Raw genomic sequence first — 288,358 nt, forward strand, 5'->3', positions numbered from 1 at the left:
GGGGAAAGGGAATATTTTCTAGGCAGAGAGGTAGACTTAGGGCAGAGAGACAGACAGACACAGAGGCAGATGGCAATAAAATCTGATTTATGTTGGCATGGAGATAATTTCTTGCACAATAACACTTAAATGCACTTGACTCCAAAGATATTTTTGGTGCAGACTATTTGCCCAAGTTAATGAATGTTTCAAGGTGTATGACAAGTATCATCTTGATTCCAGTTTCATCATGAGTCAGTGTTCATGGAACATTTAATTCCTTTATTAATACTTTGGAATATTTAATATTTTCAACAAAAGTGAATGGATATTTGTGATGATTAAAAATGTGACCATTCAGAGAACCCTGGAGAGTTGGTGACTCTTTGGTAGTTATTGTTCTACTTCTACATTTATCGTTATCTGCCATTCTTTATGAAAAAACATTCACAGCCATTGAGCCCATGCTGACTCACATGGCCCCTATAGGGCAGGGTAGAATTGCCCTCATGAGATTCTGAGACTGGAACTTGTTAGGGGAGTAGAAAGCCCAGTATGTCCAATGTGTGGGTGAGGATTTTGAACTGCTGACCTTATGGATCATGACCCATCATGATCCATGGTGGTGTAGTGAGTAAGTGTTCTGTAAGGTCAGTAGTTGAAAACCACAAGCTGCTGAGCAGAGAAAGATTGGGCTTTCCACTCCCACAAAAAGTTAGTCTCAGAAACTCATGGGGGGCAGTTCAACCCTGTCCTCCAGGTTCACTATGAGTCTGAATGGACTCAGTGGCAGTGAGAGATCTTTCTTTATATCTATTTATTATCTCCACATATGTAACAAAAATTGTTTATCTGCAGGTGTGTTCACCAATCTATCTTTTATTTTTGAAGCTACCTATCTACATTTCCATCCACACCTTGGAGTCTAAGTTCATTTACTCGATTTCTAGAGCCTTCCTGCATCCATAACTAAATGTGGATGCCTTAATATGTCCCGATGTGGATAAAGGTAACTCTGGGCTAGTTGAAGTGAAGAGCTTTGAGAGAACTGCTTTCTCCCAATGGTCCTATCAGCATCCTCTCAATGTGAGTCTCTGAGACAAGGACATTCCTTCACCTTATTCAACCTTTACATACAAATGCATCTCCCACATGCAAACCCCTCTTAGGCAGCCACATGAGAACACTGCACATGTCTCCTCATCCTGGAGAACAGTTCCTGGGCATCAGGGACCTCATGCACAGGGACATGAAACATGTGTTGGTTTTCCTTTTTCTGGCGACAACTCCCAGAGGTGCATTCTTCAGGGGTTCCCTGTGAAGTCCGGGATGCCACCTAGGAACAGATGGTTCAGTGGGTTCTCCCTGCATCCAGGGGTCTTGTCCCAGGAGTAACTGCAGGAGTCAGACCTGGGACTGGTGAAGCCCTCGCAGACCCATCAGACCCATTCCCTCATCTGCACGGTCTCTGGATTCTCTTCAACTAGCAATCATGTGCACTGGTCCGCCAGACTCAAGAAAAGGGGCTGATGTGGGTTGATACGATATGGAGTGGGGGGGGAGCACAAATGATGCTCCCACTCTCCAGTCCCAAGTCAGAATTACCAGGGATACCCCCAAAAGTCAAGTGTATTTAAAGCTGAGTTCTGTGAATTATGAAGACACAGCAGTGCATTGCAGTGCAAGAGACAGGCACAGTGATGGGAAAACAGTGTGAGCTCAGACAAAAAGTTCCTTGTGGTAGCCACCAGGGTGCTGGTGTGTTGGGGTCCACAGTACACACTTAGCTTAGTTCCATATCTTCTCAGCAGATGCTATGGAAAGCAGTTAGGTGTGGGATTTTTCTCAGAAGCTGTGGTTTCCACACCTTGTCACCACCTCTCTAGGGACTCCCAAGCACAGTATCTGTAAGGAAATTTTATGACAGGAAACATTACTTTTTCATGGAGATGGATTGTGTTTGTCTTCCACCGATCACCCCAGAAAATATTTCAAAGCAATATATTTTGGTGAGACTTTGGTTTGCAGTTCAGGGAACGAAAAAGCATCATTAATGGCTAAGTTTAGAAACAATGTGGAATTGTTTCTAACATTTACCATGTTTAAACTAAATCTGGGATGAGGGTGTAAAGGAGGGAAAAAAGAGGAGCTTATAACAAGGGCTCTATAGAAAGTAAATGTCTAGAAAAGAACGATGGCGACATATGTTCAAATATGCCCGATACAATTGATGTATGGATTGTAATAAGAGTTGGAAAAGCCCCCAATAAAATGATCTATTAACAATAAAAATCAAAATCTTTGCCCTACCTTCACATATGTCATCAATCTTCTCATCTCTATGAATACTCATCAATCTACATTACTGCGTTATCTTCTTTTGAATAACCTGGGTAATGTTATACATATTGATATTAACAATCACACATTGCAGAGGAAATTTATTTTCCCAGAGATACCTTGCAGTTTTGAAATTTATCTCAATTTGCCAAACCTAGGGAAGTTCTGCTGGAAGTAGTAGATAGAATCCACGGATTCTTATTTTTTAAAAATCACAAACAATTATATAATCCAAAATATCAATTATGCAAAGATTAAACCTGTACTATAAAGTATTAAAACTTACCACATAAATACAAATGTGCATCTGCAGAATAAATTACAACTTATGAAAAATATACTTATGACAATCTTCACCAAATCAAAGCAGAACCCTTAACATTTTATGAATATGTAGATATGTTATTAATAAATTCACAGTTGTATTTATCCACACATTCATACATATGTTAGCCTAGGCAAGACAAGCTATTGTTTATATAAGAGTTAGTAAAATAAATCCTGCATTCATGTGTTTATGCCTTTGTTATCAGTGGATGACTGTGGCCACATTTTCTCAGTAATGCACTGAACTTGGTTTCATTAGGGTGACTTAAAAGACATCTGTTTGTGTGGAAGTCATGATAGAAAGAAAGAAAGAAAGAAAGAAAGAAAGAAAGAAAGAAAGAAAGAAAGAAAGAAAGAAACTAGGTCAATAGAAATCCTGTCTTCTGCACATGAGACAGTTTAAAAATGGATCAAGTGTTATAAGGAATATAGTGGAAACTACACACATGAGCCAAAGGGAAACAAGTCAACTTGTACAAATGAAGAAAGTGGCTGACCTGAAGGACTGGGGGGAGAAGACTGTTGAGTTGCCATTGCGGAGCTAACTAGTGAAGTTGGAATCTCACATGGTTCAGCATTTTACATTTATGTGATAATTTCGGTTTCTTGATTGGTGCCAGAAAGCAGTGCACACAGATCAAAGAGCTCAAAAATGTGATATTACACAACTGTTTTTAAAATAAAATTGAGGGGGAGGGAAAAAAGGAAAATGAGCTGATTCCAGGAAACCAAGTGGAAGGCGAATTTTGAGAATGATGAGGGCAATGAATTTATGAGGGTGCTTTACTCAATTGATGTATGTATGTATTGTGATAAGAGTTGTATGAGCCCCAATGAAATGATTTTATTAATAAAAAATAAGGCTAATAAAAAATGAAGTTGATGAGGCCAGCTTTATGTAATGAAACTTAATTATTGATAATTTTTGGATATATCACTATGGTCCAGAGAGAAAGATACAATGAACACAGTTACTTCTGAGGGAATCATTTAGGTCAATATTCAAGGCATAAAGGTCAATTCAGAATATGACAGAAGTTTGTGGATTCTAATAGGTAGGTCTGGAGTGAACTTCTCATAGGACATAGAAAATCAACGAATATTATTATGGATAACTTTAAAGAAAATGAAACATGACATTAGTGAGAAAACATCACAGAATCTTGACAAAGGATCATTTTTTCCATATCTATCATGACTACACAACAACTATTCCTCAAGAGTAGGAAAGGTTGTCCATAGAGGATTTTGTTGAGAAACGTTACACCATCACCACTAAAGAGCTGACCTTCCCTGCATATTTCTGTGTGTCCCCATAAGTCAGAGAACATCCTTGAAGCTTGTGGAACTTTCATTCTGATGTGCTGTCAAACAAGGAGGATAGAATTATTTGGGGGAATGTTTAGAAGAACAGCTTTACATATTAATTTTTTGTTCAGTAAAAATGTGTAAGATTGTGGAGAAACATATTTTGTCTACATTTGTGTGTGTATTGTGTATATATACATATGTGTGTGTGTGTGTGTGTATATATATATATATATATATATATATATATATATATATATATATATATCCTATATCTCAGAGGCAGAGCAATATGGCGACCGAGTAGCTCACATGGGAGCGACTCCACAAAACCAGTGGAAAAGAACCTGGAGAGGGAAATCCTATACTTCCAGAATGCAAGATTATCAGCATGAAGTTATGCAGACACAAATTTAATAAAAGATCAGCAACATTTGTTGATAGACTCCCCATTGATATCGACCCTCTACACTAGCTGGCTGGGTGAAGAGTCCCAAATCTCTAGACCTAATTTCCCCATTCCAGGAGCTAGCTTGCATGTTGGAGCTGCCGAGATTCAGGGACATATGCCTACAAGACCAGCATGAGGCTGATATAAGCACAAATAGACTTGACTTCCAGGACAAGTCAAGACAGCTACAGTCAGATGCTCTCGAAGCCTTAACTCCCCAGTAACAAAGATAGTACAACCTACCTGTGGTAGTTACATAATCTGGTGTCTACTTGACACTATTAAGGGTTAAGGGGTCGAGTTTAACATGTCAATCAGGTTACAACTTGATGACCTCATTTTGAGGTCCCATGGAGATATACAGCTCACTAGAGGCCAGACACATGATCTCTGCTTTGTTTTCCTGCTGACATGACATATAGAGCTATACTGATGGAGCCAGAGACCTAGAATTGGAAAAGCCACATGGAGACCAAGGCCAGCGCTAAGAGGCTGCCACCACCACTGGATACACAGGACTTTACACCCACTGGCATGTAATCTTCCTGTATTCAGCATCATTGCATGGCTGCGTAGGGCTAAAGAGGAATTTATGGATTAGTACTGACATGTGGGGTAATATCCGACTTATGGACTTGATCTAGACTGGGATAGGATGTTTTCATAATGAACAATTGCTCTTTAATATGAAGTTATCTCTTACACACATATGAATGTTTCTGGATTTGTTTCTCTAGTCAACCCAGACTAACACACTATCTAAGAAGTGTGGCAATCACCCTACATGGCAGCCTGCAGTGGTCACAAATAGTGATTAGACTAAGCCTCCACAGAAATGGGGGGAATTGAGTTCCAGGTTAGAGATATGCAGGGAGTTTGTTAGGGAAAAAATCACATCAAAACAGAATGTGGCTCCCATATGACTACCATCTTCAGTAGGAAGAGAGCAGTCCAGACTCAGCACTGGTCTGAAATATCTTCATGTCTTTATTCATCAATTTTCTGTCTCTCTTGTTTAGCAAGATGACTTGATTCAGGAATGTGTATGCATCCCAATGCAAATCTGTTCACATTCTCATTATGTCATGTTCCATGGACAAGGACACTCAATACCAAGAAAATGACAATACTACACAATGATATATTTAAATACAATTCTATTCAGCTCCCAGTACCAACTTAATCCTTTAAATAAGTGGGGGAAAACAATTACTGACTTCATACAAAGAGTCCCAGAATAAGCAAGAGACCCCCCCAAAATATGAAGAAGGTAGGGGGCATCACAGAAACCAACCTTAAAATTATTACAGCCATAGCAGTCAAAACTGTCTGGCACTTATACAATGACAGGTCTGTTGACCAATGGAACAGAATAGAAAACTAATAAATAATCCATCCACATACAAGCAACTGATCTTCATAAGGGAATTTATAAGGGAGAGTGACATTCTCTTCAACAATTGTGCCGGCACAATTGGATCACCACCCTCAGAAGATGAAAGACAAACAAACCTCGGATCATGTGCAAAAACGAACACAAAATTATCAAGGACCTAATGTAAATCGCAGAGCTATAGAGCCCATCTATAAGAAAGAAGAGACACGCATGTGCCCCATTGCAGGGTGTGCGTACTCTATCAAGCATAGCAAAGGAACTACACACAAAGAAGACAATACAGATGAGCATGACCTTCAAAATACCAGACATTTGTGCATCAAAAGAATAAAAGGGGAAGCCAAGCAACAAACAACACAACACATCAAACTTCTTGTAATTTTAAGCTGCAATGTTGTATGTCTATTCCGTGTACAACAATAGACAACTGGAGAATAAATGATTGCATTTTCCTTGGAGTCATAGTTTCTATCATTTCCACCTTTCAGAATTTTGAGAGATACAGTGCACCTTGATTAAGTGACTGACCAAGCCTAACCCCAGGAGCTGGAGGACTGTGAAACAAACCCAGAAATCTAAGTCCAGAAGAGCTCAGTGTGTTGCTCCTTCAGAGTGCCGGGAGCACTCAGGAGCTCATTGAGAACATGTGTACCAAACCAGTTAGGAAAGTGATGTGAAGATTGGTAATGTCATGAGGTTGACACTTAAGAAGACCCCTAGCAACCACGGCTATGAAATTATGAGGTGATCATGGCAGTCATACTCAGAGATGGAGGTGACCTGAACTCGTGAGCAGCTACATCATGGTCTCAAGCTTAAGTCGGTAAGACAAGCACCAAGAGCAGATGGTGAGATGGGGGTTTGATGAAATGAACAGGATCAAGTGATGCTTTGCAAGCGTGCATATGAAAAGATAACTGACTCAATGATCTCCAAATGAAAAATGCTAGAGTATCCTGTACTTGAACCCCTGGATTTTAGTGAAATCGATGTGTCTTCATTTTAAAGCAATTGATTATTCCCTTCAGCAAATTCTGGTCCAAAGAATTGCAAGTGACCAACACTTTGTACTTGGGGATTTCCCCATTGTAAAAATGTATATTAATTTGGAGATATATAGATTCCAATTCACCAGGAAATGAGGGGTATCAACCCTAATTCTGGAGAAAATGTTTTAAACTTTGTTAGGAGGAAGGAAACTGAATGGGGATTGAGCTTTAAAACGGCATGTTTAGAGATAATGTCACAGCTTCTATAGTCAATAATGTGAACAGTTTTTCAAAATTAAACAATTCTTGAGTTTAGGAAACAAATTTAAGTGAAACCCATAAGCAGTTGTAATGGAACTGAGCCCAGAGCACAAAGAGAGAGGCTGTCTTTCGTTGGAAATGCTCACATTTCAATGAAACCAGAGTCCCCTGAGTAAGGGACATTTAAAAGAGTGTTTATGCTTATTGCCAAAATTTTGTGGATCAGTTGCATGGATGGACCTAATTTTAATGGAGAGTGTCGGCTGGGTCTTAAGAAAATGTCTTTTGGCTCAAGAGCTAAAACACTGTTCTTGGCTCTCATTCTTATTCTGGTTCTTTTCTAAAACGATTATTTTCCATCCACTGCTCTATGGAATATTTATACTTGAAATCATGACACGACTGATTTTGTACCATTTTGGATATTCCAGCAAACAAAGGGTGTTTGTGTCTCTATTCAGAATCTTGCATTTTTTAGGGGATACAGAATTAAAATACTGTCTTGACTAGAGCCCTAATTTCTAGGTGGCATGTTCTTCCTTGAGAAAGTATGACACTTGAATCTCTTTTCTTACAATGAGATTGACCTCAGTCATCAGGCTCTGGGATGTAGTGTGTGTATTGCTTGTAAGAGCGGTGGGGTTGGTGAAAACTGTGGGCCAAGGTAGGAAAAATGCTGGCTGAATAAGATTAATAGGAGACAATGCTGACTGGATACATTCTGCCAGAGGCTCCAGATCATATTGCATAAATAAAATGTAAACCTAGGAGTGGAGCGTGTCCTTTGGACCCAGCGTCTGATTTACCCTTTCCTGACTTTCCGAATTCGTATGGAGTAGAACCCACCACTACTTGATTCATGACCTCAAACTTCCATGAATTTCTGTTGGACATTACAGTGATTCACAGAACCCAGACACATGAGGGGATCTCCTCCTGGGTGGACTGTGTGGAAATTGGAAATGAATGGCTTCAGGGAAGAGTTGGACCTTTGGGGCATTACCAACCCCAACTCCTTGTGACTAATCTGATATTAATGCTTCTAAAAGATGTTACTTTTAACATCTATGTTTTTTATTTAAAAAAAAAACCAAAGATGTTATTTCCACACAAGGAAAACTACTAAGGACTACGAGGAGGTGGATTAACAGGTGTCAAAGTGCACAGAAAAAAAAGGGGGTCTTGGAGAGTGTGAGGTTTGAAGATAGCATGGGATACAATTGATAGTTTCAACAAACTATATCCTGTTTACTCTCTGGGGCACAGGACATATAAAAGCACAAGGCAAGACAGCAGAAATAAGGGGTAGAAGGGAGAGAACACTGGGTTCTTTTGGAATTCTTTGAACTTTACCACATACCTTTTAAGAGAAACATGCATATGAGTTCAAACAGTCCCATTACAATGGGCTCAGAAGGAAGAAGGGGTCTGAGCTCTGTCATGTTCTGTTCATAAGGACAGGGCTCCCTCACATGCAAATTGTTCTCAAGCACTAGGGTACAATTTCACTGTGGGCTGGGAAAGCTATCAGTTCTCTTCAGACAGGGCTGTGGCTCTCTTGGTAAAGCAGAGCTGTGGTCTAAAGATGCTATTGCTGTGTGTTCTCCTGTGCCTGGTGACAGTTCCCCAAGGGGAGAGATTCAGATATCTGACCTGGGTCTATGGGGATGCTTGTGACTGTAAGTGACTGACTGGGACCATCTGTTTTTGTTTGCAGGGGTCCTGTCCCAGGTACAGCTTCGGGAGTCGGGTCCAGGATTGGTGAAGCCTTCGCAGAAGCTGCCCCTCACTTGCACTGTCTCTGGTTTCTCTATCACAAGCAGTGGTTACTGCTGGAGCTGGATCCTTCAGCCTTCAGGGAAGGGGCTACAGTGGATGGGATGTATAAATAATGGGGGTAGTATATATTATAACCCCTCTTTGCAAAGCCAACTCTCCATCACCAGAGACACAGCGAAGAATCAGTTCTCCCTGCAGCTGAGCTCTCTGACTGCTGAGGACATGGCCATGTATTATTGTGCAAGGCATACACTGTAAGGGGAAGTAAGTGCGAGCCCAGACACAAACCTCCCCTGCAGGGAAGACACTGGGAAGCAGGGGGCGCACAGGACCCACTGAACACAGAGACCCAGCCCTAGACAGGCACAGATGGATGACAGGGAGGATTTCCTGTTGGAATTAGGGCTTTCTCTCTTGGTTCTTAGTATTGGGGCAGTTTTTTATTTGTTTTTCCTTTAAATTTTCTCCTCACTTCAGTCTTGAAAGTAGGAACTAGCATTCTCTGTTTTCATTACAAATATTAAAAGTGACTCTGACCCCTCATTATCATCCTACATGGCCCATTTTTCTTCTTCAGAAACAGATTATCACGGGCATTCTCACCCTGTCCCTTTCTCAAAACTGTTGAGACTGACATACAAGCATGTACAGATTCGTGAGTGCAATGCATGATTTTAAGTGCCCTGAGCTCATTGCTCTATTACAGCCCAAGGTCCGGTCTCTCTGCTTTACTCCTGATACTTGCTACCCAATGTCTCCCTGTATGCAGAAACAAGTGTTCCAGGCATAGAGAGACCCCTGTGTGGGTGGGGTCATAAGTAAGATCATTCATTGGGGTCACAATGAAGGGAGCACTCATTGGAATGACAATTTTAATTTTTAAAATATAGCAAATGTGTCACCAGAAGAGGAAATTGCAGACTAATATCTCAGAATGCTCTTTAGAATTGAGAACAGTGAGATTTCTCACATATTTTGAACCTGTGATGAGGGGAACCAGGTCCTAGAGAAGAGCATCCTGTTTGGCAGAGTGTCAGCAAAACAGAGGAAAACACTCAGTTAGATGCGCAGAGTGGCTGTAAGAGTGTTCTCACGGGGGGGGGTGGGGAAGAGGACCTGATGCAAGGGGCTTAAGTGGAGAGCAAATGCCTTGAGAATGATTGGGGCAGGGAAAGTATGGATGTGCTTTATACAATTGATGTATGTATATGTATGGATTGTGGTAAGAGTTGTTTGAGTCCCTAATAAAATGTAAAAGAAGAAAAGAGAAAAAAAAAATGATTAGGGCAAAGACTGTACAGATGTGCTTTATACAATTGATGTATGTATATGTATGAACTGTGAAAAGAATTGTATCAGCCCCAATAAATTGTTAAAATAAAAAAATTTTAAAAAAAGAGTGTTCTCACACTCAGGAGGAAGTGAGGCTGGTTCAAGACATGGCAGTTGTATTTGTCTGGGTAGACTAGAGAAACAAAGTCATAAATATGCATATGTGTATAAGAGAGAGTTTTATCTAAAGGGTAATTTTACATTAAGAAATTATCCCAACTCAGTCCAGTCCAAGCCCATTAGTCCAATATTAGCCCATATGTCTGATACCAATCTATAAAGTCCTCTTCAGATTCAAGAAACACTTGCAGTAACATCGAATGCAGGAGATTACAGGCCAGTGGGCAGAAAGTCTTTGGATCCAGTGGTGTTGTAAGGATCTCAGTGCTGGCAGTGTTTCCACGTGGCTTCTCCAACTCCCACGGCTGCATCAGGGTAGGTCCCTGTGGCTTCATTTCAGGGATGTCTCGCAGGAAAGGAGGAGAGAGAGAGAGAGAGAGAGAGAGAGAGAGAGAGAGAGAGAGAGAGAGAGAGAGAGAGAGAGAGAGAGGTGTCTTCCGCCTTTAAGGAGGAAAATCCTGATTTCCCAGAATACTCAGGAGAAGACCATGCCCATACAGAGGCCTCATTGGCTATGATCTGGTTCACAGGCTAGACTCCATCCCTACACTCTTAATCATCAATGATAAACGATTATGTAACTACCACAGCAGTTCGTGTATTTGTTCTGTTGTATACAGGGTCATTATTAGTAAAACTGACTGAAAAGCTCCGAACAACATCTCTGATATAGTGAGGTTTAGAAAATTGAGATTAACTCTGGCTAGCAAAGGGAAATTACCCAAAATAATAATAATAATAATAATAATAATAATAATAATAATAATAATAAATTACACACTTTGATATTCAGAAAGTGTTAAATTATTTAATATTTTAAATTCAATATATATACAATTCCTTATTAAGGTTAACTATGTGGTTATCAAACAATCAGGAAAGCACAGTATAATGAATAAGTAATAAATCCTCTATACAAAGATTATATACAACTCTACTCTCCGTGGTGGCATATGGATCTCACATTGGGATGTATGTGCAAGGTCAGCAGTTCAAGACTCCCATCCACTCCAAGGGAGCCCAATAAGGATCTAAAAAGATATGCAAGGGTTGTAAATTATATGATCCAAATCCAAAGGAGGGAATAGTGTCTGAGCTTAAATTGTGAGATTCTGGTATGTGACAGTAGATCCTCAAACAACAGTTTCAGGATCTACACAGAGACGACGCCTTCAGCGATTTCCCTCTCATCATAACGGAGGAATGGGAATAACCTGGTGATCAGGCAGAGAGTATTGGAGAGATGATTACCATAAATTAAAATGATAAATCTGACCTGAATTGCTAAAACCTTGTCATTTGATCTCCTTTTTGATATACTTTGTGCCTGACTTGGTTTCTTAATATTTGTTTCCACATAGGAGTTTATCACTGCTGTATTTTGTCATCGCTGATAGCATTTTTGACTCCCTGATATGCATTTTCTATGTTTTTCAACTTATGAAACCCAGGATGAGTAATCTACAGAGACAATAACTAGAATAAGGGGTCCTGGGGTAATAGCAAGGGAGGTGCGAAGTGAACTGGAGTTGATATTAAGGAGTTCAAGAAAGAAGAAAAGTTCTGATTGTAGTCAAAATTGTACAACACTGTTTAAGATGTTTAACTATAGAATATTATGATGTATGGATTAGGTACTAATAAAATGGTTTAAAAGAAAAAGTTAAAGGATCTTAGTTGCTGAACAAATGTTTTAAAACATTTTTATTTTGAATTCGCTTAATAATTACTTTTATAAGAGCAGCTGATACCAAGTGGCTCAAGTAGACAGAAAATACTTTGAAAATGATGATGGCAACATATGTACAAATGAGCTTGATACAATTGATGTATGGATTGTTATAAGAGCCCCCAATAAGCTGATGATGCCCAGATCTCAAAAGATATACCATCTGGAGTCTTAAAGGCTTGAAGATAAACAAGTGGCCATCTAGCTCAGAAACCACAAAGCCCACATATAAGAAGCACACCAACTTCTTGTGTGTGACCACAAGGTGTTGAAGGGACCAGGTACCAAACATCAAAGATCAAAACATCATATAATTGTTAATGATGGTGAGTGCAGAGTGGAGATTCAAAGCCCATCTGTAGGCAACTGGATACCCTCACAGAAGGGTCGCAGGGAGGAGACTAGCCAGTCAGGTTGCAGGAGAGCAAAAATGAAGCATACAATGTTCCTCTAGTTCTTAAATGCTTTGTCTCCCCCACTCCCCCACACACACCTCACTCTCATTATCCTAATTCTACGTTAAAAATCTGGCTAGACCAGAGGATGTACACTGATAAAGATAGGAACTGGACTCACAGGGAATCCAGGACAGATGATCCTTTCTAGACCAGTGGTGAGAGTGGCGATACAGCGAGGGTGGAGGGAAGGTGGGTTAGAAAATGGGAACCCATCACAAGGATTTACATATAACCTCCTCCCTGGGGGATGGACAACAGAAAAGTAGGTGAAGAGAGATGTCGGATAAGGCAAGATGTGACAAAATAATAATAATTTATAAATTAACAAGGGTTCATGAGGGAGGGGGAAGTATGGAAGAAGGAGGGGGATGAGGAGCTGATATCAAAGGGTCAAGTAGAAAGAAAATGTTTTGAGAATGATGATGGCAACAAATGTACAAATGTGCTTGACACAATGGATAGATGTATGGATTGTGATAAGAGTTGTATGAGCCCCCGGAATCAGTGGAAAGGTCTAGGGGGCCAGCCCCAATCCGAACTACTAAGTGGACACCTGCCCCTCCCCCCAGAAGAATTTATTTCAAAGGACAGCATTGAATTTGCAGCTCTGGGAGTGGGACATACCTGATCAGAGCACACAGGTACAGATGAAGAGGGAGAAAGAGAGAGTGCAGCAATACAGGTCCTTGATGACAATGTTCCCTATTAGAGCAGCCAGTCCACTGAGAGGACCACATGGCTGGCCCCACTATGAGACATGATGCCCCTCACTTACCCATAGCCCTACAGAGGACAATACCAGAGACACAGTGTGGGAGTTGCAACTGATCTTATGCTGCCACACCGAGGCAAAACAGTAAGGGGGTGCAACAGAACAGCAAGGGAATGGAGCGGCGAGGTCCCCAGGGAATGTTGAAGGTGGACTTTGGAGCCAGGGCTTGGTGCCCCAACAGACTGGACTGGAAAACACTCCTAAAGGCGAACAAACAATCCTTGAACTAACTACAAGCTTTTCTTTCTTGTCGTGTTTTGTTTTGTTTTGTTTTGTCATTGGTTTGCTGTTGTTGCTGTTTTGTCGTACATTGTTGCTTGGTTTTGATCTGTCTTGTATTGTGCATGTTATTATCGCTGTCAGTCTGTCTAAATAAGATAGGCTGAATGAACAATCTGGAGGAGAAAACAACAGGACCAGCAGTTCCAGAGGGACATGGGAGAGTGGGAGGTGGGGAAAGGTAGTGGTGTTAACAAACCCAGGGACAAAGGAACAACAAGTGATCCAAATTGTTGGTGTGGAGGGGGTGGGAGGCCTGGTAAGGCATGATCAAGATTAATGCAACCAAGAGGAATTGCTGAAACCCTGGAGGGAACTGAGCAAGTTTTCAATAATAATCAAAGCAAACTGTCTCATGTGGAATTATGGCATTGGCTACTTAGCAATGGTGTCCCTAGGAATTAAAAAGATGGGAAGCCTACTAAATACGTGATCTGTACAGGTGAAAGAATGGTAGATCAGGTGAACAGCAGAATAGACAGTCATGATCGCTCAATCAATTCCCAGACCTGAGGCAGTTTACAGACCCACAACCCCTTGAATGAAGGGGAGGCCAGGTCCCTTGTAAGGAGCATCCTGATACATCACTGAAGGGTTATACTGTTAGTCTTTCTTCTAGCCTTCCCCAAAGGGACCTGCGGCCTTTCACAAGAGTGACTGTTCAGTGGGGGAAAGGAAATAATCAAACATTTCGGGGATTACTAGACACCGGCTCAGAACTGACACTAATTCCAGGCGACCCAAAATGTTTTGAAGGCCCACCAATCAGAGTGGGGGCTTGTGGAGGTCAAGCTATCAATGGAGTTTTAGTTCAAGTACGCCTCACTGTGGGTCCAGTGGGCCCCCGGACCCAGCCTGTGGTTATTTCCCCAGTTCCAGAATGCATCATTGGAATAGACATACTTAGTAACTGGCAGAAGCCCCATATCGGATCCCTAAAATGTGGAATAAGGGTTATCATGGTAGGACAGGCCAAGTGGACACCATTAGAATTTCCATTACCTAGGAAAATAGTAAACCAAAAGCAATACCGCATTCCTGGAGGGATTGCAGAGATCAGTGCCACCATCAAAGACTTGAAAGATGCAGGGGTGGTGATTCCTACTACGTCCCCATTTAATTCACCAATTTGGCTTGTAAAGACGACAGATGGATCCTTGAGAATGACAGTGGATTATCGTAACGTAACCAGGTGGTGACTCCAATTGCAGCTGCTGTCCCAGATGTGATTACATTGCTTGAGAAAATTAATACTTCTCCTGGTACATGGTATGCAGCTATTGATCTGGCTAATGCCTTCTTCTCAATACCAGTCTCAAAGGACCAGCAGAAGCAGTTTGCCTTCACCTGGCAGGGGCAAAAATATACTTTCACAACTCTCCCCCAAGGGTACATCAACTCTTCTGCCCTGTGCCATAATTTAGTCTGAAGGGAACTTGACCACCTGTCTATTCCACAAAATGTCACACTGGTCCATTATATCGATGACATTATGCTGATTGGACCCACTAAGGCGCATGTATCAAAGACTCTAGATTCATTGGTACAATATCCGCGTACAAGGGGTTGGGAAATTAACCCAACAAATATTCAGTTACCCTCTACATCAGTAAAATTTCTAGAGTTCCAGTGGTGTGGGGCATGTCGAGATATTCCTACTGAAGTGAAGGATAAGATATTACATTTAGCTCCTCCAATGACTAAAAAAGAGGCACAAAGCCTAGTGGGCCTCTTCGGATTTTGGAGGCAACATATTCCTCACTTGGGTGATCTACTTCGACCTATTTATCAAGTGACACGAAAAGTCTCCATTTTTGAGTGGGGCACAGAACAAGAAAAGGCTCTTCAACAAGTTCAGGCTGCCGTGCAAGCTGCTTTGCCACTGGGACCATATGATCCAGCTGACCCAATGGTGCTAGAGGTATCAGTTGTAGATAAAGATCTAGTGTGGAGTCTTTGGCAGACCCCTACTGGTGAATCACAGCGTAGACTATTGGGATTTTGGAGAAAAGTCTTGCCATCCTCTGCAAACAACTACTCTCCCTTTGAAAAACAGCTGTTGGCCTTTTACTAGGCCTTGGTGGAGACTGAACGCTTCACCATGGGCCACCAAGTCACCATGAGGCCTGAATTACCTATCATGAACTGGGTATTGTCTGACCCACGTAATCATAAAGTTGGACGTGTGCAGCAACACTCCATTGTTAAATGGAAGTGGTATATAGGAGATCGGGCCAAAGCAGGATCTGAAGGAACAAGTAAGCTGCATGAAGAAGTGGCTCAAATGCCCACAGTCTCCACTCCTGTCCCATTGCCTCCTTTCTCCCAGTCTGCACCTATGGCCTTCTGGGGAGTTCCTTACCATACTTTAAGTGAAGACCAAAAAAGTCATGCTTGGTTTACGGATGGCTCTGCACGATATGCAGGTGCCACTCATAAGTGGACAGCATCAGCACTACAGCCCCTTTCTGGGCTCTCCCTAAAGGGAGTGGTGAAGGGAAATCTTTGCAATGAGCAGAACTTCGAGCAGTTCACCTGGCCATTCAGTTTGCATATAAGGAAAATGGCCAGATGTGAGATTATATACTGATTCATGGGCTGTGGCTAATGGCTTGGCTGGATGGTCAGGGAATTGAAGGACCATGATTGGAAAATTGGTGACAAGGAGGTGTGGGGAAGAGGTATGTGGATAGACCTCTCTGAGTGGGCCAAGAAAGTAAAGTTAATTGTATCTCACGTGAACGCTCACCAAAGGATTACCTCTGAAGAGGAGGACTTCAATAATCAAGTGGATAAGATGACACGCACTGTGGAGACTGGTCCTCCTCTTTCCTCTGCCACCCCTGTTATCGCCCAATGGGCACATGAACAAAGTGGACATGGTGGCAGGGATGGAGGTTATGCATGGGCACAGCAACATGGGCTTCCATTCACCAAGGCTGACTTGGCCACTGCCACTGCTGTGTGTCCCATTTGCCAGCAACAGAAACCAACATTAAGTGCAATATATGGGACAATTCCTCGGGGGGATCAACCAGCAACTTGGTAGCAGGTTGACTACATAGGACCACTTCCATCATGGAGGGGACAGCGTTTTGTTCTTACTGGAATAGACACCTACTCTGGATATGGATTTGCCTTCCCTGCACGTGATGCTTCGTCCAAAACTACTATTCGTGGACTTACAGAATGCCTCATCCACCGGCATGGCATCCCACATAGCATTGCTTCAGATCAAGGAACTCACTTTACAGCAAAAGCAGTGCGGCAATGGACCCATTCCCATGGAATCCACTGGTCGTATCATGTTCCTCATCATCCTGAAGCTGCCGGCTTGATAGAACAATGGAATAGGCTCCTAAAGACACAATTACGGCGCCAACTAGGTGGCAACAACTTGCGGGGCTGGGGCAATGTTCTCCAGGAAGCTGTATAAGCTCTAAACCAGCGGCCAATATATGGTGCTGTGTCTCCAATAGCCAGAATTCATGGGTCCAGGAACGAAGGGGTGGAAGCTGGTGTGGCACCACTCACTATTACTCCTAGTGATCCCCTTGCAGCATTTTTGCTTCCTGTCCCAGCAACCCTGTGTTCCTCAGGCTTGGAGGTCCTGGTCCAGAAGAAAGGAACTCTCCCACGTGGAAACACAGCACGGATTCCACTTTACTGGCATCTGAGAATGCCCCCTGGACACTTTGGACTTCTCATGTCTTTGGATCAACAGGTCAGGAAGAGTGTCACTGTACTGAGTGGGGTGATTGATCCTGACTACCAAGGAGAAACTTGACTGGTAGTACATAATGGAGGTAATGAAGAATATGTCTGGAATCCAGGAGATTCCATAGGCCAACTCTTAGTGTTACCATGCCCTGTTATTAAAGTAAATGGTAATTACAGCAACCCAGTCCTAACAGGACTCATAATGACCCAGACCCCTCAGGAATAAAGGTCTGGGTCACCCCGCCAGGCCAAAAACCACAGCCAGCAGAGGTGCTTGCTGAGGAAAAAGGTACTACAGAATGGGTAGCAGTAGAAGGTAGTTCTACCTATCAATTACGACCACATGATCAATTGCAAAAGCGAGGCTTGTAATTGTCAATGTATTTTCTTTGTATGTGATTATTGCGTTTATTTCCTTTGTTCAAGTATGTTATATCAGATATAATTTGACTCAGTGTGTTTTCATTTATATATATGATAGATGATTGATGATAAGTATAAGTGTGATTTCATTAATATCTGGAAATTATATAAGTATGTATGGGTAAAGAATTATGTTCAGGTGCCAGGCTGGCAAGGGGTGGATTGCTATAGTTTATTGTGCCAGCCTGGCCGATAAACACAAGTAGGATTAACTGAAGGGCAGGGGGATAAATGGCTCAGTGAGCCTCGCCTTGGTTGTTCTGTGCCTCAGTTTAAAGGGGTACACTACCTGTGGGATGCCTAGCCTGTGGACTGTGTCGCTGTAAGTTGAGGTCCTTTTAAGCCCACACGATTGGAATGTTCATCTCTGGAGCTGGGGACTGACAGTTGATGACAGCTGGGGCCGTGCCTTACTGTTTGCTGCCTGGGTATATATAGCCCAACTCTCTCTACAGAAGAAAACTGGCAACTGACAGCTCTCAAGCCTTAAAGGACTACTAGTGTCTCACTGGTATATAATTTAACTGTTAATTTCTTGTATTCTCTATCTGTATATAATTTAACGGTTCATTTCTTGAATTATATATCTATCTTTATAAATATATTTATAAATAGTTACTAGCAATCTGGTTTGTCTCTCTAGAGAACCCTGTCCAATACAGTGGGACAGGAGGAAAGTCAAAGGAAATAGAAGAAAGAGCTGGGGGGTAAAGGGCATTTATAGAGGTCTAGATAAAGACATGTACATATGCAAATATATTGATATATGAAGATGGGGAAATAGATCTATTTGAATATATTTATAGGTTTAGTATTAAGGTAGCAGAAGAATATTGGGCCTCCACTCAAGTACTTCCTCAATGCAATAATACTTTCTTCTGTTAAATTGGCATTCTGTGATGCTCACCTTCCTGAATCAATCGCTGAAGACAAAGCGGGTGAACAAGCAAATGTGGTGAAGTGAGCTGATGGTGCCAGACTATCAAAAGATGTAGTGTCTGGAGTCGTAAAGGCTTGAAGACAAGCGGCCATCAAGCTCAGAAGCAACAAAGTCCACATGGAATAAGCACACCAGTCGGTGCGATCACGTTGAAGTGATCTTGTATCAGGCATCATCAGAACAAAAAATCTTGCCATAATGAATGGGGGTGTGTGCGGAGTGGAGACCCAAAGCCCATTTTTAGGCCACTGGACATCCACTTACAGAAGGGTTTTGAGGAGGAGACGAGCCAGTCAGGGTGCGATGTAGCAATGATGAAAAATACAACTTTCCTCCAGTTCCTAAATGCTTCCTCCACGCCCTGCTTCCCCCAACTATCATGATGCCAATTCTGCCATGCAAGTCTGGCTAGACCAGAAGATGTACACTGGTACAGTTAGGAACTGGAAACACACAGTATCCAGGGCGATGATCCCTTCAGGACCAGTGATGTGTGTAGTGCTACTGGGAAGGTAGAGGGAAGGTGAGTTGGAAAGGGGGAAGCGATTACAAGGATCTACATGTGACCTCCTCCTTCGGGGACAGACAACAAAAAAGTGTGTGAAAGGAGACGTCAGAAAGGGCAAGATATGACAAAATAATAATTTATAAATTACCAAGGGTTCATGAGCGAGGGGTGAGTGGGGAGGGAGGGGAAAAAAATCAGCAACTGATGCCAGGGGCTTAAGTGGAGAGCAAATGTTTTGAGAATGATGAGGGTAGTGAATGTACAAATGTGCTTTACACATTGATGTATGTATGGATTGTGATAAGAGTTGTATGAGCCCCCATAAAATGATTTTTAATTACTTTATAAAAATAATGTTCCACATTAAAAAATCTAACATCGATATAATTTTATCTATACATATTTCATAATAAAATAGAACAAATTTCCAATTGTAAGAATGTGTACAGTGTCTGAAACACAGGAGCAGCTCTGCTCTGCTCTGGAGGGTCACTATGAGTCTGCATTCATTTATTCACTTGGTGCCAGTGGGTTATGGCTAGGAGTTTCTCAATTAGTATCTTATTTGGGTTGCTTATCTCCATTTCTTTTTCTTCTGTGTTTTCTCAACTTTGTTTAAACATTTTTAATACTTTGTCAGGAATTGCTCTATTTTCCCCATATCTGTCTCCGTAGAATTTCCTACTTGGTGTTTTATTTTGATTGTGCCATCTTTTTTGTGTGTGTGTGACATCATTCATGATACTATTTATACTATCTTTATTAACATATTAATGGTTTTCCTTTTAAGTATATTTTTACTGGTTGTGCTTTAATTAAAAGGTAGAAGAATAAAAATTAACTTATTTTCATTTGCAATGTATTACTCCCCTTCTTTTATTCTGTACAGGCACCATAGCAGCCTACTTCTCTTAAACCAATGACTGAGGTCACCAGTAAAAGCACAGCTTACACACAGGCATTGGATGCAACAGCACTTTTCTCACACTGGGAAGAGACAGAGCCGGCTCATTATCAGGAGTGGGCACCAGTCCCCACAGACAGAGGTTTCATGCTGCGGCAAGTGCAGGCATCCCTTGTTGGCACTGCAGTGGAAGAACAGTGCTCCCTCCTCAACAGCAATGATAAAGAGGGTTGTGCTATGAGTTGAAATCTACAGGAAGACAGGGAGTTGGTTTTCGTGTTGTTTTGTACATTTGATGTAATAGGCATAGTAATCCGTTTGGGGAAAGGTTAGCATGTGTTCAGAAAAGGCATAGGGTGTGTTGTAGGACACCCCACCAAAGGGTGTGTTTGGATCCAGAAGCCCTGGGAGAGGCCAGCGAGGTCATCACATCCCAGTAGCCTACTGACACATTTGGTCCTAAGCCCATCTGGGTCTGCCATGGACTCCAGGGAAACGCCGCAGACTGCACGTGAACCACCTGCTTCCTCAATTTCCTATCCCTATTGGGGATCTCACATGTACTTTGTTATCGGGGGAAACATACTTGAATTTTTTAAAGTTTTGTTCTGTTTCACAGGAGATGGAACTCAGAATTGATGGGCATATTGAGAGAGCAAGTAGAATAAGGGGTTCTGGGGCATACAGCGGTGGGTGGAGGTGGGGTCAAAGGGAGCTGATAGCAAGGAGTTCAAGAAGGAAAAGGATGTTTCCAAGCCAATTGTGGTAGCAGTTATACAATACTGCCTAATTGGTTTGAACTGTGGAATGATATTATATCTGTATTATATCCCAATAAAATGGTTTTGGAGGAAAAGTAAAACAGTTAAATATTAAATAAAGACTATTCTATTGCTAAAATTTTTTGTAAATTCAAATTTCTGGCTCATATAATAATCTCTTTTCTAGTTAAATAGTTTAGCTAGTTTTTTGAAATGTCTTTGTACCAGCAAGACTTTCATCATTTCTGATTATTTGTGAAAAAAAACTGTCATATTTTAACTAATTTTACTCATGGTAAATATATATGCAACAAAATAATATTTTCAACACTCCTCTCATGCATAATTCAGTGGTATTAGATTATCAATGTGTTCAACAATTATCAATATCTGCAAATTTTCCTCTCACACACATAACAGAAACTCAGAAAAAAGAATTCTGGTTTGCCACTATCCTCCTTATCATGGAATAAATAACTTTAAATTTCTTGCTTCAAGCCTGCTTTACCTGTGTTTACTTTTACTGTGGAAAGAATGAAGCATAAACTCTGTTCAATACCTTCATTGTCTTTCAAGCAGATTTCCTTCTTTCTTAATCAGTATTTTATTGTGGCATATATCTCAATATCAATATCTACAGACTATACTTCCTTCCACTAAAATCAAATCAGAATGTTTGCAACTTACAGAACTCTCTTCCTCCAAAGATTTGCACAGTGAGAGTCAGGGGGAGTCCAGAAATTAAACTAACCTCAGAGAGAGAGCTGACCTGCAGGGATGCTAAGACCCACCAGCTCTGGACCAAGAGAAGAAAGAAGTGAGGACAGGAGCCTGGGTAAGGACTCCAGTGTCTGATCAGCGAGAACTACTGTGCTGACCACTATGGTAGCTCCACTGCCCAGGGCAGGAAACCTGCAGAGACAATTCAAGGTAATAGTCTTGACCAATAGTCTGAATGCTTAGGGCCAGAGAAAATGTTGCTATTTCATCCACAGAAGTTGGAAGACAGTGTTAGCCCAGGAAGCACCTCTCCTGTATGCGATAGGATGCTGACAGCAGGGGGCTCTCAGAATACATTGAGCCCAACACCCACCCTGGGTGCTAATTCATGGGAGGAAAAATGAGCTTCTTATTATTGCTGTAGTTTCTTTGAACTTCACAAATAACCCTGCTGTTAGTAAACCTTTTTTATTGCAACCCTAAATCTAGAAGCTAATGTTTAAGTATCTTTTCTTCTTTTCCAAGTATTCTGCAATGCCTTAGGAGAAGGAGCTTTAGGGATGACAGACACATGTTTCCCTTTGTGTTCAGATGCATGAAAAGATTCAGGAAAGATTGGCCTTGATTCCCTCACATGGTGAGGATAGAGATTCTCTAGAACTTCACCAGATCATCTGGGTACTTCTAATGATAATGGATATGAAGCTCCAATAAACATAAAATAGGAACAGGTGTTTTTATGATTGGTAAAATGAAGACCTTGTAGAGAGGACTGTGTGCTCCCAAGGTCACCCCAGCATCGCTTTTCTAGTGTGAGTCCCAGAGCCAAGGGACTCCATTCAGTCCTTTCCAACTTTACATATAAATGCACCTCCCACACGCAAATGCCTGACAAGAAGCCAAATTAAACCACAGCACGCATGGACTTAAATTCGTATTCCTTCTCACCCTGGAGAGCATTTTCTGGGTGTCATGAATCTTATCCACAAGAACATGAAGAATGTGTGGGATTTCCTCTTTCTGCTGGCGACTCTGGGAGGCGAGTGCTTCAGGGATTCACACATGAAGTCTGGGGATGCAGCATCTGAGCACATGACCCACTGTGTTTCTCTTTATCCCCAGGTGTCTTGGCCCAGGTGCAGCTGCAGGAGTCAGGCCCTGGACTGGTGAAGCCCTCACAGACCTTGTCTCTTACTTGTGCTGTCTCTGGATTCTTTTTAACCAGCTATCATGTGACCTGGATCCTCCAGGCCCCAGGAAAGGGGCTGGAGTGGGTTGGTGCTATATGGGCTAGTGGGAACACACACTATAATCCAGCTCTCCAGTCCCGAGTCAGCATCACCAAGGAACACCTCCAAGAACCAAGTTTCTTTAAAACTGAGCTCTGTGAATCCTGAGGACTCAGCCATGTATTACTGTGCTAGAGACACAGTGATGTGAAGTCAGTGTGAGCCCAGACACAAACCTCCCTGTAACAGGCCAGGGTTTCAGCAGATGCAAGAGAGACAAGTCAGTGATGTTTTACTCTCAGAAGCTGTGGATTCCCCTCTCTAGGAACAACCAAGCACAGTGACTCTGGGAAATCCTCATGCATCTGAACATGCCTTCTTTTCATTGGAATGGGCTTTGCCTATCTTTCACCATCTATCCAAAGGCAGACTTCACAGTAATAAGTACTTATGAGATCTCAGTTTACAATTCAGGGTACTAACCAGTGCTCTTTGTTGTCAAAATTAGAAATATTGGGTTTCAAAAAAAATATTGAAGGAAAAAAAGGAACTCACTACCATCGAGTCCATACCAATTTATAAGCACACCATTGTGGGTTTCTGATATTTAAGGCGGTAGAAACCCTTGTCTTTTTTCGATGAAATGGCTGCTTGTTGCAAACTTACTGACATGAAAATTTCAGCCCAAGGCATATCCATTATGCCACCAAGACTCCTTATAAACATAATAAAGCAGTATGAAATTCTCATGTGAGTTCCAAATATTCTCCAAGCCATCAGATGGATGTCCAATATTTTCATTCCAGTGAATTATCACAAATGTATGGTTATATAATCATTTTAATTTAGAAGGACTGAAGAATATTGCATATGTTGATATTGTAAGGTTTTCATTGGGTTTCATACTGACTCTTCTTCACAGCTCATCTTGCACAGTCATGCAACACCGTGTCCTTAAGTTTCAATTCATTAATTTACAAAGGGACAATATTGAAAAAATCATCTCTTGAGATGGTTCATCTGCCTTGGATTAGTGAAACATATTCTGTTGTGTGATCATCATATATATACACACACATATATGTGTGTGTGTGTATCGATCCATTCTAATATCTTGCCTAGAACATGATTAATTCACATTCAGAAAACCCAAAACACAAGTGAGTCCTGGTTCTCTTGGACATTTCCAGAGGATTGCTTAGGGTGTGTTATTTTCACAAGTTAAGGTTTCCTATTCATGAACATGGCCAATTATTCTATTTATGTGTATGTGTTTTGGTATCTTAATATAGTTATATTAATCAAGCTCAAGATGGAAGGACCTCACATGATCATCTCCGGTAATGATCACAATACAGTCCATATATGACTGATGCCTGTGAACCAGTGAGTATATCATCCAATGCTCTATTTGTTGACTTGCAAGCACAAGTGATCATCTGAAAAAAGTTTTAAAGACCAGCATACAATCAGGTGTGACTGGCAATTTGTCTGGAATTGGGAGTGTAAATCATGTAAGCTCTAAACTGAGTTCAGTTTAGAGATCAGAGGATCCACCCAGAACATTGGGTGATGATAGTTGAGTGGGTTTCAGGCTGATCAGAAAGTCTATAATCAATTGAATCAACATAAAATTCCATCAGAAGCTTCCAGCCTACGTGTAAGATTAAAGGTGCAGATTCTGGCAGCTAGAAACCAGAGTACTAAGACAGTATGAATAAACACCATTTTATAGTTTTATTGTTTATGTTCAAGTTATTTGGTGCAAACATAACAATACCTGTGAGAGAACACTTACTCACACTTTCTATGAGACCAGTAATAACCTGATACCATTTGCAGATATCCATTCTTCAAGAAATCTTTAGACCAATGTTAATAATGAATTTACATGAAAAAGTCTTTCTAAAATATTGGGAATAGAATCAAACAATATTTTAAAATAATTATTTACCATGGTTAATTGAAATTCACCTGACAGTTGATTAACATAAGAAAGTAAGCATGGTAATATATCACTTGATGGGGAAAAAAGAACCAATTACCTAAGTAAACACAGAAAACATATAAAATAAAGTCAAAAGCTTTGCATGGTAAATAAGCAAACACATAACCAAATATGCTAACATACACTCATGAAAAGCAAACCAAATAAGGCACACTTAGTGGAAAGAGAAAAACATATCACTCCACCTAAGAAGCAGAGGAAACAAACAAACTTTTGCCACTTATATTAGAAATTGTACTGTATGTTCAAACTAGAGCAATCAGGGGAAAAAAATTAAGGAAAATAGGCTTCCAAAGGGAAGAAATAAAAATTCCTGTAATTATCAAACATTAATGATCTTGTACATAAAAGGTCCTTAATATGTCATAAATAGTTTAATAAATATAAAAATGTTGTAGGCTACATTTCAACACATAATAATAATGCTAGTACTTCTTTACCAATAACTGCTAATCATCAACTCGCAAACCATTAACCCTTGCACCTTGACATGAGGAGCATCCTTTCAACACAATGATAACATCCAAAAGCACTGAACCCCTAACTACATGAAAAGCCTCATCATCGAGACCATCCATTAACACTCTGAGCATCCCTTGATACCTACAACAAATTTAACATGCTTAACAAATCCTACCATGGTACACTATAAACCTAGTATAATTCAGTTTTCCAAATTCTTTGACTCAAGATCACAACCTTGAATGTATTCTATAACCTTAATCCTAACTTTATGAGAATATATCCCAAGTTCAGGAACCAAACCGCCAAATTCTAATCCCTAAACCCTAACTCTACATACCTTAACATAAGCTTGTAATCAATTCCAAACTTCATCTGTTAGGCACTAATGTTCTAAACATAAAGTTGTTTAAATTGGATACTAACACTACACTCAAGTCAGGACACTTAACTCCTAATTCTATATTGGCTTTTATTCTTTAACCAGAAACATTGATTAATCCCAGGACCTCGATTCTGATCTCTGACTCTAGCACCCCACGACCCTAAACTGAACCCCAAACTAGTCCATCAAGGAATCGTGGAGCTGTCATTTCTCTCAGGTTTTACCTACATGTAAGGAACCATGATAGATAGCTACATAGCTAGATAGGAAAAATCAGGGAGCACAAACACATCAGTTGCATTTAGTTCGTGGTAGTTCACAAAATTAAGTGACAAGCAAATGTTTAAATATGACAAACAACATCATGGCCAAGGACTGACACAGGTATTTTGTGAATCTCAGATCGATTGTGTCCTGGCCTAAATGAGTCTTTTCTGCTATTAGAAACACACAGGGAAGTGCTACACAATAAGCAAGATGTCCAGGGGCTCAATTGTACTTATCCATTGATTTGTAGATCACCAATTCATCTGGCTCCTCCCACAATGATGTGGTGAAACCAATGATAAATAGAGCAATTTAATTACTGGTTATTGTATCATCAACTCCCTTTATCCCTCATTCTCAGGGGACCACATGACACAAGAGATGTCCAAGCCAGCAAATTAAAGGTTCTTAAATTGGAACCATGGTCTCCATTTTCACTGGCTTTTCCTTAGACCTAGAAAAGAGCCCAGAAGAAGATTCTGTACACCCCCCCCCATAACAGTGTAACCTGGAAACCATAAAAAATGTGGGTCCATGGCTCTCTGAGAACCTGTGAGCCAGCAGCATAACCTCACAAGACATACTACAAATAGGAGCCGCATCTAACCCCCAAAGTGGAAAGGTGTCAATCCCAGGGTCACCTGTGTATCCAGTGCCAGGAACTCTCTCTCCCATGACACTGGGGCTGACCACTCATGGAAAGGTAAGTCCTCACAGAGTTACTCATGGTAACAACAGCGGCCAACTTCTCTCTAACCTAACCTGTGAAATGGTGACCAGGCACCCTGGGTGTGTGGCTATCTCAGTACAGCCTGGAATTCCAGTGAGGCCCTGGTGTGGACAAATCAGCTGCTAAGAGTCATTGGTGGATGTTTCCTTGTCAGGATGATGGCACAGGACTGAATACCTTCCAGCTCTGCCCCCCGGGACTTCCAGAGGCAACAGATTGTATTTCTCTCTGAGCCTTTCTTACATACCCAGTGTTTGAGGATACCTGTTCTGAGATAGTTCCCCCTTCCCAGGTGCCAGGGTCTCTTACCTTCTAGGAAGCACAAAACATCCAAGCACAGATGATCCACTTTCTTCCACACAGCAGAGTCTGAGCTGAAATCCACTTCTGCCCCAATTTTAGAAGCTCAAATTAATTCCCTCCAGGCTCACCTGAATCCTGACTGTGGGTTGGGAAATAAAGGAGGGAAGGCTGGAGACTGATTAAATGGTTATCACCTGTACTTATTTCAGCATGATTAGTAAATAAACATGATTTATCCTCCAGTTTCTTGCTTATTGGAATAGCCATCCTTGGGTTAGTCCAGCTGAAGTTAGAGTAGACCCCAGGTGAGGTGGGTTAGATTGCTACAGGGAGGTGAACTTAGGGAACACATGACACCCCTAGGAATATCTTTTCTCACACATACACACATGCATACAAGAAATCACTGGCAGCAAACAAGAACTTAACCTAAGCACAGAGAATGGGGAAGCCAAGTGAATGTAAGAGACCATGGAGCCTATTTAACATCCATTAAGGGGATACCTCCAACCCAGAACTTAACCCTGTGTTCTTCACTTTTCTCCAGTAGAAAATGCAATACTTCATGACACCTTCTCAGTTCATCTCAATTATCAGACTAGTTTTGTTAATCAGTAAATTTAGACATTGTCAAACTGAATTCAGCATGGATCAGCCCTTCAAGTCTTAAATGTGCTCTCTCTTTTTTTCTGTTTCTTCAGGTTTAGAGAGCTTAAATTTTTTCATGTTTTTAATTTATGAGTACTAAGAAGAGCCTATTACATTGTGGCAGAACAGGAATAGCCAATGAAAACAAATTACTTATGCAGGTTGTACTGGCTTAATTATATATTCTTCGTGTGTTTCTTATTTAAGGATATTTAAGGGAAGGGAATTCACAATGGATGGAAAGTTATTTTATATTTATATTTATTTGTAAAAAAAAAACCTGTTCGATCAAGTGTATCTAGGAGTAATCTGATAAATATAAATATATATTAGTTGGTGCTGGGTGTTTTTTCCCCAATTTTATTGGCATACAATTTATATGTCATAAAATTCAGTAGTTAAACCATTCAATCATATCAAGAAGAATTGCACAATAATTACCCCATCAATTTTAGAGCCTCCACCTCCCCCAATGGTTAAATAAACTTTAAAATGAGTAATGCAATCGCAATCCAAGCCAGTGCCTCCTCCCCCTCCTGCCTTCATTATTTATTCCAGAAACTCTCTCTTTCTATCCTTAGAGCTTCCCACCCTGTGGGTTGCGACCCCTTTGGGGGATTGAATGACCGTTACACAGGGGTCCCCCGATTCATAACAGTAGCAAAATTACCATTATGAATCAGTAACTAAAATAATTTTATGGTTGGGGCGTCACCACAACATGAGGAACTGTATTAAAGAGTCGTGGCATTAGAAAGTGTGAGAACCACTGCCTGTATTCTCTATATTCACTTGTATCAGTATTATCATCATGCATCCACTCCTCATATGCTTCTAGGTAAATGCGTGTGTTTAGATATAAGGGTTATCCTCCCTAAGAAACATAGAGCATTGCACCTTATCAATAAAACGCACATTTCCTGTCTTATAGTTTTCCCATTAAAATAATAATAACTTTCTAAATTATAGAGAAAATATTTTAGTTATATAAATATTATTGGCATGTTCAATTAAATTTTGAGTCAATGTACACCACATGTACAAGTTAACATTAAGAAACTTAACTCCTGAGACAATATTTTCTAAATTTTACATTAAACTGGAATTAAGATAATCTGTGGCTAACTCTTTTATTCTTATTTTTATTAGGGACTCTTACATCTCTTTTCACAATCCATACATTCACCCAGTGTGTCAAGCACATTTGGACATATGCCACCATCATAATTTTCAAAGCATTCTCTTCCCATTTGAGCCCATGATATCAGCTCCCAATTTCTTCCTCCTCCTCCCTCCCTTTCCCACCCGCCTCCTTCATGAAACCTTGATAAATTATAGATTATTATTTTCATATCTTAAATCATCCTCCATCACCCCTCACCTATGGGTAACATTTTATCTTCACATTTTTTGGCTATAAAATATGAGTATAGTTTGGGACATAGAACGAATATAATACTACAATAAGTAAGTAAAATGTACAACTTAAGCTAATGCCTGTAATCTCCCAGTCAGCAACAACCTTAACCATGTTTAAATCCCACAAGGACTCTCTTCAATGACACATTATCAATTTTGTGGATCCCACTGAAGGTCCAATCTATAAAAAACATGTTTGCATATGTTGGCTGAATTTTAGATGTCCCCAATATTGACACTGGATTCTGTACCTGGAATCTTTACATGGCAGCAAACATTTGTAGTTCTATGTGCCTGCACTGTCCTAATATCTGACCCTACAACTCAGCTCCTCCTCGCACATGACCTGCACCAAACAGACCTTGATGAATAAGAGTAACAGGAAACAGGAGGCAAGCGGTGATGTGCACAGTCTGCTCAGGACTCATCTGGAGGCTATTGTCCTTAGAGTTTATCTTTTCCCTTAATTTAGTAAATTCACAAAATCTATGGTTCCTTTTTTAGTGTATATTTGCTAATGCCAGAGTGTTCAAGAAGGAACAAAAAATGAGAGGCAGGAGATACTTTGTTAAATTTCAATGCAACCCAACAAATGTCCAGGAAGTTAACCAGGTTACCTCAATACCAAATCACCCATTAGAGAAATGCCTCATTTCTCATAGACACGTGTCTATGCTTCGATCATATGCTCTTCTTGAACTTGAGTTGCTTAAACACATCAGCTACTCTGAGGAAGACAGATGAAACTGATTACTTCCATAAAGACTTACAGTATAGGAAACCATAACGATTTCTACTCTGTCTTTCAAGGTCACTAAGAGACAATTAACATAACAATCGTGGGTTACTGAGTTTCTCAAATGGATTCTTATTTTTTTTTGCTACTTTCCTTCAGTATTTTTCCCCTCTCTATAAACACAACTCTGGTGGATACTAGGGGAGACTTAGAGCAGCCACTGTGATATCTGGAACATTCCCCTGCAGGTTATGTTCTCACTATCCGTATTCACTGGCAGTCTTGGGCTTGCCAGATTCCGGGGCAGGGCTTTCAGTGGGTTGCTGTATGGACTAGAAACAGGCCACTCGTGAATCTGAGTTACATCCAAATATGAGTGGCCTATAGAGTTGAAAGCGGAAGCCATCTCCCCTGATACATCAGTAAGATCAATGCCATATAGGATGCAGATAAACTATGGAGACTAAAGTCTACCCATCATGGGGTGGCTATGGAGCTTCCCTTTCCCACTAACAGTTGCTCTGGGTAAGGCACTACCAGGACCCAAGGCTAGGGAACTGTGTGGCAACCCCAGAGCTCTCATCTTCCATATTCCTTCCTCGCAGGTGCACATTCCCAGATCCAGCTGGTGCAGTCAGAGGCTGAGTTAAGGAGACAGGGCTGTTAGTGATGGTGCCCTGCAGGGCACCAGGATTCACCTTCATCAGCTATGGGTTGAATTGGATGCAGCAGGCAAAAGGAAAACGCCTTCAGTGGACGGACTGGATCCACACCTACAATGAAGAGCCAGCATATGTTCAGGGATTCACACAAGGATATGTCTTCTCCTTGAATGCCTGTCAGAATAGCAGCCTGAGGACCGAGGACACTGTCACGTAATAATGTGACACATACATGTGTGGACACCCACATCCCGAGAGTGCCAGGAAACCGGAGGAGATGGTGACTGAGCTGAGGGTCAGGCAGTGACTGAAAAGCATTTGCCTGAAGTCTTTATTTTGTGGTTATGCACATAAAGTAAGAAGAACAGACAATGGCTTTATGTACTCTGTGACACTATACACCTGTGTGTAAATAAGAATTTAGTTTTGTTTCCAGATTTGACATGAGAGTTGCAGCTGCTAGAATCTAATCAAACAGTAAGAGATCCTTCTCAAAATACCATCACCATGTGACTTCCATCTCAGCAGCTATCACATTTCTGGGTCTGTCAGACTGTGGAAAGCCAAAACTGTAATGATGTGGGTGGTAAGCACACACAGACACACACACACACACACACACACACACACACACACAGATGGGAGTCCTAGCTAGAGCCTTGCTTACCCATCTCTATTCCGTGTCACAAGTCATACCTCCAAGATCTGAGTTTGATTGCAGCTGAGCAGTCTGAAAGCTTAGGAGACTGGTATTTAGATGTATGACAGTGTAGGGGAAGCACAGAAGACACAGTGAAGTGAAAGTGGTCAAAAACTCAACCTGCAGGGATCTGGGTTTCAGGTGAGTTGTAGGGCACAGGAAAGACAGAGTTCCCCCAGGAGCAGGTGGGGGGGGATGCTGAGTGAAGGATTCCCTTTGTGTCTGGAGTTTACCAGTTCACCCACGTTGACAGCCTCTACAGGGAATCTCCATCAACTAATACCCACTTGACTCTTTTTTAGTGGTTACTGTTTTTTCACACTCATGATTCAAAACTTGCTGTATACATTTGGCCAATTCCAAGAACTTTCAAATGGTGGTGTTGCTGTTATATGTCTCAGAGTCAGTTCTGACTCACAGTGACACTGTGTACAACAGAACCAAACACCGCATTTACTGTGCCCTCCTCCGGATTGTTGCTGTTTGAGCCCAGTGTTGCAACCACCGTGTCAGTCCATCTCGCCTAGGGCTACCTTTTTGTTTTGTTTTTTGGTTTGCTGTTCCTCAAAGGTACCAAGCATGATGTTCTTCCACAGAGACTTGCTCCTGCTGGTAGCATGCCCAACATACAGGAAAGTTTCCTCCTGCTTGAAGGGACTTGGGCAATGCTTCTTCCATAGATGCAAAGCAACACAGCAGCCAGAACTCTCACTCATTGCTGGTGAAAATGTATAGAATCAAAACCATTCAGACATAGATTTGGCGGTTCTGCACAAAGTCAATAGTATGAAAACTCCAAAGTTCTCCCCCTCCCCCCTCCAGTTTAATCCACTGCCGTCATGTCAATCATTTCATGACAGTAGATCTTTATATTAACTACCTCACCTTTCACCTGTGTAGTGGGTGAGTTTTGAACTGCTGACCTTCAGGTTGTAAGTGTCATGTTTAAACCAAAGCAACCCCTACCTCTGTCCCCTGTGAGTTTCATCGTCACTGGCCTCCAGTGGATTTCCATGATGGGGTCCTCACACGGTCAAGGAGAACAGGCCATGTGGTTTTGTCAGCCTTGAAAACCTTCTGGGGTTATAGAGCCTCCTCTTTCTCCCAGAAGAGGTCTTGGGTTTGCAACTGCTGACTTTGGGGTCCAAGGGTCCACCCTCAAACCTGGAAGGTCAGGTCCTCCTGGATTCATTCCAGACGGCGGCAGCTCAGGGGGCACTTTCTTTACAGTGCTCTGCAGTCAGGCTGAGGTAGGAGATGAAGCCATGGAGCTGCCCACAACGTTTCAGGGGCCTGGACGTGTGGACAGCCGTGTGCTGAGACTGTATCTGCAGGTTCACCAGCTGGGCACTCAGCCACCCATGCTTCACTGGCCCGCTGCTCCCCCAGGACCCAGGTGCCAAGTTTGCCCACCTTCCCCCAGAGGTTGCCACTGTGCAAGCTGTCAGCCAGTCCCTGCAGCCCCTCTGTCCTCAGAAAGGAGGAGTTTCCCCAGGACCAGAGGAAGCCAAGGGTCTGAAGGTAGTAGAGGAGGTCAGGCATTTTCCTGGGAGCAGCACACTCAGGGAGATTTCCCGCTGGCGCTCCAGGGAAAGGGATCAAAAGGAGACAGTAGTATCAGAAGGTCGCACAAGCCCCTGAGTTCCCTAAAGGCGAGGACTTGCTTTGATGTGTGTCCATCAGGTGGGACTCCCCTCACCCTCACTTAGCCAGAAAGACAAATTCACTGTGGACTTCCCATCGCTTCAGAAGCGGGTGGTGGGGTTGAAATAAAGAGAGGAGGGGAAGTCCTGACGTCAAGTCGCAGGTTCTGGAGGGGGCAGCAGTGTGTGAAGGTACCTCTGAGAGAGCACCTCGCTGCTGGAAAATTGCAGCAGCAGTTCAGGTTCTAGGCCTCGTTCATTTTGATTCTCTCATGGTTGGGCGTTCAGCTGAATTTCCACTTTGTTGGGGAGTTGGTCTCAAAAGCAGGGACAAGTGGGTGAAGGGAGACAGCGGACAGTGTAAGATATGATAAAATAATAATTTATAAATTATCAAGGGTTCATGGGTGCGAGGAGGAAAATGAGGAGCTAATGCCAGGGGCTTAAGTAGAGAGCAAATGTTTTGAGAATGATGAGGACAATGAATGTATAAATGTGCTTTACACAATGGATGTATGTATGGATTGTGTTCAGAGTTGAATGACCCCCAAATAAAATTATTAAGGAAAAAAAAAGGAAGGGTTTGTGTCAGGAGCCTCTAGCAAGCGGAGGAGGGGTCCCGGAAAGCCTACTGGTACCTGCTGATGCCACAAGCGTGCCTCAGGATGACCAGGAGAGCCTCCACATGTCTGCCCCGTCAGCCACCACTGGGCACTCGTTTCGGAGCCAGTCCAGGCCCCACCCCACTAGGGCTGCTGTGTGTGGAAGAGGCGGGTCCTGCCCTGAGGTGTTCTCAGTAGAGCAGCGCCCCAAGGAACAGAGGGTGTTTCCTGGCTACAGGGGAGTGAGGCTGAGTTTTGGACATCGGTATGGCTGCTTTGCTCCAGTGGCAGCAAGAGGAGGGATGCGTAGGTGGAGGTGGAAATGGAAGTGGAAATGGAGTCTGCAGTGGTCCAAGCAAACACTTGGCCTTCTCCTCAGACCTAGGCAAGAGGCTTCAAGGAAGATTTTGGTCACCTACTCTGCCCATGTGAGACGTTAATCCCTATAGGTTTGGGTTCATGGCTTTTGGATACTCCTGTAAGCCTGTGACTTTGGGTTAGGGTCTTGTCTTCATGTTTTTGTTTGTTTGTTTTTTCAGATTTACTTAAAGGGGCTTAATCTTCAGTCCTAAACTAGGAATGTGATCATCCAATGACACCATGAGTCTGGGTCCAGGAATCCCCTCTGGCAGCCTATGGAGATCCTCACTCACGGGGAGGAATTCAAAGTCACTATTCAGGCTCTCATCAATTGGTCAAGGCTCCCTGACCAAGTTGGTTGAATGCTGGCCAGGCATCCCGGGGATCTGAAAACCTATGTGAACCCTAGGATGAAACAGAGACCTTTGGCAGAGAAAGTCAGCAACTACGGAGACAGCAGGTGAACTCTCACTGGCAGGTCAAGGACTCAGGAAAAGATCTCTTAGAATCACCTTCTGGTTTACAAGGTTTGAGTTCATGGCTTCTGTGCTCCTGCCCACCTACACAGGGCTGGGCTACCTGGCCTGGGAGGACTAGGTCCTCCTGCCCATTTTCTGAGTCTCTTACCCTGCAGGAATCACAAAAGTTCCAAGTCAGGAAGATCCACCCTTTTCTCCAGAACATAACCTGACAGGAGATCCAGATCTGCTCCAATTTCAGCACCTTTAATTCTCCGTTTCCACAATCATCTGGGTCCTAAGGATTTGATAAGAAATAACGGAGCATGGGATTAGGGGGAGATTAACTGTTAAGCAGCTTTAATTTGTTCTTCATGCATCTCGTGACAGCAATGGTGAACATTAGGTGAAATTAGGCATTGCATATTAGTTAATCAACAAAATTAACCCCCAGGTATTTTCCTTATTGGGTAACCCATCCTTTGGTGAGCCCAATTGATGGCAGATTAGACCCCATGTCGATGGAGTTGGTTTACTGCAGGGAGAGCTCCCCTGGGACACCTGGCAGGAAATGGGCCTGATTTACTCACACTGACTCACATGCAACAGGTAAATATAGAAATACACTGACTACACTTGTAGCAAACATGGCCTTGCAACTTAAGCAGAGGGAAAGAGGAAGCCATGTTAATGTAGGATATCATGGATTATATTTAACATCAAACAATTTATTAACTATTTCATTCTAAGTTTTTAACATGCTGCCCAATAGCATCTGTGGAATCAAAGTTAACTTCTTGGTATTTTTTTTCTTCCTCTGGTGCATGTATTTCTCAAAATATGTTTATTTGCATGTTATTTCAGTTCACTGTTGTAAAGAAAGTTTTCAGTTTATCCATGTTTGACATTTTAATTTTTTGTTGTTATCATAAAATATTATTTTTCTGCTCTCTAATTTTTTCACCTCTGTAGCACGTTTTAATAATAAAAATCCATAAACTGGAAACTACCTAAATATCCAGCAAGGGGTGAATACATAAATACACTGTGATAAGGCATGCTTGACGAGGCTGAACCTTAAAATGAATTCATGCTGTGATTTACATTCTCAGATATTAGCATTACCAACATATCTTCTTGCAACACTCATGCATTCATGTTCTAGGCCACTGACTTCTTTGAAACTATCCAATCATTGATCTCCCAGTATAACAGGAGGGTGTGCAAACAAGCCCCTCTTTTCTCATGGAACTAGTGCAGTCTCAAGCCCAAAGCTCTGGGAGAGCAGCCCCCAGGTGTCCCCATTCCGTGGTCAGGACTGAACACGGAGTAGCCACTTTTGACTCTGTACTGAGCTCTCTTTCACTTGTTACTATGTTAACTGGGTGCTTTATGCAGAGTGAGTGTGTGTGAGCGGGCATGAGGGAGAGACACAGTGGTCATGGGAGATGGTTTTCCTGACAATGATGTCTCTGTGTTCACGGGTGTCCAGTGTGGGGTGCAGCTGGTTGAGTCGGGGGGAGGACTTGTGACAATCTGGAGGTCTCTGAGGCTCTCCAGCGCAGCCTCTGGATTAATCTTCAGTAGCTATACCATGGGCTGTGACCACCATGATCCAAGGAATGGCCTGCAGTGAGTTTCAATTATTAGTAATGGTGATGGTTCAACATGACAACCCAGACTCTGTGAACGGGTAATTCACCATCTCCAATGACAATTCCCAGAATATATTGTATCTGCAAATGGGCTGTCTGAAATGGAGGGCAAGGCCGTGCATTGTGAGAAAGACACACTGCAGGGAAATTGGTGAGAGCCCAGACACAAACCTCCCCCGCAGAGAGGAGACTGGTCTCCAGGGGGCGCTGAGTACCCACCGAGCACAAGACTCAGCCCTGGAGCAGGTGCAGCTGGAGCTTTAGGGCTGGCTTCCTGTTTTGATCTGGGAGTTCTTCTACATCTCAGTTTCCCGAGGGAATCTCTATTTTTATAATTCTGTCCCTACTTCTGATAACTGTGAATTCAAAGTTATATTGTAACAGAGACAATATTCACACACAGAGACAGTGCAACCTGCCTCTTACAGAGAGAAAATAACTCCGTCAGGGGTCTCCAGCAATAGTGTTCTGATGAAGCTCACTTCTTGCACGTGGCTTTAATCTCTTGGTAGAGAGTAAGTTTTCCGTTTTGATAATGCCTCATTAATCAGTATTTTCCGTATGTGTGTATGTACTTGTTCTTGTGTTACTGTCACTACAAAATAATTTCCAAATGATTGTTCTTTTACAGAGTGTCATTTCTACTTCAATCAATGGTGCATATTTAGTTTTTTTTTTTCTTCAAATTTGTGTACTGTATCTATTGGGGACTGTGTGAGTTTAATACGGATTTCAAATGTCCCAGTTTTCCCAGGCAGCAGACCACAGTGGTAGAGTTTCTTTTGTCTTTGTATGCCTCACGTATCTCCCAAATCATTTCAAGCTGATTGCGCACTCTGTGTTTTGCTGCTCATGTCACCCAGCTATGTCCACGGAGTCTCTCCACGTTCATCTCATCACTACTCCCTGAAACTTCCAATGATGAGATGATGACTTCAAACTTTGCTCCGGATTTATTTTTCTCTGTAATCTCCCAAATCCCTCACATTAATTGCTGGATCATGTGTCTAGGTTGACTTCTTGTCCTCTCATCTGCTGCCGCAGTCACTTTATGTTTTTCTCATTCTGCTATTCATGCACCTCCTGTTCTCCCTGCTCCCTGTGGGCATCTGTCCAGGCTGCCTGTTGTCCAGAGAATCATCCAAGTCATCTTGTCCCATTCCTCCTGCGAAGGAATGCCAGTGGAAGCCTGCACCAGCCTCCCTGTAGCGACAGGGCTGGGCTTCAGGGGGCGCGCAGAACCTACGGATCACTTTAGTGAAGCTGAGAGGGCATCTAGGAAGAATTAGCTAAATTTACCACTTATTTCTTGTCCCCTGCACAGAAAATGTCTCGCCAGCAGCACATCCACACTCTTAAAATCATGTGTTTTGCGTCATGTATGAGTGTTTGATTTTTCCCTGTATTCATGCATTAAAGTGTGGGTTATATCTTCGATTATGATATTGCCACTCTGTTTTAGTGTTTGTATTATCTTTCTTGTCACTCCTTACGTTAATATATGTGTACATTTCTGTATGTGTATGCATGTTTGTTACTGAAAGTGTGTGTGCTCATAGGTATGAACTAGGTATATTGCATCAGCATGTGCATAACAGTTACGATGTAAATTTTGTGTTAGTGTGTGTGCACATGGGCATCCATCATGATCCATATCAGTAGTGTTTGTGGGTTCCCATCAGTGTGTATTATTCCACGTATTCAATCATCACACTAGTTAGGAAATCGCCTCACTGTTTCTCATTATTTCCCTACTTTAAAAATAAAGCTCTGATACTTCAAACATCTGCCTGGAAACTTTTGAGTTTTAGATTTTCCCCCCACTAGTTATTAGCACATCTAAAATGCACAATTGTGCGAGTGAACCTCAGTTCATTACAATTGTACACACACACCAGTGTGGACCACACAGTTCACCACACAGAGTCCTCATCTGTGTTTGATCACTCTCCATGAGTTATACTCATTTAATATGGCACTTCCAGCCTTAATGCCTATGTGAAACAGTAATTCTGAATTACACACACACACACACACACACACACACACACCTGTAGTTGTGCTACCATTTTGGAGAGCATAATCTGCTAACAAACAGGAATAAGATGAGATTGAGTTCTGACCTTAGTAGACACTGAGAAGCCGACCACACGCTTTGTTTAATGGTTACCTTCGTTATTATTGGATACAATGCTTGGCTTGTAATAATAAGGAATTATATGCTGTAGCTGAGGGAGAAAGACGCATGTTTCTGGAGTGTCCAGGCTGATTAAGATTAGCAGGATGCTGGTACCTACAACAAGCATCTTTTCAGAGGTTCCACGTCATACATGCATAAATAAAATACACAGCTAAGGTGGAGAGTGGATTATTGCATCTGGATGAAATTTGATTGCACTATGTTACTCCTACCAAAGGATCTTTCAATGCATGGGTTTGGTTAGAAAGTTAGAGGGAGATCGTGATAGGATTCACCTGTGAGTAACCGTGAGCAGGATGCCCTGAACTGCCATCCTGCTGCTTATAAAATGAGCCCACTGAGAAGCAGTGGGTGTGACCTTATAACCAGTAAAATCCATCCAGGTTTGAAGTTCTTCCTCTGGTTCCAGCATCTGGCTTACCCTGCCTGAGTTACAGATTTGGGACTGACTAATACCCACTATGGTGAGAGAGTTCCTTGAAATTTTGTGAGTTCTGTGGGACCCTGAAGTGACTGACAGAATCCGGAGAGTTGAGGGAATATACTCAAGGTGGGAGGGTGGGGAGAAATGAAACAGACTAATAAATTGCAAGAGCAAGAGTTGAATGTTTTGGACTTTTCAATCTCCATCTCCTTGGGACTAGTTTGGTATTGATTTTTGAAAAAGAAATTATTACTACACTGCAAAAGCTTTCCCCATTCTGATTCCTGGAGAAATCATACAAGTATTCACCTGATAGCAGTATTAATCAAGTTCAAGGTGGAGGGACCTTACACCATCATCTTTGGTAATGATCGCGATGCAGTAAATATGTGATTGATGCCTGTGAACCAGTGAATATCTCACACAATGCTTCATTTTTTACTTATAAGCAAAAGAGATCATGTAGCAAAGCTTGAAACACCAATATACATATCAATTAAATTTTGTTCAATACCCTTCTTGCGTTGGAAGTACTATCAAATAATTGTCTAACAGAAAATGTCCATAGACTTCATTAAATAAAAAAACCTAATGGTAAGTTAGGTTTCCTTCAAAAGTTGATTACTTCTTTATTGCCTCTGTAAGTGAAATTTTCACTTTTCAGAAGAGCTACATATGTTGCTTTGGAAGTGTACTGGTCAATTATGTTTTCTCAGATATCATTATTTTTCACACAGAGATATGAGCAAATGCACATTGGCCTTAGCAAGTGTGTCTGTAGGCCTGCATTTGCATCAGGAAAGCCACATGGCATGGGTAATGACACCTTTGTTTGACAGTCACAACACTTCCAAATTTGAATAATAATGCGTTCTTTTCCAATTCAGTGACATTTTAGCAAGTAAAATAGGCATATTGATACATGTTTTAAAATTGAGTCTATAAACGCTTTCAGGTAAGCCATAAAAATATCATGATTATGAATCATAGATTGAGTCAAGGATATGAAAATTCAGGGGAAGTTGAGACTGTCTAAAGACCTTTGGCTTACAAAGCTAGTTATCAATATTTCTAATTCAAGGGCTTGTTCTGTTAACATCAACACTCTCAACAATAGAGTCCATTTGTAAACCAGAGGTCTTAAAATTATGCCATAACTATGGACTTAGAAAAACAATGGAAAGTAGGCAATTATATTGGTTTACAGATGTTTTTAAAAATGATTAAATTCCAAAAGAGAAAAAAATGAAAAAGAAAAGGAAACAAAGAAAAAAATAATTAAATATTAAATAAAAAAACAAAAGGAAAAAAATGGTAAATTCCAGAAAACCATAAAGTTCAGCACAATTAGCATGAAAGTGTGGATGGGATATTGAGTGGTTATAAAAATGGTGAGAATTTGCACATTGCATACTGCAGAGATAAGGAAAATACAGGCTTGAAGGGTTCTCCAGGCCTGGGCAAACACATAACCTATTCTAGTTCAGGTGCATAAAGGGTTACGTGAGAGCCTGTTGTCAGGAAACTATCTCCCAGGAGCCTTCTGCTCCAGCTGCTCAATAAGTTCCCCATAGTATGGGATTAAAGAAGACAGAAAGCCAGTCAGTGCTGGTCTCCCAGAAGGAATCATTAGGCACAGTGACAAGGAGGGGAACCAATGGACTATTCCCTAGAAATGCACATGGGAGTGCAAGCACACACACATACACACACACGCGCGCGCGGGTGGGGCACAAGTTGGAACTGGTTTGTCTACACACTATATGTAGATCAGCAGTTGATAAATTATTTCTAATGTAACAAATTTCTTCACCCTCTTCCTGTTACAGTGGCTAAGGGGAATTTGAGAATAGTGTCCACTTTTGTCAACGTATATGACACTCAGCTACTTTAAGGCAAAAATAACTACATCTATAATATCTAGTTTTTCTCTTGAACAGTTGCCACAATGGTGAATGTCACTGAGCAAGCAGTCACAGAGAAGATGCTGATTGCATTATCAGAGACCCACAGCCCTCACTGCATCTTGAAGTTCCAAGAACTCATGGTCTTTCTTCCCGATCTATAATGGGTGAGATTTTACATCAGGGATAAGGGAGGTTCCATGGCAACCTTCGTCTTAGGCTCCATGCTTCTCCATCAGAGACACGTTGTTCTACTGCAGTCTGAGACCTGAGTGCACCTACAGTGCTAGGGTGTGTTTCCCTTCATTGGTGACTTCATTCATTCTTCACTGCCATTGAGTCTCTTCTGACTCAGAGTGTCTCTGTAGGTCAGAGTAGAAGAGCCGTGGTGCATTTCTGAGGCTACATGGCCCCGCACAGTGGAATGCAAATCCCCAACAGCCCCACCTCCCAGGTTGAAAAGCTGTGCTCTAGTTGGCCTTGCACCAGTGGCTCCTGTGCTCAGGCCCCACCATGGACGGGCTTTGTTTCAGCTCCTGGTGCTGACCACTCCTGGCTGTGAGTGCTCTGAGCAGGGAATCCAACAAGGATGAACACGCTCCTCTCCTCATCTCAACCTCAATCCATTTCTTCTTGTGTTCTTTCTACAGGGGTCTTTTCCCAGATCACCCTGAAGGAGTCTGGTCCCGGGCTGGTGAAGCCCACCCAGACTCTATCTCCCACTTGCACCTTCTCTGGGTTCTCACTGAGCACTACTGGTATTGGTGTCGGCTGGATCCGTCAACCCCCTGGGAAGGCACTGGAGTGGGTTGCACTCATATATTGGGACAATGATAAATGTTACAGCTCCTCTCTGAAGAACCAACTTTCAATCTCCAAAGACACTTCCAAAAACCAGGTGTTTCTATCCATGACAAACATGAACCCTACAGACACAGCCATGTATTACTGTGCACGAAGAACACAGACACACAGCCCAGGGGGACTTCTGTACAAAAATTGGGCTTCTTTTCAGGTCTCCAGAAGGAGAATGTGGTGGAGAAACCATTTCCTGCCAGGCTGTAAGGTTTCCCCAGTGCAACCAATCATTTTAGATAAGTCATCCATGATTTCCTCTACTGAGAAACCTTATGTCACTTGGTGAGAGTGCTTACCAGTGAAAGAGCAATCCTATTTCCTTGTTTTGTTTTTAAAGCTATAAATCCTCAACATAACAGACTTCATACCCATATCCATATCATGATATGTAATATATTATAGGACTGAGACCAAAGTAGAAGAACACAGATGCATGGCTTTATTAAAAAACCTTTCACACAAATAAAGACTTAGAACATTAGAAACATAAAGAAGCATAGAAGGAGGGGGCAGCGGGGAGGGAGGGGAAAAAAAGAGGTCCTGATGCAGAGGGTTTAAGTGGAGAGCCAATGCTTTGAGAGTGATTAGGGCAAAGAATGTACGGATGTGCTTTATACAATTGATGTATGTATAAGTGTGGATTGTGATAAGAGTTGTATGAGCCCCTAATAAAATGTTTTTTAAGAAAAAGAAGCATAGAAGGTTATCAAATAAAATGAGTTTATAGAATGATCTGAACAGAAAACAAAACGCTCACATTTCCGCAAAACAGCGGGATTCTTTGGAAAGTAAAAGAACAAGAAATTACATCTGAGTACACAGAGATTAAATGAGCAGAACACTGTGTGAGACCAGGAAAGCCAAGGTCTTTCAAGAAATCGTAAATGATATGAACATGAAACTTAGTAAAGTCTGGTTTGAAGAGCTTTTGTCAGCCCTCTTCTCTAATTTTGTCACAGTGACCCTAGAGGACAGGGTAGAGCTGCAGCTGGGAAGTTCTGAGACTAACTTTACCATTTGTACTACATACATTTCAAAGCAAAAATACTTTTTCTCAGGCTGTATCCTTATATGTATTTTACTTGAGAGAGAGCCATGCACAATTATGTTGAAATCTCATCTACAGCCACTTGCAACTAGATGGCATGGCCAGCAGTTGGAATTTACCAACAATGGTTAGCTTACCTTTGAGAACTCTCTACGCTACTGCTTACTCACTGTGAGAAGTGAGGGCAAATGCCCGTGTCTGGAGAAACAATTGAATGTTTCTTCTATTTTTTGAATTGTCACGTGTTCAAACCAAACAATACATATACACTGGGACGCTTTTAACATGGTGATAGCAAATACTGAAATCGAGGGAGACTACAAATTCAGTGTATGCCTGTGGCCACATCACTCCCACCTCTTGCACCTGTCTGCATCCAGCTTGCTTCAGTAACCAGTTCTGGCGCTATCTCCTTGTGGAGTCGCGGGGCCTGTCCATTAGTATGCTGTTCATGAGCCCTACCTTGCATACTAGCTAGTAATACTCATTGGCAAATGCTTATTACTTAAATGCAAGCTCCCCATCAATGGACTCCAGAGCCTGCTGAGTCAGAAAGATGCTGATCCAGAAATTCCTGCCTCCTTCCTCCTCAGTTGATGGTACTGCTTCTACCATTGTGTCAGTACCACTGACCTGTGGAATCAAACAGATGGGGTATTTAATGTGCTTGTTTCTAATTTCCCCCTGGTGTCTTCTCCCAGGTGCAGATGTAGAAGTCATGTCCTCATAAGGTGAGACCTTCACAGACCCTCACTCTCACCTGCACCATCACTACACACTCAGTTCACAGTTCTGCATAGCATTGGAGAGAACAACACTCACAGAACGGCTTTAAGCAGATGGGATGCATCTAGTATAGATCATAGGGGTACAGAGGTGACATGCCATCTCTCATAGCACGTCTAGTCATCAGCCCTGACGCATCCAAGAACCAATTCTCCCTGTAGCTGAGCTCCATGACACAGAGGCTGTGTATCGCTGATCAGGGAGACATTTAGAAGTCAGTGTGGGTCCACACACAGACCACCCTGCAGAACAGCTAGAGGGGTGGGGCTCAGGGGGTGTTCACACAAGCAGGGGCCACTTACACCAAAAGGCGCAGGCCCAGGATCCAGGAGCAGGTGCAGAGCTGAGCAGATATGGGATTGTCTGCTGTATCTTGAGTTGACTTTGTTCCAAATCCTCAGCACGATATCCACAGAGAATTCTATGCAAAATTTCATAATAATTCGATTTTCTTCATTAAAAAATTAATACTTCCCAGTAAAATCTGTGAAAGTTGGTACCTGTGTAATGAAGAAATTTGCTACAAAAAATAAACCAAAAATACATGGCACTAAAATGAATCACACAGAGGTGATAAATTATGTCTCATCAAAGTGGAAAGTGTACAGAACTGGGTGTGGGGTTGGGGCAGTCCTGTTTGTTTCCCAAGGTCACAGTTTTTACTGCCTGCTTACTCGGCACCGATCGTGTAGTGTGTGGCCAACCATCCATTCCTTGCAGATGACTTTTAAATAGCTGGTATCATGATGAAGGAAAATAATGATGTCCTGCCATTTAATGTGATAAATTTGCCTTTTTTAAAGTAAATTGACTTCCCCCCATATACTCTGCCTTAGTCCTTGCATGCTGACAACAACTACCAAAAAACCTTCTGTCGAAAAAAGCTCCTGAAGATCTGGGAAGATGGCCGACAGGGACACCCGCATACTCTGAGAGCTCCTCCAAACAAAGCGGGATTGGCGACCAGGTAGCTGAATAGTAAGAGTCTGGTGAGTGAAATATCCCCCTGGAACAGCACCCCAGTCCCACCCCACATATTTGTCCTGAGCAGGGGTCTAGGTGAAAGAGGACCGGACTCGTGGGACATCTCTGGTCACTAAGCTGCCATGAGCTCACTGGCGACCGGCCTAGGCTCCATCCCCAAACCGGACCCCAGCCCAGAGCCGTTTGCCTGCCCTGCCTAGACAGGCGCAGCAGGTCACGCTCCCCTACACCAGCGGCCCACTCACGGATCCCCACTGGGAGAGAAGCTTTCCTCTCCCGCGGTTCCCTCTCCCCGCAGGGCAGCGATCTGCCCTTGGGCCCACTTCCCTCCCTCCATTCATCCAAGCTCAGGGGAGCAGACCCGCGGGTTGTCTGGCGACCCCCACGGGGGACCATCCACCCGCACCGCTGCCGCGGACCTCTCCACCTGCCCTCCGTGCGCCGGCCTCCCACCCCCGCCCGCCCCCGCCCGCCCCTGGCAGCCTAGCGCCAGCTCCACTCCTGGCCGGGACCCTGCACTGAGCACTTCCCGCCGACAGGAGCCATAGCCCAACCCGCGCCTGTCTCGGACCCTGAGCTTCCGCGGAGCGCCGCGGCCCGTGCTGCTGAGTCTGCCCGCCAAGGGCCCCTCCCTGCGCAAGGCACAAGAGTAGGTGCCCTCCGCAGGGTGCTGCGGGGACCCCGGCGGCCGTGAATCTGAGCCTGAGTGGAGGAAGGGCGCCATTGCCCCCTGTGGTTTCGCGCTAAGCCTCCTTTGCCGGCGCCATTACCCCCTGCGGTTTCGCGCCAAGCCACTACGGTCTGCAGGGTTCTGAGCTCAGAGCAGGGCGGAGAGCGAACACCATTGTGCCCTGCAGTGTCGCGCCGCTGTCTGCGCAGCTGTCTGAGGGGCATCCCCGCGCCCGCTCACAGCCCGGGCAGATCAAACATTCCACCTGCAGTGGAGCCTGGGACTGGGCTTTGCAGTCCCTGAGGAGCCCTCAGTGAGCTCCAGCCAGCTCTCACCACCTGGGGGCCCTGTGGGGTCCCCAGTGCCAGCCCTAAGCCTCCCGCAGCCCGCCCCAGCCACCCCAGGAGACAGCACAGTGGCCTGAGCCTCCACACAATAAGGTTACTCCTGTCTCCCAGAAGCATGGGGCCTATGAAAGGATCAAGGAAAAATCAACAGACCACATCACTCCCAACAAAAAAATCAGAGAAACGAGGCACTTTAACAGACCTAACGTCACTAATAGAAGAAACAGATATAGATCAGCCACAAAAGGAAATCTTCAGAACTCTGCTTGCAGTAATACAGGAGCTTAGAGAAGCAAACCAAAATAAGGATGCAATGATAGAGGGGATAAAATGCACAATAGAGGGGATGAAGTCCACAATAGAGGGGATGAATACTATCCACCAAAAGGAACTGCAGAAACTAACAGAGGAGGTAGCAGAGGCCACACAAAAGGTCACAGAAGCTATATCTAGGCTTGAGGAGGCTGAGAACCATATCAGTGAACTCGAGGACGCTCAAACCAAACGAAGCAAGCGAGAAAAACAATCAGATAGGAAAATTAAAGAAACAGAAGACAGCCTGAGATCAATGACAGATGCTATGAAGAGGAATAATATTTGAATAATCGGTCTACCGGAACACAAAATAACACAAAAATCGACTGCCAAGATAGCAAAGGAATTACTGGAAGAAAATTTCCCCAACATAACAAAGGAGAATCTGACTCTTATACAGGAAGCAGAGAGGACCCCGGCTAAGCTAAACACCAAGAAGAACACGCCAAGACATATAATTGTAAAATTATCCAACTTAGAGGAAAAAGAGAAAATTTTACGAGCATCAAGAGAAAGGAAGACAGTCACATACAAAGGAGCGCAGGTAAGAATATGCTCAGACTTATCAGCAGAAACCATGAAGAGGAGGAGAGAATGGAGCAACATCTTCCAAAAACTGAAAGATAAAAATTCCTCCCCCAGAATCCTATACCCTACCAAGTTATCCCTTAAGATAGAGGGTAAGATAAGGGTCTTCCAGGACAAGGAAGAACTCAAAAAATATACTGCAAGTCACCCGACCCTGCAGAACATACTGGCTGACTCACTATGGCCAGAAGATCAAGCTCCAACTAGAACCACCAGGAGACCACCATATAGCCCATCTCCATCTAGAAGCCAACATGCCAGCAACATGTACCAGGACAACACGGTCTCAGATGGAAAAGAGGACAGGATAGAAACCCTCCACTCAAACGCAGTACACTGATATGAAGGAAGATAGGCAAAGACCCAAAACACAAAACAGAATATGGCAACCATGAAGCCAGAGATAGTAATAATCACTCTGAATACAAATGGGCTCAATTCATATGTTAAAAGAAAGAGGCTGGAGGATTGGATTAGAAAACATAACCCATCAATCTGCTGCCTGCAAGAGACACACCTTAAACGAGCAGACAAGCATATGCTGAGAATAAAGGGCTGGCAGAAAGTTTACCAAGCAAATGGTAACTCCAGGAAGGCAGGAGTGGCTATCTTAATCTCCGACAAAATGGATCTCAAGATCCAAAACATAAAAAGAGACAAAGAGGGACATTACATAATGCTCAAAGGCTCAGTAAACCAGGAAGCACTTAGCACACTGAATATTTACACACCTAATAATGGCGCGGCAAATTTCGTCAAACAAACTATTTAAAAAATGACAGAAGAAATCACGGAAACAACAATAATAGTGGGGGACTTCAACACTCCACTATCAGAGAAAGACAGGTCACAGGGAAAGAAGCTCAGCAAAGAGGCCAGAGAGCTAAACAATGTAATTAGGCAACAGGGCCTGATAGACATCTATAGAGCCTTTCATCCAAAAGCAAAAGGTTTCACATTCTTCTCCAATCCACACGGATCTTTCTCAAGAATAGATCACATGCTGGGACACAAGGCCAGCCTGAGTAAATTCAAACACATAGATATTATCCAGACGTCTTTCTCAGACCACCAAGCCATAAAACTGGAGATTAATAGGAGGGCACCCAGAAAAGCAAGGGCCACCAATTGGAGAATAAACAACGATCTCCTGCGACATGAATGGGTTAAGGTCCAGATCAGAGAGGATATCAGGAAGTTTCTAGAAACTAATGAGAACGAGCATACAACATATCAAAACTTATGGGACACTGCAAAGGCAGTTATCAGAGGTAGCTTGATATCACTGAATGCATATATGAAAAAAGAAGAAAGGCGTATGACAGATATGTTAACACAAAACCTCCAACAACTAGAACAGAGTCAACAGAACTACCCCTCCAATAGCAAGAGAAAAGAAATAATAAAAATCAGGGCGGAGTTAAACCAGTGGGAAGACAAAAGAACAATGCAAAGGATTAACGCAACTAGAAGCTGGTTTTATGAACGAATTAATAAAATTGACACTCCCCTGGCAAAGCTTACCAAAGATAGAAAGGAACAATCATCAATAGCCAGGATGAGGGATGAATCGGGGGCAATAACAACAGACCCCAATGAGATAAAAAGGATAATCACAAAGTACTATGAAGGTTTGTATTCTAATGAATTCAGAAACCTGGAAGACATGGATAAATATTTAGAAAAACAATCTATCCCTAGATTATCTGAGACAGAGATCAAGAACCTCAACAAACCCATAGCGAAGGAAGAAATAGAGAGTGTCATCAAAAAACCTACCAAGGAAAAAGGCCCAGGGCCAGATGGCTACACAGCAGAATTTTACCAAACATTCAGGGAAGAGCTGACACCGATCCTCCACAAAGTATTCTATAACATAGAAAAGAACGGTAAGCTCCCAGACTCATTTTACGAAGCCAGCATTACTTTGATACCCAAACAGGGAAAAGACCCCACAGGTGTAGAGAATTATAGATCAATATCTCTAATGAACATAGATGCAAAAATATTAACAAAATATTGGCCAATAGAATACAAAGGAACATCAAACATATCATTCACCACGACCAAGTAGGATTCATCCCAGCGATGCAGGGATGGTTTAACATCCGAAAATCCATCAATATCATACACCACATCGAGAAGAAAAAGGATAAAAACCATATGATAATACCCATAGATGCAGAAAAAGCATTTGACAACATCCAGCAAACATTCCTAATCAAAACACTCATGAAGATAGGATTGGAAGGTAAGTTCCTCAAGCTCATACAAGCTATCTATGAAAGACCAACAGCCAACATCATAGTCAATGGAGAAAAGACAAGAACAATACCACTGAAAAAGGGTACAAGACAAGGATGCCTCCTGTCCCCTCTTCTATTCAATATCGTTTTGGAGGTTCTGGCTAACAACATAAGACAGTGGAAGGACATCAAAGGAATCCAGTTGGGAGAGGAGGAGGTGAAACTATCGTTATTTGCAGATGACATGATCCTATACATTGAAGACCCCCAAAAATCCACAGTTGGAATACTTACAGCAATAGAGGAATACGGAAGAGTAGCAGGATACAAGATCAATAAACAGAAGTCGGTAGGGTTTCTATACACATCGGACAGGGCCAGGAAAGAGGCGATTAAGAGGGAAGTACCCGTCACAGTAGCCAAGAACAAACTGAAATACCTAGGAATATATTTAACAAAAAATACTAAAGACCTTTATAAGCATAATTATAAAACCCTATTACAGGAAACCAAAAGTGACCTTCACAAATGGACGAAGCTCCCCTGCTCATGGTTAGGTAGGCTGAACATAGTAAAGATGACAGTTCTTCCTAAAGCACTCTATAAGTTCAATGCTATACCAATCCAATTACCATCAACCTTCTTCAAAGAATTGGAAAAACTGACCACCAACTTCATATGGAGAGGGAAGAAACCCAGAATTAGCAGAGAACTCCTCAAGAAGAAGGACACAATTGGAGGACTCGCCCTACCTGATTTTAATGCCTACTACACAGCTACAGTGGTCAAAACAGCATGGTACTGGCACAATGATAGACACTCAGACTAGTGGAAAAGAATAGAAAGCCCAGGAGTAAAATCATCAGCATATAGACAACTGATCTTCGACAAGGGTCCCAAAAACATCAAGTGGGAAACAGATGCCCTCTTTAATAAGTGGTGCTGGAAACAATGGATATCCACATGTAGAAAGTTGAAACAAGACGTCTACTTCACCCCATGCACAAGAATACACTCAAGGTGGATCACAGATCTAGAAGTCAAACCCCAAACCATCAGGACCATTAAGGAGGGAATCGGGACTAATCTCAGAGCACTAGCCCAGGGAGCACATAGGCTCACTGCAACAGGGAAGGGGACACACACAGGTGATCTGGAAATGGACAAATCGATCTAATAAGAATAAACACCTGTGCACCTCGAAAGACTTTGCCAAGAGGGTGACAAGGCAACCCACAGACTGGGAGAAGATTTTTAGTAATGACACGTCAGACAAAGGGCTCATTACTAAAATCTACAACACCATCATGACCTGCAAAAAGAGGAAAACAGTTAACTCCCTAAGGAAGTGGGCAAAAGAAATGAGAAGAACTTTCACTAGAGAGGAGATCAATATGGCCAATAAATATATGAGAAAGTGCTCGAAGTCCCTTGCCATAAGAGAAATGCAAATCAAAACAACCATGGGATACCACCTAACACCCCTGAGGCTAGCCCAGATCAGTAAATCAGAGAGCAACAAGTGTTAGAGGGGCTGTGGTGAAGTAGGAACCCTCCTCCACTGCTGGTGGTCGTGCAGATTTGTACAGACACTGTGGAAAGCAATCTGGCGATACCTAAAGAAAATGGAAATTGATCTACCTTACGACCCAGCCATCCCTCTACTGGGCTTATACCCGGTTGAAGCAGCAAATAAAACACGACCAGTCATATGCGCTCCAATGTTTATTGCGGCACAATTCACAATAGCAAAGATTTAGAAACAGCCTAAGTTTCCATCGATAGACGAGTGGATTAGCAAACTTTGGCACATACACACAATGGAGTATTATGCAGCACTGAAAAGCACCGATGAGCACATGAAACACGTTATTTCATGGTAAGAGCTGGAAGGAATTATGTTAAGCGAGGTAAGCCAGACCCAAAGGGACAGGTACAACATGAGTCCCCTGAGGTAAGTACAATCAGCATGACAGAAATAGAAGAATAAACATCCATCCCACAATAAACGGGAGGAAGCATAGATAGTTGGAGGGAGGACAGGCCACACCTAGGGAGGTACATGAGAGCCCAGCATAAAGAAGGAGTAGTGGGGTAGAGAGAGGGAGATCCGGGAGGGGGAGAATCTGAATGGATGGTATGGGGGGGGCAGGGTACTAACCCACCCGGGGGAGAGTATCGGTTGTGTCCCCACAGATCTGGAACATGCATACGGACCCCAACACGACACACCAAACAAGGATGGCAACGCAAAGTACAGAGGTCTACACAAAGAGGCTGTACAACAAGCCGGCCCAAACCAGAATTAGGCCGACCCCCACACTCGAAGGGAATACCACAGAAAACAAAAATAGATCGTCTGGAGTGGGAAAGGAACTGACCCACCACACCACATCCAGAAGGAAGCTGAAACAAAAGAAGGAGAAAGGACGTAGTGGAGTACACCTGGGTCCACCAAGCCCAAAGTCGATAGACCAGCTAGAAGGGCCCGTCAGACAGAGAGGACCATTCAGCTGACCACACTACGAGATATGACATCCTGCACCAACACATGGCCCTACATGGGACAGCACCTGAGTCACAATGGGGGATGGGCGACTGAGCTGACCCCGCCACACTGAGGCAAACATTGGGGGCGTGCAATGGAGCAGCGGAGGAAGCAGAGCAAAGGGATCCCGAGGGAGTATAAAGGATGGTCTACAGGCCAACGAAAGGACCTTGAACTATTAGCAATTTTTCTTTTACTATTTGCTATCTTTTTTGCTTAGTCTTTTTTAATTTGTTTTGTTTTTTACCGTGTACATTTTGTATGTTAGTGGCTTTTCTGCTTATCAGCATGTCGATGTTGCTTCTGTCAAAGCCATGTTCTTATGGGCCACTTGGGTACAGTCAAAGTCATATCCATTTGTATGCACATATTACTATGTCAGCAGGTCCACCTAGACAAGATAGGCTGGACAAATAATGAGAGAAGAAAACAACAGGACCAACGGTCCTGGAGGGACATGAGAGCGTGGGAGGTAGGGTAAGGGAGGAGGTGTCGCCCAACACAGAAACAAGGGAACAGCGAATGGTTCTAAACCAGAGGAGGGAGGGGAGGGGAGGACTGGAAGGGAGTGACCAAGAGCAAGGTAACTGAGAGGAACTACTGAATCCAGAATGAAGGCCAAACATGGTAATGGGTCGGGAGGAAAGCGAAAGGAAATAGAGGAAAGGAGTAGGAGGCAAAGTGCATACAGAGAAGCCTAAATACAGACATGTACATATGTAAATATATTTATGTTTATGGGGGCAATAGATTTATATGCATATATTTATAGGTTCAGTAGTAGGGTAGCAGATGGACATTGGGCCTCCTCATGCATAATCCCCCAATACAATAGCACCTCGCCCTGCTAAGCAGCCATTGCAGGATACCCATCTTACCGACATGATCACTGAAGACAGACGTGTGTGTAAGCAAATGTGGTGAAGAAAGCTGATGGTGCCCGGCTATCAAAAAAAGATATAGCGTCTGGGGTCTTAAAGGCTTGAAGGCAAATAAGCGGCCATCTAGCTCAGAAGCAACAAAGCCCACAGAGAAGAAGCACACGGCCTAAGCGAACACAAGGTATTGAATGGACCATGTAGCAGATACAAAGGAACAAAAACAATCATTGTGTGATCACCTTCCTCACATAATGGCTGAAGACGAAAGTGTGCATAAGCAAGTGTGGTGAAGAAGGCTGATGGTGCCCGGCTACTGAGAGATATAGCGTCTGGGGACTTAAAGGCTTGAAAGCAAACAAGCGGCCATCTAGCCCAGAAGCAACCGAGCCCACACGGAAGCAGCACACCAACATAGGTGACCATGAAGGACAGAGGAGACCATGTCTCCAACATCAAACGTGGGGTGGTGGTGAGAATCAAATCACCGTGAAAGAGGGGGAGTGCATGATGGGGACCCAATGCCCACCTGTAGAGAGCTGAACACCCCTTCCAGAGGGGTAGTGAGGAGGAGATGGGCCACACAGGGTTCAGTGTAACAACAATGAAACTCAAAACCTTCCTCTAGTTCCTGAACGCTTCCTCCCCTCCCAATCATCATGACCCAATCCTACCTTGCCTTGCGGACCTGGTTGTACCAGAGGATGTACAGCGGTGCAGTGGGGATCTGGAGGCACAGGGAATCTAGGTCAGACGAACCCTTCAACACCAGCGGTGGGAAAGGCGACACCAGGAGGTAAGGGCATGTAGAAAGGGAGAACCGATCTCGGAGATCTATGTGTAACCTCCTCTCTGGGAGATTGTCAAGGGGGAAGCGGGTGAGGGGAGACGCCGGGGAGTGTAAGATAAGATATAATAATTATTTATAAACTATCAAGGGACCAGGGGTGGGATCGGGGAGGGGGGGGATGGGGGGAAAAAAAGGGAAACCGAGCTGATTCCAGGAACCCAAGTAGAAGGTGAATTATGAGAGTGACGAGTGCAAAGAATGTATAAGGGTGCTTTGCTCATTTGATGTATGCACAGATTGTGATAAGAGCCTTATGAGCCCCAATAAAAAGATTTTTAAAAAAGAAAGAAAGAAAGAAAGAAAATGATTAGGGCAAAGAATGTACGGATGTGCTTTATACAATTGATGTATGTATATGTATATGTATGGATTGTGATAAGAGTTGTATGAGCCCCTAATAAAATGTAAAAAAATAAAAAAATAAGTAAATAAATTTAAAAAAAAAAAACTTCTGTCTTTGCTCTCGAGTCTATTCTGACTCACAGTGACCCTAAAGGACTATGCAGAACTACCTCTGTGGGCTTCCAAGACTGTCAATTTGTATGTGAGTAGAAAGCTTCCTTTTACTCGAGTTATGCAGCTGGTGAATTAAAACTGCTGACCTCTTATTTAGTAGCCCAATGCACAACTTATTAGTTGACCAGAGCTTCTCTCTGTAATATAACACCACAAATAGTTCTTTTTTTTACATTTTATTAGGGGCTCATACAACTCTTATCACAATCCATAAATATACATACATCAATTGTATAAAGCACATCTGTACATTCTTTGCCCTAATCATTTTCAAAGCGTTTGCTCTCCACTTAAGCCTTTTGCAACAAATAGTTCATTTTTAAAGATATAAATGTGTTTTCTCATACTTCTGGAGACTAGACATTAAAATTTAAGGCACCGGATCTAAAGGATTTTTAATATTGCAATTTTTTTTATTATTGCAACCGGAGAGATCCTTTTGTCAAAAATAGTACATGAAAGTTGCAAACAAGTGCAAAGAAAATAACCTTGATTTATACATTAAAACTTATTGGGAAAAACTCACATAGACTGTCTTTGTAAACGAAAAAGCATAAAACCAAAGAGAGATAGCCTCTCTCACAATAAAGCCATTAATGACTCAATCAACTGGAGAAATTGCATGTGCTAGCACCAACGGTGCATTATTTTAATGTAAAATCACTCGAACGACTGAGTATTAAAATATTAGGCAATTTAAAACGGTTAAGAATTATCTTCAGAGATAAATTATATTTAATTTCACCAAAATAGGTATACTAAATTTAACTCTGAGTGAAATCGTCATTTCAATAACTGAGTATTCATGGGAAAACAAAGAAAGAAATTCACTCTCGCAATGAATTTATCTACAAGGGTGTTATAGACAAGTGCATTCTCCAAAACAGAATAAGCATGGAGGTCACTCAAGGACCTGGCTATCTAGTCTCTCTTGAGCTGTGACACAGCCTCACTTCTTCTACCTTGTGCCTCCACTAGAGGATCCAGTCACATCCTCCCAGTCCAAGCACTGGCCAAGGCATTCTACGGAGATGTTGGTGACTCTCACTGTGTGGACATGGCTCTATTTCCTGCAGAATCTCTTCTGAGTACCCCAACATGTCACGGTGAGCAGGGTCTGCACAGTCATAGGTCAGAGGATTGTGGACATCCTTAGAGAGAGTACAACTCAGGCAAGGCTTGGCAGTTGCTCAACCCACAGCATATCAAGAAGACCTAGCGATGTGACATCTGGCTCAGCCTCTTATATCCTTCCTTGGGCTCCACATGCAAACCTCCCGCAGGCTATCACTAGAAACCCCATGCCAAGCCTACCGTGTGCGGCCTTCTTCAAGGTAAAGATGGCATGCAGAATCTGTGGTTATTCCTCTGCCTTCTGGCAGATCCCTTGGGGGAGCTTCTCTAGAGATCCAGGAGCCACAAGGAATGAGGGAGGGATGAGGGAGATTGGCTCGTGTGGTCTTTTCTGTAGGGGTCCTGTCTGAGCTGATGCTGCAGGAGTTTGGCCCAGAGCTGAACCTTCACAGGCCCTGTCTCTCACGTGCTCTGTTTCTGGGCTCTCCATCACTACCAGTGGTGACTTCTGGCATTGCATCCTCCAGCCCCCGAAGATAAAGGCTGCAGTGATTGTCAGCAATATGACACGAGGAAAGCACCTACCACCCTGTCTCTGAAGAGTCAACTCTCCATCTCCAGAGACTCACCTAAAAACAAGTTCTTGAAATCGTCAAGATTCCTGGAAGAATTTCAGACCTACACAGCTTTGAAATTAGGGGTGATTTAGAGTATAGCTCTGAAGTATAAGGAGACCAGGGACCGGAGAATATTTGTCCCCAAGAAGTTCCTAGGAAAAGTCCACTCTCTTTCATTCCATTTTCCTGTGCCCTTTTTGAAATTGCTTTGTATGTGGGAGACAGGTGACATGAACCCAACCTTGTACTGATGGTGTGCTATGACAAGAAGAGCGGGAAGAGAAGGTGGAGTTGCCCAAATAAAGGGCAAGTGAAAAGGACGGAGAGATATACTGAACTGGATGGTGGGCTGGAGGGCTGTGGGTCAGCTTCTTTTTGCTGTCCGTCCCCTCTCCTCTCAGCAGCCCTTTGTGGTGAGGATACTGCTCTGTGATGCAGGCCTGGATTTAAAGGCCAGTGTGTCCTCTGAGTGCTCAGTGGCCTGAGAGCAACAGTGTTAGACCATGGGGAATTCCCTCTGTGTGCTGAAAAGCATCGGTCCTCATTACTAAACTGAGCTGCATTGACAGGAGCCCTGCAAGCATCTTGGCCGCTGGGGGTGGAGTGAGGGTTTTCTTCCCGTTTCTCTCCTACCTTCCTGTTACTGCACCACAAGAAAACAAGAAACTGTCCAATTACGTGAGAAATGGATTTTCTTTTTCTGTTCCTATTTCTAAATCAAGCACATAGGCTCTGAGAAGAGAAATCTTAGGAAAGTATAGAGCATTCGTACTTAGAAGAACGCAGGCCAAGTGGAGAGAGTGAGCACAGGGATTTTTATCTGTAGACCTCAGACAGGAAAGGGCTCCAGGGGGAAAATACCCAAGCAAAGTGACTCAGTGGCTGCGGACTGGAATCCTGGAGTTTGAGATCCCTGTGGGTAAACAGAGCCTTCACATGGGCTCTCCCTTAGCCTTCCCAAGGCAGGGATCTCAGAGTGATGTCCTCCCGTTTTGGTAGTGCTAATCTGGAGCATGTTGTTGCATACCCAAAAGTCTGCTCAGAAGTTGGAGGCCAACTCCGGCCTCTAAAATGAAATCCTACCAGATGGAGCACAGAGGCATCTGGAGATCTAAGTCTATGACTTTCATGAGCAGAAGGAATCTGGCTAGATCTCATGAGAAACATCCTCAAATGAGTTCTTTGAAGAATGAAAACAATACGATTTTATCTCCTGTGAGCCAGATACAGGATCCTGGTGGCATAGTGGTTATGAGACAGTCAGCTTGAGCTGCTCAAGGTCAGCAGTTCAAAATCGCCTGTGTGCACTGTGAGGGAAGAGCAGATTTTCTAATCCCATAAACTCTTACAGTCTTGGAAACAGTCATTTGTACCTGTCCAAGGGGGTCACTGTGAGTGAGAATCAACCCAGTGTCAGCAACTCAATGGCAGTAAGAATAAGAGTAAAATGAACACAAGAGGGAAAACAAAGGACACCATGAAATAAATGCAGACAGTTATGATATTCATAAGTATTAAATGTCTGAAACTTGTCATAATAGGCAGTCAGGGAGTTGGAATCCAGTTCCTCATTCTTTTCTTGTCTATCAGCCTCAAGTGGAGGCATGGAAAAGCAAGAGGAAGAAAAGTTACCCTGTGAAAGGGAAGATGGTTCCCTTTCGATGAGGATCCAAAGCGTTAATCCTCCAATCATCCTGTGAACTAGGATTGGTACTGAGTTTTGGAGGGTTCCAGTTGCTGGTCACATTCTCATAAGTGAAACAGCTCTGAGGAGGAGCTCAAAGCCCAGATACTTCTCACACCCCCTGATATACCTTCACGGGGTGGTGCTCAGTAGGAGCCGGTGTGCGATGTAGTGCCTGGGTAACTGGAGAATTTGGAGGTGGAAAAGCCAGGGCCAAATAGGATAGTCTGCTTAACTTTTCCAAGGCTTGATTCTTCACTGAGGTGGAGCAGAGGACAATGAACTAGAAGCACTTTGTTAAAAAAAAAAAAAAAAAAAAACCTCACACACACGAGGCTGGGTAAGAGGGTCCGTGATCCAGTGACTGTAGACTAAAAGCTTGAGCCGTCAGTCTAACTTCCAACAGAATCCCTCAGAGACACCCAGCCAGTGTCCTGTCAGGTCCCTGGGCACCTTGACTGCAATCACCTTAACCTGCTTCCCTGATTCCAGCTTTAAAAAGTGCCAGAATGAACTGGATGAGGAAAGGTGACACTCTTTCTGTCACTGTGAGAAACACCACCCCTTCTCTTCTGTGCCTGTCCTCAAACCAGGGGCTCTGAGTCACTGCAGACCCACAGGGCAGCGAGGGCTGACTTTGAGTGACCTTCAGGTAGGGAATGTGATGGAAGCCTTGGGGGTGGGGGAGCACAAGCTCAGTGATGTTGATGTTTGGGGTGTGGAAGGGATAAGTAAGGTTGTGGAAAACAATGGACCACCTCAGAGTCTCAGCTGAGTGCTCAATGGTGGCATTTTGTGGATGGGGGAGGAACTCAGGGTGTGAGATATAGGAATGGGCTGTCAGTGTGTGGAGGGGGCTTGCGTAGTGAGAAATGAAAGGGTGAGGTGAGAGTGTGGGAAGAGGTTAATGACAGGGTGGGGAGGGGAGGGTTAACTCGGGGTGAAGCCAGAAGTGAGGGCCTGCACTGTAGATGCCCCCCTCCTGCCGCTCTCGCTCTTCTAGCTCTCTGCAGGGCCTGCAGCTTGTCCCTCTGTCTCCTGCATCCAACTGGGAAAGCTGCTTCAAAGGCAGCTTCCATCTGCTGGAGTGTAGAGAACTCTCTGGTTCTGTGTGGGAAAGCGCACCTGCTGAAACCCATCATCAGCAAGGTGTGATGCAGCCAGGCAGTGGCCCAAGCCCTTCCCCAGAACCAGGATAGAACTCTTTATTTACCATAGATGTCCTGAAGTGTCTGAATATTTACACCAGAGATGTCACCAGCTGTTTGGTGGCTCCTTCCTTGGCTCTGGGAGCTATTCCCCAGCAGAGCCATCCTGTTTCCATCAATGGAACGTCTAATGCCTAGTCAGTTCCAGAATCCTCATCGCTTTCAGAGGCCTCAGCCCTCACCCCTTCTCTGACACCCAAACCCAACATTCTGCACCATCATGCACTAGCTCTGGCTCCAGGCCTCACCACTGTCCACCTCCAATCCTCTTTCCCAGTCCCACCCCTGCCTTCCATAACACAGATGGAGGCCCTAGAAATATCTCACAATGAACTCCCAAATCGGACATCACCTTCTGTGGCCAAAAGGCCTCAGGAACGGGACCCCAAATCAGAGTCCACTTTTCCTGGGAGGCTCTGAGTAGAACTGAGCTCCAAAAGCAATTGGAGCAACTCCTTCAAAACAGGTTCACTCAAAATGAACGGAGCCCGCCCAGCAGGATCCCAGCATTTTTGAACGGACAAAGTCCCACCTATAATTTCCAGGGGGTGCCTGGCAAAGGACCAGACTGGGCCATGGCAGCCGTCTTTACATGTCAAAATAGCAAGGAGATCAGGGAGAATCTGGGCAGGGTCAGGGCCATGGTCTTGGAAAGGCCCCAACACATAATACGGGCCAGGGCCCAGAAAAGCCCCAGTGAAGGTGCTGCATACCTGCTCTGAGCGGGAGGTAAAGGATGATAAAGAACAGACAGACCTCCTGTCTGTCTATTTGGGCAGGAGGTTGGACAATCTTATGCAGGGCTTGGTTCTTTTATGCACATGTCATGACTGGTTTACTTTATCCGGGTCTGACAATGACAGAGAAACGAGGAATCTCGTTCTCAGGTGATGAGCACACAGCAGTAAGATAATGTAGGAAGATCCCATGCTGGGGGATGCAGATATGAATGAATCCGAGGTCAGCGAAATAAACCCAAGGTCAGCAGTACTCGGACATCTTCTGGGATTAGTTGTAGATAGGCAAAACAAATGCAACATCAATGTCCAGAAAAAATGAGCTATCTTCTCAAATGAAGAATCCAAACTGAGTCAATACTGACTCATAGAAATCCCATAAGACACAGTAGATCTGCCGCATGTGACTTCCTGAGATGTTAACTGCTTTTGAGAGTAGGGGCCCCGTGTTTCTACACACTGATAGTTTATACTGAGATAGGCAACACCCCCATGAAGCCTCCCTTATTTGTATCAACCTTGTGATCAGATGAAAGGTCTGTTCTCTCCACAACTGTTTGGCTGCTTCACAAAAGACTCCATCATGGAATTAAACACACTATGTTAGATCACATCCACCAACTAAGTTGACATGACACCTAACCAGCACAGGGACTCTCTAGGTGATGTACTGGTCCAGTTCAATTCAAGTCTGAGAAGTCAGCTTAGAAGCTTATAGGGAGCATGTATTATTAGTAGTAGTAGTATTTCAAAACATTAGGATTGATGAATTTTTTCTGAAGAGTTTTGAAAAACCTAGAATGATCAGGCATGTTAATTATAAATTCTCTTTAAATAAATTTAAAATATCTAGGTGAAAAAGGCCAGGAATGTTTGCGTTGAGGAAATTCATGAATTCTTCCTGTCCTCTTTTCTTTTCTCATCCTGAAAATGCACTTGCTCATCCTGTCAATGTAGCAAGGACCTTCCCTAGAGAATTCCACAGGTAAACCTTACTGTATCGACCCTGCAGTCCTGATCTCATCACTTCTGACTCTATTTGTTCCAGGACTCAAAGAACAGTGGAAGGCAACACAATCTGAGTCCTCCCAGGGTGCCAAAATTACTGTATTTTTTCAGGGAAGGGAAGAGAGATGTTGGCCAACTGTTTAGGACATCATCTCTGAGGATGTGCTAATGGAGAAAGTCACAGTTTTGTATTTTCCTTACTCAAAGATGTCTTTAATTTTATAGCCATACTTCTAGACTTACAAACACATGGCTCAGTGACAGGGATGGCATTTCTTCATGCTGTTCAATCACCACTCCTGTTGCCCAGGATTCCTCCATGGTTGGAGAGAAACTCAGGGACCCTAAGCTGAGCCATTCCCTTTCTAGCTCAGCCTCAATCATTGTCTCCCTTTCCACCAGCCCCTGGTGATCACCGAGGGACAATGGCCTCTATTAAATGTCATATTTATACAAGGAAGATTCTTAGGATGTCTCAAAATCCACCTATGTAGTTGTTAGGTGCCAGGTGCCATCGAGTTGGCTCTGCCCTATAGCAACACTATGGGAGTCAGGACAGAAGAGGTGATGGGTTTTACAGGCCACGATTGGGGCCCCTGGAGTAGTGGGCTCCTGCGTTTGAAGCAAGGAGAGGTGCTTTTTCTCTAGTAAACCTCTGGTCTCACAGTTTCCTTGTGGGGTTGATTGAATAGTCCCCCCAAATATTTATAATCTTAACATACCATATTGATTTAAATATTTTTAAATAATTTTAATTTAAATATCAATAAAAATCAATACATTTTAATACAACTTTGCTTTATTTATCTCATGACTTTCAGGAGACACGCAGGCACGATGATCAAAGAAAGCTCAGTCCAAGGGAGATAGCTCAGACCAATGGAGATCCAGATGCTGGAACAAGGTCCTGCCCCTCAGCCCTGAATGCATTCCTAGCTTACAGCCAGGACAGCTTGCCAGACTTAAGACAATGTCATCTTGGAAAAAGAGGCTCCATCAGTGTGTTGAGATTTTCAATCAGGCCCTGGGTAACATCTGTAATGGAACCTTAGACTCCATGCCATCCCTTAATCACAGAGTCAGAAAAACAAAAACAGGATAGTTGAAATTATAAGCTGCAACGTTTTGTGCTTGTTTAACAGAACAAAACTGGAGCAAATTGAATTGTATTTTTGTTAGAGTAATATTTTCTATAATTTCCACATTTGATAATATTGAAGTATTTAGTGCATCTTAATTAAAAGCCTGACCAAATCTAACACCATGGTTGGCACACTGATAAACAAACCCAGTACATCAGAGGTTAGAGTCCAAAATGTTCCTTGATAGTTTAGAGAGTACTCATGAGCTCATTCAGTGTAAGTTTAGTAGAACTGATGGGAAGTTATGTGCAGACAGATAATGGCATTACATGACACAGAGGAAGTGCCAGACCAACCATGGTCATGAAATGAACTGAGATGACCGTGACGGTCACATTCAGACAGGAGAGCGACTTGGACTAGTGTGCAGCTACATCACAGTGTGCAACTTAAACTGCTCAGCTAACAAGCAAGCCAGATGCTATGAGATGGGAGTTTGCTGAAATGATAATAAAGTTATGCGGTGTCACTCTAACATAACTTGACTATCTCCAGATGATCAACGTTAGTGTCCAGTGCATCTGTGGATTTTCATGAAGTCTAGAATTCATTGTTGCAAAGCAGTAGCTGATTCCCCTCTGAAAATCCTGGGCCAAAGAATTCAACCTTGTGCTTTGATTTCCACATGGTTGAAATGTATATTAGTTTAGAAATTTAAAGAGTTTATAACTGATCAGAAAATGAGTGTTGCCCACCTTAATCTGGGGAAAGTAATCTTTGTTATGAGGGAGAGAAAGGAGGAAGGAATCTGAATGGGGGATGGCTTTGCAAATTGCAGGTTTAGAGACAGTTCCACTGATTCCACAGTCAGTAAGATGAACAATTTTGCTTGAGTCTAGGGAATAAACGCAAGGATCACATCCCTGAGCAGTTAGCAGGGGGCTGTACCCAGGGTACAAATGGAGAGGCTGACTTTGGTTGGAAATGCTCCCATTTTACATGCACCAGAGTCCCTGGGAAAGTGACATTTAAAACAGTGTCTATGGTCATCCCCTAAATTTTGAAGTTTAGTTGCCTGCATGGGCTTTATTTTAACCCAGAGTGCCTGGTAGGTCTCGAGCACGTGTTTTTGTTCAAAACCTGAAATACCGTTATTCTTATTCTGCCCCCCTGCTAACTGTGGACTTTCCACTCACTGCTCTGTGTATCTTTCTATTTGAGCTCACCACTCCTGACCGATTTGTCCCTAATTTTGGATGTGTTCTGGAAAACCAAGGGACTCTCCTCTCACAGTCTCACATCACTGCAGAGCTGAAACTGGTATTTTCTGGGACCCCAATTCTCTAGTTGGAATGTCCTCCCTGAGACTCTATGACAATTGACTCTCTTTACTTATATTGAGAATGTCCTCAGCTATCAGGATCTGGGATGAGGTGTTTGTGTTATTTGTAGGCGTGCTGGAGTTAATGATGACAGTGGCCCGAAGAAACTCCTGAAGATGTTGGGGAGGTTGATAAGGACGTGCCACTGTGAAGAGATGAAAAGGGGTTTTGGAGAGTGTGGGGCAGTGAAGATATCCTGGCGCTTTATCCTGTCCATTCTCTGGGACACAGGACATACAAGAGCCCAAAGCAGGGCAGAGACCATCAGGGGCTGGAGAGAGAACACTGAGCTCAGAAATCCTGGCCTTTCCTTTGATCTTTCCCACACACCTCTTAGGCCAAGTGTTCTCTCACTGTAGACTAACGTGCATATGAGTTTAAACAAGCAGTTACCCTACAATGCGCTCAGAAGGAAGAGGAGAGTCTATTCTCTATCAATGTATGTTTATAAGGACAGGGCTTCGGCATGCAAATCATTCTTCAGGTATTTGGGTAAAATTTCACCCTTGGGCTGGGAAAGCTGTCAGTCCTTTTCAGACAGGGCTGTGGGTCTCTTGGGAAAGCACAGCTGTGGCCTAAAGATGCTATTGCTGTGTGTTCTCCTGTGCCTGGTGACAGTTCCCCAAGGTGAGAGATTCATATATCCCACTTGGGTCTGTGGGGATGGTTGTGTCCTCAAGTGACTGACAAAGATAATCTGTTTTTGTTTGCAGGGATCCTGTCTGAAGTGCAGCTTCAGGAGTCAGGTCCAGGACTGGTAAAGCCATCCCAGAAGTTGTCCCTCACCTGCACTGTCTCTGGTTACTCCATCACCAGTAGTTACAGCTGGAACTGGATCCGCCAGACTTCGGGGAAGGGGCTGCAGTGGATGGGAAACATATGGTATGATGGTGATACATACTACAACCCATCTTTCCAAAGTCGAATCTTCATCACCAGAGACACATCAAAGAATCAGTTCTCCATGCAGCTGAGCTCCGTGACTGCTGAGGACACGGCCATGTATTACTGTGCAAGAGGAGCACAGTGAGGGGAAGTCAGTGTGAGCCCAGACACAAACCTCCCCTGAAGGGAAGACATAGGGCAGCAGAGGGCATGCAGAACCCACTGAACACAGACACCTGGCCCTATACAGGCACAGATGGATGGCAGGGAGGGTTAGGGTTTCCTGTTGGAATTAGAGCTTTCTCACTTAGCTCTCAGAATCCCCTGGGGCAGTTTTGTCTTTTTCTCTAAATTTTCTCCTTCCTGAAAACTTGAAAGGAGGAAGTAGTGTTCTCTGCTTGCAATAGAAATATTAATACTGACTCTGTTCCTTCATTATCATCCTATATGACCCATTTTCCCCTGTTAGAAACAGATGGTCATCCTCACACTACCTGTTACTCAATATCTTTTGACAACGAAATACAGGCATGTACAGATTCAAGAGTGCAATGCATGACTTTAAATGCTCTAAGCTCATTGCTCTATTACAGACCAGTGTCGGGCCTCAGGGGGGCTCTCTGCATTTCTCCCTGTGCACTGTGGTTAATGATGGACTAATGATCTCCAGGTCTAAGAAAATAATTGTGGTGACCTCTGGAGCTACACTTGTGACAAGTCCGTAGTGATTCTTGCTACCCATTGGCTCCCTTGAGGCAGAAACTAGGGTTTCAGGCATAGGGAGACCCCTGACACTGGGAACAGGTGAACTGGAATGACCTGCCTGGTGGGCAGAGTCATTTGAAAGGTCATTTAGTGGAGTCACAATGAAGGGAACACCCATTGGTAGGACAACTTTTATTAAAAAAGAAAAAGTGCATGTGTCACAAGAGGAAGAAATTGCAGACTAATATCTCAGAATGTTCTTTAGAACTGATAACAGTGGGATTTCTCATATTCTATGAACATGCTATTGGGGAACCTGTTCCTAGAAAGACTATCCTTGTGTTAAACTGGGTTGACTAGAGAAACAAATTCATTGACACATGGATGTAGGTAAGAGAACTTTATATCAAGAAGTAATTATGCATCAATAAAACACCCCGGCTCAGTCCAGATCAAGTTGATGAGTTCGATATTAGTCACTGTAGCAGATACAATGATGAGAATGTGGGAAGATCACAGGCCAGTGCATGGAAAGTCCTGTGGGTCCAATGGCAGTAGATGCATCACCAGGGTTCTGGCTGCCAGCAGTGTGCCCCCATGTGACTGGTCAACAGGAATGTGAAATAGAGAGAGAGTGGTTCTGGCCTCCAGTGAGCTATTTATCTCTACTGCAACTCCAAATGAGGTCATCAAGCAGCAACCTGATTGACTGGCTAAACTCCACCCCTTCTTTCTTAATAGCCTCAAGTTAACAGGAGATTATGTAACTACCACAAACTTCTTTGGTAGAGTGTCAGCAAAATAGAGGAAAATGCTCAGTTAGATGTACAGACAGAGTGGCTGCAAAAATGGTCTCAAACTTAGGAGCAAGTGAGGATGGTTCAGGACATGGCAGTGTATGTATTAGTTCTGTTGTACACAGAACCATTTTGAGTAAAACTGACTCAAAAGCACTTTACTACATCTCTGGTTGAGAGGTGGAGAAAACTGAGATTAATTCTGGTTAGCCAAGTGTAATTACCAAAAATAATATATCATAACCTTTTTATATTAAGAAAGTGTTAACATTATTTAATATTTAAAGTTCAATACATATACTATTCCTTATTAAGTTTAGCTGTACAGCTATTGAACAATCAGGAAAAGAAAGTGCAATGAAAAGTAATAACTACTACATTCAAAATGAAAATTATAAACAAATCCACACTCCCTGGTGGCAAGATCAGCAGTTCAAAACCATCATCACACCAAGGGAGAAAGTTGAGGCTCTAAAATTATTTGCCATGATTGTAAATTATGAAGTCCAAATTCAAAGGAGGGAATAGTATCAGAAATCAAGTTGGGAGATTCTGACGTGCAGAAGACCGGGGCTGAGAGTGGTAGCTCAATACACACTTTCAGGATCAGAACAAGAAAGTGGTCTCCTGTGGTTACCCTCCCAGATGTCTTTAAACTATGGCCCGTGGGCCACATGCGGCCCACCAAGGACATTTTTCTGGCCTTCCGGTGTTTTGTCTCATTTGTTTTTTGTTTGTTTGTTTTTTACTTCAAAATAAGATGTGTGCAGTGTGCATAGGAATTTGTTCATAGTTTTTATTTAGTCTGGCCCTCCAACGGGTCTGAGGAACAGTGAACTGGCCCCCTGTTTAAAAAGTTTGAGGAACCCTCCAAACTGAGGGGTCAGAATAACCTGGTGATTAGACAGAGTAGTAGAGAGATGACCATAGTAGATTAAAATAAATCTGACTTGAATGGTTAAAACCTTGTCATTTGATTTGCCTTTTGATATACTTTCTGATTAACCTGGGTTTTAATATTTTAGGTAGGTTTTTGTTTGATAATTTGTTTTGGCCTCTAGGGGTTTATCTCTGTTTTATTTTGTTATTGTTGTTAGCCTTTTTGACTCCCCATTATGATTTTGACTATGTTTTTAATAAATTTATGAAACCCAAGCTGGATGAATCTACAGAGACAATAACTAGAATAAGGGTTCTGGGGCTACAGCAGGGGAACTGAGGGTAAAGGGAAGCTGATAGAAAGGGTTTCAAGAAGGAAGAAAATGTTTTGAAACTGAATGGCATCATTCCTGGATGATAAAATGTCTTAATAAATGGTTTGAATTAAAATAAAAAGAAAAGGTTAAAGGATTGTAGTTGCTGATCAAATGTTTTAAAATATTTTTTATTTTGAGTACTTATAAAATTACTTTGAAAAATAATTATGCACATAAAGAAATCTGACATTGATATGTTATTTAATAATATTTCATAATAAAATTAGTCATTTTCTCAGTCATAAAAAAATAGTGTCTAGTGATAAGAGTTGTATGAGCCCCTAATAAAATGTTTTTAAAAAAGGGTTTTACAAACTCCCAATAAAATAATTTAAAAGAAAATAATAAGATAAAAAAATAGTGTCTGAAGCCCTAAAGAACAGTTCTACTCGCTCCTACAGGGAGACTATGAGTCGAAATTCACTTGCTGTGCATGGGTTATGGCAATGGATTTTCTCTATTTTTTTCTTATTTTGGTTGCTTATATCCATTAGTTTGTTTTCTGTGCATTAGTTTTGTTTAATCAGAGTTAACATTACTGTCAGGAATTGTTCTGTTTTTGCCCATTATCCTGGTCTCCATAGAATTTCCTACATCATGTTTTTAGTTTAAATATGTGCTTTTTCTGTGACATCATTTAGGAATTTATTTAAAATGTCCTTATTAACATATTAATGGTTTTATTTATAAATATTTTCCTGGTTGTGCTTTAAATAAAAAGGTAGATGAATAAAAGTTAATGTATTCTCTTTTCCAGTTGTATTACTCCCCTTCTTGTATACTCTACAGGCACCATAACAGCCACTTTCTCTTAAACCAATGTCCAGGATCACCAGCAAAAGCACAGCTTACACACAGGCATTGGATGCAGCTGCTGTTTGCTCACACAGGGAAGAGACAGAGCCGGCTCATCATCAGGAGGGGGTACCAGTCTCCACAGACGGTGGTCTCACGCTGTGGCCAGTGCAGGCATCTCTTTTCGGTACTGCAGTTGAAGAACAGTGCTCCCTCCTCACCAGCAAAGATAAAGAAAGAGGTTGTGCTGTGAGCTGAAATCTGCCGGAAGGCAGGGAGTTGGTCTTCTTGTTGTTTGGTATATTTCATGGAATGTGCATAACAATCTGTTAGCAAGTGTTCAGCAGAAGGCATAGGGTGTGTTGTAGGACACCCCACCCAAAGGGTGTGTTTGGATCAAGAAGCCTTGGGAGAGGCGTCAGCCAGCGAGGTCGTGATGACCAGTAGCCAGACTGACACATTCTGTCCTAAGCCCACCTGGGTCTGCCATGGACCCCAGGGAAGGGCTGCAGACTGCACATGGACAACCTGCTTCCTCAATTTCCGATTCCTATCCCGGTTTATCTCAGATGTATTTCGTTCTCGGGCTAAACATACTTGATTCCTTTTTTTTTTTTTTTAGTGTTTCTGGAGATGAAAAAATGTATTTGTGTTTAAACATCACTCCCCCACTCTTGAAAACATGGACCTTCCCCACTCCCCTCCCCGACCCCTCCTCACTTGGAGATGACAAGTGAGCTACACAGGGTGGGTTGGTGTGCCTGGCCCATCTCCAGGCCCTCCCAGGGCCCTCAGGGTGGGAGAGGCCGAGAGCCCTCTGCATGAGATGAGTTTGCTGAGTTCATTTTCACATTGGAAAAACGCACTGTCGCTGGAACACACTTGGAGTTCTTCCACTAGATGAGTTTAAAATAGACTCAAAAGGGATAGAGCACCTTTCATTAAAACAGTCTTTCCAGACTAAAAATAGATTTATATTTGAATATATCCCTCCCTTTCAGTCAGTCCATCCTTCTCCCTTTTTCCTACCCATCTCTCCTCCCCCCCCCCCCCCAATTGTCACTATGGAGATTGTGTCCAGGGAAACAGCCATTCTAACTTCTTGGGTCTCTTTCTGGGCTTCCCATTGAGTGTGATGCAGATCTGAGGAGGAAGTGCTGGCAGGCAGGCATGTCAGGGCGGGGATGGGGTGGCTGCACAGGATGGCAGTCTCCATCCCATTGAGGGTCCACCACCAAAATGTTTTTATGTTTTACAGTAGATGAAACTCAAAATTGATGAACATATAGAGATAGCAAGTAGAAGAAGGGCTTCTGGGGGATACAGTGGTGGGTGGAGGTGGGGTCAAGGAAGCTGATAGCAAGGAGTTCAATGAAAATGATGTTTCCAAACTGACTGTGGTAGCAGTCATACAATACTGCCTAATCGGTTTGAACTGTGAAATGATCTGATATCTGTATTAGCTCCCAATAAAATGGTTTTGGAGGAAAAATAAATTAACTAAATATTACATAAAGACTCTTACATTTGCTAAAAATTTTTGTCAATTCAAATTTCTGGCTTTTATCATAATCTCTTTTCCAGTTCAATATTTTAGCTAGTTTTCTGAAATGTCGTTGTACCAGCAAGACTTTCCGTAATTTCTGATTATGGGTGAAAAAAACCTGTATGTCAAGTTTTAACTAATTTTACTCATGGTCAACATATATGCAACAAAATCATATTTTTAACATTCTTCTCATGCATAATTCAGTGGCATTAGATTTTGAATGTGTTCAACATTTATCAACATCTGAAAATTTTCCTATCACACACATAAGAGAAGGCCAGAAAAAAGAATTTTGGCTTGCCACTGTCTTTGATAGCATGGAATAAATAACTTTAAATGTCTTGCTTCAAATCTGCCTTAACTATGTTTACTCTTCCTGTGGAAAGAATGAAGCATAAACTCTGTTCAATGCCTTCACTGTCTTTCAAGCAGATTTTCTTAACCTGTATTGTATTATGGCATATATCCCAATATCAATATCTACAGACCATACTTCTACTATAATCAAATCAGAGTGTTTTCAACTTATAACACTCTCTTCCTCTAAAGATTTGTACAGTGAGAGTCACTGGGAGTCCAGCCATAAAACTAACCTCAAGGGAAAAGCTGACCTGCAGGGGTGCTAAAAACCCATGAACTCTTGGACCAAGTGCAGAAACAAGTGAGACAGGAGCCTGGGTAATGACTGCAGTGCCTGGTCAGCTAGAACTGCTGTGCTGACCACTATGATAGCTCAACTGCCCATGGCAGGAAACCTGATGAGATGACTCCAGGTAACACTCCTGACAATAGTCTGAATGCTTATGACCAGAGCAATTGTTGCTTTTTCATCCACAGAAGTTGGAAGACAGTGTAAACCCAGGAAACACCTCTCCTGTGTGTGATGGGATTCTGTCAGCAGGGGACTCTCAGAATACATTGACCCCACACCACCCTGGGGAATAATTCATGGGAGGAAAAATGAGCTTCTTATTCTGTGGTTGCTTTGAACTTCATGAATAACCAAATAACCCTGCTGTTAGTAAACATTTTTAATTCCAACTCTAAATCTAGAAGCTAATGTTTAAGTATATTTTACTTCTTTCTAAATACTCTGCAATGTCCTATGGGAAGGAGCTTTAGGGAAGACAGACACGTGTTTCCCTTTGTGTTCAGATGTATGAAAAGATTCAGGAAAGCCTGGTCCTGATTCCATCACATGGTGAGGAAAGAGATTCTCTATAATTTCACCAGATCACCTGGGTACCTCTGGTGATAATGGATATAAAGCTCTATTAAATGTTAAGTATGAACAGATGTTTGTATGGTTGGTAGAATGAAGATCTTGGAAAGATGACTGTGTTCTCCCAAGGACTCCACCAGCATCGCATTTCTAGTGTGAGTCCCAGAGCCAGGGGTCCCATTCAGCCCTTTCCACCTTTACATACAAATGCACCTCCCACATGCAAATACCCAGTAAGAACCCAAATGAAACCACAGCATGCATGGACTTAAATTCATATTCCTTCTCACCCTGAAGAGCATTTTCTGGGTGACACAAATCTTATCCACATGAACATGAATTGTGTGTGGCTTTTCCTCTTTCTGGTGGCAACTCTGGGAGGTGAGCGCTTCAGGGATTCATACATGAAATCTGGGGATGCAGCATCTGAGCACATGATTCACTGTTTTTCTCTTTATCCCCAGGTGTCCTTGCCCAAGTGAAGCTACAAGAGTCAGGCCCAGGACTGGTGAAGCCCTCACAGACCCTGTCTCTCACCTGTACTGTCTCTGGATTCTCTTTAACCAGCTATGATATGCACTGGATTCGCCAGGTCCGAGGAAAGGGACTGGAGTGGGTTGGTGAGATATGGGCTGGTGGGAGCACACGCTATAATCCAGCTCTCCAGTCCCGAGTCAGCATCAACAAGGACACCTCCAAGAGTCAAGTTTATTTAAAACTGAGCTCTGTGAATCCTGAGGACACAGCCATGTATCACTGTGCTAGAGACACATTGAGGGGAAGTCAGTGTGAGCCCAGACACAAACCTCCTTGCAGCAGGCCACTGTTTCAGCAAATGCAAGAGAGAGAAGTCAGTGAGGCTTTCCTCTCAGAAGCTGCGGTTTCCCCACCTGCCAGAACCTCCCTTGGGACCACCAAGCACAGTGACTCTGGGGAACCCTTATGCATCTAAACATGCCTTCTTTTCATTGGAATGGGCTTTGTCTCTCTTTCACCGTCTATCCAAAGGCAGACTTCACAGTAATAAATTTTTATGAGATCTTAGTTTAAAATTCAGGGTACTAACTAGTGCTGTTTGTTGTCAAAGTTAGAAATATTGAAGGAAAAAAACGAAACTCACTGCCATTGAGTCCATGCCAATTTATAGTCATGCCAGTGTGGGTTTCCAATATTTAAGGCTGTAGATCCCCTTGTCTTTTTTCCCATGGAATGTCTGGTTGTTGCAAACTAATGGCATGCAAACTCGGCCCAAGGCATAACCACTATGCCACCAAGATTCCTTGTGAACATATTAATGCAGTAAGAAATTCTGTGAATTCCAAATTTTCTCCAAGTCATCAGATTGATGTACAATATTTTCATTCCAGTGAATGATCACAAGTGTATGTTTATATACTCATTTTATCTCAGAATGACTGGATAATATTGCATATGTTGATATTTTTAGGTTTTCATTGGGTTTCATACGGACTCTTCTTCACTGTGCATCTAGAACAGTCATGCAACACAGTTTCCTCAAGTTCCAATTCATTAATTTACAAAGGGACAATATTTATGAAATCATCTCTTGAGGTGGTTCATCTGCCTACCTTGGATTAGTGAAACATATTCTGTTGTGTAATCATCAGGTATATATATATACATATATATACATATATATGTATATATATATCGATCCATTCTAGTATCTTCTCTAGAATGTAGCTAATTCACATACAGAAATCCTGAAACACAAGTGAGTCCTTGTTCTGTTGGAATTTCCAGAGGAGAGTGTCTTAGGGATTCAGAGACAAAAGTCTAGATATCATCCACTTGAACATATGGCTCATTGCCCTTGTCCTTTTTCCCTGAGGTCCATCTCAGGTGCAGTGATAGGGATTCCCACCACCCCCATCCCAACACCCAGCTCATTGCTGTTGAGTCAATTAAGACTCATAGAGTCAGTGCAGGACAAAACATAACTGCCCTTTTGGATTTCTGAGACTCAAACTTTTCAGGATCAGAAAACTTCATCTTTCTCCCAAACAGTAGATTGTGATCTTGAACTACAGTACTTGAAATTAATACTCTATTGTGTAATCCACTACACAATATACTTGGTATAGAGGATATACTTGGTATAGAGGAGTGGTTTAGACCTTGCTTATCCTGAGCCTATTTCATTTCTTTTAAAACTTGGTGATTAATTTCCATGTCCTTAAACAGAAACTCAGAGTCTGGATCAGAACATTACAATTATAGATTGCCTAAGTTGTGTTATTTTCACAAGTTAAGGTTTCCTGTTCATGAACATGGCCCATTATTCTGTTTATGTATGTGTGTTTTGGTATCTTAGAGTACTGTTTTTTAAGTAGTTTTTTTTTGTACAAGACTTTTGTTTCTCTGCTTAGGTTTATTCTGATTTATTTTTTCTTATAGGTGGCTAGTGTAAGTACTATTATTTTCTTGATTTGCTTTTCAGAGCTTTCTCTATTGGTACATGAGAATCAAACTTATTTTTCCTATGTTGACCTTATACCTGTGAAATTGATTAACCTTTCAACAATTAGCTCCAATAATTTTCTTCTGGGGCTTTTGGGTTTTCTATGTTTAGAATGATATCATCAGCTATTATAGAATGTTTTCTTTTTTGCCAATTGGGATGCCTTTATTTTATATTTGTTGATAGTTGCAGCAAGGTATGAATAAGATTGGTATTTAATGGGATCCTTATCTGGTTCCAATTTGAAAGCTGAATGTGCTCACTTCCTCTCCATGGAGTGCAGTGATTGCCATTAAATCCATTTGAACTCACAGCAACACTTGAAACAGAATGAAGCATAGGTCTTGCTTCATCCTCACAGTTGTCATGTATGAAGGCTTAGTTGCAGTTACTGTGCCAATCTATTTTCTTAAAGTCATCCTTTTAAAAATGACCTTATGTTTTATCAAGCATAATATCCTTTTCCAAGTAGAGATTTCCTTGACACATATCCAAAGTTCTTGGTATGAAGTAATCATATCCTCCCCTTCTTTCCATTAAGCATTTAAAATGTGCATCATCCAATGTACAATTGTTTATTCTTCTGGCAGACCATCATACCATCAAATTATTCACCAGTACTGTAATTCAAATACATCATTCCACCTTTCATCTTTTTCATTCATTGTGCATAAGAGACAATTGAAAATGTCATAGCTTGGGCCAGGTACGTCATTAGTCCTCAAGGAGATCACCTAGCTCTTCAATCTTTAAAGGGATCTTGTGCAGCAGATTTGCTCAATGAAATGCATCATTTGATTGACTGCAGCTTCCATGAACACTGATTGTGTATCCAAGCAAGATGAACTCCATCATAACTTCAATCTTATCTCCATTTCCCATAATTTCCATTGGTCCCATTGTGAGGAGTTTAATTTTGTTTACATTGAATTGTAACTTACAGTGAAGGCAGTAATTCCTGGGCTTCATCAGTAAGTTTCTCAAGTCATGCTATCTTATAACCTGTAGTTGAATGTCATCTGCATATGGTAGATAATTAGCAGGGTTTACTACAACCTAGATGTCGGGTTTTCCATTTGGTAAAGCTTCTGGGGTTATTTGTTCAGTATAGCACGCTTCACCGAGACACTGCTGACATTTTCAATGATTCTGTGTTGCTGTTATGCACAATGAATACTGTGTTGGACAGGGTTCTCTAGAGAGACAAACCAGATTGCTAGTAATTATTTATAAATATATTTATAAAGAAAGATATATAATACAAGAAATGAACCATTAAATTATATACAGATAGATAATACAAGAAATTAACAGTTAAATTATAAAGCAGTGAGACACTAGCAGTCCTTTAAGGCTTGAGACCCGCCAGTTGCCAGTCCCCTTCTGTAGAGAGAGCTGGGCTATATATATATATCCAGGAAACAAACAGCAAGGCAGGTCCCCAACTGTCATCAACTGTCGGTCCCCAACTCCAGAGATGAGCATTCCAATCATGTGGGCTTAAAGGGACCTCAGCTTACAGCGACACAGTCCACAGGCTAGGTATCCCACAGGTAGTGTACCCCTTTAAACTGAGGCACAGAACAAGCAAGGCGAGGCTCACCGAGCCATTTATCCCTCTGTCCTTCAGTTAATCCTACTTGTGTTTATCGGCCAGGCTGGCACAATAAACTATCGCAATCCACCCCTTGCCAACCTGGCACCTGTACACAATTCTTTACCCATACATACTTATATAATTTCTAGATATTAATGAAATCACACTTATACTTATCATCAATCATCTATCATACATGTTAATGAAAACACACTGAGTCAAATTATATGAAATATCACACAAGAACAAAGGAAATATATGCAATAATCACATACAAGAAAATACATTGACAATTACAAGCCTCGAGTTTGCAATTGATCATGTGGTCATAATTGATAGGTAGAACTACCTTCTACAGCTACCCATTCTGTATTACCTATGCCCTCAGCAAGCACCTCTGCTGCCTGTGGTTTTTGGCCTGGCGGGGTGACCCAGACCTTCATTCCTGAGAGGTCTGGGTCATTATAAGTCCTGTCAGGATTGGGTTTCTGTAACTTAACATTTACTTTAATTACAGGGCATCGTAACACTAAGAGTCGGCCTATGGGATCTCCTGGATTCCAGACATATTCTTCTTTACCTCCATTATGTAGTACCAGTCCAATTTCTCCTTGGTAATCAGGATCAATCACACCACTTAGTATGGTGACACTCTTCCTGACCTGTTGATCCAAAAGCATGAGAAGTCGAAAGTGTCCAGGGGGCATTCTCAGCTGCCAGTTCAGTGGAATCCATGCTGTGTTTTCAGATGGGAGAATTCCTTTCTTCAGTACCAGGACCTCCAGGCCTGAGGAACACAGGGTTGCTGGGACAGGAAGCAAAAATGCTGCAAGGGGATCACTAGGAGTAATAGTGAGTGGTGCCACTCCAGCTTTCACCCTTTGCTTCCTGGACCCGTGAATTCTGGCTATTGGAGACACAGCACCATATATTGGCCGCTGGTTTAGAGCGTATACAGCTTCCTGGAGAACATTGCCCCAGCCCCGCAAGTTGTTGCCACCTAGTTGGCGCCTTAATTGTGTCTTTAGGAGCCCATTCCATCGTTCTATCAAGCTGGCAGCTTCAGGATGATGAGGAACATGATACGACCAGTGGATTCCATGGCAATAGGTCCATTGCCACACTGTATTTGCTGTAAAGTGAGTTCCTTGATCTGAAGCAATGCTATGTGGGATGCCATGCCGGTGGATGAGGCATTCTGTAAGTCCACGAATAGTAGTTTTGGACGAAGCATCACGTGCAGGGAAGGCAAATCTATATCCAGAGTAGGTGTCTATTCCAGTAAGAACAAAACGCTGTCCCCTCCATGATGGAAGTGGTCCTGTGTAATCAACCTGCCATCAAGTTGCTGGTTGATCTCCCCAAGGAATGGTCCCATATCTCTGATTTAATGTTGGTTTCTGTTGCTGGCAAATGGGACAATCAGCAGTGGCAGTGGTCAAGTCAGCCTTGGTGAGTGGAAGTCCATGTTGCTGTGCCCATGCATAACCTCCATCCCTGCCGCCATGTCCACTTTTTTCCTGTGCCCATTGGGCAATAACAGAGGTGGCAGAGGAAAGAGGAGGACCAGTCTCCACAGTGCGTGTCATCTTATCCACTTGATTAAGGTCCTCCTCTTCAGAGGTAATCCTTTGGTGAGCGTTCATGTGAGATACAATTAACTTTACTTTCTTGGCCCATTCAGAGAGGTCTACCCACATACCTCTTCCCCACACCTCCTCGTCACCAATTTTCCAATCATGGTCCTTCCAATTCCCTGACCACCCAGCCAAACCATTAGCCACAGCCTATGAATCAGTATATAGTCTCACATCTGGCCAATTTTCATCATATGCAAACTGAACGGATAGGTGCACTGCTCAAAGTTCTGCCCATTGGGAAGATTTCCCTTCACAACTGTCCTTTAGTGAGATCCCAGAAAGGGGCTGTAGTGCTGCTGCTGTCCACTTACGAGTGGCACCTGCATATCGTGCAGAGCCATCCGTAAACCAAGCATGATTTTTTGGTCTTCACTTAAAGTATGGTAAGGAACTCCCTAGGAGGCCATATGTGCAGACTGGGAGAAAGGAGGCAATGTGACAGGAGTGGAGACTGTGTGCATTTGGGCCACTTCTTCATGCAGCTTACTTGTTCCTTCAGGTCCTGCTTTGGCCCAATCTCGTACATACCACTTCCATTTAACAATGGAGTGTTGCTGCACATGTCCAACTTTATGATTACGTGTGTCAGACAATACCCAGCTCATGATAGGTAATTCAGGCCTCATGGTGACTTGGTGGCCCATGGTGAGGCGTTCAGTCTCCACCAAGGCCCAGTAAAAGGCCAACAGCTGTTTATCAAAGGGGGAGTAGTTGTTTGCAGAGGATGGCAAGACTTTACTCCAAAATCCCAATGGTCTACGCTGTGATTCACCAATAGGGGTCTGCCAAAGACTCCCCACTGCATCTTTATCTACAACTGACACCTCCAGCACTATTGGGTCAGCTGGCTCATATGGTCCCAGTGGCAAAGCAGCTTGCACGGCAGCCTGAACTTGTTGAAGAGCCTTTTCTTGTTCTGGGCCCCACTCAAAAATAGAGGCTTTTTGTGTCACTTGATAAATAGGTCAAAGTAGAACATCCAAGTGAGGAATATGTTGCATCCAAAATCTAAAGAGGCCCACTAGGCATTGTGCCTCTTTTTTAGTCGTTGGGGTAACTAAATATAATAACTTATCTTTCACTTTAGTAGGAATATCTTCCACACCACTGGACCCCTAGAAATTTAACTGATGTGCAGGGTACCTGAATCTTTGTTGAGTTAATTTCCCAACCCCTTGTACGCAGATATTGTACCAATGAATCTAGAGTCTTTGATACATCCTCCTTAGTGGGTCCAATCTTGCATTACATCATCAATATAATGGACCAGTGTGACATTTTGTGGAATAGACATGTGGTCAAGGTCCCTTTGGACTAAATTATGGCACAGGGCAGAAGAATTGATATACCCCTGGATAAGAGTTGTGAAAGTGTATTGTTAACCCTGCCAGCTGAAGGCAAACTGCTTCTGGTGGTCCTTTGAGACTGGTATTGAGAAGAAGGCATTAGCCAGATCAATAGCTGCATACCAGGAGAAGTATTACTTTGCTCAAGCATCTGGGACAGCAGCTGCAATTGGAGTCACCACCTGGTTAAGTTTACGATAATCCACTGTCATTCTCCAGGATCCATCTGTCTTCTTTACAGGCCAAATTGGTGAATTAAAGGGGGACGTAGTAGGAATCACCATCCCTGCATATTTCAAGTCTTTGATGGTGGCACTGATCTCTGCAATCCCTCCAGGAGTGTGGTACTGCTTTTGGTTTACTATTTTCCTAGGTAATGGCAATTCTAATGGTGTCCACTTGGCCTTTCCTACAATGATAGCCCTTATTCCACATTTTAGGGATCTGATATGGGTGTTCTGCCAGTTACTAAGTATGTCTATTCCAATGATGCATTCTGGAACTGGGGAAATACCACAGGATGGACCCACAGTGAGACGTACTTGAGCTAAAACTCCATTGATAACTTGACCTCCATACGCCCCCACTCTGGTGGGCCTTCTAAACATTTTGGGTCTCCTGGAATTAGGGTCAGTTCTGAGCCGGTGTCTAGTAATCCCCGAAAAGTTTGATTATTTCCTTTTCCCCCAATGAACAGTCACTCTTGTGAAATGCTGCAGGTCCCTTTGGGGAAGGCTAGGAATTAAACTAACAATATAAACCTTCAGTGATGTAGCAGGGTCCTCCTTACAAGGGACCTGGCCTCTCCTTCATTCAAGGGGTTCTGGGTCTGTAAACTGGCTCAGGTCTGGGAATTGATTGAGCGATCGTGACTGTCTATTCTGCTGTTCACCTGATCTACCATTTTTTTTTGCCTGTACAGATCACGTAAATATTTAGTAGGCTTCCCATCTATTTCATTCCTAGGGACACCGTGGCTAAGTAGCCAATGCCATAATTCCACATGAGACAGGTTGCTTTATTATTGAAAACTTGTTGTCTATTATAACCATGCCCACCCTGTCTCTGTTGATTCAGTGCTGACACCTGCCCTCTACCATCATGGGGACCAATCAGCCCCATTGTGGGAAAATGTCAGAGTTCGCTTAGGGCAGTGCCCACTGTTAATCCTGGTGCACAGATAATATCAATTACAGGAGTCTTAAGAGATGCTGGGGCCCACGTCACAAACTTGATCCTTATGGTTGTGGTAAAGAGTATGTCTTCAGGACACCCCCGTTTTGGATCTATGGGAATATCTTGATAGATCCATTCTAACATACCAATTTCTCTAAGCTTTTGGATGCCTTCCTCTACAGTGTATCAAGGTAGGTCAGGTACTTCAAGTTGGTCTAATCTAGGCCATCTGGCAGACCATGCTTCATTGAACCAACCAAATAAAGACTTAGATCCTTTTTTAGCCTGTCTCGCAGAGACATTGAAAGAAGAGTCTGTGCTTAGGGGTCCCATATTCTGAAACTCAGACCTGTCTAATATTACATTTCATGCACCAGTATCCCACACCCTTAGTAACCATTCCCAGGGGTATTCTCCAGGCTTTTGCTTGTACATATTTGAGAACTCGAGCAGGTCTTTATGTGTGTAGCACACTTCTTGGATAATCATCTCAACCTCACCTTTAGGAGGTTTCTGAGACTTAACTTTAGTGACAGGTCTAGCGGAAATAATGGGTGTTGTGGGTGTTTCCTGGGTGCTCTCAGCAATATCTTGTGAGGCATCTTCCTCAGGTAATGCTACTGATGCAGCCCCACTTGGCATATCAACTCAAATAGTTTGGCTAATCTGCTCAGGTGTTTCTAAGGGCTCAATATCTTCTTCTTCTGGATCATCAGCCCATATGTTACCATCCCATGTTTCAGGGTCCCAACTTTTCCCAATTAATGCCTTTACTTTGGTTTCAGACACCACTCTATATCTGCAATTCAGCTGCCGTTGTAATTCAGCCACTCGTATAATGAGACTCTGGACCTGGTTCTCAGCAATGTCAGCTCTTTTACTAGAGGAGAGAAGGCTCACCTTTGTAGCACAGATGGAAGTTTTCAAATCTGTTAGTCTGCACCTGAGGCATGCTTTTGAGGCCCTCTCTTTAATAAAACTTTCCATTGTACAAAGGACCAGCCAACCAGCTTCCCTATACTTGTCATTATCACAAAATTCCTGGAAAATATCAAATATACGATTGCCTAGAGCATCTCCTTTATCCAGCACGTCACCTAATTTAGGTGTTACTTTAGGTATTATCTTTGCTATTTTACACCATGGATTAGTACGGGTAGTAGACATATCCCTGTCAAGACTAAATAGGTTGGAAAACCAATTTAAGAAATCCATATTTATAGTTTATTTCTCTAGAAACACACCTGGTACCAAAATGTATTGGACAGCGTTCACTAGAGAGACAAACCAGATTGCTAGTAATTATATATAAATACATTTATAAAGATAGATATATAATTCAAGAAATAGACCATTAAATAATATACAGATAGATAATACAAGAAATTAACAGTTAAAGTATAAAGCAGTGAGACACTAGCAGTCCTTCAAGTTTTGAGAGCTGCCAGTTGCCAGTCCCCTTCTGTAGAGAGAGCTGGGCTATATATAACCAGGCAGGAAACAGCAAGGCAGGTCCCCAACTGTCATCAATTGTCAGTCCCCAGCTCCAGAGATGAACATTCCAATCATGTGGGCTTAAAGGGACCTCAACTTACAGTGACACAGTCCACAGGCTAGGCATCCCACAGGTAGTGTACCCCTTTAAACTGAGGCACAGAACAACCAAGGTGAGCCTCATCGAGCCATTTATCCCTCTGCCCTTCAGTTAATCCTACTTGTGTTTATCGGCCAGGCTGGCACAATAAACTATAGCAGCATGCAACAGAGCAGCAAGGGGAGCAAAGCAATGAAGTCCCTGGGGAATACAAAAAATAGAGTGTTTGGCCAAGGCATGGTACCACATCAGACTCGACCAACAGTAAAATACTCTTAATGATCAACTAACAAACCTGGAATGATTTCTGGTATTTTCTCTTTTTTCTCCAATGGTTGTTTTGTTTTGCTCTGTCTTATGTTTGTGTTTACTATTGTCTTTGCATGTCTATTCAGATAAGATAGGCAGGGTAAACACACCAGAGGTGAAAACAATGGGCTGATGGTTCTGGGGGGATACAGGAGATGGGGAAGTGGGGGAAAGGAAGTGGGTATTAACCTGGGGTCAAGGGCACAATAAGTGATCTAAAATCGATGTTGAAGATAGTGTAGGATGCCTGGTAGGGTGTGATCAAGGGCAATGAAATGAGAGAAATTACTCAAAACTGATGAAGGCCAAACATGATAGTGGGACAAGAGGAAAGTAAAAGGAAATAAAAGAACTAGGAGACAAAGGGCATTTATAGAGGTCTGTATAAAGTCATTTACATATTTAAATATATATATGACAAAAGGAAAATAAATCTATGTACATATATTTAAATGTTAAGTATTAAGGGAGCAGATGGACATTGGACCTCTATTCCAGTACTCCCTCAATGAAAGGAGACTTTGTTCTACTAACCTGGCATTCTGTGATGCTCAGCTTCCTGACACAATTGATTATGACAAAATGGCGCATAAGCAAATATGGTGCAGAAAGTTGATGCTGTCTGGCTATCAAAAAAATAGCATCTGGGGTCCTAAAGGCCATCTAGCTGAGAAGCAACAAAGTCCACATGGAAGAAGCACACAAACCCGTGTGATCATGAGGTATAAATGGGATCATGTATCAGGCACCAGGGACACAAAACAAAAAATCCTATGAATGTGAAAAAGGGGGAGTGTGGACTAAGACATAAAGCCCATCTGTAGGCAAGTGGATACCCCCTTACAGAAGGGTGTTTTATACAGAAACAAAACCAGGACACTTGTGAATATATATATATATATATATATATATATATATATATATATATATATATACACATATACATATATACACACACACATACATATATATATATACAGACATACATACTGTATGTACCTATTATATATACAATATATAATAATGATTATATATATAATCATTATATATTATTATATTATATAATGGATAGCCATATAAAGCACAAAAGAATATAGCAGCTAATTAATCCACACAGCTGTACAGAGTGCTCAGTTCAACTCACTTCCATGAAACATTTAATATACTGGGTGTCCTTCAACTCAAGAGAACCACTGGGTACAAGGTCAAGGAAGCAGACAGGTGAGTCTTATGTCGGGCAATGCAGGCAGTCTGGACACAGGTAGCAAACAGAAGGGCAGGTCATCAACAGTCAGCAAGACGATAGGATCCAACAGTCCCAAGCTCAAGTGATGTATACACCAGCAACACGACGAAGCACTTCTTGAAGGAATCTCAAGTTCTAGCGACATGATCCACAGTTTGGCAGTCCAACTGTTAGTGTAGCTCACAAGTTCACAAGTTGGGGCAAAGACCAAGCAGGCACACCCTGATCCGATCAGAAGAGAACGAGAGAAAGAGAGAGCGAGAGAGAGAGTGAGAGAGAGAGAGAGAGAGAGAGAGAGAGAGAGAGAGAGAGAGAGAGAGAGAGAGAGAGAAGCGGGGTTTGCCTACCCATGTATCTCTTTGCCCTCCAATTAAACTGCAACATTATTAATACCATGTTCCTTTTGGCCAGGTTGGCACAATAAACCAAACTATCAGAAAGGGTCACAAGGATGAGACGAGCCAGTTAGGATGACTATAGCACCGATGAAACATACAACTTTTCTCTACTTCTTTACTGCTCCCGTCTGCCGCCCCACTATTATGACCCCAAAGCTACCGTACGAATCTAGCTAGACCAGAGAATGCACACGAGTACCGATAAGAGCTGGAAACACAGGGAATCAAGGGCAGATAAAACCCATGAGGACCAATAATGAGTAGCAATACCAGGAGGGTAAGGGGTAAGGTGGGGGGTGAAGGGGAAATGTACACAATGATCTACATATAATCCCTTCTCAGCGGGATGGACAACAGAGAAGTGGGTGGAGACATCGGTCAGTATAAGACATGAAAAGGCAATAAAAATTTTTAAATTATCAAGGCTTCATTAGCGAGGGAAAAAATAAAGAGCTGATATCAAGGGCTCAAGTAGAAAGAAAATGTTTTGAAAATGATGATAGCAACTTATGTACAAATGTGCTTATCTCAATGGATGTATGCATGGATTGTAATACAAGCTGTACACACCACTAATAAAATGAATTAAAATAAATATTTTTTTAAAAAACATGCATTCATCCTCAATTGTGATGGCACAGGAGAATACAGTGTTTTGTTTTGTTGTGCAATGGGTCCCTGTGAGATGGCACTGACTCGAGAGCTGATATGACAACAGTCTCAGAAACTACAAATATACACTCAGCACAAACACAATGACATTAGTGTGTTGTTATGTTTACAAAAGATATTATTTCTCTCATTAAAAAAGGGAAGAGGCTTCTTCAGTTAATAAAATTGGAACAAACAAGGTAACAACAAAATCACTGAGGCATTTCTACCCCTCATTAATCCATTCTTTTGGTGAGCTGAAGGCAGTTCTCTAAGGGCCTCACAGTATGCCAGATGGCAGAGTATCTTCACGACCATGGGCTCTAGTCTAAGGGCAGTACACTCACTAAGTTGTGAGCAGCTATTTGTCTTTCAAGGAAACTGTAAATAATGTAGTCCTGTACACTCAGGATTCGGCTAGAAGATCAGAGGATCCAGCAGAGCAAGGGGCTGACAGTAGTTACTCACTGGATTTCAGGATGCTTACAAAGTCTATAATCAATTGAATCAAAATAAAATTTCATGAGAAACTTCCAGCCTAACTGTAAGATAGATGAAAACTAAAAATTCTGGCAGATAGAGTACTCACATAAGATGAATAAACACCTTTTTACTGTTTTGTTGTTTAAGTTCAACTTATTGGGTTCCAACATAACAATAGTATTGAGAGAGCACTTAGTAACACCTTCTATGAGACCAGAAATAACCTGATACCAATGTCAGATAATGATAGTTTATGAACACTGCAAACCAGTGTTGATAACGGATCTGAATGAAAAAGTTACTTTAAAAATAGGAAACTGAGACAGACAATCTATTAAAATAAGTATGTATCATGATTAATTTTAATTTATCCCAGAATTGATTTAACACAAGAAAATAAACACTCAAATATGCCTACTGATAGGGAAAAAGTAAATTATCTAAATAGACACAGAATACATATTAAACAAAGTCAAAAGCTTTTCATGTTAAAAACAAAACAACTACAAATCTAACATGAAATAGGTCAAACCCAATATGCTAATATACATCCATGGAAAAGACACATTGAAAATTTCACATGTAGGAGAAAGAAAAAAATTTACCCCACCTCAGAATCAGCATAAACATACGTGTCCATTTTCACCACTCACATTAAAAATTGTACTAGATAGATTAATCAGAAAAAGAATTAATAAAAGGAAGAAAAACTTCAAAAAAGAAACGAAAATTCCTTATTCATCATAAATTTATGATTTCATATAAAAATATGCCAAATAGGTGATAAATACTATAGTTAGTAAATGTAAAAAAGTTGTAGGCTACATTTCAACACACAAAAATAACTTGGTACTTAAATCCCTAATGATTGACTGCTAATCTCAAACTCACAAACCATTACCCCTTACATACTAAGATGCCAGGCATCTTTCCAACACAGCGATACCCTCCTAAACAGAAGAGGAGGAGGAGGTGATGCTGTTAGCCAGAGGGCAGCGAGAGCTGGCCAGCCTGCCTGCAGGGCTAAAACGGGCAGTAGCGGTACTAGCGGATTTATATATGCACTTGGCAGGTAGCACACATTTTGCCCGAACAAGACTACTGGTCGACCTCCTTAGTGGTGATCCAAAAGGATACTACAAAAAAACGTGTGTATGGTACACACACATGCATGTATGTACACACCGAAATCCCGTAATTAAATAATGGAATTGAAAATAGATTTTTTGTGAAACATTTTGAAACAATGATAAGATCTTAGAACGTAAAATGGAATCCAACTCAACTATTTAAAAGTTTGTGAGAACAGGAGGGAGAGCCTGGGGACCCCAGGGTTGGAGAGCGCTGACAGCGGGCCAGGGATCCAACCGGCATGCTGACACAGAAGTGCACAATGTGAGCATCTCCAACCTGTTTTCCTAACAGGACCTCCTAGTTGACCATCTACGTAGTGTTGAGAAAAACAATTAAGTCCCCACTCAGAGTCTGGTATACCCACCTTTTCAGGCAGGGGCAGCCCGGAAATTCAGGCTAGGGGCCATCAGGGAGTGTGGAGGCTGCTCCAATCTCTCCTTCTCTCCTCCTTCCTGTCTTCTGTCCTCCCTCTTCTCTCCTCTAACCCTGCCCCTCACCCTCTACGCCCAACTTACAGGTAAGATCAGATCAAATCATTCCAACAATGAAGGATTAAACAGTGACATCACTATGAACACTTGGCCACCACAAGCCAGTTATCCCTGTGGTACCTTTTCCAACATTTCCTCCTGAAAAACCCCAAAGGTTAGAGGAATCTAGAGGTCTTGCTTTCACAATCTGTATTCCTGAAAATCAAGATCCAGCGAGCTTTAGCCCTTCTGCTCCAGGGGAGGTTTCTGTCCTCCCTCAGCTAGCCTTAGGACACCTACATTACCTTTGCCAGGTGTACTGTCCCAGTCAAACAACCCACCTGACCCTGCTAAGTCCCTGCCTGCCCCGGGGAGGGGCCCCAAGGAGGGGCCCCAAGGAGGCTGCAGCTAAGGCTCAGAGGGAGCACAGCAAGAAATGCCACTGCAGCAGCAAGGAGACCTACTCTTTTTATATGTACAAGGTGCTCCAGTAGGTCTACTCGGACTCCAGCATCTCATTCAGGGCCATGGGCATCATTCACTCATTGATCAATGACAACGGTGGGCTCATTGCCTACCAGGCATCTCAACTGGCACATTCCAAACTGCTCCACCATCAAGGCCTGGGACATCCTGGCAACTGTGCGCCTGCTGTTGCCCTGCAGGCAGGCTGGCCAGCTCTCGCTGCTCTCTGGCAAAGTAAATTGTCCTTTAGCCTCACACTGTTCAAAACCCAAGGGCCCATTTCAGGGTAACTTCCATTTAGCATTACCTTGTTTTTGGTTTCTTTGTTTCAGTTTGGTTTTTGATTCTTCTGTGCATAGTTAGGCTGCTTTTATGATGGAGATCTTTTTTTTTTTAATACTTCTTGGGGCACTGAATCTACCCACATATCCCACATAATCCCACAATTCCATAGTTCAGCCATCTTAAGCACTGCAAAATCATTACCACAATCGATTTCCTATTGTCTATTTTCCCACCATGATTAAGTTGCCTTTAAAAAGGCTTATTAGTCACCTTCAGTTCTAGTGTTCAGTCCCCTCCATCCTTCATTCTTTATTCCCCAAGTCCCCTCACCCTCCCCAACTCTGCCAGCCACCCACCCCGACCCCACCCAGACATCCTTAAAAACCCTCGCATGTTATTTAAACTCCAGACATCCACCCCTTCTGTGCTTCACAAACTGGACACAACAGAAGCAATAAAGAACAGAAAGAAAAGGAAATGGGAATGGTTTAAAAAACCTTAGTGATATATAGATGAAATTCGAAATAAGGGGTAAGAAAAAAAGGCCGCGACCGCTGGGAGAGTGGAGGGTGAGTGGGTTGGAAAGGGGGAACTGATTACAAGGATCCACATGTGACCTCCTCCCTGGGAGAGGGACGGCAGAGAAAGGGGGGGGGGAGGGAGACACCGGATAGGGCAAGATATGACAAAATAACGATGTATACATTACCAATGGCACATGAGGGAGGGGGGAGCGGGGAGGGAGGGGGAAAAAAAAGAGGACCTGATGCAAAGGGCTTAAGTGGAGAACAAATGCTTTGAGAATGATTGGGGCAGGGAATGTATGGATGTGCTTTATACAATTGATGTATGTATATGTATGGATTGTGATAAGAGTTGTATGAGTCCCTAATAAAATGTAAAAAAAGAAAAGAGGAGAAAAAAAAAGAAAATGATTAGGGTAAAGAATGTACAGATGTGCTTTATACAATTGATGTATGTATATGTATGGATTGTGATAAGAGTGTATGAGCCCCTAATAAAATGTTTTTAAAAACCCCCAAAAAACCAGGGAAGACGTTTCTGTCACAGACCAGCAAGAGATCTTGTGCCTAGAAAAGGCTCTGGTCGGGTCCAGAGGGAGGTCAGCAGAACAAGACCCTGGGGCTCACTGAGGAGACGGAAGGAGTCTCGGGAGGAGGCATCGCTGTGTGGAAGGAAACATGGCAGGTGGGTTAGGAGACCCGCAAAGAGGGAATCAGGATACCACGAAGCCCCAAACCCCAGCCAGGATTCCCTTTCTCCAACAGGGACTCCCACCATGAACCCCAACCAATCCGAAAGCGGGGAAATAGGACGGCCTCGGGGACACCCGCCCACCTCTCACCAAGAGAAGCGCTGGCAGGGTTCCTGGGGGAGAGAAAGGGCACTTGCACCCTAGTCAGCTGGACTAAAACAGCCTCCGCCCACACACATGTCCTGAAGCACAGAGCCTCCCACCTGGGAGCGCCGGCAACAGGGTGCTCAGGCTGTGGGCGCTTCTCTGGCACCACGAGCTGAACACCAACAGTGGAATCCTTGCTGTGAGGTGCAGTTCTGGCTAAGACACCGCCACTTCCGGCCCTTTCTGGGAGTGACCCGGGGTGGGAGGAGCTGGCGGGGTCAGAGATGGGTAGGGATCTGCCTTCACTTCCTCTCAAGGCAGCTCTTGCCTCGCCCATTTCTGCCAAGGCGCCTGGTGACGGGGTGGGCGGGGCCTGGCGGGCCTGGGGTGGGGCTCGGGGAGGAGTCAGAGAGAGGCGGTCCACACCAAAGAGCCCACACCTGTGGCTGAGACTCCAGCAGCAAAGACTCAGATAACAATGGCTGAGGAACCAGTAATTTGGCCCTTCTTATCGCATGTATACCCCCAATCCCTCATCTTATTATTGCATGTATGTCCCTAGTCCACCCCCTCTCATTACTGTATTACCTATAGCACAACCCCTTTCTGTGACATTTGTACTCAGCTGTGATTAGGGGGCTTGCATGTCCCCAGATAATATAAAAAGCCTGGGATAGCATTAAAGAGGCTCTCTCCCTCCACGCGGACCACCAAGCGGGGCTGAGGGGAGCATGCTGCCATGAACCGTGTCTGACTCCATTTATTTCTATATTTCCCTTCTATCTCTCATGCTCTCTATAACTTTACTATAATCCTTACTTATTGTCGCTGTACAATTGCACCTGCCAGACCCGTAATGATGTGTTAGGGGCTGGCTTCCCCTGACAGGGCAGACTAGAGATGCAAATCCAGGGTCATTCAAATATGTGTACTAGTGCAATGAAACTCTCCTTAATTAAATGTTATAGACATCGGGATTGGTGGAAGCTGTGAACTCAAGCTGTGAGCACCTTTGCTTCCAGCCCTTCCACCTGCCTGCCTCCGAGTGGCTTCAGGAACCGGCTCTGGAGAAACCTTCTTGTGCAGCTGTTCATGGTCCTCAGATTTTATACCAGTCAGTGAAACTTATAGGCAAATAGCAGTCATGGTTTAATGTTTGAATGCAACTTCTCCACCAGGGGCTCCAGAGTCTGCTTAGCCAGGGTGACCTTACTTCAGAAATGTCTGTCTCCTTCCTCCTCTTCCTGATGGTGCTGGGTCTCCCATCAGGTCAGAGCCAGGGAGATAGAATAGGTTACAATATATTCAGTTATATGGGGGGCACTTACTGTACTTTTTTCTTTTGTCCCCAGGTGCCCTGTCTCAGGTACACCAAAAGGAGTCAGCCCCTCGATGGTGAGACCTTCATAGACACTGACCTGCAACTGCACCATCACTGGTGACTCAGTCTCCAGCAGCAGTTCTGGTTGGAACTGCATCAGGCAGCACCCTGGGAGGGGTCTTGAATAGATGTCAGGGACCTACTGCTACTGCTCAACGTAGTACAGAGATTATTCGCCATCTCTCAAAGATCGTCTAGCCATCAACCCAGACATATCCAAGAACCAGTTCTCCCTGTGACTGAGCTCCGCGATTGCTGAGGACACCGCTGTGTATTACTGTGTAAGAAGCACAGTGAGAAGAAGTCAGCGAGAGCCAGACACAAATCTCCCCTGCAGGGAGTGGTGAGTGGTTTCCAGGGGGCGCTCAGGACACATAGAGAACAGAACACAGACCCAGGAGCAGGTGCCGCTGTACTTTGTGCTCCATGTTTCTTCTCCATCTCACAGTGTCCTCAAAGAAATCTACTTTTATGATCCAGTGCCTTTCCCTGATATGCATGACTTTAAATGTCAACTGAAAGATATTCTCACATGCAAAACATCCGCCTGTCTGCACTGCACGGGAAGTAACTCTGTGAAGTGTCGGTCCCCACCATAAGCTCTCTAATGAAATTCATGGAGACCGGAGGGAATTTTCCCATGAGATTCAGAGCACATGGAGTGTCTGGGTTGCACAACGTTTATGAGTTCAGCTGAGAAGTCGCTGGTTCAATTCACCCAGTGACATCTTGAGAAAGAGACCTGGCTAGTTGCTTCTGAAAGGTCATACTCATTCCGCAGACCTTAGTGAGATTCTTCAGTGAATACACTTTTCACCCAGAAGGGTGTCTAGTTCAGTGCCAGAGTCTTGCAAAAGCAGAAGGGTTTCAGAGTCAATCCTACTCCTCACACAGAGATAAGCACATTGTTCTCAGTACTAGTCTGCAGGCTGTTTTTCTCTGGGTTCATTTCCTTTCTCTAGTTCAGAAGGTCGCCAATGGGCTCTAGGAAAGGAACAATTATTCTGTCGTTCATAGAATTGTTGTGGATCAGAACCGACTCAATGGCACCTAACAACAACAACAGCAGCAGCAGCAACAGGTGTGACATCCCAGTTGCAGCTGTGAGAATCCAGTCGTGTGGTGGGAAAGTGTTCGCAGAGTAGCTTACTCCTTGCGTCTAACTTCCACTGCAGCAGCTATCACCTCTGAATTGATCAGAACCTGGAAAACAAAACCATATGACACAGCAAACCGTGCTATTGATTAGTGTGCTACCCACAACCCAGCCTTCCCACATCTAACCACTGTCATCAGGACCAGTCCAAGCAGCTGGTGATATCTGACCTGAGCAGTCTGAAGCCTGAGAACACTGCCATGTGTGACTCTGTGAGAGAAGCACCAGGAGGCACAGTGAAGGGGAGTGCTGCCACATCTCAAGTGACAGGAAGCCAAGAGGACCCTGGGCAGCAGAGGGAGCTCAGAGTACATGGGATACAAGTTTTTCCACAGAAGCTGGTGCAGGGAATGCTGGGTGTTTGTGTCCTCTTGTGGCAGAGTCCCCCAATCCTCTCGAGTTCAGAGCCTCTCCAGGGACTCCTCAGCAACCAATATCTTCATATCTTAATTTCCTGAAGAGAATATTCTGAAAATGAAAAGCCCTGGTTCTTTCCGGAAGAACAGGGGGGGAAACATATCCAACGTTGGGATGAGATGAAATCCCCTCCCGGAATGGCCAGTGGTCAGTGAACGCCTTGAAGTTCTAGTCTCCAAGTGCTTCTTTCAGCACAGTCCGTTTTTCTCCATCTGAATCCTTTGTTCGGATGACAGAGAAACTTTATGCCTATGTGTCTCCCTGCCCAAATATCTATTGTGAAATAAAATGTTGATTTTCTGTGTTTTGTTGTTCTTTTACATTCCTGAGGTGGTAGATATCCATTACTTTGAAATCTGGGGAAATTGAAGTTTTGAGACTTAAAATAAAGCCCCAAAGTATCCCATTGCCATTAGGACTCATATAATATGACTGGATACCTGGATTTGGATGAAAGACAAATAAGAAATATTACTTTCTTCCTGCTTATGGAAGACTCGCCTGAACCTTTCCCATGGGTTGTGTGAATTGGCAAAGGACCGTCTATACAACTCCTAATGTTAACTCAGTTCCTTAAAGGTCTTCATCTGTGGACGCCGTGTGAGTAGGAGGTAACAAGATGCACCCAAGCTCTCTGCAGGGAAGGGGAGAGATTCCAAGAGGCACTGACACATCCAGCTGAAGGGAACAGTCACAGCGAAGGTTCAGAAGAAAAGGGGAGGGCGTCCTTTCAGGATGTGGGTCTCCTTCTCCAGAAGGTAATTTAAAGCAGAAATTCTGGAGGAACGTTTGTCCGTTGAAATGTCTTATTCTACTGGGAATGCTCAAGTGTCTCGATAAAGGAATGTGCACCACACTGACAAAGGGGCATTTCTAGGGACAGTAGGTAGCTGAGTTATGCTGTAGAGCCACAGGAGGTGTGTGAGCGGCTACTAACTGTAGGCTGGCGGTTCCATCAACACAATTATATCCGCTAGCGACTGCATAAGACAGAGCACCTCTGTCCTTGTAGGTTTCTGAGGCCATAAATTCTAATGGGAATAGAAAGCCTTATCTTTGTCCTAAGGAGAAACTGGGTTTTAATAACTGGCCTGCCTTTTAGCATACCAATGTGTATATTTGTAGCTTTCACCAGGATACCTAGAACATTCTTACCTGCTCTTGGAATGATCTTCCAAGAATACATGCAACGTCACTTACTGCTATAGAAATGAAGCGCATGCAAATCGACTCCTGTCCTCTGCTATTCAAACCATCCCAGCCCTCAGCCTACATCCCTGGCAGAGGCACCACAGCTCCACAATTCTTAGGGGTCCCCATTCAGTGATCAGGACTTAATACATCAAGGCATCACCGCGTCTGTGCTGAGTTGGGTTTCCCTGCATCGGGTATTAACAGGTCTTTTCAGGAGAGCAGGTGCTTGTGAATGGCCCTCACTGAGCAACTCTGTGTGTGTGTGTGTGTGTGTGTGTGTCTGTGTGTGTGTGTGTGTGTGATGGTTTCTTAATCAAGCTGTACTTGCAGGTGTTCAGTGTGAGGGGAAGCCTGTGGAGTCTGGGGATTGTCGAGAAAGCCTGTGGGTTCTCTGAGACTCTCCTGTGCAGCCTCTGGATTCACCTTCAGTAGCTGTGGCATGCCACAGGCCTGCCAGGCTCCAGGGAAGGGCCTGCAGTGGGTAGCAGGCATTAATGCTGAGGGTAGTAGTTACATAATCTACACTGACTCTGTTGAGTGTGGATTTGCCATCTCCAGGGACAGATCCAAGAACATAGTGTACCTTCCATTGGACAAACTGAAAGTTGAGGACACGGCCATCTACTACTGTGCAAGGACACACGGCAAGTCAGTGAGAGCCCAGGCACTAATCATCCCTGCATCAAGAGCACTGGTCTCCAGGGAGGACGCAGGACCCACCGGCAAATACTCAGACCTAGAGCAGGTGCAGCTGAAGGTTGAGGGCTGCTTTTCTGCTGTATCTTGGATTTCTTCTCTATATCTGTTTTCCTAAGGAATACGTGGATCCCAGCCTTTCTTTCAGCACTACTCCCCCAACCTCCTGTGATGATATAACAACTTAGAACTTAAACCTCAGTGCACTTAGTAGGGCTTCAACAGGACTAAGTACGCATACAGAGAGCTATGTATCTACTAAGGAGCAGGAGTCAGGATGGTACATTAATTAAGTGATCCAAGCTTATCAGGAGACAGACAGCTTTTAAAAATAAGATATTCAGATGTCAAGCCTTGGTGATAATACCTAGATTGTGGGTTGGAGAGAGAGGTGGTGGATCAGAGGTAGTGGCATGGGCATGAGTCCAGTTTGATCAGAAAGCATTTAGCAAAGGTGTAGGATTACTAAAAATGCATGCAGACATTCTACTGTGTGAAATATGGGACTAAGAGCAAATGTTCACACCAAACCAGTCATCGAAAAGGCCCTGGGCCTGTGAATTTTGCAATTACTATGATCATTGATATCAGTTGTACAGGTTTGGATCATTCATCACAAGACAGGTCTGATAAAAAAATCATTTTTACTCAACAGCCCTGGAGGAATTGTCTTGAGGTTACGTGTAGATTTCATGACAGTCAGGATTCTGTCAGGCCCTCCCATGGGACATCAACTGCCTTTTACCCAGAGTTATCAGTTAGCTGCTTATGCTGGAGGAGACGAGGGTAAAGATTATACACCTGTTCAGAATCAGAACTCTGGATGGACCCAAAATGTTTTCAAGTGATCTCAGCACCACTAAAGGTGTGGTCACGTGGTTAAATGTTTCAGTACTAACCAACTTTTCAAACCAACCAAAAGATGCTTTCTTTCTGTTGTAATAAACATGTTAAAAAAAAAGCTAGTCAGGTGTGAATTGTATCTGTTGTAATAAACATGTTAAAACAACAAAAAAAGATGTTTTCTGGAAAGACCTGTGATTTACTTCTGAAATATTAGGCTCATGTAAAAGTGTAGTGGAATTTCACAATTCCAACACCCTTTCAGTTCCAAGTGAAAGTCAAGTGAGTGGATAATGTATGGTCAGTAACATAGAAAAGCATAATATGGTTCACACCTAACCCTCCACTTCATGTTTGAGTGTGTCAAACCCAGCCATAGTCTGAAGTCCCATTTGCCCTTGTCTATTTTCTTTCCTTCATTTGTTTCAACTTGGTCAACTTTTCCCAGCGTGCCTTATCATTTATATCTCTAATGGAAGCATGTACACATTATTAATCAATTGGGTTTCAAAAAGTTCACGGAGAAAGGTAACGAAAAGACAATGAATGCCTTTCACTAACTTTTGGAAGACTACTTGTATATTCCCAAGACATGGAGTATGCTGTACAGAAATTGTATTAACTGGTGTGCTGTTCAAGGAAGGTTCAGCATGACCACTGAGTGTTTTAATTGAAAAATCCTCCTTTCTAAATCATACACCATCTCTTGTGCTCCTGGACTTTAGGTGGGGTTACCGCCTGGCTTGATACCTCTTCACAAATCAGGTGATGGTTTCCGTGTTCCTTTGTGTCCACTCTATTTTGACCAAATGGGAGGCACACTCTTATGCCTGCCACACTATTGATAGATTTTTTTTATTTAAATATTTTATTAGGGACTCATACAACTCTTATCACAATCCATACATATACATACATCAATTGTATAAAGCACATCTGTACATTCTTTGCCCTAATCATTTCTTTTTTTTCTTTTCTTTTTTTACATTTTATTAGGGGCTCATACAACTCTTATCACAATCCACACACATACATACATCAATTGTATAAAGCACATCCGTACATTCTTTGCCCTAATCACTCTCAAAGCATTTGCTCTCTACTTAAGCCCTCCGCATCAGGTCCTCTTTTTTCCCCCTCCCTCCCTGCTCCCCACTCCCTCATGAGCCCTTGATAATCCACAGATTGTTATTTTGTCATATCTTGCCTTATCCGGAGTCTCCATTCCCCCCCTTCTCTGCCATCCATCTCCCTGGGAGGAGGTCACATGTGGATCCTTGTAATCAGTTCCCCCTTTCCAACCCACTCACCCTCCACTCTCCCAGCATCGCCCCTCCCACCCCTGGTCCTGAAGGTATCATCCACCCTGGGTTCCCTGTGCCTCCAACTCCCATATGCACCAGTGTACAACCTCTGCCCTATCCAATCCTGCAAGGTAGAATTCGGATCATGGTAGTTGGGGGGAGGAAGCATCCAGGAGCTGGGGGAAAGCTGTGTTCTTCATCGGTACTACATCGCACCCTGACTGACCCATCTCCTCTCCTAAACCCCTCTAAGAAGGGATCTCCAGGGGTCAACATTTGGGCCTTGGGTCTCCACACTGCACTTCCCCCTTCATTCACTATGGTATATATATATTCTTTTTTTATTTTTTTGCATGATGTCTTATACCTGGTCCCTTTGGCACCTCGTGATTGCACCGGCTGGTGTGCTTCTTCCATGTGGGCTTTATTGCTTCTGAGCTAGATGGCCGCTTGTTCACCTTCAAGCCTTTAAGACCCCAGACACTATCACTTTTGATAGCCGGGCATCATCAGCTTTCTTCGCCACATTTGCTTATGCACCCATTTGTCTTCGGCGATCGTATCATGGAGGTGTGCAGCCAATGATATGATTTTTTGTTCTTTGATGCCTGATAACTGATCCCTTCGGGACAACGTGATCGCACAGGCTGGTGTGTTCTTCCATGTGGGCTTTGTTGCTTCTGAGCTAGATGGCCGCTTGTTTATCTTCAAGCCTTTAAGACCCCAGTCACTATCTCTATTGATAGTCGGGAACCATCAGCTTTCTTCACCACATTTACTTGTTCACCCACTTTGGCTTCAGCAGTTGTGTCGGGAGGGCGAGCATCGTAGAGTGCCAATTTAATAAAAGAAAGTATTCATGCATTGAGGGAGTGCTTGAGTAGAGGCCCAAGGTCCTTCCACCACCTTAATATTACACCTATAAATATAGACAAATAGATCTATTTCCCCATCCTCATATATATATTTGCATGTACATGTCTTTGTCTAGACCTCCATAAATGCCCCTTGACTCCCAGCTCCTTCCTCCATCTCCCTTGACTTTCCTCCTGCCCCACTACCATGCTCCGTCCCCACCTGGGCTACAGCTATACCTCTTCTCTACGCAACCTTACCCTTGCTCATTCCCCACCAGGCCTGCCACTCCTCCCTCACTACCATTTTGGGTCCCATGTTGTTCCCTTGTCCCTGTGTTTGTTAATATCACTTCCTTACCCCTTTACCCCCACCCCAAGTCCCCCCGGAACTGTCGGTCCCGTTGTTTTTCCTCCAGATAGTTCATCTAGCCTGTCCTATTCAGACAGACCTGTGGAGACACTAACATGCACCAAAACAAGACAGAGGAAAACAAAGCAACAGTATACAACCATACAACAAAACAACAAAAACAAACCACTGACAAAGAACAAAACAAAACACTTCACCAAAGAAAAACTTGTAGTTAGTTCAAGGATCATTTGCTGGCCCTTAGTAACGTTTTCCAGTCCAGTCTGTTGGGGCACCACGCCCTGGCTCCAAAGTCACCTTTCAGCATTCCCTGGGAACCTAGCCACTCCATTCCCTTGCTGTTCTGCTTCACTCCCCCAGTGCTTTGCCTCGGTGTGGTGGGATCAGCTCAGGTGCAATTCCCACACTGTGTCTCTGGTGCTGTCCCCTTTATCGCCCTTAGTCACTGAGGGGCATCATTTCTCATAGTGGGGCCAGCCATGTTGTTCTCTCTGTGGACTGGCTGCTCTAATCAGGAATATCATCCTCACAGCCTGGTGGGACAGGCTGTGTTCCACGCTCTCCTCCTGCCCCTTCATCTGCTCCCGTGTGCTCTGATCAGATATGTCCTCTCCCAGAGCTGAAGAATCACTGTCGTCCTTTGAAACAAATTCTTTTCAGGGGAGGGGCAGGAATCCACGTAATTTTTGGTGCTGGGGCCAGCCTCCCAGACCTCTCCACTGGTTCCCTACTCCATGCCGGGATATTGCATTCACACCTTGCGGCACTGGGTTGAAGTCTGGTCCCACTTTCCCTGTGGAGATATAAATAATACCCTCCCCTTGGGTGGATTAGTGCCCCATGCCCCCACTCCCCTTTTCTTCCTTATATTCGTCCTTTTATTTTCCTTTCCTTGATAGACTTTTATAAAAATAACCTGGTCTTTTTCTTTTCCCTCTTATCATACACATAGACAGTTGGGATATATTTCTTTTATTGGTTATAATGACTTGGGTATTTTTCTACCTAGTGACAGTCACATGTGTGACAACTTTAAATCATGTTTAAGAGCAATTCCTCTATTCCTTTCTCCTGGGAATTTTATTATATACCCCCAAATAATTAAAACTTTATGACCTTGATGGGGTGGAGTAGGGAACCAGTAGAGAGTTCTGAGGGGCCAGCCTCATTCCCAACTACTATGTGGACACTTGCCCCTCCCTCCAGAAGAGTTTATTTCAAAGGACAGCACTGAATATGCAGCTCCGGGGGAGAGACATATCTGATTGGAGCACACAGGAGCAGATGAAGGGGGAGAAGGAGAGAGTGGAGGACATCCTGGCCCACCAAGCCTTGAGGACGATGTTCCCAATTAGAGCAGTCAGTGCACAGAGAGGACCACATGACCGGCCCCACTATGAGACAAGACGTCCCTCACTGACCCATAGCCCTACAGGGGACAACACCAGAGACACAGTGTGGGGATTGTGCCTGATCTAATCCCACCACACCGAGGCAAAACACTAAGAGGGTGCAACAGAACAGCAAGGGAATGGAGCGGTGGGGTCCCCAGGGAATTTCGAAGGTGGACTTTGGAGCCAGAGTTTGGTGTCCCAACAGACTGGACTGGAAAACACTCCTAAAGACCAACGAACAGTCCCTGAACTAACTGCAAGTTTTTCTTTCTTGTGGGCTTTTTTGTTGTTGTTGTTATTTGTTTGTTGTTATTTTGTTGTATATTGATGCTTGGTTTTTCTCTGTCTTGTTTTTGTGCATGTTATTATTGCCGAAGTTCTGTCTACATAAGAGAGGCAGGATGAACAATCTGGAGGAGAAAACAACGGGACCGACAGTTCCAGGGGAACATGGGAGAGGGGGAGGTGTGGGGAAAGGTAGTGGTGTAAAGAAACCCAGGGACAAGGGAACAACAAGTGATCCAAGATGGTGGTGAGGAGGGTGTAGGAGGCCTGGTAGGGCATGATCAAGGGCAATGTAACTAAGAGAAAATACTGAAACCCAAGTGAAGACTAAGCATGATAGTGGGTCAAGAGAAAAGTCAGAGGAAATAGAGGAAAGATATAGGAGGCAAAGGGCATTTATAAAGGTCTAAATAAAGGCATTGTACATATGTAAATATATTTGTATATGAGGATGCGGAAATAGATCTATGTGCATATATTTATAGGTTTAGTATTAAGGTAGCACAAGGACATTGAACCTCCACTCAAGTACTCCCTTAATGCAAGAATACTTTCTTCTATTAAATTGTCATTCTATGATGCTCACCTTCCTAACACAATCACTGAAACAAAGCGGGTGAATAAGTAAATGTGGCAAAGATAGCTGATTGTGCCTGGCTATAAAAAGATACAGCATCTGGGGTCTTAAAGGCTTGAAGCTCAGAAGTAACAAAGCTCACATGGAAGAAGCACACCAGCCTGTGTGATTACGAGGTGCCGAAGGGATCAGTTATCAGGCATCAAAGAACAAAAAATCATATCATTGTGTGCTCACCTCCCTGATACTGAAGACAAATGGGTGCAAAAGGAACTGTGGCAAAGAAAGCTGATGGTGCCCGCCTATCAAAAGATACAGGGTCTTAAAGGCTTGAAGGTAAATAAGCAGCCATCTAGCTCAGAAGCAACAAAGCCCACATGGAAGAAGCACAACCGCCGGTGCAATCACGAGGTGTCAAAAGGATCAGTTATTAGGCATCATCAGAACAAAAAATCATATCATTGTGAATGAGGTAGGGAGTGAGGAGTGAAGACCCAAAGCCCATTTGGAGGCCACTGGACACCCCCTGACAGAAGGGTCTCTGGGATGAGTTGAGCCAGTCAGGATGCGATGTAGCAACGATGAAATGTACAAATTTCCTCTAGTTCCTAAATGCTTCCTCTCGCCCCACCCACCACTCTCATGATCCCAATTCTACCTCAGAAATCTGGCTGGACCAGAGGACGTACACGGGTACAGGTAGGAACTGGAAGCACAGGGAATCCAAGGCGGATGATCCCTTCAGTACCAGTGATGTGAGTGGAAATACTGAAAGGGTGCTGGGAGGGTGGGTTGGAAAGGGGGAACCGTTTATAAAGATCTATATATAACCTCCTCTCTTGGGGATGGACAATAGAAAAATAGATGAAGGGAGACTTCGGACGGAGCAAGATATGACAAAATTATCATTTATAAATTATCAAGAGTTCATGAGGGAGTGGGGAGTGGGGTGGGAGGGGAGAAAAATGAGGAGCTGATGCCAGGGGATTAGGTGGAGAGCAAATGTTTTGGGAATGATGGGGGCAATGTATGTACAAATATGCTTTACACAATTGATATACATATGGATTGTGATAAGAGTTGTATGAGCCCGTAATAAAACGATATAAAAAAACCTCTATGTCCTTTACTTCTTAGCCTCATATCTACATTTTCTATGTATTTTCCATTTTGTAGTGAATGTTGACTTTTGACTAAGAACATACCACAAGTAATTTTCTTTTTTTAACGTATTCAATGTATGACTAACAACTCTGGGTTTTCAATAGAAAGTGAACACGTTTTCTCTTTAAAACCCCTTTAATAATTAATCATGTGATAGACAAACATTTGCCATTTAAAATCTACTTCATGCTTCATTTTGCTTAAGCATGAAAATAAATGTAAGATAAGTATATCTGTACTAAAAGAATTGAAATGAAAATAATGAAAATCTCAGAATGTATGTTCATTTATTTCATGCTCATAGCTCAGACAGGAGGTTAATGATTCTCAGCCCAGCTTACGTGGATGATGGGATTGAGATGGTCAATAAAATTGCTTACAGTCAATCCACATACATCTCAATTTAATTTTTTTGTTTAAATCAGATATCTCCCTATATTTGTAGGTCATGCCATAGCAATCCCCTGACACTATGTACAGGATCATGGATACTATTTTAAAGGTGAGCAGTTTCCACCCAAACATTGTTTTCTTGCACAATAAAACTAACAATCTGAGTCCTCAAAGATTATAATCCAGGGACCCCCTATGGGGGCAGTTCTACTCTGTAATAAAGGGTCACCTTGAGTCAAAATGGACACTAAATACAAAAAAGCATCATGTCGTGGTATATACTAAAATTAATGTTTTCTCCAATTTTGAAAGTAAAGTTAGCAATGATATTGGGGACTAACTAGTAAGAAGAGTTCTGAACTAATGTTAGCAGTGACTTAATTCACAATATATCTAGAATGTAGTATAAGCCAAATATAAGTAATTCATATTGTAAGTATGAGGAGACTGACCTAGGTGTGCCTGGAGGATTTGGGTCCAGGTGCAGAAGATATTCTCATTCATTCTAAAGTGTGATGCACTCTGGATTCTCCCTAAATACTATTGTCCTCAATGTCTCTTTCCTGGTGCTCAGTATTATGAATTCTATTGTTTTGGATAATTACATGTTTGTTTTTTATGATATTACTTATATATCATAAATAAATTTCACTTTCTCTTTAAAATTTGGCAGATTTTCCTGAGGCATCTGTTTTCTGGTATTACTTCCATTATGTTACTGAAATTAATTGATCACTGTATTTGCTTAATTCGCCGCTGAACCTATTAGTTAATATAGTGTGATCGTATCTTTAGTCTTCTACTCTTTGTTTTCAGATGTCGATGTGCTCTGCAGAGCGTTTTGTCCCACGATTTCCTCTTCACAGCACTCGATTACCAGCACCATGTGTCCTGCAAAGTTCTGTAGCACCAATGACAGCAATTTACTAACAAATAGGGATTAGTTGAAAATTTGAAAATGTACTCAGTTCAGTTTTCAAATAAAATAAAAATTGAAAACATTTAATAAGGCTAATGAGTTAAATTTGAGATGTCACAATAATATCTAGACTAAGTATTAACTATCCAGAAAATAAATGTTCAAATAAGACTGATATATTAAAATTTTTTATCTTACTATTTCATTGAGATAGAAATAATTATCACCCTTGTTCTAAGAGCTCAGGGTTCTGAGGATTTAGTCTACTCTGCCAAGGGTTAAACAATATTTGCTAATCCCTCTCTCTTTTTGTTTTCCTCTTCTCAGAGGGGGAGATGCTTCCCATTCTAAATTGTAATCCACACTTATAATGCTGAGATTCTGGGTGGTGAGAAAGTGAGAGGACAAGGGGTTTTCTGTGTGATCTTCTGATTGAGCCTGAATCTCGTACAGGATCTGGGTAGTGGGGCTCTGATCAGCCTGCCTGTGGTGTAATTTATATCGTTCCCTGCCAGTGTGGTGTAATTTATATCGTTCCCTGCCAGTGTTCCTTTCCTTCATTGCAGTGTCCACATTCTTTACCTATGAACTTTTTATCACTGTTGACTTTGCCCCCCCATTTAGGTGTCATGGGTAGGATGGGAGGTATGTGCTTGATAGGGGAAATATTTCACCTCCAGCTCTGAAAAGCTAATGAATTGACCGTCCTCTGGTGAGCTATCTTTCAAGTTGAGAATGGTTTGGCTTTCCAGTGTTAGAAATACAAGGGCTTCTTTTGAATATTCACTTGAGAACATCGAGCAGTTTTAAAGTCAAAGCCCTAAAATGTGAGGCTCCACTAAGAGCTGGTCCCAATAGTTTCTCACTGTCACCTATTGCAATATTCAGTCTCTAGAAATGAATCCCATTTTAATTGATGTATTTTTTTTCAAATACATGGGTTCACTGACTTATGATCCAAATAAGCAGATCGCTGTTGTGCCTCTCTGAATATACTTCTCTCTAAATTGGGGATGGCAGTATGAGATGCCAATTCACTTCAGTTCTCTGATGGGTGCCTGCAGGCACTCCCAGCATCAGTGCACCCATGGCTCTCATTGAAGAATAAGGCGCTGGTGCATGGATCAGAGGCAGAAACATGGGCAAGACAGGACAAGAGGACAGAGCAGGAGTTCAATGTGGAAATGGAGTGCAGAGGTTCAGAGAAGCTCAGAGTGGGGACATGGGCAGAGAGTTGAGGTCATCTCCACATGAATAGATATTGTAAAGGGATGAGTGTAAGGGGTGCCTCATGGCCCAGCACCAAGAAACCCTTATTTAAATGCTATCAATCTTTATGTTTTGTACCCAGGTTCTCCTGGCTGATAAGTGAGAAACCAGTGCATGGGCCCTTAAATGAAGAGCATACAATGGTTGGTGAGTTTCCAATGAGCCCTAAGTACTTGAATTGTTTTTGGACCATTCAATCAAGGAAGGATTTTTTTTTTAAATTTGTACTGTACACTTGAAACTTTCCCACGTTTTTAGTGATTTCCTGATTTTATGGGTTCCCTGTTTTGTTTTGGGTTTTACTTTCATGGTGCTAATATTATTATTTTTAATAGCAGTTTAGAGCTTCTCTTTGTTTTGTTAGCATACCTTTACTATATCTTGCAAATGGATTGAATTTATTTGGGGACTATAAGATATATATTGATAAAAATATTTCCTTATATTTTAAAGATTGCAATTCTTGGTTTTGTATGTTTTTTGAAGATTTTATACACTTTTATATCATTTAATTGGTTGCTTTTCAATTTTCCTTGCATTGCATTTGTGGCCTGTTTTTACCTGAGTAGAGTAAATGAGTAAAATGTATTCTTCTGAAAATGATATTTTTGTTTAAATTCTTTTAAAGGAATGTAAAACTAAAAGTTCATGGAAGGATTTGCTGGCTATATATGAAAACTCAATTATCATTAAAGAGTAACCATGAGGAGGATATAGTAAAGTGACTAAGAATTTTTCCCTCAGTGAGTCAGTGAGAAATCACTACACCTCATCACAGACACAGAGAAATGCCCCTGTTGAATGGTCATTATTAGCTCTTGAGACATTTATTTAGTCAGTTTTCATCTATTAAGTCAGTTAAGTTATAAGTGTCGTGTGTACCAGTCATGACCAGCTGTCAACTCGCTTGGTGATGTACCCCAACCATTAGCTGTCAGGATTCCACCCCACACTTGAGGTGTGTAGGCGCAGCTATCCCAATGTGTAGTAATCTAGATTATCTTTGCTTCCTATTATTTATAAATGATATATACCAGAAATACATTCAATTATGTGAATTATATGCACATATAAGTGCCCTATAGAACTGAAAGCTGAAGCCATCTCCATTGAGACATTATTAAACAAGGACATTGCCACATAGGGAGCACCTAAATCACTGACACCAAAGTACACTCATCAAGGAGTGGCTGTGGAGCATTATTTTCCTATTGGCAGTCACCCTGGGTAAGATAAGACAGGGATGAGGCTGGACAGAAGACTGAGGCAGCTCCAGAGCCCTCACCTTCTGGTTTACTTCCTCACAGGTGTGCATGCCCAGGTGCAGTTAGTGCCGTCTGAGGCCGAGGTGCAGAATCCAGGAGACTAGGTGAAGGTGTCCTGCAGGACTTCCGGAAACACCTTCTCCAGCTATGGTACGAATTGGGTGTGACAAGCACCAGGAAAAGGACCTTAGTGGATGGGCTGGATCAACACCCACGCTGGGAAGTCAACATATGCCCAGGGCTTCACACAAGGCAGGAAGACATCTCCTCGGATGCGTCATTGAGCACAGCTTATCTACAGACGGGCAGCCTGAACTCCGAGGACACTGCCACCTCTTCTTTTGTGAGACACACGCTGTAGAAATCCACATCCCGAGAGCGTCAGGACACCTGAGGGGAAGGCAGCTGTACTCACTGAGGTAGTGACTCGGAATATTTAGCTCAATCTTCTCTTTATTTACCAGTTATGAACTTAGGGATGAAAAACAAAGAAATTCGCTCAGAAGCAACAAAGTCCACATGGAAGAACACACCAGCCTGTGTGATCAAGTGGTCCCAAAGGGATCAGTTACCAGGCATCAAAGAACAAAAAATCATATCATTGACTGCACACCTCCATGATAGGATCACTGAAGACAAATGGGTGCATAAACCAAGGTGGTGAAGAAAGCTGATGGTGCCCGGCTATCAAAAGAGATAGTGTCTGGGGTCTTAAAGGCTTGAAGGTGAACAAGCGGCCATCTAGCTCAGAAGTAAAAAAAAAAACCCACATGGAAGAAGCACACCGGCCAGTGCGATCACGAGGTGCCAAGGGACCAGGTATAAGGCATCATGCAAAAAAAAAGATGTAAGTGTGTGCATGTATGTGTATATATGTGTATATGTATATATGTATGTGTATATATGTATATATATACCATATTAAATGAAGGGGGAAGTGAAGAGTGGAGACCCAAGGCCCAAGTGTCGGCCAACGGAGATCCCCTCATAGAGGGGTTTAGGACAGGAGATGGGTTAATTAGGGTGTGAGGTAGTACCGATGAAGAACACAGCTTTCCCCCAGATCCTGGATGCTTCCTCCCCCCAACTACCATGATCCGAATTCTACCTTGCAGGGCTGGATAGGACAGAGGCTGTACACTGGTACATATGAGAACTGGAGGTACTGGGAATCCAGGGTGGATGATACCTTCAGGACCAAGGGTGTGAGGGACGATGCTGGGAGAGTGTAGGGTGAGTGGGTTGGAAAGGGGGAACTGATTACAAGGATCCACATGTGACCTCTTCCCTGGGAGAGGGACAGCAGAGAAGGGGGGAAGGGAGACTCCGGATAGGGCAAGATATGACAAAATAACAATGTATAAATTACCAAGGGCACATGAGGGAGGGGGGAAAGGGGAGGGAGGGGGAAAAAAAGAGGACCTGATGCAAGGGGCTTAAGTGGAGAGCAAATGCCTTGAGAATGATATTGGGGCAGGGAATGTATGGATGTGCTTTATACAATTGATGTATGTATATGTATGGTTGTGATAAGAGTTGTATGAGTCCCTAATAAAATGTAAAAAAAGAAAAGAGGAGAAAAATGATTAGGGCAAAGACTTTACAGATGTGCTTTATACAATTGATGTATGTATATGTATGAACTGTGATAAGAATTGTATGAGCCCCAATAAATTGTTAAAAAAGAAAAACAAAGAAATTCGTTTCCTGTGAAATTATCTTTACAATACCATGAAATTAAATCAGTCCCTCAAGGAGAGAGGATAAGAAATACCTTGGTATTTAGCCTTTCCTTAGCTCTCTGTGTAAATATTTCCATCTCCGTACTGAGAACTATGCAGACTCCATGAAGGTTCAATTTACCACCTCCAGAGACAATGACCAAAACACAGCTTATTGGCAAATAGAAGGTTAAAAAATGGAAGGCAAGACCATGTAGTACTATGTGAGAAAAGAGGGAGAGGGAGCTAGTGTGATCCCAGACACAGACTCCCTGCTAGGAGAGACCTCGGCTGCAAGGGGCACTCATAACCCAGAAATCACAGGACACACCCCTGGAGCAGGTGCAGATGCATGGTTGCATGTAGTCTGGGGATGCTTCTCCATAATGCTGTTTCCCCCAAGGAATTTATCTATTTTTATGACAAAGGAATGCAAGATTATTGTATAAGAAATATGTAAAATCAGAGTATTGCATGCAGAATGTATAATAATGGAATTGAAATTTCAACAGCAGAAAGTAGTGAGGAAGGAGCACATAACATATAATTTTAATTATTAGTGTTATACCTCACTTATTTGTACGTTAAAGTTTAGAGCAAATGTATTTTCAAGTACTGTTTGATAATAATTCTATTGGTTGGAGTTCCTTGAAAGCGGATACGATCTTTTCATAGACAGTACTGTATTTCATGATGGGTTTAGCAAGATCCTTACTGATAATGAATGCTATCCCCTTCTCTTTATTGTGTTGTTCCCGGCATAGTAAATCTTATGATTTCCTTATCAAGTTGCAATACCATTTAAGTCCTTTTAAGCTCACTAATGCCTAGAATACTAAGTAACCTTCAAGTATCCCATTTCATCTTTGGCCCCTTCCAATTTTCCTAAATTTATAGTATGCAAATTATAAGTTTTGATCATTAGAAGTCTTTTGCAGCTATTTCTCTTTACCTTGAGTCATTCCCCATTAGCCAATGAAGACCTTGATGGCTCCATTCCCAGAGGCTTTTACCCAAATTATGTCCTCTTGGCCAACTCCACTCCAAGAAACCAACTCCACTTCAGTCACATTTTGAGTGCCCTGGAACCTGAGGGGCCCATCCTCTGGCAGTAGCTTCAACAATTTTCTAATTCACTTCCTTAGACTGTCAGTATTTAACAATGCTTCAAAGGTATGCATACGATTGTCAAAGCTTCTTCCACTCAAGAAGGTAGTGGGGTCCTTCTGCATTGTCTAGTCTTAGTCTGGAAGTTTTGATGAAATCTGTTCACTTTGGTTGACCCTGCTGCCATTTGATATAACAGTGACATATCCTCAGCATCACAGCGACACACAAGCCACCACAGTATGATGAACTAACAGACAGGTGGTGAGAATATAACAGTATTCCTTAAAAATATATCATACAAATTCTGGATAATATTTTAAATGCAATAAATAAGTAATTCAATATTTTCAATTATGGTCTTAACATTGAAATAAAAAGCCATGAGAACATCAAGAATTTAATAAGTAAACAAACAAATAGCTGGGTCTAGCGAACTAGAATCAATGACCAATACATAGCATACTCAACCAAAAACAAAATATATTGCTCCCGTTAAGCTGGGATCTATTTCAGAAATAAAGTTAGGCATGAAATGAATAGAAGCAGAAGCACAGATAGATAATAGAAATACAGATAGATGAGAGATACAAGATATGAACAGGCTTATAGAGAAAATTGACACCTAAATCAATAGTTCAGCAGATTGATAGACCAATTAATAGATTTATGATAGATAGATAGATAGATAAATAGATATATAGATAAATAGATAGATAGATAGATAGATAGATAGATAGATAGATAGATAGATAGATAGATAGATAGATATAAAGACAACAGAGATAGAAAAATGTATAGATGGATGACAGAGAGAAAGAGAAATTTGTTCAACAGACACCAGTGTCATTGTGTATTCAGGTTCAGGGATTTGGGCTGAGTCGAGGCAGATGGTGTTCAGAGAACACTCTTGTCTATCCTGAGATAAATTGAAGACTAAATGCACAAACTACTACATGAGGTGTGTCATAAGGAGTAAGGATGTTATAAAACAATGACTCACTCTTCAAGAGATTATCTCAAGTACCTGGGTCCCCACAACAGGAATATAGCACTTATTTGATACGTGTGGTGATGCAGATAAAAGTAGGTCAGGGAAGCTATGTGAGACCAGATTGTAAGCACCATGAAGGGAAGGTTGGGATGTATTGCACAGGGTCTCAGCACAAACAGGCACATGACTCAGATTAAAGACTCAGTGCATGGGGAGCAAGACACAGGTTTCCTACCAGAATTTGGGCCTGCCTATCCCATTTTCCCCTGTGTCGTGGTTTTAATCTTCTTCCTGTCTGTGAGAACCGAGATTTAGATGTTTTTAGCATAACCATCAACTCCAGAGAACAGAGGGAGGAGAACGAAGCATGGAATTAGGACATCTTCTCTGGGTCCTTGTTCTTTTCTTGGGAGACCCCGAGTGCACAAACCACAACCTGAGGTGCTCTCTCCCCATCAGAGGAGAACTGAAGGGAAACATTTTAATATTGTTTTCTATTTTTATCTTTATACTTTCTTGTGGATTGCATGAAGGTTTACTGAGAAGATTAGTGTTCATTCAAGTATTCATACATTCTTGGTTCATTTCATTGACTGCAATACACACAAACTCCTATTACAATTATCTTTTCTTTCCAAACATTCTGAATTTTCCCCAGGATAAATGTTGACCTTTTAATCACAGAAGTTGGATTATTCTAAGGTAATTGTATCTCCCCAGGACTATTGCTCCCTGGTAGGCTTGTCAATTATTTGACTGGATTATTTGAAGGGGTGAGTTTAGTCCCACACCTGAAGGGATACTGACAGCCATAGCCTCAGGACTTCCATAAGTCTACCCAAGCAGTAAGCCTAGGCTTTTTATTTTTCTTTTCTTTGTGTGTGTGTGTGTGTGTGTGTGTGTGTATTGTTTCACTATTTATCCCATTCTACCCAAGACCTTCTAATGCTATCTTTTCCAAAGAAGTGGGTACTGATAGTAAGGAACCATCTATTTCTTCTAGTCTTAGAGTTCAGGAGACTCATATCAATGATTCATTACAGCATTGGATGAATGGTTTCCATGGGTCTTCAATGATCATCACTCTGGAAAGGGAGAGACAATTAGCTGCACCTCATGTGATTTAAAGTTGCCAGTCACTACTCTCAAAATCTAGATGTTGGGTATTGTCTTTGTGGGCTGTTATCTCAGCGGTTCTGGTGTTCCCTGAACACCAAGGCCTCCTCCTCAGAGAGAAAAAGTTAGCCCACTGATTGTTTTCTTTAGTTCAGATCAGAGTAGATCTGAGAAATGTTTAGACAGATTATGAAACTGATGAAGGTGACATATTCCCTATGTTTTACTTTTAACTTCTCTTCTGAATAGAGCTCCACTGCCAGAGAGACGGTAACAAGGGCCAGGTTGACCATGGGTATTCAGAATGACAACTTTGGCTTTAATCTGCACAGATTTGTCTGACACTCCGAGTAAAGCTGACATTCCCTGATATTTGTTTCCTCTCCTCAGGCAGCAGGAAGCACAGGGCAGACCTGGGCGCTAGGACACACCTGAGAGTCTACTGAGAAGGGGCCACTAGGTTGATGGGATTCTTCAAAGCCTTCACTAAGGAGAGAGAGGTACGTTCTATCCTGGACATAATTCCCCGCAGACAGTAAGAAGGGACCATATGTGAGGGCCCAGGCTCCTCGGGCTGCAGGCTCACACCGGGTTTCAAACCACTGTCCCCTGAGTGTGGACTGAGAGATGCACTGAGTGGAGAGCCACAGTTCAATACAGTCCAGGGTTAAGGTGCCAATGTGTGTGTGTGTGTGTGTGTGTGTGTGTGTGTGTGTGTTGTGTGATGTTATTAGGATCAGGTTCTGTCCCTGCCGGCAGTCCCAAGACCTGCACCTCCCCCTGCCTTGGGTGTCCAGAGTTATGAGGCTGGAGGAGTCTGACAAGCAGGGCAGGGCACAAATATGCAAAGTGGAAGACATCCATTTAAACTCACAGGCTACCTCCACAGGGGAAGCACTCTCATCACCCAGCTGGGGACCTCAGTGTGGTTCCTTTCCATCCTCCTTGCAAGATGAGGTCTGACACCATAGCTCTCCTCATTGCTCTTCTCCCAGGTCAGGATCGCCACATGGTTTGAGATGAATGGAGGGGAGTGTGTGTGTGTAGAGCGAATCTCTGATCTCTGAATCCTATCTCCACAGGTGTCTGTGCTCAGGTACAGCTGGGTCAGTCTGGGGCAGAGGTGAAGAGACCTGGAGAATCTTTGAGGATCTCCTGTAAGACATCTGGATACAGCTTTACTAGCTACTATTTGCACTGGATTAGACAGACACCTGGAAAAGGCTTGGAATGGATAGGAAGGATTGATCCTAGTGACTCTGAAACCAGGTACAACCCATCCTTCCAAGGAAGAGTTACCATCTCCACAGACAACTCCATCAGCACCATGTACCTGCAGTGGAGCAGCCTGAAGGACTCAGACACAGCCATGTATTACTGTGCAAGACACACAGTGAGAGAACCCACTTCCTGAGAGGGGCAGAAACCCTCAGCCTGATGCAGCTGCAGAGCAGGAGTCTCAGAGGCATCTCTCAGCTCAGCACCAGAGGACACCGTGTCTGCTGTCTCCTAGAGTGTGAGAACAAGAACACAGGCCACTGACATGATAGGAAGGCATCTCCCCACGTGGGGGCACTGATGCCTTTTATTGGATTGGATTCCCCTGGAGTAGCCCAGTCTGTGACAGCTGAATAACAGCAGTGCTGTAGAGCAGATGAAGTGCGGTTTTGTAATGAAATTCTCAGCGTTCAGCCCTTGCTGCCCTTGAAGAACGAGCAGGTGCATTGTCTTATAGGAAAGAAAAACCTCAGCTCAAATTTCTTGGCCTTGTTCTCACCAACCATTTCCAGTATTATTAGAACTTCTTCCTGATAAGTAGCCACAATCACCTCGTGTGCTCATTTGTTTGCCTTCTACCTTGATTCATCTGCCTGCATTCAAATTGATTTGGAGACAGCTTTATAAAACTCTCCTGGTGGAGCGGTGGCGCTGTGGCATTAGCAAACTGCTCATGGATCCCTGACCTTATACCAGCCAGTTACACTCATAGGGACATACTTGGTATAGTTTCCTGGTTTAAAAATGACCTCCCCAGAAGGAGACTCGAGCCTGCTGAGCCAGGATGTACTTGGTTCAGAAATGTTTGCCTCCTTCCATTCCCTCTTTCTCCTGAAGATGCTGGCCCTACCATGGGGTCAGTGTCAGGGAAAGAGTGTTTTGGGTTGAGTAGATTCAGGTAGCACCCAGGGAGAGGCCATGGTGTACAGGGATCTCCTACGTGTGGTCATTGTAGTGATGACCTTGACCCTGCCAAGAAACATTTCTACCTACCCATGACCTCTGTGAACACTGAGGACACATCTGTGTATTACAGTGCAGGTGGACACGGACAGGGAAGTCAGTGTGGCCCTCACAGGACACCTCTGTGGTTGGACTGCATGGGGCATTCCGACCTGCAAGGCGAGTTCAAGACAAAGAAGCCCAGGATGCAGGAGCAGGTAGATTGCTGAGCACAGGTGGGGCTTTCTGCTGTGTCTTGAGTTGCTTTTGTTCCCGCAGCTCTCAAAGAGATCCAGGTGAAACTCTATTTGCAATTGTAGGAGTGTACTTGTGTCTCCTAAATTGTAACAAGAACCTCTCAGTGACATAAAGTTGACTTTCTATTCAAAGTAACCTTATAGGACAGGCTTGAACTACCTCTGTAAAAGGTATTTGCATAGAAGTGGCTGGTCTTCACATCCAGGGGTATATATAGTTGCCAAGTGAAAAGGAGGGGTGGAGAGGAAAGGGAAAATAAAGAGATGTGTGGCGGGGCAATAGGGCACAAGCCCACCCAAGGGAAGGGTACTGTTTTTGTCTCCATTCAATGTTCTGGGATGCGAATGCACCCGGATGGCATGGAGTGGGGAGCCAGGGGAGGGGCCTGAGGGCTCCGTCCCAATACCAGCTACATGGACAACTGCCTCTCCTTCCCAGAAGAATTTACCTTACAGGATGGCACTAAAGTTACAACTAGGGGAGGGGGACATGTCTGACCAGAGAACATGGGAGCAAATGAAAGGGGAGGAAGAGAGAGTAGAGCACAACCGAGCCCACCAGGCCTGGAGGACAATATCCGTGCTCTGAACAGCCAATGCACAGAGTGAACCATATGGCTGGCCCCAGTATGAGACACAATGTCCCTCATGTTTTCATGGACCTACAGGGGACAACACTGGAGACTCAGTGTTGAGATTGGCCCGGATTGAACCCATGACACCGAGGCCAAATACTAAAGGCATGCGGCAGAGCAATGGGGGTAGCAGAGCAGGGAACTCCCAAGGAGATGCAAAGGATAGACTTGGGGCCAGAGTGTGGCACCCCATTGGACTTGGTTGCAGGAAACACCTACAGGTGAAAAATCAGACTTTGATCTATTTACAGGTTTTTCTTTTCTCTAAAGTTTTTTCTATTTCTTTTTTTAATTGATTTATTCATGAGTCATTGGTTTTCTTTTTTGTTGTCATCATTGTGTTCTCTTTTGTCTATTTTTCTTGCTATGCCTTGCTTTTTGGGTACATATTATTATCTCTGCAGATCTATCTAGATAAGATAGACTGGATGAACAACTTGGAGAGAGAAAACAACGGGACCTATGGTTCCGGGGGGACATGGGAGACGGGGAGGTGGGGATAAGAAGATGGTGTTGACCAAATCAGGGACAAGGGAGCAACAAGTGATCCAAAATTAGTGGCAAGGAGGGTTTGAGAGGCCTGGTAAGGGGAATATAACCAAGAGAAAATACTGAAACACAAATGAAGGCTGATCATGATAGTGGGACAAGAGGAAAGTAAAAGGAAATAGAGGAAAGAAGTAGGAGACAAGGGCTATTCATAGAGATCTAAATACAGGCATGTACATGTGTAAATATATTTGTATATAATGATGGGGAAATAGATCAATGTGCATATATTTATAGGTTTAGTATTAAGGTAGCAGATGGACATTGGACCTCCACTCAAGTACTTTCTCAATACAAGAGCAATTTATTCTATTAAATTGGCATTCCATGATGCTCACCTTCCAGACACGATCGCTGAAGACAAAGCGGGTGCATAAGCATATATGGTGAAGAAAGCTGATGGCGCCCAGCTATCAAAAGATGTAGCGTCTGGAGTCTTAAAGGTTTGAAGATAAGCACCCATCTAGCTCAGAAGCACAAAGCCCACATGGAAGAAGCACACAAGTCCGCATGACCACGAGCTGTTGAAAGGATCAGGTGCAAGGCATCAAGGAACCAAAAAATTATATCATTTTAAATGAGGATGAGTGCAGAGTTGAAGACCCAAAGCCCATCTGTAAGGAACTGGACATCCCCTTACTGAATGGTAGCAGGGAGGAGATGAGTCAGTCAGGTTGCAGGGTAGCAATGATGAAACATACAACTTTCCAAAAAAGAAAATACAAATATAGTCCACAAAATAAGTGATATGAAAGTGGCAGGCTTATCCCCAGTCAATAGAGGAAAATGTGTGAGTCCAGGGGCTTAGTGTGTGGGGTGATCAGGCAGTCCCACTGGGTTCCTGTTGTCACCAGAATCATTGTATGTTATTCAGTGCACAGCGTGGTGTCTATTAACAACCTTCCATCTTCTGCTGTCTGAAAAGTAATGACTTTCTAAATTGCTAGTATTGTGATGAAGGTAAAACAAATTTATTTTGTTTTTAACTTGACATTTAATTTGAGAATTGTGACTATTTCTCAGAAAGTGAACTTTTGCATAGATGCTGTTTCTGAATGTTAGTGCAAATTTATATCACAAGTAGAGAATGTTTAAGAATAAAAATATATTTCATTCAAGGGAACAACAAGTGATCCAAATTGGTGGTGAGGAGAGTGCAGGAGGCTTGGTAGGATTGGTCAAGGGTAACGTAATTCCGAGAGGAATTACTGAAACCCAAATGAAGGCTGAGTATTATAGTGGGACAAGAGGAAAGTAAAAGGAAATAGAGGAAAGAAATAGGAGGCAAAGGATATATATAGGGGTCTAAATAAAGGTATGTACATATGTAAATATATTTTATATGACGATGGGGAAATAGATCCATGTATATATATTTATAGATTTAGTACTAAGGTAGCAGATCGACATTAGGCCTCCACTCAAATACTCCCTCAATGGAAGAATTCTTTGTTCTGTTAAACTGGCATTGGATGGTGCTCACCTTCCTGAAACTGTTGCTGAAAACAATGCAGGTGCATAAGCAAATGTGGAGAAAAAAGTTGAGGGTTATCAAGAGATAAAGCTTTTAGGATTTTAAAGACTTGAAGGTAAACAAGCGGCCATCTAGCTCAGAAGCAACAAAGCCCACATGGAAGTAACACACCAGCTATTGTGATCACGAGGTGCCGAAGGGATAAGTTATCAGGCATCAAAGAACAACAACAACAACAAAAAAGCCCTTTTTATTGTATGCTCACCTTCCTGATATGATCGCTGAAGGCAAATGGGTGTGTAACAAAGTGTGGTGAAGCAAGCTGATGGTGCTTGGCTAACAAAAGATATAGCGTTTGAGGTCTTAAAGGCTTGAAGGTAAACTAGCAGCCATCTAGCTCAGAAGCAACAAAGCCCAAAATGAAGAAACACACAAGCCTTTGTGATCACGATGTGTAGAAGTGATCAGGTATCAGACATCAAGGAACAAAAAAAATCATAGTATTTTGTGCTCACATTCCTGATATGATCACTGAACACAAATGGGTGCATAAGCAAAATTGGTGAAGAAAGCTGATGGTACCTGGCTAACAAAAGATATAGCATTTGGGGTCTTAAAAGCTTGGAGGTAAACAAGCAGCCCTTTGGTCAGAAGCAACAAAGCCCACATGGAAGACACCTGTGGGATCAGGAGGTTTCAAAGGTATCAGTTATCAGGCATAAAATAACAAAAAATCAATTCATTGCGAATGAGGGGGAATGCAGATTGGGGACGCAAGAACCATCTGTACGCAACTGGACATTCCCTTACAGAAGGGTCCCGAATACGAGACGAGCCTGTCAGGGTACAGTGTAACAATGATGAAACGTACAACTTTCCACTAGTTCCTAAATGCTCCCTCACCCTCCCCTGCCTCCTCTCCGACTATCATGGTCCCAATTTTACCTTACAAATCTGGCTAGACCAGAGGATGTACACTGGTACAGATAGGAACTAGAAGCACAGGGAATCAAGGACAGATGATCGCTTCAGGACCATTGCTGAGAGTGGCAATAACGTGAGGGTGGACGGAGGGTGGGGTGGAAAGGGGGAATCGATTACAAGGATCTACATATAACCTCATCCCTGGGGATGGACAACTGAAAAGTGTGTGAAAGGAGACGTCAGACAGTGTAAGATATGACAAAATAATTTATGAATTATCAAGGGTTCACGAGGGAGGGGAGAACAGGCAGGGAGGGGAAAAATGAGGAGCTGATACCAAGGGCTCCCTCCAGTAGAAAGCAAATGTTTTGAGAATGATCATGGTAACAAATGTACAAATGTGCTCAACACAATGAATTAATGTATGGATTGTGAGAAGAGTTGTATGAGCCTCCAATAAAATGATGAAAATGTGTATATATCTACATCTGTACCTATATAAAATTGAATATCTGGAGACTAGAAGTTTAAATTTTACTCTTTATTTTGAGCTGACTTTTTAAAGTCAGCAAACTTCATGAAGACTATAAGCACCCTCCTTCCTCCCAGCTCCTCTCACAACAATCTGCCAAGAAGAGCATTCACTCTCTCTCCCAATAGCTGAAGTCAAAGCAAAGCACATTCTAAAAATGTTACATGACTGAGTCTTTTATAGTGGCCTTGATATTGCCTTGGCCACTTCAGCCAATGTATTAAAGATCAAGGGATTGGAATTTTCTTTTAATTTCCAGGATCCTTCTGTATTTACACTCTGAAAATGTTCTTTGTGAATCATTACAATTATTATTGTCCATTCCTGCATTGTTGTTGTTGTTGCTTTCCTTCAGTAAACTCTTTAATAAATTTTTCACTGAAGCTCTAATTTGGTCTTTGGAAGGAGGAACAGAAAAGGAAATCATATATACATTTCTTGATCATTGATGTCAACCAATTACTTCTAAATTCCTTTAAAAAAAGACAGACAGAAAGGAAACAAACAATAAATGACAATAAATTTACCATTTCTGGGAAAGTTATCTTTGATAATTAATCTTCTGTGGCAAGATTATATTTGCTGTGAACATAACATAGTAGCTAAGGAGAATTGGACTAAACTATAAGAATAATTATGAGCAGTGGACATTCTGTTTGAGATTATTGCTCAACCTGCTTAATGCTGTGTCACAATCTAAATTCTACAGCCTGTCCAAGGAAATTCCCCTTGGATATGAGATGTTTCCACAGATGTTGTAATGCCTCTTTTATTGCCCATAATTATTCCACATTTTCCTGCCTGATAACCTGTATCTGTTAAGCGATTTTGTCCTAGAAAAATATTCCATTACACCAAATGAGTATCAGTTTTGACTAAATCTGGCCAGGCCCACATGTCCACAAAAGACATCCCCAACCTTCAATTCACAAGTCACATGGAACAAAAGGACCTTGTTCAAGGAACCAAAAGCCACCATAGATATATCACCAGACTAAATAAGTAGACATGTGGAATCAAGAAGTACAAGGAGCCATAATGTATTAAGAATTATAGCCCTGTCCTAATCCAGATTCATGCTAATCCCTGTGAAATGTTTCATATCCATATGCTACATATTTACTTATTGGTATACTTGTCTATGACGGTAAACTTGGCTCATCATTATTTTTCAAGAGCTTACCTTGGGGAATCTTCTGGCTCAGTCCTTCCTTGATCCAAGGAAAGCAGACCCCTTTCACTTTCATGCAGCCCCTGTCTTTTCCTCAGCAAGAGCCCTTTTGGTAACATGTTATATCTTTCCTTGTGCTGAGTGTGGGTTTTTGTTTGTTTGTTTGTTTTTAAATCACTTTATTAGGAGCTCATACAACTCTTTTTTCCATCTTAAAAAAACACTTTTAGGGGCTTATACAACTTTTATCACAATCCATACATACATCAATTGTATAAAGCACATTTGTACATTCATTGCCCTCAAAATTCTCAAAACATTTGCTCTCCACTTAAGCCCCTGGCATCAGCTCCTCATTTTTCCCCTCCTTCCCCACTCCCTCATAAACCCTTGATAATTTATAAATTATTATTTTGTCATATCTTACACTGTCCAACGTCTCCCTTCACCCACTGTTCGGTTGTCCATCCCCCAGGGAGGAGGTAATATGTAGATCCTTGTAATCGGTTCCCCCTTTCCACCCCAACCTCTCTCTACCCTCCCAGTATTACTACTCTCACCACTGATCCTAAAGGGATCATCCACCTTGTATTCCCTGTGTTTCAGTTCCTATCTGTACCAGTGTACATCCTCTGGTCTAGCCAGATTTGTAAGGTAGAATTGGAATGATGATAGTGATGGGGGGGGGGGAAGAAGCATTTAGAAACCAGTGGAAAGTTGTATGTTTCATCTTTGCTACACTGCACCCTGACTGTCTTGTCTTCTCCCCGCGACCCGTCCATAAGTGGATGTCCAATTACCACAGATGGACTTTGGGTCTCCGCTTTGCACACCCCCTCATTCAAAATGATATGATATTTTTGTTCTTATGATGCCTGATAACTGATCCCTTTGACACCTCATAATTGCACAGGCTGGTGTGCTTCTTCAATGTGGACTTTGTTGCTTCTGAGCTAGATGGTTGCGTGTTTACCTTTAAGCCTTTAAGACCCCAGACTCTATATCTTTTGATAACCAAATACCATCAGATTTCTTCACCTTATACACCTATTTGTCTTCAGTGATCCTATCAGGTAGGTGAGCACACATTGATATGATTTTTTTTTGTTATTTGAAGCCTGATAACTGATCCCTTCAATACCTTGGAATTGCACCGGCTAGTGTTCTTCTTCCACAAGGGCTTTGCTGCTTCTGAGCTAGATGGCCGCTTGTTTACTTTCAAGTCTTTAAGAAGACAAATGCCATATCTTTCAATAGCCGGGCACCATAAGCTTTCTTCACCACATTTGCTTATTCGCCCGCTTTGTCTTCAGTGACTCTGTCGGGAAGGTGTGCATAATAGAAACCCAGTTCAATAGAACAAAGTATTTTTGAATTGAGGGACTACTTGAGTAGAGACCCAATGTCCATCTGCTACCTTAATACTACACCTAAAAATATACACACATAGATCCATTTCCCCATCCTCATATATAAATATATTTACATATGTACATGCCTTTATTTAGACCTCTATAAATGCCCTTTGCCTCCTATCTCTTTCCTCTATTTCCTTTGACTTTCTTCTTGTCCCAGTGTTATTCTCATTCTTCATTTGGGTTTCAGTAATCCTCTTGGTTACATTATCTTTGACTGTGCCCCCCCCAGTTTCCCTACACCCTCCTCACCATTGATCAGTTATTGTTCCCTTGTCTCTGAGCTTGTTAACACCCCTACCTTTCCCCCAACTTCCTCCTCTCCCATGTCCCCGGATCTGTCAGTCCCATTGTTTTCTCCTCCAGATATTTTATCCAGCATATCTTATTTAGACAGATCTGCGGAGATAATAACATGCACTAAAACAAGACAGAGCAAAACCAAGCAACAAAAGAAAACAAAACAACAACACCACCACCAAGCCAATGACAAAAAAATAAACCAAAAACACGACTACAAGAAACAAAAACTTTTACTTATTTCAAGGACTGTTGGCCTTTAGGAGTGTTTTCTGGTTGAGTCTGATGGGATGCTAAGCCCTGGCCCCGAAGTCTATTTTTTGGTATTCCCTGGGGACTTTGTTGCTCTGTTCCCCTTACTGTTCTGTTGCACGCCCTTAGTGTTTTCTCTTGGTGTGGTGGGATCAGATCGGGTGGAATTTCCACACTGTGTTTCTAGTGTTGTCCCCTGTAGGGTTCTGGGTCAGTGAGGGATGTCATGCATCATAGGGGGCTGGCCATAAGGTCTTCTATGTGGATTAGCTGCTCTGAGGGGGGAATTGGCATCCTTCTTCAGGGAACATTTTGAACCTATTTCTGAGGTGTGGTCTTGCAAGCATGCCCTCAGAGGCAATCATGGACCCAGGAAAAATGGCTGACCCCCTTCTAGGAAATGGCTTCTCTCTCTCTCTCTCTCATATATATTTATATATATTTAACCCTGATCTCCACCACCACCCCTACCACCCCAGCTGCAGTAGTTTACTACCTGTGACCATAACTTCCTGTTTTGGTGTCATTTACTTATATACTTAGCATCTATATCTTATGGATGAGAGGAATTATATTCTGGTAAAATACTGATGGTTCCCCATGTTTCTCTTAGTCTCTATGAGGTTTCACCTATAAACGTGTATAATAGGAAATCACATATATTTCCAAATATTATAATTGTCCACTACTTTCCTCAGGACAGTATATCTGGCCCTCAGTGACCTTTCTAATAGATGGATACAGAAGAGGGCATGTTACTCTGCTGATGAAAACCAGCCTAGGCCAACCCTTCAACTCTAGGAGAGAGGTCACAGCCATGGGCTGCCCAGGTCTCCCCTTTCACTGAAGAGCTATGATTATACTCAAATAACAGTGGAGTTTTCTGGACTGATACACCCTAGTTTCAATTTTAGAAATGAAATGAATATGAGGAAAAAGAGACATTAACATTGGATATATGGATGGTATCCTGGGAAGCATGTCTTTGTGTTTGTACATGTCCAGGGAAAATTGCAACTGGTAGAGTTGGGGAGATTTGAGGCAAACAAGGGCCTCTATCAGACTCTGTGGACCAGTCTCTGTAGTCAACACCAGCAATTATAACATGAATTGCATCAGCCAGTGCCAGGGAAGGGCTTGCAATTCTCAGTTTCTGCTACTAATGTTGGTACTAAATCCACCATACACTAGATGCATGGCTGAAATGCAGTCCCCGGAGACAATGACCAAAACATTCCCCATATTCATATGGTCAGGCTCAAAGTTAAGGATACAGCCTTGGATCACAGTAACAAAGACACAGTAAAGGGCATCATTAAGCATCTGTATGCAAACCTCCCTTCAGGGAGAGACTGGAATTCAGTAAGTGCTCAGGACCCTCAGCCCCAGGGCTCAGTTCCAGCAGACAGAACAGAGAGGAGTTAAAAACTGTCTTTATCAGTGCCTGGGGTTTCCTTTCTATTTTAATATTTCCCTTGAGGACTTCTCTGGATGTGTGGGCTTGTATCAAACATTGAATTTGAAACATTCCATTGTAATATGAGGAAATGTCCTTTAATGTCCAAATAGCAGAAAGCCACACATGAAAGCACTTCATGCAGAGAGAACAAGGTAAAGCTGAAGGACCTGTCAGCCCTGATGCAAACCTGTCCCTAGTAACGGTGATTGGGAGGAGAAGATGCAGGATGGTTAAGATTTCCCTAAAATTTACTCAGTCTAGGGTAGACCACCAAAAGCATATTGGTGTCCTCAAGCCACAATTGTTCATCACAGTAGTCATGTGGGTCTAAAAACTAACCTGCCTAAGTCCTGCTGCCATCCTCAGCCGCTGACTGATAGGACAGAAGAGGGGATGGGCTTCAGAGGACACAATTGGGTCTCCTGGAGTAGTGTGCTCCTGTGTTTGAAGCAAGGATAGATGCTTTTTCTTGAGTAAAACTCTTCTGTACGGTTTCCCTTGTGGTGTTGATTATAGAGCCCCCAAAGTATTTATAATATGTCAGGTTTTATATAGTATATTAATTTAAATAACTTTATTACCTGATTTTAAATAGAAATGAAACTCAATAAAGTTCAATGCAACTGTCACTTTATCTACTGATTTTCAGCAGACACTCAGGCACCACGTTGTGAGGAAGTTCCATCCAAAGGAGAGATCCAGGTTCTAGAACAAGGTCCTGGCCCTCAGTCCTGTATGCTTTCCTACATTAAGCCAGGGAAGCTAGTCAGATTTAAGACAAAGGCATCTTGGAAGAAGAGACTTCATCCATCTGGTGAGATTTTCAGTCGGGCACTAGACAAGATCTGGAATGGGACCTTATTCTCCATGCTATCTTTTAGTCATAGAGTCAGAAATCTAAAAGGAAAGCAAACAATAATAAACTAGATATAATTTTAACCTACAATGTTTTATTCTTGTTTACCAATTAACAGAGCACAACTTGAACAAATTGAATTGGGTTTTCCCTGAAGTCATATTTTCTATCATTTCCACATTTCAGAATATTGACATACTTAGTTCACCTTGATTAAATGACTGACAAATCTCATCCCATGGTTGTGACACTGGAAAACAATTCCAGTTCATCTGAGTTTAGAGTCCAAAATGTTGGTCCTTCACAGTTCAGCTAGTATTCATGAGCTCATTCAGGATAAGTTTAGTAGACCTGATGGGGAAGTTATGTGCAGAGTGATAATGTCAGCAGATGACACAGAATATTTCCCAGACCAACCGCGGTCATGAAATGAACTAAGATGACCATGGCAGTCACATTCAGACAGGAAGTTGACTTGGACTCATGTGAAGCTATGTCACAATGTGGAACTTAGACTGCTCAGCTACCAAGAAGCAACAAAGGCTGTGAGTGTGGAGTTGGCTGAAATGATGATTAGATGACACCATAGCAGTCTGCATTGGAGAACGAAACTAACTCAATGCTCTGTAAGTGATCAATGTCAGTGTCCTGCTCTTGTATCCTTGGATCTTGGTGAAATCTACAATTCTGTGTTGCAAAGTTGTGACTGATTCCCCTCTGAAAATTCTGAGCCAGAGAATTCCCCTCTGCAAATTCTGGGCCTCAACCTTATTCTTGAATTTTCATGCTACTTAAATATATAATCTATGTATAAATTACAAATATTATAACCAGAAAATAATGAGTGTGGCCAACCCTAATCTAGGGGAAGTAAATTTTGCTTTGAGGGAGAGAAATGAGGAGGGACTCTGAATGGGAATCGGGTGTTTTAACTGAGTGTTTACAGAAAGTGCTACTGCTTCCTGAGTCAATTATATAAAAGTTTACAAAATGAGTGAATCTTAGAATCTAGGGAATCAATTCAAGGTTTAGATCCCGGAGCAGTTATCAGAGGTCTGTGCCCAGGGTACAAATGAAGAGTCTGAATTGGGTTGGCAATGCTCACATTTTAGATGGACCAGAGTCCCCTGAGAAAGGGGTATTGAAAACAGTGTCTGTGGGGTCCACTAACTTTTGAGGACTGGTTGCCTAGATGGATCTTATTTTAACCCAGAGTTAAAATAAAACCCAGACTTTTTAGTCACAGAGTTGAAACTTTTCTTTCATAGAGCCCCAATTCTCAAGTTGGAAACCTCCTCCCTGACTCCATGGACCCTTGAATCTGTTTATTTATATCAAGATTGACCTCAGCTATCAGGAGCTGGGATGTGGTGTCTGTGTTATTTGTAGGAGTGCTGGAGTTGGTGATGACAGTGGCCCAAAGAAAACCACCGAAGACATTGGGGAGGTTGATAAGAAACTGCCAGGGTGTAAAGAAGAAAAGGCTTTTGCAGAGTGTGGGGTGATGAAGATACTCTGGTGTCCACCTGATGCTTTCAGCACACTATATCTTGTCTACTTTCTGGGGCACAGGACCTATAGGAGTTTAAGGCAGGGCAGGGCCTATGAGGGGCTGGAAGGGGAGACGGTGAGCTCAGAAATACTGTGCTTTCCTTTGACTTTTCCCATATACCTCTTAGGCCAACTGATCTCTCATTATAGACTAACATGCATAAGATTCAAACAAAGAGTTACCCTTCATTTGGGTTTGAGGAAAAGGGGAGTCTGTTTACTATTATTCTCTGTTTATAAGGATAGGGCTCCCTGACATGCAAATCAATCACTAGGCACTAGGTTAAAATTCCACCTTTGAGCACTGAAGACTATCAGTTCTCTTCTGACAGGGCTGTGGGTATCTTGGGAAAGCAAAGCTGCGGTTTAAAGATGCTATTGCTGTGTGTTCTCCTGTACCTGGTGACAGTTCCCCAAGGTGAGGGTCTGACACATCAATGGGGAATCTATGGGGATGATTGTGACTGCAAATGACTGAAAGAGAAAAATTATCTTCATTTACAGGTGTCCTCTCACAGGAGAAGCTTGAGGAGTCGGGTCCAGGACTGGTGGAACACTCCCAGAAGCTGTCCCACACCTGCACAGTCTCTGGTGTCTCCGTCACAAGCAGTGGTTACTACTGGCACTGGATGAGCCAGACCTCCGGGGATGGATTGCAGTGGATGGGACAAACAGATTACAATGGTGGTACAAATTATAACCCGTCCTTCCAGAGCGGACTCTCCATCACCAGAGACACATCGAAGAATCAGCTCTCCCTGCAGCTGAGCTTGTGACTGCTGAGGACACAGCCACGTATTACTGTGCAAGGAGCACAGTGAGGGGAAGTCAATGTGAGCCCAGACACAAACCTCCCCTGAAGGGAAGACACTGGGCAGCAGGGGGCGCGCAGGACCCACTGAGCACAGACACACAGCCCTAGACAGGCACAGATGGATGACAGGGAGGATTTCCTGTTAGATTTAATGCTTCCTTTCTTGTCTCTCTGTATCCCCAGGGACAGTTTTTCTTTTTCTTCCTCTATATTTTCTCCTCGCTGTAGACTTTAAAGGGGGAATAACATTCTCTGTTTGCAGAACTATATTAAAGTGATTCTGAACCTTCTTTATCATCCTATCTGACCTGATTCCTTCTTGAGAAACAGATTATCACGGGCATTCTCATCCTATCTGTTACTAAAAATCTGTTGACAATGAAATACAGGCATGTCCAGATTCATGCGTGCAATGCATGATTTTAACTGTCCTGAGCTCATTGCTCTATTACAGCCTAGGGTCAGGTCTCTCACACGGTGTCTCTGCATATCTCCTTCTTCACTGTGGGTCGTGATTAACTAATCTCTGAGAAAATAACTGGTGACTCTGGGGCCTAAACTTGTGGCACATCCTTAGTGATGCTTGCTACCCAATGGCTCCCTTGATGCAGAAACAAGAGGTCCAGGCACAGAGGGTGCCCTGACAGTGGGAACAGGTGAATTGAATAATCTGCCTGGTTGGTGGAGTCATTGTTCAGAACATTCATTGGAGTCACATGGAAGGGAGCTCATATTGGAAGGACGGCTTTGATTCCCAAAAACAGACTTGTGTCCCAAGTGGACAAAATCACAGCCTGATATCTCAGAATGCTCCTTAGAATTGAGAAAAAGGAAGGTTTCACACACATTTCCACATGTGTTCAGGAGGAACAGTCCTAGAGAAGGACATCCTGTGTAGACAGTCGGCAAAATATAGAAATGCCCTGAATTAGATGCACAGACAGAGTGCCTGCAAAAAGGGTCTCAAACTTAGGACCAAGAGGGGATGGTTCGAGACTTGGTAGTTTATGTATTTGTTCTGTTGTACACAGAGCCATTGTGAGCAAAACTGACCCAAAAGCACCTAACAACATATCTGATGACGTGAGGTGAAGAAATTTGAGTTTAAATTTGGTCAGCCAGGTGTAATTACCTAAAAATATATATATTAGATCATTTTTTAAATTCAGAAACTTAAAATTATTTCGCATTTAAAATTCAATAAATATATCATTCCTAATTAATTTTGAATTATATGGATATGAAACAATTGGGGGGAAAATGTAATAAATAAGTGATATATATAAATAAAGATTATGTAAAAATCCGCTCTCTGAGTGATCCCAAAGGGATCAATTATCAGGCATCAAAGAACAAAAAATCATCATATCATTGGCTGCACACCTCCATGATAGGATCGCTGAAGACAAATGGGTGCATAAGCAAATGTGGCGAAGAAAGCTGATGGTGCCTGGCTATCAAAAGAGATAGTGTCTGGGGTCTTAAAGGCTTGAAGATAAACAAGCAGCCATCTAGCTCAGAAGCAAAAAAGCCCACATGGAAGAAGCACACCAGCCAGTGCAATCATGAGGTGCCAAAGGGACCAGGTATAAGGTATCATGCAAAAAAAAAAAAAAGAATATGTGTATTTAAAAGAATATGGCTAGTGTTACGTGTTACCATATTGAATGAAGGGGGAAGTGCAGAGTGGAGACCCAAGGCCCAAGTGTAGGCACTGGGGATCCCCTCATAGAGGGGTTTAGGAGAGGAGATGGGTCAGTCAGGGTGCGAGGTAGTACCGATGAAGAGCACAGCTTTCCCCCAGATCCTGGATGCTTCCTACCCCCAACTACCATGATCCGAATTCTACCTTGCAGGGCTGGATAGGGCAGAGGTTGTAATACTGGTACATATGAGGGCTGGAGGCACAGGGAATCCAGGGTGGATGATACCTTCAGGACCAAGGGAGTGAGGGGCGATGCTGGGAGAGTGTAGGGTGAGTGGGTGGGAAAGGGGGAACTGATTACAGGGATCCACATGTGACCTCCTCCCTGGGAGAGGGACGGCAGAGAAGGGGGGGAAGGGAGACTCCGGATAGAGCAAGATATGACAAAATAACGATGTATAAATTACAAAGGGCACATGAGGGAGGGGGGAGCGGGAAGGGAGGGGAAAAAAAAGAAGACCTGATGCAAAGGGCTTAAGTGGAGAGCAAATGCTTTGAGAATGATTGGGGCAGGGAATGTATGGATGTGCTTTATACAATTGATGTATGTATATGTATGGATTGTGATAAGAGTTGTATGAGTCCCTAATAAAATGTAAAAAAAGAAAAGGAAAAAAAATAAAGAAAAGAAAATGATTAGGGCAAAAAAAAATAATCCGCTCTCCCTGGTACTGCAGTGGATTTCACATTTGGGATGCTAAGGGCAAGGTAAGCAGTTGAAAATCACTAGGCAGTCCCAGGGAGAAAGTTGAGGCTCTAATAAGATTTACAGGTATTGTAAATTATATAATCCAAATCCAGTGGAGGGGAAAGTATGAGAGCTTGCATTGTGACATTCTCCTGTGGGCGACAGTGGAAGCTCAAAATTCCCTTACAGGAGCTACACAGGGAATAAGCCTCCTGTGATTTCCCTCTAACCGTAATTGAGGAATAGGAATAACCTGGTGATCAGACAAAGTATTGGAGAGACATCTATAGAAGATTAAAATGTATGTATGGATTGTGATAAGAGTTGTATGAGCCCCTAATAAAATGTTTGAAAAAAAAGAAGATTAAAATGATAAATCTGATTTGAATGATTAAAAACTTATCATTTGATCTCTCTTTCGATACACTGTGTGCTTGCCTGGTTTTTAATATTTTTCTGTGTTTTTTACATAGGGGTTTCTGTTTTATTTTGTCATTGTTGGTAGCCTTTTTGACTCCTTGTTATGTCTCTGTTTTTCGATTTATGAAACCTGGAATGGGTGAATCTCCAGAGACAATACCAGAATAAGGGTTCCTGGGTCTGTGGCATGGTAGGTGGGGAATAAAGGGGAATTGATACAAAAGAGTTCAGGAAGGCAGGAAATGTTTTGAAATTGATTGTGATAGTGATTGTACAGCAATGCTTGACATGATTGAACTATAGAATGGTATGATAAATGGATTAAGTCCTAATAAAATCTTTTAAAAGTGTTAAGGGATCTTAGTTCTTGAATACATGTTTTAAATATTTTTACTTTGAATACTTTAAAAATTACTTTTATAAAATTATGTACTCTCCAGTGAGGGGACATCATGTCTCAAGCTGATGTTGGCCTTACAGTCTTCTCTGTGTGCCTGTGAAGATTTTTGCAAATAATGGTGATAAAAAACTTACCATTCCCTGTTAATCCCATTCATTCTATTTATCTCCAAAAACACCCCCACACATAATTAAAAAGACATAATTAAGCTAAACAATCCTTATAATTAATTAATTTACTTTCATTGGTAATTATGCCCTGCGACAATGGTGTAGTGCCCTATTATTTTTCATAAATTACAAACGTGGAAAAAGCAGTCCATACTTAAAGGAGAAAGAAAGAGAGGTGTGTGTGTGAGAGAGAGAGAGAAAGAAAGAGCGAGAGAGAGAGAGATTATAAAATTTAAGGGGTGGTTATGACTGAAGGATGCACAATGAAGTTTGACAAGAGTTCATTTACTGATGAAAAAAGCTTGTTTGATAAATGAGATTAACAGAAAAAAAGTGTCACCAAGTATTACATTTTATAAATGCAACAAACATGCAGATCACGATGCTAAGCTCTGGGTTTTGGGTGAGCCCTTATTTTATGTTAAATATTTACATGGTCTCTTACTTCACTTGGATTTTGAATTCTCTCTGCGTACATTTTAGGTTCTTGTTTGATAATATTTTCATGTGTTTGCCTGTGTGCATGTGTGTCTGTGTATGCAAGGTGTTCCTAGATTTGCCAAGTGTTTCCTACGAACACCTCCCACAGCAACTTCACCGAATCCACCTCCGGTTTATTCTGCCTTCATCTGGACCAGTGGTTCTCAACCTGTGGGTCGTGACCCCCTGGGGTCAAACGACCCTTTGACATGGTTCTCCTGATGCATAACAGTAACAAAATTACACTTATGAAGTAGCAATGAAAATATTTTTATGTTTGGGCATCACCACAACATGAGGCACTGTATTAACTGGTCATGGCCTTGGGAAGGTTGAGAACCCCTGATTTTCTGGACTCACCAAAGGACTGATATTCCAATAAGGAAGGCTCCTGGAGTATAAATTACATCTACTTAATAAGGAGGCTGAAGTAATTAACATGATTACCCTTTAATCAGTCTCTCGCCTTCCCTCCTTTATTTCTAGCTCCTGCTCAGGATCCAGGTGAGCCTGGACGCAGATAATTCAAGGTGCTGAAATTGGGGCGGATGTGTATTTCAGATCAGGCTATACTGTGTGGAATGACAGTGGATCATCCTTGCTTGAATGTTTTGTGCTTCCTGGAAGGTAAGAGTACCTGGAACCTGGGCATGGGGACCTATTCCACACCAGGTACCCTCAGCTAGTATATATGTAAGACAGGCTCAGGTAGAAACATAGCCTTTTGCCTCCGGAAGCCCCTGGGGTTGAGCTCAAAGATATCCAGCCTGTGCTAACACGCTGACTCTGAAACCTCCACTAATGGCTTCTTAGTTGCTGATTTGTCCACATCCAGGTCTCACTTTCATTCCAGGGTATATTTAGATATCCACACACCCAGGGTGCTTGGTCAGGATTTAACTAATTAAGTCAGCACGGGGTTGGCCTACTGTTGTTATCACGAGTGACTCTTTGAGGACGTTTACTTCTCCATGAGTGGAAAGCCCAGTGTGCTCTGAGAGGGAGATCCTGGCACTGGACTCACAGGATGTCCCTGGGAATAACTTCTTTACACTTAAGGGTGAAGCTGCAGTTCCTACTTGAAGTATGTCTTGTGAGGTTAAGTGGTTGGTTTACTGGAAACTCAAGTAGTCACAAACCCAAATATTTTGGGGTTAGAAGGGTGTACTACATCTTCCTCAGAGCCCTTAAGTCTGAGGAAAGAGTCCAATGTTGTGAAAAACGGAGATCATGGTTTCAATATAAGTACTTTTTTAAATTGGGGCTCATAAGGCTCTCATCACAATCTGTACATACATCAATTGAGCAAAGCACCCTTATACATTCGTTGCACTCGTCACTCTCATAATTTGATACGACCTCCATCTCTAGTGACATGAGGGTCCCTGGGAAAGAGGGAATGCAGGAGATCAAAGGTTAAATAACCAGTAACTTATTTGTTTCATTAAACACGGTTTCACTACATCTTTCAGGGAGAAACCAGGATACATTGTGACCTAAAAGTTAGTGAGTAAGTTCAATTGAGCTCTTGATCACCTTGGTTATTGGGTGACACATCCCTGCATATGTCTAATAACAGAGAAGATTCCTTGAGTGCAGGACATAGTAGAGCTGAGGACCAAAAGAGTCCTGTAATAGACCTTGGTCATAATGCTTTATGTCATATTTAAACATTTATATATTCCTTCATTTTGCCAAATTCATGAACCATTTGTAAAAGTTAACTAAAAACAGAGGATGTGTTGGTGTTTCCTAATTTTGCATGTCTACCTCTCGCAGTCTCTTACACTTAGGTAAACTCTGGGAGAGGAGACAGAGCCACACACACAATTAGCAGCATGAGTTTTTCGGGGTGTTAGGTTTGGTGCTTAGCTTAGGGTTTTAGTGTGCTAGAGGCAGAGTCGGTACTTAAGATCAGAAGACAGGTCCTGAGATTAATCAATGTTACTGGCTCAAGAACAAGAATCAAGGGATAGAATTAAGAGTTAATTTGATGATTTGAGATTCAGGTGTTGGTGGACAGATTAAAGGACATTATGTTTAGAACGATTCTGTCTAATAGATTATGTTTTGCGTTGATTAGGAACATATTAAGGTATAATGATGTAAAGATACTGTTTATGAATTAGAGTTTCGGGGGTAGTTTCTGAATTTGAGATTTAGGATCATAAGGTTATGATTAAGTTGATAGACTACAGTGATTCAAAGAATTGGAATGAATGCTTTAGGTTAGATTTAGTGTGCATAGTCATTGGATTTGTTAAGCACATGTTAACTTTGTTGAGGCGCCAGACAATGTTCAGGGTGTTAGTAGAAGTTCTGGAGGATGAGTGGCTTTTCAGCTGGTTATCAGCATGTTGTAAGGATACTCAGCACGTTAACGTGTAAGTGTTAATGGTTTGGGAGATGGTGATTAGCACTGAATAGGTAGGGATTGAAGTACCAAGTTAATATCGTCTGCTAAAATTTAGCCGACAACATTTTTCTGTTTATCAGCTATAGTATTTATGATATATTTAGAATCATTTATGCATAAAAGCATATTTTTATGGATAGAGGAATTTTTATTTCTTCTCTTTGGAAGCTTTTTTTCTACCCCACAAAAAAATGTCTTGTTATGGGATTCCCAGGCTCCTCTGCCACCTTGCTGTGGCTCTGCCCTGATGCAGCCTATCTCTCTCTTTAACTGCTGCATGGGCCACGCAGCCCAGCCTGGTGTTTCCTCAGCCGCTGAGCCACCTCTGCCCCCACAGTCAGCACCCCCTCAGCGTTTGGCTTACAGAAGCAACCCAAGCCCAAACGTAGTCTGCAGCCTGCAGCCCGCACCAGGCCCGGAGAGCCTCGGACCCAGAGCCGAGCTCAGGGAGGATGTCAGCCTTCAGGTGGCGCGGAGCAGTGAGAGAAAGACCTAGAAGAAACCTGCCGCTTGGGAAGAAGAGAAATTGTTGGCAGCTCCATGGCGGTCAGGAATGACATGCGAAGTCGGAGAACTTTGTGTGATGTGACTCTCGTGGTCCAGGAAAGAGAGATCCCTGCTTATCGTGTGGTCCTGCCTGCAGCCAGCCCAGTTTTTAATGGCATGTTCACAACTGACACACTTGAATCAAAGGCCTTTGATGTAGAACTCAAAGACACTGACCTGACATTATTGAACACCTGGTGGAATGTGCTTACACTGCTAGGATCTCTGTGAATAGCAACAATGTGCAGTCTCTGTTGGACGCCGCAAACCAGTACCAGATTCAGCCTGTGAAGAACATGTGTGTTGAATATTTGAAAGAGCAAGTGGATGCTTCAAACTGTCTCTGTCTAAGCGTTCTAGCAGCGCATCTAGACTGTCCTGAGTTGACAGCCACTGCAGACGCCTTTATTCACCAGCATTTCACTGACGTTTCCAAAACGGAGGAGTTTCTCCAACTTGATGCTCAGCGAGTAAAACGTCTCCTCAACCCGGACTCCCTGACCGTGAACGCAAAGGGGCAGGTTTGTGATGCTGCCGTCAGGGGCCTGAGACATGATGCGCCGAATCGCCAGCGTTTTATGGTGGATGTCCTCACTAAAGTTAGATTTCCTCTCATCCCGAAGAATTTCTGATGTAAAACTGTCCCAGCTGACCCCCTCATTCAAGACAACCCTGACCGTCTTAAGATGGTGATGAGTGGAATGCAGCAGCATCTACTGTCTCCTGAGGATCGGAAAGAACTGGCAGATGGAAGAAGGCCTCGAAGACCACGATCCTGTAGATATGTAACCCAAGTTGGAAAAAGGTGCATATTGCACATGATCCTGAAGTGAGAATGTAACTGCAGAAATCTCATTTGATGTGTATTTTGCTCTTTAAAACGACCTGTGTTGATTACTGTTTTGTATATTCAGCCACACGTTTTTGGTCTTCAAGTAGAACAGTTTAAATAACTGAAGAATTGACCCCTGATTTTCCATGAAGTCTCATTCAATAAAGTATGTTATTCCCTGAAGCCAGCATTATTAGAATTCCATCACAATATGTATTCAGTATTTATATTAAATGTGCCCACCCCTCCCTTATTTTTGTTATAAAGCTTTGTCTTGGAAATATTTTGCCACTTATCAAGACTTATCTATATATTTTTCATATTAATTATTTCTAATATAATAATTGCAGAGGCAGCTTTTGTTAGAAATCACTTACCTTGCCTCATGCAATGTGACCATTAGTTTATAGTATGATCTAAGTAGACTACTTATTAAACAGGATTGTTTAGTAATTATTTGGAAATTCTTATACTTGGCATTTTTCAGAAATGTTGGAATTATATTACCTGTTATTCAATGAGACCCACCCGGAGGTGCCCTATACCTGCCAGGAATAGTGGCTTATTATTAAATTTAATTCCTTCAGAGAACATTTTCAGTAGTAACATGTAATTTTCCAGAATTAAGCCAATATATTTTTTGAGCTAATAAACATATACATTATTATCTATATATATTTGTTAGATTTCAATTATGATAGGAGGAAAATGTGTATTGATTTCTGGCTGAAAATGATAGAAAAGAAAATCTCTTTTCTGAATATTGTCAGGAAATGACTTCTTGACTCTCTATTTTAAAGGTAAATCATACCATTCCGAGGATGCCAGGAAAGAGAGAATTTTTAATCTATGAAAAGAGGATAATTGAGTTTCAGATAGTTCACTGAGAAATGTAATTAACAAGCCTTTTTTTCACAACTTTTGGAAGACTGCTTTATGATACGGTGGGAAGGTATGTTGGGCAGAAATTATATTAACCGTTGTGCATTTCAAGGAAGGTCAGCATTGCCATTGGATGTTCTAATTGGAAAATTCTCCTCTAGAGATGACAGACTATTTCTTGTGCTCCTCATTTTATGTGGGGGCTCCTTTTTTGGCTTGATATCTCTGCGTAATATAGGTGATGGGTTCCTTGGTCCTTTGTGTGCACTGTAGTTTGACAAAATGGCAGGCCATTTGTAGGCCTGGAGCATTCTTGATAGATTTTTATATAGAAAACCTGTTTTTTTTGTTTGTTTTCCCTTCTTACCATACGTATAGATGTTTGGGATATAGTTCTTCTATTGATTATATTGAGTTGAGTATTTCTCAACCTACTGACGTTCACATGTGAGACAACTTCCAATTCTGTTTAAGACCAATGCCTCTATCCTTTTCTGGGAATTTTATGACATACCCTGAAGTCATTCAAAACTCTTGTCTACACTTTCTATTTATTATACATTCTATAATGAATGTTGGATTTTGAGTCCTAACATGGCAAAGGTAATTTCTTTTTTGTATTCAAACTCGAACCAACAATTGTTTTTTCAATAGATTTTGAACTCATGCTCTCTTAATAAACACTTTCATTATTAGTAGTAACATAGACAAAAATCTACAATGTCGTTCATTTTGCGTAAGCATGATTATAAATGTAAGACAGGTGTAACAGTACTAAATAAAAAGAAATGAAAATAATGAAGTCATCTTTATGAACGTCACAGAAAGCATGTTCTTCCTTTATTTCTGGATCTTAGTTCAGAAACTGTTGACAGAGGTTACTGTTCTCAGCCCAGATTAGGTGGAGGATAGGATTGAGATGGAAAAACCCTTGTTTACAGTTAAACATTATACATGTCAAATAAAAGTTGTTATTAACTGTATTTCTCTATATATTTGTAAGTGATGAGGTAGCAAGCCCTGGTGACACAAAGTTCAAGATCGTGGATGCTGTTTGAAAGGTGAGCAGGTACCACCCACCAGCTGGTCCCTTGCACAATTAAACTGACAATCTGTGTCCAAAAAGATTACAGGTTAGAGATCCCTATGGGGCAGTTCCAGTCTCTATAAAGGGTGACCTTTAGTCAAAATGGACGATACATATACAAAACAACATGTCATTTTCAAATATGATGCAGTCTGGATTCTCCCTAACAGCTATTAAACACATGTTTCTTCCCGGTGCTCCTAATTTGAATTCTAGTCCCAGTCAACCATTTTGGATAATGGCAATTTGCTCTTTATGATACAGCTTAGCGGTATGATAAGTAATATTCATTTTGTTTTTTAAACTTGTTTTTTAAACTTGGAAGATTTTCCTGAAGCCTGTGACTTCATGTATTACTTTCAATATATTTTGAAATTGTTATTTATGTTTTCTTTATTCACTGGTACACCTCACTTACTCTCTATTAGAATGTGATCATCTCTTACGTCCCCTCACTATTTCAAAAAAAAGCATTCAGTTGAGGCTCTTACAGTTCTTGTACCCACACATCAATTGTATCGAGAACATTTGTACATATGTCACCATCACTATTTCCTAGACATTTCTTTTCTTCTTTTTAAGAAATCAATTTCTTGAGGGCTCGTAAAATTGTTATCACAATCCATGCATCCATCCAGTGTAGTCTTCTCACTCATAGTTTGCAGATTTCAATGTGTTCTGCAGACGAGTTTGTCCCACGGTCTCCTCTTCTAGGAAGAAGGACTCTGGTTCACACAGCACTTCATTTCCACAACCATATGTCCTGCACACTTCTACTGGACAAGCTACAGCGATTTGGTCAAGAATATTAATAGGTTCAGAGATTGAAAAAATACTCAGTTCAGTTTTCAACATAAAATAAAATTTAAAAACCTTCAATATGAATAATGAGTTAAATTTGAGGTATGGCAACACAGAAAATCAGTCTACAAATGAGATGGGTGTACTTAGATAAATGACAATTTATCTTAGTATTTAGTGTTTCCTCGAGATATGAACATTTTTCACCCTGTTCTCAGAACTGCATTTTATGGGAATTTGTGATCATCTGGAAGAGTTAGACCATAGAAGTGTTTGCTATATGTCATTTGCTTTGTTTTGTTTTTTTTTTTCTCCTCAGAGGAGCAGATTCTTCCCATTCTAAATTGTAATCCAGGATTGTTATGCTGGGAATCTACATAATGATGAAGTGGGAGAACAGGGAGTTTCTGTGTGTTCTTCTGATTGACGCTGAAGCTTTTATAGCACCTGGGCAGTAAGGCTCTCACCTTCATGCCTGTGGTGTAGTTTATAGTTTGGCCTGTTCATGCTCCTTTCCTTCATTGCAAAATCTCCTTTATGTTTGAAATTTTAATATCTGTTCACTATCCCCTCACACGCAGGTCTCATGGGTAGGATAAGGGGTGTCTGGTTGATAGGGGAAATATTTTACCTCCAGCTATGAAAAGTCAATGGAATTGACCTTGCTCTGGTGAGAAATCTTTTGAGTTGATAAAAATCTCCCCCTCCAGTGTCTGAAACACAGGGCTTATTTTGAATGTTCCCTTGAAAATCTGGAGGGGTTTTATACTCAAAGCCCACAAAGTTCGGGGCTCCACTAATGACTGGCCCCAGAATGTTCTCATTGTCTCAGTAAACAGTACTCTCTCTAGAAATTTATAAAATTTTAATTTATGTTTTTGTTTGACTTTGTTTTGCTTTATCAAAAAGATGTGTTTGGTAGCTTCTGATTCAGGTAAGCAGAACACAGCTGTTCCCATCTGAATAGACCTCCTCTCGATTTCGGATGGCATTTGATATGCCAATTCACTTCAGTTCTCTGATGGTGCATGCAAGGACTCCCAGCTTCAGTGCACCCACGGCTCATGTTGCAAAATAAGAAGCAGGTGCCTGACTCAGAGAGGAGGAGACAGTCCAAGAGAAACAAGTAGGGGTCCAGAGAAGGCCTAGAGTTTGTACGTGGGCAGAGAGTTGTGATCATCTCCACGTGACTACACATTCTAGAGGGATGTGTGGACTGATAGTATAGGGTGTTTCATCACCCAGAACTGGGAAACTGATCTACATTTGATCAATCCTATTCTTAGTCCCTAGGTTCTTCCAGCTGAAACCTGAGAAACCAATTCCCTGGCCTTGAAATGAAGAGTATCCAATAGTTTCTAAGTTTCCTCGAGCCCTGAGCACTTGAACTGTTTTAGGGCCATTCAAGGCAAAGAAGGATTTTCCCCCCCCCAGAAAATAGGTACTGTACACTAGAAAAATATCTGAGTTTGGAGATATGTCCTAATCTTATGGGCTCTTGCTAATCTTTTTCACAACACTGATATCATTTTTTAAATTAAAATTTACAACTTATGTTAATCTTGTTAATCTGTCTTTAATACATCTTGCAAAATTATTAAATTTATTTGGGGAATTCTATCAGGCTTATGGTGGTAAAATAATATTTCCTTATATTTTAAAGATTGTATTGCTTGGCTTTGTATGTTTTCTGAATACTTTACATATTTTCTATTATGTAATTGATTGCTTTTCAATTTTTCTTATATAATATTTTGTGGGCTGTTTTTTTTTTAATCTTTTTTTTAATTAGGGGCTCATACAACTCTTCTCAAAATCCATCCATACATCAGTTGTGTAAAGCACATTTGTACATTCATTGCCCTCTTCATTCTCAAAACATTTGCTCTCCACCTAAGCCCCTGGCATCAGCTCCTCATTTTCCCCCTCCCACCCAGCTCCCCCTCCCTCATAAACCCTTGATAAATTATAAATTATTATTTTGTCCTATCTTGCACTGTCCGACATCTACCTTCACCCACTTTTCTGTTGTCTGTCCCCCAGGGATGAGGTTATATATGTAGATCCTTGTATAAACCTGGTACACACCAACTACCCGTCCTCCCAAACAATAAATAAACAAAAACTCCTCAAATGAGCCTTTAAAAACATAACCAGTGACTGTTATTAGAGTAGGTCAAACTAACTCATTTTGGGTAGCCTCTAGACCTCACACAATCCTTCATGTCTCATCTAGTTTTCATCCAATTCCTCAAATGTGAGAGCACATACGGATTCACACAGCACAGTACTGGAAACACAGCAAGTGCTCCGCAAAAGTTGGTTCTTTACACCTCTTTTCATTTCCTCTATTTCATTTTAATTCCTCTCTTTACTCTACCTCCTGGCTACCACCCCCGTGCACTTACACTGAAAGCAAAGATGCTCCGTATTGGCCAACTCCCCGCAAAGCCAAAGCCCTTGCAATTCCAACTCATCGTCGCCCTCTGCTGGTCAAAGGTGTGCACCTCTCCAGCCTCAGACTGCCAAATGTTCCTCTTGTAGAGCAGAGGAAGGTTTTAAACTGAGGATTGTGATTAACAGTCAACTGCTTTAACCACTGTGTCTCCAGAGTTATTTGTATTGACCAAAAGTGGTGTAAATATGTAAATAAGTGTCTATTACTAAGTTCTGGAACTGGAGTGATGACTCACGTAGCCATCCTTACACCAGAGAAATTGTAGATTAAATGACTTGCTTAACCTGTGGTAAACAACTTTTATATGTGGACTTTTTTTAACTCACATCCTTTATGGACCACTTTGGGGGGAAATTTAACCTTAGCAAGCTGAAATGTCAAGTGGTTTCAAGTGTGGCCCATGGTTTAGATGGAGCAGCTTCTTTTTCTGTCTGGATTTTCAAGCAGACCATTGAGCATCTCACAAAGCTCTGCATCCTGTGGCATCCCCTGAAAACAGCTCTCTCCTCTGGGATGCTTTAAAAACGTGTAGTTTATCTGGCCTCTGTCACTGTTTTAAATGAATGGTTTGCTTGTGGAGCTGCACGTTTAAAGAGAATATATGGTCATCCTAAATATTGTGAAAAACAATTAGCCAATAAGAAAAATGTGTAGTTAGAGAATCATTATGATAAACAGGACATTCAGCAGCATCCTTGCCCCTCTCTGTTTTTTTTTTGTTTTTTTTTTTTACATCTTTTTATTGGGGCTTATAAGGCTCTTATCACAGTCTGTACATACATCAATTGAGCAAAGCACCCTTATACATTCGTTGCACTCATCATTCTCATAATTCACCTTCCACTTGGGTTCCTGGAATCAGCTCAGTTTCCCTTTTTTTCACCCATCCCCCTTCCTCCCCGATCCCACCCCTGGTCCCTTGATAGTTTATAAATAATTATTATTATATCTTATCTTACACTCCGCGGCGTCTCCCCTTACCCGCATCCCCATTGCCCATCTCCCAGAGAGGAGGTTACACATAGATCTCCGAGATCGGTTCTCCCTTTCTACACCCCCTTCCCTCTGGTGTCGCCACTCCCACTGCTGGTGTTGAGGGGTTCATCTGTCCTAGATTCCCTGTGTCCTAGATCCCCACTGAACTGCTGTACATCCTCTGGTATAACCAGGTCCGCAAGGCAAGGTAGAATTGGTGTCATGATGATTGGGAGGGGAGAAAGCGTTCCGGAACTAGAGGAAGGTTTTTAAAAGTTTCATTGTTGCTACACTGAACCCTGAGTGGCCCATCTCCTCCACACTACCCCTCTGGAAGGGGTGTCCAGCTGTCTACAGATGGGCATTGGGTCCCCATCACGCACTCCCCCTCTTTCACGGTGATGTGATTCTCACCACCACCCCACCTTTGTTGTTGGAGACCTGGTCTCCTCTGCCCTTCACGGTCACCTATGTTGGTGTGCTGCTTCCGTGTGGGCTCAGTTGCTTCTGGGCTAGATGGCCGCTTGTTTGCTTTCAAGCCTTTAAGTCCCCAGACGCTATATCTCTCAGTAGCCGGGCACCATCAGCCTTCTTCACCACACTTGCTTATGCACACTTTCGTCTTCAGCGATTATGTGAGGAAGGTGATCACACAATGATTGTTTTTGTTCCTTTGTATCTGCTACATGGTGCATTCAACACCTTGTATTCGCTTAGGCCGTGTGCTTCTTCTCTGTGGGCTTTGTTGCTTCTGAGCTAGATGGCCGCTTATTTGCCTTCAAGCCTTTAAGACCCCAGACGCTATATCTTTTTGATAGCCGGGCACCATCAGCTTTCTTCACCACGTTTGCTTACACACACGTCTGTCTTCAGTGATCATGTCGGGAAGATGGGTATCCTGCAATGACTGTTTAGCAGGGCGAGGTACTATTGTATTGGGGGATTATGCATGAGAAGGCCCAATGTCCATCTGCTACCCTACTACTGAACCTATAAATATATGCATATAAATCTATTGCCCCCATAATCATAAATATGTTTACATATGTACATGTCTGTATTTAGGCTTCTCTGTATGCACTTCGCCTCCTACTCCTTTCCTCTATTTCCTTTCGCTTTCCTTCCATCCTATTAACATGTTAGCCTTCATTCTGGTTTCAGTAATTCCTCTCAGTTACCTTGCTCTTGGTCACTCCCTACCAGTCCTCCCCTCCCCTCCCTCCTCTGGTTTTGAACCACTTGCTGTTCCTTTGTCCCTGTGTTGGGCAACACCTCCTCCCTTCCCCTACCTCCCACGCTCTCACACAATGGAGTATTATGCAGCACTGAAAAGCACCGATGAGCACATGAAACACATTATTTCATGGGAAGAGCTGGAAGGAATTATGTTAAGCGAGGTAAGCCAGACCCAAAGGGACAGGTACAACATGAGTCCCCTGAGGTAAGTACAATCAGCATGACAGAAATAGAAGAATAAATATCCATCCCACAATAAACGGGGTGAAGCACAAATAGTTGGAGGGAGGGCAGGCCACACTTAGGAGGTACATGAGAGCCAAGCATAAAGAAGGAGTAGTGGGGCAGGGAGAGGGAGAAACGGGAGGGGGAGAATCCGAATGGATGGTATGGATACAGGGTACTAACCCACCTGGGGGAGAGTATCGGTTGTGTCCCCACAGATCTGGAACATGTATACGGAACCCACCACGACACACCAAACAAGGAGGGCAACGCAAAGTACAGAGGTCTACACAAAGAGGCTGGATGACACGCTGGCCCAAACCAGAATTAGGCTGACCCCCACACTCGAAGGGAATACCACAGAAAACAAAAATAGATCGTCTGGAGTGGGAAAGGAACTGACCCACCACACCACATCCATAAGGAAACTGAAACAATAGAAGGAGAAAGGACGTAGTGGAGTACACCTGGGTCCACCAAGCCCAACGTCGATAGACCAGCTAGAAGGGCCCACCATACAGAGAGGACCATTCAGCTGGCCACACTACAAGATGCGACATCCTGCACCAACACATGGCCCTACACAGGACAGCACCTGAGACACAATGGGGGATGTGCGACTGAGCTGAACCCGGCACACTGAGGCAAACACTGGGGGCGTGCAATGGAGCAGCGGAGGAAGCAGAGCAAAGGGATCCCGAGGGAGTATAAAGGATGGTCTTCCGGGCCAGGACGTGGCGACTCACAAGCTACACCTAGAAAACACTCCTAAAGGCCAACGAACTGACCTTGTGGGCTGGTTTTTATGTGAGGAGAGGAAATAAGAAAACTTTATGCCTATTAAAATAACGCTTTGGTATACATTATTTTAAATGAGTGAAAAAAAAACAGTTCATGGAAGATATAGCTCTGTATGAAAACACACTCATTACATATATAGTAATATTGAGGATGATATAGTAAAACGAGTAAGACTTACCCCACACCCACCCCAGTGAATCAGTGAAAAATCACTAAACCTCATCACAGACACAGAGGAATGGCCCCCTTGAATGGTCAGTATTATTCCATGAGAAGCTGATTGTGTCAGATCTCATCTTTAAAGTCAGAGAAAATATAGGGGTTGTGTATAAATGTATACATCTGTACCAGTCATGACCAGCTGTCAACCCACATCATGAGATACACCCACCACTAGCCATCTGGATTCCAAACCACATTTGAGATGAGCAGCGGAGCTATCCTTGTGTGTGCCTCTGTCAAGGTCTCCAGGTTTCCTCTTATTTATACCTGATGTAGACCAGAACTGCATTCATGAATGTGAATTTTGAGCATGTATAAGTGCCCTATAGAGTTGAAAGCTGAAGCCATCACCCCTGATACAGCAATAAGCAAGGACATTGCCATATAGGTTGCTCTTGAACCACTGACACTGAAGTTCATGCATCAAGGAGTGACTATGGGGCTGTATTCTCCTATTGGCAGCCGCCCTGGTTAAGATATGACATGGGGCTGGAGAGAACACTGTGGAAGCTCCAGAGCTCTCACCTTCTGGTTTAATTCCTCACAGGTGTGCATGCCCAGATGCAGTTAGTGCAGTCTGAGGCCGAGGTGCAGAAGCCAGGGGAGTAGGTGCAGGTGTCCTGCAGGACTTCTGGATACACCTTCTCCAGCTATGGTACTAATCGGGTGTGACAAGCACCAGGAAAAGGACCTTAGTGGATGGGCTGGATCAACACCCACGCTGGGAAGTCAACATATGGCCAGGGCTTCACAGAAGACATCTCCTCGGATGCGTCATTCAGCACAGCTTATCTACAGATTGGCAGCCTGAACTCTAAGGACACTGCCACCTCTTCCTTTGTGAGACACACGCTGTAGAAATCCACATCCCAAGAGTGTCAGGACACCTGAGGGGAGGGCAGCTGTACTCACTGAGGTAGTGACTCGGAATATTTAGTTGAATCTTCTCTTTATTTACAGGTTATGAACTTAGAGATGAGAAACAAAGAAAAGTATTTCCTGTGAAATTATCATTACAATACCGTGAAATTAAATCAGCCCCTCAAGGGGGGAGGATAAGAAATACCTTGGTATGTACCTTTCCTTAGTCTCTGTGTAAATACTTCCATCTCCATACTGAGAACTATGCAGACTCCATGAAGGTTCAATTTACCAACTCCAGAGACAATGACCAAAACACAGTTTATTGGCAAATAGAACGTTAGAAAATGGAAGGCAAGACCATCTAGTACTCTGAGAAAAGAGGGAGAGGGAGTCAGTGTGATCCCAGACACAAACTCCCTGCTGGGAGAGACCTGGGCCACAGGGGCCACTCAGAACCCACAGATCACAGGACACACACCAGGAGCAGGTGCAGATGCATGGTTTCAGGGCTGGTTTCTTGTTGTGGTCTGAGGATGCTTCTCCATTGCACTGTTTCCCCCGACAAATGTATCTATTTTTATGACAAAGGAATGCAAGAGTAATGTATAAGAAATATGTAAAATCAGAGCTATTGCATGTGGGATGTATAATAATGGAATTGAAATCTCAACAGCAGAAAGTGGGGAGGAAGGAGCACATAAAATATAATTTTTATTTATTAGTGTTATACCTCACTTATTTGTATGTTAAAGTTTACAGCAAATGCATTTTTCAAGTACTGTTTGATAATAGTTGTATTGGTTGGATTTCCTAGAAGGCGGATATGATCTTATCACAGACAGTATTGCATTCCATGATGGGTTTTGCAAGATCCTTTCTGACAATGAATGTCATCCCCTTCTCTTCATTGTGTTGTTCCTGGCGTAATAAATCTTATGGTTTCCTGATCAACTTGCAACACCATTTAAGTCCTTTTAAGTTCACTAATGTCTAGAATACCAAGTAACCTTCAAGTATCCCATTTCATCTTTAGCCCCTTCCAATTTCCCCAAATTTATAGTATGAAAATGATTAGTTTTGTTCATTGGAAGATTTTGCAGCGGTTTCTCTTTACCTTGAGTCATGGCCCATCAGTCAATGAAGATCCTGACGGCTCCACTCCCAGAGGCTTTACCTAAATTATGCCCTCATGGCCGACTCCCCTCCTAGAAACCAGCTCGACTTTAGTCAGATTTTAGGGCCCTCGAACCTTAGGGCCGCAACTTCTGGCAGTAGCTTCAACAACTTCATAATTGCTTTCCTTTGGTTGTCAGTATTTAACAACGCTTCAAAGGTATGCATATGATTGTCAAAGCTTCTTCCACTGAAGAAGGTAGTGGGGTCCTTCTGCATTGTCTCATCTTAGTCTGGAAGTTTTGATGAAATCTGTTCACTTTGGGTGACCCTGCTGGCATTTGATCTAACAGTGACATATCCTCCAGCATCACAGCAACACACAAGCCACCACAGTATGATAAACTAACAGACAGATGGTGAGAACATAACATTATTCCTTCAAAATATATCATACAAATTCTGGCTAAATCTTATGGGGAACAGATCTGTTGTATAAGTTAGTTGCAAACCAGCTGAAAAAATTTATTAAGAACTTTTACAGTCTTTCAAATGATCCTAAATGTGTTAAGAAAACTCAGCAGTTCCATCTCATGTCAGTCTTTTGAAAGCTCCCTCTACAGCAAATAAGCTCTCTTGAGTCTCTGAGACCAAGGAGCTGAAATTTATACACAACAATGAATTCTATATAACCAGTTTGACATGTTTAATCAAACAAATTGATTAATCAAACAATTAAACAATTTGTTTAATCAAACAAATTGCCTGGGTTTACTTACAGGGTCATAAAAATCTCTATTATTAAAACAGAGGGGGGAGATGAAGAGAACCATTTGGTCTTTTTAACTAAAAGTTTTCCCCCTACTGAAAGTTTCTAACAAAATGAGGGCACATGAACACATTTTCACGTCTGCAGAAGAAACTGATTCTGAGAAGCCCTGGAAGGATGACACTCACGTTTGGGTTCTGGGTCGCTAATCTCCTGTAGGAAGGGCTATTCAAATTTGCTTTGGCAGAAGGAAGCAGATGGCTTCCTCTTAGGAGGGTGCAACCATGTGTGGACAAAAATTAACTACATGAAAATGATGAAGAAATCACCCAGTCTACAGAATGATTCTGTTTCCAGGTTGCTAACATACCAAAGGGAGGGGCTATATGTTGGTGTTTTCACAGGCAAAGGGGATAAGTGGATTTCTCTTCAGCCAGTTGGGCCCAGAAGAGAAAGGATGGCTGAGGGTGTTACCTGAGAGTTGAGAAAACGGCCCAGAGACCCCAGCCCTGTTGCTGAGGTTATCCAAAACATCACGAAGACCTCAGAGGTTTCTGAGAATGTCAATTGCTGCCTGCTGAGACTTATAATCATCTCTACCATTGCTGATGCTAAAAATCATTCTATGAATCTATCATTCCTGAACAGTTTATGCAAAAGGGACTGGACTATTACGCAGACTGTTCATTTGCTAAAAGATCAAGATTATGGACTTTCAACATTAATTAATGGTTAATATGGACCAGAACATTTAACATTTTTGTGTAACCTTTTCTTTGTACAATGTAACCTTACTTAATTGTGCCCCCCCCCCATTTGCCAAAAGACAGCTTCTTGAAGAACATGGTAATTTGGGCATCCCAAGGGCATCAGGACCTTTTACAGAGAGTTTTCATATGATAGGCACTCCTCCTGGGCACAGAAATCGATCAGAACCTTCACCCACAAACCCACAGCAATATTGCTGTTGTTGTTAGAAGTTGTCCATCAGTTCCGACTCCTATCCACCCCGTGTAGAGGAGAATGAAACACTGCCCAAGTCTGTGCCATCCTCAAATTGTTGTTGAAGCCACTGTGTCCATCATCTTCTCAAGAGTCTTCCTCCTTTCGCTGCCTCTCCACTTTACCAAGCATGAGGGCTTTCTGCAGGGACAAGTCTGTCCAGATAACATGTCCAAAGCCTCACCATGCTTGCCTCTGAAAAGAATTCTGGCTGTACTTCTTTCAAAATGGGTTTATTGATTCATTTGTTAGGACATAGTACTTTCAATATTTTTAACCAACTTCAAAATTCAAATGTGTCAATTCCATTTTGGTCTTCCATTTTCCACGTGCAACTTTAGCATGCATAGGCCATTAAAAATGCTTGGCTTGGGTGAAGTGCATCTTTTTGGTCACAGGACCACTTGGTCCCGAGGAGTCATGAACTAGACTGCAGTTTCCCCAAGCAGCACTGTGATAGCATACCTTTCCAAGACTGACTTCCCTCCCCCATCACAGTTTCTAGCACTCCACTCCTGTCCCCGCCTCCCATTCACAATCCTGCTCCCTCTCTGCTCTACTCCAAGAAGAATGGATTCCTCCTCAACCCTGGTTATTCACATTCCCTTCTACCTACATTTATTCCTCCTCACAGTCTTACCACATTGACTTTCAACATGAGAGGCGCTGGAAGATTCCATCACATTAACATCTTCCCTGATGGCAGGTCCTAAGGTGAATGACACAGAAAACAACAAACTGCTCATTGCTGTACTTTCCTGAATCTAGTTCTGATTCACAGCAACCTGACACAGCCCTGACCCCTGCCTCCTGGCGCACCATTATGCGCTTTTTTTTTTCCATCTTGGGTCATCCTTTTCATATCTCATCCTTAAGAATTTTTCAAGTCACTTTTTGACAATATGGCATCTCCCCTATACTCTGCACTGAGCATGCTGAGTCACATTTTACCATGAAAATCTCAGCATGCAGTTCTGTGCTTCCTTTGGGAGATACACCCTGCTTGTCCCAACCCAGCCTTCTCTGACATGAAGGGGAGGTGACCAGAGAATGTTCCTACTCCATTTCAATGTTGCTTTGCAAAGGATCAGAAGCAAAGCCTGGGCTTCTGTCAACTAAAAAAAGACAAATTACCATATTTTGAAATGCTTTGTTATATTTTTGGTACTTTTTCTGTCATTTCTCCTAGACCATGCATTTTAAAATGCTGGGGTTTCCTCTTATAGCTTATGAAGAAATTTCTCCCCAATTTGTCCTTAACTATCTGTCCCCAAGACAAAGGAACTTGCATATGGACGGTGCAGTATCAGTGTTCTGTTACTGTGCATAGGGTCACTGTGGGTCAGAACTGACTCAGTAGCATCTATCCACAACAACCACCACAACATGACCGTGAACTCCAATCTTGCCTTCATTCAGGACACAATGCTTTATTGGGAAGAAGATATTTTAATTGCCCAATAATTTGGTCGACTTTCTGTTGGGATACCTGTTTTATGGGATAATCATGTAGAAATCCAAATAGGCTTCAGGGTGATTATCAGGGTTCATATGAAAAAGTTGTAAGAAGATATAAAACTGCATTTGTGAGAAAAAGAAGTTGGGCCAAGTATTTATTTACTGTTTTTAAAATCCTTAATGACTTTGTATCTATTTATTTTTCAAGGATAGCAAGGGAATACAATTTGGAAACTTTTGTTCATCCACCCTAAAACCCAGATCATTCACCTTCCCAAATATTTTTGTTCCAAAATTTAAAAGGCTATTAAGAAGAAACACACACTGAGAGTTCCTCAAAGATATAACTAATACACTTTTTACATTTCTGTTTATAGTATTATTCCTATCAATCAGATATAAATTTACACACGTTTTGTGTGTAAATAGAAAAATAAAATGGATTTATGTGTGATGACAATTTACTATAGAATGTCACATAATACATGATATTAATGACATTATTATTGTGCTCTTCACACGTAAAACACTCAGATCTGTTGTAGGAACAGAATCCTCAGATCTCAGAAGTCATGCAACTTCATTTATTGCTATATAGTAAGTGGGCATGCAAATCCCCCACTGCTCTGCTGATGAAAGCCAACGCGATCCCAACCCTCCAGCTCTGGAAGTGCTCCTGGATTCTCAGGAGTCCCCACTCAGTGATCATGACTGAGCACAACACATACAGCATGGAGTCTGTGCTGAAAGGGGTTTTTCCTTGTTGCTATTTTAAGAGATTTTTTTTTGTCAAGAACCAGTTTGTGTGCTTGGGTGTGAGGGAGAGACACGGTGAATATGTCTGATGGTTTTCCTGCCCAAGATATCTGTGCTTGCAAACGTTGAGAGTGAGGTGCAGCTACTGGAGTATGGAGGCACCTTGGGACAGTCTAAGGGGCCTCTGAGACTCTCCTGCACTGCCTCTAGTTCGCCCTAAAGTAGCTAAGTCATGATCTAGGTCCACCAGGCTCTGGGGAGGACTTGCAGTCTGTCTCAATCATTAGTATCTGGGGGTAGTGGTGGTACATAACAAAAAGACTTTGTGAAGGGCCAATTCACTATCTCCAACGACAATTCCTAGAACATGTTTCACTTGCGCACGGACAGACTGAATTTCCAGGACATGCCTTTGTACTACCATCACAATGAGGAGAATTCAGATTCAACCAGGATACAAGCCTCCCCTGCAGGGAGAAAACAGGTCCCCAGGTGGCGCTCAAGACCCACAGAGCACAGGTCTCAGGTCCAGGAGCAGGTGCAGATAGAGGTTCAGGGCGCTTTCCTGTTGTGGTATTGGTGCTCTTCTCCATCTCTTCGTTTCCCTCAGAGAATCTCTCTATTTTAATACAATGCAGTGCCGATCCCTGAAATGTTCTACATTACAATAATTGTATTATAACAAGTAAACGTTCTGTACAAAAGTCTGTCTGTTTGGTGTGGATGAAAATTACTCAGCCACGTGGTTCTCAGAATCAGGGTCCAGAAGATAGTCAAGGAAACTCAGAGCTCCAAATCTAATGAGATTTAGAGAAATGGAGCGATTGGGTGATGTTAAAGGTTAGATTTTGAATTGGATCAGAAAGACTGGTTATTCAAACTCTCCAAATGATGCCTGAAGAGAAAGACGGTGATGTGCTGCTAAAAGGACAGAGAGCAGAGGCTTCCATAGAATTCCCCAATTCTGACATTGAGTTCCAGGTTAGAAAAAAGGGAACTCAAGCAATGAATAAAAAGCAAAAAGCTCCTGTAATTTTAAGCTGCAGAGTTGTATGTCTATTTAATGTACAACAATGGACAACCAGGGAAAATATTATTGCATTTTCCTTGGACATATTTTCTATCATTTCCACCTTTCAGAATTTTGAGAGATACAGTGTACCTTGACGAAGTGATTGACCAAAACTAAACCAGGAGATGGGGGACCGCAAAGCAAACCCAGAAATCTGAGTCTAGAAGAGCCCAATGTGTTACTTCTTCGGAGTGCAGGGAGCACTCAGGAGCTCATTGAGAACATGTGTACCAAACCTGTTAGGAAAGTGATGTGCACATGGATAATGTCATGAGGGTCTCACTTAAGGAGACCCCTACTAACCACTGCTATGAAATTATCTGAGACAATCATGGCAGTCAAATGCAGAAATGGAAGTGGCTTTAACTCCTTGAACTCTTGTGCAGCTACATCACGATCTCAAGCTTAAATCAGTTAGAAAACTATCAAGAGCAGATGGTGAGATGGGAGTTCGGTAAAATGAACAGGATCAAGTGATGCTCTGCCACTGTGCATATGAAAAGGGAACTGACTCAATGATCTCCAAACGAAAAATGCTAGAGTGTTGTGTGCTTGAACCCCTGGATTTTAGTGAAAATCATGTGTATTCGTTTCAAAGCATTTGCTTATTCCCTTCAGCAAATTCTGGCCCAAAGAAGACCAGGTGACCAATATTGAGTGCTTGGATTTCCCCCATTGAAAAATATGTATTAATTTGGAGATATAAAGAGATTCTAATTCAGTAAATGGGTGGTATCAAACCTTAGTCTGGGGACAATATTTTATACGTTGTTATTGAGGCAGATAGCAAAAGAAATTCCATTTTTATAAGCTGCTAAGTAACTTGCCCATTCCTCCCTCCCATCTCAGAAAGTTGACTGCTAATTGATCTTCTTGTTCTCCCTCCCCTTATGGGAAATTCTCTGCTGGTGATTAATTTTAGCATGTGCTTCCATGTGTTCCCAGGTTCTGGACACTACAATTAGTTTTGACTATTCTTCAATATATCATTTGTTCTGATTCAATATTGCTCCCTGTGATGTGATCATCTGAACGGTGTAGTTAATCATGTTATGGTAACCAGGATGTTATAGTCAATTTTGGTATTGTTTCATTCTGATAAGGAATGTACCATGTAATGCATACTTGGTCTTCTTGAAGTTACCAGAATATTATAATCAATGCTGTACCTTGTAAGGCTCCCTAACCTTAAAGAATAGTAACATTAATTTTGCTTTCTGCTTCTATTCATGCTTGCTTAAGTCTTAGACAAATGACAATGGAGTTTTTCACTTTGAAAATATGGACTGAAACGTGGACTTAGAACTTCAACCAAGGACTCACTTTTAGATTCTAGCAGTCCAGTTATAAGTAAATAAAGACTCTTATAAATTACGGAGACATTATAGTGGCTGCCATTTATTTGAACCTGCAACAATGTGAGGAAAGAATCTGAAGGGGTTTCTGTTCTGAAAGTGCATGGTTAGAGATAGTGTCACAGCTTCTAGAGTCAGTAATATGAACAGTTTTCAAAAATTAGACAATCCTTGAGTTTAGGAAATAAATGTAAGGTGAGATCCATGAGCAGTTGTGATGGGGCTGTGTCCAGAGCACAAATGGAGAGGCTGTCCTTGGTTGGAGATGCTCACACTTCAACTGAACCAGAGCCCCCTGGGTAAGGGACATTTACAAGGGTGTCTGAGCTCATTCTCTAAATTTTGAGGATCAGTTGTATGGATGAACCTAATTTAAGTGGAAAGTGCCTACTGGGTCTCAGGAAAATGTCCTTTTGTTGAAGATCTAAAATACTGCACTTGGCTTTTCTTCTTACTCTGATTATTTTCTGAAATGATTATTTTCCATCTACTGCTCTACTGAATCTTTATACTTGAAATCAAGAGTGGACTTATTGTGCATCATTTTGGATATTCCAGCAAACAAAGGTGTGTGTGTGTGTGGGGGGGGTTGTCTGTTCAGAATCTTACTTTTTTAGACACTACACAGTTAAAATATTAACTTGTCTGAAGACCAACTTTTCTTGGTGGCACATTCTTCCCTGAGACCCTATGGCACTTGAATCTACTTACATTGAAGTTGAACTCATTCATCAGGCTTTGGGATGTAGTGTGGATATTGCTTGTAAGAGTGGTGCGGTTGGTAAAGACCATGGCCCAAGGTCAGAAATATCCTGGCTAAATAAGATTAGTAGCAGGAAAACTCCTACTGGAAACATTCTTTCAGAGGCTTCAGATTATGTGTGCATAAATAAAATGCAAAGCTAGGAGTGGAGACTGTTCTTCAGGCCCAGCAACTGGTTTACCCTTTTCTGAACTGTAGAATTTTGACTGAACAGAACCCTCCACCATGGTTCATTTCCTCAAACTTTTATGAATTTCTGTTGGATGCTTAATGATTTTCAGAACCCAGAAATCTGAGGGGATAACCTCAAAGGTGGAGTGGGTGGGAATTGGAGCTGAATGGCTTCATTGAAGAGTTGGACCTTTGGGGCATTATCAATCCTTGGAACAAATTTGGTATTTGTGTTTCTAAAAGATGTTACTCTCACACATGGAAAACTACTAAGGACTATGAGGAGGTTAATTAAGAGATGTCAGGATGTACAGGAAAAAATGGGTCTTGGAGAGTGTGAAGACTGAAGATGCTTTCAACAAACGTTATACAGAAACCCAAGGCAGGGCAGGGGCAATGAAGGGCTGGAAGGAGAGAACACTGGGCTCAGAAATTCTGGGCATTCTTTGACCTTTCCCACACACCTCTTGAGAAAAACCTTCTTTCACTATAGATTAACATGCATATGAGTTAAAGCAAACAGTTACCCCACAATGGGCTCAAAGAAGAGGGGAGTCTGATCTCCATTACTTTCTGATTATAATGACAGGGCTGCCTCATATGCAAATTATTCTTCAGACACTAAGGTCAAATTCACCATTGGTCTGGGAAGGTTATCAGTTTTCTTCAGACACGGGTGTAGGTCTCTTGGGAAAGCCTGGCTGTGGTCTGAAGATACTGTTGCTGTGTGTTCTCCTGTGCCTGCTGACTGTCCCTCAAGGTGGTTGATTCAGATATCTGACCTGGGTCTATGGAGATGTTTTTGACCGCAAGTGACTGACAGGGACCATCTGTGTTTGCTTGCAGGAGTCCTGTCCCAGTGCAGCTTCAGGAGTCAGGTCCAGGATTGGTGAAGCCTTCCCAGAAGCGGTCCCTCACCTGCACTATCTCTGGTTTCTCCATCACAAGTATTGGTTACAGCTGGAACTGGATCCACAAGACCTTGGGGAAGGGGCTGCAGTGGATGAGAAACATATGGTATGATGGTAATACATATTATAACCCGTCCTTCCAAAGCTAACTCTCCAACACCAGATACACATCAAGAATCAGTTCTCCTTGCAGCTGAGCTCCGTGACTGCTGTGGACATGGCCATGTATTACTGTGCAGGGAGCACAGTGAGGGGGAGTCAGTGTGAGCCCAGACACAAACCTCCCCTGCAGGGAAGACAGTGGGCAGGAGGGGGCATGTAGGACCCTCAAAGCACAGACACCCAGCCCTAGACAAGCCCAGATGGATGACAGGGAGGATTTCCTGTTGGAATTCCTTTCTTAGCTCTCAGCATCCCCAAGGATGGTTTTTCTTTTTCTCTAAATTCTCTCCTCAGTGAAGGCTTGAAATAAGGAATTAGCATTTTCTGTGGCAGTACAAATATTAAACCTGACTCTGATCCTTCATTGCCATCAACGATCTTTTTCTTTCTTGGCAAACAGGTTAACATGGTCATTCTCATCCTATCTCTTAATCTAAATTTGTTGAAGGATCAGGTCTCTGGAGATTCCTCTCTGCATTGCTCCCTGTGTGCTGTGGGTAGCGATTGACTAAAGATCTCTAGGTCTGAGAAAATAATTGTGGTGACTTCTGAGTCTAAACTTGTGACATGTCTTCAGGGATGCTTGCTACCCATTGTCTCCCTTGATGCAGAAACAAAGCATATGGAGACCCTCGACACCGGGAACAGGTGCACTGGAGTGGCCTATCTGCTTGGCGGAGTCCTTTGTGAGACTCCTCTTTGGAGTCATAAGGAGTCCACATTCTTTGGAAGGACAGTTTTGATTTTAAAAATAGCAAATGTGTCACGAGAGGAGGAAATTCCAGACTAATATCTAAGAATTCTCTTCAGAATTGAGAATAGTGAGACTTCTCACATATTTTGAACATGTTATTGGGGAACCAGTCCCGAGAGAAGAACATCCTGTTTAGTAGAGTGTCAGCAAAACCGAGGAAAATGCTCAGTTAGATGCACATACAGAGTGGATGCAAACATGGTGTCAAACTCAGGAGCAAGTGAGGATGGTTCAAGACTTGGCAGTTTATGTGTTTGCTCTCTGGTACACAGTTATGGTGAGTAAACCTGTCTCAAAAGCTCACAGCAACATCCCTGATGAAGTGAGGTACAGAACATTTAGACTAATTCTGGTTAGCCCAGTAATTAACTAAAATAACTATATATGATAACTTTTTATATTAGAAAGTGATAAATTATTTAATATATAAAATTCAATACATATACCATTCTTATTAAATTTAACTATATGACTATCAAAAATTAGGAAAACAAAGTGTAATAAGTAAGTAATAAAATGATAAATAAATAAAGATGATATATAAATATACTCTCCTTGATACCATAGTGGATGCTACATTGGAATGCTAACTAAGCACAAGAATAGTAGTTCAAAATCACATGCAATCCAAGGGAGAGCTATAAGGCTCTAAAAAGATGTGCCAGGATTGTAAATTATATCATTAAAATCCAAAGGGGGGAAGAGTATCATGGCTTAAATTGTGAGATTCTGGTGTGCAGAAAGCTGCGGGTGACAGTGAAAACTGGAAACACTTACAGGATGTACACAGTTTATAAGGCTCCGGAATCTTCCCTCTAACCATAATTGAGGAATGGGAACAACCTGGTGCTCAGACTGAGAGCATTGGAGAAGGGACTAAATTAAAATGGCAAATCTGACTTGAATGATTAAAATGTTACCATTTGATCTCCCTTTTGATATCCTTTGTGATTGATTTGGTTTTTAATATTTTCAGTGGGATTTTTTCCAGAGATAGGTTTATTGCTATTGCATTTTGTCATTGTTGGTAATCTTTTTGACTCCTGGTTAGGTCTTTTTTTATATTTTGAAATTTTTGAACCCCAGGATAGGTGAATCTACAGAGACAATAATGAGAATAAGGGTTCTGGGGGCTATGGCAGGGGATGTGGCAGGTAAAGGGAAGTTAACATAAAAGATTTCAAAATGAAGAGTGTTTTGAAACGGATTGTGGTAACGATTGTACAACACTGCTTAATATGATTGAACTATAGAATAGTATGATGTTTGAAATAAATGCTCATAAAATGTTTTAAGACAATATTAAAGGATCTTAATAAACAAATGTTTTAGAACATTTTTATTTTGAAAATATTTTAAAATTACTTTTATAAAATACAGTTGCACGTTCAAAAGGGAGTTCAAAATTTATATATTTTATAATACATATATCATAGGAAAATGTGTCAATTTCTGAATGAAAGAAAAAGATTTCTGGCAGCTGAAACAATCCTAAGGAGCAGTTTCCTCAGTCCTAGAGGGTCACTGTGAGTGTGGGTTCACTTGCTGCCAGTGGGTTATGGAATTGTGTTTCCAATTTGTATCTTATTTTGGTTGCCTTTCTCCAGTAGTTTGTTTTCTGTGTTTTTTGTATTTTGTTTAACCGTATTTAATATTGTTGTCAGGAATTGTTCTATTTTTCCATTATCTTGGTCTCCACAGAATTTTCTTCATGGCATTCTTATTTTATTTATGCCCTTTCATCTGTGACATCACTTATGATATCATTTATGATATCTTCATTAAGATGTTAATGGTTTACGTTGTTTATAATTTATTTACTCAATCCCGTCATGGAGAATTTTACAATTGGCCCCACATCAATTTTAGAGCATCATCCCCTGCCCTGCCATAGGTAAATTGCCTCTAAGATGATTTATGCAATCACAATCTGTCCTAGTGCTCCCACTCCATCCCATCTTGATTAGTTACTCCCCAAATCCCGTTTCCCTTCCGATCTCCCCCTACCTATTCCTATAGCCCCTTATAGATGTTATTATTAACATGCATCCGCTCTACCTGTACGTCACTGCTGGGAGACCCAACAAAAACAAACAAACAAAAATGCGCTAAGGTGGTAAGGGTAAAAACATAATAGTATAACGACAAACGTACAAACAATGTGTAAGAAGTAAAAGACCACCAAAAATATTCAAAAAGCCAGGGAAGAGGTTTCTGTCATAGAACCAGTAAGAAATGCTTGCGCTCAGAACAAATTCAAGTCTCGTCAGTTTGGTGGTCCCCTGGCCCAGTGTTGAATTCTACCTTGCATAATCAGGATGACCATGGTCTCTGTCTGATAGTAAGGTTGATGGAGACTCTTGCCTGTGACTAGAGCCATCTGCCAGTGGTTCCGTCTGACCAGATGCTCTGCAGATGGGTTTGGGGCTCTCACCATCCCCATAGCCCTCCACAAATTGGGCGTTCACAATGTGTGCTCTGATGCTCTTCTCCTCACTGTACTGATGTTTTGTAATTGCCATCTTGGGGTCACAGGAGCTGCTGTGCTTTCTCAGTGTGGAGTTAGAGGACTCCTCGCTTTGATGACTGCTTGTTTGAATGCAAGCTTTTAAGTCCGCAGACACTGTTTTGATTGATAGTCAGGCACCATTTGGTTTCTTCACCACTTTGCTGTAGTACCCTTATATCAGAGATCATTTCATTAAGCTGAAGATCAAGCAGGGCCATGATGTAAGAACTGATTGCTCTTAAATTGGGGCTAGGATTTAGTGCAAGCTCCAAACCCATTCCTTGATCTATTCATTTATTTCCTTTTATTTGATAAAATTAAAATGATTTAACTTGGGAACCACTGTACAGGTCATATTGTTCCATAGTTCAATTCTGTCAAAACTAATTGTACAATTTCTTGCATACTCCTACATGTTTTCCAAATGATAGGGTTCTTCCTAGACTTCTTGAAATCCTTTCCCTTTTGATCCTCCCCCCTTCGAGCACTCTAAACCCTTGTTATACTTTATTTCCCTGCGGGCTCAACATCCCTAGGTTTCATTTTCTGAAAAACAATAAAATAAATCACACTGCTTCAAGACGGTGAGCACCAATGGTGGCACACCTCTGAGACACAGTCTAATGTAGATGAGTATAAGCAGACTGCAACAGGACAGCTATCACAGGGTTGCCAGGATAATACGTCTTAACACAGCACACTCGCTGTACCAAGACTTGTTTGACAACCAATAGTACACAGCTCTTGTTACAGCTGTTTTCTTCAACCCCAGATACCATGTGTTTTCCTGCTTAAATCCTCAGATTACAGAGTCTGGGGTAGAATCCAGTTCCCCCAGTGGAGTTCCCATTTGGGGATCTCACAGATGCAGCTCTGCAGCATGACTTGTACTCTGAGAGTCAGGATTCAGTTTCCCACTGTTCTGTGACATCTGGCCTGGCTTCCCAGGTAACCCCAGATCCCTAGGTCAGCTCTGCTCTCCCAATGCAAGTCATGAAATAACCTCCCTACCTGTTGATCCCAAGAGCACCTGCAATCCCTTGTTCCCCCACTTGGCTGTCAGCTCCGCTTTCCCATACAACAACAGACACACACTTAAGTTCACCCAAAATTGACTGTTCCATCCCCTCTTCAGTGCTGCCCACGCCCTACCATCACTAAGCTTCACCCCTTTGAGAGGGCCACGACCCTTTCCAGGGTCCTCACCCCAGATGCATATTGCTACCACTCAGCATGCTGCCCGCTTTGCCCCACCAATGGATCCCATCTACCTGGAGGTCAGGAAGTGCCCTCTGGCCAAATGACCTCCACTATACTTACCTTGAACAGAGGATTTGTGGTTCATGGCACTGGTCCAGCTCTTTCCAGGTGATGTAGCTCCCAGCCAGAAGACCTGATGGTGCGCAAACTTGAGCTTGTGCCCTTTCTGCTACTTAAAGGCTTGAAGATAAACAGACATCTAGCTGAGAAGCAAAAAAGCCCACATGGAAGAACCACACCAGTCTGTGTGATCATGAGGTGCCAAAGGGACCAGGTATAAGGCATCATCCCCCCCCAAATACACACACACACACACACACACACACCAAAATGAATGAAGGGGGAAGTGCATCATCCCCCCAAAATATATATACATATATATACACATACATACCATAGTGAATGAAGGGGGAAGTGCAGAGTGGAGACCCAAAGGCCATTTGTTGGCCACTGGAGATCACCTTGCAGGGGGGTCTAGAGGAGGAGATGAGTCAGTCAGGGTGCGATGTAGCACCAATGAGAATTCAGCTTTCCTCCAGTTCCTAAATGCTTTGTACCCACCCACACCCCCCAACTACCATGATCCGAATTCTACCTTGCAAGTCTGGATAGAGCAGAGGTTGTACACTGGTGCATAAAGTAGCCAGAGGCACAGGCAATCCAGGGTGGATGATACCTTTGGACCAGGGGTGTGAGGGGCGATACTGGGAGAGTAGAGGGAGAGTGGATTGGAAAGAGGGAACCGATTACAAGGATCTACATGTGACCTCCTCCCTGATGGACTGACAACAGAAAAGGGGGTGAAGGGAGATGCCGGATAGGGCAAGATATGACAAAATAATAATCTATAAATTATCAAGGGCTCATGAGGGAGGGGGTAGCTGGGAGGGAGTGGGGAAAAAAAGACCTGAAGCAAAGGGCTTAAGTGGAGAGAAAATGCTTTGGAAATGATTAGGGCAAAGAATGTACAGATGTCCTTTATACAAATGATGCATGTATATGTATGGATTGTGATAAGAATTGTATGAGCCCCTAATAAAATGTTTAAAAAATAATAATAACCTCAGGGAGAAAGTTGACTTGCAGGGGTGCTAAAGACCCACAGGAGCCTGGATACAGACTGCAGTTAGAATTGCTGTGCTGACCACTATGGTAGCTCCACTGCCCATGTTAGAAAATCTGCAGACAACTCCAGGTAACACTCCTGAGCAACAGTCTGAATGCTTATGACCAGAGAAAATGCTACTGTGTGCCCACAGAAGTTGGAAGACTGTTTAAGCCCAGGAAACACCTCTCCTGTATGTGATGGGTTGCTGTCAGCAGGGGGCTCAGAATACCCATCAACCACATAGGGTACTAATCCATGGGAAGAAAAACGACCTTCTTATGATTTCTGTGGTTTCCTGTAACCCCACAAATAACCTTGTTGTTAGGAAACACTTTTCTTCCAATATTAAATATAGAATACAAAAGTATCTTTTATCCTTTCCCAAATATTCTGAAATGTTATAGGGGAAAGGAGTTTTAGGGATGACATATACTTGTTTCCCTACATGGTCAAAGGAATGAAGATTCAGGTAGGCCTAGTCTTGATTCCATTTCATGGTAAGGATAGAGACTGTCTTTAATTTCACCAGATCATCTGTGTACTTCTGATTGTAATGGATGTAAAGCTACATTAAACTTAAAATCTGCACAGCTGTCCGCATGATTGGTAGAGTGAAGACCTGAGAGAGAGGGCTGTGTTCTTCCAAGGACTCCACCAGCATCACTTTTCTAGTGTGAGTCCCAGAGGCAGGGGCCCCATTCAGCCCTTTCCACCTTTACATACCATGCACCTCCCACACGCAAATGCCTGACAAGAACCCAAATGAAAGCACAGCATGCATGGACTTAAATTCATATTCCTTCTCACTTGGAGAGAATTTTCTGGGTGTCACGAATCTTATCCACATGAACATGAAGCAAGTGTTGGTTTTCCTTTCTGGCAACTCAGGGTGGTGAGTGGTTCAGGGAGTCAGACATGAAGTCTAGGAGTACAGTATCCGAGCACGTGACTAACTGGGTTTCTATCCCCAGCTGTATAGGCCCAGGTGCAGCTACAAGAGTCAGGCCCTGGACTAGTGAGGCCCTCACAGACCCTGTCTCTCACTTGTGCTGTCTCTAGATTCTCTTTAACCAGCTAACATGTAACCTGGAAAGGCTTCAGTAAAGGGTCAGGAGTGGATTGGGGTAATATGGGATAATGGGGGCACAAAGTATAATCCAGCTCTCCAGTACTGAGTCAGCATCACGAGGGACACCTCCCAGAACCACGTTTATTTAAAACTGAGCTCTGTGAATCCTGAGGGCACAGCCATGTATTACTGTGCAAGTTACACAGTGATGGGAAGTCAGTGCGAGCCCAGACACAAATTCAGTTTCAGCAGAGGCAAGGAATGAAGGCAGTGAGGCTTTCCTCTCAGAAATTGTGGTTTCCCCACCTTGTCAGCACTTCTCCAGGGACCACCTTGCATAGACTCTAGGGAAACTTCAGGCATCTGACCATGCCTTCTTTTCATTGGAATAGGTTTTGTCTATCTTTCACCAGACAGATTTCAGAGCACAATGTATTGTTCAGACCTCAGTTTACAATTCAGATACTACCTACTGTCATTTGTTGTCAAAGTTAGAAATATTTAATGCAGTAAAAAAATGATCACATTGAGTCTCAAATTTTGTCCACACCCTCAGATATATCTTCAATTTTTTTATTCTATTGTATACTCACTACTGCACATTGTCCAATAATTTCCTCTTAGAACACCCTAGAAAATATTGTCTATGCCATTATTGTTGTTAGGAAACAAATAATTATTAACAAATTCTCAAAAAAACTAATTCAAAAGAAAAAGAAGTACAAAGTACAAAGTGAGGTAAGGTTCTTGCTTCATTTTTCTGCAGGTACACATCCATTTTTCTGGCATCATTTATTGAAGATGGCATATGCTTCCCATTTAATATTTTGGGGGCCCTTATCAAAGATCAGTTGCCTGTATGCTGATGTTTTTATTTCTGGGTCTTCAGCTCTTTTCCATTGGTCTGATTATCTGTCATTATGCCAGTACCACTCTTTTGATTACATTGGCCTTAAAGAATATGCAAAGTTCAGGTAGAGCAAGCACTCCGAATAGCCTGATTTAAATACTTCCCCTTTCCTTTGTAAAGAATGCAACCTAAACCCTGTGAAATATCTTTATTCTCTTTGAGCCAGATTTTTTAACCAGTATTTTAATGTGGCATATATCACAATATCAAAATCTATATAAATAGCTATGTCTGTAGATTATACTTCCTTGAGCTTATGCCCTTTCTGCTTTTTCCAAAAGTAGTGGACTTAGTGGTTAAAATCCTCATGTAGTTTACTGACAGAGAGAAACCACGAAGGGTATTTGCAAAGTCACTATACAGCCAGAGCTTTCCTTCTGCGTGAGATCACTGGTATGTGATGTCACATGGCTTCCTGTGGAGAGTTTCCCATCTTGACTGAATTTTTATTTTGTATTTTTAAATTTTGTAGATTTATGTCAAGAAAGCTTAGAAATGCAGGAAAAAGTTTGTTACCCAAACCCATTTCAGCTACTGATAACTATCCTACAAGAAATCATTGATGAGACATGAGCTCTTCATTGTTTTAAAACTTTTTTCTGATTTTAAAACTTTACAGAGTAAATTGGATTCCATTCAATTCATACATTAATTGAAATTCCCAAGACATACCAGCATTCTTCCCACTTCAACCCTCCTTGTTTTTATATTATTCATCTTTCTTTCCTATTCCTTCTTGCTTTCAAAAGTTCTTATCCATAAACAAATGCTGTCCTTTTGATTTAGTATCCAAGAGTGAAGAGTCACTAGAGGCCATAATCCCGGGATTCCAAGTCTACATCAGACCAGTAAGCCTGATTTGTTTTAAGATTTTGGTTTGTTCCACTTTCTTCTCCCAATCGAATCAAGACCCTCTTTTGTGATCCCTTTAGAGTAATTAGCAGTGGAAGCTGAGCACCATCTAGTTCTTCTTGTCTCAGGATTGTGGAGGTTGAGGTTCACTCTGGTCCATTCATCATCAGGATGAATTATTCCCACACATCTTCTTTACCACACTCACCACAAACAGGGTTTTTCTCCTGTGAATTTGTAGATGAGTTTTGAGATTTCCTTTATGAATGAAGCCTTTGCCACATTCACCACATACATGGGGTTTCTCTCCACTATGAGTTCGCTGATGAACTGTGAGTCCATCCTTCCTGAGGAAGGCTTTTCCACATTGACTACATACATGGGATTTCTCTCTAGTATGAGTTAGCTGATGAACAGTGACAGCAGTCTTCATGATGAAGGCTTTTCCACATTATCTACATATATGGGATTGCTCTCCAGTATGAGTTCGCTGATGAACAGTGAGGCCATTCTTCCTGAGGAAGGCTTTTCTACATTGATTACATACATGGGATTTCTCTCCAGTATGAATCAGCTGATGAACAGTGAGAGCAGTCTTCTGCATAAAGCCTTTGCCACATTCACCACATACATGGTGTTTCTCTCCAGTATGAGTTCGCTGATGAACAGTGAGTCTATCCTTCCTGAGGAAGGCTTTTCCACATTGACTACATACATGGGATTTCTCTCCAGTATGAATTAGCTGATGAACAGTGAGAGCAGTCTTCTGGATAAAGCATTTAACACATTCACCACATACATGGGGTTTCTCTCCAGTATGAGTTCTCTGATGAACAGTGAGAGAAATCTTCTGGATAAAGGCTTTGCCACATTCACCACATACATGAGGTTTCTCTCCAGTATGAGTTCGCCGATGAACAGTGAGAGCATGCTTCCTGAGGAAGGCTTTTTCACATTGACTACATACATGGGATTTCTCTCCAGTATGAGTTCGCTGGTGACTAGTGAGAACATCCTTCCTGCGAAAGGCTTTTCCACATTGATCACATAAATGGGATTTCTCTTCAGTATGAGTTAGCTGATGAACAGTAAGCTTACTCTTCCTGAGAAATGCTTTCCCACATTCACCACATACGTGGGGTTTCTCTCCAGTACGAGTTTGCTGAGGAGCAGTCTGATCACTCTTCCTGGTGAAGCCTTTCCCACATTCACTGCATACATAGGACATTCCTGCCACATGAGGTTCCTGATGTCCCTTGAGGCATGATACACTGTGAAAAGTTTTCCCACATTGCAAGCATTTTCCTAGAATTTGTCCTTCATGACTTTTTTGATAATGTTCATTGAGTTTGAACATTTTCTTGAATATTTGCCCACACTGACTGCATTCATAGGTCTTATCTAGTACATCAATAATCTGGTGTTCATAGAGCAGAGTCCTCGATGAAGACTGTTCCACATTTATCGCTTGTGTGTGGTTTCTCCATTTCATCAGACTCCTAATGCTGAATAAATTGTGACTTCATGAGCCTGGGTGGTTCACACTCAGGGAATTTCATTTCAGTACAAAATTGCTCATGTTCAATGTGGAGAAAAGTTTTCTCATCTTCACTGAGCAAAATTGACTTCTGTATTTTTTTTTCTTCTTTTACATTTTATTAGGGACTCCAACAACTCTTACCACAATCCATACATATACATACATCAATTGTACAAAGCACACCCATACACTCCCTGTCCCAATCACTCTCAAGGCATTTGCTCTTCACCTAAGCCCCTTGCATCAGGTCCTCCTTTCCCCCCCCCTCCCTCCCTTTTCCCCCCTCCCTCATATGCCCTTGGTAATTTATACCTCGTTATTTTGTCATATCTTGCCCTATTCGGGGTCTCCCTTCCCCCCTTCTCTGCTGTCCCTCTCCCAGGGAAGAGGTCACATGTGGATCCTTGTAATCAGTTCCCCCTTTCCAACCCACTCACCCTCCACTCTCCCAGCATCGTCCCTCACGCCCTTGGTCCTGGAGGTATCATCCACCCTGGATTCCCTGTATCTCCAACCCTCCTATGTACCAGTGTACAGCCTCTGTCCTATCCAGCCCTGCAAGGTAGAATTCGGATCATGGTAGTTGGGGGGAGGAAGCATCCAGGATCTGGGGGAAAGCTGTGTTCTTCATCGATACTACCTCACACCCTAATTAACCCATCTCCTCTCCTAAGCCCCTCTATGAGGGGATCTCCATTGGCTGACACTTGGGCCTTGGGTCTCCACTCTGCACTTCCCCCTTCATTTAATATAATATATATATACACATACATATATACATATACACATAAATACACATACATACACACACTTATATCTTTTTTTTTTTTTTTTGCATGATGCCTTATATCTGGTCCCTTGGGCACCTCGTGATCGCACTGGCCGGTGTGCTTCTTCCATGTGGGCTTATTTGTTTCTGAGCGAGATGGCCGCTTGTTCACCTTCAAGCCTTTAAGACACCAGACACTATCTCTTTTGATAGCCGGGCACCATCAGCTTTCTTCACCACATTTGTTTATGCACCCATTTGTCTTCAGCGATCCTATCATGGAGGTGTGCAGTCAATGATATGATTTTTTTGTTCTTTGATGCCTGGTAACTGATCCCTTTGGGACCACTCGATCACACAGGCTGGTGTGTTCTTCCATGTGGACTTTGTTGCTTCTGAGCTAGATGGCCGCTTGTTTATCTTCAAGCCTTTAAGACCCCAGTCACTATCTCTTTTGATAGCCGGGCACCATCAGCTTTCTTCACCACATTTACTTGTTCACCCATGTTGGCTCCAGCTGTTGTGTCGGGAGAGTGAGCATCATAGAGTTCCAATTTAATAAAAGAAGGTATTCATGCATAGAGGGAGTGTTTGAGTAGAGGCCCAAGGTCCTTCTGCCACCTTAATACTTGACCTATAAATATAGACACAAAGATCTATTTCCCCAACCTCCTATATATATTTGCATGTACATGTCTTTGTCTAGACCTCCATGAATGCCCTTTGACTCCTAGCTCTTTCCTCCATCTCCCTTGACCTTCCTCCTGCCCTACTACCATGCTTCATTGCCACCTGGGCTAGAGTATACCTCTTCTCTAAGCAACCTTACCCTTGATCATTTCCCACCAGGCCTGCCACTCCCACTTCTCTACCCTTTGGGGTCCCATGTTTTTCCCTTGTCCCTGGATTTGTTAACACCACTTCCTTACCCCCCCCTACCCCCCACCCCAAATCCCCCCGGAACTGTCGGTCCCGTTGTTTTTCATCCAGATAGTTCATCCAGCCTGTCCTATTCAGACAGACCTGTGGAGTCACTAACATGCACGAAAACTAGACAGAGGATCACAAAGCAACAGTATATAACCAGACAACAAAACAACCAAAACAAACCACTGAAAAAGAACAGAACAAAACAGTTCACAAGAGAAAAGCTTGTAGTTAGTTCAGGGATCTTTGCTGGCCCTTAGGAGCGTTTTCCAGTCCAGTCTGTTGGGGCACCACGCCTTGGCCCCAAAGTCCACTTTCAGCATTCCCTGGGGACCTTGCCACTCCATTCCCTTGCTGTTCCGCTGCACTCCCCCAGTGCTTTGCCTCGGTGTGGTGGGATCAGGTCAGGTGCAATTCCCACACTGTGTCTCCGGTGCTGTCCCCTGTATCGCCCTTAGTCACTGAGGGGCATCATGTCTCATAGTAGGGCCAGCCATGTTGTTCTCTCTGTGGACTGGCTGCTCTACTCAGGAACATCATCATCACGGCCTGGTGGGCCAGGCTGTGCTCCACTCTCTCCTCCTGCCCCTTCATCTGCTCCCGTGTGCTCTGATCAAATATGTCCATCTCCCATAGCTGCAGGGTCAATGTCGTCCTTTGGAACAAGTTCTTTTCGGGGGAGGGGCAGGAATCCACTTAATTTATGGTGCTGGGGCCTGCCTCCCAGACCTCTCCACCAGTTCCGTCCTCCACGCCGGGATAATGCATTCACACCTTGCGACACTGGGTTGAAGTCTGGTCCCACTTTCCCTGTGGAGATATAAACAATACCCTCCCCTTGGGTGGATTAATGCCCCATTTCTGTCATGCTGATTGTACTTACCTCAGGGGACTCATGTTGTACCTGTCCCTTTGGGACTGGCTTACCTCGCTTAGCATAATTCCTTCCAGCTCTTCCCATGAAATAACGTGTTTCATGTGCTCATCGGTGCTTTTCAGTGCTGCATAATACTCCGTTGTGTGTATGTGCCAAAGTTTGCTAATCCACTCGTCTATCGATGGAAACTTAGGCTGTTTCCAAGTCTTTGCTATTGTGAATTGTGCCGCAATAAACATTGGAGCGCATATGACTGGTCGTGTTTTATTTGCTGCTTCAACCGGGTATATGCCCAGTAGAGGGATGGCTGGGTCGTAAGGTAGATCAATTTCCATTTTCTTTAGGTATCGCCAGATTGCTTTCCACAGTGGCTGTACAAATCTGCACGACCACCAGCAGTGGAGGAGGGTTCCTATTTCACCACAGCCCCTCCAACACTTGTTGCTCTCTGATTTACTGATCTGGGCTAGCCTCAGGGGTGTTAGGTGGTATCTCATGGTTGTTTTGATTTGCATTTCTCTTATGGCAAGGGACTTTGAGCACTTTCTCATATATTTATTGGCCATATTGATCTCCTCTCTAGTGAAAGTTCTTCTCATTTCTTTTGCCCACTTCCTTAGCGGGTTAACTGTTTTCCTCTTTTTGCAGGTCATGATGGTGTTGTAGATTTTAGTAATGAGCCCTTTGTCTGACGTGTCATTACTAAAAATCTTCTCCCAGTCTGTGGGTTGCCTTGTCACCCTCTTGGCAAAGTCTTTCGAGGTGCACAGGTGTTTTATTCTTATTAGATCCCATTTGTCGATTTCCAGATCACCTGTGTGTGTCCCCTTCCCTGTTGCAGTGAGCCTATGTGCTCCCTGGGCCAGTGCTCTGAGATTAGTCCCGATTCCTTCCTTAATGGTCCTGATGGTTTGGGGTTTGACTTCTAGATCTGTGATCCACCTTGAGTGTATTCTTGTGCATGGGGTGAGGTAGACGTCTTGTTTCAACTTTCTACATGTGGATATCCATTGTTTCCAGCACCACTTATTAAAGAGGGCATCTGCTTCCCACTTGACGTTTTTGGGACCCTTGTCGAAGATCAGTTGTCTATATGCTGATGATTTTACTCCTGGGCTTTCTATTCTTTTCCACTGGTCTGAGTGTCTATCATTGTGCCAGTACCATGCTGTTTTGACCATTGTAGCTGTGTAGTAGGCATTAAAATCAGGCAGGGCGAGTCCTCCAATTGTGTCCTTCTTCTTGAGGAGTTCTCTGCTAATTCTGGGTTTCTTCCCTCTCCATATGAAGTTGGTGGTCAGTTTTTCCAATTCTTTGAAGAAGGTTGATGGTAATTGGATTGGTATAGCATTGAACTTGTAGAGTGCTTTAGGAAGAACTGTCATCTTTACTATGTTCAGCCTACCTAACCATGAGCAGGGGAGCTTCATCCATTTGTGAAGGTCACTTTTGGTTTCCTGTAATAGGGTTTTATAATTATGCTTATGTAGGTCTTTAGTATTTTTTGTTAAGTATATTCCTAGGTATTTCAGTTTGTTCTTGGCTACTGTGAAGGGTACTTCCCTCTTAATCGCCTCTTCCATGGCCCTGTCCGATGTGTATAGAAACCCTACCGACTTCTGTTTATTGATCTTGTATCCTGCTACCCTTCCGTATTCCTCTATTGCTGTAAGTATTCCAACTGTGGAGTTTTGGGGGTCTTCAATGTATAGGATCATGTCATCTGCAAATAACGATAGTTTCACCTCCTCCTCTCCCAACTGGATCCCTTTGATGTCCTTCCGCTGTCTTATGTTGTTAGCCAGAACCTCCAAAACGATATTGAATAGAAGAGGGGACAGGGGGCATCCTTGTCTTGTACCCTTTTTCAGTGGTATTGTTCTTGTCTTTTCTCCATTGACTATGATGTTGGCTGTTGGTCTTTCATAGATAGCTTGTATGAGCTTGAGGAACTTACCTTCCAATCCTATCTTCATGAGTGTTTTGATTAGGAATGGATGCTGGATGTTGTCAAATGCTTTTTCTGCATCTATGGATATTATCATATGGTTTTTATCCTTTTTCTCCTCGATGTGGTGTATGATATTGATGGATTTTCGGGTGTTAAACCATCCCTGCATCGCTGGGATGAATCCTACTTGGTCGTGGTGAATGATATGTTTGATGTTCCTTTGTATTCTATTGGCCATTATTTTGTTAAGGATTTTTGCATCTATGTTCATTAGAGATATTGGTCTATAATTCTCTACACTTGTGGGGTCTTTTCCCTGTTTGGGTATCAAAGTAATGCTGGCTTCGTAAAATGAGTTTGGGAGCTTGCCGTTCTTTTCTATGTTCTGGAATACTTTGTGGAGGATCGGTGTCAGCTCTTCCCTGAATGTTTGGTAAAATTCTGCTGTGTAGCCATCTGGCCCTGGGGCCTTTTTCCTTGGTAGGTTTTTGATGACACTCTCTATTTCTTCCTTCGCTATGGGTTTGTTGAGGTTCTTGATCTCTGTCTCAGATAATCTAGGGATAGATTGTTTTTCTAAATATTTATCCATGTCTTCCAGGTTTCTGAATTCATTAGAATACAAACCTTCATAGTACTTTGTGATTATCCTTTTTATCTCATTGGGGTCTGTTGTTATTGCCCCCGATTCATCTCTTATCCTGGCTATTGATGATTGTTCCTTTCTATCTTTGGTAAGCTTTGCCAGGGCAGTGTCAATTTTATTAATTCGTTCATAAAACCAGCTTCTAGTTGCGTTAATCCTTTGCATTGTTCTTTTGTCTTCCCACTGGTTTAACTCCGCCCTGATTTTTATTATTTCTTTTCTCTTGCTATTGGAGGGGTAGTTCTGTTGACTCTGTTCTAGTTGTTGGAGGTTTTGTGTTAACATATCTGTCATACGCCTTTCTTCTTTTTTCATGTATGCATTCAGTGATATCAAGCTACCTCTGATAACTGCCTTTGCAGTGTCCCATAAGTTTTGATATGTTGTATGCTCGTTCTCATTAGTTTCTAGAAATTTCCTGATATCCTCTCTGATCTGGACCTTAACCCATTCATGTCGCAGGAGATCGTTGTTTATTCTCCAATTGGTGACCCTTGCTTTTCTGGGTGCCCTCCTATTAATCTCCAGCTTTATGGCATGGTGGTCTGAGAAAGACGTCTGGATAATATCTATGTGTTTGAATTTACTCAGGCTGGCCTTGTGCCCCAGCATGTGATCTATTCTTGAGAAAGATCCGTGTGGATTGGAGAAGAATGTGAAACCTTTTGCTTTTGGATGAAAGGCTCTATAGATGTCTATCAGGCCCTGTTGCCTAATTACATTGTTTAGCTCTCTGGCCTCTTTGCTGAGCTTCTTTCCCTGTGACCTGTCTTTCTCTGATAGTGGAGTGTTGAAGTCCCCCACTATTATTGTTGTTTCCGTGATTTCTTCTGTCATTTTTTTAATAGTTTGTTTGACGAAATTTGCCGCACCATTATTAGGTGCGTAAATATTCAGTATGCTTATTGCTTCCTAGTTTACTGAGCCTTTGAGCATTATGTAATGTCCCTCTTTGTCTCTTTTTATGTTTTGGATCTTGAGATCCATTTTGTCGGAGATTAAGATAGCCACTCCTGCCTTCCTGGAGTTACCATTTGCTTGGTAAACTTTCTGCCAGCCCTTTATTCTCAGCATATGCTTGTCTGCTTGCTTAAGGTGTGTCTCTTGCAGGCAGCAGATTGATGGGTTATGTTTTCTAATCCAATCCTCCAGCCTCTTTCTTTTAACATATGAATTGAGCCCATTTGTACTCAAAGTGATTATTACAATCTCTGGCTTCATGGTTGCCATATTCTGTTTTGTGTTTTGGGTCTTTGCCTATCTTCCTTCATATCAGTGTACTGCGTTTGAGTGGAGGGTTTCTATCCTGTCCTCTTTTCCATCTGAGACCGTGTTGTCCTGGTACGTGTTGCTGGCATGTTGGCTTCTAGATGGAGATGGGCTATATGGTGGTCTCCTGGAGGTTCTAGTTGGAGCTTGATCTTCTGGCCATAGTGAGTCAGCCAGTATGTTCTGCAGGGTCGGGTGACTTGCAGTATATTTTTTGAGTTCTTCCTTGTCCTGGAAGACCCTTATCTTACCCTCTATCTTAATGGATAACTTGGCAGGGTATAGGATTCTGGGGGAGGCATTTTTATCTTTCAGAATTTGGAAGATGCTGCTCCATTCTCTCCTCCTCTTCATGGTTTCAGCTGATAAGTCTGAGCATACCCTTACCTGCGCTCCTTTGTATGTGATTGTCTTCCTTTCTCTTGATGCTCGTAGAATTTTCTCTTTTTCCTCTAAGTTGGATAATTTTACAATTATATGCCTTGGCATGTTCTTCTTGGTGTTTAGCTTAGCCGGCGTCCTCTCTGCTTCCTGTATGAGAGTCGGATTCTCCTTTGTTAGGTTGGGGAAATTTTCTTCCAGGAATTCCTTTGCTATCTTGGCGGTCGATTTGTGTGTTATGTTGTGTTCCGGTAGACCGATTATTCGAATATTATTCCTCTTCATAGCATCTGTCATTGATCTCAGGCTGTCTTCTGTTTCTTTAATTTTCCTATCTGATTGTTTTACTCGCTTGTTTCGTTTGGTTTGAGCGTCCTCGAGTTCACTGATACGGTTCTCAGCCTCCTCAAGCCTAGATATAGCTTCTGTGACCTTTTGTGTGGCCTCTGCTACCTCCTCTGTTAGTTTCTGCAGTTCCTTTTGGTGGATAGTATTCATCCCCTCTATTGTGGACTTCATCCCCTCTATTGTGCATTTCATCCCTTCTATCGTTGCATCCTTATTTTGGTTTGCTTCTCTTAGCTCCTGTATTACTGCAAGCAGAGTTCTAAAGATTTCCTTTTGTGGCTGATCTATATCTGTTTCTTCTATGAGTGACGTTAGGTCTGTTAAAGTGCCTCGTTTTTCTGATTTTTTTGTTGGGAGTGATGTGGTCTGTTGATTTTTCCTTGATCCTTTAATAGGCCCCATGCTTCTGGGAGACAGGAGTAACCTTATTGTGTGGAGGCTCAGGCCACTGTGCCGTCTCCTGGGGTGGCTGGGGCGGGCTGCGGCAGGCTTAGGGCTGGCACTGGGGACCCAACAGGGCCCCAGGTGGTGAGAGCTGGCTGGAGCTCACTGAGGGCTCCTCAGGGACTGCAAAGTCGAGACCCAGGCTCCACTGCAGGTGGAGTGTTTGATCTGCCCGGGCTGTGAGCGGGGCGCGGGGAGGCCCCTTGGATAGCTGCACAGGCAGCTGCGGGACGCTGCAGGGAACAATGGTGTTCGCTCTCCGCCCTTTTGGCGCGAAACCGCGGGGGGTAATGGCGCCGGCAAAGGAGGCTTGGCGCGAAACCACAGGGGGCAATGGTGCCCTTCTTCTGCTCAGGCTCAGAGTCGCGGCTGCCGGGGTCCCCTCAGCACCCTGGGGAGGGCACCTACTCTTGTGCCTTGCGCAGGGGGGGGCCCTTGGTGGGCAGACTCAGCAGCGCGGGGCGCGGCGCTCCGCGGAAGCTCAGGGTCCGGGACAGGCGCGGGTTGGGCTATGGCTCCTGTTGGCGGGAAGTGCTCAGCGCAGGGTCCCCGCCAGGAGTGGAGCTGGCGCTAGGCTGCCAGGGGCTGGCGGGGGCGGGCGGGGGTGGGAGGCCAGCGCACGGAGGGCAGGTGGAGAGGTCCGCCGCAGCGGTGCGGGTGGATGGTCCCCCGTGGGGGTCGCCAGACAACCCGCGGGGCCTCTCCCCTGAGCTTGGATGAATGGAGGGAGGGACGTGGGCCCAAGGGCAGATCGCTGCCCTGCGGGGAGAGGGGAACTGCGGGAGAGGAAAGCTTCTCTCCCAGTGGAGATCCGCGAGTGGGGAGTGGGGAGTGGGCCGCTGGAGTAGGCAGGGCAGGCAAGTGGCTCTGGGCTGGCATCCGGTTTGGGGATGGAGCCTAAGCCGGTCGCCAGTGAGCTCATGGCAGCTTAGTGGCCAGAGATGTCCCACTAGTCCGGTCCTCTTTCCCCTAGACCCCTGCTCCGGACAAATACGTGGGGTAGGACTGGGGTGCTGTCCCAGGGGGATATTTCACTCACCAGACTCTTACTATTCAGCTACCTGGTCGCCAATCCCGCTTTGTTTGGAGGAGCTCTCAGAGTATGCGGGTGTCCCTGTCGGCCATCTTCCCCCTCTCCACCGACTTCTGTATTTTGTTGCTAGTGTTCTGATTTAACTCTAGAATGATTAAATCTGATTTTATAATTATTTCATGTAATCCAAACATCTCATAAATTTCCTTTAGAGGAAAATTATTTTTATGCTGAGAATATGTATTGAATGTATAGCATTGTTCTATTCTGTCCATGCATCTTTCACATTGCAAGTGCTCAAGCAAATGATCATCATCTTTCTGGATTTCTATAAAAGAGCAGAACATTGACTCTCTTCAACATCTTGATTTACAATGGACCCATTAAAAAATGCGTTGATTTAAAGTAGATCTTTATTGACAACCCTCTTATATGAAAACAAATAAAACACTATGCTTAATGTTTATTGCCCACTGGACGAAATACAATCATGTAAACAATCCAAATGATAAAAATAGTTATTATGGAAATCAGGTTGGATATGAAAGTGATGAATGGACACGGATTTGATATATGCTTAAAGATGTACATGAAAACATACAACAAACATAGCGGAAGGACGAAATTGAGGCCAATAGACCACAGGAGTGAGAAGACTTGCTAATTCCAGTTGGTAGAGGTTAGATGGATCCATTTCATCAATCTAACTGAAAAACAACTAAGTACTAGATAAAGTTGGGAATGTGAAACATGCCGAATGTCCTACTTGGGAGATAACCATTTTTACAGGTATATATGAAAGGGATTATGGTACAGAAACACATTCTTTATGTTTATGGAGCCTGTATTCTAGTTCACAGCACTCCTCTTACAGTGCTGTCCTGTGGTGGCGTGTAGGTTGCTGTGATGCCAGAAGCACTGCCACCCAGTGTTTCAAATACAAGCAGGGCCACCCATGGTGCACAGGTCTTAGTGGATTCTCCAGAAATAGGGACTGGGAAGAATACCTGGTGATCGACTTCTGGAACATGAACCCCTCAGGTTTAATGGCAATGAAATAACACTGAGGAAGTACTAAATCCTTAAAGTACACTCAACAGTAATGATGTGGATGGAGGAAGAGCTTTTGGGACCTTAAGTGCTTGATATGGCATGACTGAAAATGAGAAAAAAATACCTGCTAACATCCTCTAATTGGAAACTGGCATACATGCAATATTATCACGAAAATTTTGTAAGTTGTCAAAACAAAATGGAATGGTAAAATTTGATAGTGTATGCATTACTCAGCTTTAATAGACTGGTACTGGCTATTTTTAATTAGATAATCAAATAGTTTATAAAGCTGAGATTGACAAAATTCAAGAAGATTGTCATCATATTCATTATCCAAAAAAACACTTCAATATTTTCCCTCATGTATAATTTTGACAGTGGTAGGCTAATATTCATATGCCTGCAAGCAAGACCAGTTAATCCAAGTGTTATTTAGTTTTGTGCACCAATTAAAGCAAACATAGAAGCATTCACTAAGTTGGAGAAGAGTCCCAGTCAAATTCTCTAATTAAATATCGCCACAATATCCTCTCATTATAATGCTACCTTAATGATACTTCATACATGCACATGACTAATTGTTATCTGCCAGCAGCTTTAACTACAAAAGCAGACATGTTGTTATTGTTCTCCCCACTCATGAGACAGTTACTCCACTCCACCTACTCTCAGCACTGGTCTTAAGTTGGTCATCCAATTATTTCAGGATCTCCAGGGTAAAGATCCTGCCTACTTTGTTAGGCAGGTAGGTGTCTGCCTGTGTGTGTGTGGGGGGGGAGGGAGCTGCATGCTCTGAGAGTATATAAATTGGTGAAAGAATGCAAAGCCTTTTTATTTCTGCTCTTCAATTACACAACTGTCCTTTAGGACCCATCCAGAGGGCATTTAAGAGACAAAGTGATAATTGATTCCTTGAGTGTCAGCAACAAAGGGAACCTGATTGCTTTTAAAGCTAGGCATCTTTCAGCTGAGTAGCAAGAAGTCAGGCGCCTGTAGCAGCTGTATACTAACATCTTACTGGAGGACAGTTGTGGGGAAAACTCTATCTGGAGATTGCTCATTAGAAGTTCTAGCTTTGGGGCTTGTGGAGGTTTTCTGCCAACAATAGTACTGGTCTTCCAAGCTCTGTGGTCAGGAGTATAGAGATAAGGCTGCTCACACTTTCAACCAGGTTCTGTTTTCCACAACATTGAAATTGAGGGGAGAGGGGATAAAGGAGAGCTGATATCAAGGAATTCAAGAAGAAAATGTTTTCAAATGGTGGTAGCAACTGTACAGGACTGCTCCATGTAATTGAACTATGGGAAGTTATGATATCTATAAGAGCTCGCAATAAAATATTTTTTAAAATATATTTAAAAATTTACATGAATTTTTCAGCCTGACATTGATCAACCATACAATCATGTACACTGATGAATGTAAAATTTGGGGAAAGTATCAGTAGTTGGAAAATGTGATCTTAGTAATAGAAATGACACACAAGTTTACTGATAAAATTTTGAGACTAATGATGAATTCATAGTAAATTCCATATTAAACACCAGAAATGGAAACTACACATATGGAGCTTTCAGAATGGAACAAATGAAAATCAAATCAACCACATTTAAAGAAAAAAATGGTGGAGACGCTTATTAGTCAAAACATGCCCATGGGTTAACTGTGGAACAGATCATAAATTGCTCAAATCTAAGTAGAAGCTATCCAAAGTAGCTAGAGCACAGCTTAGAGACTATGTAAAGAATAAACTTGAGGAATAAAAGACTGACTGAAGACTAATGACAGAGACCAGATGGGATGTGGGATGACATGAAAGCCAACTTACATATGGAAACCAAAAGGCTACTCAAAAGACAGAAAAGAAAAGAGAGCAATATTGAGTACACTGTGCACTGTTTGAATAACAGCAATAAAATCTATTGGAATATACTGCAAAAATGTTCTTTAGAAGCAGCAACGGTCATCTGTCGTGTATTGGACCTGTTAAGAAGGGGTGGGCCTAAGGAAGGCCCACTGTATACTAAGGAATATACAGCAAACATGTGCTTAATGAAAAAAGCAAGAATACAAGATGTTAAAAATGCCCTTTCCACTTAGAAAATTACTAGAGGAATATACAACTTAAAATAAAAATCTTACAGGTACAAAAATATTGAAGGTACAGTGCTAAAGTATGTTCTAAGCTGATAACAATTTTCTTGTTAGGAAGATGATTTTAGATACCTAAAAATAACAGAAGTCATAAATGTGTTTTAGCAAGAGGAATAAAATATGGAGAAACATGTCTGTTAAAGAATTCCAACAGAGCAGGCAATGTGACCATCTCTCTAAGAAAACAGAAAGAACAGATATCACCTGCATGAAGAAAACTTTAAAGGAACAGGACAACGAATGAGAAAAAGGACACCAAACCTTTAGAGAAAGTCCAAGGGGGGAAGGTAAGGAAGCACAAAGGAGACCGTTTATGGTGGGAGCTCAAGATGCAAGATGGTGCTGCATACTGCAAATGGATATCCATTCTTACTCAGTAGGGCAGGAATGTGCTGTATTCAGAGGACAGTTATAAATTCAGAGTTCTCTATTTGGAGAGAGGCGTGCAAGACAGATTTTCATAGTAAAGAGGAAACATTAAAAAAAGGGAAAATTTTGAATGTTAAAAAAAATTATGGAAGCAAACATACAGTAGTGGAAAACAAGAAAATGGAAATCTAATCTCTTAAGAGCTACAGGTGTACTTCCCTCAACATCTAGGACAAGTGAACTCTCACATTCAAAACAGCACACACTTTTATGCATTTTCGGACCCCTATCATAGATATGAGGCCTTCTCCCTGGTTGAACGACCCCAGCCAATTCCCCTTAAGGTATTTTGACCATGCCTCTGAGGAAATTCCATTATAGCTTGCTTCAAATACCAAACATAGTTCTCTTGTTTCAATTGAGAGAAAGTTTCTGGGGTGACAACTAGATAACCTGTTTATGAGAAATTACTGAATCTTAGACACCAACATTAACGTAAAGTTTGTAAAGTCTGCAGAATTTTGTATTTTTAGGAAAATAATGTTCAAAGGAACAAAGTAAATAGTGTTCTCTCAAGGGTAGAAGACCTAACCCACTAACCTAGGATGAGACAATGCAATGAGAATCTACCTCTTTGAGAATACCACAAACACCGCAAAGTTTTAACATACAAGACAGGAAAAGCCAGTGACGAGGTCAATGACTTGAGAATTATCCTCACCAATGGAAACCAGGTTGCAATAGTTATCCAACAACACATCCTGATATAGGGTTTTCTGAGCAGGGTTCAGGAGCTGCCATTCCTCCCGGGTGAACTTCACAGCCACATCGTTGAATGTCAGTGGTTCATGTAGTAAGGGGAGTATATTTACTGGAGTATTTTACACTTGAAAATTTTAAAAATATATCTTACAGTAAAGAAAGCAAAACAGTAATAAAAACTGTTGTGGTAGCTCATTCCATAATGTGTCATTAACTGAGGACATGGTAGACAATATTTTACCTTATTTCTACATTCACGACCATCGGCCCAGAAAACTAGCTCTATTTTTAGAAAGATCTCCAGTGTTCTGAGAAATAAATGTTTTCAAATACACATTCTCCAGGTCAAATACTGTGCCCCCCACAATAGCTAGCTGTACATTAAGGAGCATATTTAAAGAAGCTCCCATAGTAGATGAATCATTTCTGTGCCTGGCTACTTCACTATGCCTGAAGGTTATCTGTAGGTCAGAGCAATCAGGTTCTAGAGCCAGCCCAACATAAATGTAGCAAACGCCTGGGGAGGGCACAGGGCCGGTTTGAAGTCAACTAACACTAGGTCAAGATGGTAACTCAGCATCTTGTTTATAATTTTACTCATTTAAGATATGACCTATTAACTATGTACATGCTAACTGCATGACACAAACGCCTTATGGAAAGATCTGTAAGCTCCATTATATATACCCATTGGAAAATATATTCACTCTCTCAGGCCTGACAAAGGAAGAGAGCCCCTGTGTCCGGCTGTCTGCTCTCTGTCTTTTAATATTTGCCACAATTGCAATGTCACTCCTGAGGATCACTTTTGGAGTGTTGGGGACCCCAGTGTCCGAAAATAATGCACCCACTCATAAAATAAGAACTTCGAGCTCCAGTAACATTATTTGAATGTTCTAGAAATAGCTCAGCTTTATAATCACTCAAAGTAGATAAAGACCTATTTGTTATTAAATGGCATTAGGGTTTCTACCAGCATCACCATTATAAGAGGCTCGGTACCTTCAGTGGCAACAAGTACCGGGAACAGTGCAGATGGGGGAGGTCAAACATACCTCAACTCTCCAAAATTTTTTGTCAACACTAAAAAAAGTCAGTCATTCCACACCACTCTGTCTCACTTCTGGGTTTGATAATCTGTTGCTGTGGTCACACAACACTCAATAGATCAAAGTGGTCTATTAATGAACAAGGTACAACTCGGGATCAGGAAAAAGAAGCCATAACTCAGAACCAAGATCAGAATGTTCACAGACATTATCTCCCTTCCTGAGTGCAGAACAACTTTCTAAGCTCTTAATGGCCACCTTAGGACAAGCTCCTCTTGACAACCTTAGGACAAATTCTCCTCAGCCACCTTTGGACCGAATTACCTTAACTTTAATTGCAAGGTCCTCTTGAACCTGCCATCTTTCACTATATGCTCCCCAAGGGGGCCCTCCTAGTTCTGTTGGGTGGATATCTGGAGCCTTCCTAACCTTGGCTAGGCAGGGAAGGTGCTAGGTTAGCCCAAGGAGCCATCATATTAAGAGGGAGAGAGAGAATTGCCTGCAGGCATGGATTGAGAAGAGACAGTGAGGCATTAGGCTGTCATCTGAGCTGTTGATTTGGGTTTGTTAGCTGCTGCAGCCACAGAGTTCAGAAGGAACCCATGGATTAGGGATTTGCAGCTTCCAGAAATTCATGAGCCATTTCTTTGAATGACAACTGCGAGCCGCCTGTGTGAACTTACTTGAAAGGTTCCTCTACTCCATGAGCCAACAGCTTGCTGTCTGACCTTCCCATTTGGGTTCCTCAGCCCCTGCAACCTATTATCGGACCAGATTCAACAACTTCACCTTGTGAGGCAGTGTACTGTTGTCCTGGTGATCTGGTTCATCAGCCTTTGCAAACACATCAATGAGAGAACCTTCCAGATCAGCGGTTCTCAATCTATGGCTCTCAACCCCTTTGGGGGTCGAGTGACACTTTCACAGGGGTCTCCTAAGACTATTGGAACACACCTATTTCCAATGGTCTTAGGAACCAAGATACCGCTCCTCTATCTTTACCCAGGCAAGTCCACTCACATGCAGATACGCCCACATGAGTACCGGGTGTGAAAACTATTACCCATGCTACACATGCTTCAAAACAAAATTTCATTTTTTTGTCATTAGAAAGAAATATTTCACAACATATAATTACATATTGTTTTGTGATTAATCACTATGCTTTAATTATGGTCAATTTGTAACAATGAAAACACATCCTGCTTACATTATGATTCATAACTGTAGCAAAATTATACTTATGAAGTAATAACAAAAATAATTTTATGATTTGGGGTCACAACGTGAGGAACTGTATTAAAAAGTTGCGGCATTAGGAAGGTTGAGAACCACTGCTCCAGAGTGATACCTGACCTATGGATTTGGGACTCACCAGCTTCCACATCTTGAAGAGGGATTTACATACTTGATGGCTATTTAGTTTTGTGAGATACAGCAGGGCAAATCATGGAGCATCCTGAAGCTCTACCTCATAGGGACAGGTCTACTGCTGGTCCTGCAAAATGAACTGTAATATTCATGGATCAAGAGCTATACCAATGAAGATAATGACCAGGGCACATGGGACAAAGTGACAGAGCCACAAAGAGCTTTCCAGCCAAGATCGAGGAATAGGCCGGCAAAATCAAGAGGACAATCTCAATAACGAGCTGATATAGATGAAGTGATAAAGATGGAACCAAGAAATGAGCCTATATTCAGAAAGCACAGTGTCTGAGAGGGACACAGAGAACAGGCCTGCTCTGAAGAAGTGCAAATCTGCCTACATGTTTCCTTAACATGAATCCCAATGTCTATCCTATTGATTCTGTTAGCAAGTTACATTTTGCTACTTAATAAAACTTGTGCCTGTGATTCTGGCCTGTAATTTCTATGTGGCCACTGCAAAAAATTAATGATCTGAGAAGGAGAGAGAGAAATGTGTAGAGATAACTGCTGTCAGAACTGGAAACCCATTGGAGGGTAGATTTACGATTAAGTTCTGCCTCACATGAATCAGGGCTGATGCTGATGGATGGTTTTCTCTCCTACATCTCTAATTAGAGGAACTGAGAAGCCATCAACCATTTTAAAATTAGTATTCCTACAAGGCCCATTTCAGAGGCATTAATGAGAATGCTGCAGTTTGGGAGATTATTCAACACCACCTCAGAAAGAAACATTACGGAAACTCACTCAGACAAAAAAACCCATGGAATAATGGGCTCTCCTAAAGAAGTGATCTTATTTCTCCTTAAAAACTTAGCATAGTGTTAAATTTGAATGATTCTCATGGGTTGGCCATAAAATAATGAATTATCAGTTGAAAGCTAATATCATCCAAAGAATCCTTAGTGATGTATTATGTTCAATGTCAGTAGTTTAGTGTTATTCCTGTGATCAACATATTCCTAATCTTCTCCATCCCAATGTTGAAGTCCGAGTCAAAGTTCATCTCTAACTTCTACTTCAAATTTCCACTTTCCAGTGAACTGAATCAGTATTATACAGGCTTCTACACTTAGTAGGTAATACAGAAAAGGAAAAAACGCATCAGAATTACCTGAGCCTTGGTCATTTTCTTTGGTCCTTATAACACTGCCAGCAACTGGGATGTTCTATGTTTTTCTTATCTATATCAGCTCCAATGATGCTCACAAATTTCAGTCTCTCAGGAGGACATCCCAGAAATAATAATACCCAAACCAGGCACTTCTTCCTTCTTCCTCTAAGCTGCTGGTTGGTGAAAATCTGCAGGCTGATGGGAGGATACAATGTGAGTAGTTTAGGTCCAGATGCTGTAAGTGTTCCTGTCCATCTTCTTAACACAGTCCCCAATACTGTTAACGGTCTCCTTATTGAGTGACAGAAACCATGTTAATACCATGAGCAATAAAAGCTAAAACTCCTAATTTTCAGACCTATGTGTAAAAGATGACTTTATAATAAATAGAGATTGGGTAATCAAATACATGTCAAAAATAAGAAACAATAAACCTGGACCGCTACCTCAAAGCACATGAAGTATCAATTCCTTACTGTGTGACTCTCAAGGAGAATGACAAATCAATGAACCTTTATGATGATTATGTTAATTAAAGCATCTAGTAAATTTGAAATGGGCTATATAAAGAACTATTTAAAACTGAATGCTGTTTTTCTAGAGCTGTAAATTGTACTTTAGAAACACTTTAAAACTCACCATCAAGTAGAGTTACACACATAAGCAACAAAAGGACAAAGGAGAACGGTTCTACAGTGTTTCCGAGACTATAGAGCCACTACAGGCAGCTAATGGGTTAGCAGTCCAACACTTAACACTTGTCAAAAACCACAGCTCTATATTGAACACATGTATCACCTATTAGTTTGAAATTCATATATATATATATATATATATATATATATATATATATGTAGAATTATACATCCCCCCACAGTGAGTGCACTTTTGAACTCCAAGACAAATAACATTTTTATTGTAGCATTATTTGCAGTAACCCAATGCAGTTAGTTGCCTCTACGTCTTTCTAGCGATGGCCCCTTAACTCCTTCCAAATATTTAGGTGGGTGTGTCATCCGACAATATGAATGAGAAAAGGAGATTTGGTTGCATAGTGGTTACTGTTGGGCTTCTAACAGCAAGGTCAGCAGTTGGAAACCACCAATTTTTCCTAGAAAGAAAGATGGGGATTTCTTCTTTCACGAGTGACAAGGCTTTCTAGTCCATTAAAGAGTGACAGTCTTGGAAAGCCACATGGGGCAGTTGTACCCTGTCATACAGGCTCGCTATGAGTCAGTGTTAACTTGATGGCAGTGAGTTTGGTTTTTTTGGCTTAAGAGAATTGTGAAAATTGCCAAACAATAGATTGAAACCCTTGAGACTTGGGGCTATGCAAATAAGCTGCCTGAAAACCCAACCTGGAAATGAGTCACATTGGACGTCTGTTAGGTTTAACTGAGGCATTTCTCAGACAGATATTCGGATCTCACTACCATGCAAAAAAAAAAAAATGAGAGAGAGAGCCAGGAATAGGGGCCTTTGAATCTCAGATTCTTGCATTGAAACTCTTCAATGTAGAAGACAGAGAGCTGTGACACAAGAGAGAAAGTGATGGGGAGAAGCATCAACAGAGACATGGTGGCAGCAGAACCAAGAGCCTGAGACAGAGCAGTGCAATTCCCAGGCCACGGAATAAGAGAGCTGAGTGCCTCTGGGCAGGTGGTTAATACGTGAAGTGGTATACATCTGAGTATTTATCTGGGGAACCAGATCTGCCAACCTACACAGAGGTCTGTGAGGCTAAGGGACAGAGTGGGCACTTATCTGCAGAACTAAAAGACCTTTGTAACACTTGCCCATTCAGGACAGAAGCCAAAGTGCTACAGGGCCGCACTTTAGCTGCAGGTATGGCTGTTAAGATGCTGTCCCAAAGTAGAACTGTATCTTGAGTTGTTTAGGATCCAAATTGTGTTAGGGTACAAAAGTTACCCCTATGTCAAATATAATTTAAGGAGAACATTTACTGAACTTTAAGAGACAACAAAACACACACACACACACACACACACGGGATGGATAAGGGAGACCACTAGCACGAGGTCAAAATAACACCTGAGGATTCACAGCCTGGACCCTGGATAACAGGGCAAAGAACAAAAGGCATGTCACAGATCATGACTGCTGGCAGATCAATACATCACAGGTACAGGTGGGACTTCAGAAGCAGGAAAGGGACCATGACTAGGACATGTACCTTATTCAATAGAAGAACTTACAAGACTGGTCCATGACCTTTATACAAAGCCAGTCAAGGCAAGACTCCACAATGTCCCTTTTCTGTCCTCAGTAAGGTGACCTCCATCAAGCATACACCGAGGCAGGCCCGAGGAGAGGGTGGCTGCAGGAGTGCAGGCAATCTACTTTCTAATGCATTCTCCTGGAGGGGGAGATGATCTATATCCTTGGTTAATGATCAGAGAGAATTTAATGGCGGCTTAATCAAAGTGGGGACGCAGCAAATGGACACTGAGTTATCACTGTCATAAGCAACCCAACCGTAAAACCCCACTGACTGCCATCGAGTGGATTCCGATTACAGCGACCCTGTAGGAGCAGTTGGACCTGCCCCGGGTGGGTTCCCGAGACTGTAACTCTTGACAAGAGTAGAAACCCTGCTTTTCTGTCCAGGTGTGGCTTGTAATTCTGAACTGCTGACCTTGCAGTTAGCAGCCCAATCTGTAACCACTGAGGCCACCACTTTTTGCAAATTGGAGCGCTCAGAACTTAAGAAGCTCTAATACAAGTATAAACGGTTGTCCACCCAGTGAATTCTGTCGTTCAGGGAGAGGCGCAAAGCCCTCAGGCCCTGACGGGCAGGACAGCCCCGGCGATTGCGGAGGGCGCTCTCCCCGTCGGACCCCAGAAAGCATGGCTCCCGCCAGCTGCCCACCGAGCTCCTCTGCTCCGCCTCGCCCTCAGGAGCCCGGGTCCTGACGCCGCACGTCCGCGCGTCGCTCGCCCCGTTTCAGACAGAAACGCACTTGTTCACCTCACTCACCGTCGTCCCGACAACTTACACTACTTCCCAAAGGTTCCACCGCCCCGCTGGTGCACAGGACCCTCCTCAAACTCCCGCCGCAGGTCCGGGCGCGACAGGAACGGAGCGCGTGACTAAGGCGGCCGCCAAAGGCCGAAATACACGCACTTCCGGCCCCGCCCTTCACAGACTTGGTGGAGGCCGCCATGCTTAGATACTATCCGTACAAAAGGAAAGCATGTGTGCGTTACTTTCTGTAAAGGAGGAAAGGGTGGGTGGGAGGGTGGGTGGGTGTATGTGTATGCGTGTGTCCCACTTGTTCTAATTTCATACACCTTATTTGCATTGCCTTATCCATTCTTTTATTGGGAAGGACAAAGCAGTGGACAGAAAGGCCACATAAAAGCAATCCATCATTCCACACTGGTTCATGAGGTTAGTAACTCACTTTCAAATATATATATATATATATATATATATATATATATACAATCTTTCTGCTGTGAAATATCAACTAGTTTTGAAATTTTATTGTCTGGGATCATTTAAATGTTGATTTCACGGATTTTCATATATTTTTTCAACATATGTATGTATATATATACGCACATACACAATTCTCATTATACTTTACATTTCTCATTATGTAGTCATAGCTATAAAACAGAAAGTCTTGGTCACTATCTCTGATGTTCAATTTGGTAGGGTGGTAACACATGTCTAGCTAACACATGAAATGTGATCAATATAAATAAAAAACTGGATTGTAAATTTTAAGGTTTGTATTTTTAAATCGTCACAAAGTAGTGCTATCAAGTTATTGCTAATTTATTTAGGAATAAAAACTCAAAAAAATTTAAGGAATTTGTAATAACCTGTGGGGAGATACGCATTTATGGTGTAGTTTAATTATTTGAGTAATTCACAATGGAATAGATTTGCAATCAGCATAAAGGTGATTACTATAAGCTGGAGGTCAGATATACCCCTACCGTTCTCCAACTGCCCTTCACTATTTCTAAACCCAACTGTTCCCTATACTTCACTCCCTGCTCAGCTGGGTTTGACAACTCCATCCACTAGCTGTACAGACTCACACTACACAGGTATGTAGTTAATTGGAGGCTGGAAACGGGTTATACATTGGGATGAAAATTAATTTGAAATCAGGGGCTCAAGTGGTAAGAGAATACTTTGAAAATGATGGTGGCATTTGTGTAAATGTGCTTGACACATTTGAGGAGCATATGGATTGTGATAAGAGATGTAAGAGCCCCCAAAAAAGGTATTTTTTAAAAGAAAAATAATAATTTGAAAGTAACAAGATACAAATTGTATGTGGTTTGCTAACCAGGGGAGCTTTTGAAGCAGATAAACCTTGGAACAGAAATATTCCCTGTTGATACAATTCTTGATCAGAGCATTGGAGAGTTTTCTACCAGTGGGGTCTCTCTGCTGCTCACTGGTCTAATTCCAGGTCAGTACAGCATTTCTGCATTTGGTCTCTGCACTAGCAACCTCTCTACTGCTATGTGACCTAGCTCACAGGCAGTGGATAGCAGATTTCTCAGTCTCAGCCCTTACCTGCTATCTACATTGGGTAGCTCAGATGCCAGAATCCCTGCCATCAGATTCTCTGCTACTAACTGGCCTGGAAGATCTTCTAGTCAGACCTCTCCACTGTACTGCCTCTTGACTCATTACCTTTCTGCAATCACGGGATCAGATCCTAAACAATTATGTTTACAGACACGGTATCACACTGGTGACCATTCTGCTTACACATGACTCTGCGTTATGGTCCACCTACTTCCCAGCCAGCATGCTTTCTGTCATTCAAATGACTCAACCACAACTATCACCCATTTGTTGTTGTTACCTGCCATCCAGTTAGTTACAACCCCATAGCGAACTGAACACAACAGAACAAAACACAGCACGGTCCTGCGCTTTCTTTACAATTGTCCCCATGCTTCAGCCCATTGTTGTAGACACTGTCAGTCCAGTTCCTTGAAGGCCTTCTTCTTTCCATACCCCTTCACTTCACTCCAAGTTAGATAGTTTGTCCTTTGAGCATCTCCAGTACTTTCAACTTTCTTCTTCAGGGCCACAATTCAAATGGATAGATTTTGGGGCTCTTCCTTATTCAATGCCAAACTTTAAAAACTCACACATGCAAATCATTCTTCAGGCTCTAGGTTAAAATTTCACTCTTGGGCACTGAAGGTTGTCAGTTCTCTTCAGCAGAACTCTAGGTCTCTTGGCAAAGCAGAGCTGGGGTCTAAAGATGCTATTGCTCTGTTCTCCTGTGCCAGGTGACAGTTCCCTAAGGTGGGAGATTCAGATGGTTGTAAGTGCAAGTAATTGACAGAGACCAATTATCTTTATTTACAGGAGTACAGCCTCAGCAGTCGAGACCAGGACTGGTGAAGCCCTCCCAAAAGCAGTCCCTCACCAGCACTCTCTCAGTTTTCTCCATCACCAGTATTTCCTGCTGGAACTGGATCTGCCAGACCTCAGAAAAGGAACTGCAGTGGATGTGAGTAATATGCTATGAGGGTAGTACAAGTTATAACCCATCCTTCCAAAGCCGAATCTCCATCACCAGAGACACACTGAGGAATCAGTTCTTCCTGCAGCTGAACTCCATCAACGCTCAGGACACAGCCATGGATTACTGTGCAAGGAGCACAGTGAGGGGATGTCAGTGTAAGCTCAGACACAAACCTCCACTGAAGGGGAGACATGGGCAGCAGGGAGCGCACAGGACCCACTAAGCACAGACACAAAGCCATAGGCAGACACAGATGAATGACAGGGAGGATTATGTGTTAGAATTAAGGCTTCCTCTCTTAGCTCTCAGCACCCCCAGGACAGTTTTTCTCTAAATTTCTCCTCACTGCAAGCTTGATAGAAGAAACTGGCATTATCTGTTTGCAGTCCAAATATTAAAAGTGACCCTGACCCTTCATTGGCATCCCATATGATCAATTTTCCTTCTTAGCATAAATATTGTCATGGTTATTATCATTCTGTCTGTTAATCAGAACTTTTGAAGGGTCAGGTGTCTGTCTGCTTCGCTCCCTCTGCAATGTGAGTAGTGACTGATTGATTTTCTATGTCTGAGATAATTAATGTGGTGACATCTGGGGCTGAACTTGTGACATGTCATTAGTGATGCTTGCTACTCATGGTCTCAGTTTATGCAGACACAAGTGTTTCAGGCAGAGAGAGATCTCTAACATGGGGAACAGGGGAACTGGAATGACCTTTGTGGTTGAGGTTACTCTTTGGAGTCATAAAAAAGCAAACATTCAATGGAAGGAAACTTTGATAAAAAAATAGCAAATTTGTCACAAGAGGTAGAAATTGTGGACTAATATCTCAGAATACTCTACAGAATTGAGAACAGTGGGACTTCTCACATATTTTGAACCTGTGATCAGGGAGTCCAGTTCCTAGAGAAGGACATCCTGTTTGACAGAGTGTCAGCAAAATAGAGGAAAATAGTTAATTAGATACACAGAGAGTGGCTACAAAATTGCTCTCTAGGAACAAGTGGGGATGGTCCAAGATATGGCAGTGTATGTATTTTTTCTGATGTACAAAGAACCATGATGATTAAAAATGACACAAAAGCACCCAACAATATCTCTAATGAAGTGAGGTGCAGAAAGTTTAGATTAATGCTGTTTAGTCAAGTAATTACCTAAAATAATAGTATAGTTTTTTTACATTCACAAAGTGTTAAATTATTTAATGTTTAACATTCAATACATATACCATTCCTTATTCAGTTTAGCTGTGTGGCTATCAATCAGGAAAACAACGTGCAATAAATACATAATAAATACTATATACCAATGAGTATAATTGGGGATTCCACTGTCATCCAGTTTCCTGCAAAACAGAATCTCACCATTTAGACAAATGCAGTCCCTCCTCCTCTTACTTTCCAGGCATCTTTGGGAAGTGATTCACTAGACTTTACTCTCAGGCACCTCTGGGTGAGTGTGAATCTCCTGTCATTTGGTGAGCAGAATAGAGTGTAATCTTTCACAGAGGAACTCCATATAGACCAATGGAGTAAATTTTAAAGTAAAAATTATATGCTTATACAACTGAGGTAAACTTATTTAATATAAGAGTATTAAATCCTCTTATGTGAAGTAACCATTAAATAAATGATTCTCTTAGAATTAGATTTCCGGGACTTCCGGGAAGATGGCGACAGAGTGACACATACCAGGGGGACTTCGCAGAATCCAGCCGAGGAGAGTTGCTTAGAGGGAAATTCAATGCTGCGGGATCGCAGGAGGTGCATCATAAAGATAAGTCTGTCTGGATGGGATGGGTTGGATGAACTGTCTGGAGGGGGGACAGCGGGACCAGCAGTTCTGGAGGGACTTGGGATGGGGGGAGATGGTGTTGACTGGTCCAGGGATGGGGGAACAACATGAGATCCAAATTGATGGTGAAGGGGGAGTGGCAGACCTGTTAGGGAGTGATCAAGACTGAGGTAACGTGAAGAAGAGGTGTAGCGGTGGCCCTGGTGGGGACGGAGCATGGTAGTGTGGCAGGAGGAAAGTCAAGGGAGGTGGAGAAGGGAGCTGGGAGGCCAAGGGCATTTATAGAGGTCTAGACAAAGATGTGTACATGCAAATGTATATATGAGGATGGTGAAATAGATCTATGTGTCTATGTTTACAGGTTTAGTATTGGGGTGGCGGAGGGACCTTGGGCCTCTAATCAAGCACTCCCTCAATGCATGAATGTTTTCTTTTATTGGATTGGCGTTCTGTGATGCTCGCCCTCCCAACACAACTGCTGAAGCCAAAGCACGTGAACAGGTAGGTGTGTTGAGGAGGGCTGATGGTGCCCGGCTGTGGAGGGGGTTTGGTGTCTGGGGTCTTGAAGGCTTGGAGATGGACAGGCGGCCATCTGGATCGGGGGCAGTAGAGCCCACATGGAAGAACACACCAGCCTGTGTGATCACATGGTTCCTAAGGGATCATTTATCAGGCATCACAGAACAGAAAATCGTATCATTGGCTGCACACCTCCATGATACGATTGCCTAGGACAAATGGGTGCATAAGCAGGTGTGGTGAGGAGGGCTGATGTGGCCCGGCTATCAGGAGGGATGGTGTCTGGGCTCTTGGAGGCTTGGGGGTGGACAGGCGGCCATCTGGATCAGAAGCAACAAAGCCCACATGGAAGAAGGACACCAGCCTATGCGACCATGGGATGTCAAAGGGATCAGGTATAAGGCATCATCCCCCGCCCCAAGAAAACCAAAGAAAAACCTTACCATAGTGAATGAAGGAGGAGGTGCAGAGTGGAAATCCAAGGTCCATTTGTCAGTCACTGGAGATCCCCTCACAGAGGGGTCTAGGTGAGAAGATGAGTCAGTCAGGGTGCAACATAGCACCGATGAAGAATACAGCTTTCCTCCAGTTCCTAAATGCTTACTCCTTCCCCCGACCCCCCACTACCATGATCCAAATTCTACCTTGCAAGTCTGGATAGAGCAGAGGTTGTACACTGGTGCATACAGGAACTGGAAACACAGGGTGGATGATACCTTCAGGACCAAGGGTGTGAGGAGTGATACTAGGAGAGTAGAGGGTGAGTGGGTTGGAAATGGGGAACCAATTACAAGGATCTACATGTGACCTCTTCCCTGGGGGACAGAAAACAGAAAAGGGGGTAAAGGGAGATGCTGGATAGGGCAAGAATATGACAAAATAATAATTTGTAGATTATCAAGATATGACAAAATAATAATTTGTAGATTATCAAGGGCTCATGAAGAAGGGGAAAAGCGAGGACCTGATGCAGGGGGCTTAGGTGGAGAGCAAATGCATCGAAAAGGATGAGGGCAATGAATGTACAGATGTGCTTTATACAATTGATGTATGTATATGTATGGATTGCGGTGGGAGTTGTATGAGCCCCTAATAATAAAAAAAGAATCAGATTTCCACATGCAGATCAATGAATCCGTGTATCAGATCATGTCCCCCACCCGCCACACACAGACATACAACTAAAAATATCCAAAGATCTAATCATGAACAATGAAGTCATTTTTAAGTAAGTATAAGACTGTTATTTAAAAGTTTTATTTAATGAGAAATAAACATATGACAGCAGAACCAAGAAGCATAATGACAAAGTAGTTTAAAGTCTGTCTTATCACAAACCTGGCTTGTGACCCAAGACCAGAGGCACAAGTGTGGGTAAAAATACCAATAATTAAGGCTAACGGGAGCTGTATAATCTATCTGTTGGGTCAGTTAAATTAAAGACATAAAAGTTAACTAAGAAGCTTATGATGAGTAAATTTTGTTATAAATCGTTAATCTTCAAAGACTTTTTTTAAACTAAGGAAATAGAACATGGAACATATTATGAATTTTTAAGAAAATGGAAACATGCAATGATGGGAATATGGGTGGATAGAAGAATTAAGGATTTATTCCCCATTGGGACATTGTGCTCACCTATTCTTTTAGGTAAGAAGAGTTGTCCTCTTATAGTTTCATATGAAAATCTTACAAATTTCACCCTATAGCATTGAAGTAGCTTACCTCAAAATCTTAGTTTTTTTCCCCTAAAAGCTCAAAGAACATGGACAAACAGCATGAGGTGAGTCTCTGGGGGGTACACAGCTGAAATTTTTAAAATTTCATTTGTAGTTTTACACCTATAAAGTTGAGATGGTAACAGTGTCTCTACCAACATTTTGTCTATTTATTCAAAAATGCAATAAAGTGATGTGTTCTCTCCATTTAGTATAGTAAAATTATATATACCTTATTTTACCCAGAATGCAGTGTCCTTCCAAAAGCACATCCAAAAATCATCACTGCCATTGAGTCATTTTCTCTCAAAGCCACAAGGGGACAGAGTAGCACTGGCCCTGTAGGTGTGTTAAGTTGCAAATCTCAGTGGAAGTGGAAAGCCTCATCTTCTTCCCAATGAACCACTGGTGGTTCAAACTGCTGACTTTGTACAACTCATCATAAACAAAACCCCTGAGACTCCCCATGATACTTAGGACATTCTCATCTGCTCTTGTGATGACCTTCTCAGAAGTCATGCACTTCACTTACTGGCATCAACCCTTCCTTCTGCTGATAAAACCACCCCAGCCCTGGGAGAAGTGCCTCAACTCTGGAATTCCCAGGTGTCCAAATTCAATTATCAGCACTGAACACAAGTCACCTTTGAGTGCTGATCCGAGTTTTCCTTGTTACTATGTTAAGAAGTGGTTTTACAGAGAACAAGCACCTGTGAATGTGCATGGTGGAGAGAGACAGTGGATGTGTGTGAGGGTTTTGTTGACCGGAATGTCCCTATGTTTGCAGGTGTCCAGTGTGAGATGTAACTGGTGGAGGTTGGGAGAAGCTGGAGGCAAACTCTTGGGGACAAAACTGTCTACTTCTTGGACTAGTAGGGCAGGATCATCACTTCCTTCGGCTGAGACAGGGCCCTATGGAAGGGTGCTGACAGTTCAAGGAGTGGATGAAACAAGTGTCGTGTCCTTCACCTTAGAGACAATTGACAGTTCCCCTCTTGTTCCCTGTAAAACTGCTGAAGCATGATGATCTGCAGATCAGCTATGCTTCCTCTTCCCAACTTCCCACACCCCTCGACTAGCCATGAAATTCCTTATGCCATGCCTGTATAAATTAATGCGCTGCAGTTGCCAGGAAGTCTCCTTCCTCATCAAGGAAAAGGCTCTACCTGCCTCCGCTTCTTGTATCAGGTCTCCTGTCTTTCTTCCATCCCACACCATCCTCCTCTCTGTGTTCCAGGAGCTGGGTAGTCGCTGCAGCCCTTGTGGGTTTGCAAATGTAAACTTTGAGTAATGAGTTGACCCCAATTTGATGCAATGTGTTGTTGGCAGTAGCCTGGTTTCTATCTAATAAAGTCACTATTATGTATAGATCCAAAGCATCTATACATAACATCATCTACCTAATAAACATTCTATCTAATAAAGTCACTATTATGTATAACATCCAAAGCATCTAACATCACAAAGAGGTGAATTCATTTCAAACACAGACACCATCCCAAATGGACACTTTCCTATCTCTTTTTCAAATAGTGGTTGTTGGGACAGGGGCTTAAACTTACACTCAGATGTATGACAAGTTCCCCCGAAACCATTTTATTGGGAGCTCTTACAGAAATCATACCAATTCATGTTGGTCTTTTCTTTCTTACCAACTATTTGTAGTTTTATCTCTGTAATATTATTATATTATCCTTGCAACTTATTTTTTTCTCTTTATACTGCTTCTGTTTTTTTGCAGGTTGCTAAGCACAGAAGGAGTAGAAGCATAGACCTAAAACCTAATGCAAGGGTTTATGGGGGATGTAGGGGTTAGGGTGGGAGTTGGGGAGAGTAGGTTTTGAGGGAGCAGACGATGCATGGGAGATGGAGAGGCAGCATTCTTCAGAACTGATGATTACACAACTCATTTTAAAAGTGCTTTAAACATGGAGGCGGGAGTAAATGTTCAAAAGAAAATTGATTGGGTAATGAGTGTCCAACTCTTTTTGTTATTATCAAACTACTGAATTGTGTGATATGTGGATTACATGCCAATAGCACTATTAAATAGTTTTAAATGAATAAAACCTTAAAATAAATCCAGAGATGATCATGTACTGTGGTAAGGAGACAAGAACGTAAGATGTCAATCATATGTTTTGGTGAACAAAATAGAGGGAAGGTTTGGGGGCTGGGGGGAAGGGGAGGGAGAGGTGATTTGTCCTTCAGGACAAAGGACCAAAATATTTCGTAGGTTTAATTTCGGGAGATTCCAGTAGATGAAACATCACACTTCTCCTTTACAGGGCTAAGGCAAGAGATTAATGGGAGTGCTGATAACAAAATTTGGGCCAACAAAATAAAACCAGGATCTTGAGGCTCAAGGCTTCTGAGTACGCACAGTTGTATCTGAAAACTTTGACCCTAATTATCCACTATTGGTAAGTGTCAATGCTATGTGGCCATATATAGACTTACCCTGGTGCCTAGAGAGTAAAACTACTCCAAACATGTTAGGAAACTGAGAGCCACAGGGCTAAGTACTATGAGACCCACTGGATCATATATAAATGCCCTCAGGAATTGCAGTTTCAAGGAGTAATAGCCACATCCTTTACATGGAAAACCTTCTGTGTCCTTTTTTCAGAACAGCCTGGTTGTGGTGCCATTGATGAGTCACAACACATTGAACATAGTTCTAGTTAAGATTTCTATAGACAATTTCATCTCCTCAATATGTATGGGGTTCCCTGTGTAGTTATCAGCTACCAAATGCCCTCTCTCACTATCATTACAACATACATAGTTAGTGTTCCTCCTGAAAGGAGTCTCTGCTCTTCCCTCAGAATCTACATTGAAATCCTACTCATGGGGTCACAAAATGCTACAGGCTCTTAAAAACAAGTTGACACATTATTTTTAAAAAATCGTTTTATTAGGGGCTCATACAACTCTTATTACAATCCATTCATACATCAATTGTGTAAAGCACATTTGTACATCCATTGTCCTCATCATTCTTAAAACATTTTCTCTCCACTTAAGGCCCTGGCATTAGGTCCTCATTCTTTCCCCCTCCTCCCCACTCCCTCATAAACCTTTGATAATTTATAAATTATTATTTTGTCATGTATTTCCCTATCCGACGTCTCCCTTCATCCACTTTTCTGTTATCCATCCCCCAGGGAGGAGGTCACATGTAGATTCTTGTAATCGGTTCTCCCTTTCCAACCCACTCTCCCTCTACACTCCCAGTATCACCACTCACACCACTGGTCCTGATGGGATCATCCACCCTAGATTCCCTGTCTTTCTGGTTCCTATCTGTACCACGGTACATCCTCCGGTCTAGCCAGACTTGCAAGGTAGAACTGGGATCATGATTTGTAAGGACAAAGCATTTAGGAACTACAGGAAAGTTGTATTTTTCATCATTGCTATATAGCACCCTGAGTCTCTTCCCCGAAACCCTTCTGTAAATGGATCTCCAGTGGCCTACAAATGGGCTTTGGGTTTCCACTCTGCACTCCCCACCCCCTCAGTCACTATGGCAAGATTTTTTGTTCTGATGATGCCTGATACCTGATCTCTTCGACGCCTCATGATCGAACAGGTTGGTGTACTTCTTCCATGTGAGCTTTTTTGATTCTGAGCTGGATGGCCGCTTGTTTACCTTCAAGCCATTAAGACCCCAGACACTATTTATTTTGACAGCCGGGCATCATCATCTTTCTTCACCACATTTGCTTATGCACCTATTTGTCTTCAGCAATCATATCATGGAGGTGAGCACACAATGATATGATTTTTTGTTCTTTGATGCCTGATAACTGATCCCTTTGGCACCTTGTGATAACACAGGCTGGTGTGCTTCTTCCATGTGGACTTTTTTGCTTCTGCGCTAGACGGACTCTTGTTTACCTTCAAGCCTAAAGACCCCAGATGCTATATCTTTTGATAGTCAGGCACCATTAGCTTTCTTCACCATATTTGTTTGTTTACCCACTTTGTCTTCAGCGGTTGTGTCGGGAAGGTGAGCATCATAGAATGCCAATGTAAAAGAATAAAGTATTTTTGCATTGAGGGAGTACTTGAGTGGAGACCCAATGTCTTCTGCTGCCTTAATACTTAATCTATAAATATATGCACACAGATCTATTTCCACAACCTCATATATAAATATATTTGCATATGTACATGTTTTTATCTAGACCTCTATAAATGCCCTTTGCCTCCCAGCTCTTTCCTCTATTTCCTTTGATTTTCCCCCTGTCCCACCATCTTGCTCAGTTCCCCACCAGGATTTCAGCAATTCCTCTTGGATATATTACCCTTGATCATGCCCTACCAGGCCTCCCACACCCTCCTCACCAATGATTTGGATCACTTGTTGTTCCCTTGTCCCTGCCTTTGTTAACCCCACTACCTTTCCCCCCACTTTCCCCTCTCCCATGTCCCCCAGAACTGTCAGTACCATTGTTTTCTCCTCGAGATTGTTCATCCAGCCTATCTTATTTAGCCAGACCCGAGAAGATAATAACATGCACAAAAACAAGACAGAAAAACCAAGCAACAATATACAACAAAACAACAACAAATCAATGACAACAAAACCCAACAAAGTACAACAAGAAAGAAAAGCTTGTAGTTAGTTCAAGGATCATCTGTTGGCCTTTAAGAGTGTTTTCCAGTTCAGTCTGCTGGGACACCATGCCCTGGCTCCAAAGTCCACCTTCAGCATACCCTGGGGACCTCACTGCTCCATTCCCTTGCTGTTCTGTTTCACCCCCTTAGTGTTTTGCCTAGGTATGGTGGGATCAGAATCGGATGCAATTCACACACTGTGTCTCCGGTGTTGTCCCCTGTAGCGCTATGGGTCAGTGAGGGGCATCATGTCTCATAGTGGGGCTGGCCATGTGGTCCTCTCTGCGGACTGGCTGTTTTAATTGGGAACATCATCCTCACACCCTGATTGGCCAGATGTACTCCACTCTCTCCTCCTCCCCCTTCATCTGCTCCCATGTGCTCTAATTAGATATGTCCCTCCCCGAAAGCTGCAGATTTAATGCCATCATTTGAAATAAAATTTTCTGGTGGGAGGGTCAGGTGTACACTTAGTAGTTGAAATTGGTGCCGGACTCCCAGACTTCTCCACTGGTTCCCTACTCTAACACCGACATGTTGCATTCACATCTTGGAGCACGGTGTTGAAGTATGGTTCCTCTTTCCATGTGGAGATATAAACCATACCCTCCCATTGGGTGGGTTAGTGCCCTGTGTCCCCACTACCCATTTCTTTTTTTTTATTACTTTTTTTCCTTTTGCCCAGCTATTTTTTAGGTGTCTACTATGTGTACCCCTGTATTTGGTCTGGTCCCTGCCATATTATCTGGTCCTCGCCCCAGGAATGTTTGTATACAGTAGCTTTTTCCCTATGCCCCTTTTGAATTTTTTTTTAATCTTACCTCAGCAGACTCATGTCCTTTTGTGCTTGACTTACTTTGCTTAGCATGATTTCCTCCAGTACTTCCCATGCAGCATTGTGCTTATATGTTCATCACTGCTTTTTTAGCGATGCATAGTACTCCATTGTATGCATATACTACAGCTTTTTAACCCAACTGTCACTTGATGGAAATTTGGGTTGTTTCCAACTCAGCATTTGTGAACTGTGCCACAGTGAACACTGGAGCACAGATGTCTGGCCTTGGTTTGTTTCTTGCATCTTCTGGGTTTATGCCCAGTAGGAGGATTGCTGGGTCATATGGTAGCTTGATTTCCATCTATTTAGATATCACCAAATTGATTTCTATAGGGGCTGTACATACTTACAGGTCCACCAGCAATGGATGAGAGTTTCTCTCTCCCAACACCCCCTCCAACACTTGTTGCTTTCTGATTTTTTTTTCAGTTGGGCTACCTTTGAGGGTGTTAGGTGGTACCTCATTGTTGTTTTAATTTGCACTTCTCTTATGACTAAAGATCCAGAACATTTTCTCATAAGTTTGTTGGCCATTCGGATTTCTGCCCCTGTGAAACTTCTGTTCAGGTCCTTTGTCCACCTCTCACTTGGGCAATTAGTTTTTTTGGGGGAAGCTAGTATTGTAGATTTTAGTAATAAGGCCTTTGTCTGATGTGTCATTGCTAAAGATGTTTTCCCAGTCCATGGACTCTCTTATTACTCTCGGTGAATTTTTTCGATGTACACAGGTGTTTTATCTTCAGTAAATTCCATTTGTCAATTTGTGCTTCCTCTGTTTGTGTCCTTCCCTATTTCTGATAGTCTTTGTATTCCCTGTGCCAAAGTTCTCAAGTTGGACCCAAATTCCTCATTGATGGCCCTAATATTTTGGGGTTTAACTTCAAGGTCTGTGTTTCCCTTGAGTTTATTCTTGTGCATGGAGTTAGATAAGGGTCATGCTTCATTTTTCTGCAGGTAAATATACATTTTTTTCAGCACCACTTGTTAAAGAGGGCATCTGTTTCCCATTTTATATTTTGGGGGCCCTTATCAAAGATCCATTTTCTGTATGCTGATGATTTAATTTCTGGGTTTGCAGTTCTTTTCCATTGGTCTGAGTATCTGTCATTGTACCAATACCATGTGGTTTTTTACAACTGTGGCTGTATAGAATGTGCTAAAGTCAGGTAAAGCAATCCCTCCCACTGTGTCCTTCTTGAGGAGTTCTCTGCTAATTCTTGGCTTCTTCCCTCTCCATATGAAGTTGGTAATCCTTTTTTTCCAATTCTTTGAAGAAATATGAGGGTAATTGTATCAGGATTGCATTAAACGTATATAGTGCCTTTGGCCGAACTGACATCAAAATAATTCAATCAGAGAATTAATAATTATCTCCTGGACTGGAAAACAATCATGACCAAGGACATAGGGGCAATTACATACCTCTAAAATATATAGTATGATGCAAGACTTTAATAAGAAAAAAACCCCAAATAACTCAACAACAAAGGCAGTAAAACATTAGACATGGACAGTTAACCAAAACAGGCATTCAAATGTCAAATAGACCCATTAAAAATGTTCCTTATCAAGTGAGTACTTGGCTTGCAGCAACCATTGAAAATGTTCATGATCATGAGCCATACAGAAGATGCAAATACAAAAAAAAGTAGGTATCATTTTACACTGAAAATGGTAGCCCATGAAAAGAAAGAAAGAAGAACAGAAATAAATATACCGGAGAAGAAGCAGAGAGATTGGAACTCTCAGACACTGCTGCTGGTAGTTTTGTCCAACTACTCTGCAAAGTGATATGGTGATACCACAAACAAATGGGACAATAAATTGCATGCACTGCAGAAATGCTTTTAGTGGATATACTAAGATCACAAATTAAAGATAGAAATATGAACGCCCATGTTAATCAAAGTACTCTTCAAAATATCAAGAAATTGGCAATAACCAAAAGCCAATGAATAGAAGATTGGATAAAGCAACTTTGGCACATACACACAATGGGATACTATATATATGTGTAGGAAATACTGTAACACCGGCATAGCTCATCACTACACAGACAGACCTAGAGAACGCTATGCTGACAAATATTGCATGAGACCACTACGAGCATAAACACCAACCCAGAGACTGACACCTGTTCTCAGATTAGGTAATCATTACATATGATGCCCCAGGCAATGTTGTTACATGACTCTAATGTTTATCACTCTATGACATTTCTATCTCAATGAAAATAGTGCTTCAATGGAAGCTCCACCTTGGATGGGGACATTTTGGCATTTAGCAGAAAAAGGGAAAGACCAAATAACTCTTGCAATGCAGCAGCAGTCTAGGGTTAGCTCAGCTCAGTTTAATAGTATAACTTACTTTGCTGTTATTAAAGGAATGAAAATATTCCATTGGACTTAAAGCTGGGATATCCTGATATGGGAGGTGCAGATGACTGCTAACCCAAAGCCATGGGCTTCAGAGTATGATCCAAGGATTTCAAATGGTAAAGCCAAATTCAGAGGAGGGAATGTTATTAGAGGTTCAATCCACGTGTATCAGAGTTGAAATTCTTTCTTTGCTTCGTTTGCTTAGCTTTGCACTCTCCAGAAACAAACATAAAAAATCCCCCAAACCCCACTTGCCTTTCCAGCACTCTCAGGTGCATTCAGGGTTATTATGTTTAATGATTGTTAGTTTTGTGATGGGGCTTTGCTAAAGGGAGTGGTGATTAATCTAATCTTCTGATTTTGCATTATTTTTAAGGGAGCATCATGAACCAAAGTCTGGGTTGGGACCTTACAAGTATCCATGCCTCTCCCTCAGGGGAATTATGGGCCCAGGAGAAATTTCTGACCCTTTCCATGATAGAACTTCTTTTACTTTTTTCCCTCATCCTCGTCCACCCCCCCACCCCCACATTTTTCCGCCAAGTTACAGCAGTTTTCCACATGTGACCATAACATCCTGTTTTGGTGTCAATCGCTTGTACACTTAGGCAATTATATCTTAAGGATGACAGGAGCTGTATTATGGGGGAAATATTGTTCCCTCTGTTCCTCTTGGTGTCTTTGTGGATTAATCAGTGGAGTAAACTCGTATAATTGGATATCATATTTTTCCAAACACTATAATTACCAGCTATTTTACCCAGGACACTCACACCTTCCCCTCAGATATCTTTATAATAAAAGCATCTCCCAAAGAGCGCATTAGTCTGCTGATGAAGAGCCTAACCCTTAAACTCTAGGAACGAGAGTGCACAGCCATGGGCTGCCCAGGTCTCCCCATTCACTGAGCACGTATGATTGTGCACAAGTCCCAGTGGAGTTTGCTGACCTAAGGTTCCCTGGTGGCAATTATAAAAAAGGAAGAAAAGATGATGAACAAGGTAAACAGTGGATATGTGTGATAGTTTCCTGGACAGGACGTCTTTGTGTTTCCAGATGTCTAGGGTAAAGAGCAGCTGGTAGAGTCTGGGGGAGACCCAAGGACGACTAAACAATGTCTGAGATTCTCCTGTCTCTCTTGTCCTGTCTCTGCATTTACCAGCAGCAGTTATGACATGGATTGCATCAGCCAGCTCCAGGGAAGGGCCTGCAGTGTGTCTCAATTACGAGTACTAATGTTGGTACTACATCCTACATAAGCTCAGTGGGTGGCTGACTGGCAGTCCCCAGAGACAATGACAAGAACATTCTCCATATTCAAATAGTCAGGCTCAAAGGTAAGGACATAACCTGTATCACCAAAACAGAGACACAGTAAAGGGAATCATTAAACGTTTATACATAAATCTCCCTACAGTGGGATACTGGATTACAGTGATTCCCGAGGACCCTAAGACCCAGGGCTCAGTTCCAGTAGACCAAACAGAGAGGAGTTAAAAGCTAGCTTCCTGTCTGTGTGTGGAGCTTCCTCTCTATCTCACCATTTCCCTTGAGGATCTCTCTAGATGTGTGGGTTTGTATCAAACACTAAAAGCCACACATGGAGGCACATCATGCAGAGGGAACGAGGCAAAGCTGAAGGACCTGTCAGCTCTGATGCAACCCTGTCCCCAGTAACTGATACTAGGAGGAGAAGATATAGGATGGTTAAGATTTCCCTAAATTTTGCTCAGTCCAGGGTAGACCAGAAAGAGCATAATGATATCATCAAGCCACAACTGCTCATCAGAGCTGGCAGGTGGGTCTAAAAAACTGGTGGCCTAAATCCTGCTACTATCCTAAGCCACTGACTGGGAAGTGGGACAGAAGGAGTGATTGGTTTCAGAGGACACATTTGGGGCCCTTGGAATAGTGTGCTCCTGTGCTTGAAGCAAGGAGAGGTGCTTATTCCTGATTAAAACTCTACACTTTCCCTTGTGGGGCTGAGTGTATATAATTACCCGAAGTATTTATAATGCATCAACTCTTAGATACCATCTTAATTTAAATAATTTCATTTCATAACTTTAATTTAAATATAAGTGAAAATCAATAAATTTTAATGTAACTTTCATTTTATTTAACTCATGACTTTCAGGAGACACGCAAGCACCATGTTGGGAGGAAGCTTAGGCCAAAGGAGAGATCCAGGTGCTAGAACAAGGTCCTGGACCTCAGCCCTGTATGCATTCCTAGCTTACAACCAGGCCAGCTGGCCAGACTTAAGACAAAGTCATCTTGGAAAAAAGGCTCCATTCATCTGTTGAGCTTTTCAATTGGGCACTATATAAGATCTGGAATGGGATCTTCTCCTCCATGCCATCTCTTAGACACAGTCAGAAAAGCAGAAACAAAATTAGAATTTTTAGCTTCAAAGCTTTATTATTTACCAATTAACTGAACACAGCCAGTGTAAATTTGATTGTATATTCCTTTGATCATATTTTAGATCATTTTGACATTCCAGAACATTGAGGTACTTAGTGCATCTGAGTAAATGACTGACCAAATCCAACCCCATGTTTGGTGCACTGGAAAACAAGCCCAATACATCTGAGTTCAGAGTCCAAAATATTCCTGGATAGTTCAGGGAGTACTCATGAGCTCAGTCGGGATATGTCTAGTAGGGCCGACAGGCAAGTTATGTGTAGACAGATATGGGCAGTTATGTGCAGATAGTCATCAGGTGACACTGAAGCACTCCCATACTAACCACTGTCATGAAACGAACTGAGATGACCATGGCACTAACAGTCAGACAGGAAGGTGACTTGGATTATTGTGCAGCTACATGACAGGATGGAACTTAAAACTGGTCAGCCAACAAGAAGTACAGATGCTGTGAGATGGGAGTTTGCTGAAATGATGACAAAGTGATGCCATATCAGTCTGCATTTGAAAAATAAACTAACTCAATGATCTCCAAATGATCAATGATAATATCCTGTGCTTGAATTCCTGGATTTTGGTGAAATTTATGATTCTTTGTTGCAAAGCAATGGCTGATTCCCATCTGCAAATACTGGGCCAGAGAATTCCAGGTGACCACAAGCTTGGGCTCAGATCCTCACACCATTTATATATATATATATATATATACAGATATATAAAAATATTATAACTGGCCAGAAAAATGAATGTGGCCAACCCTAATCTGGGGAAAATAATCTTTGTTATATTGGAGAGAAATGAGGACAGAATCTGAATGGGGAATGGCTTGGCAAACTACATGTTTAGAGACAGTCCCACTGATTCCAGTCAGTAAGATGAGCTACTTTCCTTGAGTCTAGGGAAAAGACTCAAAGATCACATCCCCAAACAGTTATCAGGGGGATGTGTCCAGGACACAAACGGAGAGGCTGACTTTGGTTGGAAATGCTCACATTTTTGGAAAGGGACATTTTAAATAGTGTCTCTGGTCATCCCCTAAATTTTGAGGATTAGTTGCCTGGATAGAAAGTATTTTAATCCAGGGTGCCTGCTGGGTCTCAAGCAGATGTCTTTTTGTTCCAAACCTGCAATATTGTTATTTTTATTCTGCCCCCGTTAGCTTTGATTTTCCACTCAATGCTCTGTTGTATCTTTCTACTTGATCTCCTGACTGGTTTTGCCCGAACTTTTGGATGTGCTCTGGCAAACCAAGGGATTCTCATCTCACAGTCTTGCATCAATTAGAAGTTATAGAGTTGAAACTATTCTATTCTGGGGCCAACATTCTCCAGTTGGAAACCTCCTCACTGTGACCTTCTGACACTAAAATCTCTTTACTTACATTGGGATTGGCCTTAGTTATCAAAACCTGAGACGCAGTTTGTAGGAGTGCTGGAGTTGGTGGTGGCAGGGGCCCATAGAAAACCCCTGAAGACTGAGGAGATTGATAAGGAAGTGTTGGTGTGGAAAGAAAAGATGTATGGAGACTGTGGGTGATGACAATTCCCTGGTGTCCATCTGATGCTTTCAACAAATGATATCCTGTCCACTCTCTGGGGCACAGGACATACAGGAGCCCAAGGCAGGGCAGAGATGTTGAGGGGCTGGAGGGAGAGAACATTGAACCCATAAATAATTGGTTTTCCTTTGATCTTTAATACACACCACTTAGGTCAGGTCCTCTCTCATTACAGACTAACAGGCATATGAGTTCGAACAAAGAGTTACCCTAGAATGGGCTCAGAAGGTAGAGGGTTGTTTGTTCTCTTTCACTTTCTGATTATAAGGCCTAGACTCCATCACATGCAAATCATTCTTCAGGCACTACGGTAAATTTCACCCTTGGGCTGGGAAAGCTATCAGTTCTCTTTAGACAGGGCAGTAGGTCTTTTGGAAAAGTAGAGCTGGGTCTAAAGATGCTATAGTTATGTGTTCTCCTGTGCCTGGTGACAGTTCCCCAAGGTGGGAGATTCAGATATCTGACTTGAATCTATAGGGATGGCTGTGACTTGAAGTGAATGACAAAAACCATCCTTTTTTGTTTGCAGGTGTCCTGTCCCAGGTGCAACTTCAGGAGCCTGGTCAAGAACTGGAGAAGTCCTCCCAGAAACTGTCCCTCACCTGCTCTGTCTCTGGTTTTTCCATCACAAGTAGTGGTTACTGCTGGAGCTGGATCCAGCAGACCTCGCGGAAGGGGCTGCAGTGGTTGGGACATACATGCTTTAATGGTAATGTATATTTTAACCCCTCATACCAAAGCCGACTCTCCATCACCAGAGACACATAGAAGAATCCGTTCTACCTTCAGCTGAGCTCTGTGACTGCTGAAGACACGACCATGTATTACTGTGCAAGAGTCACAGCGAGGGGAAGTCAGTGTGAGCCCAGACACAAACCTCCCGTGCAGGGAAGACACTGGGCAGCAGGACCCGCTGAGCACAGACGCTCAGCCCTAGGCAGGCATAAATGAATGACAGGGAGGAATTCCTGTTGGAATGAGGGGTTCCTCTCTCAGCTGTCAGCATTTCCACGGACTGTTTTTCTTTGTCTTACTCTAAATTTTCTCCTCACTGCCGGCTTGAAAGGAGGAACTAGTATTCTCTGTTTGTAGTACAAATAGTAAAGTGACTCTAATAGTTCATTTTCATCCTATAGAACCCATTTTCCTTCTTGAAAGAAGGTTATCATGGTAATTCTCACCCTATCCGCTACTCAAAACCTGTTGAAAATGAAATGCAGCATGAGTCTGGATTCACGCATTCAATGCATGATTTTAAATGTACTGAGCTCAGTGACCTCCTACTGCCCAGGTTCAGCGAGTCTTTCTTAATTATTCTCTGTGCACTCTTGGCAGTGAATGACTAATGACTTCTATGTCTCAGAAAATAGTTGTGGTGATTTCTGGGGATAACTTTGTGACGTGCCCTTAGTGATGCTCGTTACACATTGTCTCCCTGGATGCAGAAACAGTGTTCCAGGCATAGAGAGACCACTGACACCGGGAACAGGTGAACTGGAATGACTTGTCTGGTGGGCGGAGTCATTAGTAAGATCATTCATTGGAGTCACAATGAAGGGAGAACTCATTGGAAAGACAAGTTTGATCCCAAAAGATAGTAAATGTGTCACAAGAGGAGGAAATTGCAAACTACTTTCTCAGAATGTTCTTTAGGCCCTGTTTTCGGCAGATGCCAGGGGATGAAGTCAATGATGCTTTCCTCTCAGAAGCTGTGGTCACAAGCTGTGGTTTCCCCACCTTGTCAGCATCTCTCTATGGACACTGTGCACAGTGACTCTTGGGAAACTTACTGCCTGGGAACCCGCCTTCTCTTCATTGGAATGGGCTTTGTCTGTCTTTCAACATCTATCCAAAGTCAGACTTCAGAGTAATAAGTATTGATGAGATCTCAGTTTACACTCCAGGATACTAACTAGTGGCATTTGTAGTCAAAATTAGAAATAGTTAATGCAAAAATGTATTCTGGTCACTGGAAATTTTCTCCACACACTCTAATGTAGCTGGAATCTTTTTATTCTAACGAATACTCACAAATGTGTATTTATTCAATAAACATTCCTTAGAATGACCTTAAAAAGGTTTTCTATGCCAATATTATTCTTTGGAAGCAAATAATTATTAAGATTTTCAAGGACAATGCAAAGAATGAAATAAAAGCTAATCCAAAAGAAAAACAAGTGCAGAGTATAAAGACTTACAAAATAATAACAAAAACAAAAATTAAGAGAAAACATATAAAATGAACTGAAAGCAGAAAAATTGAGGGAAAATATCACTAATTCCACAAAGGGTGGATCAAACGAGAAAGATAACCCAATGCATAATGACAGCAATAAATGCAGTTACATCAATGATGACATGGAATATAAATGGATTCAATTCACCTCTCAAGTGGCAGAGAGAAGCACAATGGATAAGGAAACTTGATCCACAATTCTATGCTTACAAGAAACACATTTGAGACATAAAGACAAATATAATCTAAAAATGAAAGATAAAAATATATCAAGAAAATGGCAATAAAAAGAAATATTAACCAGTAACAATTTTAAAATGGAGTACTAGCAATAAAAATTAATAATAAAATAGATTTCAATGCCCAATCCTTAATGGAGAACAAATGAGGGCATTATATGACAAAAGGAACAAAAGAGCAGCAAGAAAAAAAATAAATATATATGCACTCAATGGCAGACCCTCAAAATATATTAATCAAACTCTTATAGACTTGAAGAGAGAAATACATAATTTTACAGTAAAAGAGTTAAATATGCCCCTGAGTTTTACAGAACAATTCAAAAGATCAATTGGATAATAAATCTTGATAACACAATTTACTGACCTCATAGACATATAGGAAACATACTGTGTAAGTCTGGGTAAACTAGAGAAACAAATTCACAGAAATCCATATGTCTAAGAGAGTTTTATATAAAAGGTAAGTAAATGTACAGTAAGAAAGCTTCCCAACCCAGTGCTGAACAAGCCCACAAGTCCAACATTAGCCCATATGTCGAACACCTACCTGCAAAGTCCTCCTCCATCTCCCAAAACACACGCAATGACGCTGACTGCAGGAGGAAATCCAAATCAGAGAAGAGTGTAAGCATCACAGTACTGGCAGGGGTCTCCACATAGCTGCTTCAGCACCCAGGGGTGCATCAGGGTAAGTACATGTGGCTTCTCCTCAGGGATGTCTTTCAAGAAGTGAACCTTGCCAGCTGAAGCAGGGAACTGGCTAAGGCAGCTGCACTCTGGTCCAACCATCAGAGAGGAAGATACCCAAGAACTCGAAAGGCGAGGCTTATGGAGCCATTTATCTCTCTGCTCTTCATTGTGAATCCTCAGAGGTACAACTGCCAATCCTTGGATTGTTTGGTTACCAAAATAAACTCTTTAATTTTTAACAGAAACCCTTTTGCTATTTGATAGAAATGAGGGAAGATGAGATAGTATGCACATTTTTCTCAAGGCTGTTTATCAATCACTGCTACATCCAAAAAAGAAGGAAAGAAACAAGGCGTGAGGGAAGGATGGAGGAAGGGACAGAGCAAGAGGAATATAAAAGCAACAATACATGGAAATAGAGTTGCCATCTTAAGGAAATTTTATTTTTATTAATATAGTAGCTAATCTTTGGTGACAAGTATGTATTTACTACCAATAAATTAGTCAAGAAGAATCAGATTCCAAAATAAGAACAATGAAGTCATTGGACATTCTGTGTGAGACCACTGCCCAACCTGCTTAACCTTGTGTAACACTGTAAATTTCACATTACCCATGGAACCTCCCTTGGGATATGGCATATTGACACACGATGATGAAATATATATATACGTCATATAGTGCCAATTATTATTCTGTGTTTTCCTTTATGATACTCTGTTGACACATTTCTTTCTGGAAAAGTATACCATTCCACCAACCTACTATCAGTTATGTCTAAATATACTTGGCAAACATGCAGAGAAAGGTCAGTCCCAAGTTCAGGTCAACATGGAAAAAAAGATATCACCACATCAAATCAGAAGACACTTAGAAGGAGAAATTATGAAAAATCCATCTGTTTTTAAAAGTCACAACCCCACCCTGATGCATACTCAGGAATGTTGCTGTGAAATTTGTACATACCCACTACCCCCTACATTTCCTTCATTGTATACATGCCTAAAACTATAAACCACCCTCCTCACTGTTTTTCCCTTAAGCAGCTTGCCTTTGGGATTCTTCTGGCTCACTCCTTGCTTATTCCAAGTAAAGACTCCCCATTTCATTTTTATGCAGACCCTGGCTTTGTTTCTCAGCAGGAGTTGGATTGGTAACTTGGGACCCACTTCCTCTTGCTGTGTGCTTACTCAACGTGACATTACATATTTATCTGCCCCTGCCTCTCCCAGTCTGAGGACTGTTATTCTACCAGAGCCTGTGAGGAGTACCATTGTGTGTTTTGACGTATTTTTGTTTACAGAGTTACTTTTGGGTTTGTTCCAATTTATACCAACCCTGTGTCCAACAGAAAAGAGCATGGGATGATGTTGTACCATCATCATACTGGTTATGCTTGATCTCATGGCTACACCTGTTGTATTAATCCATGCCACTGAGGAGCTTCCTCTTTTTCACTGACCGTCGACTTTACTGAGCATGGAGTCTTTTCCAGGTACTGCTCTCTCCTCATAGCATGACCACAGTGTGTGAGGTGAAAGTACCACCACACTTACTCCTAAGAAATTCTCTGGTTGTGCATCCATTTAAGACAGATCAGTTTATTTTTATGACACTCCATGGTATCGTAAATATTCTTCACCCACACTATCATCAAGGTCCATGAAGCACTACTCCAGTCCTCCTTCACCACGGTCTAGCATTGACATGCATATAATGTGATTGAAAGCCCTGACCCATGGTTATTTTCATGGCCTCCTTAATCCTCAACATGACAGCATAGTCCCATGTAATATAGACCCCTAGGAAACAGGTATGCATACCTGAGTGACAGTTTTAGAGTTTAAGTATCTGGTTATTGAATGAAAGTTCATGGATTTAAAATAACTAGGTAGTCCTTGACAGGACTAGGAGGTTATCTGACTCAGAGAATATTTATACAACGTGATACTCTACCAAAAATCCTACAGAACAGTTCTATTAACCATACAGGGTCTCTGTGATTCAGAAAAGACTCGATGACAGTGAGTTTGGTTTGGGAACAAATATTATTTGCTTGCTTGTTGATTTCCTTGCTTGATTCAATGATTTGTCCTCAGTGGAGAGAATTCCTGGTGTGTGAATAGCTCTCAGATCTCACAATGAAAAAATGAAAGAAGAAATGTGAATGAAAATTGGATATGTTCTACTATGCAGCCACAGTTCTCAAAACTGCATGGTAGTGGTACAATGACAGATACTCAGACCAATGAAAAAGAACTGAAAACCCAGAAATAAAACATCAGCATACACAGAGCTGATCTTTGATAAGGGCCTCAAAAATATCAAATGGGAATCCGATGCCCTCTTTACCAAGTGGTGCTGGAAAAAAATAGATAGCACCATGCAGAAAAATGAAGCAAGACCCTTATCTCACTCATGCACAAGAATAAACTCAAGGTGGATCACAGACCTTGAAGTTAAACCCAAAACTATTAGGGTCATCAATGGGGGAATTGGGAACAACTTGAGAACTTTGGTACAGGGAATACAAAGGCTATCAGAAATAGGGAGGGACACAAACACAGAGGAGGCACAAAATGACAAATGGGATATACTGAAGATAAAACACTTGTGTACTTCTAAAGAATTCACCAAGAGAGTAATAAGAGAGTCCCCAGACTTGGAAAGCATCTCTAGCAATGACACATCAGACAAAGGCCTTATTACTAAAATATACAATACTCTGCTACCTTCCAAAAAGAAAAAAACCAATAGCCCACTTGAAAGGTGGGCAAAGGACTTGAACAGAAATTTCACAGGGTAGATATCCGAATGGCTAACAAACATATGAGAAAATGTTCCCGATCTTTAGCCATAAGAGAAATGCAAATTAAAACAACAATAAGGTGCCACCTGACACCCTCAAGGTAGCCCAACTAAAAAAAATCAGAAAACAACAAGTGTTGGAGGGGCTGTTGGGAGACAGGAACTCTCATCCACTGCTGGTGGGCTTGTAAGTATATACAGCCACTATGGAAATCAATCTGGCAATACTTAAAACATATGGAAATAGAATTACCATATGACCCAGCAATCCTCCTACTGGGCATATACCCAGAAGAGGCTAGAAAGAAACCAAGACCAGACATCTGTGCTCCAATGTTCATTGCGGCACAGTTCACAATTTCAAGGAGCTGGAAGCACCCCAAATTACCATCAACTGACAATTGGATTAAAAAACTGTGGTATATACATACAATGGAGTACTACGCATCACTAAAAAGTAGTGATGCACGTATGAGGCACAAAGCGGCATGGGAAAAACTGGAGGAAATCATGCTAAGCGAAATAAGTCAGGCACAAAAGGACAAGTACAACATGAGCCCGCAGGGGTAAGTATTAAAAAAAATGCAAAAGTGGCATAGGGGAAAAATCTATAAAAACATTTTGGGGGTGAAGACTGTATAGTATGGAACAGACCGGATCAAAACCAGGGATGCGCATGGTAGATAACAGGGGTGGAGGTGGGGAAAGGAAAATAAAAGGATGAATATAAGGAAGAGAAGGGGAGTGGGAGCATGGGGCACTAACCCACCCAAGGGGAGGGTATTGTTTATATCTCCACAGGGAAAGTGGGACCAGACTTCAACCCAGTGCTACAAGGTGTGAATGCAATATCCCGGCGTGGAGTAGGGAACCAGTGAAGAGGTCTGGGAGGCTGGCCCCAGCACCAAAAATTAAGTGGATTCCTGCCCCTCCCCCGAGAAGAATTTGTTTCAAAGGACGACATTGATTCTGCAGCTCGGGGAGATGGATATATCTGATCAGAGCACATGGGAGCAGATGAAGGGGGAGGAGAGAGTGGAACACAGCCTGACCCACCAGGCCATGAGGATGATGTTCCTGAATAGAGCAGCCAGTCCACAGAGAGAACAACATGACTGGCCCCACTATGAGACATGATGCCCCTCAGTGACTAAGGGCGATACAGGGACAGCACCAGAGACAGTGTGAGAATCGCACCTGACCTGATCCCACCACACCAAGGCAAAGCACTGGGGGAGTGCAGTGGAACAGCAAAGGAATGGAGTGGCAAGGTCCCCAGGGAATCCTGAAAGTGGAATTTGGGCCAGGACATGGTGCCCCAACAGAGAGGACTTGAAAACACTCCTAAGGGCCAACAAATGATCCTTGAACTAACTACAAGCTTTTCTTTCGTGAACTGTTTTGTTTTGTTCTCTGTCAGTGGTTTGTTTTTGTTGTTTAGTTGTCTGGTTGTATACTGTTGCTTTTTTTTCCTCCCTTGTTTTCGTGCATGTTAATGCCTCCACTGGTCTGTCTGAATAGGACAGGCTGGATGAACTATATGGAGGAAAAACAATGGGACTGACAGTTCCGGAGGGACTTGGGGTGGAGGGAGGGAGGGGGCTAAGGAAGTGCTGTTAACAAACACAGGGACAAGGGAACAACACAGTACCCAAAATGATAGTCATAGGGGAGTGGCAGGCCTGGTGGGGAATGAGCAAGGGTAAGGTTGTGTAGACAAGAGGGATAGCTGTAGCCAAGGTGGGGACAGAGCATGGTAGTGGGGTAGGAGGAAAGTCAAGGGAGATGGAGGGAAGAGCTAGGAGTCAAGGGGCATTTATAGAGTTCTAGACAAAGACATGTACATGCAAATATATATAGGAGGATGGGGAAATAGAACTATGTGTCTTTATTTATAGGTTTAGTATTAAGGTGGTGGAAGAACCTTGGGCCTCTACTCAAGCACTCCCTCAATGCATGAATACTTTCTTTTATTAAATTGGCACTCTACGATGCTCACTGACCGACACAGCTGCTTAAGCCTAAGCGGGTGAACAAGTAAACATAGTGAACAAAGCTGATGGTGCCTGGCTATCAAAAGAGAAAGTGTCTGGGGTCTTAAAGGCTTGAAGATAAACAAGCGGCCATCTAGCTCAGAAGCAACAAAGCCCACATGGAAGAACACACCAGCCTGTGTGATCGCGTGGTCCCAAAGGGATCAGTTATCAGGCATCAAAGAACAAAATTTCATATCACTGGCTGCACACCTCCATGATATGATCACCGAAGACAAACGGGTGCATAAGCAAATGTGGTGAAGAAAGCTGATGGTGCCCGGTAATGAAAGAGATAGTTTCTGTCGTCTTAAAGGCTTGAAGGTGAACAAGCAGCCATCTAGCTCAGAAGCAATAAAGTCCCATGGAAGAAGCATATCAGCCTGTGCGATCACGAGGTGCCAAAAGGACCAAGAATAAGGAATCATGCAAAAAATATGTGTGTATATATATATATATATATATATATATATATGTATATATATATATATATATGCCATAGTGAATGAAGGGGGAAGTGCAGAGTGGAGACTCAATGCCCATTTGTTAGCCACTGGAGATCCCCTCATAGAGGGGTTTAGGAGAGGAGATGGGTCAGTCAGGGTGCGATGTAGTACTGATGAAGAACACAGCTTTCCCCCAGATCCTGGATGCTTCCTCCCCCCAACTACCAGGATCCGAATTCTACCTAGCAGGACTGGATAGGGCAGAGGTTGTACACTGGTACATATAGGAGCTGAAGGCACAGGGAATCCTGGGTGGATGATACCTTCAGGACCAGGGGTGTGAGTGGTGATGTTGGGAAAGAGGAGGGTGAGTGGGTTGGAAAGGGGGAACTAATTACAAGGATCCACGTGTGACCTCCTCCCTGGGCAATGGACGGCAGAGAAGGAGGGGAAGCGAAACTCTGGATAGGGCAAGATATGACAAAATAACAGTATATGAAGTATCAAGGGCTCGTGAGGGAGGGGGAGCGGGGAGGGATGGGAAAAAAAAGAGGTCCTGATGCAAAGGGCTTAAGTGGAGAAAAATGCTTTGAAAATGATTAAGGCAAAGAATGTTCAGATGTGCTTTATACAATTGATGTATGTATATGTATGGATTGTGATAAGAGTTGTATGAGCCTCTAATAAAACGTAAATAAACAAACAATAAAATGATTTATTTTTTAAAAGTGAAAAAAAATAAAATTGAATATGTTCACATCAAAGAATACAGATAAACCTGGACCCTGGCCATCTTAAGATAGCGAACACTTCCATCTGGGAAGACACTAAGCTGAGCCTATATGTAGGCGTCCAAATACCTCCATCTCTGCTAACTGTCTTGGTCCCAAATGCACAGGCGCGAGTCTTGGAGAAAATAGCTTTTGGAGTGGTAGGACCTATGTTTCCATGAGCTGTTCACAGTCTCCAGACCTTATCCAAACATTGACACTCATAGGCAAATCGCTCACGTGATTTCCTGTTTAAATGCTGGCTCTCCCTCAGGGGACACATGCAACTGCTGAATCAGGGTGAGTTTGCTCCAGAAATGTCGGCTTCCTTCCTCTTTATTCTCATGGTGCTGGGTCTCCCATTGGGTCAGTGTCAGGGGATATGGAATCCTTCACAGCAGATTAACCCACAGTTGGTGTGTTTAATATTTATTTCCTATGTCTTCAGGTGGCCTGCCCCAGGTGCAGCTGCAGGAGGCTGGTCCTCAGATGGCGAGGACTTCACAGACCCTCATTCTCACCTGTCCCACCATGGGGACTCTGTTTCCAGCATCAGTGCTACTTGGGATACGATCAGCAAGCACCTGGAAGAGGCCTTGAGTGGCTGGGAAGGACTTACTACAGAACAAAGTGAAACAGAGATTATGCACCATCTCTAAATGATCATCTAGTCATCAACCCAGACACATCGGAGAACCAGTTCTCCATGCAACTGAGCTCTGTGACCACAGAGGACACGGCTGTATATATCTGTGCAAGAGACACAGTGAGGGAACATTAGTGTGGGCCCTCACACAAACCTCCCTGAATAACAGGTGGAGGAACTGAGATGCAGGGGGTGTTGAGACCAGAAGGGGGAAACCATGCATAAACAGCACAAGCCCAGGATCTTAGAGCAGGTGTAGAAGTGAGCCCAGATGTGATTTTCTGCTTCCATAGATATTCAGGAATAGTTATTTCATAGCATTTTGTAGTTTTAATATTGCTTGCATCAGATTCACCTTAGTCTTGGATTTGACCACGTTGGTCTTTAATCCTTAAAATCTGTCTTTTGTAGAAGTGCACCCTCAATGCAAAAACACTTTGCTATATTAAACTGGCATTCCATGATGGTTACCTTCCTGACATGATCAATTAAGACAATTTAGTGCATAAGCAAATGTGGTGAAGAAAGTTGATGGTGCCATGCTATCAGAAGATATAGCACCTAGGGTCTTAAAGACTTGAAGGTAAACAAACGGCCATCCATCTCAGAACCAACAAAGCTGACATGGAAGAAGCACAGCAGCCTGTGTTACCACAAGGTCTCGAAGGGATCAGGTATCAGGCATCAAAGAACAAAAAAATCTCATCATTGTAAATGAGGGGGAGTGAAGAATGGAGACTCAAGGCCCATCTCTAGGCAATTGGACACCCCCTTACTGAAGGGTTGTGGGGAGGAAATGAGTCAGTCAGAGTGCAGTGGAGAAACGATGAAACCTACAACTTTCCTCTAGTTCTTAAACGTTTCCTCCCCCCACTATTATGATCCCAATTCTGCCTTACAAATCTGACTAGACCAGGGGATGTACATTGGTACAAATAGGAACTGGAAACACAGGGAAACCAGGACAGTAGTGAGAGTGTTGATACCTGGACGTTGGAGGGAAGGTGGGGCAGAAAGGGGGAACTGAGTACAAGGATCTACATATAACCTCCTCCCTGGGGTATGGACAACAGAAAAGTGGATGAAGGGAGAAGTTGAACAGTGTAAGATATGACTAAATAATTTCTGAATTATGAAGAGTTCGTGAGGGAGAGGGAAAGGGAAAGGGGGGATGAGGAGCTGATATTAAGGGCTCTAGTAGAAAACAAATGCTTTGAGAATGATGATGGCAACAAATGTACAAATGTGCATGACACAATGGATGTATGTATGGATTGTGATAAGAATTGCACGATTCCCCCAATAAAATGATTGAAAAAAAATGACTAGTGACCTTGAGCTTAGCAGCCTCGGTGTAATGAACCACACACACAGGATCTGCAAGATATCTAGAATATACTTATATACTCTTGAAATGACCCTCTTAGAAGTCATTCAACTTCACTTATGGATATATAGGCAGAGGGTATGCAAATAGAGCCCCCCCTTGCTGATGAGAACCACCCAGCCCCAAATCTGAAAGTCTTCCAGAGGTGCCCCAGCACTGGAATTTCCAGTTGTCCCCATTCAGGACTTAACGCATTAAGTCACCATGGAATCTCCATTGAGCTGACCGTTACTTTTTGGAGTTTAAAAAGATGATTTGATGGATAGCAAGTGTGTGTAAGTGGGCATGAGTGAGAACCAGTGAATATGTGTTACAGTTTTGGTAACCAGGATGTCTGTTTGCAGGTGTCCAGTGAGAGGCGTAGCTGGTGGAATATCAGGGAGACTTGAGGCTTCTCTGAGACTCCTCTCTGAAGTCTCTGTATTCACTATCTGTAGCTGTTATATGCACTGGGTATGTCTACCTCCAGAGAAGGAGCTACTGTGGGTTTCGTATCTTTATAGTATTGGTATGACATCCCAGACAGACTGAAGGGACAATCCACCATATCCAGAGACAACGGCAAGAACATACGATATCAAATGGACAACCTGAAATTCGAGGACACAGCCATGTCTGACTCTGCAAAAGACGCACAGTGAGGGGAACTAGAGGTTAACCCAGGCACGCATGTCCCCTAATGGGAGGGGCTGGGCTGCAAGGGGCTCTTAGGACCCACACAGCACAAGACCCAGTGGTGGAGCATCACCACTGGCTTCCTGTTTTGTCTAGGGATTCTTGTCCATATCAGTATCCCTCAGAGAAATTGTGGATCTCCTCACTTCTGTCAGCACTATGAGCCAACCTCCCTGTAATGATATGATGATTTTCAACTTAGTTTCTGTTCTTTTTTCACCTTTAATCCCCTAAACTTCCCATATTCATTGGTAATTCCTACGTTTAGGTTGAATTCTCTTCATCTCATCTGCTTCCTCAATCACTTTATGCCTTACAATCAATTCTGCTCCTGTACCTGGGACAACTGTCCCTGTGCTGCACAGGATCTAACTTTATTATTATTGTTATATATTTTCAGACAAAGAACACTAAAAGAGCTTATGACCGGTAGACCTGTCCAAAGTCCTGTCATCCTGTCTCCATCCATGCAATCAGGAGTTTTCCTCTCTGAGTTCATTCATTATAATAATTCACAACACCTGTTTGCCCCTGTTCACCACAGACTCATTTGAGAGTCAAAAATTTCTCTGAATTCAAATTTGGTTTTTTGGGTTTCATTTAGTAGTTGTAAATATTGATACAGGTGTGGGAAGGGAAAGACAGACACCTTTCATTCTGAATCTCAATTTGCATCCACAGAACACACCTCCCTTCCAGTCCTGTGTTCCCTTCCCATAGACTATACAAGTCCTATTCAGTTCATGGCATCCAGTGGTTCCCTACATGTTCAGTGGATGGCAGGACCTCCAACATCACTCCAGATCAGACTATCCTTCTCTAGAGACATGCCACGGACTGAAATTCCCTCTGCTAGCTCTACGACTGCTATAATTATGATCACATATTTCTGAATCAGACACACACAGAAGGAAAGGCAGTCGGAGCCTAGACACAAACCTCAATGGAGGGAGAGGGCTGGGCGTGAGGGATCACCCAAGATCCAAAGACAACAGGGACCCACAGGGGAGAAAATGCATAGGAGCATAAGAGGAATTTGTTTTTGTTTTTGTAAACAAAACTCTATTTCCTTTTCTGCAGAGAAAATGTTTCTGCCACTGGGACAGTTAACGATTATTGCGCCAACCTGGCCGATAAACACATGGGAGGTTAATTGAAAGGCGGAGAGATAAAAGGCTCGGTGAACCTCCCCTTTCCAGTTCTTGGGTCTCTTGCTTTCTGATGACTGGACCAGCAGTGCCTTAGCCAGTTCCCTGCTTCAACTGGCAAGGCTCACTTCCTGCAAGACATCAAGGAGGAGTGCTGGAGCAGCCACATGGATACCCCTGCCAGCTCTGAGATGCTTACACGCTTACTGATTCAGTTGGCATCATGAGGGCTTAGTGGATTGGTGTCGGACATATGGACTAATGTTGGACTTGTGGGCTTGGGCAGCATTGGGTTGGGATGTTTTCTTATTCATGAGTCTCTGCGTTTGTTTCTTCCATGTACCCAGACTAAAACAGCCACCGACCTCCATATTCTTGTAACTACCTCTCTGCATATGATCTGTGTTTAGTTTATGTCTCTGTGTTTGGTTGTGCTACTTATATGTGCTACTCTTTACTATGTAGTCTTATCTGCATTGTTTTTATTGCTTTAATTCTAGTATATTTTATGGTGTGTTTTTTGTTTTTATCTTTTTATGTAAAAGCGTATGTAATTATTATTCTGAGTGGGTACTATTTGAAGGTTTGTTAGTGCTAGTGTGCGTGCATGTGCTAATTTGTTCAAAGTATGCATATGTATGTTACTGCGAATGTTAAAATACAAAGATAAATAGGTGAGTTCCTGTGCATGTGTTGACATATAGCATATGTTATTGTGTGTATTATAATATGTATGCAGTAGTGTTTGCATATTTTGCTACAGGACTTTTCTTGCTCAAACAGGAAGACTTTAAACAAGATACACAGGCACACAGTTGCAATGTTGGGCTAAAATCTAAGAACAATTGTGAGGATGGCTCAGGACTGGGTGGTGTTTCACTCTGTTTTACATAGGATCGCTGCATCAGAACTGAAGCATCAGCTAGCAACAGAAATATTTTACCCCATGTGTTCTCCCGTGACTTTAATAAAGAAAGGGTCTTAGTGTTTCACCATTGACTTTACAGTGAGAAAGAAAGTTCTATGGCTGTAATCATCTGCTGGATAACTCTCTGTTCCAGTTTTATTTTTTTAATGATCTCACTGGTTATTGACATAGGCAAGCCACAGAAGCTCCTGTGTAGGCCACAACATATGCACACCTGTGTGATCCGCACAATTGAACACAGAGTTTTCATCCCTGATTGACCACTCTACACACTCTCTCCCATTCCTGATTCCAGGAGAGGTCAGTTAGGACTTCATTTTGTAATAGTATTACACAAACTGGAAGTAGAGTGGTCTCCCCACAATCTATTTGGTACCAACTAGAACACTGTCCAGATAGGAATCATATTGATAATCACCACCCAAATACCCCCGGGAGTATCTCCTTTGATGCTCCATTTGTTGACTTGTGAACAGAAAATGGAATGTACACAAGAATAGAAACAGCAACTAAACCACACTTTTGTTGTAACTGAAGTGTGTGTGCTGGCGGTGTTGACAGTACGATCAAGTTAAGTGTTACAGACTATGGCCATGGAATCCACAAAAAATGTCACCTTTTGTGATGACCTCAGACACATCATCAGCAAGATGTCACCAGTGTGTATGCCATTTTAGGCGAACTATTGCCAGGTGACAGCAGGACTGAGTAAAAGTTCGTTTTTAATATCGGGAACATTTTCAACCACTTCTTACAATATACAGGAAGGATCATAGAGAGGTCCCTGAAGGTCAGCTTTCTATGTGATATTATAGGAGAAATCGCATACTGGTAATATGACATTTGGACCAGCTAGTACAGCCACGGTCTCATACACAGTGGATTTCCTTTCATTAACACAAAACATTTAGACAATAGCTTACAGCGTGAGCTGGGGCATAGACTATAGCAGGTTGTTCATTTCCTCTATTCAGCCACTTACTGGATTTAATTGGTGATATGCGCTGACACCAAAGAAGTACCTAGGCAGTGTGTACATTCTCTCACTTATTCACTAGTCAGCAATAGAGAGAGGCACAGCCTGGGTTTCTCTGAGTTTGTTCTTCAAAGTCACGGAATTTGCCTTAGCTGATTATCTCCCCTTTTCCTATTTGAGTGTTCTGTTAACATTTGTCCTCCTTTCTTATGCTTCCTGCCCTCTATACATAGGTTTGGGGAGGGGCAGCCACTGCCCTTCAGCTCTCATGTGGTCCATAGAGCAACAAGCAGAGTAACTCTGAGCATCAGGTCTCAGGAATCCATGGGTGGTGGCTCATAAATGTCCACTGGAACAAAATATTTGCAAATGCAGTCCCTCCTCCTCTGATCACGAAAGGCACTTGATGCTCTGTGTGTTCAGGTCCTTTCAGAGCATCCCTGGTCTGTACTCATCCACATCATGTCGACAGCTTTGATATGTGTTTCCCTTCTGATCACTGTCAAAGGTAATTTCCCTCCTATATCAGGCCTGGTCTAAGTGCTGTGGTTTGGATTGAGCTTAGCCTCTGTTCTCTTTGTTCAGGTGTCCTGTGTGACATCTAGCTTGTGGAGGCTGGAGAAGATGTGACACAGTCTGGGACTTCTCTGAGCTTATCCTGTAAAGCCTCTGGATTTACCTTCACTGATTATCACATGCACTGGGTTTGGCAAGCTCCAGGGAAGGGACTGGAGTGGGTGGCAGGAGGGAGTAATCCAAGTGGGAGTACTCAGTGGTACTCTCCATCAGGTTGAAGAAAAGTTACAATTTCCAGGGACAACCCAACAAACACAATCTCTCTAAAAAAATGACATACCTGAAAGCAGAGGGCACAGCCATGTATTACTGTACAAGGGACACAGTGTGTGGAAGTCACAGGGAGCCCAGACACAAACCTCCCCAGCAGGTATGGGGTTGACTGCAGCTGGTGCTCAGCTTGCATGTAGTAAAGGAAGCCTGCAGGGAGGAGCTGCAGAGGAAGTTCAAGCTTTCCTTTTTATCTCACTCTTCATTGTTCACACTCAGCAACAACCTTAGACATGAACATTAGTGCTTGTCTTTTGTAAATCCTGATTATTCTCAGACAAAGAGAGTTATCATAGGACAGTGATTCAGTTCATTATTTAAAGCTTCATTTTTCATACTTTTTCTAGCAATAATTTTTTGGGTAACATTTTACTGGTTAGGAAATCACATTTCTTCAATCCAAACCAAGTAGTTATGTGCAATTGAATTTGTTCTAATTACAGTGTTTCTATGTATATCAGAATAAAATACTGCCTGATCCTAAATCTTCATTATATTTGGCATGTCTTATCACATTGTTACAGTGTCAATCCATCTTGTTTATCCTCTAATAAGAAAGTGAAATGTCATTCTCCAGGGACTGGCCCCTCCTGAAATCTTGAGCAGTTTCTGATATGACTGTCAACATTCAAATTTCTAAGGAATATTCTTATGGTACTTCTTCCAACACAGAAATTTATCACTATCCTGGTAGTCAATGATATCCTCAATATCCCCCCAACACCTAATTATAAGGATAAACTCTGTATCAGTCTTCTTTAATCATTGTACAGATTTCTCACGCATATGAGATTTTCCATGCAGTACTGGTTGCTTGGATCAGGTTCACCTTAGTCCTGGATTTGACCACATTGTTCTTTAATCCTTAAAATCTGTGTTTTGTGACAGTACATTAAAAGACAGAGACCCTGAGTTCACATATGTATTGGCCTTGAATAAGGATAAGATTAAAAACAACATTTTTATTTAATAAAGTTTTCTATAACCTTGTAGAAATTGATGTTCATATATATGTCAGTATATATATCATATTGATATATACATTTGGTTGTGAACATTTTCATTGTTGTTATGTGTCATTGGTTTACTTCAAACATTGAGTTCAATTGTGGAAAAACTAATAGCATTCTCCTTTCAAACAAGAGTCAGACAAATATGTCCCCTATCACCACTCTTATTCACCTTTGTGCTGGAAATATTAGTGAGAAATATTACATAACAATACAATTGGGCAAACAAAAGGTAAATTTCTCATTATTCACAGACATAATATTCAATGTATAAATAAACAAAGATGAGACAGTTTGTGTGACAATATGTCAAAAGATAAGATTAACACAAAAATAGTATATAATATTACTGTAAACCAATGAAGAGAGCGCTGGAAAAAAAAAGCAACAAAGAAAATTTTTATTTAAAATAGCCACACAAAAGATGAAATACCCAGGATTAAAACAATCCAGAGAAATAAAATATGTGTACAAACAAAACTATAGAACAAGGCAGCCAGAATGTTCCTTAGAGTGAAGGATGACAAGACTTTATCTGACACATATAGGAAATGTTGTCAGCAGACAGAAAACAGTTGCTGAAGCAGAACATCATGCTTGGTAAATAAGAGGGTCAGTGAAAAAGTGGAATACCTTCAACACAATGGATTGACACAGTAGCTGCATGCATGGGCTCAAACAATAGAACAATTATGAGGGTAGCGCAGGACTAGATAGTGTTTCCTTGTGTTGTGCATGGGGTTGCTATAAGTCAGAAACCTATTCCACGGCACCTAAGAACAACAAGAAACCAAAAGAAACCTACACAAGTAGAAGAATAGCTCATGTTCATGGATAAGAATCAGTATCATATAAATATAAAGCACTGAAAACAATCTCTAATTACAACAAAATAACGACTAAGTAGCAACTTTAGTCTATACAGAAATGTTAAAAGTAATTATCACCTTCATATGAGCAGGGAAGATACGCAGGATAAGCAATAAACTGCAAAAAATGAAGAATCAAGTAAGAGACCTCCAACTACCCAGCTTCAAAAACAGCCACAGTAGTCAAAACTGCATGGTACTTTGGAAAACATATAAAAACATTCAACAAAGGGTCAAAAAATATTGAATGGGAAAGAATTTCTCAATTCAACAATGGTGATTGCAAATTTGATCTCCATCTGCAGAAGAATCACACAGGACGCATACCTCATCCCATAAACAACAACAAACTCAAGATTGATAAAACAAACAAACAAAAACAACTTACACATAGTGGGTGGGAGAAAACATTAAAGAACTAGAAGAATATTGTATGTTTCACCAGTGCTATACTGTACACTGGATGGTTCATTTCTTCCTTGTGACCCTTCTGTGAGGAGATGTCCAATTGTCTACAGATGGGCTTTGAGTCTCCACTCCAACCTCCCTCATTCCCATTAATGTTGGTTTTTGGTCTAAATATCCCTGATACCTGATCCTGTCGACAATTCATGATCACACAGGCTGGTGTGCTTCTTCCATGTGGGATTTTAAGCCTTTAAAACCCCAGATGCTCCATCTTTCAATAGCCGGGCACCCTCTGCTTTATTCATCACACTGTTTTTGCACTTATTTTGTCAGGAAGGTGAACATCATAGAATGCCATGTTTTTATAACAAAGTGCTATTTCATTGAGGGGATACTTCAGTAGAGAACCAATATCTATCTGCCACCTTAATAATATAAATATATGTACATAGATTTACGTCCATATCATTATATATAAATATACTTTTATATATGCACCTGTATTTATAACTCTATAAATGTCCTTTCCCTCCCAGTTCATTCCTCTAGTTCTTTGATGCTTTGCATGCACACACACATTATCCTGACCACAATTCTACGTTACAAATCCGGCTAGACCACAGCATGTACCGGCTAGACAAAGTGATCTGTACCAGTGATCTCTAAGAACTCTCGACACATGGAATTCAGGACAGATAAGACCCTCAGGTACCGTAATGGGAGTAACTCTACCATGATGGTGGAGGGAAGGCCGGGGGAGAAATGGGAAACCTATCGCAATGATGGAGGTAAAACACCCCCCACACAGGGTGATGAACAAGAAGAACATGGATTAAAGAAACCTGTGGACAGTGTAAGATATGAAAATAATAACAATCACTTATCAAGAGTTCTGAGAGTGGGAGGATGGGGCAGGGAGGAATAAAATGAGGAGCTGATACCAAGAGTTCAAATAGAAAGAAAATGTTTTGAAAGGATGATGGCGACATATGTACAAATGTGCTTGACATAATGGATGTATGGATTGTTATAAGAGATGTAAGAGCCCCCAGTAAAATTATTTTTAAAAAACTTGAACATAAATCCAGAGCTATAAAAATCATCAATAGGTACAAACATAAGGACGTGGTTGGAGGTATACACATATTATAACACATATTAGAGTAAATACACACAATAGAAGACAAAATAAATGGCCAGTCTTGCTAATAAGAACAATTTTTGAATCAAAACATTCAATAAGAGAACAAAATGTTATCCATAGACTAGAAAACAATCCTAAGCAATGGACGCAATGGACAACTTAAATCTAAAATCTAGAATTCTGTAATACCACAATAAAAATTAATAACTCAATTATAAATGTAGCAAAACCCATAGACATTACCAGTATCCACTGACACACAACCTTAGGTGAGGAATTTCAGATAGTGATAAGATCCTGTATAAAATGCAAGGTTAGGTGTGAATAACTTTATTAATGATGACTTTGTGGATAATACATGTCTTCCTGTGTCAAAGCTAATTATTTTTAGTGTTGCATGTACCCTTTCTACACTAGAATGACTCTGGAGTAGATGTAGGAGTGTAGTTGTCTATGAAAATCTCGCCCTTCACAAACGGGTGCATAAGCAAATGTGGCGAAGAAAGCTGATGGTGACCGGCTATCAAAAGAGATAGTGTCTGGGGTCTTAAAGGCTTGAAGGTAAACAAGTGGCCATCTAGCTCAGAAGCAACAAAGCCCACAGGGAAGAAGCACACCAGCCTGTGCGATCACGAGGTAACGAAGGGATAAGGTATAAGGCATCATCAAAAAAAAAAAAACTCTTATCACAGAGAACGAAGAGGGAAGTACAGAGTGGAGACCAAAAGCCCATTTGTCGGCCAATGGAGATCCCCACCCAGACGGGTCTATAGGAGGACATAAGTCGGTCAGGGTGCAATGTAGCACCGATGAAGAACACAGCTTTCCTCCAGTTCCTAAATGCTTCCTCCCGCCCCCCCAACCCACTACCATGATCCGAAATCTACCTTGCAAGCCTGGATAGAGCAGAGGTTGTACACTGGTACATATAGGAGCTGGAGGCACAGGGAATCCAGGGTGGATGATACCTTCAGGACCAGGGGTGTGAGGGGTGATACTGGCAGGGTAGAGGGTGAGTGGGTTGGAAAGGGGGAACTGATTACAAGGATCTACATGTGACCTCCTCCCTGGGGGACGGACAACAGAAAAGGGGGTGAAAGGAGACGCCGGATATGGCAAGATATGACAAAATAATAATTTATAAATTATCAAAGGGTCATGAGGGAGAGGGGAGCGGGGAGGGAGGGGGAAAAAGGACTTGATGCAAAGAGCTTAAGTGGAGAGCAAATGCTTTGAAAATTATTAGGGCAAAGAATGTACAGATGTGCTTTATACAACTGGTTTATGTATATGTATGGATTGTGATAAGAGTTGTAGGAGTCCCTAATAAAATGTTAAGAAAAAAAAGAAAATCTCTTCCTTCTTAGCGACTCACAAAAGTCATTCCTATTTACAGCACACATTGAATGGGAGTCACTTTTGGCTGAATTCAATGAGATTGCTGGATTCAACTGGCCTTCAAACTTTTAAATATCTAATAATTTTCCATAATCTATTGCAGAAGAGAAAATGCGTATCTGACAATTTAAGTATTCTTGGTTTTGCTCTGAGTGTCTTTGAAAGACGTAAGTCCCTGAGAATAGAGGACCACTACCTTTATTCCTAAAGTCATCCTCAATCTTCTCATGTCTCCTTCCTCAACCATCTTCTTCATCACTTTCTGTGGCCCAAAAGAACAAGAGCTTGGTCTTGGAGAATGGAAAAATCATGGAAGGGAATGTGTTCTCTGAGGGAGAAGCCAACGTTCTCATCCAGACTGACTCCTTTTAAACTTTATTACAAAGTTACCACTCACATGCAAATCTCCACATAGTCCATCGCATATAGTCTCATGATATATTTATTCAAATTTATGTCTTACACACTCTGATTAATATACCTGGGATAATAGGCCTCGCTGCCAATATGTCAGTTTCTTCCTTTTTGGGGGGGCAACTCTCAGAGGTAAAACGCTCAGGGTTTGAAACATGAGGTTTTTGCAACTGCTTTATCTGTGCACCTGGTTCATGCTCTCCAGGACCAGCATTTTCAAATAGAGGCCCTCCTTCTGCTGATAAAAAGCATCCCAACCCCAACAATACAGTTTTTGGAGAAGATTCTCAGTACCATAATCTACAAGAGTCCCTATTCTGCAACTTGTATGAACACAGAATCATCATGGAGTCTGTACTAAGCTAGGTTTTTCAGGCAGCTATTTTAATAAGTAATTTTATTGAGAGCAAGTGTGTATGAGTGGGGATGAGTGGCAGGCATTTGAGATGTGTGATGGTTTTCATGCCTGTCATATACAGTGTTTTCAAATGTCAACTGTAATGTGCAACTGGTTGAGTCTGAAGGAGACTTGAGGGAGCATAAAACATCTTTGAGATTCTGATGTGCAAACTCTGCATTCACTTTTAGTAGCTCTTCCATGACCTGTATCAAGCATGTTCCAGGCCTGCAGTGGGTCTTATTAGTACTGTTGATATCCCATATTATACACATTCCATGAAAGCTGGTTTACCATCTCCAGAGACATTGCCAAGAACACACCGCATATCAGTGAAAGGACAGTCTAAAAGTCAATCACACGTCCATATATAATGGTGGGGAAGACACACGGAGATAAGTCAAAGTGAGTACAGGTATAAACATCCTATGCAGGGAGGAGCAGTGTTGCAGGGCTCTGTAAGGGCACGAAATGAAGGAAGGATTCTGGCTCTTGAGCATCTGGAGCGGGAATTTCTAGTCTGGGTTTCTATTGTGATCCAGGGTTCTTCATCTGTTTCCCACTAGGTATTTGTTTTTGTTTTTGTTTTTTTTTTTTGTGATTCAGTGCCTACGCTTACTATCTGTGAATTCACAGTTGTATTGTAAGAAAAGAAAACATTCTCATAGAGAGAAAAACAGCCAACAAAAATGAACTTGTTCCATAGGGAGTAGAAATTTTCCAGGGGTGATCAGCATATATTTTGAGAAGGTCAGCGTGTTACTCCTGGTGGACTGGAGAAACAAATTCATAGACACTCTTACGTGTATAGGAAAAAGCTTTACATAAAAAGCAATGGTACAGTGAGGAAACATACCAGTCCAGTCCAGATCAAGCCTATAAGTCCAATATTAGCCCATATGTCTGATACCATTCTGTAAATTCCTCTTCAGACTCATGCAACACATGATACAACGCTGAGTGCAAGAAGATCACAGGCAGGTGGGTGGAAAGTCTTGTGGATCCAGTGGTATTAGAAGCATCTTAGTGCAGGCGTGGGTCTCCATGTGGCTCCTCCAGCTCCAAGGTTCTGGCTGCCATTAGCATAGCTCCATGTGGCTTGTCAACAGCAATGCCTCACAGGGATAGAGTGTATCTAGCCTTCAGTGAGCTATTCATCTCCTTCGCACCTCCAAATGAGGTCATTAAGATGCGACCTGATTGACAGGCTAGGCTCCACCCCTCACAAGTTGACAAGAGATCATGTAACTGCCAGTTGAAATACCTTTCAGGCAGACTCAGTGGAGTTCCTGGGTAGTGCTAACTGTTAAGGACTCAACTAATGACTGTAAAGTAGGTGGTTTGAAACTTGGTGTCATTGATTCAAGTACAATATAGTGTAAAAAGTTGTTTTTCTCCCAAACTAAAATTCTGTTGACATTGATCAGTTCCAACTCATAGTAATCCTAGAGGGCAGACTAGAACTGCTCCTATGATATTTCCAAGCCAGTATTTCCTTATGAGATTATTCTACCACACATTCTCCCACAGAGCAGTTGAGTCGGAATGTTTGAATTTTCATTTAACAGCTAGGCAAGTCACCACTGTCCTACTAGTGTTGGTAGTTCTAACCTATTTTATCAGTGATTTTTTAAAAATGTTATATTCTGACAATCATCATAGTTGAGAATACTGTATTTCATGACGCCTTGCTGTTTTTCTTCCAGACTCTTCCCCTAGTTCAGGGGTCAGCAAATTAATTTTTTTGAAAAAAACCTCTGAAAACCATGATTTATGATTCCATTGGTCATATAGTCTTGGAGACAATTATTCAACCTTATTGATTGTGAAAACAGCAGCAGGCAGTAGAGAAGGACATAGCTATGTGCTAACAGAATGTTATTCACAAAGACAGGCACAGGGCCATGAGCCTGTTACCCAAAGTCCTACACTGAGGGTCTGTGTATGTAACAGATGGTGGTCACCTTCTTTTCTAAAAACACTTATTGGAATTTCAAGCACATATGATACAATTCAATCATATCAAGAAGAGGCATACACGTCAGACTTCTCTGCAGTAGGAGCAGCTAGCCTGCCACTACCCCTCATCCCCTAAAAATGTTCGCCAGCGCCGAATTCTTCTCCACCCCTCCCCTGGTGAGGAGCGCCTCCCAGCTGATGAGGTGACCCTTGTCTGTGGTGCAGAAACAGCACAGACACTGACAGAGGAGCGCTTCAGCAGCTTGGCAGCCCCACATTCCCTCCTCACTGATCCCTAGTCACAGCTTCCAAACCAGCACAATCTCAAGGGACATTGACACAGCAGCCAAACTCATTGGGACCGGGACTGGAACAGTTGGAGTGGCATCTCCAGAGCCTGCATTGGGACTGGGTTTGTGAGCCTCATTCTGTGTTATGCCAGGAACCCTTCTCTGAAGCAGCCGCTCTTCTCTTACGCCGTCCTGGGCTTTTCCTTCTCGAGGGCCCTCAGGCTTTTCTTCCGGATGGTGCCCTTCCTCGTGCCTTTTGACATGTGAAAGAGCCGTCACCAGCCCCCACTTTTCTCTGTCCCACAACTGTCTGCCCAATATGTTCCTTTCTCTGCACCTCCCCGGGCAGCCGGGGGAAAATAATTGGCTCATAGTTTGACAGAGAGAAGACAATTAAATACTGTATTAATAAAGATGTTTCTTTTTTTTAAAGTGGGGGGCATACAATCATTATCAATATCGATTAAAATTTTTCTTCTTCGCTGTTCATATCATTATATTTTTATTTTGGCAAAACGTGCACAGCAAAGCATTCTCCAAATCAACCACTATTAGATGTACAATTGAGTGTCTTTGATTATACTCTTCATGTTTACAACCATTATTGATATCCTTTTCAAAATTATCCCGCCACCACTAATATAAACTGAATATCCCCTAAGCAACAACCCTATCTCCTTCATCCATGGCAACCACTGGTCAATCTTTCTTTTTTTTAAATGGATGTATATAATATTCACATATCATATACATATATAGTTAAATATTTTAAAGTGTTGTAAAATACATATATGCATATATATCATAATGAATTCTTATGTTCCCTCCCCCTCCCACAGTCATTGTTTGCTCCCAAAATGTCCTCACCCTTCCTATTCCTCTGCTCCCCAAGCGCCCAACAGACAATTGCATCAGTTATTGTCTCTATGGAACTGCACCTTCTGTGCTTTACAAACTTGGAAAGCCAATAACAACAACAACAAAAAACCAAAATAAAACAGCAAGAAGAAAATAATAATAATATTAAGATAAAAATGAAAATAAAGAGTAAGAAAGGAAAGACTGCCATCAATATTTTAAAGTTCAGCAAAAAAAAAAAATTCGTCATGGAACAAGTGAGAAATACTTTACCTTAGGGAAAATTCAGGTTGGATCAAGAGGTGGGTCAACTGACCAATTATCATGTTATGCCATGGTCCAATCCACCATGATCAAGGTAACAATCATCTCTGATAGTAAAGCTTTTCAGGGGGATCTGCCGGAGATTTACTATGAGTAGATATTCTTCAGATAGATTTTTTTGAGTTCTCACTGTTCACCTACCCTTCGACAAATTGGATGTTCATAATTTGAACACTGAATCTTTTTCCTTCATCATATTTGAATTTAAGTGTCACTATTTTTGGATCACACATGCTAGTGTGCTTCTTCATTTTGGAATTAACTTAAAACCACACTTAGATGGCTCCTTGTTTGAAGACAATTCTTTAAGACCCCAGATAATTGTTAGCCTGGCACCATCTGCTTTTTTTCACCACACTTTGCTGTAATTCCCTGATCTTTATTGATTTTCCAGAACAGAGCCATGTTTATTGTTTGAAAAACACCTCGGAGAACCACAATTTATGATTCCATTGGTCATATAGTCTTGGAGACAATTATTCAACCTTACTGACTGTGAAAACAAAAGCAAGCAGTAGAGAAGGACATAGCTGAGTGCTAATAGAATGCTATTCACAAAGACAGCCCTACACTGAGGGTCTGTGTATGTAACAGATGGTAGTTTGTTTCTTTTCTAAAAACCGTTCATGGAATTTCAAGCACATATGACAATTCAACAATTCAATCATATCATGAAGAGGCATACACGTCAGACTTCTCTACAGTAGGAGCAGCTAGCCTGCCACTACCCTTCACCCCTAAAAATTTTCGCCAGCACCGAATTCTTCTCCACCCGTCCCCTAGTGAGGAGCGCCTCCCAGCTGATGAGGTGACCCTTGTCTGTGGTGCAGAAACAGCACAGACACTGACAGAGGAGCGCTTCAGCAACCTGGCAGCCCCACATTCCCTCCTCACTGATCCCTAGTCACAGCTTCCAAACCAGCACAATCTCAAGGGACATTGACACAGCAGCCAAGCTCACTGGGACCGGGACTGGAACATTTGGAGTGGTATCTCTGGAGCCGGTATTGGGACTTCTCAGCCTCATACTTGGTTATGCCAGGAACCCTTCTCTGAAGTAGCCACTCTTCTCCTAAGCCATGCTGGGCTTTGTCTTCTCGAGGGCCCTCGGGATTTTCTGCCTGGTGGTGGCCTTCCTCGTGCCTTTTTGCCATGTGAAGGAGCTGTCTCCACCCCCCACATTTCTCTATCCCACATCTGTCTGCCCAATATGTTCCTTTCCCTGCACCTCCCCGGGCAGCCTGGGGAGAATAATTGGCTCAGTGTTTGACAGAGGGAAGAAAAATAAATACTGTATTAATAAAGATGGTTCTTTTTTTAAATGTTGTGGGCATACAATCATCATCAACTATTAATTAAAAGTTTTTCTTCCTTTTGTTCATATCATTAATTTTTATTTGGCAAAACGTACACAGCAAAACATTCTCCAATTCAACCACTATTATATGTACAATTGAGTGTCCTTGATTATACTCTTCATGTTTACAACCATTATTGATATCCTTTTCAAAATTATCCCGCCACCATTCATATAAACTGACTTCCCCCTAAGCAACAACCCTATCTCCTTCACCCATGGCAACCACTGGTCAAGCTTTCTATTTTAAAAATAGATGTATATAATATTCACATATCATACACTTACATAGTTAAATATTTTTAATGTGTTGTAAAATATATATATGCATATATATCATAATGAATTCTTATGTTCCCTCCCCCTCCCACAGACATTGTTTGCTCCCAAAATGTCCTCACCCTTCCTATTCCTCTGCTCCCAAAGCGCCCAACAGACCATTGCATCAGTTATTGTCTCTATGGATCCACACCTTCTGTGCTTTACAAATTTGGAAACCCAATAACAACAAAAAACAAAACCAAAATGAAACAGCAAGAAGAAAATAATAATAATATTAAGATAAAAATGAAAATAAAGAGTAAGAAAGGAAAGACTACCATCAATATTTTAAAGTTCAGCAAAAAAAAATTCATCGTGGAACAAGGGAGAAATAATTCACCTTAGGGCAAATTCAGGGTGGTTCAAGAGGTGGGTCAATGCACCAATTATCATGTTATGCCATGGTCCAATCCACCATGATCAAGGTAACAATCATCTCTGATAGTAAAGCTTTTCAAGGGGATCTGCCAGAGGTTTACTATGACTAGATATTCTTCAGATGGATTTTTTTGAGTTCTCACTGTTCACCTACCTTTCGACAAATTGGATGTTCATAATTTGAGCTCTGAATCTTTTTCCTTCATCATATTTGAATTTAAGTGTCACTATTTTTGGATCACACATGCTGGTGTGCTTCTTCATTTTGGACTTAACTTGAAACCTCACTTAGATGGCTGCTTGTTTGAAGACAATTCTTTAAGACCCCAGATAATTGACAGCCTGGCACCATCTGCTTTTTTCACCACACTTTGCCGTAATGCCCTTATCTTCATTGATTTTTCAATGAAGTATTGAGCAGAGCCATGTTAAGATCCTGTACACAGAATATGATCAACTAGAGGATAGATCTAGCTAAACCTTGTCATAAACCATGGGTACCTCTACTGAGTTCCTGGAAAGTGAACATGTGAAACTCTACAACTACTAGTCTGGGAGGACGAAAAAACAAATTCCTAGACATTCATGTGTATAAGATAGAACTTTATATCAGAGAGCAATTGTGCATTAAGAAAGCATACCAGCCCAGTCCAGTTCAACTCCCTAAGTCTGATATTAGCCCATATATCCGATACCAGACTATAAATTTCTCTTCACACTCACGTAACATATGCAATGATGCTGACTGCAGGAAGACCACATGCCAGAGGGTGGAAAGTCTTGTGGATCCAGTAGAGGTGGAAACATCTCAACCCTGTCAGGGGTCTCCACATGGCTCCTTCAGCTCCAGGGTTCTAGTGTAGCTCCATGTGTCTTGTTCTCAGGAATGTCTCACAGGGCATGAACCTGTGTCCTGCCTCCAGCGAGCTATTTATCTCCTTAGCGCCTCCAAATGATGTCATCAAACTGCGCCCGGATTGACAGACTAAACTCCACCCCTTCACTCTTAACTCTCAGATTGACTACAGATTATGCAACTACCACAACAACCATGTAGGCAGATGAAGAGGAAGACAGGAAAAGAGAATTAGGAACCTTTTTTAATTTGTTTTGTACCTTAATTATTTTTATCTTTATGTTATTATTATTTTGATTTGTTTCATTTTATCTTTGTTTTTAATTGTTTTTGTTATTGTCTCCCTGTTTGGAAGCAAAGAAGAAGTGGATACATAGAGACAATAACTGAGTCAATGGTTTATATGGAAGGGGGAGGGGAATTGGGGAGTAATCAGTGGATCTGTGAGACAGGAGGGAGCATTAAGCTTATTTTGATGATGGACTTACAACTCTTTTTTTAGAAGCGTTTCAAGTCTGGAAATGTGAATGTTGTATCAGGAACATTACTACAGAAAGAAAAGAATGAAAGCAAGCAAAGCTTGATCTATGGTTAGCATGTGTGAAGGGGAAGAGTTTTTGCGTAGGGGGCAGTGAATTAATTTTAATGATGATACAACAATATGAAGGGGGATACAAATAATGGTTGTACAACATGAAAAGAATACTCAATGGCACTGAATTACACATGCAGGGTTTGTTGAACTGGTGAAAGTTTTGTTGTATACATTTATGCAAGTATGTGAAATATATTACATGAATAATGATTATGGAGGGGGAGAAATTGTTCTATAATGGACTGTGGTAAAGATTATACAACTCTTCTTGATATGGTTGAAGTATTGAATTATATGATGAGTGGAAAGTGTCAATAAAGTGTTGTGCTTTTTTTGTTTTTAAGAGAAGTGGATGCTCAGAAATGTTCTTCATTTTACCTTCCACTTTAACTCAACAGCCTGCACATCTCATAAGGGTAGAACTGGGCTGCCCAGAGAGAAAGTGGAACATTCCTAGGACAATAGTATCCCCAGGAATTCCCTTCATTATGGCTCACACCTCAGGCCAACTGCCTGCATTTCTACAAATCTACCCATGGTTTTCAGGAAGGATTTGTTTGTCCACATTCAGTGCAAATGATGAAGGGTAGAGATTGACCTCACAGAACACAGGTCTGGAAAACTCCTTCTAGAGGCCATTACTGCTCCTACTCAGAGCCATCCTCCTCCTGCTTCCACAAGCACAGCATATGTGAATCACCTACAGTACAATATGGTAACAGAGCTCCAAGTCACACATGAAAGTCAGGCTTCTTAGGCCTTCATTCTTACCATATTGATTATAGAAGCCTGCGGAGGTGACACCCTTCTGGATTCTTCTTGGTGACATGAATGTCCTACCCTGTAAGCACCTTCATGTCAAAAGCAGAGATTTTCATCTTAGAATGGTTTTAAATTATATTTCCCCCCTAATTCCTAGGTATGATCATGCAGGTAGAGCTGCTACAGACCAGTCATGAGTTGGGAAAGCTATGTGCTATGTCTCAAAGTGCTATGTCTAGCTTCCAGGTTTGAAGATATCAAGTTTCTAGAGCTTAAAGGCTCTGGGAAACACAACCTGAGTTAGGTGGCACAGAAGCCTTGTGATGAGTCTTAGCAACAACTAAGTTTTCACATATTGATGCGTTGCAACCGCTATAGCTCAACCAGCTTCATGTGTTTTCACAATCTGAAACCTGAGGACACTGACATGTAAAATGTAGGAAACGTACCAGGAGACACAATGAAGGCTTAATGGTCAAACATCTCAAGCATCACAACACTAATTGGGCAGCAGAGGGAGCTCAGGGTACATGGGACACAGTCTTTTTCACAGGAGCAGGTGCAGGGGGTGCCAAGTGTTTGTTTGCTCTTGTGTCTGGAGTTTCCCAATTCACCCAAGTAGAGAACCACTTTAAGGACACTTCAGCAACTATGTTCACATGCCTCTTATTTTCCTGGAGGGCAGATCCTACAAACTAAAAGCCCATGTTCTTCCTGAGAAGACAGGGGAGAAAGAAATCACACTCGGGACAAGTTGAAATCAATCCCAGAAGAATCAGTAGTCTCTCTATGCCATTAAATTCTGACCTCCATGTGCTTCACTCAACACAATCAGTTTCTCTCCATCCTAATTCTTTTTCCCAAATTACTGTAGGCTGAAACTGTATGTGTTGAATCCCAGGCCAAGTATCTCCTGTGAATAGAAAACCAACCCAAACCTGATTTTACCATTCTGAAATAATTGACAGTTGTATGTACTTTTGAAACATGGAGAAACTGACATTTTGAGATTCTTAATAAAGCATCAAAGTGTCTCATAGTCATTACAAATCATATAATGGGGCTGGCCCCAATCCCAACTATGTGGACTCTGCCCCTTCCCTTCCCCCCACCCCCACCCACAGAAGGCACTTCAGAGGAGAGCACTGAATCTGAAGCTTGGGGAGAGGTGCATCTGTGATTAGAGCACACAGGAGAAACGAAGAGGGTAGGAGAGTGAGAAGAACACATTCTGACCTACTAATCCCCAAGGACAATATTCCTGCTCACAGCAGACAATGCACAGAGAGGATCATAGGGCCGGTCCCACCACAAGACATGATATCCCTAACTGAACCATATCACTATGGCGGACAACACTGGAGACTCAGTGTGGGACTTGTGTCTGATCTGACCCCATCACATTGGGGCAAAACACTAAGGGCATGTAACAGCAAGGGAAACAAAGCAATAAAAACCCTGGGGAATAAAAAAAATTAGACTTTGGAGACTGAGTGTGGCATACCACCCCTTCAGACTCGACTGGAAAACATTCCTGAAAGTCTAAAAATAGACCTGGAACGATTCATAGCCTTTTCTTGTTTTGTCATTGGCTATCGTTTTGTTGTTATTGCTGTTTGCTTGGTTGGTTTTGTCTTCCTTTGTTGTTTTCTTTGGCTTTGCCTTGTTTTTGTGCTTATTAATGTCTCTGCTTATCCATCTAGATAAAAGACGGGATAAACAATTCAGAGAAGGAAAAAATAGGACCAATGGTTCCGGGTGGGTACATGGGAGAAGGAGAGGAGGGAGAAAAGAAGGGGGGGGCAGTCAAACAACCCATGGACAAGTTAACAAGAAATGAACTAAAATCGATGAAGAGAAGGCATAGGATGCCTAGTGGGGATTAATCAAAGGCAAAGTAAAAGCGAGGAATTACTGAAACCCAAATGAAGGCCAAACATGGTAGTGGGACAAGAGGAAAGTAAAAAGAAATAGAGAAACAAACTAGGAGGCAAAGGGCATTTATAGAGGTCTAAATACAGGCATGTACCTATGTAAATATATTTATATATAATGGTAGGGAAATAGATGTGTGCACTTATATTTATATGTTAGGTAGTAAGGTTGAAGATGAAAAGTGGGCCTCAACTCAAGTACTCCCCAAATGCAAGAATACTTTGTTCTAAAACCCTGCATTGTGTGATGCTCACTTTCCCAACACGATAGTGGTAGACAAAATGGGTGCAGAAGCAAATGTGGTGAAGAAAGCTGATGGTTCATGTCTATCAAAAGATATAGTGTCTGCAGTCGTAAAGGCTTGAAGATAAACAGACATCTAGCTGAGAAGCAAAAAAACCCCACATGGAAGAAGCACACCAGCCTGTGTGATCATGAGGTGTACATGTGATCATGTATCAGGCATCAAAGACCCAGAACAAAAAAAATCTTATCTTTGTGAATGAAGAAGAGTGTACAGTGGAGACCCAAAGCCCATCTGTAGACAATTGGACATCCCCTTACAGAAAGGTCACAAGAAAGAGAAGAGCTAGTCAGGGTGCACTACAGCACTGATGAAAAAACAACTTTCCTCTAGTTCTTTAATGCTTCTCCACCAACTATCATGACCTCAATTCTAGCTTACTAATCTGAGTAGACCAGAACACGTACACTGCTACAGATAAGATCTCGCAACACAGGGAATCCAGGACCCCTCAGGGCCAATAATGGGAATAGGGATACCAAGAAGGTAATGGGAAGTGGGAGTAGAAAGGGGAAATCAATCACAAGGATTGACATATAACTCCCTCCCAGTGGGACAAACAGAAAGTGGGTGAAGTGAGACAGCGGACAATGCAAAGTATTAAAATACTCATTTATAATTTATCAAGGTTCCTGAAAGAGGGAGAGTGGGAGAGGGAGGGGAAAATGAGGAGCTGATATCAAGGGCTCAAGTACAAAGCAAACATTTTGAAAATGATGATGGCAGCATATGTACAAATGTGCTTCACAATGGATGAATGCATGGATTGTGATAAGAGCCATAAGAGCCCCCAATAAAAGAGAAAGCGGTTGGTATTGTAAAGCGTAATACCTAGATTTGGAGAGCACAATCAGCTCCTTGAGCATGGGAGACTTCCTCTAGTTTTTGGAAGATGCCCTGGAAATGTCCCGATGTGTTATCAAAATTCACAAACAGCATTGGTTTCTCTGGGAGATGTAGAGACCTGCAGCATCTACAGAACTTCTAAGTTTAACTCAGTACCTTAAACTTCTTGGTGTGCAAAAGCCTTGCGACGAGACAGCAAGTTTGATTCAAGACAGGACAAACCTGTAGGGAAGGAGTGAGACTTAGGAGCCACTGTCATATCCAGCTCTAGGGGACAATTAAGGACAGGTCCAGAAGGGGCTTGGGAGGGTTTTCCTTTTAGCATGTGAATTTCCTTTTCCAAAAGATAATTTAAAACAGAATTAGACAAGGGAAGCTTGTATCAGATTACATACATATTTCTACGGGGAATATTTAACTGCATCAAGAAAAGAATAAACACCACACATGGAGGGATGCACATTTCAAGGCAGTGTCTCTAAGTGTAGGTTGATATTTCCATTAAGTCAATCCTTTCTCATAAAACCATATAGAATAGGACTGCCCTTGTATGCTTCTTTGTCTGTAAACCTTCATGGGTGTGGAGAGCATTCTTTCCCCTGCAAAGCCATTGGCGATTTAGAATGACTGACCTTGCATTTAGCAGCACACTGCACAAGGAACCTCACAAGCAGGGCTTTCCAAGATATCTAGTACATCCTTATCTACTCTTGGAGTGACTCTCTTAGAAGTCATTCAACATTACTTATGACTATATAGGCAGAAGGTATGCAAATAGACCCCTCCTCTGATGAGGAAAACCATCCAAGTCCCAACTCTGAAGCTCTTGGACAGTTGCTCCACCTCTGGTATTCCAAGGTGCCCCCATTCAAGACTGAACAAATCAAGTCACAATGGAATCTCTATTGAGCTCAATTTTCCTTTTTGGAATTTCAAAAGATGCTTTGATGCAGAGAAAGTGTGTATGAGGGGGCATGAGTTAGAGGCAGTAAATATGTTATGATTTTCAGGATCCGGATGTCTGTGTGTTTGCAGGTGTCCAGTGTGAGGTGGAGCTATGGCATCTGAGGGAGACTTGAGGCAGTCGGAGGCTTCTCTGATATTCTCCCGTACAGTCTCTGCATTCATTGCCTGTATTTATAATATACACTGGGTCTGCCTAGCCCCAGAGAAGGGGTGGCAGTGGGTTTTATACATGAATAGTGTTGGTAGGACTCTCCGAAGGGCCAATTCACCATCTCCAAAGACAATGGTAAGGACATACTATAACTTCAAATGGACAACCTGAACTTCAAGGACACAGCTTTGTATTTCTGTGCAAAAGATGCACAGTATGGTAGTTACATAATCTGGTGTAAATTTGGGACTTGAGAACATAAAGAGGGAAGGGTTGGAGTCTGTCAATTGGATCATAGCCAATGACGCCTCTGTGTGGGCATGGGCTTCTCCTGAGAATTCTGGGAAATCCCATATTCCATCTTGGAGGTGGAAGACACTCTCTCTAATCCCTGGGAGACAACCTACTGACAAGGGTGACTCCCTGTGAGACATCCCTGAGTAGGAGCTACATGAACCTACCCCATGCAGCCCTGGGTGCTGGAGAAGCCATGTAGAGACCCGTCTCCGCTGAAAAGCTTACAATGTCAAAGGATCCAAAGACTGTCTGCCCACTGGCCTGTGATCATCTTGCATTCAGGATAATTGCATGTATTACAGGAGTCTGAACAGGATTTTATACATTGGTATTGGCCATATGGGCTAATACTGCACTTATGGGCTTGGACCTGACTGGAGTAAGATGCTTTCTTAATGTACAATTGCCCTTTATATAAAAATATCTCTTATACACAATATGCGTGTGTCTATGGATTTGTTTCTCTAGTCTACCCAGACCAATGCACACAGTGAGGGGAAGTCAGAGTTAACCCAGACAAGAATGTACCCTAGTGGAAGAGGTTAGGCTGCAGGGACCCCTCAGGATCTGCAGAGCACAGGACTCAGACCCAGGAGTAGGTTCAAATGGAGCTTCACTACTGGCTTCCTGTTGTGTCTGGGGATTCTTCTCCTCCTCAGTATCCCTCAGGGAATCGGTGCATCTCCTCACGTCTTTCTGACACACTCACCCAATCTCCCTCTGATGATAGGATGATTTTGACCTTAGCTTCTGTTTTATTTTCCCCTTAAATCGCCTCAAATTTCCCATATAATTGGTAATTCCTACATCTAGGATGAATTCTGTTCAAATCATCAGCTTCATCAAAAACTTTATCCTGTGCTTTCAATACCCCTCCTGTATTCCCTCCTTCCTCGGGACAACAGTCCCTGCTGTGCAAAGGATCTCACTTTATTATCCTTGTATGTGGGTATATAATATATATTTCCAGACAACATACTACATGAACTTATCACCAGTAGCCCAGTCCTCGATCAAGTCACCTCTCTCCATTCATACAATCGGAAACTTTCTTCTCTGAGTTCATTCATTTTATTAATTCATAGCTCTTGTCTGTCCTTGTCCACCACAGACTAATTTGAGAGTCAGTTTTTTTCTCCAAAGGCTGTTGAATTTAGCAGTTTTGCATATTGACAAAAGAGTGGGAAAAGGGAGACATGACACATTTTATGCTTAGTCTCAACATGCCTCCACAGACCTCACCTCGCTTCGTGCCCTATGGCCCCTTGTGCATGGGCTATGCGTGTCCTATTCTGTACAGGGCACCCATAGGTTCCCTTCAAGTTCTGTGGGTGGCTATGCCTCCACATATTATTGTGATCAGAATATCCTTCTCTAGCGACATGCCCAGGGACTGATATTCTGTCAATTAGTACTGTGACTGCTGCAGTTATGATCACATATTTCTGAGTCAGACACACACAGGGGGAAAGGTTATGGGAACCCAGACACATACACCCATACAGGGATAGGGCGGGGCTCAGGGGTCACTCAAGCCCACAGATAACAGGTACCCTCAGGGGAGAAATGTAGAGGAGCCTAAGAAGAATTAGTTAAATTTCCTCTACCTGCAGAAAAAAATGTCTCTGCAACACACCTCCACATTCTTGTAGCTCAGTGTGTGTATATTCTTATATGCACTTTGTGTTTTTGTGTGTGCTAGTACACATGAAGCACTCTTTGCCTTAAGATGTTATACTATGTGACAACTTGTAGTCTGTTCTGCATTGATTTTATTATTGTAATTCTAGTATATTTTAGTGCGCTTTGTGGTTTTTTTCTTAAGTAAACACGTGTGTATTTATTAATCTGAGGGTATTGTATGTAGATTTGTTAGTTCTAGTATATGTGCTGATTTGTTCATAGTAGGCTTGTGTATGTTAATATGACTGTTAAAATACAAGTGTCATTATGTGAGTTTCCTGCTTGCGTGTGTTCACACCAACCCATGTGAGCTCTTCATCAAATGTTATGTGCTCACATCCCCTTGAATAAAATAATTTATTTAGTGTTTAGAAATTACTAAGCATTGTATGAGTCCCTAATAAAATGTAAAAAAAAAAAAAAAGAAAAGAGGAGAAAAAAAAGAAAATGATTAGGGCAAAGAATGTACAGATGTGCTTTATATAATTGATGTATGTATATGTATGGACTGTGATAAGAGTTGTATGAGCTCCTAATAAATTGTTTTTACAAAAACTATGAGAATTTAGCAACTTTTAATAAACTGTGCACGTAAGAGATTTATAAAAAATGTAGGTCAATGACAATATTCATGCATTATTTTGAAAAAAGCTAAGTACTTTAATGTAACATGTAATTTATATTAGCATGAAAATGGGTTAAATATTATTATTTATTGTAAATTTGTAAATGATCTATTTTAAAGATTAATATGGAAAATAACAAAAGCTATAATCTAAAAAAAAAAAGAAATTACTAAGCTTGGGGGAATCGATTATAGGCCCATAGTAATATCCACAGCAGAGTACGCAAATCAGTGAAACTTCTTTTTGAAGTGTACAATAAGAAACAGACGGACATGAACAGGAAATCCTAGAGATGAACTAGTCAATGCAGAGACATCCTTAACTAGGAAACAGGCCCAGAGGGATGTTTATTTTCTCCTGTCTGCAGCTCTTGTGTTTACAGATGGCAATGATAAAGCCTTTGTAAAAGAATGCATGCTACACTCAAAGAATGCCTAGTTGTAGGTACATGAGTGATGCCAAGAGCCAATGTGAATGCAGAAGTTTAAAGGTAAATGAGATGGATCAAGGAAAGGGATGACTTATCTTCCATCATCTTTGCCCAGAGAATGGGGTTCAAGCTCTAAATAATGTTAACTGAGGAAAAACAACACAAACTATTGGAGAGGGCTTACTCCTATTCCTTTCAAACAGCTAAAAGAACTCAAGGTTGCTTGTGCCCAATATGGCCCAACTGCCCCTTTTACTCAATCTTTATTAGATACACTTTCCATCGCGGTGCTTCCCCCTGCAGGATGAAAACAATTGGCTTTTGAAAATGCAAATACTGCCTGCCAGGCAGCACTGAGACCTTTTAGAAAAAAAGGGCAACCTGTCCGATTATATCAGACTATGCTCAGACATTGGACCTTTCTTTACTCAGGGGCTTGCGATAGCAGCTGCTTTGTAAGGAAAAACAGTAAATGAGGGTTAATGATATTATGGAACTTATGAGAGCCCTGCAGGCTGGGCTCCCTTCCCCCTCTGCTATTCCAGCCAATACATATAACATCATTTTAGATTTAAAAGATTGTTTTTATACCAAGCCCTTGGATCCAAATGATTGTAAAAGATTTGGCTTTAGTGTCCCTTCCACCAACTTCAAAGAGCCTATGAAGAGATATCATTGGCTTGTTTTGCCTGGAGGCATGGCCCCAACCCACTATTAATATGGGGAGGAGGGCATGTTTGGGTTTTTACACAGGATCCTGATGGAGCATGGGGGCTGCCTGAATGGTTGGTGCAGTTTGCAAACCATGCAGATGGTAATTTGCCTCAGAGTGCTTCTGGGGACATGGCGCAGAGAGAAGTACTAGGCTTAAGTTTCTGATCCACCACTCTTACATCCTGCTGTTTGGGAAGGTCCAGAAATCAAGATGTGGGTTAATGACTCACGCCCTCCCTGTACAAAGTGAAGGAAATGTTATTTCACCCACTCCACAGTCTTTTTCCTCATGTAGACTAGAGACTCAAAAGAATAATAAAACCGTATTGTGGAGATCGTGTCTCACGGACAAGCCCATCTGGTATAACATCACAAAAGGGAGATATGTCATCGATTGATCTGGCAACCAGGACCATACTCAAAAAAATACTGCCAAATGGGAAAAGGGGCTGTCTCTAGGACTTTTTTGGTCAGACTCAAGTTTTCCACAAACTCAGTGGTGGAAAATAGGGGCTGCTTTAGGGGACATGAAGCTTATGGGCCCTTCCTCCAGACTACAGGGAAATGTTACTGCCTGTGTACCATCGCTTTATGTACTCTTGGCAGGGAATATTACTATAGATCATGATGATTCTAAGTTTAACAGGTCTTGTAATAACTGCAATTTTTCTAATTGTATTACCTGGTCCGCTGAAGGTATTGTCATCGCCATTTTATATCAACCTTCTTTTGTTATGCTGCCAGTGAATATTACTGGGCCTTGGTATTCAGAAATAGGGTTACAGGTATTAGAAGAGATTGAAAAAGCATTAACCAGATTTAAGTGTTTTTGAAGGTTCGCTTATAACAAGTGTTTTAGCTATATTAAGTTTAGTTGCTACTGCTACTACTGCAGCAATTGTACTTTCACAAATCTTACAAACTGCCCACTGTGGAAATGAATTATCCAAAGATGTGACTAATGTGTTGGGTACTCAAGAAGATATAGACAGGAAGTTAGAACAAAAAGTAAACTCTCTTTATGACATGGTCATGTATTTAGGAGACGAAGTGCAGGGGCTTAAGGCCAGGTCTAGTCTACAGTGCCATGCTGTACATTCATGGATCTGTGTTGCACCTAAATTGTACAACAGCAGTCAGTATAGCTGGATTAAAGTGTAGAATCATCTTCAAGGTACTGGGCACAATGCTAATGAGTCTTTAGATTTATTACAACTCCACCAAGAAATATTAGCCATAAAAAATGCTAAGTCTCTTTATTTTGATGTCGATAATGTTGCTGAGGATTGGCTCCAGCATTTTCGAGATTCTTTCCCTTCATTAGGAAATCTCAGAGGCCTACCTCACATGCTTTTGTCTCTAGTCACAGCGGGAGTGTGTGTACTGTTTATCTTATGCATACTCCCTATGATACTGCACAAGGTTATGGTTGAATTATTGGCTTTAGGATCAAAGTTACATGAAGTACACCTGTGTACTTCATCCCCTCCCCAAACGGGAGTATAAGGCAGAGGCTGGTTAGTCAGATGGGTAAGATCGAGTTTGAGTCTCCTAACCTAAGACAGGTCATAGTCTCCTGCATACTGTGACTGATGACGGGTAAGGGCAATTTCAGGACTTCACAACCTAAGACCGACACAGTGATCTGCTGACGTTTTGAGTAAAGACGTCTTCAGTAAATAAAAAAGGGGAGATGTTGAAGGCCATTTAGACTCATCTTTGAAATGGCTGAGAAGTCTCATGAACTATGTGTCAGTGTTTGCTGATTTCTTCTGTCACTTTTAGTTTTGAAAATACTGTTAAGAACAAGAACAAAAAAAAAAGAACAAGAAAGTATGCAAAGTCTGGGAAGATAGGTTGTTTAATTTTCTCAGGGATGTCTGGCTTGGCAGAAGATAGAATTGCTCTGTGTATCAAATGTGCTTGCTTAACAATGAGATAATAAACCCCGGGTTGTTTCTGCATGGATAAAAGGAGCATGTAAAACAAACTCGAGGCTTCAGTATTCACTGTTGCCCTCCCAATACTTTTAGTCTCTCCTTTTTACCCTAATAATCATTCCCCTTCTTTCAGGACTGTTTGCCTCTTGAGCTGGCTCCGACAGCCTCTCCTTGATCAAAATTCTTAATATAAAGCTTGAGTAAATTTTAACGCCTTCCAGAAAAAAATGGTTGGCGTATAGAAAAAAGACCAAACAAACAAAAACCCTGACTACTTAAAGTATAACAGTCAAGAGATCAATCATTGCATTAGATAAATCTGCTGATCAATGCCTCTTTAGAGTATTGAAAGGAAAAGATATTACCTCGAGGACTGGTTTCACCTGACCAAAGCATGCCATTGTCAATTGATTCATGTGCATTTGAAAGATGAACAAAGGAAGGCTGAAGAATGAATGTATTAGACTTGCAGTTCTGGACAAGAATACCCCACTTACCATGGACAGGCAAAGGACAAACAAGTCTGTCTTGGAAGAAGTAATGTCAGAGTGCTACTTAGAGGTAAGGATGGTGAGAGTTCATATTATATACTTTGGACATATATCAGAAAAGATCATTCCTTGAAAAGGATATTTTGTTTGGAAAAGATGGAAGGGCAGCGAAAAACATGAATCCCTCTAAAAAATGGATTAACAAAGTGACTGTGACAAATGGTTCACCCTCACATCATGACCCACCAACCCCCAAGAATGATATTCCTGCTCAAATTGGCCAATGCACAGAGAGGACCATAGGGCCATCCCAACCACAAGACACAGCATCCCTCAATGACCCATAGTGCTATAAGGGACAACACTAGTGGCACAGTGTGGGAAATGTGTTCGATCTGACTTCATCACACTGGGGCAAAATGCTAAGGGCATGTAACAGAGCAGCAAGAGGAGCAAAGCAATGAAGTGCCTTGGAAATACAAAAAAAATAGACTGTGTGGCCAAGGCATGGTACCACATCGGACCCAACCAACAGTAAAATACTCCTAATGATCAACTAACAAACCTGGAGTGATTCCTAGTCCTTTCTCTTTATTTCCAGTGATTGTTTACTTTTGTTGTTGTTGTTGTTTTGCTCTGTCTTGTTTCTGTGCTTATTTTTGTCTCTGCATGTCTATCTAGATAAGATAGGCAGGATAAACACACCAGAGGAGACAACAATGGGGCTGATGGTTCTGGGAGGATAAAGGAAACAGGGAAGTGGGGGTAAGGAAGTGGGTGTTAGCCTGGGGTAAAGGGCACAACCAGTGATCTAAAATCGATGTTGAGGAGAGTGTAGGATGCCTGCTAGGGCGTGATCAAGGGCAATGTAATGAGAGGAATTACTGAAAACTGATGAGGGCCAAACATGATAATGGAACAAGAGCAAAGTAAAAGGAAATAGAGGAAAGAACTAGGAGACAAAGGGCATTTATAGAGTTATAAATACAGTCATTTACATATGTACACATATATATGACGGAAGGGTAATAGATCTATGTACATATATTTAAATTTTAAATATTAAAGTAGCAGATAGACATTGGACCTCTACTCCAGTACTCTCTCAATGAAAGAAGACTTTGTTCTAATAACCTGGCATTCTGTGATGCTCAGCTTCCTGACACAATTGATTAAGACAAAATGGTGCAGAAGCAAATATGGTGCAGAAGCAAATATGGTACAGAAAGTTGATGTTGCTTGGCTATCAAAAGATATAGCGCCTGGGGCCCTAAAGGCCATCTAGCTGAGAAGCTACAAAGTCCACATGGAAGAAGCACACAAGCCCATGTGATCATTAGGTGTCAATAGGATCAGGTATCTGGCATCAGAGACAGAGGACAAAAAATCCTATCAATTTGAAAGAGAGTTGGTGTGGAGTGAGAACCAAAGCCCATCTGTAGGCAATTGGACACCCCCTAACAGAAGGGTGTGTTATACAGAAACAAAACCAGGATACGTATGAATATGTATAGATATGTGCATACATACTTCTATTATATATACAATATATAATCATTATATATAAAATAATTATATACAATCTGTATATATTATTATATATTCTATATAATGGATAGACATATAAAGCACAAAAGAATATAGCAGCTAATTTGTTCACACAGCTGTACAGAGGGCTCAGTTCAACTCACTTCCGTGAAACATTTAATGTACTGGAAGTCCTTCATTCATGAGAGCCACTGGGTCCAAGGTCAAGGAAGCAGACAGGTGAGTCTTATGTACAGCAATGCAGGCAGTCTGGACACAGGCAGCAAACAGAAGGGCAGATCATCAACAGAGAGCAAGACGATAGGATCCAACAGTCCCAAGCTCAAGTGATGCATACACCAGCAATATGATGCAGTTCTCAAAGGAACCTCAAGCTCTAGCGACATGATCCACAGGTTGGCAGTCCAACAGTTAGTGTAGCTCACAAGTTGTGGCAGAGAACTAGCAGGCACACCCTGATCTGATGAGAGCAAGAGAGAGAGAGGCAGGGTTTGCCTAGCCATTTATCTCTTTGCCCTCCAATCAAACTGCAACATTATTAATACCATGTTCCTATTAGCCAGGTTGGCACAATAAACCAACCTATCAGAATGGGTCACAAAAATGACATGAGCCAGTTAGGGTTCAGTATAACACCTATGAAACATACAACTTTTCTCTAGTTCTTTAGTGCTGCCCCCACCCCACTATCATGACGGCAAATCTACTATATGAAACTGGCTAGACCAGAGAATGCACACGGGTACTGAAAAGAGCTAGAAACTCAGGGAATCAAGGGCAGATAAACCCATCAGGACCAATAATCAGAGTAGCAACACCAGGAGAGTAAGGGGTAGGTGAGGGGTGAAGGGGAAATGGACACAATGATCTACATATAACCCCTTCTCAGGGGGATGGACAACAGAAAAGTGGGTGAAGGGAGACATTAGACAGTATAAGACATGAAAAGCAATAAAAAATTATAAATTATCAGGGCTTCATGAGGAAAGAATAAAATGAGTTGATACAGCGCTCAAGTAGAAAGAAAATGTTTTGAAAATGATGATAGCAACATATGTACAAATGTGCTTAACACAATGGATGTATGCATCGATTGTAATACAAGTTGTACAAGCCCATCATAAAATGAGTTAAAATTAATTAATTAATTATTTTTTTAAAAACATGAGTTCATCCAAAATTATGAGGATGGCCCAGGAGAGTGCAGTGTTTTGTTCTGTTCTGCAATGGGTCCTGGTGACATGGCACTGACTCAATGACAGCTGACATGACAACAGTCTCAGAAACCACAAATATACACCCAGTACAAACACAAAGACATTAGTGTGTTATGTTTACAAAAAATATTATTTCTCTCATTAAAAAAGGGAAGAGGTTTCTTCAGTTAAAATAAATTGGAACAAACAAGGTGACAACAAAATCACCCCTCATTAGTCCATTCTTTTTGTGAGCTGAAGGCAGTTCTCTAAGGGCCTCACAGCATGCTAGATGGCAGAGTATTTTCATGACCATGGGCTCTAGTCTAAGGACAGCACACTCAGTAAGTGGTGAGCAGATATTTGTCTTTCTAGGAAACTGTAAATCATGTAGTCCTGTCCACTGAGGGTTCAGCTGGAAGTTCAGAGGATCCAGCACAGCAAGGGACTCACTGGATTTCAGGATGCTTAGAATCTCTATAATCAATTGAATCAAAATAAAATTTCATGAGAAACTTCCAGCCTAACTGTAAGATAGATGAAAACTAAAAATTCTGGCAGCTAGAGTATTCACATAAGATTAATAAGCACTTTTTTGCTGTTTTGTTGCTTAAGTTCAACTTATTGGGTTCCTACATAACAATAGTTTTTAGAGAGCACTTAGTAACACTTTCTATGAGACAAGAAATAACCTGATACCAATGTCAGATGATGATACCTTAAGAAAACTGTAGACCAGTGTTGATAATGGATCTGAGTGAAAAAGTTATTTTTAAAATAGGAAACTGAGTCAGACAATATATAAAAATAAGTATGTATCAAGATTAATTCTAATTCATCCCAGAATTGATTTAACACAAGACAATCAACACTCAAATATGCCTAGTGATGGGGAAAAATTCAATTATTATCTAAATAGACACAGAATGAATAATAAACAAAGTAAAAAGCTTTTCCTGTTAAAAACAAAACAACTACAAATCTAACATGAAATAGGTTAAACTCAATATGCTAATATACATTCTTAAAAAAACATTGCAAATGTCACATGTAAGAGAAAGAGAAAAAAGTTCACCCCATATCAGAATCAGGATAAACATACATGTCCATTTTCACCACTCATCTTAAAAATTATCCTAGTTAGATTGATCAGAAAAAAAGAATTAATATAAAGAAGAAAAATGACTTCCAAAAAGAAGAAATGAAAATTCCTTATTCATCATAAATTGAAGATGTCATATAAAAAAGTTGCCAATTGAAGGCAAACAAGCGGCCATCTAGCTCAGAAGCAACAAAGCCCACAGAGAAGAAGCACACAGCCTAAGCGAATACAAGGTGTTGAACGGACCAGGTGGTAGACACCAAGAACAAAAATCATCATTGTGTGATCACCTTCCTCACATCTCTGGGGGAATGGACAGTGGGAAAGTGGGTGAGGGGAGACGCCGGGAAGTGTAAGACAAGATAAAATAATCATTTATAAACTATTAAGGGTTCATGGGGGAGGGGAGAGTGGGGAGGGATAATAAGGAAAATGAGCTGATTCCAGGATCCCAAGTGGAAGGAGAATTTTGAGAATGACGAGGGCAACGAATGTATAAGGGTGCTTTATTCAATTGATGTATTTATGGATTGTGATAAGAGTTGTATGAGCCCCAATAAAAGGATTTATTACATTTTTAAAAAGTTGCCAAATAGGTCATAGATACTATAGCTAGTAAATGTAAAAATGTTGTAGGCAACATTTCAACGCACAAAAATAACTTGGTACTAAAATTCCTAATGATTAACTGCTAATCTCCAACTCCCAAACAGTATTGGATAGAGAGACAAACCAGATTGCTAGTAATTATATATAAATATATTTATAAAGATATATATACATATAATACAAGAAATGAACCATTAAATTATATACAGATAGATAATACAAGAAATTAACACTTAAATTATAAAGCAGTGAGACACTAGCAGTCCTTTAAGGCTTGAGAGCTGCCAGTTGCCAGTTTTCTTCCTTAGAGAGAGCTGGGCTATATATACACCCAGGCAGCAAATAGCAAGGCAGGTCCCCAACTGTCATCAACTGTCAGTCCCCAGCTCCAGAGATGAACATTCCAATCGTGTGGGCTTAAAGGGACCTCAACTTACAGCGACACAGTTCACAGGCTAGGTATCCCACAGGTAGTGTACCCCTTTAAACTGAGGCACAGAACAACCAAGGTGAGGCTCACCAAGCCATTTATCCCTCTGCCCTTCAGTTAATCCTACTTGTGTTTATCGGCCAGGCTAGCACAATAAACTATAGCACAAAACATTGAACCTTACATATTAAGATGCTGACCATCTTTCAAACACACCTATACCCTTCTAAAACACAAGAGGAGGAGGAGATGATGCTGTTTGCCAGAGAGCAGAGAGAGCCGGCTAGCCTGCCTGCAGGGCTAAAATGGGCAGAAGCAGTACTAGGAGATTTATATATGCACTTGGCAAGTAGCACACATTTTGCCTGAACAAAACTACTGGATACTACAAAAACAAGTGTATGGTACACACACATGCACTTATGTACACACCAAAATCACGTAAGTAAAATAATGAAATTGAAAATAGATTTTTATGTGTGTGAAACATTTTGAAACAATGATAAGATCTATGAAAATAAAATGGAATCCAACTCAACTAATCAAGTTTGTGAGAACAGGAGGGAGAGCCTGGGGACCCCAGGGTGGGAGAGCGCTGACAGTGGGCCAGGGATCCAACCGGCATGCTGACACACAAGTGTACAATGTGAGCATCTCCAACCCGTTTTCCTAATAGGACCTCCTTGTTGGCCACCTAGGTAGTGTTGAGAAAAATAAGTAAGTCCCCACTCAGTGACTGGCCTACCCACCTTGTCCGGCAGGTGGCAGCCCGGGGTTCAAGGCTAGGGGCCATCAGGGAGTGTGGAGGCAGCTCCAATCTCTCCCTCGCTCCTCCTTCCTCTCCTCTGTCCTCCCTCCTCTCCCCTCTACCCCTGCTCCTCACCCCTCCACCCCCATCTTACAGGGAAGATCAGATCAAATCATCCCGACATTGAAGGATTAAAAAGTGACATCAATGTGAACACTTGGCCACCACAAGCCAGTTATCCCGGTGGTAACTTTTCCAACACTTCCTGCTGAAAACCCAAAAGGTCAGAGGGATCTAGAGGTCCTGCTTTCATGATCAGTGTTCCTACTGAAAATCAAGATCCAGTGAGCTTTAACAATTTCTGCTCCAGGGGGGGTTTCTGTCCTCCCTCAGCTCGCCTTAGGACACCTACATTACCTTTACCAGGTGTACCGTCCCAGTCAAACAACCCACCTGACCCTGCTAACTCCCTGCCTGCTCCAGGGAGAGACCCCAAGGAGGCTGCAGCTAAGGCTCAGAGGGAACACAGCAAGAAATGCCAGTGCAGCGGCAAGGAGACCTACTGTGTTATGTGCACAAGGTGCTCCAGTACGTCCACTCAGACTCCAGCGTCTCGTTCAGGGCCATGAGCATTGTGCACTCGTTGACCAAAGACACCTTTGGGCGCATCACTTACCAGGCATCTCAACTGGCACATTCCAAACTGCTCCACCATTACAGCCTGGGACATCCTGTGACCATGTGCCTGCTGCTGCCTGGACAGCTGGGAGAGGTGCCTTGGCCGAGGGCCCCAGGGCCAACGCCCACTACACAAGCCCCAAATAAATTGTCATTCAGTCTCACAACGTTCAAAACTCAAGGGCCCATTTAGGATCACTTCCAGTTTCATCCCCAAAATAGAGGTTGAACACCTTAGCATTACCTTGTTTTTAGTTTCTTTGTTTCAGTTTGATATTTGATTCTTCTGTGCATTGTTTAGTTAGATTGCTATTGTGATGGAGAGCCTCTTTCTTTTAACACTTTTTGGGGCACTTAATCCACATATCCCACATAATCCCACAATTCCATAATTCAGCCATCTTAAGCATTGCACAATCATTACCACAATAAATTTCACATTGTCTATTTTCCCACTATGATTAAATCGCCTTTGAAAAGAGTTGTTAGTCAACTTCAGTTCTAGTGTTCAGTCCCCTCAATCCTTCATTCTTACTCCCCAAGTCCCCTCACCCTCCCCAACTCCGTCAGCCACCCACCCGACCCCACCCAGACATCCTTACAGACCCTCGCATGCTATTTCAACTCTAGGCATTCACTCCTTCTGTGCTTCACAAACGGAACCCAACAGAAACAATAAAGAATAGAAAGGAAATGAAATGTGAATGATTTTTAAAACCTTAGTAATATATAGATAGAAATAAATACAAGGAGTAAGAAGAAAGGGCCGCCAAAAATATTTTAAAACCAGGGAAGACGTTTCTGTCACGGACCAGCAAGAGATCTTGGGCCTAGAACAGACTCTGCTTGGGTCCAGAGGGAGGTCAGCAGAACAAGACCCCGGGGCTCACCTTTGAGCTGAGGAGGCTCAAGGAGTCTTGGGAGGAGGCGTCGCTGTGTGGAAGGAAACAAGGGAGGGCGGTTAGGAGACCCGCAAAGAGAGAATCAGGGAACCCCGAAGCCCCAAACCCCAGCCGGGATCCCCTTTCTTCAACAGGGACTCCCACCATGAACCCCAACCAATCCGAAAGCGGGGAAATAGGACGGCCTCTGGGACACCCGCCCACCTCTCACCAAGAGAAATGCTGGCAGGGTTCCTGGGGGAGAGAAAGGGCGCTTGCACCCTAGTCAGCTGGACTAAAATGTCCTCCGCCCACACACATGTCCCGGAGCCCAGAGCCTCCCACCTGGGAGCGGCCGGCAACAGGGTGCTCAGGCTGTGGGAGCTTCTCTGGCACCCAGAGCTGAGCATGGGACAGCAGCATCATTGCTGGGAGCTGCAGTTCTGGCTAAGACACCGGCACTTCCGGCCCTTTTTGGGCATGACCCGGAGAGGGAGGAGCTAGCTGGGTCAGGGAGGAGTAGGGTTTCTGCCTTCACTCCTCTCAAGGCAGCTCTTGCCCCGCCTATTTCTGCTTATCCACAAACACAGGTGCCTGGTGAGGGTGGGCGGGACCTGGCGGGCCTGGGGCGGGGCTCAGGGAGGAGCCAGGGAGAGGCGGTCCACGCCAAAGGGCCCACAGCAGTGGCTGAGACTCAGATAACAATGAATGAGGCTCCAGTACTTTCCCCCATAGCAGAGAGCTTGTATGGGTGACATGGGTGAAATAGAGCAATGTATGTTGGGGGTGTAGCCTGTGATCAGATTCCCCGGATGTGCATCCTCCTAACTAACTCCAAACACCCAACCATCCAATCCTGCCAAGGTGTTAATGGGTCTGAAGCAAGAACTTAGGGTCCTTGCTTAACCTTTACAGTGATGGTCTATTCTTTGACCTAAAGCACTGTCGTGTATGACTGATTTTGGGGAAAAGAAAAGTACCTACTGGCATGCACGTCTAGGTAAGTTATATGTCAGTTTAACAGAATTTAAAAATAAACCTTCAGCAGGAGCAGTGAAAAGGGAATGGAGGAACGTGGATGGGAGAATGGTTGTTAAACTTAATGTCCATAGAGCTGGAATTTATACTATCTTCTTGTTTGATTTCACCGGGAAGCTTTGCGGACAGTTAAACATGAGAGTTATGTTCTTCTATGATGCTTATCATGATTCATGCACTCTGCTAATTTAATGTATCACTCATTCAAGTTTCTATCGGTCCAAGAGGTCGTTATGGACAGTGGGGAAGACTTTTCCAAGTTGAGTGATCTGAAATTTAAATTTACTTCCTGCAGGTAACTCTTGGCTGCCGAGACTCTCAGCATAAATGTTTTTGGGAAAGATCAAAGTGAACGATTTCCTGATTAACTTGCATCCATAAAGATTGTGCTTCCACCTCCATGATAGGATCACTGAAGACAAATGGGTGCATAAGCAAATGTGGTGAAGAAAGCTGATGGTGCCCGGCTATCAAAAGAGAGAGTGTCTGGGGTCTTAAAGGCTTGAAGGTGAACAAGCGGCCATCTAGCTCAGAAGCAAAAAAGCCCACATGGAAGAAGCACACCGGCCAGTGCGATCATGAGGTGCCAAGGGACCAGGTATAAGGCATCATGCAAAAAAAAAAAGATATAAGTGTGTGTATGTATGTGTATATGTGTGTATATGTATATATGTATATGTATATATATATACCATATTAAATGAAGGGGGAAGTGCAGAGTGGAGAGCCAAGGCCCAAGTGTCGGCCAATGGAGATCCCCTCATGGAGGGGTTTAGGAGAGGAGATGGGTTAATTAGGGTGCGAGGTAGTACCGATGAAGAACACAGCTTTTCCCCAGATCCTGGATGCTTCCTCCCCGCAACTACCATGATCCGAATTCTACCTTGCAGGGCTGGATAGGGAAGAGGTTGTACACTGGTGCATACAGGAGCTGGAGACACAGGGAATCCAGGGTGGATGATACCTTCAGGACCAAGGGTGTGAGGGAAGAAGCTGGGAGAGTGGAGGGTGAGTGGGTTGGAAAGGGGGAACTGATTACAAGGATCCACATGTGACCTCTTCCCTGGGAGAGGGACAGCAGAGAAGGGGGGAAGGGAGACTCCGGATAGGGCAAAATATGACAAAATAACGATGTATAATTTACCAAGGGCACATGAGGGAGGGGGGAAAGGGGATTGAGGGGGAAAAAAAAGAGGACCTGATGCAAGGGGCTTAAGTGGAGAGCAAATGGTTTGAGAATGATTGGGGCAGGGAATGTATGGATGTGCTTTATACAATTGATGTATGTATATGTATGGATTGTGATAAGAGTTGTATGAGTCCCTAATAAAATGTAAAAAAAGAAAAGAGGAGAAAAAATGATTAGGGCAAAGAGTGTACAGATGTGCTTTATACAATTGATGTATGTATATGTATGATATGTATGAACTGTGATAAGAATTGTATGAGCCCCAATAAATTGTTTAAAAAAAAAGATTGTGTTTCTTTCATGCCTGTCATACTTGGGAATTCCTTTATGAAAGTTCAAGTCAGATGCCAAAGTTCCTGGCTGAAAATAGAGAAAGGTGATTTGTAACACTCGGTTACATTTCCCAATATGGTCAGATAGTTCCCCAGACTGTACAGAAAACTGTCACCTGACTTTATCAGGAAACCACAAACGTCAATTATCAGCCAATATTTTCTGAATTAAACTGATTTATGTTCCCAGTTCTCTAGAGCCACCTTATTCTTAGATCTGGGGAAACTTAGCCTATGTTTTGCAACTAAAGGGTGACTTCTCTGGAAATACTTGCTGTGTTATACTGGGTAGACTAGAGAAACAAATTCAGGGTCATTCAAATATGTGTAAGAAAGAGATTTACATCAATGACTAATAGATAACAAGAAAACATTTCATCCCAGTCCAGATCAACTCTAAAAGTCCGATATTAGCCCATATATCTGATAGTAGTCCATAATTTCCTCTCCAGACTCACACAGTACATGCAATGATGACAAATGCAGTAAGACCATAGGCCAGTGGGTTAAAGGTCTTGTGTATCCAATGGTGGTAGAAGCATTTAGTGCTGGCATGGATCTCCGTGTGGCTCTTCCAGCTCTTCAAGTGACTCAAGAGCAGGAAGGTGAAGCAGAAAGAGAGGGAGCCCAGCTCCAGGGAAAAAGTAGAAATTCCCAGAATCTACGTGAGAAGGTCATGCCCACCAGAAGGCATCATCAAGTTGTGATCTGATTGACAGGCTAACCTCTACCCCTAGACTTATTTCCCAAGTTGAAATGAAACTATGTAGCTACTACACCTGCTTTCATGTGAGGTTTCCTGTTTCTGTGGATAAATCATTAATTTCCCTTTCCTCAACCTCCACCATAAAAACCTCATTGTCATCCAGTCAATGCAGACTCACATAGATACTATAAGACAGGGGGAACTTCCCTGGTGAGTTTCCAAGAATGAAAATGTTTGCTGAAGTAGAACGCTCATTCGTTCTCCTATGGTGTTATAGGTGGTTCCAAACTGCTAGTCTTAGCAACCCAACTTATACCCTTTTCACAAACAGGGGTTTGTTCATTCATTGTAGATCCACCCACAATAGCATTCAATTAGAATCCAAATGGTTCCCTTGATTATACAAGCCACTTCGCATTGGGTTGCTCACCTAAAATTAGTGATTGATCAGCAGAATGAGATGTACACAGCCACCGCTACCAAGTGCTCCAATAGTAATCCCTTTAGAAAATCCTGGAGAGAGTGGGAGAAAAATGGGGACCCAAACTCAGACTCACAAATAAGACCCTCAAGGAATTGCTTTTGGTCACTTTCATGTCCAGAACTGAACTCAACCCCTGCTAGGCTAACCAGTCACGTAAGTAAGATCAAGGACAGGATTTAGCTGATGTGGAAGAATGGAAACGAGAGTCTTGGACAAAGTGGATAGTGTGTTGTTGTTGTTGTTAGTTGCCCTCAAGTAGGTTCCAGCTCACAGAGAACCTAGGTACAATCAGATGAACCACTCCCAAGTCCTGCCCCATCTCACGGTGGATTTTATGTTTGAGCCCATTGCTGCAACCAATGATCCAGTCCCTCACACGGCTCTTCCTCTTTTCAATTGCCCTTTTACTTTACCAGGCATGATATCATTTTCCCAAGATGGATCTCTCCTGATAACATATTCAAAGTACATGAGACAACATGTCACCATCCTGATTTCTGAGGATCAGTAGCAAGTGTGGTCAATGCTATTGTTAGTCTTGTTAATTCCTGTACAAATCTGCTTGAAACAATGGATGACTACATGAATTGTGATAAGAGGTATAAGGGCCCCCAATAAAATATTTAATAAAATAAATAAAATTCCATGAGACACTTCTAGCCTAATTGTAAGACTTTTAAAGGTGCAAATTCTGGCAGTTATGAATAAATACCATTTTATTGTATTGTTATTTAAGTTGAAGTTATTTGGGAACTGAGTCAGACAACATACTAAATGTTGTCTGCCTCAGTTCTTAATATTAAAAAAAATTCTTGTAGCTCCATTATCAATATTGGTCTACAGTTTCTTGAAGTATCTTTATCTGACCCTGGTATCAGAATATTACTGGACTTATAGAATGTGTTATTAATTGTTGTCTCTCAACCATTGTTATGTTTGTACCCAATTAACTTGAACTTAAATAACAATACAGTAAAATGCCATATTGTTAGAAGAAAGTGATCTGGTGTTGAGGGAGGGCTGGAGCAGAAGCCCAAAGTCCATCCACCTCCTCAATGTATGGCCATACAATTATATGTACATAAGTCAATATCTCTATTTTATGAATTATTATATTTATATATGTACACCCTTATGTTTATACCTCTATCCATAGTTTTGCTTCCTAGATCTTTTCTGTATTTCATTTTACATTCCCCCTGTCCTACCATCAACTCACGCCTCTTCTGCCTCATAGTAATGCCTCTCAGCTAAATTGCTATTGCTCCAACACCCCCAGAATCTCTAAGTCCTCCTCATTATTGATTAATTTCCTAATTGTTCCTCTACCTATGGAATTGTTTGATAAGCACTCCCTTCCCCCACCCTCCAGAACCAAGGACCTCCAGAACGATTGCCTATATGGGTAGGCAAAACAACAAAAGCCGAAACAAAACAAAAAGAATAGATTGAATTATAAAGGGTGGAAAAACTAGCAAAAAACAAACCCAACCCTAAAAACATACATAATCCCAGATTTATCTGCTGACCTTTATGACTCTCTCCCCGCCGGTCCTGGGGAGTTTAGGGAACTTTTCCTCCTAGCCTGAAGTCTACTTTTGTGGCTCCTCAGGGGCTTTATGGCTTGGCTTCGCTCCCATTGCTGACCAGTTCTGTTCCCTTATTGGTCCACCCCACTGTGGAGGGAGGTGGGGGTCAGACCAGGCTCACTCCACACCATGTATCCCCAGTATGGTCCTCTGACGATGCACTCTCCAGCAAGTGGACATCATTTCTCAAGCTGATGTTGGCCTTACTGTCTTGCCTGTGTGCCCAGGCACATTTTTGCAAATAATGGTGATAAAAAAATTACCATTCATTGTTAATCCCATTCATTCTATTTATCTCCAAATAAGACACACATAATTAAGGAGACATAATTAAGCTAAACATTCTTTATAATTAATTAATCTGCTTTCATTGGTAATTATGCCCTGTGGTGATGCTGTAGTGCCCTCTTAGTATTCAAAAATTACAAACATGAAAAAATTTAAGCTGTCTACACTGAAAGGAGGAAGAGAGAGAGAGGTGAGAGAGATAGAGATCATTTATAATATTTAAGGGTGGTTATGGTTGAGCAATGAAGTTTGACAAGCGTTTGTTTACTATTGACAAAACCTTGCTTGATAAATGAGATTAACTGGAAAAAAAGTGTCACCAAGTATTACATTTTATAAATGCAATGAACACGCAGATCACGATGCTAAGCTCTGGGTTTTTGGGTGAGCTCTTATTGTAAGTTAAATATTATACATGGTCTCTTACTTCACTTGGCTTTTGAATTCTCTCTGCATACATTTTAGGTTCTTGTTTGCTAATATTTTCATGTGTTCACCTGTGTGCATGTGTGTCTGTGTGTGCAAGGCATTCCCAGAGGTGCCAAGTGTTTCCTAAGAACACCTCCCACTGCAACTTCACCCAATCCACCCCGGGTTTATTCTGCCTTCATCTGGAACAGTAGCTCTCAACCTGTGGGTCGCGACCCCTCTGGGGTTGAACGACCGTTTCACATATTTCTCCTGATGCATAACAGTAGCAAAATGATAGTTATGAAGTAGCAATGAAAATAATTTTATGAAGGATCAGTTATCAGGTATCAAAGAACAAAAAATCATATCATTGGCTTCACACCTCCATGACAGCATTGCCGAAGACAAACAGGTGCATAAGCAAATGTGGTGAAGAAAGCTGATGTTGCCCGCTATCAAAAGAGAGAGTGTCTGGGGTCTTAAAGGCTTGAAGGTGAACAAGCGGCGATCTGGCTCAGAAGCAACAAAGCCCACGTGGAAGAAGCACACCAACCTGTGTGATCACGAGGTGCCAAAGGGACCAGGTATAAGGCAGGCATCATCCAATATATCATAGTGAATGAAGGGGGAAGTGCAGAGTGGAGACCCAAAGCCCATTTGTTGGCCACTGGAGATCCCCTCACAGAGGGGTTTAGGGGAGGAGATGAGTCAGTCAGGGTGCGATATAGTACCAATGAAGAATACAGCTTTCCCCCAGATCCTGGATGCTTCCTCCCCCCAACTACCATGATCTGAATTATACCTTGCAAGACTGGATAGAGCAGAGGTTGTACACTGGTGCATATAGGAGCTGGAGGCACAGGGAATCCAGGGTGGATGATACCTTCAGGACCAGGGGTGTGAGCGGCAATACTGGGTGAGTAGAGGGTGAGTGGGTTGGAAAGGGGGAACTGATTACAAGGATCTACATGTGACCTCCTCCCTGGGAGACGGACAGCAGAGAAAGGGGGGAAGGGAGACATAGGACAGGGCAAGATATGACAAAATAATAATCTATAAATTATCAAGGGCTCATGAGGGAGGGGAGTGGAGAGGGAGGGGGAAAAAAGGACCTGATACAAAGGGCTTAAGTGGAGAGCAAATGCTTTGAAAATGATTAGGGCAAAAATTTTAAAGATGTGCTTTATACAATTGATGTATGTGTATGTATGGATTGTGATAAGAGTTGTATGGGCCCCTAATAAAATGTTAAAAAGAAAAGAATTTTATGTTTGGGCATCACCACAATATGAGACACTGTATTAAAGAGTCGTGGCCTTAGGAAGGTTGAGAACCCTGATTTTCTGGACTCACCAAAGGATGGAGATTCCAATAAGGAAGGCTCCTGGAGTATAAATTACATCGATTTAATAATGATGCTGAAGTATTACAGGTGATTACTCTTTAATCCTTCCCTCGCCTTCCCTCCTTTATTTCCAGCTCCTGCTCAGGATCAGGACTAGTGCCTGGTTGGACCTTATTTTAATCCAGGGTGCCTGTTGGGTCTCAAGTGGGTGTCTTTTTGTTCAGAACCTGAAAGATCATTATTCTCATTCTGCACCCCTGGTGACTTAAATTTCCACTCACTTCTCTGTTGTGTATTTATCCTTGAACTCCTGACTAGTTTTGCCCTAATGTTGCATGTGCTCTGGCAAACCAAGGTATTGTCATCTCAGTCTTGCATCAGTTAGAAGTTACAAAGTTGAAACTATTCTTTTCTGGGACCCACATTCCCCAGTTGGAAACCTCCTCCCTGAGGCCCTATGCCACTTGAATCTCTTTATTTACATTGAGATTGGCCTTAGTTATCAAAACCTGAGATGTGTTGTTTGTGGGAGTGCTGGAGTTGGTGATGGCAGTGGCCCAAAGAAACCCCCTGAAGACTTTGAGGAGGTTGATATGGAAGTGTTGAAGTGGAAAGAAAAGATGTTTGGAGACTGTGGGTGATGACGATACCCTGGTGTCCACCTGATGTTTTCAACAAATGATATCCTGTCCACTCTCTGGGGCACAGGACATACAGGAGCCCAAGGCAGGACAGAGACGTTGAGGGGCTGGAGGGAGAGAACAGTGAGCTCAGAAATACTTGGTTTTCCTTTGATCTTTAATACACACCACTTAGGTCTAGTGCTCTCTCTCTGTAGACTAACATGCATATGAGTTCAAACAAAGAGCTACCCTAGCATGGGCTCAGGAGGAAAAGGGTTGTCTGGTCTCTATTACTATCTGTTTATAAGGACAGGACTCCCTCACATGCAAATCATTCTTCAAGCACTAGGGTAAATTTCACCCTTGGGTGGGAAAGCTATCAGTTCTCTACAGACAGGGCTCTAGGTCTCTTGGGAAAGCAGAGCTGTGGCCTAAAGATGCTATTTCTGTGTGTTCTCCTGTGCCTGGTAACAGTTCCCCAAGGTGGAGATTCAGATATCTGACCTGGGTCTTTGGGAATTGTTGTGATTTCAAGTGACTGACGTGGACCATCTGTTTTTTTTTCTGCAGGTGTCTTATCCCAGGTGAAGCTTCAGGAGTCGGGTCCAGTACTGGTGAAGCCCTCCCAGAAGCTGTCACTCACCTGCACTGTCTTTGGTTTCTCCATCACAAGCAGTGGTTACTGCTGGCACTGGATCCGCCAGCCCTCAGGGAAGGGTCTGCAGTGGATGGGACTCATATGCTATAATGGCGGTACAAATTATGACCCATCCCTTCAAAGCCGGCTCTCCATCACTAGAGACACATCTAAGAATCAGTTCTCCCTGCAGCTGAGCTCGGTGACTGCAGAGGTCACAGCTGTGTATTACTGTGCAAGGGAAACACAGTGAGGGGAAGTCAGTGTGAGCCCAGACACAAACTTCCCTGAAGGGAAGACACTGTGCAGCAGGGGGCGCACAGGACTCACTGAGCACACATCCCCAGCACTAGACAGGCAGAGATGGATGACAAGGAGGACTCAGGGTTCCTTCCCTCTTTCATCTCTCAGCATGTCCACGGACAGTTTATGTTTTTCTTTTTAAATCATTTTCCTGGGGGCTCGTACAATTCTTATCATAATCCACACATACATCCATTGTGTCAAGAACATATGTACATGTGTTGCCATCATCATTCTCACAACATTTGCCTTCGACTTGAGCCCTTAGTATCTGCTGTTCATTTTCCCCTTCCTCCCCACTCTCCCTACCTCATTAACCCTTCATCATTCATAAATTATTATTATTATTTTGTCATACATTACACTGTCCGACGTCTCCCCCCACTGTTTTCTCTGCTGTCAATCCCCCAGGGAGGAGGCTATACCTAGATTCTTGTAATCAGTTCCCCCTTTCTACCCCACATTCTCGCCACCCTTCAGGAATCACCACTCTCACCACTGGTCCAGAAGGTGTCATCTGTCCTGAATTCCCTGTTTCCAGTTGCTATCTGTGCCTATGTACATCCTCTGATCTAGTCAGATTTGTAATGTAGAATTTATTACTCTCTAAATTTTCTCCTCACTGCCAACTTGAAAGGAGGAACTAGCATTATTTGTTCACAGTACAAATATTAAAGTTACTCTAATATTTCATTGCCTTCCTATAGAACCCAGTTTCTTTCTTGAAAAACTGGTTATCATGGTAATTCTCACTCTATCCATTGCTCGAAACCTTTGACAATAAAATACAGGCATGCCAGATTCATGCATTCACTGCATGATTTCAAATGTACCGAGCTCAGTGACCTACTATCGCCCAGGGTCAGGTCTGCGAAGGTTTCCTTCTGTTTTGCTCCCTGTGCACTGTTGGCAGTGAATCGTGCAGTGAATGACTAATGATCTCTATGTCTGAGAAAACAATTGTGGTGACTTCTGTGGCTAAATTTGTGACCTGTACTTAGTGATGCTTGCTACCCATTGTCTCCCTGTATACAGAAATAAGGGTTCCAAAAATAGAGAGACTCCTGACATTGGGAACAGGTGAACTGGAATGACCTGTCTGGTGGGCGGAGTCATTAGTAAGATCACTCATTGGAGTCACAATGAAGGAAGCACTCATTGGAAGGACATCTTTGATTCCAAAGGATAGTAAATATGTCACAAGGGGAGGAAATTGCAAACTAATTTCTCAAAATGTTCTCTAGGCCGTTTTCAGCAGATGCCAGGGAATGAAGTCAGTGATGATTTCCTCTCAGAAGCTGTGGTTTCCCCACCTTGTCAGCACCTTTCTAGGGATACCGTGCACAGTGACTCTTGGGAAACTTCCTGCATTGGCACTTGCCTTCTCTTCAGTGGAATGGGCTTTGTCTGTCTGTCACCAGAGATCCAAAGGCAGACTTCAGAATAATAAGTATAGATGAGATCTCAGTTTACACTCCAGGAAACTAACTAGGGCCATTTGTTGTCAAAGTTATAAATAGTTAATGCAAAAAAAAATATTCTCATGCTGAGTGGAAATTTTCTTCACACCCTCTGATGTATCTTGAATCTTTTCATCCTAATAAATACTCAAAAATGCATATTTATTCAATAAATTTCCCTTAGAATGATCTAGAAAATATTTTCTATGCCAATATTATTGTCTGGAATCATATAATTATTAACAAAATTCTCAAGTAATATGGAAAGGATGAAGAAGAAGAAAAGATAAAGCTAATCCATAAGAAAAACAAGAACAAAGCATGGAGTCTTACAAAATAATAATAAAAAAATTAACAGAAACTTACAAAAATGAACTCAGGGCACAAAATTTGAGGGAAAAAATCAATAACTCCACAAAGGGGAAAAAAAACCCAGAAATGCAATGCATTATGACAGCAATAAATGCATACACATCAATAATGACATGGAATGTAAAAGGACTCAATCACCTCTCAAGAGGCAGTGAAAAGCATAAATCTGCTTGATCCATAAATCTGCTGCACCGCGACGGCTTCATCTCCGACTGTGTCCCCGCCGACCGCACTGCCATCTGCATCTCGTGTTCTCCCCGCAGCCCGGATACATAGTATGACCAATAGGTGTTCCATATCTCAGCTATTTTCTATGGAAAACCAAAAAGATCAGATCCTGATCGCCACTGTTGGCTTTGAAGAATGGGACGTCTTTAGAGAAGCCTGATCTTCGGAGGCCTCATCGTGAGACCTTACAAGTCCGGATTCCGGCAGAGTTCCTCTATCTCATCTTGTTGCTGATTGAAGGTGCCCTCCCCTTCTCCACCCGTCTTCATCACTGGGAGGTAGCAGGAAGTCAGCATCATGGTTTGGTTCAAGGCTTCCGATGTGCCCTCGACCGCCACGGTGAAGTTCCTGGGGGCTGGCATAGCCTCCTGCATCGCGGATCTCATCACCTTCCCCCTGGATACCGCTAAAGTCCGGCTGCAGATCCAAGGAGAAAGCCAAGGGCCATTGCGGGCCATAGCCAGCGCTCAGTACCGCGGCGTGCTGGGCACCACCCTGACCATGGTGCGCACAGAGGGCCCCCGCAACCTCTACAACGGGCTGGTCACCGGCCTCCAGCGCCAAATGAGCTTCGCCTCTGTTCGCATCAGCCTTTATGACTCCGTCAAGCAGTTCTACACCAAGGGCTCTGAGCATGCCGGCATCGGTAGCCGCCTCCTGGCAGGCAGCACCACTGGTGCCCCGGCTGTGGTGGTGGCCCAGCCCACAGATGTGGTGAAGGTCCGGTTCCAAGATCAGGCCCCGGCTGGAGGTAGCCCAAGATACCAGAGCACTGTGGATGCCTACAAGACCATTGCTCGGGAGGAAGGGTTTAAGGGACTCTGGAAAGGGACTTCACCCAATGTGGCTCGGAATGCCATTGTCAACTGTGCTGAACTGGTGACCTATGACCTCATCAAAGATTCCCTCCTGAAGGCCAACCTCATGACGGATGACCTCCCTTGCCATTTCATTTCCGCCTTCGGGGCCGGCTTCTGCACCACAGTTATCGCCTCCCCGTCAACGTAGTCAAGACAAGATATATGAACTCTGCCCTGGGCCAGTACAGCAGCGCTGGCAACTGCGCCCTTACCATGCTCCAGAAGGAGGGGCCCCGGGCCTTCTACAAAGGGGTCATGCCCTCCTTTCTCCACCTGGGTTCCTGGAACGTGGTGATGTTTGTCACCTACGAGCAGCTGAAGCGGGCCCTCATGGCTGCCTACACTTCCCAGGAGGCTCCCCTTTGAGCCTCTCCTGCTGCTGACCGGACGGAGCACCTCTGGTTTGTACGTCAGCCCCAGCCAGGCCCTGCTTTTTGTCTCCTCCTTGCCTTCCCTTTGTCTCTCTTCCTACCCCATCCCCTTGTCACCCCTCCCTCCTTCCCCACCTCTCCTCGCTCTCTCTGCCGCCTCTTCTCATAGCCCCTCCGTCCTGAAGGAGTTGATCCCATCCTGGCACCAGCTAGGACGCCATGCCCCAGTCCCTTGATAAGCTCAGTCTGAGTCTTTGCCCTGCCCCCACAACCCAGCCAGCATGCCACCCATAAAGCAAGCTCAACTGTGAAAAGAAAAGAAACACAATTAAGACATAAAGACAAATATAATCTAAAAATCAAAGGTAGAAGAAAATATATCAAGAAAATGGAAATTAAAAAAGCAAGGGTAGCACTATTAATCAATTACAATTTTAAAATGTGTTACTGGCTATACAAATTAATAATAAAATAGGACCAAATCTTTAATGAGAGACAAATAAGGGCATTATATGATAAAAGGAACAAAAGAGCAAGATGATAAATAGTAATAAGTATATATTAATTTAGTGGCAGACCCTCAAAATATATTAATCAAGCTCTTATAGACTTAAAGATAGAACTACATAATTTTACAGGAATAGAGTTAAATACATCCACACTGGGTTTGACAGAACAACACTAAATATCAACTGGATAATAAATCAATACAGTAACAGAAGAACTAAATACCACAATTACTGACCTCTTAGACATGGAGGAAACATACTATCTGGGAAAACGTCAATGTACCTTCTTCTCATGTTCATATGTACCATTCTTCAGAATAAACCATACGTTAGGCTACAATGCTAGCTTTAATACATTTTTAAAAATTGTGATATTACAAATAAATTTTACTTCACCGCATTATTAAATTATATATGAACAATAGGAAGATAAAAGAATAAAATCTAACATGGAAAATGAGCAATTGTGTGCATTAAATTACTTGGAAATGGTAGGGGTTAAGATTTTAAATTCCTTACAAAAACAAAAATAAGCATACCAAAAGCTTTGGTATACTTCAGAAGCAATACTAAGAACACACGTTATGAACAATATATGAAGATATCAAAAAATAAAGCAAAAGTCAGCATGGTAACACACACCTTCAACAATTAGAACAAAAAAGAGCTAAGTAAAACATCAGTCACCAGAAGACAATAAATATTAAAGAATAGAGCAGAAATAAATGAAAAGGTGAAGATAAACAAGCGGCCATCTAGCTCAGAAGCAACAAAGTCCACATGGAAGAACACACCAGCCTGTGTGATCAAGTGGTCCCAAAGGGATCAGTTACCAGGCATCAAAGAACAAAAAAATCATATCATTGACTGCACACCTCCATGATAGGATCGCTGAAGACAAATGGGTGCATAAGCAAATGTGGTGAAGAAAGCTGATGGTGCCCAGCTATCAAAAGAGATAGTGTCTGGGGTCCTAAAGGCTTGAAGGTGAACAAGCCGCCATCTAGCTCAGAAGCAAAAAAGCCCACATGGAAGAAGCACAACGGCCAGTGCGATCACGAGGTGCCAAAGGGACCAGGTATAAGGCATCATGCAAAAAAAAAAAAGATATAAGTGTGTGTATGTATGTGTATATCTGTGTATATGTATATATGTATATATATATACCATATTAAATGAAAGGGGAAGTGCAGAGTGGAGACCCAAGGCCCAAGTGTCGGCCAATGGAGATCCCCTCATAGAGGGGTTTAGGAGAGGAGATGGGTTAATTAAGGTATGAGGTAGTACCGATGAAGAACATAGCTTTCCCCCAGATCCTGGATGCTTCCTCCCCCCAACTACCATGATCCGAATTCTACCTTGCAGGGCTGGATAGGACAGAGGCTATACACTGGTACATATGAGGGCTGGAGGTACAGGGAATCCAGGGTGGATGATACCTTCAGGACCAAGGGTGTGAGGGACGATGCTGGGAGAGTGGAGGGTGAGTGGGTTGGAAAGGGGGAACTGATTACAAGGATCCACATGTGACCTCTTCCCTGGGAGAGGGACAGCAGAGAAGGGGGGAAGGGAGACTCCAGATAGGGCAAGATATGACAAAATAACGATGTATAAATTACCAAGGGCACATGCGGGAGGGGGGAAAGGGGAGGGAGGGGAAAAAAAAGAGGACCTGATGCAAGGGGCTTAAGTGGAGAGCAAATGCCTTGAGAATGATTGGGGCAGGGAATGTATGGATGTGCTTTATACAATTGATGTATGTATATGTATGGATGGTGATAAGAGTTGTATGAGTCCCTAATAAAATGCAAAAAAAGAAAAGAGGAGAAAAAAATGATTAAGGCAAAGACTGTACAGATGTGCTTTATACAATTGATGTATGTATATGTATGAACTGTGACAAGAATTGTATGAGCCCCAATAAATTGTTAAAAAAACAATAAAGAGATCTTTTGCAGCAAAAAAAAAAAAGAAATAAATGAAAAGGAAACAGGGAAATAATCAATAAGACAAGGTAATTCTTTAAAAATATTAACAAAGTTTGACAAACTACTGGTAAATTTATTAAATTAAAAGGAATAAGAAAAGCAAATATAAAGAATAAGAAATGAAAAGGCCAATATCACAACAGAACCAAAACTATGAAGATCACAACAGTGAATTTGAAATTTTAGAATAAGTGGACATATTTCTAGAAAAACACTACCTATCTTTATTTTTTTAAAAATCATTTGCGGGGGTGGGGTGGGGCTCATACAACTCTTGTCACAAACCATACATCCATCCATCCATTGTGTCAAGCACATTTGTACATTTGTTGCCATCATCATTCTCAAAACATTTGCTTTCTACTTGAGCCCTTAGTATCACCTCCTCATTTTCCCCTCCCTCCCACTTCTGCCTCACTCATGAACCCTTGATAATTTATAAATTATTGTTATTTTGTCATATCTCACACTGTCTGATGTTGCCCTTCACCCACTTTTCTCTTGTTCATCCCCTAGGGAGGAGGTTATATATAGATCCTTGAAATCGGTTCCCCCTTTACATCCCCAAATTCCCTCAACCCTCCCAGTATCGCCACTCACTCCACTGTTCCTGAAGGGATCTTCTGAACTGTATTCCATGCGTTTCCAGTTCCTGTCTGTACCAGTGTACATTATCTGGTCGGGCTGGATTTGTAAGGTAGAATTGGGATCATGATAGTGGTGGGGGGAGGAAGCATTTAAGAACTAGAGGAAAGTTTTGTGTTCCATATTTGCTACACTGCACCCTGCACTCTTTTTCTCCCCAAGACCCTTCTGTAGGGGCATATCCAGTTGCCTAGAGATGGGCTTTGGCTCCCAAATCTGTTCTTCCCCTCATTCACAGTGATATGAATTTTTGTTCTTTGATGCCTGGTCCCTGATCCTTTGACACCTCGTGATCACACAGTCTGGTGGGCTTCTTCCATGTGGGCTTTGTTGCTTCTGAGCTAGATGACTGCTTGTTTACTTTCAAGCCTTTAAGAAACCAGACGCTATATCTTTTGATAGCTGGGTGCCATCAGCTTTCTTCACTACATTTGATTATGCACCCATATGTCTTCAGTTATAGTGTTAGGAAGGTGAGCATTATGGAATGCTAGTTTAATAGAACAAAGTGTTCTTGCACTGAGGGAGTACTTGAGTGGAGGTTCAATGTCAATTGGCTACCTTAATATAAACTTATAAATATATGGACATAGATTTATTCCCCCATCATCATATATAAATATATTTACATATGTACATGCCTGCATTGTGACCTCTATAAGTGTCCTTTGCCTCCTAGTTCTTTCCATTATTTCCTTTTACTTTCCTCTTGTCCCACTATCATGCTCAGCCTCCATTTTGGATTCAGTAATCCTACTCAGTTACATTGTCCTTGATCAATCCCTATCAGGCGTCTCGCATGCTTCTTGCCACTGATTTTGGATCCCTTCTTGTACCCTTGTCCCCGGGTTTATTAACACCATTTCCTTTCCCTAACCTCCCCCTCTCTTTTGATCCCCCCCCCCAGGACCATCGGTCACGTTGTTTTCTCCTCCAGATTGTTTATCTAGCCTATCTTACCTAGATAGACCTGCAGAGATAATAATACACACACAAAATAAGACAGAGCAAGACAAAGTGACAAAAGAAAACAAAACAGCAGCAAAAACAAAACAAAGACATAATAGTTCAAGGTCTGTTTGATGACGTTTAGGAGTGTTTTCCAGTGGAGTTTGATGGGGTGCCACGGCCTGGCCCCAAAGTCTATTTTTGGTACTCCTTTGGGACTTCCTTGCTCTGTACTCTTGCTGTTCTATTGCCCAGCCTTAGTGTTTTGCCTTGTTGCGGTGGGGTCAGATTGGGTGCCACTCCCACACTGTATCTCCAGTGCTGTCCCCTGTAGGGCTTTGGGTTCGTGAGGGTTTTCATGTCTCCTAGTGGGGCCGGTCATATGGTTCTCTCTGTGCATTGACTACTCTGAGCAAGGATATCAGTCCTCAAGGCTTGGTGGGTCAGGATGTGCTCCACTCCCTCTTCCTCACCCTTCATTGCTCCCATGTGCTTTGATCAGACATATCCCTCTCTCTGACCTGTAGCTTCTGTGCTATCTTCTGAAGTAAATTCTTCTGGGGGGAGCGGCGGCTTTCCATGTAGTTGGGATTGGGCCTGGGCCCTGAACACTATCTATCTAAGTTTAAAAAGTCTGATGTCCAAGATGTCAACTGAAAATTAAAAAAGAAGAAATAGATCATATGCTATAAAAAATGTTTAAACTATAAAAATGGTAGACCTCTATGACTGCACTGGAAAACAGTAATCATTGGTTGCTAGATTAATTTGACTCAAACATGCCCTAAATATGAATACATATATAAATGTGAATATGTATGGAAGTACAGATATTAATATCAATACAAATAAGAACATGAATATTAGTGTAAATATAATTGAAAATATAAACATGAATAACAATTTGAGTGTGAACATGAATATACATGTCAATGTAAATATGAATCTAAATCTAAATACACATATGAATCTAAACATATATGTGAACATAAATATGAATATAAATATGAAAATTACTGTGAATATCAATATAAGTAAATATATGTTAAAGTGAATAAATAAATACAAATATCATTATATAAAATAAAAATATTTCATGATATGATCGCTGAGGACAAATGGGTGCATAAGCAAATGTGGCGAAGAAAGCTGATGGTGCCCAGCTATCAAAAGAGATAGTGTCTGGGGTCTTAAAAGCTTGAAGGTAAACACGTGGCCATCTAGCTCACAAGCAACAAAGCCAACATGGAAGAAGCACACCAGCCTGTGCGATCACGAGGTGTCGAAGGGATCAGGTATAAGGCATCATCAGGGGAAAAAAATCATACCATAGTGAATGAAGGGGGAAGTGCAGAGTGGAGACCCAAAGCCCATTTGTCTGCCACTGGAGATCCCCTTGCAGAAGGGTCTAGGGGAGGAGATGAGTCCATCAGGGTGGGATGTAGCACCGATGAAGAATACAGCTTTCCTCCAGTTCCTAAATGCTTCCTCCCCCCCAACTATTATGATCTGAATTCTACCTTGCAAGTCTGGATAGAGCAGAGTATGAACACTGGTGCAGATAGGAGCTGGCGGCACAGGGAATCAAGGGCAGTTGAAACCTTCAGGACCAGGGATGTGAGGGGCGATACTGGGAGGATTGAGGGTGAGTGGGTTGAAAGAGGGAACCGATTACAAAGATCTACATGTGACCTCCTCCCTGGGGGATGACAACAGAAAACGAGGTGAAGGGAGACATAGGATAGGGCAAGATATGACGAAATAATAATTTATAAATTATCAATGGCTCACGAAGGAGGGGAGAGGGGGAAGCGGGGAGGAAGGGGGAAAAAAGGACCTGATGCAAAGGGCTTAAGTGGAGAGCAAATGCATTGAAAATGATGAGGGCAACGAATGTACAGATGTGCTTTACACAATTTATGTGTGTATGGATTTTGATAAGAGTTGTATGAGTCCCTAATAAAATGTTTTTAAAATATTTCAATATATTTGTAATATATTATTTGAATATATACTCAATATATTCAAAGTATGAGTATATATGTAAAAAGAAATATAAGTATATCTGCCACTTTGAGGGTCCCTTGTACATGTACACCAGATTTATTACTGATAAAAAACAGAAATCTTTAAAAAAAAGCTATTTCCTGACAGTGTATTTTAATGTAATTTAATGTTCAAGTCAGTGTTTTCCTTTTCGAACATTTTTTGAGAACTCTAATCATGTTCTTTTAAATACCCTTTGCATTTGGGGAACAAAAATAAGACTGAAGGAGAATATAAGGGATGCCGAGTCGATAAAGTAACGTTTCCTTACTTGCAGTCACTGATACTTTCAATATCTTCCCCCAAACCATAATTTTGGTCATCGACTTTTCAGCAGTCGTCCCTACCCATTGTACAGATATCACAGGCATTTGAGGCAATTGATCCTCAAAGTGACATCACACTACCCTGTAATACAGGTTCCCTGAAGCAGATGTTTATAAAAAGGCTGCATGGTGCAGTGGACTAAGTATTAAGTTACTAACCACAGGTTATGGGTTCAAACCCAGCATCCACTCCTTGAGTCAAAGATTAAATTATGTGTGTCATAATATTGAGAGCCCTGGAAACCTTCTCGGTCTTTCACTTGCCTGCATCCCACTTGCTTCAGGAACCAGCTCTTGGGGAAACCTTCCTGTGGAGTTGTGATCCATGAGTTTAGCAAGCTGTTCCCTGTTCCCATATTGTATACCATTCACAGTGACACTCATATACAAATACCTGGCATCTTTAAATGCAGCTTCTCCACCAGGGGACTCCAGAACCTTCTTAGCCAGGGTGAGCTTTCAGAGGCAGCTTTATCAAAATTATTGGAAATAAACTTCCATGGGACTTTTGGTAGTTTTTAAAACAATGTTAACATTCCCAGTGGTAAAGACTCTAAATGTCTATAATAAAGGTCTTTAGGCTAAAGTACATGAGAGTTCACCTTTACAGTGAACTTTGAAACAAATGGCAGAACGCTGTTCAAGGATACAGAACAAAGGGCAAAAGATAGGTAGCTGTTTCCCACACTGCTTCAAGAGGAACCATATGAGCAAAAACCAGGATCACTCAAGAAAAAGGTAAAGGTGCACTAAGAGCATCAGTGAAAAAGTAGGTCCAGGGAGCAGTGGAATGCCTACTGAAATGCTTCAACAAGCAGATGAGGCACTGGAAGCACTCACTCACCTTTGCCATGTAATATTTAACACAGTTGTGTGGCCAACTGACTAGAAGTGATTACACACACACACACACACACACACACAATGTCATGTCAAATTGAAGATATAGAAATGAAGAGGTGGATTTTGGAAGCCTGATGATAGCTCCTAGTGGGTGTGGCCTTATCACAAGGATGATCCTGGGAACTTCCTCTCTCTGTTTTCACCTTCTTGTTGAGGGGCCACTGGGAGACCTGCCAAAGCCCTGGAGATGCGTCCACCACAGAACTCTTCACCCACCAGGCTGTGCTTCCTGCACTCTGCATCGTTGCTTGTGGCTGTGTGAGTTTGACGAGGGATTCCTGGACTAGTACTGGACTAATGGACTTGATCTGGACTGGGATGTTTGTTTGATATACAATCACTCCTTGATATAAAGCTCTTTCTTATACCTATAGGAGTGTCATTACATTTTTTTCTAGTCACCCTGGCCTAACACATATACACATATGTACACAGACTGAGTGAAACAATTTTTCACACAGACACAAATCTTGGAATGACAGCTACAAACGGTGAAAACAATTTGCTTTAACTAAGATCTTTTTTTCAGGGCTTTCAGTGCTAGGGCCCTAAATATCGATGAGACCGGCCATGTATACAGGTGCCAGATCTTAACAAGTAGGGACAGAAATGACACTAAGGTAAGAATTAGGCCTTTGACTTAGCTAGCACCCATGACAACTCATGCCTACACACAGTCACAGGAGAATCAGTGAGACAAGATAGAGGGGGTTAACCTGGGTCAGGGCTATGGAGAAGTTCTTGCAAAGTTACAGCTAAACAAAGTATAAAATTCCCCTAACTAGTTTATATTTCTACCATAAAATCATAGCAGTTTGACACTTTAAGTTCAGACTCAGCTAAACTCAGCTTCTATCTCCACATAGTCAGCCTCTACTGAGTTATTTCTGGTCCCTGACTTGCAATGTAAAGCAATGTAAGGAGTGTCAGACAGAGCGAGGTTGCTGAGAGCACCCTGGCCAGTGCAGGGAGACACAGTTAAGAACGCACTCCCTGGTTATGTCCTAGATGGATATTGGGAAGCTAGAGTCATATGCTCTTAAGTCATACTTGGACATCAGAGGGTTCTGCCCCAATTTTGTAAGCTATTCAGTTTGGCAGTAGTGTACCTCTCCCAGTCAGGGTCCTTTCCCTGCTCCTGTAGTCCCACATGTGATTGTGTTTAATTGATCTGCCACTAATTGTTTGTGAGTTTCTTTTGAATTCTGTGAAGGAGCTCAAAAGAACTATGTGGGCAGCATAAGGAGATGCTTTCTGCAAAGATATAGGTCAGACCTCATTTTTGTTGTTGATGATGTGTAGTGTTTTTGTAATTACTTTCCAAAGTTGTCATACTTCAAGAAGCCTATGAGCACACCTATTTATATATAATATATATACACACTTACATATATATATATATATATATATATATATATATATATATATATATATATATATATATATATATATATATAATTGTGAAATTACTCAAACTTTATAAATTGCCAAGCAATCAGAATTTTCTTGTAACTTCCCGGATCCCTCTGTATGTATACTCTCTGAAAATTTCCTTTCACATCAGTACTTTGGATCCTTAGAGATACTACTGCCACTCCCTGGATTGTTTTGTTACTCAAATAAACTCTTTAATTTTTAACAGAAACCCCAGTTTTCTCTTTGACAGGAATGATGGAAGAGGAAATGGTATGCACATTCTTTCTCAAGGCTGTCTATCAATCACTGCTACATCCTGAAAGGAAGGAAGGAAAGAAGGATGCGAGGGAGGGAAGGAGGGAGGGAAGGAGGGAGGGAAGGAGGGAGGGAAGGAGGGAGGGAAGGAGGGAGGGAAGGAGGGAGGGAAGGAGGGAGGGAAGGAGGGAGAGAGGAAGGGAGGAAAGGAAAATAAGCAACAATATATGACAATAGATTTACCATCTTAAGGAAATTTTATATTTATTAATGTTGTAAATAATCTTTGGTGAAATTTTACCAATATTTATCACCAATAATTATTACCAATAATTTATTACCAATAAAGGAACCAAGAAGAATCAGATTCCAGAATAAGAACAATGAAGTCATTGGACATTCTGTGTGAGACCACTGCCTAAACTCCTTGGCCCTGTGTAACACTGCAAATTTCACACTTCCCCAAGGAATCTCCCCTGGGAGATGACATATTGACACAAGATTATGAAATATACATACCTTATGTATTGCCGATACTTATTCTGCATTTTACTTCCTGATACCCTCTCTTTGTTGACCCATTTCCTCTGAGAATGGGTCCTACTATCATTTAGGACTAAACCTGCTGGGCACACATGCAGAGGAAAGACATTCCCAACCTCCAGGTCACCATGAAACAGGACTTTGGCCAAGGATCCAAAATGTGCTTGAAAGACATCAGATGAAATGGAAAGACATTTAGAAGCAAGAAGTACAAAAAGCCATGTCTTTTCAATAATCACAACCCCACCCTGTGCATATCCATGATTGTTCCTGTGAAACTGGTACATATCCATTAATCCCTAAATTTACTTACTGATCCTTATGCCTAAAAGTATAAATAAAAAAAATTCTCCTTCTCTTTTTATATTCCTTTTTTTTCAGGATCTTATCTTGAGGATTCTCCTTTTGGATCATTCCTTCCACTTTCCAAGTAAAGCTTCCCCATTTCATTGTCATCCAGCCCCTGCCTTTGTTTCTCAGCAGTAATTGGGTTGGAAACTTGGAACACATTTCCTTTTGATGAGTACATTTCTTTTTAAAAAAATTTTTATTAGTTGGTTCTTCTTTTTTTAAAATATCATTTTATTTTGAGCTCTTACAGCTCTTATCACAATCCATACATCCATCTATTATGTCAAGCACATTTGTATATATGTTGCTGTCATTATTTTCAAAATATTTTCTTTCTACTTGAGCCCTTGGTGCAGTGTGTTTTTCAACATGACATTACATATTCATTTCCAACCCCCTTCCCGAAACAATCATTCTACCAGGGCCTGTGTAGAATACTGTTGTGTGTTTTGACACATTTTTGCTTATTTCAGGTACCTTTGAATCTGTTCCAACTGATACCAACCTTCCGCAGAACAGAGCACGGTCTGATGTTGCGCCATCATCACACTGGTTATGCTTGGTCTCATGGCTACATCTGTTGCATCAATCCATGTCATTAGGGAGGTCCCCGTTTTTCACTGACCCTCGACTTTACTGAGCATGTAGTCTTTTTATCCAGGTACTGCCCTCTCCTCATAGCATGACCAACGTGTGTGAGGTGAAGTGCTACCATCCGTATCCTTACTTCTAGGAAATTCCATGCCTGTACTCCCTCTAAGATCAATTTATTTTTATAGTACCCCATGGTATTTTCAAAATTCTTCTCCAAAACCACCATCATTCAAAGTCCATCAAAGTATTCTCCAGCTTTCTTTACCCATCGCCCAGCTTCACTTGTATGCAATGTGAGCGAAAACTCTGACCCATGGCTATTTTCATGGGCTCCTTCATCCTGAATGTGACATCATAATGCCCTGTAATATATTAGACCCCTTAGGGAGGAGATATGAAGAGGCAAGTGACAGTTTGAGGTTATGTATCTGGTTATTAAATGAAAGCTCGATGATTTAAAATCACTAGTTAGTCCTTGCAGAAATAGGAGGTTATCAGACCCAGGGTACATTTATGAACTCTCAAACTGTACCAAGAATCCCACAGAGAAGTTCTGTTCAACCATACAGGGTCTCTATGAGGCAGAAAAGACTCAAGGAGAGAGGGTTAGGTTTTTGAGGCAAATATTTCTTTGCTTGCTTGTTGACTTGCTTGCTTGATTCAATGATTTTTTTCCTCAGTGGAGAAGAGTTCCTGGTGTGTGAATAGCTCTCAGAGCTCACAATGAACAACAGAAAGAATAAGTGAATGAAAATGTGAAGTGTTCATATCAAAGAACACAGATACACCAGGACTCTGATTAATTTCAGCGAGCACACACTTCGATCTGGCAAGATGTGAAACTGAGCCTCTGCTTAGGCATCTGATAACCTCCATGTCTGCAAGCTGCCTTGGTCCAGCATGCGGCAGGAGCCAGTCTTGGAGAAAACTCCTTTTGGAGCAGCAGGACCTATGTGCCCATGGACTGTTCACAGTCTCCAGACCTTATCCAGCCAATGGTGTTCAGAGGCAAATCACTAATGTGATTTCCTGTTTAAATGCTGTCTCCCCACCAGGGACTCAAGTGACTGCTGAATAAGGGTGACCTTGCTCCAAAATGTCTGCTTCCTTCCTCCTCCTCATAGTGCTGTGTCTCCCATCAGGTCAGTGTTGGGGGAAGATGGAATCCTACAATGCATATTCACAGAGGTAGGGTGTTTTATGTTTATTTCCTATGTCTCCAGGTGGCCTGGCGCAGGTGCAGCTTCAGGAGTCTGGTCCTCAGATGGTTAGACCTTCACAGACCATCACTCTCACCTGCACCATCACGGGGGACTCTGTTTCCAGTACCAGTGCTACTTGGGATTGGATCAGGCAGCACTCTGGAAGCGGCCTTGAATGGATGGGAAGGACTTACTACTACAGCTCAAAATGGTACAGAGAATATGCGCCATCTCTAAAAGATCGTCTAGTCATCAACCCAGACACATCCAAGAACCAGTTCTCCCTGCAGCTGAGCTCCGTGACTGCTGAGGACACGGCCATGTATTACTGTGCAAGGAGCACAGTGAGGGGAAGTCAGTGTGAGCCCAGACATAAGCCTCCCCTGCAGGGAAAACAGTGGGCAGCAGGGGGCGCACAGGACCCACTGAGCATAGACACCCAGCCCTAGACAGACACAGATGAAGACAGGGAGGATTTCCTGTTGGAATCAGGGCTCCACGGAGAGTTTTTCTTTTTCTTACCCTAAATTTTCTCCTCACTGCCCACTTGAAAGGAGGAAATAGTATTTTCTGTATGCAGAACAAATATTAAAGTGACTCTCATACTTCATTGTCATCCTATAGAACCCACTTTCCTTCTTGAAATACAGGTTATCATGGTAATTCTCATCCTACAGGCATAGCCAGATTCATGCGTGCAGTGCATGATTTCAAATATACTGAGCTCAGTGACATACTACCGTCCAGAGGCAGGTCTGTGAGGTTTCCTTCTGCATTGCTCCCTGTGCTCTGTTGGCACCGAATGACTAGTGATCTCTTTGTCTGAGAAAATAACTGTGGTGATATCTGGGACTAAATATATGCCATGTCCTTAGTGATGTTTGCTACCCATTGTCTCCCTTTATGAGGAAACAAGTGTTCCAGGCACAGAACGACCCCTGACACTGGGAATAGGTGAACTGTCTGGTGGGCGGTGTCATTAGTAAGGTAATTCATTGGAGTCCCAATGAAGGGAGCATTCATTGGAAGGGCATCTGTGATTCCAAAAGATAGTAAATGTGTCACAAGTGGTGGAAATTGTAAACTAATTTCTCAGAATGCTCTTTAGGCCCCGTTTTCAGCAGATGCCAGGGAATGAAGTCAGTGAGGATTTCCTCTCAGAAGCTGTGATTTCTCCACCTTGTCAGCACCTCTCTAGGCACACCGTGCACAGTGACTCTGGGGAAATTTCCTGCATTGGAACCTGCCTTCTCTTCATTTGAATGGGCTTTGTGTGTCTTTCAACATCTATCCAAAGGCAGACTTCAGAGTAATAGATATTGATGAGATCTCAGTTTACACTACAGGATACTTACTAATGCCATTTGTTGTAAAAGTTAAAAATAGTTAATGCAAAAAAAATTCTCATGCTGAGTGGAAAATTTCTTCACACCCTCTGATGTATCATGAATCTTTTCATCCTAGCAAATATTTACGTCTTTATATGTCCGTATTTAAATCTCTATGACTACCCTTTACCACCTAGTTATTTCCTCTGTTTCTTTGTACCTTTCGCTTTTCCGACTACCATGTTCTGCCTTTATTTGGGTTTTAGGAATTCCTCTTGTTACATTGCCCTTGATACAGCCCTGCCAGACCTCCCACACCCTCCTTGAGACTGATTTTGGATCACTTGTTATTCCCTTGTCCCTGGTCTTTTTAAAACCCGCTTCCTTTCCCCCGCCACCCCTACCCCCATGTCCTCTTGGAATTGTCATCCTCTTGTTCTCTCTTCTGGCTTGTTTATTCCACCTATCCCTTCCAGGTAGACATGCTATGTACTATCACAAGATCGAATATCACAGAGCACCAACAGAAATTAAAACAATATCTACAACAACAACACGCATACACACACACACATGTGCACATAATCGTATGAATAGTTCAGGGTCTGTTTGTTTTCCTTACAGGTGTTTTCCAGTCAAGTCTGATGGGGTTCCATGCCCTGGCACCGCCTCTAACCCTGGGGACTTCATTGCTCTGCTTCCCCCGCTGCTCTGCCTCATGCCCCCAGGGGCTGGCTTTGGCCAGGTGAGCTCATGGCGGGCACAATTCCCACTGTGTGTCTCCAGTGTTGTCCCCAATGGTTCTATGGGTCAATGAGTAATGCTGTGTCCCATGGTGGGGCCGGCCCTGTGATCATCTCTGTGCGTTGCTTTTCTGAGCAGGAAGGTTGTCCTCAGGGCTTGGTGAGCCAGGATGTGCGTCACTCTTTTCTTTTTTTCCCCTATGATCCCTCGTTGGCTCCTGTGTGCTCTGACCAGACCAGTCCCTCTCCCCTCTTCTTGAGCTGTAGCGTCAGTGCTGTCCTCTGCAGTGGATTCTTCTTGGGGGGAGGGTGGTGCTGTCCACTTAGTTCGTAATGGGGCCGGCCCCTCAGGCCTCTCTATCGGTTCTCTGCTTCATGTCAGTGTGTTGCGCTCTTGTCTTGGAGCTCCGGGTTGAAGTCTTGTCTCTCTTTCCCTATGGAAATGCAATCAACACCCTCCCACTATGTGGGTTAGTGCCCTGTCCCCCCGGCTACCAATACCTTTTTTCCATTCTCCCTTTTAATGGGCTACCATATGTATCCCATGTGTATCCCTGGGTTTAGTCTGGCCCCTGCCATATTACCTGGGCCTCATTGCAGGGACGTATGTATACATCTTCTTCCCTATGCCCCTTTTGAATTTTTTTTGTTGAGCTTACCTCAGAGGACTCATGTAGTACTTGTCCTTTTGTGCTTGCCTTACTTCACTTCGCATAATTTCCTCGAGTTCTTCCCATGCGGCGATGTGCTTCATGCGTTCATCATTGCTTTTTAGGGATGCGTAATACTCCATTGTATGTATGTACCAGAGTTCTTTAATCTATTTGTCTGTTGATGGGAATTTGGGCTGTTTCCAACTCTTTGCAATGGTGAAATGTGCTGCGATGAACATTGGGGCACAGATGTCTGGCCGTGGTTTGTTTTTGGTCTCTTCTGGGTATTTGCCCAGTAGGGGGATTGCTGGATCATAAGGCAGCTCAATTGCGAACTGTTTTAGATATCGCCAAATTGATTTTGATAATGGTTGTACATACCTACAGGTCCACCAGCAGTGGAAAAGAGTTCCTATCTCTCCACAACCCCTTCAACACTTGTTACTTTCTGATTGCTTGAATTAGGCTATCTTTGGGGGTCTTAGGTGGTATCTCATAGTTGTTTTAATTTTCATTTCTCTTATGGCTAGAGATCTGGAACATTTTCTCATATATTTATTGATCATTTGAATTTCTGCTCTTGAGAAACTCCTGTTCAGGTCCTTTGCCCACCTCCTCAGTGGACAATTGGTTTTTCTCTTGTAGTTTTTAGTAATAAGGCCTTTGTCTGATGTGTCATTGCTAAAGATGTTTTCCCATTCTGTAGTCGCTCTTATTACTCGCTTGGTGAATTCTTTCGAAGTACATAAGTGTTTTATTTTTACTATGTTCCACTGGTCAATTTGTGCCTCCTCTCTATTGCTGTCCTTCCTGATTCCTGATAGTGTATTTAATTCCTGTGCCAAGGTTCCCAGGTTTGTCCTAATTCCCTCATTGATGGTCCTAATAGTTTGGGGTTTACCTCAATGTCTGTGATCCACCTTGAGTCTATTCTTGTGCACAAAGTGAGGTAAAGGTCTTGCTTCTTTCTTCTGCAGCTCCATATACATTTTTCCAGCACCATGAATTAAAGAAGGCATCTGCTTCCCATTTGATACCTTTGGGCCCCTTTTCAAAGATCAGTTGTCTGTATGCTGATGATTTTATTTCTGAGTTTTCAATCCTTTTCCATTGGTCTGAATATCTATCGTTATACCAGTACCACACTATTTTGACCACTGTGGCTGTGTAGTAGGTGCTAAAGTCGGTTAAAGCAAGCCCTCTGACTTGGTCCTTCTTCTTGATTTTTGTTCTTATGAAGCCTGATAACTGATCCCTTCTACACCTCGTAATAGCACAGGCAGGTGTGCTTCTTCCATGTGGGCTTTGTTGCTTCTGAGCTAGATGGCCACTTGTCTACCTTAACGCCTTTAAGACCCCTGATGCTGGATCTTTTGATAGCCGGGCACCATCAGCTTTCTTCACCAATTTTGCTTATTCACCCACTTTGTCTTCAGTGATTGTGTCGAGAATCAGTGATTGTGTCGGGAAGGTGAGCATCATAGAATGCCAGTGTAATAGAACAAAGTATTCTTGCACTGAGGGAGTATTTGAGTGGAGACTCAATGTCCATCTGTTACCTTAATACTAAACCTATAATATATGCACATAGATCCATTTCCCCATCCTCATATATAAATATATTTACATGCCTTTATTTAGACCTCGATAAATATCCTTTGCCTCCTAGCTCTTTCCTCTATTTCCTTTGACTTTATTCTTGTCCCACTATCATGTTCATTCTTCATTTGGGTTCAGCAATTTCTCTTGGTTGCATTATCCTTTACTATGCCCCCCAGGCATCCCTACACCCTCCTCACCGCTGATTTGGATCATTTGTTTTTCCCTTGTCCATGGGTTTGTTAACACCCCTACATTTCCCCTGCCTCCCCCTCTCCCATGTTCCCCTGGAACTGTCGGTCCCATTGTTTTCTGCTCCAGATTGTTCACCCAGCCTATCTTATTTAGACAGACCTGCGGAAATAATAACATGCACAAAAACAAGACAGAGCAAAACCAAGCAAGAACAACAACACCAAAAAGCCAATGACAATAAAAAAAGACAACTACAAGGGAGAAAAGCTTGTAGGTAGTTCAAGGACTGTTTCTTGGCCTTTAGGAGTGTGCTCTGGTTGAGTCTGATGCGGCGCCAAGCCCTATTTTGGTATTCCCAGGGGACTTTGTTGCTCTGTTCCCCTTACTGTTCTGTTGTTGCCCTTAGCATTTTGCCTCAGTGTGGTGGGATCAAATCGGGTGCAATTTCCACACTGTGTCTCCAGTGTTGTGACCTGTAGGGCTCTGGGTCAGTGAGGGATGTCGTGTATCATAGGGAAGCAGGCCATAAAATCTTTGATGAGGGTTAGCTGCTCTGAGCGGGAATTGGCATCCATCTTAAAGGGGCATTTTGAACCTATTTCTGAGGTGTGGTCTTGCAAGCATGCCCTCAGGGGCAATCATGGACCCAGGAAAAATGGCTGACCCCTTCTAGGAAATAGCTTCTCTCTCTCTCTCTCTCTCTCTCTCTCTCTCTCTCTCTCTCTCTCTCTCTCTCTCTCACACACACACTCTCTGTCATATATATATATATATATATATATATATATATATATATATATATATATATATATATATATATATATATATAATAGTTTACCACCTGTGGCCATAATTTCCTGTTTTAGTGTCATTTGCTTGTATACTTAGGCATTTATATCTTATGGATGAGAGGGATTATATTCTGGTAAAATCCTTATGGATCCTTATGGTTCCCATGTTCCTCTTAGTCCTTATGAGGTTTCACCAGTAACTTGTATAATAGGAAATCATATATATTTCCAAATATTATAATTGCCCACTGCTTTCCTCAGGACAGTATATCTGCCCCTCAGTTATTATTCTAATAGATGGATACACAAGAGGGCACATTGCGCCGCTGATGAAAACCAGCCTAGGCCAACCCTCAACTCTAGGAGAGAGGTCACAGGCATGGGCTGCCCAGGTCTCTTCATTCACCAAACAGCTATGATTATACTCAACTAACAGTGGAGTTTGCTGGCCAGAGATTCCCTTGTTTCAATCTCAGTAATGAAAACAATATGATAAACAATGGATATGAGGCTGGGTTCCTGGGCAGGATGTCTTTACATTTGCAGATGTCCAGGGCAAAGTGCAGCTGGTAGAGTCTGAGTGAGACATGAGGCAGCCAAGGGCCTCTCTCAGACTCTGTTGACCTGTCTCTGCATTCACCACCAGCAATTTTGCCATGAGCGGCATCGGCTAGTGCCAGGGGAGGGCTTCCAGTGTCTCTCAGTTACTGGTACTAAATCCCATATAGACTTGATGCATGGCTGAATTGCAGTCTCCAGAGAAAATGACAAGAACATTCCCCATATTCAAATGGTCAGGCTCAAAGTGAAGCATACACCCTTGGATCAGAGTAACAAAGCAGCAGGAAAGGGCATCATTAAGCATCTGTATGCAAACCTCCCTACAGGGAGAGACTGGACTTCAGTGAGTGTTCAGGACCCTCAGCCCCAGGGCTCAGTTCCAGCAGACAGAGCAGAGAGGAGTTAAAAGCTGGCTTCCTGCAGTGTCTGGGGCTTCCTCTCTATCTTACCATTTCCCTTGAGGACTTCTCTGGAAGTGTGGGTTTGTATCAAACATTGAATTTGAAACATTTCATTGTAACATGAGGAAATGTCCTTTAACTTCCAAAGAGCAGAAAGCCACACATGAAGGCACATCATGCAGCGGGAACAAGGCAAAGCTGGAGAACCTGTCAGCCCTGATGCAAACCTGTCCCAAGTAACTGGTATACTGGTATTGGGAGGAGAGGATACAGGACGGATAAGATGTCTCTAAAATTTACTCAGTCTAGGGTAGACCAGCACAAGCATATTGGTATCCTCAAGCCACAATTGTTCATCACCGTTGTCATGTGGGTCTAAAAACTAACCTGCCTAAGTCCTGCTGCCATCCTCAGCCACTGACTGAGAGTCAGGACAGAAGAGGGGATGGGCTTCAGAGGACACATTTGGGGCTTCTGGAGTAGTGTGCTCCTGTGTTTGAAGCAAGGATAGATGTTTTCTCTTGAGTAAAACTCTTCTGTATGGTTTCCCTTGTGGTGTTGATGGTATAGCCCACCAAAGTATTTACAATAGGTCAGGTTTTATATAGTATATTCATTTAAATAACTTTATTTCCTGATTTTAATTTAAATAGAAATGAAAATCAATAAAATTCAATGCAACTTTAACTTTATTGATTTTCAGGAGACACTCAGGCACCATGTTGTGAGGAAGTTCCATCCAAAGGAGAGCTCCAGGTTCTAGAACAAGGTCCTGGCCCTCAGTCCTGTATGCATTCCTAGTTGAAGCCATGGAAGCTAGTCAGACTTAAGACAAAGCCATCTTGGAAGAAGAGACTTGATCCATCTGGTGAGATTTTCAGTCGGGCACTAGATAAGATCTGGAGTGGGACCTTCTTCTCTATGCCATCTTTTAGTCATAGAGTCAGAAATTTTTAAAAAAAGCAAACAATAATAAACTAGATACAATCTTAACCAACAATGTTTTATTCTTGTTTACCAATTAACATAGCACAACTTGAGCAAATTGGGTTGGTTTTTCCCTGGAGTCATATTTTCTATTATTTCCACATTTAGAATATTGAGGTACTTAATTCACCTTGATTAAATGACTGACAAATCTCATCCCATGGTTGGGACACTGGAAAGCAATTCCAGTTCAACTGAGTTTAGAGTTCAAAATGTTGGTCCTTCACAGTTCAGCGAGTACTCATGAGCTCATTCAGGATAAGTTTAGTAGACCTGATAGGGACGTTATATACAGAGGGATAATGTCATCAAATGTCACAGAATAAGTCCCAGCCAAACCACCATCATGAAATGACCATGGCAGTCACATTCAGACAGGACGGTGACTTGGACTCGTGTGCAGCTACGTCACAGTGTGGAACTTACCCTGCTCAGCTAACAGGTAGCAAACAGAAACTGTGAGTGTGGAGTTGGCTGAAATGACCATGATTAAGTGATACCATATCAGTCTGCAGTGGAGAAAGAAACTAACTCAATGATCTCTAAGTGATCAATGTGAGTGTCCTGTGATTGTATCCTTGGATTTTGGTGAAACCTATGATTCTTTGTTGGAAAGCGGTGACTGAGTCCCCTCTGCAAATTCTGGGTCGCAACCTTATTCTTGAATTTTCATGCTGCTTAAATATATATATCTATGTATAAATTAAAATATTGTAACCAATCAGAAAAAATGAGTGTGGTCAACCCTAATCTAGGGAGAAATAAATTTTTCTTTGAGGGAGAGAAATGAGGAAGGACTCTGAATGGGAATCGAGTGTTTTAACTGCCTGTTTACAAAGAGTGCTACTGCTTCCTGAGTCAATTTTTTTTTCAAGGATTTCATCTTATTTTTAAAATTTTTAAAAACGTTTTATTAGGGGCTTATACAACTCTTATCACAATCCATACATACACATACATCAATTGTATAAAGCACATCTGTACATTCTTTGCCCTAATCATTTTCTTTTCTTTCTTTTTTTTCTCCTTTTCTTTTTTTACATTTTATTAGGGACTCATACAACTGTTATCACAATCCATACATATACATACATCAATTGTATAAAGCACATCCATACATTCCCTGCCCCAATCATTCTCAAAGCATTTGCCCTCCACTTAAGCCCTTTGCATCAGGTCCTCTTTTTTTTCCCCCTCCCTGCCCGCTCCCCCCTCCCTCATGTGCCCTTGGTAATTTATACATCGTTATTTTGTCATATCTTGCCCTATCCGGAGTCTCCCTTCCCCCCCTTCTCAGCCATCCCTCTCCCAGGGAGGAGGTCACTTGTGGATCCTTGTAATCAGTTCCCCCTTCCCAACCCACTCACCCTACACTCTCCCATCATCGCCCCTCACACACTTGGTCCTGAAGGTATCATTCACCCTGGATTCCCTGTGCTACTAGCCCTCATATGTACCAGTGTACAACCTCTGCCCTATCCAGCCCTGCAAGGCAGAATTCAGATCATGGTAGTTGGGGGGAGGAAGCATCCAGGATCAGGGGGAAAGCTGTGTTCTTCATCAGTACTACCTCGCACCCTGACTGACCCATCTCCTCTCTTAAACCCCTCTAGGAGGGGATCTCCAGTGGCCGACACTTGGGCCTTGGGTCTCCACTCTGCACTTCCCCCTTCATTCAATATGGTATGTATATATATACATATATATACATATATACATACACATATTCTTTTTTTTTTTTGCATGATGCCTTATACCTGGTCCCTTGGGCACCTCATGATCGCACTGGCTGGTGTGCTTCTTCCATGTGGGCTTTTTTGATTCTGAGCTAGATGGCTGCTTGTTCACCTTCAAGCCTTTAGGACCCCAGACACTATCTCTTTTGATTGTAGGGCACCACCCACTTTCTTCGCTCATTTGCTTATGCACCCATTTGTCTTCAGCGATCCTATCATGGAGGTGTGCAGTCAATGATATGATTTTTTGTTCTTTGATGCCTGATAACTGATTCCTTTGGGAACACTCGATCACCCAGGCTGGTGTGTTCTTCCATGTGGGCTTTGTTGCTTCTGAGCTAGATGGCCGCTTGTTTATCTTCAAGCCTTTAAGACCCCAGTCACTATCTCTTTTGATAGCCGGGCACCATCAGCTTTCTTCACCACATTTACTTGTTCACCCACTTTGTCTCCAGCAGTTGTGTCGGGAGAGTGAGTATCATAGAGTTCCAATTTAATAAAAGAAAGTATTCATGCATTGAGGGAGTGTTTGAGTAGTGGCCCAAGGTCCTTCTGCCACCTTAATATTTAACCTATAAATATAGACACATAGATCTATTTCCCCATCCTCCTATATATATTTGCATGTACATGTCTTTGTCTAGACCTCCATAAATGCCCTTTGACTCTTAGCTCTTTCCTCCATCTACCTTGACTTTCCTCCTGCCCCACTACCATGCTTCGTCGCCACCTGGGCTAGAGTATACCTCTTCTCTAAGCAAACTTACCCTTGATCATTCCCCACCAGGCCTGCCACTCCCCCCTCTCTACCATTTTGGGTCCCATGTTTTTCCATTGTCCCTGTGTTTGTTAATACCACTTCCTTACCCTCCCTACCCCCCACCCCAAGTCCCCCCGGAACTGTCGTTCCCGTTTTTTTTCCTCCAAATAGTTCATCCAACCTGTCCTATTCAGACAGACCTGTGAAGACACTAACATGCATGAAAACAAGGCAGAGGAAAACAAAGCAACAGTATACAACCAGACAACAAAACAATAAAAACAAACCCCTGACAAAGAACAAAACAAAACACTTCACAAAAGAACGTCTTGTAGTTTGTTCAAGGATCATTTGCTGGCCCTTAGGAGCGTTTTCCAGTCCAGTCTGTTGGGGCACCACGCCCTGGCCCCAAAGTCCACTTTCAGCATTCCCTGGGGACCTTGCCACTCCATTCCCTTGCCGTTTCACTGCACTCCCCCAGTGCTTTGCCTCGGTGTGTTGGGATCAGGTCAGGTGCAATTCCCACACTGTATCTCCGGTGCTGTCCCCTGTATCGCCCTTAGTCACTGAGGGGCATCATGTCTCATAGTAGGGCCAGCCATGTTGTTCTCTCTGTGGACTGGCTGCTCTAATGAGGAACATCCTCCTCACGGCCTGGTGGGCCAGGCTGTTCCATTGTCTCCTCCTGCCCCTTCATCTGCTCCCATGTGCTCTGATCAGATATGTCCATCTCCCGGAGCTGCAGAATCACTGTCATTCTTTGAAACAAATTCTTTTGGGGGGAGGGGAAGGAATCCACTTAATTTTTGGAGCTATGGCCAGCCTCCCAGACCTCTCCTCTGGTTCCCTACTCCACGCCAGGATATTGCATTCACACCTTGCGGCACTGGGTTGAAGTCTGGTCCCACTTTTCCTGTGGAGATATAAGCAATACCCTCCCCTTGGGTGGATAAGTGCCCCATGCCCCCAGTTCCCTTTTCTTCCTTATATTCATCCTTTTATTTTCCATTCCCAACCTCCTCCACCATTGTCTACCGTGTGCATCCCTGGGTTTGGTCTGGTCTCTGCCATATTACACAGTCTTCACCCCAGAAATGTATGTATACAGTAGCTTTTTCCCCTATGCCACTTTTGCATTAAAACAATTTTTTTTAATACTTACCTCAGCAGGCTCATGTTGTACTTGTCCTTTTGTGCCTGACTTACCTCGCTTAGCATGATTTCCTCCAGTTCTTCCCATGCCGCTATGTGCCTCATACGTTCATCACTGCTTTTTAGTGATGCGTAGTACTCCATTGTATGTACATACCACAGTTCTTTAATCCAATCGTCAGTTGATGGAAATTTGGGTTGCTTCCAACTCCTTGCAATTGTGAACTGTGCCGCAATGAACATTGGAGCACAGATGTCTGGCCTTGGTTTGTTTCTTGCTTCTTCTGGGTATATGCCCAGTAGGGGGATTGCTGGGTCATATGGTAACTCTATTTCCATCTGTTTTAGGTATCGCCAGATTGATTTCCATAGTGGCTATACATACTTACAGGCCCACCAGCTGTGGATAAGAGTTCCTGTCTCCCCACAGCCCCTCCAACACTTGTTGCTTTCTGATTTTTTGAATTGGGCTACCTTTGAGGGTGTCAGGTGGTACCTCATTGTTGTTTTAATTTGCATTTCTCTTATGGCTAAAGATCGGGAACATTTTCTCATATGTTTGTTGGCCATTCGGATTTCTGCGCCTGTGAAACTTCTGTTCAAGTCCTTTGCCCACCTTTCAAGTGGGTTATTGGTTTTTTTTTCTTTTTGGAAGCTAGCAGAGTACTGTAGATTTTAGTAATAAGGCCTTTGTCTGATGTGTCATTGCTAAAGATGTTTTCCCAGTCTGTGGACTCTCTTATTACTCTCTTGGTGAATTCTTTAGATGTACACAAGTTTTTTATCTTCAGTATATCCCATTTGTCGATTTGTGCCTCCTCTGCATTTGTTTCATTCCCTATTTCTGATAGCCTGTGTAGTCCCTGCGCCAAAGTTCTCAAGTTGGTCCCATTTCCCTCATTGATGGCCCTAATAGTTTGGGGTTTAACTTCAAGGTCTGTGATCCACCTTGAGTTTATTGTTGTGCATAGAGTGAGATAAGGGTCTTGCTTCATTTTTCTGCATGTGGATATACATTTTTTCCAGCACCACTTGTTAAAGAGGGCATCTGCTTCCCATTTGATCTTTTTGGGGCCCTTGTCAAAGATCAGCTGTGTGTATGCTGATGCTTTTATTTCTGGGTTTTCAGTTCTTTTCCATTGGTCTGAGTATCTGTCATTGTACCAATACCATGCAGTTTTGAGAACTGTGGCTGCATAGTATGTGCCAAAGTCAGGTAAAGCAAGCCCTCCCACGGTGTCCTTCTTCTTGAGGAGTTCTCTGCTAATTCTGGGCTTCTTCCCTCTCCATATGAAGTTGGTAATCAGTTTTTTCATTTCTCTGAAGAAAGATGATGGTAATTGTATCGGGATAGCATTAAACTTATATAGTGCCTTTGGCAGAACTGACATCTTAACTATATTAAGTCTCCCAATCCAAGAGCTTGGAATATTCTTCCATTTGTTGAGGTCGCTCTTGGTTTCTTGTAATAGTGTTCTATAGTTTTCCCTATATAGATCTATTGTTTTTTCAGTCAAGTGTATCTCTAGATATTTCAGTTTGTGTTTGGCTATTGTGAAGGGTACCACCTTTTTGATCTCTTCTTCTGTGGTCTTATCTGATGTGTATAACAGTCCGATGGACTTCTGTTTGTTGATCTTGTATCCTGCCACTCTGCCAAACTCCTCTATTGCTTCCAGTACACCCCTTGTTCAACTTTTGGGATTTTCCATATATAAAATCATATCATCTGCAAATAACGATAGTTTCACCTCTTCCTTCCCCAGTCGAATACCTTTGATGTCACTTCTTTGACTTATGCTGTTAGCTAAAATCTCCAGCACAATATTAAATAGGAGTGGGGACAAGGGGCATCCTTGTCTGGTCCCCTTTTTCAGTGGGATTCTGTTAGTCTTTTCTCCACTGACTACCACTTTGGCTGTTGGTTTTTCATATATAGCTTGTATTGCCTTGAGGAACTTTCCTTCCATTCCTATCTTTGGTAGTGTCTTAAACAGGAATTGGTGATGGATGTTGTCGAATGCTTTTTCTGCGTCTATTGATAGTATCATGTGATTCTTATACTTTTTCATGTCAATGTGATGAATAATACTAATGGTCTTTCGTATGTTGAACCATCCCTGCATCCCTGGTATGAATCCCACTTGGTCATGGTGAATTATTTGTTTTATATACTTTTGTATTCTGTTGGCTAGTATTTTGTTAAGGATTTTTGCATCAATGTTCATTAGGGATATTGGTCTGTAGTCCTCGATTCTTGTGGAATCCTTGCCCGGTTTGGGTATCAGAGTTATACTAGCTTCATAGAAGGCGTTTGGGAGTTTGCCATCTTTTTCTATGTTCTGGAAAAGTTTGTGTAGGATTGGTATTAGTTCTTTTCTGACTGCTTGGTAGAATTCTCCAGTGTATCCATCTGGTCCAGGGGATTTTTTTGTTGGTAATCCCTTGATAAACTTTTCTATTTCTTCTATTGCTATGGGTCTGTTGAGATTCTTGATGTCCACCGAGGATAGTCTAGGGAGGGATTGTTTTTCCAGGAATTTGTCCATGTCTTCCAAATTGTTGAATTCATTGGAGTAACATTCTTCATAGTACTGTGTAACTATCCTTTTGATTTCATTAGGGTCTGTTGTAATGACCCCTCTTTCATCCCTTATTCTTGCTATTGGGATTTGTTCCCTCCTTTCTTTGGTTAGGTTGGCCAATGGTCTATCGATCCTGTTTATCCTTTCAAACAACCAACTTTTAGCGATATTAATTTTTTCCATAGTTTTTTTATTTCCCCTCTCCTGAATCTCAACCCTGATTTTTATAATTTCTTTTCTTTTGCTATTAGTAGGGTTGTCCTGCTGATTCTGCTCTAGTTTTGGTAAATTTTGTGTCAGCGTATTCATCATGAGTCTCTCTTCCTTTCTTAGGTATGCTTGTATTGCTATGAACCTTCCTCTGATGACTGCCTTTGCTGTGTCCCATAAGTTTTGGTACGTCGTGTGCTCATTTTCGTTGGTTTCTAGAAATTTCCTGATTTCGTCTCTGATCTGCACCAGTATGCACTCCTTTTGCAGTAGAGAGTTATTCATCCTCCAATTATTTGCTCTTATTTTCTTTGTCTTCTTTTTGTTGATTTCCAGTCTTATGGCACAGTGGTCAGAGAGAGAGGTCTGTATTATTTCAATGTGCTTAAATTTATGTAGATTTGCCTTATGCCCCAGCATGTGGTCTATCTTCGAATATGTGCCATGGGGACTTGAAAAGAATGTGAATTTTTTTTTATTTGGATGAAAAACTCTGTAAATATCTATTAGGTCAAATTGTCTAATTGTGGAGTTTAGCTCTCTAGTCTCCTTGTTGAGTTTCTTTCCCTGTGATCTATCTTTCTCAGTGAGTGGTGTGTTGAAGTCGCCCAGTATAATTGTCGAGACTGTGATTTCTTTCTTAATTTTTTGGAGTGTTTGGTTCACGTATTGAGCTGGTCTCTCATTCGGGGAATATATGTTTACAATGCTTAGTGGTTCATTGTCTATGATTCCCTTGAGCATTATATCGTGTCCCTCCTTATCTCTTTTTATGGTTTTCACTTTGAGGTTAATTTAATCGGAAATTAGGATTGCAACCCCAGCTTTTTTGTATTGCTGTTTGCTTGGTAGGTCCTTCTCCAGCCTTTGATTCTCAGCCTATTTTTGTCTGTAGCCTTGAGATGTGTCTCCTGTAGGCAGCAAATTGATGGGTTGTGTTTTCTAAGCCATTCTGCTAGTCTCAGTCTTTTAATGCCTGAGTTCAGGCCATTGATTTCAGGGTTATTATCTCAATGTGCGGATTCTGTGATGTCATTTTATACCTTTGTGTTGGGAGTTTTCCTACTTTCCTTTTTCATTAGTATGTGTTTTGTGTGTGTTTCATTCTTGACTTCTTTCCATCCTTAAGCCATTGCTATCTTGGGGCCTGTTTTCTCTTTGTTGTGCTCTGGGTGAAGTTGTTCTATGTGTTGGTCTCTTATTTGTGCTTGGTGAGTGTTGTTCTTCTGCCCATACTGAGTCGGCAAGGATCTTTTGTAAGGCTGGGTTTGTTGTAGCGTATTTTTTGAGTTTTTCCTTTTCTGGGAAGACTTTTACTTCTCCATCGATCTTGATCGATAATTTGGCTGGGTAGAGTATTCTTGGATTTGCGTTGTTTTCCTTCAACTTTTGGAATATGTTACTCCACTCTCTTTTTTTTTCATAGTTTCTGCTGATAGGTCTGAGCATATCCTTATGTGGTGAGCTTTATATGTGATTGCTTGTTTTGCCCTAGCTGCTCTCATGATTTTCTCCTTTTCCTCAAAGTTGGATAGTTTAACTATTATGTGCCTTGGTGATTTCTTCTTGGGGTCCCATCGTGCTGGTGTTCTTTCAGCCTCCTGGATGGTTGCTTGGTTTTCATTCATTAGGCTGGGGAAGTTTTCCTCCAAGAATTCTCTCGCTATTGTTGCAGATGACTTCTTTGTTGTGTCTTCCTCTGGTAAGCCAATAATTCTAATGTTGTTCCTTTTCATAGCATCAGACATAGCTCTTAGGCTTTCTTCATCTTCTCTGATGCTCTTATTAGATTTTTGTTAACGTTTATTAAAGTCTGCTTGGCTGTCCTCCAAGACACTGATGCGGTTCTCTGATTCCTCCAATCGATTCTCAAGGAACATGATTTTGCTATTGTTTTTCGTTATTTCCTCCCTAAGCTCCTATATTTCCCTTTGGTGTATGGCTTTTATCTCCTCTATTGTTTCATTCTTTTTCTGTATTGTTTCCCTTATATCCTGCATGGCTCCAAGCAGAATTCTGAGAGTTTCTTTATATGGCCTCTCCATGTCTGCTTCTTCTATGTATGTTGCTATGTTCAGCACATCTTCTGCCTTTGTCTTTTGTTTCTCCTGTTTTTTCATTGAGTTCGTTGGGACTGATGGCTGTTTGCGTTGATTTGTATTTGAGGGGCCAGGTGCCATTTTCTAGTCTCTCTCTGGAAGACTTATAGGAATGCTTCTTCGAACTGCCTACAGCTGATTTTGCTAGGTTATTAACCTACCACTTTATCTTCCTGTGGCTTCCCTATCAGTAGAATTCCCCAGATGGCAGGTCGGCTGCCTGCCCCAGTGTTGCAGAAGCTGGGCTGAAGTTCCTGCTATTGGTTTGAATATTGATAAGTGTTGGCTGAGCTGCCTTATGTCTCCAGGTACACAGGCCGGAACTCCCTGGTGAGGAGTCTGAGGAGTATCCCCTGGAGAGCAAGCAGGCCTCCCCCCCCCCCCCCCCCCCCCGCCTTGGCCTATCTATGCAGGGTGGAGCTCACCTAGCTGGGTGTGGCCCAGGCGCAAATACCCTAGGGCAATGGGAGTGTCCCGTAAGTCTGCATTGGAGTGGGAGAGAGCAGTTCAGGAACAAGAGGGGGAGAAAAATTAAAAAGTGAGACCAGACTGTGCCGGGGTACAGGGAAGCGAGGGAAGGAAAAGCAACTATGCAGCTGAGTCCCACTCCCTGCCTGTGGACCTGCAAGGGCCCACTCACTGCCCCAAGCCCCAGCGGCAATCCGCAGCTGAGCCCCAAGAAGAGTCGCAAGAAAGCTGCTGAGCAGCCCCCAGAAAAGTAGGGGGAAAGAGAGCAGAGATGTTAACCGACGCCGCGGTGTAGCTGAAGCTGATCCTTGCCTATGGAGCTGTGGGGGTTTGGGTTCAGTCCCTGCTCAGCCCACGCGGCGCGGCAAGCTGTGGCTGTGCCCCGAAAAAGACCCTGCACAGCCCTCCAAGGCTGCGTGGGAATATAGAGCAGAGACGCAAACAGAAGCAACAATGCAGCTGAACACCAATCCCTGTCGGTGGAGCCTCAAGCGTCCTGTCCCTGCCCTGAGGCAGGCAGGGGAAAACTGTGGCTTCACCGAGGCCGAGCCCTGCTACAGGCTCCAAATGGTCCCGACTTGGGCGGACACAGCGGCTAGGCTAGGGTCGAGCCCCAGCCGACTTCCACTGAGGTAAGCCAAAAGCCCCCAGCCCCTCAAAACCCCGTGGATCTGTGTCTACTTATCTTTATGATGCGCCTCCTGAGATCCAGTGGCGTTGAATTTCCCTCTAAGCAACTCTCCTGGGCTGGATTCTGCGGAGTCCCTCTGGTATGTCCCGAGTCAATTTTATAACAGGTTATAAAATGAGTGAATCTTAGAATCTAGAGAATCGATTTGAGGTTTAGATCCCAGAGCAGTTATCTGAAGTCTGGACCCAGGGTACAAGTGAAGAGGCTGAATTGGGTTGGCAATGCTCACATTTTAGATGGACCAGAGTCCCCTGAGAAAGGAACATTGAAAACAGTGTCTGTCCAGGTATAAGGCATCATGCAAAAAAAAAAAAACCAAACGATATAAGTGTGTGTATGTATGTGTATATATGTGTATATGTATATGTATATATATACCATATTAAATGAAGGGGGAAGTGCAGAGTGGAGACCCAAGGCCCAAGTGTCAGCCAATGGAGATCCCCTCATAAAGGGGTTTAGGAGAGGAGATGGGTTAATTAGGGTGCGAGGTAGTACCGATGAAGAACACAGCTTTCCCCCAGATCCTGGATGCTTCCTCCCCCAACTACCATGATCCGAATTCTACCTTGCAGGCCTGGATAGGACAGAGGCTGTACACTGGTACATATGAGGGCTGGAGGTACAGGGAATCCAGGGTGGATGATACCTTCAGGACCAAGGGTGTGAGGGACGATGCTGGGAGAGTGGAGGGTGAGTGGGTTGGAAAGGGGGAACTGATTACAAGGATCCACATGTGACCTCTTCCCTGGGAGAGGGACAGCAGAGAAGGGGGGGAAGGGAGACTCCAGATAGGGCAAGATATGACAAAAAGCGTTGTATAAATTACCAAGGGCACATGAGGGAGGGGGGAAAGGGGAGGGAGGGGAAAAAAAAGAGGACCTGATGCGAGGGGCTTAAGTGGAGAGCAAATGCCTTGAGAATGATTGGGGCAGGGAATGTATGGATGTGCTTTATACAATTGATGTATGTATATGTATGAACTGTGATAAGAATTGTATGAGCCCCAATAAATTGTTAAATAAATAAATAGATAGGTAAATAAATAAATAAATACAACAAAAAAGAAAAGAAAACAGTGTCTGTGTGGTCCACTAACTTTTGAGGACTGGTTGCCTGGATGGATCTTATTTTAACCCAGAGTTAAAATAAAACCCAGACTTTTCAGTCACAGATTTGAAACTTTTCCTTCATAGAGCCCCAATTCTCAAGTTGGAAACCTCCTCCCTGACTCCATGGACCCTTGCATCTGTTTACTTACATCAAGATTGACCTCAGCTATCAGGAGCTTGGAGGTGGTGTCTGTGTTATTTGTAGGAGTGCTGGAGGTGGTGATGACAGTGGCCCAAAGAAAACCCCCAAAGACGTTGGGGAGGTTGGTAAGAAACTGCTAGGGTGCAAAGAAGAAAAAGCGTTGGCAGAGTGTGGGGTGATGAAGATACTCTGGTGTCCACCTGTTGCTTTCAACACACTATATCTTGTCTACTCTCTGGGACACAGGACCTATAGGAGCCCAAGGCAGGGCAGGGGCTATGAGGGGCTGGAAGGAGAAACAGTGAGCTCAGAAATCCTGGGCTTTCCTTTGACCTTTCCCACACACCTCCTAGGCCAAATGATCTCTAATTATAGACTAACATGCATAAGATTCAAACAGAGTTACCTTCAATTGGATCTGAGGAAAATGGGAGTCTGTTCACCATCATTCTCTTTTCATAAGGACAGGGCTCCCTGATATGCAAATCAATCACCAGGCACTAGGTTAAAATCCCACCCTTGAGCACTGAAGACTATCAGTTCTCTTCTGATAGGGCTGTGGGTCTCTTGGGAAAGCACAGCTGCGGTCTAAAGATGCTATTGCTATGGATTCTCCTGTGCCTGGTGACAGTTCCCCAAGGTGAGGCTCTGAGACATCAATGGGGAATCTATGGGGATGATTGTGACTGCAAATGACTAAAAGAGAGCAATTATTTTCATTTACAGGCGTCCTGTCCCAGGTGAAGCTTGAGGAGTCGGGTCCAGGATTGGTGAAACCCTCCCAGAAGCTGTCCTTCACCTGCACTGTCTCTGGTTTCTCCATCACCAGCAGTGGTTACTACTGGAGCTGGATCCGTCAGACCTCGGGGAAGGGGCTGCAGTGGATGGGACAGATATATTCCAGTGGTGGTACATATTATAACCCGTCCTTCCAAAGCCGACTCTCCATCACCAGAGACACATCGAAGAAGCAGTTCTCCCTGCAGCTGAGCTCCGTGACTGCTGAGGACACGGCCATGTATTACTGTGCAAGGAGCACAGTGAGGGGAAGTCAGTGTGAGCCCAGACATAAACCTCCCCTGCAGGGAACACATTGGGCAGCAGGGGGCATGCAGGACCCACTGAGCACAGACACACAGCCCTAGACAGGCAGAGATGGATGACAGGGAGGATTTCCTGTTTTTCCTATTGGAATTAAGGTTTCCTTTCCTGTCTGTCGCCCCAGGGACAGTTTTTCTTCTTCTTCTTCTTCCTCTAAATTTTCTCCTAGCTGCAGACTTTAAAGGAGGGACTATCATTCTGTTTGCAGAACAATATTAAAGAGATTCTTACCCTTCACGATCATCCTATCTGACCTGTTTCCTTCTTGAGAGACACATTATCACGGCATTCTCATCCTGTCACTCAAAATCTGTTGACAACGAAATACAGGGATGTACAGATTCATCTGTGCAATGCATGGTTTTAACAGTCCTGAGCTCATTGCTCTATTACAGCCCAGGGTCAGGTGTCTCACAAGGTGTCTCTCTGCATCGCTCCCTCTGCACTGTGGGTCGTGATTGACTATTCTTCTCTGAGAAAATTATTTCAGTGAATCTGGGGCCTAAACTTGTGATATGTCCTTAGTGATGCTTGCTGCCCATTGGCTCCCTTCATGCTGAAACAAGGGTTCCAGGCACAGAAGGGTCCCTGACACTGGGACAGGTGAATTGAACAACCTGCCTGGTCAGTGGAGTCATTAGTTAGGTCATTCACTGGAGTCACGATGACGGGAACTCACAGTTGAAGGACAGCTTTGATTCCAAAAAACAGCAATTGTGTCCCAAGTGGACGAAATCACAGACTAATAGCTCAGAATGCTCTTTAGAATTGAGAACAGGGAAGATTTCACACACATTGTGCACATGTGTGCAGGAGGACCACTCTGTTTAGAGTGTCAGCAAGATAGAGAAATACCCTGAATCAGATGCGCACCCAGAGTGGCTGCCAAAAGGGTCTCAAAGTTCGGATCAAGAGGGGATGGTTCAAACTTGCAAGTTTATATATTTGTTCTATAGTACACAGAGCCATTATGAGCAAAACCAACTCAAAAGCACTTAACAACATGTCTGATAGAGTGAGGTGCAGAAAATTGAGTTTAATTTTGGTCAGCCAGGTGTAATTATGAAAGAAATATATATTATGCTATTTTTTAAAATTCAGAAACGGTTAAAATTTTAACATTTAAAATTCAATAAATATATAATTCCTAATTAATTTACAATTATATGGTTATTAAAAATTCGGGAGAAAATGTAATAAATAAGTAATAAATGATATATACAAATAAAGATCATGTACATATCCACTTTCCCTGGTAGTTTAGTGGATTTTACATTTGGAATGCTAATGGCTAGGTTGGCAGTTGAAAACCACTAGCCAGTCCAAGGAAGAAAGTTGAGGCTCTAAAAAGATTTACAAGAACTGTAAATTATACAATCCAAATCCATGGAAAGGGAAGTATCAGAGCTTCAATTGTGAGATTCTGGTGTGCAGAAGGCTGCGGATGACAGTGGAAGCTCAAAATTCCCTTACAGGAGCTACACAGGGAATAAGCCTACTGTGATTTCCCTCTAACCGTAATTGAGGAATGGAAGTAATCTGGTGAACAGAGTATTACAGAGACATCTATAGAAGAATAAAGTGATAAATCTGACTTGAATGGTTAAAACTTATCATTTGATCTCCCTTTTGATACACTTTGTGCTTGTCTGGTTTTTAATATTTTCTGTGTTGTGTTTTTTTTATATAGGGGTTTCTGTTTCATTTTGTCATTGTTGGTAGCATTTTTTGACTCCTTATTATGTCTCTTTCTGTTTTTCAATTTGTGAAACCCAGGATGGGTGAATCTCCAGAGGCAATTACTAGAATAAGGGTTCCTAGGGGCTATGGCAAGGTAGTGGGGAGTAAAGGGAAGTTGAAATAAAGGAGTTCAAGAAAGAAGGCAGTGTTTGGAAGTTGATTGTGGTAGTGATTGTACAAAACTGTTTGATATGATTGAACTATAGAATGGTATGATGAATGGGCTAGATCCTAATAAAATGTTGGAAAAATGTTAAAGGATCTTAGTTCTTGACCCAATGTTTTAAAATATTTTTTATTTTGAATATTTAAAAAAAATACTTTTTATGAAATAATGTTGCACATGAAAAAGAGATCTAATATTAAATAATATTTTCTAACATATATTTCATAATACAATTTGCCAATTTTTTTATTAAAAAAGATTTACAGTGTCTCAAACTCTTAGGAGCAGTTATACTTTGTTATAGAGGGTTACTATGACTCAGAATTCATTTGGCTTTTGTGGATTGTGACTATCAAATTTCTTAATATATCTTATTTTGGTTGTTACCTCCATTCGTTTGTTTTCTGCATAGTCTGTGTTTTGCTTTATCATTTTTAATATTATTATCTGGAACTGATAATAATATTTTTTCTATTTTTTCTATTAACCTGGTCTCCATAGAATTTCCTATTTGGTGTTTTTATTTTAACAATGCCATATATTCTGTGGAATAATTTATTATATTATTTATAATATCTTTATTAACATGTTAATGGTTTTCATTTCAGTTCATTTCATATATATATATATTTACTGTTTATGTTTCAATTTAATAGATATATTTATGAAAATAAACTTATTATTCCTTCCAGGTGTATTTTTCCCTTCTTTTGTAGTGTAAGGTCATCCCAACAGCAAATTTCTGTTAAACCAGTGTCTGAGGTCACCAGCAAAAGCACAGCTTACACACAGGCATTGGATGCAACAGCAGTTTGCTCACACAGAGGAGAGATAGAGCCGGCTCATCATCAGGAGTGGGCACCAGTCCCCACAGGCAGCGGTCTCACTCTGGGACCAGGGCAGGGATGGTGGTTTGCATACATTCCTTCTTTGCACTGCAGTTGAGGAATACTGTACTCTCCTCACCAGCCAAGATAAGGAAACAGGGCTGTTCTATGAGCTGAAATCTCCTGGGAGGAAGTGAGTCCATTTTTGTTGTTGTTTTGTATGTTCCATGTAATGTGCATGACAATCCGTTTGGGGAATGTTAGCATGTGTTCAGCAGAGGCAGAGAGTGTGTTGTAGGTCACCAGCTGCTAAAGGATGGTTTTGTGTCCAGAAGCCCTGGGAAAAATAGCCAACCTGCAAGGTCCTCACGTTCAAGAAGCCAGGCTCCCACGTCTGGGCCTAAAAACATCTGGGTCTCTTATGAACTCCGATAAAAACAGTGCAGAACTTAGACTGTCTGCTTCCTCAGTTTCTAATTTTACTTCCCATCC

The sequence above is a fragment of the Tenrec ecaudatus genome, chromosome 17 (genome assembly GCF_050624435.1).
Source record: "Tenrec ecaudatus isolate mTenEca1 chromosome 17, mTenEca1.hap1, whole genome shotgun sequence".
Lineage (NCBI taxonomy): Eukaryota > Metazoa > Chordata > Mammalia > Afrosoricida > Tenrecidae > Tenrec > Tenrec ecaudatus.